Genomic DNA, 288,358 nt, shown 5'->3' on the forward strand with positions numbered 1-288,358 from the left:
ACTACGAGACCAGGCCTTGGCCAACAGTTCACTGGCAACCTGAATCAAGGCTGGTGTTTGTGTCTCCCTCTTTAATTTATGCAGGACATTACAACATGCCTTCTGGTTGGCCAGTTTTCTACACCATAATAACACACATTTTATTCCTCTGTCCCCCACAGACTGTGACTGTTTTAATTCTGCCCACTGATTAGACCGAATCAATTAAAAGTAACGTGCTGGGCTCAACAGCAGCTCAGCATGGGGCACTTAGACACATTCATCAGGACCTGCCTCTTAATCACACTTTAATTACAGGCTGACACTTGTGAGATGGTGGAGGACATGGCTGCCCTCTCTAGCCATGGAGGACACGGCCATAGAGGATGGAAAGGAGGGTTTGACGACTTGGTCTTAATGCTTCTGAGTACATTTACATTTAGTCATTTAGCAGACGCTATTATCCAGAGCGACTTACAGTAAGTACAGGGACAGCAAGTACAGGAGACCCCGAGGCAAGTACAGAGAAGTGCCTTGCCTAAGGACACAACGTCATTTCGCACAGCCGGGAATCGAACTGGCAGCCTTCTGATTAATAGCCCAATTCCCTAAACGCTCAGCCATCTGACCCCTGAGTAAGGCCTGAGGTTGAAAATGAAGAAGGGGAAGATGATCATTTCATAATTTCAACTATTTCAGTTGAAGCTTGCAAAACCATTTTAACGGGTGAATGTAAATGTACTGGAATTGAAATTCAGCACCCCAATAAATGGTCGAACACAGATATATTAATGTAACACAGAGATTTTCCTTTTTTCTAGGCGTAACTAATCCATTTTCCTTCTCTTGTTCCAAATATAAATGGAGCAAAGGGGAATAACATCGTGTTAACTGGAGCGACCAATATAGACCCTAGTCTGTCAATTAAAGCTGCTAGTCCGCTAATCCCCATAGAATTGTAGGACTTTGAGGAATAAAAGGGAAACGCTTTAATGCCGCCTAATGACGTTACCGACATACTAGCCCCATACTGCTGGGAACTGGTTAATCCCGCCCTATTTTTTTTGTAGTGGCCATGTTCAAACCAACGGCCCTCTTTCTCTAAAGTCCTCCTGGTGAGATGACACAATAGGCACCTGCAGGAGACCCCAGCCAGCTCTGACTCTGATAAACACATCAATCGTTTGTCTTTCCGTGACTGGGGGGCAAATGGTATTTTATTTATTAGTTAGTAAATGCAGTGCATTGATCACTTCCTTTCCCATAAGTGAATAACCATTCCTCTGTCCCTTTTATACTGTCATTAGCAAGGATATCAATGCCAAACATTCATCAAAGAAACTTGAATTTTAAAGTGATAACCTGAATAATGCAGAACAAAATGCTAACAAAATTCTATATTGAGGCATTTATAATAACAGAATACCTCTCTTTAAAAAGCCCCACATGATGTTCAACCGTAAAATTCTACATCAAACCCTTTCCATTTCTGTAAAGTGCTGTTTGGAACCCTAAATGGTTCTTCCACCTGAAAAGTGGTCTTTATGGAACATCACAGGGGGTTCTGTATAATACCTTCTTTTTTTTTACGAGGGTTTAGAAGTGATTCTAAATTGAACCCAATGCACATGTATTTGTACATCGAACCATGTATTATTCTGCATGACCAGAGAGTGTGAAGCAGGCTTTGGAGTGAAGGAGACTTCACCCTTCACTAAAGCTGGAGCTGTGCTGCTCATTAGCAGACTTATATTCTATCCCTAAAAAGAAAGAGGAAATGAAAGCTTTGATGAACCTGTCTCCAAATTTCCGCCAAACTTGTCCTTGCCAATTCTTCAAATCCCTCATTCTACTTTTTGGTAATAGGGACAATGATGGGTGTGGTGGAGCAGGGGATGAAAGGTAGAGCTGTAGAGCTTAGGAGGGTATTAATGAGGTTATTAAACCCAGCTCCAACATAATACCCAATATAAGTTCAAGTGGCTGAGATCACGTTTACTATAATTTCATGTCTGCAAATGTTGGTTCTATAGAATCCAATGGAACTAAAGCATACCTATCCTGTTGATCTTCCAGGTAACATTGTTCCCTTGTATCCAGTGAGACCCTTTATATTGCATTCCTCTTCATTTGGGGACAAGTTGGATGAGCACTTGCAATAAACTTCTCTTCAGAGAGAGGGTATCTCTCCTGTGTGCCAAGAAAGTCTCTTGTAGAAAAGAAAAGATGACAGATGGCTATTCCATTTAAAAACACTACTGCTCTTGTCCATGTTCTTCTACAGTACTGACTCCACTGACAACACTGTCCATCTTGCAAAGAGTCATGGGAAACAGATGCCAGTGCATATGGTTTTCTTCAAATGATCTTCTTCATTTAGTAGGATGAATATAGGCACTTGAAGTTGTTGTTGTTAGTACTTCTGTCTACTCTCTCTTTCCCTAACTGTGATGGGGGACCTTAAAGGTCAACTATCTTTGATTTGGGAAAAGAGGGTTGTGTTGCTGAGAGATTGTCAGAGAGCGGCTGCTGATATGGGAGAATAGGCAGCCCATTAATAAAGTAATTAGAGAAGAGGAAGTGGGTGGAACACGCAGCCCTGTAAAGCCCCCTCATTAAGATCCAGTCTGTGACAGACAAGACGCTGCCAACCAAGCCATTCTTTTGTAATTAACTGGGTTTCAAAGATTTACTCTTCTGTCTCTTTATACCATGCTTTGTAACAGAAAAAACAAAAGCACCTTATGAAAAACACATGGACGATACCAATGCCCATTTGAAATGTAGAGGTGACAGTAGGTGTTTGTGGTACAGTAGTTGTCATATAATACAATACAAGACAGAAGTAACAAAGAATAAAAAATGTCAAAAGTAGAATCAGTCATCAGGCAAAATATTATCTTTTGAAGCGAACAAGAATGATCAGGGAGTGAGTGATGATGGAAGTGTACAGACTAAAAATACCTTCTTGTCCCTGACAGAGGTGCCAAGCCTGCCCGAGGGTGGAGGAGGGTGGAGATGTGAAGCTTTTGTTGAGCTTACGACGGATCTTCGGAAGGCCCAGAGCAAACAATCTGTGGTGACAACAAGATGGTACCTTCATTATCGGCTTTCGCCCCACACCTTCTCTTCATCAGCGAGGCTGCTGCACAGCTGAGGTGCAAAAGCTGACAGGGCGGGTGGGTGATCAGATGGGCGCTGTGGGTTTGGCTTCCTTCCGCCACGTAGCACAGGACTCTAGGAGTGGGCACATCTCGTGCCAAACTACATGCACACACATTCACAAACACACACACACACCTTTGTCTCCATCCCCCACGAGCATACCAGTGTTTTTTTATGTTGTTGAAATCACATAGTAGTACACCAAGTAAAAAAAACAAAGTGATTTCTGTCACTTACAATTCACATGGTTGAAATGTCCACATGCATATGCATGTGAGATATATTAAACACACCTGGTGCAAGATGTGTTTGCTGTAGACAAAGAAACAGCTATATAAACACAGAAAAGGATACATGTAAAAAGTTTGGAAACTTTACAGAAGACATGAATTAATTCCTAATAGACTATGGATAAGGTTACATCCTTGTCAAGTCTAGAGAGAAAAAAAAGAGTGCTTTGTGTTCTTGTAAGTTTGCAATGTTATGAGTGTGTGTCTCACTGTGTACACGTGTACTACAGTGTGTGTGTGTGCATCAGGTCAAGGGCCATGGACAAGCCCTGAGGCTTTGCAGGTGTGTGTATGTGTGCAATAGACAGACAGAGCTTGGGAAGCAATGACAAAGAGGATGGTAAAAATAAACAAAAAGCACGGCTAAAATGCCCCACTAAAACAGCTAGAGGAGTGGTATGACTGCCAGGGATCTCGTGGGGGAGGGGGGTAGCGGGACCTATAAGGCCCCTACTAGTTTGCTGATTCAGGGGCTCTAGTCTGGGTGAGAAATGTAAGAAGTTTTCTGTGAACTGATCCTTCCGCTTGCTGCTGCTGACTGGAGGTGTTGTGAGTGGGGAGAGAATCCCCCTGGAGCAGAGCAGTCAGGCATCCAGTGAAACTATGTGTGTGTGTGTGTGCATGTGTGCATGTGTGCATGTGTGCATGTGTGTGTGTGTGTGCTTGTGTTTGTGTACGTGCAGCTGCAGCAACCATGTAAGCCTTCTCATACTGTCCCAGACAGTGGACACCTGAGCGGCAGCTGTAATCCCAAAGCCAGAGATGGATGTATATATGGGTTCAAGTCAGCCTGTAAGGAAGGTTTTTATACAAACCAAAGTAATACATTTGTCTGACTGTGACTGGGGGCCAAATCCATGCTGTTGAAAAATCTGGGAATCTCTGAGTGCTCAAAAATGTGTTCATGATGCAATCTAAAGACTAGGTTAGGAATTTTGAGTTGTTTGTCGACTATCGTATTTGTCACAACCCCCATCCCACCTCCCAACACACACACTTGAGATGATGATTGGCTGTCAACAAATTTTTACACACAACTACTTACAGACTAATTAACTTAAAATGTGCCATGGGTGAAGCCACACACATTGCAATATTTGAATACATGTACAAAAATTACCATAAACAATAACAATTTAAAACAAATTGTGACAAGGTTGCAGGCTACTTATATACAGAACCCCCCCCCCCCCAAAAAAGACAAATGTAGGCCCGATTTAACTTAACCTTCTCATGGGATATTCAGTAGTTTCTGCAAATTGCACCCTGACAACATCATGCTAACAAGGGGAGATACTTTATTTTCCTTCAGTTGGGACAATTAAACTAAAACCCCCTCTTCACACCATCTGACCCACCCCCACTGAGAAGCGATCATAGCAGTTGGATGATCCGACAAAGTGATGATCCGACAAAGCAGTGTTTTTGTAAATATTTTATTGAACGCCTTAAGATACAATTACTTACATTTCCATCTTTAATGTCTATGTTAAAAGTAGTATTTTTTTAAATTGTGACATTAGTGTCAGATAATGTTGGTTTATTACAATTATGTTGGTTTGTCATATTGCAGACAGAATGAGGAATGCATTCTTCTGTCTTCTTGTGGTTTTCTATTGCTAGTGATTGAAACCTAGTTGTGGGCTTGTCTCAAGTTAAATAATAACAATTAATGATGTGTCCTTCTGTTGTTTGTTGGTTGCATTCCTTTCATAGCCAGTTGTCCTCCCACTTGTTAAGGTCTTAAAAGGTTGGGCTTGGCATTGATAGCAGAGCAGCAACAACTTTAAGGAGTTCAGCTTCCTTACCAAGTTATGACAAAGTAGTTTGAGGAATAGTCACAACGACGAATGGCTAATAGCTGGTCAGGTGGACAGACTCTCTACTGGGGCTCAGCCTGGACTGGAAAGATGTAGTGGAGACATGTTAGCTGTTCAAACTGCTGTTCATCATGAACAATGTCTCTCTGCCCATACATGATACCATGGACAGGCAGACAAAAGAACAAATATTATACTTAAAGCATACCTAACAAACATACAGTTTAAACTAAATATGTACATTATTAAGTACACATACACTTTTGTAGAATAATACACATATAATAACAATGTATTATGCTCTCATTTAATACATATAAATTAGATTTATGTATAAATGTTTCTGCTTGGGAGAGTAGTACCTTCAGCCACATAGAAATCCTGCCTGGTCCGGTGGACAACTGAACACAAGAGAGATCCTTTCTTGTTGTGACCTTTGGGGCTCAATTACAAAGATTTGTCATGTATCACACTTAATGTCTGTTGTATAGAGTTTTATCATTTGGATTTTGATAATTGTACGTTAAACCAAAAGTGTTGGTGCAGGTCAATGCAGAGAGTCAATACAATTTGACCTATTCCACCATCAAGGACATGGGTAATGCTAAGTGCATGTTCAAAGCTGGAGGTGGACATCGGTAACTCAATCACTTTCTCCCATCACCTTCACTGACAAGCAAACAAAAATAGCGACTGGCACTACATGAGAAGTGAGGAACTCATGAAGCTTTGATAATTGAATATACAGAGTGCAAAGCATTACAACAATTACAACAAGTTGTGCAAAAGAAAAGTTAAAAAGAAAAACATTTGACATTTATCTTCGTGTACACAGGGGTAAGGACTGACAGACAAGAGAGTAGCAGGGCTAATTGTGGACATGCAATAGCTTACATTCTCAAACGTTCATCTCAATCTATCAAAAGATTATGACATACTGTAGAACTCTCTATCACCTCTCTGTTTGAGTGTGGGACAATAACTCTAAAAGAGAAAAAGAAGAGACTTGCCTTTGCATGCCATCTGTCCCCCTCCCTGACGCTTGCTCTAATTACCGCTTCTCCCCCTGGCTAATGCTCTCTCATTAGGCCGCCGGAGCATGTGCAATCGACACAAGCGCAGAGAAATTTGCACTAAGAACGTTCGCTGGAGCCATAATGGGATCAGAAAATCTGTCTGGTGCGAAAGGCAATTCACACTAGCGGCTAAACGCTCTTTTTGCTTTTTCTTTTCCTCGTCTGAAAAATGTGTATGTCGTCCAAACCACAACAACGCTGTTCTTGTGAGAGGGCCTGAGCACCAAGTGAAGGAGACTCGCACACGGGTCCTCTGAGCAGGGAAGGTGAAGGCTTCCAGAGAGGTTTTCTGTCAGGGAGATATGGTTTTTACATAGGGGACTGAGAGAGAAGCACTGAAGATACAAGAAATCATAGATGGTCAATAATCTGATGTTAGATGTTTCTATGAGATGTGTATGCTAGATTCATACAGATGGCAGCCGAACACAAGAGACTATTGTGGCTGTTTGCAACTTATTGTAAAGTTGTGACAGATGATGGACAGATGATGGACCTAAGTTTGAAACTTTCTTAGAGTAGGAGGGTGTGAAACATACTAAGACACCATCTTACCCCCACCCCACACACTACTTTAGAACACCATCGGAGCTGTTTATAAAAAGACAGGTGCAAACCAGACTGTCACTGGTGAAGAAAAAAGCAGACACAGCCCGGGTGTACCGCCACGGACAGAACAAGAAGCCTGGATCATTCAGAACTTCTCATTATTGGATGCCGTGAGAAGACCTTGAGACCTTTTTATTCTTTCTTTCTTTTTTTCTTTTTACAAGAGATATTTTTGTTTGTTTAGTAACCTGTCTAAAATCTAAATGTGGAAGATTAAGGTTAACAAAATGGAAGGACCTGAAGCGTCAAAACGTATGCAAGTGTTCTGTGCGTGTTAAACTATGCTAGGCCACTGATTGGACACCCTTGGAGATAATGCACTACGCCGCAAATATCTGTGCAGACAATCGACAAAGCAAGATGTTTTAAATAGCCACTTCTGCCTTTAAAATGACAACCACCAAAAACTTTCAAACTTACCAGCGTGGATTGTTGTCATATCGACATGTCTTAAGTAACATTTTGTTCAAATCTGGACAGAAATACAGTCTCTTTTGCTGAGTGTCCATATCGCGTATATATCTTTTTTTAATTATTCCCGTTAGATCAAAAGCGGCTGCCTATAGAAAAGGCACTGCTCCAAGGGCCTCATTTACTAACATTGCAACCGCAATGCGCCTTTGCCCAACCATAAATAGCGGACGGTGTATTTCAGCATTTTGCGTGGTAGGCTATTTATCAACGCAGATCCGCGCCGGGCAATCAGCACCCATTAGTGTTATTTAGCGCGCCGTTTAAAGACGGGAAAAATCGCCTGCATGTTACTGCCACCATGGGTGATTCAAATAAAAGAAAACAAAAAGTTCAGCGAACAGGAGCTAGAAATATATACATCCACTTTCCCTTATACCCTCCCAGCAGCGGTAATCTGCGTTTTTACTCAAGTGCGCTGCCTTTGTAAATACGGTGTTTTGTGTCTTTACCCGCTATTTCACGCCTGAAATGGGCGCAATCCTGTCAGTAAATGAGGCCCCAAGCGTCTATTTTCAGGCCGCTTGCCTCTGAACTTTTCAGTGAGGCGCTAGTGTCGTCACTGTAGCTCCTTTAGCCAGCCACAGAACAAGCAGCTCCCACCAGCGCATTTCTGATGGAGAAAAACGCTAAATGGACACACGCCCTGAGGGCTTATCATTGTGACATCTCTTATGACATCATCAACACAAGCATGTTTAAAATATTTACTGGACTTGTAATGGGGTCATCCGATGAATGGGGGATAGGATAGAGGTATTTAAAGTAGAATTTGTTGAAAAGCTCAAAATGATTCACTCACGTTAAGGCCTACAGCCTAAGATTACATATAGTTGACATTTTCAGGTAAAGTAGGCCTACTGCAGTATAGAAAGGTAATACACACTGGCCCCATCACTGCTGAAATCACCCTAAAAAGCATCTTTCCTTCTACCTTTCTGTATTTTTAGAGCATAGATCCAGTGATCCTGTCTGTCCTCTTCTCTCTCCCAGGATGGCCATGCCTGTGGAGAGTGTGGCCGTGTACTCCCACCTAATAGTTACTGTCATCCGTGCTGCGGGCCTGAGGGCAAAGACCTACCAGCATCACATTAACCCCTTTGTGCTACTCCAGCTTGGCCCACATCGAGCATCCACACAGGCTCTTTACGATACGCCGACCCCGCAATGGAACGCAGAGCTTTCTATCCCTCTCCCTACCTCAGTGGATACTACTACTGTCCTTGTTCTCACCATCATGCACAGACGGACATCCTTATTCGGCCTGTCTGACAAGTTCCTGGGAATGGTCTCCTTCCAGCTGGTTGACATCATCACAAAGGAACATGATGGACGAAAAGAGTGAGTATGGTATGTTCTACTATGTTGTAATAATAAGGAATTTAGAAAATCGAATTAACTTAGCACAGATTTCTTTTTTTTTCTTCCTGTATATTGATTCGATTGTGTCTTACACCCACAACTTATCAGGCCTATTATTTCAGCTTGATGAAAGTGCTGATGTGAATTGTTAAGAAGACACACATATGAGACGTCCATAACAGAACGTGTTTTAGGAGCTTGCTCTTGTACCAAAAAGAGTTTACACCCATGCATGTGCATCCAGTGACAGAACATGTGAACAAAAAAAAACAAATCTCTACAAAGGGTGTTGCCTTGATTAACAATCCTGTGTTCCATTAACAGATCTTACATGGGGATATTAATCTTTTTACAGATGGTTCATGCTCCATTCTAAACCCAGCAAGAAACCGAAGAAGCGAGGCCATGTTGAAGTATGTTTCCGTTTGATCGGAGAGACAGACTTCCAGTCCCAAACCCAGACGTCACTATTCCAAACCCTCACACAGCCCCACGGCATTTCCCAAACGAAGCCTCTATCCCTTACCACCATCCACCCTCTCTTCCCCAACCTCTCTTGGTCCCACACCCACAACCAGTCCCTGTCCAACACTCAGCCCCCCTCCATCTGGGAGAGTAGCCACATCAGCTGGGAGGGAGAGTATCTCAGCTCACCATCTTCTGTTCAGGTCAGCGCCTAGAAAAATATTACATCATTTTTGCCTTTACCAACTGACAAAAAAATGCTCTGTGGACCGTTCTGCAACCACCAAACTGATCGTAAAAAATCAAATTGAACGTTTTGCGTATTTAGAATGTAATGAAATCCTTGTCAAATTGAAGGAAATAAGATGTTTTCATCAGCTATCTTTAGGCATGGGTTATCTGACTGCCTTGTAAGAAATACAATCTATAAGTGGGAACTCAAAAATATAAGTGAGATATTACACACCAACAGCTGTAGAGTCGTACAAAATCCTCTAAGAATAGAAGAGAGTAGATTACAGTGTGTTGAATGGTTACCCCTCATCATTGTATGTGCAGCCGGTTGAGGGTGAATGGATGCCAAACAAGACATCTTGTGTGGAAGGTTCTGAGCTGGACTTGGGCCCACCATCTGTAAGAGCAGCAGCCCCAGCACGCCCTCAGGAGTCAGCCACCAGCCCAGACCATGTCAGCATCAGCAACGGTGTGTAGACTGACCACCCATCTCTTTTTTCCCCAACCAGTCATATTAGAGAGAAGGATGAAGATGAACTAAACAACAAAAATAACCCAGAACCCAAGAGAGCACCAGGGAGAAGAAAAGAAAGACAAACAAGTATTTTTATTCTCTGATTTGTTTGATTTCTGATTTGAATCTGTTTTTCCTTTTATCTTTTATCTTTCCCGCAGACCTTGCAGCCTCCAGACCGACATCTCTAGGGTCTGCAGAGGTGTTTCAGGGCTGTGTGGATTTAGATGATGAGGAGTATCTGCTGAAATCTGAACACAGTAGCAATTCCTCCAGGGCATCTATGTTGGACCTTCTGTGTGAACGCTACACTATCGGAACTCAGACCTCCTGCACTTTCCTTATCCAGCATTTCTCTGGGAGAGCACTGTCTTTCACATCCAGACTAAGGCAGCTGTGCTACAAGGGGAGTGCACAAGAGGAGAATGAAGAAAGTCAGAGGTTTGCGCATGGCTCCACCATGTTATCAGGCCACAGTCCAAGTTCATACGAGCAGATCCCCACACCAAACTCTGTGAGGAGACAGCCAGGTTTCTTCTCACGTCTGTTTGTCTGCTTCCGTGGAGAATAATGCACAATACAATTACTGCACACTTGGCATAGCCTATTGTGCTGTTGTCCTTCTGCCAAAACAAGTCACCTCCATGTATAAAATCCCCAAACTAAAAAACTCAGTTCGTAATTTTTCAGTTCCACAGTTTCTTTTTCCTTCTTTACCATCCAAACTCCAGGTAGAACTCAACTGTGTGTGATTCACAGTTTTGTTTGTGTCTGTATACCCTTTGTTGTCTTGGATAGGAAGGTGACGTTGCCTCTACACCTGAGGTGGCAGAGCTCTCACCTTCAGCAAACTGCCAGGTGCGAATGCACAAACAATAGGAAAGTATAATGATTTGTTCACATGTTAAGACCCTGATGGGTGTCACAGAGGGCTGAAGGAAAAACAATTATAATTTGATTTGTAGCTGTGCATCACAACTTAAGTGCTCTTTGGAAGAAGAAAGAAAACGAGAGATGCTGAATTTGCTTTTGTCATGAAATATTACATGAGAGTGAATTCAGTAGGACATTTAACTGTTTCGCCGTAATTTATTACATAGGCAAAATACCCAGAATCCCATGACTACAACAGGAATTATGGGTTCCTTATATACATGCTGTGTTGATGCATCTTTAGGGATGAGCATAGACAATAATGGAGATAGAAAGGTTCATGTCTTCACACCTTTGATGAGAGATCCAGAGTTGAGGGTAAAAGGTGGAATAATTCATTTGGATGACTGCCATCGGTGGTGTAACATCTGTTTGACAGACAATCACGCCAACTAGCAAACCATGATAATTCACCATTAAGCAGGGTCCATATGTTTTTTACTTTACATTTTATCATACTTGCTGCAGATAGTAATAGCTTAATTAAGTGCATAATAATTGTTTAAGACATCCAGTGGGGTCTGAAACATTTATTGGGTCAACTGAAGAATAAGAAAGTCAAGTATTCTGCGACACCACAAGAAGCTGTTTGGAACATGGTCATATCATGTTGGGATAACATGGGTCATCAGGTTTTGCACAAACTTATGGAGTCCAGGCCAGCTACAGTACACAATGTCATTAAAGCAAAAGGGAGACGTGCGAAATACTAGAATATTCAGAAATGTTCTGACATGCGTAATGTCCTGTTTTTTCACATTAAGTTCAAAACAAATGCTAAATAGAAGCATCTCGCCTAAGGTCACTGGCCCCACTGTATGACATGGTACAATATAGTGTGGTAATAATGTTTCAAATCATCAAGCAGTATAGTGCATTATTGGACACCCACTTTTGGGGGTTGGAATACCAACTATCTAAACAAATGCGCAAAATATCTGACCCACTGCCAAGTGGGTAATAGTGTGGGCACTTAAATTGGAGTGGATATGCCTTCTTACTGCTAGTCTTTTTAGCACAACACTAGCTTTTTTCTCCATCGACCCTCCCACCCATTTCTACCCCTGAATTTGTTTCGCTCACCAAATTGGCTCCTCAGACACTCATCTTCTCCTTCCCCAGTCCTCATTTAAAAAGTGAGAAATTATAATTATCTGAATTATGCTTTTAATGATGCGTTAATTAGACTCCTAGAGTGAGATAAGCAAGTGCCTATGAATTATTACCCGTGAAATCCTTCCAGATTCGTAAGGGAGTTCTCATACAGGCGACACCATGGAAATTTGCTTTGCTTAGTGATTAGTATGCCTCTAAATAACAGAACAGATTGTGGTGCATATGCTTATGATTACAACTTTTGAATGCTACAGTGTGACTCGTGTATCATGGGCTGGCAGTTTGATATGGAGGTTTTAGTGACTGAACCTTTCTTAGGGAGTCAACCCACTTACAATGTTAAACACCAAACCTGGCACGAGGCTAAAGTAATTCTCCGGCTCACTGCTTTTATGTAAATCATGTATAGTCTTATTGCCTTGTTGTTCCAGTATTTTCCTTTTGGAATTTACATAGAAAGGTAGAGTGACAAGTTTATCCTTGGAACAACTTATGGGTTACAACTTACTGCTTTTATATCTGTTTCAGTTGATACTCTCTGCTATTCTATTTGATCATATAGTCTCCAGACTAAAATACATTTGAATTGGCGTGAAGCACAATATCATAGAAAACCACACTCCAGTAGTAGCAGAAGAGGGATGATATCAGGATAGCTACTAAACGTTCATCTTTACCAGGAATGACGAGTGTAGAGGGCATTTGGATAATCTTTTCTTGTAATAACTATGTCTACTGTGTTTTGAATCTGGGGCGCCCATCCCTGCTCACCCACCATGACCACGACCAATCTCCTAAGGCCCTCTTGTCCAAACTCCAGGAGGGAAATGGTCCTGCTAATTTGCAGGATGTAGGATCCTCCTCCTACTTAGCATGCATGAGTGCTGCTGAAGAGGCATCGGGAGCTTGAAAAAGAAGGTCTGGCTTGCATTGTTTAAATGGCCATAGCCAGAGGCTAAGTACACATTTTTCTTCTTAAGCAAATAAAGGCTCTTCACTTCTATTCTCTGACCAGTGTTCCAACGTCTTGCTTTACACTAAGCCATTGTCAGGCTTACTTTTTAATGCTAACATTTATCAAAAGGTTTCTAACAGTTTGTTTCCATAATAGATGAAAAGCCTCACTGTGAGTTTTGTGTTTCACCTTCTTCATTTACATTTAGTCATTTAGCAGACGCTCTTATCCAGAGCGACTTACAGTAAGTACAGGGACATTCTCCCCAAGGCAAGTAGGGTGAAGTGCCTTGCCCAAGGACACAACATCATGTTGCACCGGCCGGGAATCGAACTGGCAACCTTCAGATTACTAGCCCGATGCTCTACCCGCTCAGCCACCTGAGACCCCGTAGCAGGCTGTAGCAGGCTCATTGTACTACAGTGCTCGACTTAGTGAGTCTGAAGGTTCTTCTCACCAGTTAATACCACACTATTCAATGCACTCTCTGACTGCCTGGAAACTATTACTAAGGTGATAACAGTATGCTCACTACAGAATACTGTAGTCACAACAAGTGACATTTGAAAATTAATTTGTTCATTTACAGAACAAAGTGTAACTTTGTCAATTATAATTAGCTATTGTTTCAGACTCTCCTGCTGTATTTTGCCACAATAAGTGGGATCATAGTGTTTTCAAAATGCTGGAAGGCTTAAAGCAACAAAACAGACCACAATACAGGTGTTTTCTGGCTAGACCTCCGACAAGTCAAGAGGATATAAATATTGGCAGGCAGTTTTTGTTTAGCACAGGTTTCATGGAAATCAAGTGATGGTAACGCATATACTCCCCTTGTTATAACACTAATTAACACAGTGCTACCTGCTCAATATTTGGTAACAGAACAACTGTCTGCGGATGTAGAAATTTACAGGATTCCATTTTTAATTAGGCAAGCAAGCACAGGTGTGTTAATGAGCAGATGAGCTCGTTTGAATAAAATCCTCCTGTTTATAAAGAAAATTAGCTATCAATGCTGAAATAAATACAGAACATTTCTCAGAGAAGGAAATAGCAGTTATTCTGAACATTGTTCGTCTTTATTGCCTGTTTTCTCTCCTTTAAATCGTGATTTGATTTAATAATTGAAATGTTTTCAATCATTCACAAATCATTAGCTTAGGAAATTGCTCCACTAAAATCCATTAAATGGCCAATGTATGTGGACTCCTGACTATCACTTATTGTGATAACGACTGTGGGGATAGACAGGAAATGTAAGGTAGGACATGCAGGGACTGGCCTTCACTGGAATCAAACCAGGCCCCCTGTGGTTAGGTCTCATGTCATGGTACATGCTGTCTACCCTGTGAGAGCCACTGCTGGTGTAAATACGAATGCTAACGCATAAAATGTTATTCGACACAAATCTGTGCTTTAAACTTTGTGGCAAGAATTTAGGGAATGCCAGAACTGTTTCGGCTTGCCCCCAATAATGCACCAAACGAGGTCCTTAGAGACATGGAAGCAAATCTTGCATCAATGTTCCAATGTCTTTTTAAAAGTGAGAACCAACCACAATTTTGGAATGAGAGGTTCAACAAACAGGTATCTGTGTACTGAGCAGAGTCCACATACTTTTGGCCAAATAGTTGTTGTACCCAACTGTTTGTTGGGTACACATCAATGGAGAAAAACCTCTGTCAATAAAATACAAAATCAAAGTGGCCTTTCAGTCTAGCCCAAGAAGCATATTTAATTGTTCCTTTTCACCAGACAACATAAAATAATAGCACTGCAGTTAATTCATGATTTGTAATTTAAATAGTTGTTAAGATATAAGTACTGTGTATAAGAGAAGAGGGTAATGCCAGGGTTTAGCTTCTTGGAAGACTGTTCAATGTCAACTTAACCCCAGGCTTGACATTAAAATGTTCTACTTGACTGCTTCAAGCTGCAATTAGTGAGTGTTGTGAAACAAGTGTTAAAGATACTAAATAACCCTCTCACACGAGATCTCCATGCTGAAGAGTCTCCCATTTGGGATCAACCTTTTTTTTACATTTCAGTAAATACTTTCATTATCAGAAATGACTTAATAAACATTTAATATCACAATCATATCATCTAAATAGACAACATACTTAAAAGATAGACCACAAAGCAGCCAGGCAAGCCTCTGCTTTAAGCAATTATGAGTAACTTTCCTGCAAGGTATGTCTGACTGTAAATTAATGACGAGAAGAATTCATTCCAGAACCCACATCACCTGTTACCAGAACTCACATCACATTCACTAGGCAATGCCAGATAGGATGCTGCCCAGTCATGTCTCAATAAGCTTCTCTGTCTCTCGTCATCGCAGTCTTATTGCAATTATTCTTTATACCATAGCTAAAAATGTAATTGTGTAAGTGGTGTGAAATCCTTGAGAGGGAAAGATAGAGAGATGGGCTTGTTGGTGTGATGAAATGGTAGGAAACCTGCTGTCAAGTGTTGGTTCTGGCTGCCTGGGAGACGCCGGGGGGGGATGCGTGTCAGATTAATAGCCCGGTCAGAAGAGGAGAGCTGTTGGTAGGGGGTGGGGTCTTGTCAATGTTTATTAATCATCAGTTAGATATGATACTGTAATAGCTGTGGTATTTTTTACACCCTACAACTAACGGAAATGTACAAAGGGGTCTTTGGATAGAGTTTCAATTTTACTTACTGTAATATCATCAGGTCTGAATAAATGCATTGCAAAAGTGTAGGTGGTATAAACAAAGGGGACGGTTTTAAGCCGGTCAGCTATCAGTTACGGACTCCTTAGACCACTGCTGACAAGTTGAGTCATTGTGCTTCAGTGATCCAGCACACTGTAGCCTAATGTTTACTTATTATTATTTTATTTTTTTGTCAAGGACCATTTTTCTATTCAGCCTTACATTTCGCTCCTTGTTTCTATGATTTATTTTCATACATTTTCCTTGAAAGCCCCATGGAAACCACTGTGTTTTCAATTCAGTCTTACAAAGAGTAAACATTTGCTATTCAGTTCATTTGTTATTTAGACAACAGTAAACTGACATTAGTTGTTATAAAAAACAAGTGTTTGTATTCCAAACATCTCAATAATTTATGCTATGTTTTATTGCCCACTTGCATGTCTTGTTTAGTAACATTTTTTGCTATTGAAAATGTCTGTTTGCATCAGCTACAGTGTGTGCGTGTGTGTGTACGTGTATGTGTGTGTGTGTGTGTATGAGCGTGAATGTGCAGCATGTGTCTGTGTCAGTATTAATTTGGGTTTGTGAGTGGACATATGATGATAGTTTAAATCTTTAATGTATCTGTAATGTAAATGAGTTCCTACACATAATAATGGTTCAGGTTATACTGTGCTATCCCCATAGGAACCAAACAACAATTTAAATTTAATAAACTTAAAACAACATTTTATTCGCAACATTCATTATACCTTGATTAGAGCCTTTCTCTGAGTCATAAGAATCAATCTATTACTCTCCCGGACCCGACTGGCAGCACCCTGTAATTGAGTGGCTGCTTTCCTTTTTCTCAAGTGCCCTAAAGCCAATCAGTGTGAAGCAAACAGGTGGTGTGTGAGGAAACAAGCTTTTCCAGTCCATAAAAGTAGCTAACTAGCTCCAGAGGCCTTGCCAACCTATCATTAGCATGTCATTTGAGTTGTAAATCAGCCTGAGCTCTTGTCATGGTATAATCAGATCCACAGCAATTTTGGAAGACTACAAATCTACCTGGTCATTTAGTAGACAGACAAAGTCAGGCAGCTCTTGTGATGCCTGAAGTGTACAGGCTGGATTGATGGCTAAGTTAGCACCTCAGGTTAGAGACTATGCTGGAGGTAAGGAACAGAGGTGGTTTGGAATGATACTTGCATAAGTAAGCTATAGCCAAGTGAATATTCCTTTCTTTAGACTTTAGCTATGGTGACTCAGAGGATGTCTGGAACCGGATGCCTTTTGATTGATTCTAGTCCATGTCACAGTAATTAATCAGTGTTGTAATATAATTGAAGGTGTTGGTATAAAGACGGTAAACTGCATACATTTTGACAGTTTATATCATTCTAGGAGCGGTAGATTTAGTTGTCATTGTTATCTTGAAATGTCCACCATTCCTGAAGTGAGAGATGTAGAGATGTAAAAAGAACACTTGCAAGAAATCTGAGGCACAACATTCAGCACAGAAGCAAAAAGCAGCAATGTTAGAATTCCCCTCAGTGAACACCGTGGCCTCAGTTTATTGGTGTGTAGCCGTCTCTTGTCATTAAAATCACCATGTAACCTCAATCAACTGTGATCTCGTAGATTATTCTTAAATGCTATTATTCTTACATATTCTTCCATTTGAAATGACATATTGTGGGGAATATCTAACAACCGCTAACAGTGAAAAGCTTTCTGAACTAGATGAATTGTGTTCCGTGGTCAGGAACTCTGGTTTGCTATGACTAATTGAAGATTGGTTGTTTAGAAAGAAGTTTCATGTGGCGGGCAAAGTTTGTTCTTTGCATGTTGTAGTGGATTTGGCGTTGACATTTTATGGGATTTGGTTTATCAGTTGCCATCTACAGTATTTGTGCCGACACTGCAATTATGTAAACTTGATTCTTATCTTGTTTCTGGTGTGATCTCCATATGATCCAAACCAAAGTTCATAAATCTGTTGTGGGTTGGATACTCTACATTCTAAAGAAGTGTCAGGTACATAAGCATCAACATATTTGCCATTTTCTTTCTATGTTTGGGAGAGAAACAAAACTCAAACATGAAAAAAAGTGTATTGATGTACACTTCATCCTCAAACAATCAAAGCGCAAATTCTGTGGTAATAATTTTTTTACAGAATAATCTATTGGGATAGATATCCTATAAGCAATCATTCTGGGGTTTCTCATTTTCAGCCTTTGAACCTTTTTGAATAATTCACAACACAAGCTAGAAGTCATACTTTTCTCCTTTAATTATATCCCTATATCCTATGTGCACCAGTTTGTCAGTCAAATCCCAGCATTAACACTCAGTCATTAACCGTGTGTGCAATTACTTAGTGTCTTGGTTCATTTAATTAATCTTAATTGGTACATATTAGTAATTATGTACTTGATTGAAAGGTCAATAAATAGACATCAACAGTAAGTGTGGTTTAGTTTATTAAGTTTTCATCAATAGCATAATTAATTTAAACCTAAGATTGTTGACCTATTTTATCAATCTCTCTTTCTCACTTCCCTCTCTCTTTCTCATTCACACAAATACACACCCACCCACACACACACACACGCACACACACACACACACACACACACACACACACACACACACACACAAACACATGTATATATATATATATACTGATTAGTGTAATCATTCATAGTCCTACACATTAGTATTTTACTATGATTAAGGCACTCTACCTACTTAAACAATTAAACTATGTTAACACGTTATACCATTGTAATAGAAAGCCTCCACTTGCAGTATGTTCAAGTATGTATGTCCTCACACACTCTGGGATCACTTCACTGCCACGGAAACACTTCACTTTCCCTGAAAATGAAGGAAATATGCTGTTCATTATCAAGGTTAATTAAGCTAGTTAAAGACAAACAAACTCTTTATAACTGGGTTGAGCTTAAGTTTGTTTCTGCAATGTATGTCCACAAAAATGGGGGAAAAACTAACAAGGGGTGGAACAATGGTCTGAAAAATGCATACAATTTCATTTGTTGGCCCAGAGAGTGAGATGCTGATGCATTAGAATGCAATGTATTGGTTTTATGTCCATGTCATGCGTGGGTGTTCTGTAACTAAAAAATAATCCAGTCTATGTCCAAATGTACTCTCATAGATTTGATTTGCATCTCAAACAAGCAGACTCTTATTCTATTACATAGCCTGGTACTTGTTTATATCTATCAACAAGATATGTATTTACATACATCTGTCACAGTTTGTATCTGTACTGTTGATCCTATTAGTGACTTGTCAATACAATAACAATATTGTTTTAAAGAGGTCATTGCGTATCATCATAAAATGTGTGAATACTGACTCATCCTCCATGGGCTTTGTATTTTAGGAAATGAATTGAAAGACAATAGACAATATTGCTGTAGGGAAGTCTTTCTGTCCAGCCTATACCGATTCCAAAAACACAATTGCATATACCTCAGTTCTGTTTACTTTCAAAGCAAGATAATGCAGGTCATGCAGTAAAAATGCTTGGAAATGAACAGAATCTTCAAGAAAAATAGTACAGTAGTCATATAAGTTGCGTCCCTGGATTTTTATTTAGCTCACAAAGCTGAACATTTTGATCACCTACGTGCATACTACCATCTGTTATTTTATTAGTGCCTCTGAATTACCCATTTCCATGGCAACAACACAGAAGCAGGTATAGGCTTTGTAAATGTTTGATTGGAAGTGATAGGGTCCATAGAGGGTTTAGGCTTTTGACATTTTAATACTTGAGTCTGTCGTATATATATATATATATATATATATATGTATATATATGGTTTGTGTGTGGTGTGTATAGTGTAGGTGTGTTTGTGTGTGTGGACTTGATTGCATACATTTCCCTTAGTTAAAAAATATAGATTATGACCAAGTGGGTACTTAGGTAATTCTTGAAGCAAACATAACAAAAATACTAACATGCAAATTAAAAATGTATCACGTCAAAAATGACCTAAATCCCAAACAATGTTAAGACCAAAAGCAGTAATAGGGATAGTTTGCCATACATTTTCTTCACAGTTTATGAGCATATCTGCCGATAATGAGACTGTCTATTATAAAAAGGTGATGAAAATGATGAAAATCTAACACCTCTCAATAGCTTAGGGCTTTAAGAATTAACAGGTCTAAATCACAATGCCTAGGTGATATGAATTAATTTTCCAGCTGGTGGAACAGTGGGCCCAAAACCTTGTATACGAAACCCCTCAGTGACATGTCTATTTCGACTAATGAATGAACTAGAACAATAACAATTAGCATTTGGATTCACAGTCTAAAAAATAATTAGAATATTACTTTATTTAGCTTTACGGAGCATTCTTGAAATTGTGAATGGTTAGGCCTAGGTATTATCTAGGGTGCGACAACGAATGGTTGTTTAATAAATCAGACAAACATTGTTTTAATCTGAGAAATGCGTGAGATATGTTATACCCTGAATGGCTACAGTTTGATATTTGTTAGTTAAATATTTTAATGGGAGAGAAAAGGAAGCGCATGCTCTGTCTGTAATTTTCCGAAAACTGTAGCCTGATTATAGATTATCATGTAATTAAAACTCAGACGTATTGTTTTTGACAAGGGGCCTATGTTGTGCCTATCGTATAGGCAAATAGCTTATTTCACAGTCACTCAACCTCAGCAACAAGCTTGCGATAACGGGTATAGACACAGCCTAACGAAAAGAAAAAGGCTACAAGAAGGCAATTGCCGTCGGTGGCTTTAAATGAAAGAGGTGTTTTCATTTTGAAACAGGTTGTTATTTGTATGATCCTTGGCCCACAATAAAGAGCATATATGAAATAACCCAAATAAATAGCAAATTAAAAATTAAAACTTACACGATTGGGTGGGATAGGCCTACAGCGAAATAAAAAAAAAAGTAGTTTTTAGCAACTTCTTACAAGCTGACTCCATCACTTTAAAAGTGTTGTCCTATTGCGACGACCGTTTTAGTAAGGGGATACATGCCGTTAGTGAATTTTGTTACAGGCCGTTAGTGAATTTTGTTACAGGTTTGCGAACCGTTGTAATTTTCTTCACAAAGCATGGGCAATGGTAAACGGAAGGGGGGAAAAATCTGTAGGCTATAGAAAATACATTTATGGATTAAAGTCTCTGTACAAGGGTCTCCTATGTTCATAAAGATACCGGACAATAATTGTGTTATATATGTGTGTCAGATGTTACGTAGATTTTTGTATTTTCTAACGAAACCATAAAGGTATAAGTCCCATATGGGCATCCCATATTTTCGAGCCTTTGCAAGCCCTGTTCTCAACCGATGTCAGAACGCTGAAAGATTGCATGTCATTGACTATTCTTATTGCCAAGAGTGCATGTTAGCACCTGCATACAACATTTCAATAATACACAAATATTGTTGTGAAAAGAAATCTTATGTTGATGTTTTTATTTCCGAAATAAAAACACACAGAGAGAATTACAAAACAATTTTCAGACAGAAGGTTTAGGAAAATAAAGTATAATTATAGTGCATTTTTCTAACATCTAGAAAACTAAAATAATATTTCACTACCAAGTGCTACATAACAAGATGTTCCAGGTATGATTATGGTTGCGGAAATAAATGTACAGTAGAGGTAAATGTTGTTTTCCCCCATGTCATTGTGATGTAACGGGTCTTTTCTTTTCACTATGCTCTACATTCTGCAATAGTCTGGAGGCTGGAATGAATGCCAAAGGCAAAACAGACTATAGACTAATTATAAATGAGCACACAGACCATGGCTTTAGACCTTTTAAACACCTGTTCAAACACAAAACATAAACAAAATATATACATATCAGATGCATAGAATACGTTTTCTCAATTTACATAAATAATACGTTTAACTGCCAAAAGGATTCAGTGAGAGTCAAATTGTTTCCAAGTATAATATACCACATATAATACTAATAATATGTAGTTAGCTTTTCTGGGTGGGTCTGATCAAATTATCCAACCCACTTGTAGTTGTTTGCCGAATTATACATTTTCGGTTGCTCTTCCAATGTTACTATTGTGTGATTAGGCAACTTAAGGAAGAATCTTGTACATAGATAACAGGGTAGATGGATGTTGCAGTAAAAGAGTCTCTTCATAAGTTTGGTAGGGCTGTGATGCCACTGCATAGCAACAGGCCAAATAAATCTAGTGTCCACAGTCCAGTCTGGCTTCAGTCCAAGAGTTGATGTAAACTTTGACAATGTCTCTTCAACATCCACACAATTTCATATCAGTCAGTTTTTATCAACTGTTCATGATGTCCATCTATTGAGTGTTGGGTTAGGTATCTCAGTCCAGGAAATAGTCCATAAAGTAAGAGTTGAAACTCCATTCAAATTCAATGTTGATTCTGAAAGGTGTCCAACATTGACATTCAGCACTTTGACCATTTCATTTCAGTACTTATGGAGCTCCCTGGTTTAAAATGATTTGACCAAACTCTGCCTAAGGCCCCTGTAATTTGAGACCTGCGTGTGAGAAGGTGATTGGTGGCAGAGACCCTGTAGCATGTTGACGACCTCACAAAGTCAGTCTTCTGAGATCACGTCGATGTCCTCAGTGCTGTTCTGTTGGGTGGCAACCCTCCAGCGACTGACATGCTGACTGCCTTTTCTCTTCTGTTGAGACTCAGGGGATTCTTCTTCCAGCTTCTGGCGCTTGTGCTTTGTTCGTCTGTTCTGGAACCAGACTTTCACCTGCCACAGAAAGATAGACATCCCCTTAAAAATCACATCCAGTCTTGCTATTAATTGATGTTGCACCAATCACAAACTTTTTGAATGTACATTTGTACGTCCAAACCACCCAACCATTATCTGCTTAGAAAAAAGCTGTGTGTGTGTCTGGATGTCAGGTTTACAGTTTCTTTTTAAGTCTATCCTATTCAGTTCAGGCAATCCAAAAAAGTGTTAGATCTTAAACTTAATATAAACTGGTAGTTTACATTTTGGTATTCTACAGACAACACAGAAAAAAATTTATTTGTCCCTAAAATTGTAATTGTATCAATGGTGGAAATGTGATACTATCTACAAATGCGTGATGATTTCATAAATATAAATGAACCCAACCCTTTACTATAAAGTTGCCCAAGCCAAAGGAGCTATAATCCCACCACATTTTCTAATTTAAATAATTTGTGGATAAAACATTAAAGATAGAAAAGTTTAGTATGTCTTGTGTCTAGTAACCAGGCTGCTTTATCTCCCCCTTTCAGGCCTTTTATATATACTATATAATACTGTATTTAGAGCTAGTTTATCAACCCACTCACCTGTGTTTCTGTTAGGCACAGGCCGCTGGCAAGTTGCTTGCGCTCAGCACCTACAACATAATGGTTTTTCTCAAAGGCTCTCTCTAGTCGCAAGAGCTGGGAGGGGGAGAATGCTGTACGGATCCGCTTGGGCTTACGGGAGAAAGCTCCGTGTAGGAGGAGATTTTCTGGACTGTTGTCTTCCCCTAAAAGGGTTGAGAAAAAAAAGAATTAAAACAAGCAACTTTACCCTGCATGCTTCACCTGCAGTTTAAAGTTCTTGTTTGTTATTGACTTAATTCCAATGCTCTTTGCTGCTTTTCACTGTCACATAAATGCAGTCCATTTTCTGTCATGTGTCACTTTGACACACCTTGCTTGTTTCAGCGGATACAGTGGTATTTTTTTTTACCCTTAGAGATGATGACACAACACAATAGCATTCATGATGTTATGTTTAAAAGTCATCGGATATTAGGAAATAGTGTTGTGTAACTGACAGAATCGTGTTGCGTCTACTCCTGATGACTCCATTCTATGTCACAATCTTCACCAGAGGATAGTTGTTTCTGTCAATAATGGGTTTCCTGTACTCGAAAGTTTTATCTCATTCTCATTTTCTTAAGTCTGCTGGCCCAAAATGTTGTTCAATGTTGTTCCAAGTAGAAAAAAAACATAGGTACATTTACGTTTAAGTTATATATCCACTGAAATAGATTTATAGGCAGTATCAGTAATATAAACTATTAGCCTCCATATTCTTTAGCAGTTTTACATTTAATTTAAAAGCTGTTTATTCCACCAATTAGACAAATAGTTATGTGACTCAACCACTCCTCAAAGACTGGCATTGGCCTCCTTTGTATGTGGGCCTTAGTGGGGCCTAGTTGGTTCAATGTGCAGCATTTAAGTGGTATAGGAAAGAGTGAGCCATACGTAAATCCTGCAGGTTTTAAAAATGCAAAAACCATTTGTTGTGAAGGTAGCGATGTACAATTAAGCAAATCAAATCTCATGTTCATGTCTGATTTCATTCAACACGAGACAAAAGTTAAAGGGCCACATTTTTCACTTTCATTGTGTACATGACTTTTCCAGCCCACAAACAGCATCTGGTCTTGCAGGCTCTTCAGCCGTTTATTAAAATCACACAACAAAAAAACATTATATTTTACATAAGCAAATACATCTTGAAATTATTTGACCACTGAATGAAAAGATTTCATCTCTCTTGAAAGAATGAGGCAGCACAAAAATAACCTCAAAACACGTGTACGCAAAGTCAGTTGGACCTCGGCTGTAGGCGATAGTGTGTGGGATACACGAAAGCTTGGAACAATGGTCGACTGTCAAACATCGGTGAATGCTAAGAAATTAAATTAACTATGTCCAGTCATTTTCATATGCAAAAACCCTTTCTGTGTACACTTTTGGATATAAACACTGTATTCGAGAAGATGAATTACGTTGCATCCCCTTACCTTCCCTACATTACACTTAGCTCATACATTGTAAAAGAACTTGTTAATGTAGTTACAAATGTGTTGAAATTCAAATATGGACAATTCAAATTTTTTATGTCTTTTATTATATTTATTACCATCTGGCAGGTGGTACAAGACCATCCGGGATTACACCTCCAGACTCAAAGACAACTCCTACCTCCAAGCCGTCAGGCTACTCAACTGACTTAATTATAGATATATTTGAGGTTTTCTTTCTTTTTTCCCGCCTTTAATATCTTAGATAGCTTTATTTAATACATTTCTATTGATCGGTGTCTTGTCTCAAGTATGCAGGTACTGTACAGTATGCAGAGTACAGTATTCCATACTGTCACAAAGTAATTACAGAGTCAGGTCCACTGTTGCATTCTCAAAGACACGTCAGCATGGAATTGTGGCAACAAGTAAGACACCAAACGTTGAGGGATACTGATGGCTTACATACTTCAGAAAGTCACATATGCAAGAAATGTTTAGCCACATACCAAACATGACAACGTTATGTACATTTACTTAAGGGTATAATACCTGTCTGCATCAAAATATTTGTATGTAAACAAGAAAAACATGTTTTCTCTTTGTTAATTCAGCATTATGTATTATATCCATTTAATCTATTTCAGATGTTTTGAATTGAGGTGATTGAGAAGATTGAAAAGTAAACAAACGTCATATATGTTCCACTCAGATATTGTTACGAAGTGGAATTACCTTACTGAATATTACAGATAAGATAACGACAGATTACCACCCAACGTTGCACTCGGGGTGGAGATCTTAGTTTTTGGTGGTCTGACAGTGACTGTTAGAGAGTTACCTGTATGAAGCTGTCTATAGAACAAAATCAAGACATATCTCCACTTTGTTTTTGTCTGTTGGTAGTCTGTCGGATCTCACCTTCTGTCTCAATGAATATCTTGTTTGATCCGACTTTTGTGTTTACGGTTTACTGGTTGGGCTAGTACATTTGGTGAGAGTGGCGACAGAACTACTGCTACTGCAGTTGTGTAGTTGACACTTCTGCTGTTCCTTCCTGACACGGCAAGCAAACCTGTCTTCTGCCACGTGCATTCTTTCTGCCACAGGACTATCATTGACAACCAAGCTCAGCTGGCAGTGCTAAAACCCTTTTGAACATCTGAGGGCCAAAAACAATGAAAAGGTCAGGGAACCATCATGCATGTACCGAAAAGAGAGGAATGTAGGAAAGCTCTACAGGAAAAAGATCTATGACTCCCCAAAGGTACTAAGAAATACAAGGGAGGTTATGACATTGGGTGCAGCTCAGTAGTATAGTAGAAATAAATCAATTTTCAACTGTTATTAATGTAGTATTATTGTTCTTTACTAATCATGTTTCCCCTGTTTTCATTGTCAGTCCCATAAACTTCTAACTCTCGGTTTGACAAATGTGTCCTGACGGAGAGGAAGCCACTTAACACCATCGAGCCCCAGCTATTGACCCCATGCACCTAAAGCTGAGCCCTCCTGATGAGCAAGGGGATACCCTGGGGCTCAAACAGACCTTGGCCTTTACTCAGCTAACATGGCCCCTGCATGGCTGCTGTGGAGCAGATGGCACCACAGAGAGGAGAGCTGCCTCACTAGGCAGACTAGTCCCCTGGCATCACCAACAAGCTTGGTCTTGTTGGCTCAACTTTGTAGGTAGAGGGGGGCAATTTCCCAGAGGTGGAGTTGCATGTCATGCATGGACAGTCCATGGCAGGAAAGGGAGGGATGAGGGAGTGTGTTACTACCTCTTTCTGTCACCCCTCTCTGTTTATGTCTGCATCTCTGTTTCTTTCTTGCACACCCCGACACTTTCTTTCTGTCTTTTTTGTTTTCTTTCTCAGGAAGTGGCAATAGGATACTACAACAATTACCAAAATAAACAAATGTTTCTGACACTCATGATGGGTAATCCCTTGCCTTGTGAAACAATCACAACATGCATTATGTTTCACTAAATGAGCTCAATCGAGCTAAATCATTTAGAAGGCAACTGGGCCAGTCTTCAACCTATCAGAGCAAGGTAATGAGATGTTAAAGAGCCATAGGTTTTACACTACTACCAGTGGGTCAAACAGTACCACTAGCAATATAGATAGGGTTAGATAACATGTATGAAGAGTATTTGGGGGATTATTGATTAGTTATACAGTTCTGAGCAGAATGTGTATAGTTTTACTCATTTTAACTTCTACAGGAAACAGTATAGCAACTCAATAAACTCCAGAGCAGCAAATATTGTGCCCCTATCAAAATTTGCGTTAAAGGATCTTCCCGCTTTGCTCCCAGTGCACTTCTTTCTTATCATGAACTGCACCGCCTCCATCAATTATTTGACCATGCTAATTATTCTGGCCATATGGAGGATGGAGTGAAAGGGTTTCAAATGGTTTGAACCTGTTTGTGGAGTGTACCAGTGTAGCGAAGGAGAAAATAATCTTGAAGGTATGGTTTGAAAGTAGGTCATTTCTGTCCACACTGTCCTTTTGTTTCTCCTTTGAACACTTGTAATTTGATAATTTGATTGATAATTGTCTAGATTAGCTGTCACACTGCTTTCTGAATAAGGGGTATGATTTGGCCTGACATAAAGTTCAGCAGATGAGGGCTGGCGATGTCAACATAAGTTAGAGTCTTGATATTCAGGCCTTTTGTTTCGATAAAATACCGGAAAAAAAACGAAATTCAACAGGATGTGTTCGTAGTCAAGTCAAGACAGTAACAACAATCATATCAATAATAACATAGCTTATGACTAACAATACTCACTAAGAATAATGTGTGTACGTGAATCATTTTAAAAATATACGTAGATGAAGGAGAAAAGACGAACCTGAGCAAATCGATATGTGAGAAATGTATATCTGCCTGGGTGTGAACAAGCAACATTTTTCAATATTGCACTCTTAGAGCTAACTTCCAAACTAAAAAAACATAAAGGGTAAGCATAGCATAATTTATTGCATTTGTCTTGACACATAATGGTGGCAACATCTAGTAAATTACACAATGGGTATCCCGAAACATCTCTCAATTTACATTTGTGATTTTTGGGCTCCAAAAGTAAGATGAAAAAGTGGTTTCGTATCTTCGTATGCAGTAAGCAATTCGTCAATTACTTGCCAATTACTTCGGCCTACTAAATTGGCACGTGCTTTTAACATAGTACAATGAAATAATATAAAAACTCGCAAGCTACAAATCGGTACAAAACCGTTTACCAGCAATTTCTTACATATAAAATATATATTGACAATTAGGCTATAACAAAGCCTGTAGCCTATATAAAAGTATCTATATTACTGAATGTATTTGGGCCTTAATATGGCGTGGGCTGTGTACTTAACTTTAATTAAATTGAGAATACATATCTAATCTTCTTATAGGCTACATCATGAACCAAATTGTCACAATTTCAATGCACTTTGTGTCTCAAATGCAAAATAATGACTTTCATCACGTCTATGCAGGAAATACTGACTGTAACATTAATGGGAGAAGCCGTTATCAAATTGTTATTATTGTAATGTAGGCTAGGCAATAATCAATCTTATGCTCAAATTATATCATGTTAATGCACATAGCCTACCTTGGAACCTGTGTCCGAGATATCGGTTTCGTAGAACCCACGGATAGAAATTTAAGGTTTCTCTCTGGTGCGGATTGAAGAAAGGCTGCGATGGGATCTGAAGCGGATGCAGCGGCAAACCAGAGTTGTTCGTGTGTGTCCCCGGCTCTGGGAACATCATATCTGGACTGCTGTACAAAGCCCTGCTGGAGTTTTGAAAGCAACTCCCAAAGGGCGCGGAGTGAATTGATTCCGTAAACCTCAAGGCTGTCGGTCTGATGGGTTCGTCCGCCGCTGGCGAACAATTTACGTCTTTTCCAACCAGTGACTCGATTGTAAAACATTTCTTATTACTATGTTGGTACATAGTGTCAACCGTGTGTCTTTGCGTCAAAAAGGATATGACAAAATAAGTTAAAGAAAACAACCAGTGAAATCCGGTTACGGTGTCTAATTCTTAGAAGGTAGTTGAGCAGTCCGACGGGAATCCATAACTTTGAAGTTGCAGCTGTTAAGAAAAACTTCTCCCAATATCTCTAATTACCCATCACCTTCGCGCTATAGGCAATAAATAATCGTTTCCAATATCTACTAATTGGTTAACTAAAGTGCTGTTGCCTATAAATCAAAAGCGACACTAGCGTATGGTCTTTTAGCCTATGATTAGTTTAGGTCTTTGACAAAGTAACTCTTCTCTCATCATCACCGAGGACCATTTTCGGACTCTGTATGAGGATCGCGGATCAGTGAGTCTTTGAGAAGGAGCTTGTCACTCATCAGACTCAATACCTGCTTTCAGCGGTCGGTAAGAGAGGTGTGGTGAGCATGCGCGGACATGACTGTATGCTCAGCCATTTTGTTAAGTGGTTAGTGCTGTTTTCTTTACTCATAAACAAACATTTTGTTGAGATGATAGGCCTAAATGATTGTTAAAATGAATAACATTGTCCATCTAAAGTATTCTTTATGAATACATGCATGTTCTTTCTGTCACTATTTATGTTTGGAAGATGTTAAAAATTCAGTTTGATATCATGTGCTAGAATACATTTATGGTACAACAAAGACAATTCATTGACAAATAATAATAACTGTTGAAGAAATAGAGTTGGGTTATTTTAGCCTATAATTTTTTTGTATGCATAACCTATTCTTTTGACAGTATTCACCAGTGTCAAGTAAAGGGCTTAGTCAACGTCTTGAGGTCAGAGGGCTTCAGGAAATCTATCCATTGAATCACTGTATATAAGATTGAGGGTTCCGGGACATGGACACACATCTTAACCACCCGAATTGAAGAAAGAGTCCTATTTCAACAAATTGACAGTCCTCAATTTTTCAGTCACCATTACACCAGTACATCAGGGTTCCCCGCCCCTTTTTGTCAGTTACATTTTTTTACATGTTGTTAGGAGAGCATGGGTGGGGAGTACCAGATCAAAGTCAGAGACCCAGGACAGATGCCACCTCTATTCAGGGGCACTAATTGTTGGCTTAGGGGAGCCACAAAAGCCCCCTGCCTCTCTCTTGTATGATCTGCTCTGCGGAACCCATGTGAACCTCATAGGGCAAAGATCCCTTTGAGTCTCAAAGTATCTCAGTCTCCTGTTATTTTGTACCACCATCCTTTTGCATAAAATTATTGCAAATAAAAGAAAATAATTATAGCTTTTATTTTAAACGTTTAGACTGTGCTTAGATTTCCATTACCATACATTTGTTTCTGGTAATTAAGTAAACATGTTAGTGGAGACAGAGATAAAGTAAGATAACATAAATGTGTTATTTAATAATAATATTGTTCCTCTAGTAATTCACAAGGAAAACATTTGTCTTTTCTATTGTTCATAAACAGGAAAAACTGCTATTTATAGTACTGAATGAAGGAATACAATTAAATGTAATGCCCTGATACCTAGTATCATTTGAGGTCGGTCTGTATGTCAACTACACAAAGGATAATCACATTATCAGCCACAATAGAAAAGTTATGTGTTTAAACATAATTGCATTATTATTTTGTAAAGTGCATTAAAGAGAAATACGACGGACCAAGAAGGGCAATGCAGCAGTAAAAATGTCTCCACTAACCCAATCCCGCAATTATAAAGAACATAAGTATTTAGTATAATTTGTGTTACATACATAGTTTGTGTTATGTCGTTGAATTTATTGTAATCTAAGACATTGGTAAATATATGCCCTCTAGTGGATGAATTTGGTCTCAGCAGTTCGAGTTAGATTTTCTGTAGAATATGCTTTGGTCACAGGTCACTTTGGTCAACAATTTAGTTTAGCTTCCTACATTAAGGCTATTTGTAATTTGTCCTGGAACGTTTGGAAGACATTCACATTTAAATGTCTTTCAGCAAGGCCTACTTTTACAGAAAGATAGCATACATGGTAATTACGGAATGAAAAGTGAATGATCAATTATGGGCATAGGCTATTTGTCAACTTTCTGTCGACCCTGGCTTAACTGACAGGTTTCGTCGATAGGACTAAATAATTGAAATGTGAGTTTTTCTTGCTTGAGATCATTGCCAAAAAGCTCCACTCTACACGATGAAGGTGAACAAGTAAAGGTGCATTGGATTATCTTTATTTTACTGATCCCGTGTCCTCCTGACCGTCAAACTCCCGTGGTCGTAGCGCCGTCTTTTTTTTTTTTACTTTTCAAGATAATTTTTTTTGCTGCTGACAGGAATTTCTCCATCGCCGCCAAGTCTTGCGTTTTACCAGTAACTTTGAATCGTACACGTCCTTCAGGCCTACGTCATATCAACTATGCGTCGACCAGCACGCATCCTATAACCAAAGTAAAGTGGTCACATAATGCGTTTTCTTTTACGTTTACTTTTGATTTGACTTGCAAGAGTTTAAGTAAGATTGTGGGCATCACAAGGTGTCTGTTGTTACCAGGGCTCACAAAGGTGCTGCTGACATTGATTGACCAATCACTATTAAGAGTCAAAGGGTGACGTGTGGGTACAAATCGCTGGAATTATGGCTAAATTCATTCAATGGTACTCTCTCCCTTAAAAAGCTCTTGCAGTCTCACGAAATTAATATGACTTCTTTGTAAATTGAAAACGAATAATGAATCATCTGCTGCATTCATGAAGAAATAGGGAACGATATTCTGCTGGCCTGTAACATCGCCTGGTGGGGGGAGGGGGGATTAGAGAAATCTTAAACACGAGCATCTTTAACCGATGTTTAATTAGTGAAAAACAAACAACTTTCTGAAATACCTCTTTAACACCCCTCTACATAAAATAAAGATTGAGTTTGAAAGCACATTCAGTAAATACTTTATCTACTGACATTGTCCCCATGATCATTATGGCTCAAGAAACACTTGAAAATAGAAACAAAACAGCTGCTGCATTTTGAAAAGCTTTAGTACAAATTTCCTATGCTAATCATGCTAAATTTATTTTATTTGCATTGCAAATTATAACAATGAGAAAAGACATCCTCACATTTGACAAAAAGCATAGTCTTATATAAATACTCAATATTGTACAAATGATTTATGCATCTCAAATAAAATGATGGACTATATTGTCCAATCAAAAAGCTTTATATGCTTGGCCAAAAGAGGCCAAAACAGACAAACAAAAGGACGTTTTACCTACTGACACAACAGGATTAAAAAAAATGAAAACATGGTTCTCAAAGATCTGTGAATAAATACACATACAAAAAGTATGCCAAAACCAAATAACTTTCAAGTAAGGCAGGGTAGTAGACTGTAGCGTCTATGAGGAATATATAACAACAGCAGCACTGTTCTAATTATTATTGTTCATCAAAATACATTCTCACAGAGTTCGGGCTAATTTCTCTCGGCCATGAAACACCCCCCATGTCATTGGGGAGAGGGGGGGGGGGCTGGTCAGAAAGAGAAGGAGAAGCTGCAGTTATGTAATTGTATTGTATGCAGGGAAAAGCTAAGTCTGTGAAATGTCCACCATGTGCAGGTCCAAGTCTTTGCATTCCCCTTGTATTAGTTTGTATAAGTCATTGGGAACGGTGGGCTGCTACCTCAGACTACGAGAAGGGATTCAGGTTATTCTCAAGCAGCAGTGAGGTGATCCATGGACATGCTCAACCCAGAGAGGAAGGCCATCTAGCCAGGCAGACACCACGGGGTCTTGTCCTGATCACATGCCAGCTTGGTGTTGAGAACAGTACATGGGGCTCCACTGATGCTTAGCTCCTGTTTAGACTCAATCTTGTACTGCAGGTTTGTCAAGCCTCCTTCATAATCCACCTTGAACTGCTCCTTGCAAAGGAAACAATGTTTAGTGTGAACAAGAGTTAGACATGATGAGGCTCTGAAGTTGTATTTTCAATCAATTCATTTATTATTTATCAAAGCACCAATTTGATATAGCGTGCAATTTCCTACCTGCTTCTGTGATGCTACTCTTTTTTGGTCTCTCTTTCTCCAGGCAGGGTCGTGGATGTGCTGGAAGGTTTTATATCCTGTAGTTATTCCACTAGGCCTGAAAAGCTTTAAAAAATGTATTTATTATTTATAGATAGGTGTCTGTGTGTTGTCTCCATCGCTCAAGTTAAACACATTGAGAACAAAACTTTTCATTCTGGTGTTTGATCATTTGGCATTTAGTTATCATCTTGGTTTACCTGTAGACCAGCTTTTCTTAGTCTCCTATAGAACTCGTCATCTTCTCTTCCCCACCCCCAAAACCGGTTGGACATACCATTACACTGCAAGAGCAGAAAGCATGAGCATTTTACTCTAAATATAAAATAGATCTGACTACTACACGATGTACGATGTATTGAAAGAATGTAGTGAGTGCACTGGACGCATATTGAAAATATGTACAATACAAATGTGAAGATAATGATTCAGTGAACTAACAGGACATAATTAATTTCTCTTTTCTCCCTTTGCAGGCATCTACATCTTTTCCATTACAACTAATTGGAAAAACGACTGTTGTGGTTTTACCAACCAAAGTTTTTTTTTTTTTTCTAAAGTCCACAACTCAAAAGCAGCAACAAGTCTCATAAAAATATGACTAGTATGAGATCAAATGCAAAGTTGTTGTATAACGTAGAAGTTGTTACCATGTGGTAATGCTGCTTGGTAAGAAGCAGAATTCCTCCAACATATGTCTTGTAGTGGTAGAGAGGATGGAGCTCTGGGGAGGCTACATGGAAAGGCCCTTCTTCAGGGAAGCCATAGTCAAGAGCTTCGTTCAAGGGCAGCAGGTCCACATCGTGCATGGCAATGTAATCCGTGTCATTGCCACTCTCTATGTAACCAACGTTGATGAGGGATGCTCTGTTGAACCTGTGTGACGCACACACTTTTAGCCAAATACCACTATTATGGACACAAAAATGTGCACTGGCGATTAGTACGACCACAATCGAATAAGATTCAAGGAATGCTGCCATACTCAAATTTCATTTGAGTGCACAACGCCACTACCACAAAAAAGCAAGGTAACATATCATTCCTTACCGATAGTGATCCACTTGGTTGATAACTAAGATCTTATGAAGTATGCTCTTCTTGTTAAGAAAGGAGTGCATTAAAGGGACAAAAACCATTAGCTCCTCAAAGCGCTCTCGAAAGGGTATGATGAGGGCTAGTTTGTGAGGACCCCATGTGGGATTATCTGCAGCTGCCCGTCTCTCTGTGGGGCATGGCTGGTGAGGGAGATGCCTGTCTTCCATTACTACGCGATTCATGTCTCCAGTGCAGCTGAGCTGGAGCCAGAAGAGAGATACCAGCACAAGAACCATGCACAGACCAAAGAGCTTATAGACTGTCCACTTCCCTGGTAGAAACCTGAAAAGACAATATTATTCATTCAGAAATTAGTATATAATTGAAAAAGAAATTCCTGTGTTAAATGTTCCAACGTCTGGAAAGACTTCCCAGAGGAGTGTACGCAGTTACATGCATAAAAGGGAAATAAAAAAGGGCAGAATTCCATGCAATTGATTACCTAGTTTGTCTAAAATTATTACACAAAATATTGCATGGATACTAAAATTATCACAATGAACTCACAATTTTCCATACCTGACATTAACATGCCAAGCCACCTTAACAATTGTGGCCAACCTCACACCGTGTAGCCTACTTCAATGTAGCTAACTACTCACTTATTTATTTCATCTTGAGGCAGAACCTTTCGGGTCTCATTTCTTGAAGGTTGTATCAAGACGTATTAATGTGATTAAATATGACATGTGATCTTAAGCATAGCAAGGTAGCCACCAACCTCTGTCGCACTGTGCAGGCAGGTGGATAATTTATGTAGTTGCAATAACTTCATCACTAAGTAGCAGGCTAATATGAATCATTTCTTACCTCCTGTCTTCTTGGAAATATAGGACCGGTTTTCTTCTTGATGAATACATCATTTTAAAAAGCAATATGAAACTAAAGAATGCAGGAGTTAATAAAATAACAACTCTGCGTAACAGCAGAAACACTAATACTGTTTTAAAACTTTGGCTAATGTTAGCCAACTAAATACATTTCGTGTATTTCTCCATACCCTTGTAATCATTGGCGATCACAAAGATTTGACGTCTACACTGTTTTGAGGGTTGTTAACCCTGCCTAAGTTAACATTATGCTAAATATGTCAGATAGTAAACAGTCTGCAGCATGCTTGGTTCTGAATAATGTTACACGTAGAAACAGCGAGCATCATTAACATGTAGCTAGCTACACTTCAGTAGTCAGTAACACACACGGAGCTCAATACATTTCATATAAATATGTTGGCAATCCCGTTTACGACATGTGTTAATCCGATTCTTGCTCTCGCACCGTCAAAATTATTTCAGTCTCGATCTCAAGAGATCGAGACTAAGGATCTATTTTTCGGAGAAAACTTTACTTGTATCCTAGCCTAGCCGAGATACGGCTGCCGCTAATGTCAGAAGTCCATACAGGTTGCACCGACGGAACACTTTTCCCAAAATTAAAGTTCCTATCTATTTTTATGAGATCGATCAGTTTGACTGTCGATAGATTATTAGTTAGATTATTTTTGGGTCAATGTTAGGACGCATGAACACATTTGGACAAAATATGGTCTTGAGAGGACTCGTGCATAGATAGCATTGAAACTGTTGGTTCTTGCATAGTGAGGACAACGGCACACCGTACACTGAAAACATACCGGATGCACAAAAGCGTCATATGCCACGCAACCACACAGCAGCAATACCCGCAGAGTTCACATAAATACTGTGTTTTATACCGGTAAATAAGGGATGCTGAGCCATAAAAAAACAAAAACAAAGGATGCTCCTTTACAGTTTTGAGCAAGTCTGAAATTCCATTCATTCTATTTATAAAAAACCACGGAACAAATCCTGAAATAATCTGAATATCAGTTTCAAACTAGGTGGATGGTTGATTTCGGTTATGCCTCAGTTAGTTTACTTTTAATTTGTAGGGTAAGTCGCGATATGTAATTGAAAACACATTAAAAAGACAAACAAGCCAAAGGTGTCAAACTTTAATTTGAGTGCAAATTTAGACAAAATATACCCACCCCCCCCCTCTCAAAATAGAAACCTTCACCAATTGATTTTAACACACCAAACAGTATTTATGTAGTCACAAAAAAACAAGTCTTTATCAATTGAATGAGAAAGCTGGAGGCCTCAAATGAAAACAAAACAAATTAGACAAGTACAGATCAATTAATCCAGATGAGTTCAAAAGTGTATAACACTGATGTATAGCATTGACTCATTTCTAAACCAAAATAACAATTTAAAAGACAAGATTATTCAGGTTTCCGTCAGCTAAAAATGGAGCAGGCCTTTATGTGTCCGTATAGAGTAACTCTACCTGAGAATTTGCAGACAAAACAAAATTAGGAAACATTTGATTGCTGTATATGAAGGGATAAATAAGTTTGCAAAATTGAATGAATTCTTAAACAAAGAGTATCATGTTATCAGTCCAAATGTGTACAAGACAATTAGCATATCTACCATTGTCTTAAACATGACAAGTAGAAACACATTTCCTTCTAGAATAAATGCATAGTTTTCCCACAAATATGTTTCTTTTCTTTGACACAATACCAGATACCTACAACCAGTGTCTACAAGGTACTTGGCACTACCACCATGTGAGGTTTCCCCCTTTCACCTACCGGCTCAGAAATTGACAATTTTATACAGAACATCAACTGGAGATTACCAATTTCAATGATTTCTGGAAGTCAATACACTCATTTACACAGGTTGAATATACATTCACATCGAGCATAATAAAACAGATTAGTATGCACAGTACCAAAAATTAATCTCTCAATGTACATTCTTTCTAAAAAGAAATTTGGGGATCTCTAATGGCCAGTAACATATACCCTTCTCAAGGAAATAGCAATGTCATCAGTATGAAAACAATTGTTCTCTTGAGACGGTTAAGTGTGTATGCATGCGAGTGGATTGCTGTGCATGTAAAAATATATACAATGAGGGTGAGATTTCAGTGAGGGGAAAAATCTGCTTGTTATAAATGTGAGAAATAAATAAGTTTTGGTCTGCTTTCCCAGAAATAAGGTACCTAAAAAAAAAAAAACAATGAAAAAAAAACAAAAAAACAATGAAATAACCATTAGGTTGGTTTACACTCAGGATGGCATTTTTGCAAGTCTTTACACATAAGCTACCTTTGAGAGAATGACACCTTCTGACTGATGTTTTTTGCATGACTACATAAACAATTTCACACTACTCTCTGACACACTCACACTAGTTTCTTAGCCTCAAAGAAGCTCTTGAGATGCCTCATTTGCCAAAAACCAATGGCCACCAGGATAAGAGTCTGAACAATGGACCACCACAGCACCCTCTGGTTAGTGCTTTCGCTGGTCTGCCTGAAGCGCTCCTCACGGTACTGCCCAACACATACAACAAAGAACAAAACAAATAGCAGTTAAGATTTGTATTGCACTTTATATTTAAAGTAATCTCAGAGTGCTGCAAAGCATATAGTAATACAAATTAAAAAGAATCAAAGTTTAATAATTAAATTTACAAGGATCAATGTCAATACATAATTAAAAGCTAAACCTAACAGTACAAATTCATCCTTCATCCTATAGAAAAACATTTATATTCTGATGAGAGTTGTCTCTTACAGGATGAAAATGCCTCAAGGGTCACTGAATGGTTTCACAAGTATGAAAATAATGTACACCATATGCTATTGCCTTCGCCATCACCCAGATCTAAACCTCATTCAACACCCATGTGACCAATGTGTTAAACAGCAGTCTCCACCACCATCATCAAAACACCAAGGGAATATCCTTTGAAAGAATGGTGTGCCATCCCCCTCCAGAGACTTCTAGAATCCATGCCAAGGTACGTTAAAGGTGTTCTGGCAGTTTGTAGTGGCCCAGCACCTTACTAACAAATCAATGTTAGTTTTCCCCTTTTTGTCACGCATCTACAACCAGTCTATTGCCGTAACTCAGGCGTACCCTCTGATGGTTCTTCAGTAACAAACACGGAGCTTGTTGCGTTGAAACTCTTGGTCCAAAGCATAGCGAGGACATAACTCAGGCTTACCCTCTGATAGTTCTGCTCCTTCTGGATCTGGTCCACCTGCTCCACCAGCTGCCTCACTCTCAGCTGCAACTCAGTCAGTTTGTCCTTGGCTGCTATCTCTGCATAGTTGTTGGTGTGCTCACCAACTTGAATGTCCAAGTGAACCCTCTAAAGACACAACATTTAGCTCAGTGAAGACAACTAAAGACATTTTTCAATTTTGGGGGGGGAAAAAGGTTCTGTTATTTAGGCTTAACGCAACTTCCACATGGATTTCAGTAAGAGTACAATGACGACATATGTTTACTGTCACAAACTATTCAAAGAAACGAGTGATGCGGGGAACAAACTCGTATTCTCAATAGCTGTGACAACGTACAAGCGCTCATCCAAATTTTTGTTAACTGACCAACCGAGTGAGCGAGCTGTAGAGCTGCTAGGTGCAGCAAAAATATATAAATGGGCAACTTACAAGCATTCCCCCAGCAAAGAGGGCAAACTTGGAGGAGTTGGAGTGGAGGCATATCTGATGTTCTCCAGGGGTGTGAGATGTAAATGTGAACCTTCCCTCAGAGCCATACTGCCGTGACAAGATCACCTATAGGGAGGAGGAAAGGCATATTGACAAAACAACAACCCATCATCATGAAAACATAGTTTACGACTTTTTAATTGCTCTGTGATGGTGATTCCCATAGAGCTAATGGCAAACTATGAAAAGTATTTTTCATGAATTCTCAAATTTGTTTGATGATTTGACACATCACCTTCTCGTCAGGATCTTTCACTTCAACAAACATGCCCAGTCCCTGCGTGGCTGGCAGGTATTCTTCTTTCTGCTTGTCATACAGCTGTGTGCGGTAGTTTCCTGCATGGCAAAATGCATACAGACTTCTATGGAACAGCTTACTAGGAATTACATGGATAAATGTACATGTTACATCCTAGACAGTTATTAGATACATACATGTATGTCTTACACAGCAACGCTTGCTTTACTAAAGCATGTTCTGGTCAGCCACTTCAACCTCCCTGTAGCTCTTCCTTGATAACGTTTTAGTAAGCTAGCTTGCCAATTGTGAGACACTGAATTGGAAGTTACAAATAACTCTGTATTCAAGGTAATTTCATAATGCTGGCTCTCTTTGACGTTTGTAATGCAACCACCACGTTGTGGTTCAGCTGGCCAAGCAAGTTCTAGTTAGCTAAGTTACTGTTAAAAGGCTATTCTAGCTAGCTGAGTAGCTAACTTTTTAGCAACTGTTAGCTGCTAGGAACCGAAAGCCCATATCACAAGGCATTATACTGACCAATGATCATTGTTTCATCTGGAATTTCTTCTATAAAACATTTCTTCTCGGTCTCCCCGATGTGAAAGTAGAGAGATGAGACAAAACTGTAATAAACGTTCAAAAGTAAAAGTGACAACACACAAGACTGCATTTTGACGGCCATCTCCCTGCCTGTAACCACGAAGTTGTTGACTGAGTTTGCGCGAACTCATTAATGCCACGTAACCTTAGAATGCATGACCGTCGTCCAATCACCACTTAGAACTTTTTTACAGAACACCGGCCATTCTATTACAGTTTATTGTGGGTGTAAAATATATGCCACCTGTCGCAGTGACATGTTTGAAACAGGGGGCTGCATCTCCATTTAGCACATTGAGTCAGGCACTACTCGACTGACCAGCAGGATGAGGAGCTGTGAACCAGGCGTCACGCAGAAGAGGTTGGCTTAATGCTTGAGAGGCATGTTTATTAGCATTATGTAGTTTAATCATTTCTCTCGTGTGTCCTACTCAGCTCTCATCCATGACCTGATACACCGAGGTAAGCTTAACCTGAACAAACTCTCAGAGTAGAGTTGTACTAGAAGTCTGACCATTTACAGAAAAGTACACATAAGAAAAAGCAGTGGAGTTTATTTTATTTTTGTATCAACAAAACAATTCCGTTGGTTGACTCAGCTGTACAGTAGGTCATTTATTGTTGCACATTCCACTCAAAAATCATGGATCGCAAATTACTACAAAAAAAGAACCGCACAACTTCTGATGCACAATAATAAAGTCCCACCACAAAGAAATTTTGACAAGTCTAGTAAATGTATCCTCCCAATTCACCTGGTAACTGAATACAACCATGCTAAAACCAAATAGCAAGACAGAAAAAGTCCAATTTGGCCATCATCAACATCTCACTTCGTAGAAGCTGAGTTACACATTATGTAACTTCTGATATGCTATATATTTCTCAGCTATCTACTGCAGCATGTGAGCCCAAATGGGTCTTTGTTTTGAGTCGGCAAAGAAAGCTTGAAGCCTGAAAAGGCAAAACCTGCATAAGTTACAAGTAAATCAACCTTGATTAATCCCAAAATTTGCCTTTAAAAAGGAAACGCATATTCAGTACATAGAAAAACAAACTTCACCAGAGGCTGGCAATTTTCTTCATCATTTTACATCAGTTCCTAAAAATTATTCAGTTGAATTTAGTTTCAGTTGCATTCAAAACCAAAGGAAGGTTCTGTGTGATGTATTGCCCTGTTCTGATAAACAAAAAAAAACTGAGTGAACAAATAGAAAAATAAAAATAAACGTTCCAAAGACTCTCATTTACAATACAAGCAGGAATCACTGGTGGTCTTTTCATAATAATTATAATTCGTTTTTATCGCAGTGCTTCAATGATATAAACAATTGAACATATCTACAAAATTCACATTGAATCTGTTGACTCAGTTAGTTGGTTTCTTCCCAAATTGACATAAGCAATAGCTCCTTATTCAGTAAAACCTCTTGTTTCTTTCTTGTCGCTTTTGAAAAACAACAGCTCCGACAACAGCACAAACTACAATTCCCAGAAGTGCACAAAGCAAAAGCAGGAAGACCTTCCAGCCTGTCAGAGGTGTGCTTCGAAAGTTGCCGGTTGGATCATCAATGTTGTCTAAAATAAGAGGTGGACATTTCCATTATTCAATTATCTAAAAGAATGCTATTGCTTCATCTCCAATGTGGTTACAAATATGAGCAGAGTTGCAACAAATCAGATTAATAGTAAACTCCTTTCATTCTCCTCCTTTCTCCTCTAAACACAATGTGTTGGCTTTATGCAAGAGTCAAACATTCACAGTGGAAATATTGAAATACAATTTGACAAAGACCTTGCTCCGTTCTATTGGTTCATTATTGCCATGCTGCCTCACCTTTGGGGGACTTCAGCAGGCTCACACTGGGTTCAATCTTTGTCCAATCAAGACTATCTTCCTCAGTAGTATGTTCTACCATAAGCTGATACATCTTCATGGAGATAATGTCATGATGGTCTGATAAGAGAGGAAATATCACAAAGTATCAATATCCAGACCCTTCATATATAAATGTAATACATTTTGAAATAAAGAATTGAAGTAAAACAACCTCAGGGATTACCCAGGTGAACCTCAACCTGGTCACTCTTAACCTACCTGAGAGATCCCCTGTTGCAGCAGATGCCCCAAAGTAATACCCAGTTGGCAGACGGACACCTCCTATGTCAATGCATTCTTTCCACTCATTCTTGTCATCAACATCCACCATCACCTAGGAAAATGCCAAATGAATTAAGCACAGATACTCAGGTCAGATACAAATGACTTCTTTAACATGATATTGTAGCTCATCAATAAGATAATGAGTACAAATGAGCTGTTGCAGGATCAATCTTTAACCGATGAAATATACATCAACGTTGTATGATACAGATATCCCAAACGACTACTGCCATATAATGCCAATGGTAATAAAATGCTTTGAAAACCTACTACTGATGAACAGTGCATTGGATTTAATTAAAAGCCGATATGTACACTAAGTGTACCAAAGCATAGGAACACCTGCTTTTTCCATGTAAAATCCAGGTCAAATATATCTGTCTGGAATCACTGTAGACATTGTTCCGCTGAGCTCCACAGTTTAAGTTTAGAGGAAGTGACTTTACTCTGTAACTCGAGAGAGTTGAACTTCGGTGAAACAGTGCAGCAGGCGGCCTTGCAATTTTAAGTCGATCATGTATTTTTTACAGTGTTACAAGCGCTTAGGGTTATCAAAAGTAGCCATGCTCCCAGGCATGGGGGTAGCATACACAGGCCATTATTTTTTTTGTAGTAATGTTCCTTATTTTGACAGCTTATATAACAATAGGTGTAATGCATTCTATTGAGAGCTGAGGCTAAATTGTAGGATAACAATTAGAGGGGGTCGCCTACACAAGGAGGACACTGATCTGTTAACTTAAAAAACGTTGTGGTAAGAGGGAGTAGAACTTGCAACAGAACATTATATGTCAAAACAGCCCCACAGTACCATTGCGTTTTGAAAGACTTATGATCTGGGTCTAAAGCACTCTGAGAATTAAACATGTAACATTTAGTGTTTTGATTTACTGCCATGCTAATTATTCAAACTTTAATTTTCACTATTTGTTGAAAATGAGTTAGATAGTAAAAAAAATCTTCTTACAGTCAGTCTGCCTTTGGAGTAGCGGATGGCCAGATATGTGTCGTGGTCTTTGTTCCTTATTTCAGCCGAGCAGCCTCCTAGCTCTGAGTTACGTCCATCTTTTCCATGGTCGTATGGCTGGGTACCATTATTCACCATTGCTGAGATGTAAGGGAAAGACCGCTGAAAAAGATTTTTGCACAACTGTACTTTAATACTTCCGCTGAATACAGAAGACAAAAACATTACACAATCCTGTGCAAGTCTTAGGCACAACAACAAAAAAGGTTAAGCAGAAAAAATAAATAAGACTTAACACAAATGTTATCAACCTTGCACTTTTATACTGCAGCACAAATACAGAAGACAAAAAAAAGAAACGCTTAAGATAATATTTGTGTAAAACAACACTTGGGTCAGTTGGGTGCCTAAGACTTCTGCACAGTACTGTATATAACCACAATCTGTTTTTCTATCAAGTTAAAAACACCAATATAAGTTCAAAACAACATAAAACATCATGCTGGATTGTAAATTAAATCGATACAGTCCATAAACTCACGTCTGAGGCTTCATCATTAGGGTATGTGTCTATAAATATGGCCAGCCCGTGGAAATTAGAATTGCTGCTAAACACAGGCCCTGCAATAAAAGAATTACATGAGTCACATAGCTAACACAGTCACTTACATCCATTCCATGGAGGTCATTGCGGAAGGTATCCAAAAATAAAGCAAGGCCAACAAAATGATCTTGGTTTCCAAAGACTGGGCCTGAATGGAGGCAAAGGCAAAGACATCATAAATGACAAATTAAAAAAAGCAATGCATGATGGAATGAAATGAGATTTTGTGAAATCTGCCAGCAACATTACCTGGATGCAGTCTTTCTTTTGTGTACCAGATGGCAATGCCATCACCATGGAGATTCTTCTTCCCTGAACCATGAACTTTGAACTGCACGTGCATTTCCCAGTCTTTTTGAAAACATGGCTGCATATAGAGAACAGAACTTGACACTGACAACAACATGATCATTCAATGCCATTTACATGTTCTGAATCATCCTTGCATTTAACAGTAAGCGCTGGTTTCTCGGGACACTGACTAATATTAAAGATGCAACACGGTTAACTGCTAGGTGTTAACTGTTCTTCCTGCAAATGTGTTTAGTTTGTGGCCCAGAGTTTTTGTTAAAGCTTGTAATTGTTTGTTCTTACCACAGTGTTCCAAATGGAGCCTTGTTTGCTTTTTTCATCAGGTGTTAATCTGACATATTGGCTGGTTACCAAGGTGCTACCCCAGAAATCCCACTGACTGGACGGGCTGGTTCCAATACCTGGAAAATATAAGAATAGGCTAATCACTTCCATTGTCCCATGGCAAAGCAAAAAGTGTGCATTGGCAGTGCTTATAGGGCAGTACTCAGGTCGCTCAGGGACTTATTTAACCTTTGCGTTTCCACTGTTCATACGCATTCTTATACTTATCCGTGAGTAAGAAAATAACACATGTTTTAACAATGTTACAAATGCGCGAGGTAAATATTTACATTCGTTGACAGCCAGAACAGGACCTTGCTACTTGCTACTTCCGGGAGGACGGATCGGGTGGTGACTAGGTTAAGTATCACACAGTGAACATGGGGTACCGACAGGCTACACATCAGCTGCAGATGAGGCAAATAACTTGTACTCTTTGGATGAGGTGAAGCTTAAACTTCCAGTGACACTGAGTGAAGCTGCTTTTCATGCAACACCAGACAACAATTCCCAGAACGTTTAACTCAATGCCATACTGTATAAAAAGTTATGAGACGTAGCTCTAGTCGCAGTCACATACTCGTAAGTGTTTTGTTCACAGTCATACTCTGCTAGCTTTCTATTTGGCTTAGCTTCTATCAATTAGTAACATACGCATCAACATATTTTGAGCCATCCTAGAAATAAATATGGCAGAGAATGGGACGTGCAAGACATTACACGGTAGCAAGCTAATTAGCTTGCTTAGCTAACATACTAGCTTACCTTGGTACGGTTTAATGAGAGAATGTTCTCTTTTTAAGTGTTCTGCGTTGCCATCTGTAATATCCCCTTGTACTAAAGTCAAATGAGGTAACACAAGTAGGCACGTGCTTAGGAATTTTATCAACCTTTTCATTGTAGAACCACTCTGTAAAGAAGTGGCGGACCTAACTATTCTTGTCATTTCAAGCACCATGTTTCGAAGTCCCCGTTCTTTTCTTCCCGATATGAAACATCAATCACTTGACATAAGTTCCTGTTTTGTATTGCACATACTGCATAATGACTGACTTATTTTGATATGCCATTCATTTCATATTCTAGGCATAAGACAAAGAGTAGTCGATAAAATAAAAACATAAAATGTCATCCATAGATGCTGCTATATTAATAATTTAATGTGGCTGAATAGTTAGCCCAAATGTCCTCAATATTTATTTATGTTAAAATCTGTTACTAATTATATGTCTTGTTATCATATATTGTAAGTCTTTGGGCTACATTTTATTTAATATATAACCCGCACCTCTAAGTGTGGTTTGACCACTCGATGTGACTGACAACCAGTCAGACAGTTCGGTGATTCGAGTGGAGACACAAAGTGCTTTCGCCCTCTGCCGCCACTTGTGGTCTTGCTGGACAATACAATAGATACAATACAATAGGAGATTGTAGAATGAGGGACTGTATCTCCTTATTTAATGACGGCTGCCCTTAATGGAAAGTGACACTTGTACTCTCCTGTGCGTTAATGAAAGTTTCTTATGCTGCGTTCTGGCAGTATAAGAAACATCCACTAGGGGGCGTTACACGATTACAGTTTTCCCTAAACTCTGTAGCATATGGTCGGTTTTATTTTAAGGAGTTGAATGTAACGTATACTATAGGAGTACTTCATAATACCACCACCATGCTGTCTGTAAATAATCAATTAATTTAATTGCATTACATAAACTACTATTCACAGGTTTATTGACATGCAGAGAATAAACTGCAGGGTGTCAGTCAATTAATTATTGTGTTTCTTATCATTGTACAAGCATAAAGGGAATAGTGCTTAATTTTATATGATTTGCAGATACCTTCTAACTCAAATGTGTTTGTACAGCCTTCTTTTTTTTTTTTTTTTTTTTACAATCAATGTCACAGATGGCTTAATATCTACCCACAGAACCACACCTAAGTCAACCTAAGACACTCAAAGACCAGGAAACCTTGGGAAGAGCAATTCAGTAAGGGATCCCCTCCTCCATAGACGGTCGTGGCCACAGAGAGGTGCAGACCATAGGCGGAATACAAATATGCAGTAAGAGTAGAGATCAAAATAAAATAATGCAAATGAATGGTAGACACAGATATCCAGAGTTTAGAATCAGTAGAGCATCCCCAGCATTCCGCATTGGTGGGGACCCACTTAAAAATCATCTGTGCAACCAATACCCCTGATCTGATCTTCACTGGAATTGTCTAGACAACTCTCATTGTTGCTTCCTACACAGGGCTAGATTTAGGGGTGGATGGTAAGAACATTTCCCTCCAAATGTCAAAAAACCCATCTATTTGTCCCCACCAGTAACTATACCAAATCTGAACGTATTTCACTGTATAACATTTTCATACATATTTCTTGTCGGGCCAAAACTGAAGAGTTTTAACTGCACAGCACACGTAAGTGCTGTGGAACGTTTGTGTAAATCGAACGGTTTGAGTGTGGCCATTTTAGAAGGGATTCAGATAGTCTTTGGCAGATGTGTTTTACACCGCCCGGGGCTCAGGCCTGTGACAGTCATCAGCAGCAGCCCATTGGAGCTCTGGCTCTCGTCCTTGCCCCCTCAGTCTCCTCTGGCTGTCTCATTCTATAAAACAGGATAGAGGTGGGAAGGAGCACATCAGTAAAAACATCCATGGATATAAATCAGCAGGGGACATTTGAGGACATCTCTGCTATAACCATTTCCCAATAGACACACCAGTGGAATTATTTAGAAAACGGAGACAGTGCAATAAGAAAGGATCATCTTAAACGGGCAGGCAGATGGGGATCTCTGACATCACAAAAATGAGGTGATACAGTCAGTATTGTTCTAAAAAATATGATTTTTGCGTCATGGAAACATCAACAACAAGAAAAACCTAAACCTTAATCTAACATGTTCTGGCTTTCCAATGCTTTTTCAGCGGTTGACCACAATAAGTGTTCATTCTGAAGAAACATCAATGGGAGAGTCAGTCAAATCTGAAAGTCAAAGCAATATCAGAGCTTTCTCACTCTTCAGTTCATGCACTCCAGTTCTGAAAACCAATATTGAATGTGATACCTTGACATTGATGAGTAACAGAGTAAACACAGTGAAGTCTCCCTGTGCTCATTATTTGATCCCTGGGAGACCCTGTGGGACATACGGAGAAAGGCGTGACTATCTAAATTATGAAACAGGAAGGACGTCCAGGCATTATTGACTATAGAGTAGAGCTGGGAACTAAATAGAAGAGCTATAGAGGTAGAATATTTTAGTTTTACAATCTCTTGAAATGTCAGCTTTCAAACAATTTTACATATGAGGCTTAGGACTATATTGAGAGAACTAGTTAATAAGAAAGGAAAATGTTTTGCCATGTAAGATTTTGTTGAGTTCATTGTCATTTCACACAACTACCTGCTGTAGGTGTGTGTCATTTAATTAACAGTCTGCTGAGAAAGAATCAGCATTTGTATGTGAATACTAATTGCAATGTCATGATTCCCCTACCATACTGTCAGAATATGACTGTGGTGAACTAGTTATTACACAGCTTTTTAGCAATCTTAACCCATTCATTATTTCCCTCCTTCACTGGATGGTACTTGAGTTATGCTGTACTTTGTTACAGTTCAGGTTCTACAAAGCCTCTGCTTTTGTAATCAGAGTGAATTGTGATCTGAACCAGAGGTGTGACTGTCGGCTGACATGAACATGAACATACCTAATTGGGAAATCTTTGGAAATAAATTGTATTACTCTATCACACATACATGACCCTTTCTCTTTGGGTTCATATCAATACCAGAAATAATTATAAAGTGTAAACATTTAAGTTCAAAAGAATCAGTGTTAGTGCTAGCATTAGTGAAAATCTATTTCCAACTGGCCTCAGTCAAATGTAATTGCTTATTGGAAACCGATCCATCCTGAATCTAATCATGCCCAAGCTGACTGGTAACATATCTACCAGGGACAATATCCAAGATAGTGTGTCGTGATTTGTTTCACTGTTTTGAGGCAGTTAAGCTTTTAACCTTCATGTTGTCACTGAACAAACCCGAGAGTCCCCTTCAAGCTAAACACGGCCACCCCTCATATAATGTCTGTCATGCCTTGGTCTAGCTGGGAGTCAGGATGTGTGGTAACATATCTATCATCCAGCTGTCTGCAAGCAACATAACTGAACCAGATGGTCAACATCTTTAGTTCCCTCATCCCACAACAATACAGCTGGTGCCATGAAGACCTCCATGAGAGAGCTGTGTTTGAATTGTCATCAAATTGGACATTTATGATGTAATGACGTATAAATGTGTTAGGTTAGAAATGTATTCATCTTGTCTAGTGTTTTGTGTAATGTCTATTCTGTCATTGTCGTCAGAATTCAGTAAGAAATAATGTTTCTTAAATCAAAGGTCTTAAAGGTTCTAAATTGACTGAATAGCTATATCATGCTACAGTAATGTTTTAAGCATATAAAATAACACAATGTGGTGAGGCGAAAGTTCTTTAGTCTACCTCCTGGTTTGTTTACACTGTTAGTCAAGTGAAGTCTAGAGCAAGTCTACAGTAAATACAATTGGGAGAGGTTTAAGAAATGACGCACACAGTATACCTGTTTGTACGAGGATAAATTAGTACCTGCTGTCTCAGTCAATGACCAGCATTATTGTTGAACCATGACGACAAGAACAGGGGGGTATGAGGGTCTCCACATGTGGGACCTGTTCCTTTTGTATGTAACCAAGATAAGCACAAGTCAAAGTATTTTTGTACTGTACCTCATTACAGTTTTTGCCACAGTGTGCCAAATGATATTCAACAAGACCTTGAGATGCTGGCTTTTGTTGGTTCCCATTTATTGACTTTGCCTTTAAAACTGAATGAACATGAAGTGTAAAAAAAAAAAAAAGGATCTGAATCGTAATCCTTTGTGCATGTTTGAATGACATGGCTATCTTGATTCATCACATATTTTTTATTTGAATATTTGTTTATAACAAAGTAAAGCTGAGACTCAGGCTTATCAATATTTCTTTATATTTATTCATTCGTCAGAGCTGTCACATAGCAACAGAAAATTTAATACACATGGCTCCCTGAATAAAAAGCATTTTTTTACATGACAAGATGCATGCATATCTTACTCATTTTAGAATACAGTAAATACTGAGGAGTTTACAAAAGTTTTTAATGGTTTGTTGGGTTGTGATTTATGCTGTGTATTGTTACACATTTCCACTGAAAACTGAGCTCATGTGTCAGGAGAATTAAACAATGCAGGGTTGACAGCCCAGGTGAAGTCAAAACGACAGGTATGGTCTGACTACAACTCAATAGGATCCAATTTATTAAAAAGGTTTAGGAGGCAAAGTTTAGACTGAATTCAAACTTTCATTTTTGCTGAAATCTGGAAAGAGAAGTGAATGCCATACTGTACAGTATTATACTGAGCAAGTTTACTATGAAATGTCATGGATTTAAGTTTATGCAGAATTGGAAAATCCCCATCAACAAGTTCTAAGAATATTTGTTGATTGTGCTTCTGTGTTGTAACTAGGTGCTTCTGTATCGTGTGCATTTAGCAAATTTATAGTGTTTGTGCTACATGATGTAACTTCAGTTTTACTCATTTACTGTAACCCTTTGAAAACACATTTTTGTCTATACATTTGATTGTGCTGCAAAGGTGACAGTTGGAATGTGTACTGTTGCACGGTGGTGTGATCTAAGTCTAGCAAAAGCATGTTTACTAAGCTAAGGGAATGAATATGGAAAGGGGAGCACTGGTAACTGCTTTACAGTATGAGACTTATCATTTTTGATCATTTATAAACAATCATCCTTCATCTTGATACTTTGCTGGAGGGGTGATGCTACCAAAAGATTAGAAGAAAATAAATTAGTTTACACAATTATTCAATTAAGACCACTGAAGAGGCACAGATTCATATTACAAAAACGTTGCAGAAGAATATACCATTGTATACGATTTATAATCCTAGGAGAACAGGCGTCACATATTTTTTATGCACCAAAAAGACCAAAAGACTGATTCACTTTCAAGATAGTTTCATCCACAACATGTTAGTTTGCATGGCTTGTATGTAGGCCTAAGAAGCTGTGTGGAACATTAAAATTAATAACTGAATTAAGTAATTGTACTGTAAATAATAATACAATCACATACAATTAAAAAGGTAAATTGATTTATGGCATCGTACTGAATATTTTTATGATTTTATGTTGAGGAAGTAATCCTAAAAATGGAAAAGAAGGGAAAAGAATCATCATTATGTATTGAAAATGACATGGACTAATCTTCAAAGTTAAAAAAGTGCTAGTGCTTCAGTAATGAGAGGTCAGAGTTGGAAAGTAAGGTAACGTGGAAACGACAATAAAAGGTCTCATATAGGTGAAAATAAGAGCATTGATGCACTCCAAGTACATTTTTCTGTCTATTGTAGGAAAATATATATAATTTTTGTACTAAACCATTCTATAAATAGGCTTTTTATGGACCAACGCTGTTTGTGTGTGCATGTTTTGTGTGTGTGTGTGTGCGCATGTTTTGTGTCTGTGTGTGGGTGTGCAATTGTGCATGAGTGAAAAAGAGTGTCGACAAATGCCTCTTCATAACAGTGTTTCTTCATTGTTATCTGATTGTCTTTCATGTAGTCTGCAATTCATAAATCACATTTGTACTGTAATAAACTCTCCAAGGCAAGTTGCATGTGTGGAGAGAGGCGGAGATTTCACAGAAATTAGGTGTGGCCTGAGATGTTTGCCTTCAGAGAAGAAAGCACATTTTACTAATAGGTCAATAGTCCTGTCAACGTTGTTCATTTTACATACTTAGCTACCTTCACTTTCAATTTAAAATGGATCTTTTTGTCATCAATCAACCCAAATAATACAATGAGTCATGCTTAGTATTTAGCAAAAAAAATTGTAATGAATTCTATGACCCAGGATCTCTCTATGAATATCCAGTCATGGGCCAGAATCTCATCTGAATGACATTAGGACAGCATGGAATACTTTGTTGACTAAATTACTGCAGGTCATTAAGGTGTAGCAAACTAGTATTAAACTATTATGTCCTATGTTGGCTGTAAGTGTGAACCACGTCCGTGCTGGTTTCTATTCCTCTCTCTTATTTTCCTATCACATCTAAGGGAAGATCCAGGAGAAACAACTGTTTTGACATTGTTGTTTTCTTCCAGTTTCCATCTTCATTACAATGCTGCATATTACAAGTCAAACCAAAAGATCATACCCAATTCAATGGGGAAACATCTTCTTAATACTTTGTGCCACAACATTGTGGGACAATTATAATGTAAATGTTGATTTTTTTTGTTTTATTTATTATTATTATTATCTCATTCTGTTTCCCCATTTCCAAACTAAGGTTTCTGTCATGGTTTAATTTTGTGCAGACAACATTCCAGGAACATTAATATTTTGGAGATGTTTTGCATAGTTTTGTAGCATCTCCTAGTTTCAGAATATGAAAATTGTGTAATGTATTTTTAAGCAAGCACTAATTGGTTTATAGGTCTGCAAAGACATTATTTGTAATAGGAAAAACTAATGCCCCCCCCCCCCCCCCCCCATGTGTGCTGGTTGGGTGAGGATGAGAGCATTAAAGCTATTGGCTTCGTAATGTTTGCAACCATCCAAGGGAAAAAACTGTTTTAACTTAAAGAACTTTGTCCCACCATTCATGAGCGGAGCTAGTTCAGGCATGGGACTCGGGCAACGCGCGTCATCCACTAATTACTACACCTGTGTTAGCCAGCACAAGCCCATTGGACTACGTCCGATAAGGAGGCATTAAAAAGCAGCGCGGATACGCACACATTCAACCCCGGTTTCTGTATGATCAGTGCTGCTGCCACCCTCCACCATCCCCTTCTCCCCCATGCTGTCAGTATGTTCTATCGTTCAGGGGGATTAAATCTCTATTGCTTCCTGCCTCATATTTCATGTATGCATGCGTAGCATCGAGGAGGCAGGGAGTGCTTCCCTTAGATCATCCACTCCGCCAAAGTCAGATCTATGTCCATGTCATGGTTATCAATAAATGCTCAATCTAATACATTAGTTTCTTGACTGAACTAGCCATATCTGACACAAAATTGGGAAAGGTGTGTACATGATAGCACTTTTATGATCATGTAGTTATAAATACTTTCTTTAGGTACAAAAGTACTCTTGATCAATTGGGTTAACACTGAAGGAAGCACCATCATTAAGTGTCAAAATCATGCTTTTTTTACATACTGGAATGATAAGAATCCTTTTGGGCTTCTTATGAAATCATAAGATGTTTTGTTCAGAGTATGCCCAAAAAAACACTTAATGAGAAAAAGCCATTGTTTACATTGACGGAGTACTGTATAGGTAGGATCTGGCCTAATGTGCTGTGACCCACATTTAAAGAAGATCTATAATACATATTCATAAATATAAATGGCTGAGAAACGCCTTTATACTACATTCTGGCACATGGTTATCAAGGCAAGAGATGTTTTAAGAACAAATGGGATGCAACTTTGGACAAGACACATCCTTACCCAAGCAATATAACATTTACCCAAAGCATAAATGATCAAATGTGTGACATTGTTGGTGTGACATAGGCAGTGTTCACACATGGTCCACTATTCACACAAATACATCGCACAATCCTACATGAGATCATTTCCAACCACACACACAATGGAAGCACAATATCAGTGATAGGCATAATATAATGCCCAATTTTAATATGAATGAACTGGTGACAACTGATTTTTTTACTAGTCAGAACGAAGTGATGGTCATGGAATTGTTCAATTAGTGTGTTGAAGCTTATATTGACCTCCAATATTGGGCAATGACTGATTATAACGACACAAAATAATTAAAAAGAAATAAATTACCTTCAACATTCTGCTTTTGAAAGTTGTGCAAAACCTCAAAAATGAGTTACAGGGTATTCTGCTAGGTATAGAGGACAGGGCAATGTGCTGGAATAAAAAAAAGAAAATAAATCCACGTCAACATTTCAAACAAACACTTCCATGTCAATAGAGTAAGTGCATTAATGTTGTGGAGCTTTACAACCTTGATCAGTATACCCTATTGAAAGGATTACTTAGTGACATTGTTATAAATTTCATCACCATTAGAATTTGCTTTCCGAAGGGGGAAAAAGGGAACTATAGGGAACAATTAAGAAAGTAGTTACTCCCTCAAAGTAATGTAAAGGAGAGGTTCAAAGAAGTAAATGATAATACAATATCAAGTAGCTTTTTTTGACTCAACTATTCTGACAAAGCCAATACTAAAATCTGTTTTTGCTGTTTTGGATTACAATCCAGATGATCTTCAGCTTGCTGTGCCATAGCCTTTCATTCCCACAACTGGCAGACCTGGAAAATAAGTGCAGGCAGTCTGAAGTTTTGATCCTGAAGCATTATCTTGTTCTAGGAGAATTGTAGTCAGTCGCTGTCAGAAGCAGGACTCCTGTGACTCAGTGTCGTTTTGTAGAGAAGGTTTCTCTGGTTCAGTATTGTTCCCGTTGTGCAGGGCGGAATACCTGAGAAGTAAGAAGACTATTACAACATTACACAGTAAAGGAAAATATAGTTCAATGTGTCCCAAAACATTTCAGATTCGTCCACTTTGTGAATTCATAAGGTGAATAAAACGGAAATGAGAATCAAAGAAAATTGCACTATTGTGTGTTTTATCATAGCATTGTATCAGGTTTCATGAGAGGTTTGGTGAGAACACAGACAATTTTTTTCCTGAAGACACTGGATTTATACTATGTCAGTTATGTCAGACGTGGAATATGAGACGACTTAAGCAGGTGTTCTTTTATCATATGATCAGACAAGCAGACAATTTTTACAGGGTTTCACCATATTTGAAGAGGTAACTGTTGTATACAATGCCTTGAAAAAGTATTTTTCTGACCAAATATGTCATATTTCTGCATTCCAAATGCTACAATAAAATATTGTTCTCTTTGACATTATATTTTAAAACTGAAATTCAAAATCCATTGTTGTAAGTTGACACAATTTTTCTTTTCTTTTGACAACGTCCACCCTGTGTCCGCACATCAAGTGCATGTGTGTGTGTGTGTATGTGTTAGTCATGTAGATGTGTCTGGAATTTAACGCAAGAGTTCTTTAACTCAATAATTAGCCAAAAACCATAACGAACAAGCACACTGAAAGCAATTCCTGCTGAGAAATTGTCCATGCACATTTACCTTGTCAAAAACCATCTGAACACCCTCTGATGTTCCAGGACTTTAAAAAGGAAATTTGCTAGAGCTTTTAAATGGAGCTGAACCCAAAATTGCTCCCACATTGCAGTGCTTAACTCAGCAATACACAGCAAATGGCAGAATGCCAGCATTCTGGTAGTGGCCCCTAGAAGTAACATTGTAGTAAAATTGGTTAGTGGAGTTTCCTGTACAATTTCTTGAAATTTAAAACCACCAACTGGCAGCACATTGGAGCTAATAAAGCTTTTTTTTTTGTCTCACTAGTTATTTTTCACGACAGGCAGGGCTACAAGAAAGTGCTGTAATTCTGTATAAAAATAGGAGTTCTTTAAATGTCAAATACAAATCAAAATGCAAATGGAACTAATCCGTGACATCAGTAAGGCATTAGAGGTCTGTGACAGCAAACAGAATGTTCAAAGCAGTTTTAAAGCTACAAAGTGCTAGCCAAAAACTAAAACACTGCAATATTGTAAAATAGGTAAAAAAATAAGATAAAAATACATTATCTATTCACTATCCGATCAAATCAGCGACTCTACACATGGACTGTGGTTAAAAAATTATACATATGGACTGTGGTTAAAAAATAACAACTTTGACAGAGCTGGATCAGCAGTCATTGTTATACTTTACAGTCCTTTTTAAATGCATTTTGTATAGACTCGTTTCAGAAATGTAAGGATAAAAATCCCCAGAAATCCTGTGCCTGTACTGCTAAGTTCTATTGGGAGATAATAATGATTGTGAGTAAGAGATGAAATCTATCTGAACTTAAATAAAATCATCCCTTCCTTCCTTGGGGCTGAAACGGCTCTTGGATTAGATTGGTGCACATTTAATCTTAGCAGCTCTACATGAAGATCAGTGAAGGATAATGTCACATAATACATCCCTCCCACATGTTGTGATAGAGCTGTCGGCATGCAAAATGACTGCATAACTCATCAAATGGTGCGTGAACGGCATTGTCATTTAGGTCAGACAGAAAAAAGTGTAAGATAAAAAAATGAGAGTAAGGGTATAGCCCATAGCTTTGGCTATAGCTATTTCCACAGACTGCCCTCATGAAACTGGGATGAGAAGAAATGGAAGACTGACGATCAAATCTGTGTGGAACAACGCAGTTGACTCTAGCTTTCAGATGTACTGCTCGTTATACCACACTGGTTGAAAATACTGTGTTGATTTATGTAGTATAAAGTAGTACACATCCTATATATAGCAAGAGGCAGTCTGCTGTACCAAGATAGGGCCGTCAACTTGTTCATGGCCAAACATTCTCTGTGCGGCTAAATCTTTGAAAGCTTCTGAAACTACGAGTTATTGGACCCTTGGATGTTTTTGGATGCAGATGACACAATGTTAGTTTGCAAGGACGTTTTGTGTGCTGTGTTGTTGAGATGACGTTGGCAGCTGAGCACATATGGCAGTACCATTCAAAGAGCTATGACAACCATGATGCTTACAGCTCTGGAAATGGCGCTGCAATCTGCACCACACAAGATCTTGAACTGGGGTTGAATCTTCTCCAGGCAGTGTTTACACGATGAAAGTCGAAAGCCCAAGTAATTGTCAAAAAGTACAACTTTGAAAAGAAGTTTCACCCAATGCTGCCATTTTCAGCCATTCAGTCTAAAAAGATACCGTCCCTCAGAACAGCACCTCTTTAAAACACACCTTCATGTGAGCAAGCGCACACGCACACAGGTAGAAAAACCAACTCACACATCCATGCAGCACATGCGTGCATACACAGTAGATGTCCTTCACAGAAATGCTTCCTATGGGAATGGCGGAGAGTGAGGGTAAAGCAGGTGAAGGAGACTCACTTGAGAAGTCCTTCAACAGCACTAGACGGGAACAGGCCTAGTGTTGCAGAACCAGAGAAGTAGTTTGGAGAAAGACGAGCATCCACTGATGACCAGTAGGGAACAGGGGGCAGCAGAGGTCCAGACAGCAGGGAGACGAGAGAGAACAGAGAGTGGGGGGGAAAGGGAAAAAAGGTATCTGATTGAACAGTGTCTATCAGAGCAGGGATAGTGTGCAAGCAGGGACACAGAAGTCAGCTTGAGAGGCCGGGGTTATAATTAAGCAAAGCCTTGTGAGGCCTTCAGCATGACTTGTTTTTCATGACTGATGCCACATTCTACATACCAATTAATGTGTTACACAGAAGCAACCCACGTAGAATAATGACTGAGTGCAAATGTATGAGAATATCTAATAATGAAGATGTCTCTGTTTTTAACAAGATCTTTAGAAATGCAGGTTTGAGTGTGTGTGTGTGTGCATGTGTGATAACATTCTGTTCTCTAGTGTGTTATCTTAAAGTCCGATACTGACTGTGTTTATGGCTGGTACTGTTTATGGATGTACTTTGAGGACTATGCACTCATGACTGCTACTGTACATTAACTCTTACAGCCCAGATCTTTGAATGGAAGCTAAAATGTCTCTGATCAACAAAGGTATAAGAAGCTACACTACAGTGTGCTGAACTTGATGCTTGGTGTCTAACTTGTATTGATGGATGACAAAGTACAGTAAAAATAATACGTTTTCTAAAATATTGATCAGTAAAGCTGCAAGTGTATTCACTAAAAACATGTAATAATGTTGATGCACCCAGATACAGCAATTTTTACAGCAGTTGTTTCAAGTTTCGAGTTTAGTAATAATTGTTTAGTTGGCGTACATAATTAATTTAGATTCCCTATGCTGTTGCTGTGCAGTTGCCACATTCATACCAGCATCTGGCCATTTTTCCTGATCTGAGCTTTCCTGTTTTGTAGTTGCTTTGTAGACATTGTTTATTTTCTGCAAACAATACACTCCAGACGCACACACACAAACAAACATTGTATTGGATTTTTTCAAGGCTATTATAGCAGAACCAAACATCTCAGCCAGACAAAATGAGAACAGGAAGTACTGTATACAGACAGCAGAAGCTATTTTTCGAACACAATAAGTAAAGTCGTTGAGCAATATGTCCGGTCGATGTCAAAGCGGAGGAGAGAGAAATTCGAAAAGAGAAGGGTAGACATTACAGTGTATGATACAGTTCACGCTATTTTCTTTGTATTATTTATGAATAATGAGTGGTATGGTATTGTCATAAGAAATATCACCCAGATAGAATTCCAGTGTGACCTCCTAGTCAATGCCCCCCTGAACTCTCGAGACAGACTGCTTCTAAGCTTTGCACCATCCACCAGCCCTTCTAAGATGTGTGTGTGTGTGCAGTTAGTAATGTTGAATTTCATGGCGGGAGCTGTCATGGCAGACACAGACTGCAGACGAATGGGAGCTTAGTCAAGCCAGGGAGGCATGGGAGATGCATACTGGAACAGAGTTGGCTTTGTTGGCTGACAGACTATTATTAGCCAATATATCATCCGTATTAGCTTTAGGGGGAACTTCTATTGGGACTGTGGCATTCGGGACTTACAGTAACATTCACACTGACTCCCGACTCCAGTAAGAATAGTGCATGTAGCACCACAGCGGAATTACTGCTCTTGCCCTCCTCACAAATAAATACACTTAAGGCCAGGACACACCAACCAGACTGACAGCAAGGTGACATCCACATGACAGAATAGTCAGACAGGTTAGGGTTAGTCTATAGTTAGGGTTGGCCAGTGTTGGTACCACAACGATCGAACATTTCAAACAAATAAAGTGTGTTGGTTCTATGAGCTGATGATGAGTTTATGAGCTGAACTATAAGATCCTGAAAACAGCATTCGTTAGAAAAGCTAGCAAGCTTTTTGTTGTTGTTTTGATGCACAAAGGAGCAGGGACGTCAACGGCAGAGATGACAGGTATATTAGCAAAGTGCTGTGAACGTGTCTGAGCCAGTGGTAATCCCAGACAAAAGGTATGCAAATTGTCTATACTATATTGTAATGTAATATATATTTTAGACATAGGTTTTGATACATAGAGTATATACCCATTCATGTAAGCACATCCCTGCACTATCCTGAGCCTACTGAAGCAACATTTTGTTCTTATCTTACTGTTAAGTGAAATTGAATGACAATATACCTCTTGTGTACCAATACATCTCCTTTTTGACACGTCCTGATCGTGAAATGTCTCACAGCCTAACCTCTACCCTACCTCCAACTCCTTTTGCCAGCCCCTTTTCCGCCTGATGACAGAGCACCAAAGAGTCTCCAGCAGCAGCTGTTTGCACATCCCAGCATCTTTGTGTTTATGGTCCGGACGAACATGCTGACAGCTCTGCCATTTGGAAACAGTTCCAGGATTTATGTTACTGCAGATGTTCCAAGGGACACAGAACTCTGATAATTGTGTATGTGTGTGTGGGGGGGTCCTTCATAAATTTTATTTTAATACAAGTTTAGGTTACATATGTTAGTTTTTTTTACGAAAGTCTACAGAGGAAGAGAGGAATTAGCATAACAGAAAAGTTAACATATAAAACTTGGATTTGGTACTGTACCACACATATAACCTGTCAAACTCATGATCCTCCACTCTCATTTGATGCAACGTCAACATAATCGAGCCATTTATACTATCCTGAATATTGTGCTGTTTCGTGTACTATTTGGTTAAGGCAAATGACAACCTCTGGCAGAAATGGGAGGGCAAGTTCATAAGTCAACCAAAGCTGTCAGCCACAGCTTCACACTCACTGTTTCTTGTTAAGACACAAATTTGTCAGTGACGAATGCAATCATGTTCTTATAAAAGTAATGTTTTGAAATATTTTCCTGGAATGTGTGTAATTTATAATAGTGCAAACTAAACATTAAATGAGGGCATAAGAATCCAGAATTCTCAATTAAGACCACCCCAGGTAGTTTTGTCTAAGTGCTGTAAGGTGACTTGTTTTTATTTAAACTTTTTCTCCAGCAGTAGTTACTTAATCTTGACGTCATCCAGGGGGAATCACGCTAAATGTCACTAACAAGCCATGCATAAAAAACAGTTATAAAAAAAAACTGCTACCATGCCATAATAAATGATTGAAAAAATAAATCCATCAATTATGAATTACATTTCTTATTTTGATGAGTTTGAGTTAGTTGATGCATGACTTGCAATTTCATTAAGGTCATGGAAACAAACTAAAAAACATAATTGTGATATCTGGTAACTTTCTGGTATGTCTTTAATTTATTTTAAAACTTAAAATACACAGGCATCAAACTATAAAAAACAAGTTGTCTTGTTTCAAGTGCAAGTACATTACAATATGTCTGAATTTCTGGTACTGTAAATCCAAATGAATGTATTCTGTAATATAATATCGAACTTTGTGCCAAACGTTGTGAGACAATGTGTGTATCTGGCCATTATATATCTACAGTAATGACCCATAGGGCTCTTATATATAACACCACACGGCTCTTATATATAACACCATAGGGCTATTATATATAACACCACAGCTGTGCAACACATACACTGCACATATCAGAGCGTATACATATTATATTATTCTCTATGGCAGAAAGCCTCAGTTCAGAGAGAAGTGAGAGTGTGAGAGATTGTCATCTCCAGAACACACAACTTTGAGTGTAAGAGACGAACAGGCCAGCAGAACCACTGCTGCTGTCTTTGAGCCAAAGCAGAGGAAGTCATTAAAGAGAGGGAAAGCATCCTGTAACGCTTAACTTCTGTACTCACACTTTACACTACAGCCATGAAACAAGCAAGTCATGCCTCCAAAATCCTCTTGAAGAACCAATGAATAATACATAGATTGGGAAAATGCTTAAGGTAATTTGTGTTGTAGTCAGACTATTAGATTTTGTGATTGTTTCCAAGCACCTGTATGCATGTGTGCATGACTTAAGTGCAGTCAACAATGTGATCTGACCTCATTTAACTGCTGGCCCTTTTCTTGCTCTCATGGGAAAACAAACAATGGAGTAAAAGGTAGAGGTGTTGGCTGTGTTCAGTCATAAGTCTTGCCTGTCAGTAGGATCCAAGACTAAGGTGGGAAGTGTAACAGTGAGTATATTGCATACTGCATAGTTCTATTAACCCAACATGGGTCATAAAAAAAACGGTGGTAATACTTTTGATCCAGGTGCTTCTAATAAGCATCAGTTAACAGGTAATAAGGCCTTAGTAAGTTATTACGTCTTATTAACAAATTAATGTTAATACACATTTTTTAAGAGCCTTATTACCTATTAAGTAACACATTTTATCTTACGATAACACTGACCCTAACAAATATTATTAACACATATGGGGCCCTATTTTAACAATCTGAAACGCAAGTGTCAAACGCGAAACGCAAGTAACTTTGTGGGCGGAACTCGGGCGCTGTTGCTATGATACCGGCAGGATAAATGACTCCTGCGCCCGACGCAAATCAAAAATGGGTTTGTCTGAAGTAGCTACATTACTCATAGGTGTGGTTTGGGCGTTACGTGCAATAAACCAATCAGAGCGCAAGATCATTAAGTTAATTTACCGACGTGCGTCTGTGGAGGGAAAAATCTGCTGTACGTTGGGTGCAAAATAGGAATGATACATGCGTCGGTCGACAAAGTAAATTGCGCTGTGTGCAAAATAGGGCCCATGTAGTCTAATGAATGACTGCCTTTGAAAGAAGTACACCTACTTGAGTACATGAGTGGATCCGTTGACCTGCGTAGCAGTGCAGGGGGTTCCAGGGCCTAAGATGGAGGGTCTCCTGTATCGCTTCCTGCCACAGCAGAGAATGATGAGGAAGGCACGTCTGAAGGACTTGTTGAGGAAGGCGTAGAGGATGGGATTGAGCATGGAGTTGATGTATCCCAGCCACAGACATGCTGCCCACAGTTTATCTGGCACGCTGTAGTCTATGAATGGATCCACCACGTTGATGATGAAAAACGGTGCCCAGCACAAGCAGAAACAGCCCATAATAATACAAAGAGTCTTGGCTGCCTTGGTTTCCGTCCGCATGCGATGGTTGCGCTGGTTGTCAGCGCTGTCCGAGGCATTGGCACCCCCCGCCCTCTGGAGCATGCTGATCTGGCGTGCATGAGCACGAGCAGTGACATATATGCGCTGGTAGGCCAAGACCATGAGGCCCAGCGGGATGTAAAAGGCTACCAGAGAGCAGGTGAGGGCGTACGGTTTGTTGACCATGAAGACGCACAGCGTTGAGTTACTGCCCTCGCTGCTTTGTTGCCTCGCCTCTATCTGCAGAAGGGGAGGTTGAAAATGTGTCAGACACAGCGAAAATACAGACAAGCACTCGTGTACACACATAGGTGGCAAACGTGTAGTTCCAGTTCTTTCCAGTACCATTGCTTGTCGGGACTACAATCCATTTTAATCCTGGAAAATGTAAGAGTATCGATAAACTGTACAGCAAAGGGATTCCGACTAAATGATCATTAATCATTAGCTACCACTGGCATTCCCCCCAGCTTCTTTGGCCACAATCCACAGGCGCTGAAGGTGGAAAATGAATCAATCAATAAATACATAATCCCTTTATTCTTCTTTAATTAAGCAAAACCCATCAGTGTTAGCCAGAGGCAGAAAGCAGCATCAGTCATGCCTCGCTCTGGCTCCTCTCCACATAGACCAACTTAGCAGACATGTTGTTTACTCCTTGTCCAAAATAGTATCTAATAGGCCATTAAAATAACTAGACTTTTCTCTTTGCACAAACTTTAGCATAGTTGTGTTGGCAGACTATAGGGAACTCTTTACAGTAATCATCAGTAATGTGTGAACAGAACAGGAGGCTGTGTGGCTATTTAGATTTTTGGTCTCAACAATCCACATCATTTACTTTTGTTATGAACATATTGTTTTTGCCAGACAAGTATTAGTTCAAGCATGTAAGTATTTATTAGAGTGAACATGCAGCCCATGAGCCCATGCGAGCATCCGTCTTTTGCAGGATGGTTCGGCTTTTAGAAAACGCGAGAGATTGTTACTACCCGAGGATGCAGTTTTACATTATTAAATAACGGAACTGAGCTGCATAATGTGCAATGTTAATCTGACAGATGGAGCACCGTAAAACAGAACCAAAGCTGGAGGCTGGAGGCAATGTAGGAAATGACGAAGACGCACACTTGGATAATAAATACATTTCTTCTATTATCACAATTTTTCTAGACCAGCAGCAGTGTTTGTGTGACTGACGCTGTATAAAATGACAGTGACGCAGCAAGCCGACTGCTGGGATGAATTGTTACTCTGTAGACAGACAAACGTTGTGCATCGACACTGTATTCCCTCTGTTCTGACAAAACTATTGTTACTATGGATGTGACTAACTTGTGATAAAAAGAATAGCAGGAAGAAAGGCCCAAAAAAAACATCTGTTTGCGTCCAAAGTACAGTGACTGTTGGCATTCAACTGTTTCCGAGATGCAAAAATGCAGAAGTTGCTAAAGAAGTGCTACAGGAGGTGTATAAAAAAGACACTTCTCAATGTTTGTAAACATTAAAGTATTGTAAATTGTACTGCTGTCTTCTCGTTAATCTTGTGTATCAATGTATACTAAGAACACGAGTTCTGTGGTTAAATGTCCATAATGCGGTCAAGAGCAGTGTTTAAAAAAATGCTCCAGCAATTATTGATAATAGTTATATTTTTGCTAAAATGCACCACTCATCAATATCACTGTAATCCCCATTGACCAATAAAATGGAGGCAAGAGATTTTGTAAACTGCTCTTCTGTTATGCATTGCAGTAAATAGATTAGTGCTGATGTTATGTTGAATAGTTTGATTTTTGATAATTAAAAAGTGGGCTACGGCTGAAAAGTGCTGATGTCATAGCAACAAATAACGCTCAGCTCAGGGAAGCTCACAGACAGGTCAATTCACATGGCATGCCTAATTTAGCTTTACCAGCTAAATGATCCTTATTTTCTATAGGAATACCTTGAATAATGCTGAACAAGCTGTACCAACAGTAATACAATATTAGAAACTTCCCATTGATTTATGAGAGTTCATATTAGGTTCAAATTCATCAGAAACCCTGTTTAAAGAAAACCATAAATCATGTCACTCATCTGGACAATCCTTTCATTATGTCAGAGATCCATGAATTAGCGCAAATCTTGTTCCAAAGCTTTTGAGTTGAAATCTGACTCCTGTTGAAATGTATAGAACTTAAAAACAAAGTTAGAGTCTAGATTGTTGGCCTCAATACTACGGACGCCGATTACATTTATTTAGTATGCGCCCCCTTCATCCAGATTAGCCAAACCAAATGGGATTGTTGGATCCTGAAATTCTGGATTAGTTTTAGGTAAAAACTAAATAAACAATAAAGCATGTTGGTCTCAATCCTGCTTTCACATGTTTCTCATTACATCGCCCCCCAGGCCACTTGATATGTTTACAGTCCTGCTGCAAATTTAACATACACATCTTAGAAAGACCCTCATATCATCTATTGAGCTATTCTCCAGGCGTTGCAATTGATCTTAAAAGCCACAATGTGGATTTTACATTATAAAGTCTGAAAGACTATGTATGTGTAAAAATGCTGACAAAAACAAACACATGCACATGGATAGAATAGTTGTGATGACTCACCAAGTGGTCTATTCCAATACTGTTCCATCCCTGCATGATAGGCAGGAAGGATATAACAGCGGGAATCACCCAACATCCACTCATCATCAGAGCCACTCTCAGTGGTGTCATTTTGTTTCCGTAGACAAGGGGCTGACAGCAAATGGCATAATACCTGGAAATTAAAGACACACACTGTTATCCCTACATAACATTTACATTGTAATTGGTTAGATGCAATAAAGATCACATCATGAAGTAGCTGTGTTATTGTACATTTTTACACATTTTCCACAGTTATGCTACGGCCAATCAAAAGGGGGCAACACTAGTACAACAGTGGGCCACTCATCCATGTGTACAGTATCATGTCAGTCATTGATGAATACTTGAGCAGAGGTCTTGGTTAAACCCTTGGAAACTACAAACCATAATAAAATTGCTAGATAATGTTAGCCAAAAGAACTCACAGAGCTTGCGGCTTCCAGTAAATTTGTGCCTTTAAAATATCAACATTTTGTTTCACGAGTTGTTTCATGTGACACTGTATCATTTGTGACATGTGACATTGTGTCTTTTTTTTTTACATCGCTACCATGGTACGGCCGGGATTGGCAATCAATATAGTTTTCAGCTATTCATACCTTTTTCATAGAATATCAATATACTGTATTCCTTTCAACAGATGTGATCGATTATAATATAAAATCTAATCAGAGTAGCCATACATCCTCAACCCCATCATCCAATTCAGCACAAACAAAATAGTGTGGTTCTCTTTTGAAGAGTCACCAACTGCCAACAGGGCCTCAAGCACATTGGCACACGCACACCAGGGGTTACAATGCACAGCAAAGCCTATCGTGCTATCGCCCTAGCCTATCATCAGAGTAGAAGGTCTGCAGTCTCAGAGCAAAAAGCCCCTTGATACCGGCTTGACGGTCAATTATTATAGCTGCCATCAAAAAGCACTTTATGTGAGAGAAAAAGATGCTGAGGGTTTCATCGTTTTTCATTTTCACTGGTGTTCATTGTTTCCTGCGAGTGGTATCTTATACATTTAAGTGTTTGGCAGAGTTGCTGCAAGTGCTGCTTTTGACAGGGGTTATTACAAAAGTGTCATAAACACGACTAGAAACCTGTCAATTAACATGATATGAAAAAGGTAGCAGCTATTCCCCAAACTAAAGAGACATCACATCTCACACAGCAGCTATGATATGAATAAAGATCTCCAGACTATTTGGGCTGTATTCCAATATCCTTGCATAGGTCGTGCCCTTCCGTCAGCTGAAACTGTGACTATATTAGCAGCTGTCAAATTAGAATGGATTTAAAGTATCTAGGAGACTTGACACTGACACTCATTCACTATCAATGAGCGTGGCCATCTTAGCAACAGTAACCTCTGATGAAGTGCTCTGTTTCATCTGCTTTCAAAGTGAACTAGTTATTTAACACGCAGCAGTGAGTGAACGAGCTCACCTGTCCAGGGCGATGCAGCAGAGGTGCATGATAGAGGCGGTAGTCAGGAGAACATCCAGTGAGGTTCGAACTAGACAGAACGTCTCTCCGTAAATCCAGTTCTGATGGATCAGCTCGATGGCACCAAACGGCATCACCAGGACTGAGACCAGCAGGTCGGCAAACGCCAACGACACTATGAAGTAGTTGGTCTTGATTTTTCTACATGGGGAGATGAAGTAGAGTTTGGAAATGGAACGCTTTGAAAATACTGTACCATAAACTATGTTAAAGCTGTATTTTCGTTTTTAACCAAGGAGGAGTATCTGCACATAAAAAGCAATCTGCAACAAATAAAAGGAGTGTCCGTATTATATTTCTGCATTTTGAATGTGTGTAGTTCTGGTGCTGAGCATAGAAAGGTCTGAATGGTCCATTACATGCAGTATGTTGAATTTCTACATTAGGAATACATAGCACCTTGAAGACACCTTGCAAAGACGGTGAGTTTTTGCTTCTTCAAGCTAAAAATACAAAGTTTAAGTATTTGATTTCAGATGCAGGTTAGGAAGGCTACACTACCTATTCCAAATTACACTAAATGTACTAGGAAGTCAAAAATACAAAGAATTCTTGGATTTGAAAATGCAAGAACTTCTCTGTACACTCCAAAAACTTTCAAGTCCTTATTTTTTTTATTCCAGGTGTTTTAGCATTGTGTTGCTTCGGTAGGCAGCAACTTTTCTGAACTCTTAGCATACTGGACTTCTCTGTCTTCTTTGTATGTAAAAAGAAACGTGACATAACTTGCTTTTCCATGAGCTAAGCAAATTGGATGTAACTTGCAAAATACACATACTTGGACGATAAGCAGCAGCGAGGAGGGAAACAAAGAGAGAACAGTGAAAAACTAAAGAGGGATATTGCTGCGTTATGACATTCACATAGTGATGTTTAGCTGCTGGACAGTTCTCTGGCATGCATGGTGGCGTCTCCTGTTTGTGTGAATGGTTGTGTGCGCGTGTGTGAGGAAGACCAGAGCCCTGGGCGCACCATTAATGACTAATAAAAACATGTCTAAGCCAACCACTCACAAGCTTGCTTGATGGATAAAAATAGCTCAGTGGTAATGGCTAACGGCCACCACTCTGTCATTTAACCAAAACACGCTGTAAAGGGTATTTAGCAGCTGTCTGTTAACGGAGCAGAAAAATTACATGCCCTGTTGGCGTCAAGTCAAAACTAGTTAATTTTTTATATAAATAAGATTGACGGTTTACACTGATGTCATTTAATATTTTGATGTATTTGTATAACATTGCATCAGTTTAGGTGCATGAATGTACTGTCAAAAAAATGTAAACATGACATCTCGTAACATGCATGGAGCAGCGCGTTCTCGTAATAAACTTGAAATAAACTTGACTCTTGAGACACCCGACATTAAGTTTGTCTCCAGACAGAAAAAGCAAAAACTAATAACCAAGCTCTAGTTAAAATGACTGACATTGATGCATTTTTACATGATAATAAATAATAAAATGCTTTGTTCATTTAGCAGACACTTTTATCCAAAGCAAATATAAATATATATATATATATATATAATAAAAACAGCTCACTGAGCACCTCTCCTCAAATCAGCTCTATGAACCTCTCCAGTCTGGATTTCGTCTTCACCACAGCACTGAAACTGCATTAGCCAAGGTAGTCAATGATCTATTATTAGCCTCTGACGCGGGCTTTAGCTCTGTCCTTGTTCTTCTAGACCTAAGTGCAGCTTTTGACACTGTAGATCATGAGATTCTCCTGGAACGTATGGAGAACTATGTTGGGATTTCTGCTACTTCACTTCAGTGGTTCAGATCGTATCTATCTGATAGATCACAATATGTCCACTATGATGGTTGCTCATCCAGGAGCTCCATTGTAAAATACGGAGTACCACAGGGTTCAGTTTTAGGCCCTGTGTTATTTTCACTCTATATGTTGCCTTTAGGAAACATAATTAGAAGTTTTGGGGTAGATTTTCACTGCTATGCAGATGATACTCAGCTATACATGTCTATAAAGCCGGGAGAATTTCCACATGCTATGGAAACCTGTGTTTCCGGGTTGAAAACTTGGATGACTGCAAATTTCCTTCTTCTTAATTCGGATAAAACCGAGGTTCAAATTTTTGGTCCGAAAAAACACCGAAATAATTTATCCCATCTAACCTTAGACTTAGACGGCGTCAAAGTATCTCAAAGCCAGCTGGTAAAAAATCTGGGAGTCACAATGGACCCAGACCTTTCGTTTGAGTACCATATTAAGCAAATCACCAGAACAGCATTTTTCCATCTACGTAATATTGCCAAAATACGAAAATTCCTCTCAAAGGATGATGCTGAAAAACTAATACATGCTTTTGTTACGTCCCGATTGGACTACTGCAATGTGTTGTTCTCTGGCCTCCCAATTACCTACCTAAAAAACTTACAGCGGGTGCAAAATGCTGCTGCTAGACTATTGACTAAAACTAGAAAGTTTGATCATATAACATCGACTCTTATTTCTTTACACTGGCTCCCTATCCAAGCCAGAGCTGATTTCAAAGTTCTACTACTAACTTACAAATCTCTGCATGGATTGGCACCACTGTACCTCTCCGGTCTCCTTGCACCCTATTGCCCCGCAAGGTCTCTAAGATCTCAAAATGCCGGCTATCTGGTAATACCCAAAGTTAAGAAAAAAACTGCTGGAGGTAGGGCGTTCTCATATAGAGCACCTCTTCTTTGGAACAAATTACCCATCTCAATTAAGGAAGCTGATACTGTCTCGACATTTAAAACTAGATTAAAAACGTTCTTGTTTAGTCAATTCTATGATTGTTAAAGGGAAGTATGTGTGTACTTTCTATGTAAACCTGGGATGTGTGCTTGCCTATGTGTGTATCACATGTAACTTTTAAATTTTAATTATAGCTTATGTTCACATTGCCCAGCTAGATGTTACAAATAAAGTAAACCTGTTACTGTATATTGTTAGTATTATTATTATTATAGTTCCGTTGCTGTATATTGTTACTGTTATAGTTTTTATTACTAGTTGGAGACAACGGGGGACTGGCTGTTTTCATCCTTATTCGTATAAGTATAACCTACTTTAGAGTTCTTTCCCCTGGAACAGATTTCATGTTCCAACTGAGGGGGGCTGTCGTTGTTTTGGTGTGTGGGGCTGCATCAAATACCCTTTTTGCTCTGTTAAATTGCTGCACTAGTCCACACTTGACCGGTGGGGATCTCATTCTATTTTGACTGTAACTGTTAGCTGCTCCTGGCATTCTCTAATCCCTGCTCTCCTCTCTGTCCCCCCCCCCACACATTCCCTGTGGTGTGGGGGGTTTGAGCTGTCAGGACCTGCTTGGTCGTCGGTCTGCCAACGCTGAACCAGGTCGTCACCCGGAATCCAGTCTCCATGACGGCCAACAGCGAGTTTCCCGGTCCCATCCAACGTCTATAAAGCCGAACAATGGATTTTGGTGTTTCAAAACCCATTGACACTGTATGACTATGTTTAGCTTGTGTTCTGCTCCTCTCTCTTACCAACCGTCTCTGGAGGAGGGGATCCCTCTCTGAATTGCTCCTCCCAAGGTTTCTTCCATTTTTTCTCCCGGTGGGAGTTTTTCTGGGAGTTTTTCCTTGTCTTCCTTGAGGGTTTAGGTTGGTTGAGGGGCAGTTCTATGGGCGCATGTGAAGCCCTCTGTGACATGCTTGCGTGTAAAAAGGGCTATACAAACAAATTTGATTTGATTTGATTTGATATAAATGGAGGGATTCAAACCTGCAACCTATTGATCTGAAGTCAAATGCTCTACCAGTGAGCCATACCTATCATATTCCCACTGTTGTAAAGTACAGGAGGAATATGATTGCCACTGAGTTGAACCTTAGACAACTCAGAATTCATTTGAACATATCAGGAAAATGCTACATCACAAAACAACCAAATGACAATGAAGCCGTGTACACAGAAATGTCCTTGACAGAAACACAGGCAAGGCCAGGAAGGGAGTGGGTGGACAAAACAAGAACAGATTCAGATTGACAGTCGAAGGAGCATCTGAATTAGTTTGATGCTAATAAGGTCAAGTCAATTCCTCATCTTTATTATCATATTAGAGTCTCTGGAGCTTGTTGAGTTATTTTTAAACAAGACAGACAACAGGACTGTTCCATCCTAAATCAGTTTTAACTGTCGTTTCGATTTCTGGGCATGTGGCGAAATTTGTGTGTGTGTGTGTGGGGGGAGGGGGGGATTAAATGTATTCATAGATTTCTCGCAGGTGTTGTATAATTGTATAAGGTGTTTGTGTATGTGAAAGTGTATGTGTGGGTAGATAAAAGCCACCACTTTGTGACAAGCTCAACAAACAGGGTCAGAGGAGCGTCACATGAGCCCAGTGTAGTGACGATTTGTGATCAAATACAAAAAACAATGTGTCCAATTCCTTGTTAGAGCATGTGAGTGTGCATGTGTGTGCGTTTGTACACAGACTCACCTAAGCCGTCTGTCCTTGCAGACGGCTACCATGACAAGGAGGTTTCCCAAAACAGTCATCAGCATGACCAGAGATAAAAAGCAGATGAGAGCAATCCGCTTTGGCATGCTGTCCCTGTGGGCAAGGAAAAACGTTTTTACAGTGTGTTTGGTGTATTTATCACGTAATTAATACAGTCAACTGCTATATGTAGTAACTCATCTTACATCATATACAAATAGCCAAAATATTTTTAATGAAAAACCTGAATGAAAAGAGTGGAGAAACATTACGAATTCAGATGCTTCCATATAGGTTTGCTGCATGATACGATTAAGCAATTAACATGCTCTATGGGGTGTATAAACATATTTAGAATTCCCACTTTACCTCCATTTTGGACCAAGATGGCGAGAGGTAATGATCTAAGTGATTTTAAAAGAGGTACAGATTGCAGGAGCTTCAGTCACAAAGACTGCTCAACTTTGAATCCATGGTAAAGGCATCAGTAAATAGGGTTTACATTTTTGGTCTACAGCACGCATTGGACTACCGCGATGCTCACGCATTTGTGTAATTTGTAAAGAAAAACAGAAGAAAAATTATTTCTCAGGTGAATGGGAATAACAGTACCATACATTGTCCGCCTGTCAAAAAGAACAGTCCGTCAAATATTATCATTTTACATTATAATTTTATATTATCGGTTGCAGTGCATAAACCTTTCATTCCAAAATGAATGCACATTCAGTGGTGCACTGATCTACAGAGATGTGGAAAAAAAGTGATATGGTTGAATGAGTCATCCTTCACCATATTCTAGATGTGGGTGAGTGTGGTGTAGGCAGCACCAAGACAGCAATGAGGAGTCTAGAGGCTCTGGTGTGCCGTGGTAGCCTTATTCCTGCATGACAAGCTCTGGGTCCTCAGAGTGTAGGGTTACTGCGTATCAATTCAAATTCTTATTATAGCTTTGATGAAGCGTTTCTATCCTGATAGATACGAGATACTCTTCCAGGTATCTTTCAGGTACCAGTCACCACACAAGGTCACCACATGGTTTCATGAGTATGAAAATGATGTGGAACATGCTATGGCCTTCACAGTCACCAGACTTGAACTTGAACCTCACTCAAATTCAACCACCATGAGACTGACGTGTTAGAAGTAGCACTTCACCACCACTATCCCTCCAGAGCACCCCATTAGCTTAGTGGTTAGAGTGTGTACTACCTGCTTCCCTGGCTCTCTCCAACTGTACTATCAATACAATTTAAAAATAATTTATAACCCCCACCATCCTTCAAAGAGAGACTTGTAGAGTCCAAGCCAAGGCACATTGGCTGGTGGTCTGTTGGGGCCCAACACCTTAGTAAGACATGTTATGTGTTTTTTTTCTTTTAGTTATCACCTGTCTGTATATCTGAGGTAAGGGACACTGTTAGAGAAATTAAGGATGTAACCTATATACTGCATGAAAGGTTCAGCATTCCTTGCGTGCAGAAAGAGGAGCCCTCCAAATCAACTTGAGGCAACACTAGGCTTACGTAAACATGCTGACCCTTATTGTACAAAGCATGCGATAAACTCTGACCCGTTATCTTCACACATGCCATCTGGTTAGCCTAGTAGGGTCAAATCTTCACCCCTGTAAAGTTTTCACACAAATGCGCAGACTATAGTATAAAAGGAGTTCTTCAAACTCCAGACCCCAGACAACTTTGTACCGCGATCAGACTTGTCTCCTTGCTAGCAAGAATAAATTGGACTTTCTTTGAACCCAACGACTCTGCTTCTTTTTAAAGATTTACCTTACAGTTACTGATTGGCTTGTCTCAAGCTCAACTCTCAACAATTAGGTGATTTTTTGGGCTTCATCAAATGGTGGTCATACTAGAATGCTTGCTCCAAATGATTACTAGGAGTTGAAACCGTGAATGTCAAAGCACATCATTACAGCCAGCTTCTCATCATTGCAGTCAGCTTCCCTGTCCTTGGCTAGCTTTCCTCCACAAATGGCACACTCTGATCATGTTTTGTTTCTTCTGTCTCATAAGTAAACCTAAATCAATATCGCATTCTAGCAACTGAAGGTATTCACTCAGATTCTGATTGCTGATGATATCTCATCTGCACAGTCATTCACAAAAATTGCATTTACGAACCAGTACACAAGAAAAAAACAACAGGGAGTGTTTTGATTCATTGCTGATTGGGAATCGGGTTACGTGTTGTACAGATGGGGCCGGATCAGTGATGGGAGGAAAACAAGGGATTTAACAGCTGCATTTAACAGATGTCAGAAATGAATAGTGTTGTATCATGGAATATCAATAAGTATGTAAAAAGCAGTAATCTGGCCTTTACAAGATTACCAGACCCTGGTGTCTTGGTTCTGTAAGCATTGACGGCATTGTATATATTCCAGGTTTATTCCTTAAACAAATAAATCAACTTGGATTAGGCTTTTATTAGGACTATAAAATATTTGCATTAAAACCCAGAAGACAGATATGAAAAGTAAAGACTAAACAATAAAACTATTTACCAAACATCTCAATTTATTTGCTCATAGTTTTAATAAACATAGTTGGGAGTAAAGAATTTGAATTTGGGGATATCTGATTCTGACTACAATTTACTTGTGGTTTACCATTTGTGGTGATTTTTGGTGACCTAAAATACACCAGAATTTCAATATATTACTCTAATTTGACTTCGAAATCAATAACTTGATGTTATCACAATTTCGCTGTGCAATTGGATGTTCCTTTCTCCCTTCTTTGGAATTGCAAAGATGCACTTTAAATGAACCTGGAAGAGGGGAGACAGAAGCTACTCTGTCTGTGACTCTCTGGCATATTCATCACAAGTAGGTCTCAATTACAGTGATTGCAGATTGAAGAACACAACTGTGGAGTTATGCTCTCACTGCTAAAAGACCCAATGAAATCGTCATGATACACACTCTGCGCAGCATGCTTAAGTTGCTATTTCTAACGACTCCTAACAATAAAGCAAAAATGCCCAATGTTATTTATGATCATATTTAGGTGAGGAAATAACATTTGAGGTATGTTGGCAATACTGGCATGTGCCTTCATCCTCTCATGAAATCTGAGAGATTTGACCCTTGACTTGCAATTGGGTTGAAAGCTGAATTGCAATCAACGCTTAGCTGGTTCAATCAACCCTGCCAGACAGATGATCTGAGTCTGGGGTCTACCTGCCACCCAGGAGTTTAACCTGCCACAGTATCAAATGGTTGGTCTCAAATCTTAGCCACATGGAGTGTTTTCTGATTGATTTCAAATGTAAAAGATAGATTTCACTTGTTGATTGGCATCCATCTCGGTGGTCTGTGGATTTTAATGAACCTTTAGGAACTGTAAATTAATGGATGCAGGATGACAAGCCAACTGGTGAGTGTGGTAATCCCACTGTTGTTTACAAAAAATTGTTTATTATGTCTCCATTACCCTAAAAAAGCTGTACTTTTTATACCTTCTCTTGCTGTTATAGCAAACGTATCAACCATCCAGAGATCACATACAGTGACTGTTACATATTAAATTAGACTTTGCACTGCAAGGTCTCTGCTTCTTGCTTTTTGTCTTGTTTGTGAAAATGACTAATTACTGACAGGAAGATGACCTCCATACAAATATATAATTTTAAACAACAAATAGCTGGAAAGCAGTCACACTGTGGTGTTCTTTCTCAGCAAGACACTACAAGGAAGCTATTATAGACATCTCCTACAGGGAAAATAATGCATTTTAAATTAGTGTTATGATTAGGAAGCAAATACGGAAAGGAAACATTGGTAAGCAACATCATAGTAATGTTTGTCTAGCAGTATCTAGACAAGTTTGCACTTTTTGCCATACTTATGAGTAAGTGCATCAAACAATAAGAAATGTATATTGAGGTAGGGAAAGAGTGTAGGAAATATTCTTAATCGTTCTGGTAGTGTAGGTTGCTTTTAAATTATTTTAATTTTTATTAATAAAATAACTCAAGCAGGTTCTATAAGAATACAAATCTAGAAACTACACCATATATTTCCCTTGGTAAGTCACAAAAAAATCATTTTTCTTCAGTTGTTTTTTAACCTAAAACTCATTCTCCCTACTGATTGTGTCCACTGCTTTGCTGTAGCCCAACATTATAATTCAATGTCTGGTATGCTAAATGCAAAGTCATGTTATGTATACCACAGCCCTTTAGACACTGACATATATATAGATAGATAGATAAATAGATAAGCAAACATTCCCTACAGTTCATAAGAATATAAACTCAATAGATTATTGTGAAATGGTCCATCTGTGACCTCTTGAGAGAAAGCTGGTGAGGTTGAGAGTGCAAGCTGGCTGTAATTTGATGTTAAGTGGGCTTGGATAGCATGTTATTTTAGTCCTGATGGTTATTTTCTTTCTAGTGAAAGGGGCTCTGCAAGAAACCATTGCTGCTGATGTTGCCTCACAAAGCTAGCTTTTCTTTATCAACTGAAGTGATAGGTGGTGACTGAATTTTCTTCCAGTTACATACTGTTACCTCATTTAAAATCAGGTTAAAAAAAACAAACTCTGGTTTAAATTCAAGGACAGAAGAGCAAATCTAAGTAGTTCTGACTGTCTTAACGATGCAATTTCACAGAGGATGGATTGAAGGAGGAAAGCAATGTGATTGAATATGTGGTATGCGTACTGGGTTTAGTGAACCACGTGGATTTCCAACTCAATACCCACTTTTCAGTATTTGTGATTCAATGGAGAGCATAAAAAATGAATAAAATCAAACAGACTTTAACTTGGAAAAACATATTTTCAAGCATACTGGCCCATCGTACACACTGTAATAACATTGGTAAAACTGGTTCCTGTTAGATCATTGTAGGGTTCAGGTACATATATAATGCTTGTGAGATACCTTTTATTGTTAGAACTGATTTTAGAGGGCAGTATTTCATGTGGTGAAGAGTCAACTGATTTAATTGAATGAATTATTTGTGTATTTACTAATTCAGGAGGGATTCAGGGAATCTGAGCGGTTAGAGAATTGGGCTAGTAATAGAAGTTCGATTCCCGGCCGTCCCAATATCGTTGTTTCCTTGGGCAAGGCACTTCACCCTACTTGCCTCGGGGGAATGTCCCTGTGCTTACTGTAAGTCGCTCTGGATAAAAGCGTCTGCTAAATGACTAAATGTACTGTTTGAAAACATTACAAATGCAAATGCCAAGTACATAACATAAATTCAAGCATAAAACTTAATCTGCCTGGTCCCAGACCAGAACTGCAAAAGTTGTGCAAAGGGAACTGATGGAGAGCTTATTTTGCTTTTACATTCTTTCTGCAATTTGAATTTTTTATTAAATATTTATAAATATAGCAAATACATATTTTCTGCACCTTTAGCTTCTTCTGCACGTAGAATTATACTCATACTTTATCTGGTATATGGGGACATTATACCCTGGTCTGCTCAAGATCACTATGTCTCTGGACCCCACTCTGAGCCACAAAATGGCAAACATAGGTCATGTGACGACCTTATGTTGGGCTGCATGTGGTGGCATGAGATTAGGGGGGTGGAGCTAATGATCTGTGACAGAGATGATCAACCTACTGCACTGCATCATCCTTTCAGGACAACTGGATCTGACTGATATACCATTCGGATCACAGTATGTCAGAGAAAATCATTTCACTCTCTGTGGAAAGAAAAAGTAGGGTACAGGAAGGCTTTCTCTCTTTTTTGCAAGATGTGTAAAAGAAAGAAAACATTTGTTCTTGAAAAGCTGGAAATGTGTACATTATTTCATCTAGGTAAACTCATCATTGGCCTAGAGCCTGAGACACAACCATTCACACAAGACACCTTCTGTGAAACTATATATGAGGTCAATTGATGGTTGGTGAATTGAGGTGAAACACAACCATCAAATACAACAGATTCTTTGTTAAAAAATATATATATTTAAATCCTTTCCAATTTTCAATAATATATTTGCCTCATTATGTTTAGGTCTTATATTTTAGGCAAGGGGATCTGGAAATGACTAGCACCAGGGGCAAGCTGGGAGTAAAATTGTTGTGAATTAAATTGGTTCTGTCCCAGCTGATATAAACATCCTTCAGGGAGAAACTAAATAAACACGAATGCTAAAAAACTACAATATTTGTTGATGAGAATAATTTAACATTCTGTTCAAGGCTTCAAATCTTCAAATGTTTCTTTTTCATCTTCATGACATGTCTATAGAATGTAATTGTGAACACAACACATTTTCACTGGAAATGTTGCATTATTACTGAGCTGTTGCTAAGGTGGCAAACCTATTGTCTAAAGTGTGTCACATTGCAACTGCTATCACTCTACACACATTATGTATCAGTAGCTACATGATAATCTAAGATGAATTTACAAGAGTGAATCTATCTGGTTTCATTTTAGTATTTGTACTGAGCACTCTGACTGTGGACAAAGACCAGTATGAGTTGCTTAGCAACATTGCATGACTTAGCAAAGACTCTCAAACATGCAGATGCAGATGGGCATTATATCTATGTATAAGTTAAATTATTTGATATAAAGAATATATGATATACAAATGCCTTACTGCACCATGCCGACTGGAAATCAGAAAACCACAGCAGATGGGGAACAAAGAAAATAGATGCTTGAAACATGATTATGTATTTCAAATAAAATGCTGCTCATAATTGTACAAACACGTATCTGTACCTCATCCAAAATACAGACCCACAGAGAAGTCATATTATGATGAATGAGTAATTTTCTTCTCAAGTGTTTGCCAGATAAGCCATGTTGCAGACAAGGGTTACCACTCTGTTGCTTGGATACCTGCTCACCTTGGCAAAAGGCAGACAGAAGTAAAATAGCACTTATCAATTGGAGGACGAGCGCGCTTAGTGCTTGTGTTCATACCAAAAGAATCATCAACTACAGCGGGTGTGTGGGGACACTGACCTGCGATCTCTGTGATAAGTCTTTTGATCAACACGCAGTACTATTTTCAATGAATTCAAATGAATTAATTCTACTTGTCTCTCTCCTTTGCAGATGTAAGCCTGGTGTGGTATTGACATATGACTCTAAATATGGCACAGTGGGAAAGAAACTATGAAACGGGTAATCAAGATGGATTAGTCTCAACGATTAACAATCTCTTAATCTACTTGTTCATAAAGACTAATTCATGCAGAGTTGCAATCATTTAAATACCTTAAACTGTTATATTTCATATGAGAGAGCTAATGTATTTTAGAGGACAGTGAAACTGAGCTTAATGGTACAAACAGAGGATATGTAGGAAGTCTTCTGTTTCATAGACTGTGGTGATTTAGCCATATCACCTTTCATCCTGTGCCAATGTAACAGAAGTTGAGGTGGTTGCTCCAAGCTGATTCTAACTTAAATTAAAGATAGTTTTTTTTTTTACTCGGCTCACTTCCAAATACTACACTAGACCTTTTCAGTACACCAATTGCAAACACTAGAGTTTATTATCCAGCTATTTTGCTAGCTAAGAAGATCAGTACAAGCAATAAACAATGTGCTGTATGCCTAGATTAATGAAATATCAAAACTTACTTTGCTTTCTATCGTCTCTCAGTAATATTCTATTTGTTATACCTCCCATGTAATCCCTGTAGTGCCACAGACATTTCAAATCAAATAATTTCCACACAGAGGGTAACTCCAGCAGCAGTATTCTCTCCATCTTAATATGTCTACTGACATGAACAGAAATGAACAGAAATAAACTTGGATCATAGACTCCTGAATTACAATAGGTGGCAAACCACTACTGCTGTACAAGTAGATACACCTCTTGCAGCAGAACACAAATCGAAATTTCTGACTCAATAAATTAAGATCAATAATACTGACATTTGTGTTAATTGTGTTCATTAAATTAGCGTACAGGCGTAGGATAAATCATGTCATGAGACATGAAAGAGAATGTGTATGTTGAAACAATGTTACCTTAACTGCTGCCCTTGATATTGCTATTAAGGTGGATAATTGTTTGCCGGGCCCGGGGCACATGGGTTTTATCAATAGAGATTTTGACAGCTTTGTTATGGAGTCTTAGGACTGCATGCAGATGCGTCTCAGGTTGGATATGTGCCTAGATCTGTGTGTCTACGTTTGCTGGTATATTTTTCTCAGTCATTTTACAGGATGAATCAACTGAAGAAACATTCACAGGCCCACATTCTGTAAGCATGAGCTAAAAGAATATCCTAAATATAAAAGCACTTCCAGAAGTTGAGCATGTCCTTGAAAATAGCAAGACACAGAACACCCGGAAATCTGGAGAGCACAAACAAAATATGCTAAACAAAATATGCTAAAGTAATATTCCTATTAAATTGGTGTTTACTTTTCTTTTGTATGATTCTTTGGAGCATCTGTTTAGAATGTTGTCTGAAACAATATGTCCTTCAGGGGTCCAAAGTATGTCACATGACACCAAGACTTCAGTGAGAATCAGAGGATGTGGGCACAAAAATGCTGATTCTGGAAGAAGGAGCCTCTGATTCTTTCAATACTGAATGACTACAAATAGTCATAAATTACCATTTACAGTATCCATTGTGACATACAGTACGGTGGTAGATGCATCTTGAATTTGATCCCTGTTGGAATTTAATCCCCCACCACATAACTGTAGCTATGGTATAATGTTCAACCAACTGAAACACAACAGGCCAAAATAGATGTTTGCCTTTATGGCCGCAAATAAAAGTAAAGTATTGTTTGTTCACTTGTTTATACTGGTTGGCTTCTTTGAATATCTACTAATTAATTAAGAATAGTTTAAACTCACCTCTCATTAATGTTGACCTCCTCCATCATCGCCATCTGGCCTTCCAAGCTCAGATTTATATGCTCATGAATACAAAAACACCCTGCCGAGAAAACCAAAGATACAGTTAGGATTACAAGTATTGAAAGTTGGTATCATTTTTTCAGTTTGAATGTAAATTAAGGTAGTGTTCCATTAAAATATATCAAAGGTTTTTGTAGTCACGTCCCCAAAAAAAGGTTATCTTTTCTCCTACAAGACTTTTCTGTCTACTTATTTGTCCTGAAAATAGGAGGCACTAGTAGTTTCCTATGTGCTAAACGTACACTACTATTAAGGGGTCTAAGCAAAAAAGGTATCATTAAGAGTCCTAGCAGCATGTCTGCTAATTCCTGTTGATTCTGTCCATATAATTACGGTCTAAACAGTGATGCTGCAGTTCACCGTCGTCTACATCTATATTATTATTATGTTCTATGTTGCCCATTCAACCACGCGTTTATAATCCACACCAGGTTGGAAACAAAGTACAATTATTTTGTACTATTTACCCTAATTTGAGCATCACAAATCCTAACATTCATAATGAAATATAGCTTTACCATGCATCTTGCTCTATACTGTGCATCTTGCTCTCACATTGAAACATATTACAAGTACCTTCTAATTTTGACATTGTAGTGAATCATGTTTATAGTTTCCGGAGTACTTTAAAGGTCAAAGCATTTGCTAAAGATTAAAATGGTCAAAGTCCATAGTACACTATTTTATCTTCTATTGGTACAATTTAATTTCCTATTCCTGGTTGGTATCCATTGCTACAAGTTTACTGCCATACCATGCATAAAATTCTTCAAAGTGCTTTTATTGGTGCAGTGGGATCATTTCAAGGTGGAAGGCTAATGTAATATTGCTCCATGAAGGCATTACTGACAGCATCATGTATTGTACTCTTGTACTCATACAGACTTGGTTTGGTACCAATGGACTTTCAATATCTAACAACCTTGACATGAACAATATGCTTTACCAAAAATGTGTCTGAATAAACACTCAATAATGGCTGCATTTCCCATATTCGTTAAGAAGCTCTTAGTGCTAAGAGCATCTTAGGAGCGCTCTTATAACGCTTAGATCTGGGAAACGCAGCCAATGTCAGTTCCAATGTGGCATTTTTATTATGGAACAGACAAAACCTGAACCAGGTTGCAGGCTTCCACAGAGCTGCTTGTCAGATCCTGGCAGCTGACTGCATTAACAGGGAAGACTTGATCCAACCCATTAATAGACCTTACAGAATGTGTACCAATCAATAATGTGTGCATGAATGAATGTGTCATTGAATGCAGCAGTACACAGTGCCTCCTACTTTTATCACAGACCTATCTTACCTAAGATAATGTATCCACATGGGGAAGACATTATCTGTTAAAAAATAACACGTTTCTGAACTACAGGGGCTAATAGCTTTCTCAAAGGAACTGTACGGTGTTTCAATGTGCTGCAAATCACATGCACACGCTTCCTGGATACATCACAAGTCAAGCCTTCAAAGCAACTGGGAGCATTGGCTGCAGCCAAGTATTCAATTAGAAATCCCATTCATGAAATCATGAATATAATTTCCATTTCCTTTGAATTTGTATTGAGTGACATTGAAATTTGAAGTGTATCCGCTTAATGTTGGATTTCAATTAAACTAAATGTTAATTCACCCCCTGAAAGTACTGCAATGTTGTTGACTGTCAGTATAGTCTCTGGAGTATATCTGGAGAGAAATAGTGGACAAGTAGGTTGGTAAGGTCAGGTTTGTAGCCTTATAATAAAACACACTTTGTTTTCATCAAGCATAAATGTGTTTAACCATTTCTCTTTGCAATGTAATTTCTGGACAGGCATTTCAGACTAATTTCAGACTGAATGCAGTACCCTGAAGCACTGTCTTACAATCAGTCACAAAATCTGACTGGTTATAGGTTTTTAAATGGTCCCAGGATCTGTTTAGCTTACAGACTAGGAATCATACCCAGCTCTTCCTCACACCAACCCAGTTGTTTACCAATCAAGTAGATGGAAATTAACATATAGATAAAAACTGAAAGATTATCAAGCTACTTTGTTATCCTAAGTAGTATAAGCTGGACAAATGATTGAAAAGTAGCAAGGAAGAAAGATATATACACATGAGCAACCACTACCTCTAACAGTAAAGCAAAAAACCGTGATTTGTCTAAAGCATTGAAACAACCTTACACTATCAGCTCAACCTTTTCGAAATCTTTTTTTTCTTTTTTGTCTTGCACATCTGAATTAATGTTTAACTTAAATAACTGATCCTCTGGACCTTTATCTCCACTGAAATGTCGGGTGCTCCTGCACTTTAGTTGACTCTGCTCTCCATAACCTTTCCTTTGACATAGTAAAATGACATAAAAGATGCATTTATTCTACAATATGTCGTTTCTATCCAAGTTTTCCCTATTTCACAGCACCTTAGGCATTCCCTGCCATGGAAGAGCACTTGGTTATAGGTTAAAGGAACTTGTTGTTGTAAATGACTGAATACCATCTGAATCTTCAACAAATGCCTTTGTAGAGCACAGCCTCTTTATGAACATTTCACTTCATTTGTAAATCTCAGGTTAGGTTACCCTATTGTAAAATTATGGTCCACTGTCTTTGTGAGTGAATTACACAAACAGAACAGCAGGACACTATTACCACTTGTACTAAAGACCACACACACATGCACACATACACACACAAACAAACACACTTATAAAATGGATTTCTAATTGAAACACTCATTTGAAACTGAAGATGGATAGTGGTTCTGATCGCATCATTTTTTTACTGAAGACTCTTGCACTTTCTTGGTGTCAGTACCATTAGCACATTTCTGAGGCATGGAGAGTATGTTCTAACCCATAATCCACATCATGTGGTTGTGTTGTGCAATCATGCAGCAGGGCTGGCTCTTTCACTGACCACCACCTTCCATGTAAATGTCAAGTTCTGTAGCATCCCAAGCCAAGCATTGTACCAAGAGAGAATTACTGGTGTTGTTTCTAACTCTAACTATGTTACTGTATGTACAGTATGTACAGCATGGTTGGGAAATGCAGGGTCAAAGGGTTTTCAACTGTTTAACATTTACTGAAATAACACTAAGCTATTTTTAATGGCTTAAAGAGAAAAGTAGAACTGGTAATTACATTATTAATAGTATATACAAATATAATAATATTGATCTAAAATAATAAATTAAATAATAACAATGGTTAAACCAATACACACAACAACAACAACTGCCATGTAATAGTTCTTAAGCATTTTAGCCTATGAATGACAGTGTCAAAATGTTTCATGACACCAGATTTATGGGATAAACTAAACTCTGGCAGGTTTTAAACAAATCGGTTGGAAATGGGATTCCAAACCCCTCTGTAAAGCAAACATTCATATTGAAGTGATCATAGGACATTTAGAAAGATCATTAACAGCCCTTGCGGTAGCAATATTTAAGCTATTATTTTATAGTGACTCATCTGTTCATAGGATACAAGCTGCAAGACCAATAAAATAATGTAATGGACTTTTTGAGAAAAGGGCTTTATATTCTGAGTCAGAACCTTAAAAATTCTCTAGCCAACATTATAAATGTCAAACTGATTGTCTGGATGTAGATAAGACATAAGGCTAAAATTAGATACCCTAGACGAAGACACATGATCTAGCAAACATATTCACCGAAGATGGGGCTATGGCAGATCCAATAATCAATTTACAGTTACAGACCATTGAGGTCTCCAAATCAAATATAATATTATTGATCACACAGGCCTATTTGATCATCTTTCACTGTGTATAAAAAATAAATCTGATTGTTTTGGTCCTTTTCTTGAGGCAATATACAATTTAAGTCTGCAGATTGTTGCCCTCCATTTTTTAAACAATAATATTTCCTTAACATCACGAGATTACCTTTTTTTAAACATATACGACAGAGAGGCCTTATTCTGACATGGTTTGGGTCCACGTGTGCTTAAAGAGGGTCAATGCTAATCAATACAAAGTTTTTTGTATTATCTTATGAAGCGTTGCCATCTGGAAGGGAATGGTTTCTTCCAGGATGACAGTGCGCTAACCTCATCCACATGGGAAAAAGAAAATTAAGTAAATCATAGCTATGGCTCCGCTAAAACTTTAAAAGCTGTCATCTGTAAAGATGCAAGGAATGTTGGAATGATAGGCAGAATATTGGTCCTCCTGTTAAATTTCATCATGGGTTTATTGCTCATGAGATGTTCAGTTTTATTCTATTCCAACAACTCAAAGCTACTATAGTAAAAAAAATAAAAATAATGAAATAATAAAGAAATAATAAAAACGATTAGACAAGGGATAACTCTTTGGCTAGCAAGTGTAGGAAAGTTGGAACCATAGTCCAATAAAATATGAAAAATGTTTTGTTCCACGATCGTTGCCACCAAGGCCTTTAAACAGACAATATACTGACAGCCATCAGAAAGTCTACCTTTAAGACAGCCTTTCTCAATCCTGGTCCTCGTGCCTGCCTGTCCTGTGTGTTTTCGATGTTTCCCTGCTCCAACACACCTGATCCAAATGAATGGGTCATTATCAGGCTTCTGCCGAGCTTGGTAATGACCTATTCATCTGAATCAGGTGCGTTGGAACCTGATTCAAATCCTCAACCAGGATTGAGAACCAATGCTAATCCATCTTTTCAATGTTGAAAGTTAAACTGTCTAGCAGTTATTAACATAAGTATAATGGGACACTCTGTTAAACTTAATACATGATTTATCAGAAAGCATTTTCAGTATTAAAAATAATTTGTTTCTTATTGCATATATTTAAAAAATCTTAAGAATGCTATGTTCATGACTGGGGATATTGCACAAGTATTTTTTGTCTAGTTCAAGGATTGATCAATGACAGTAGACTGTCATGCCAGACTGGTGCAATAAAGAAACTTTTACACCTGCCAGGGTAAACTATGATGGTTTCTCACTTGCCTTCCATGGTGAGTCAATATGTTCAGTGTTTGTCTAAGTGCTGAACCTAGAAGGAGTTCTGTAAGTCAGTGGAATTTTTGTTTTTTCTTCCCCTCCGCTCTCTTCTGAGCCTCCTGTGCAAACTTATACAAATCATCCAACTGAGCCCAGCTCAGCAGGGAGGACCTGTGATTGATTATAGAGAAACTTCTCTGCATGGTTTGCGTGAAATGCACTTTCCACTTCCGTGTGGACTGTGAGACGTTCGCAAAAACACTGAAAAGCAAAGATCAGGGACATTTCTATAGCCCAACTGGGGGTAAAGTAAAGGACTGAGTTGGGGGTCCCAGTTGGACCAATGGAGGTGTGTGTGTGTGTATGTGTGTGTGTGTGTGTGTGTGTGTGTGTGTGTGTGTGTGTGTGTGTGTGTGTGTGTGTGTGCGCGCAAGCGCATATGTGTACGTAGAGAGAGCTTGAGTGTAAGTGTAAGTGGATATAGTCCCGCCAAATAAAGGTTGCTAAAGGCACCTGGTCATTGGCTCACAATTAGAGCCTTTAGGAACTTTTGGCCATAAGCACAATATTTGTATCACTCTCAGTCAAACACTTGATGAAATGATGTCTGTAAAAGGAGGCTACATTCCTAAAGTCACTTTAAAGCATAGCCATATCTCTTATATCTCTTACTTTCACTTACTTCAGAGGAAAATTATAAAAATACAATATATCATTTCTAGATACATCCATAACTTGAAAAACAATTGTATCCATAAATTGTAAAGCAAAATATCAAGATGAGAAACAAGTTTATGGATGATTGCAATTGCCATATCTAAGGAATTAATACCACCCACACATATTAACATAAATCTATTCAGTGCAAAATAGACCTCCACTACCCAAACAGGGTAATATGCATGATTCACAAAGAGACAAATTAATATGCTTTATATTCATACTTTTGAACATCAGCTTGAGAACTGAACAACTCCTGAAAGAGGTTGTGTGTACAGCTTTTCCAGGGAACCACAAACGTTTGCAATTCTTCCTAGTGGAAATGTACATGTATCCAGCAACATCAAACTTTTCATTTTACTATGGACAATCAATTTCCAAATTAATAAATATAAAATATACCATCTTAATCAGCTGCGACATTAAAAGTGTAAAATCAAATCAGTCAGCATCAAATATTATGGCATAGGTTTCTGTTTCTGTTGTTCTTACCTCATGTTAGTTATCCAGTACAAGAGCATAGACTGGTTCTGTTTCTACACTTATAATGTCACAGCTGATTAAGATGACATATTTTATATCTATAGGCAGAGTGATAGAAATATTGTGCTTCATGGCCAAAAATTCCTAAAGGCTCTAATTGTGAGCCAGTGGCCAGGTGCTTATAAACTGGTTCTGTTTGATCAACAAATGCAGTAATGTCTGTAACAAAGGCTTTGGCATATCTTCATCATTTGCATTAACTTATGAAACACGAATATCCACATTTTTGGTGTCTCTGTTCCACACCATTTAATATATTTTTTGCCCATTTACACCACTATGTGTTGATTTTCACTACCCTAGTGTAATTACACAGGGCTTTTAGCAAACAGGGAGGATGACACTATCAACGTCATCAGAAACAAACTGATAATGTGTTTGGTATTCAGAGAAGAAACATTTTCCTCTATTTTTAAAAATTCTAGCTAGATGGCCATGAACCAACTTGCTTGCTTCCGTAATGTGCAACAGATCACGAACATCCACAAAACATACCAAGAAACTGCTTTAACTAGGCAGCTAGTTGGCAGTTCATCCAAATCTCACAGCACCTGGGCTTGTCTAAGGCACGATGCAGAAGTTATCTTTCATTGAACTTATTTACTGCAACTACATAACCAGTGGTGCGAATCAGCTTAGCCAGATGTCCAAAATATTGTCTTTTAAGTTGTCTTTACCTACAGACAAAACATATTCATATTGTCCGTCATTTTACCAAGAATACAGACATCAGACATCCACTGCCAAACCCTAGAATCTGACAAAAAAAGGCTCAACTATTTCCTGGTTAGACTAAGTCCACCAAAGGCTACTGGTCCCAATTCTTTTGGGACAGTTCCTTGTAGTATAAACACAAAAGTCTAAGATTCTGAGCCAAACAACGGAGTCAAGAGTGCCAGTGGAAATGTACCATTTCATTTTCATCTTGAAGCAGTAGGCATGTTGATGTGCTAGCCCATAACATAAGGAACGCCTTAACATTCCAGACACTTATAAACTGGAGATTTCTTCAGTGGAGTCTAGCTCAGACAAAGCACAATAAATTTGGAGGTAAAAGCATAGTCTTAAGTGTGTCTTTGAGTTTGCGAACGGGAGTGGGTGTGTTTGTCTGTGCAGTGTGTGTGTGTTTTGGGGGTGTACAGGCTGAGTGGTGTCTGGATTTAAACAGAGGCCAGCTCAATGGGATAAATGCGGAAGCAGGAGCTCTCTAGGACAGGATTTGTCTTCCATCCAGCCGACTGTCTGTCATTCTGTTACTTTCAATTCTCTACTATATTTAACAGCCATTCAGTCACCGTAACATATTTTTGTACTTCAGTCAGTGTTACTATAATACAAATAATGTTTCACAAAATATGGTCAAATATTAACCCTTAAACTACCATGTAACTACATACCACTACCTATTGTAACAATATTGTAGTTACATAGGAACAGATATAGTACCAGTCAAAACTTTTGACTGGTGCTGTATGTAGTTACACTTCATTATAGTTTAGCAGTACTTATATAACACAAGTAATACTCGGTTTGTGGGTGGTTGGGATTTCCAGAGTTAAGTGGATGGTCACATTGATCTTGTTTTGGTAATACAACCTTCCACAGCCCATTTACAACATCCACTTACCCCTTTTTCCCCTCATCCATGTTGTGCTTTATTGTGCCTCTACCATGTATAAACATAGCAAATCCTATGTACCTCCAACGTTTATACTACAAGAATCGCTAGGTCCAATATGATAGATAACATAACATATAAAGTGTTGCCGAAAATCTGAATTCAAATATTGATTTTGTCTTGTGAGAAGTACTCACACAATCCCGGTAGCTCATTAAGGTAAAGATAAGGAGTTTGGGGAAACCTTGGGTTTCTTCATATTTATGTGATTAATTGTTAATGCAATGGTTTTTACAGAAGGGCCTGTTGATGACCTGGTAAGGACGTTTACCTTTTTGCATCATCTTCCTCTGTTTAATTAAATTTACATTTGTCACCATAGCAGTTTGAAGTTGGTGTCTGGGGTGGGGGGAGGGTCGTGATTGATAATTTTCTATTGTACAGAGAGATTATTATTTTACACTCACAAGGCAAATCAAAGTAACAGTTGGCCATCAGTTCCAAAAATTTCAAATGTTAACGTTGTCCCCCTTAAAGCACCTACAATTTAAAAAGAATCTATTTGATATTCTAAATAGGCTGTTTTTCACACGTTTGTTGACCTTGGTTTGCATTGGTGCTCACATGCAAGTCAAGTCAGACAAGCCAACACTGTCTTGGCTCTGTTGGTTTCCCATTAACAAGCTGTCTGGCTGCTACAGACTGCTACCAAATATGTCCACCATTCCAACCCCTTGCCTGATGTAAGAAATTGTGATTTTCAAACATCCCAAATATTTTAGAAATTACTGTACTGTTTTCTCTGAGAGAATACAATAGTGTTAATGTAGGTGACCATGCTGGGTTGGATTCTTAATTTGTATTTATTTGAAGAACCCCTCAGCTCATCCACCAAGGGGAGCATATTCTCATTAATCTCACACATCAAAAAGTTCCAGGAGCCATGTCTGATTATGTCCACTGTAACATCAACACCTCCAATTATCATAGAGGGATTACACCATCATACCGGAGTTTTTGAGAGAGTTTGACTACAATGGTGTTAGCAACACACCTGAGGCTAATTCCCGTCAAATTTGAGTCATAGAAGACCATGGAGGAGTGTTTGAAAGGGTCAGTACACAGTGAACTGAACACTGTCACAGAGGCTGTTTACATCTTTTCTGTTAAGGTGTGTATATATATAGAGAGAGAGAGAAAGAGGGAGAGAGAGAGAGAGAGAGAGAGATGGTTCAGCCAGTGATTCTACCATCCTCCTAATGCAGTGTGGGGCTATTGATCTTGTTAGAAAAGCTCTGACTCCATTCCGTGTCATCCATAACGATACATCCCCTCCCCTGCCTCAGCCGCCTGGCAAAACCTTATTGACAACTGGCTTGTTCGAATGTTGCGTAAGCTTTACTTCGACCAGGCAGCAGGCAGGCTGCTCAGCTTTGCTCTCACTCAGGAGAGGTCACAGACAGAATGTCTCACTGCTAGTATACAGTATATGAAGTATTTACATTAAATTCTATATATGGCCTTAACATGCGAGGTAGGAGGTAGATGTGTCACTTCTGGAGAATGTTTACGCTCATTTAACGTAATAATACTTGTACCAGACAAACAAGTAATGAACTAACAAACTTTACAGAAGCGAGTTTTCATTTGTGTGCCCAGGGCTGGTCGGTGAAATTTAAAACACGTAGGTTAAAGGTGACACAAGTCACAGTGTGCTAGCTGGTTGAACCTGACTTATACACAGGGTTTGTGGTTGAGGTAGTCAAGTGGGGTTTGGATGCATGTGAAGGGTTGTATTTATACATGACTGTCAATTTAAATAAATGCCTTGTGTTTAAGTTATGTGTAACTTTACAGTTACCTAGCAGTTCAACATACATAGCTGACTAGACTTTTGCCATGTTTGCTGACACTAAACTGTGATCCGCAGCACTAGCACTGCTGAGAAATGCATACTCTGAAACTCTGCTTTCTCTATAGCGATGCTGAATTAAAAAAAAAAAAAGCAGATAGTGATAACAAAATAAAAGAAACATCAGAGACAAAACTTTGTAAGTGGCAGGCCAAGTTCCATTCATTGTATTATGTGTATACAACGTTAAGCAAAGCACACTGTCAAATTTTGATTGCTCCATATAGTCCACGGAGCCAGGACATCACATCGTTTTGTAAATTAAAAGATATGAAGAATGTTAACGGTGAGGCTTTTTCTCAATTCATCCAATGATCCTATGCATACGTGAGGTTAGTATAGTATGCAAGTATAAGTCTTTATAATACGTAAGTACCACACATATCATAAATAAGAAAACATGTGACAGTACAATTCACTGTTTGCAGTTGTAGCAATTCTGAGTTCATCTCAAAAGCCTCGTGCTTTGAGAGAAAATCTGATTTATAGTAACCACAAAATATATTTCCTTAAAGCTAAATGTGCAGTAGGCTACACCATTTTCTTTACCCCATTCAAATAGGTTACACTTTATTTAAGTTTGTATGGGGAATATAGTAATACTCACAGGTTACTTTACAATACGCGAATATTATACCCAACAAACTGCAAGACTATAATAAACTTACCATTTCCAAGTGTAAACGCCGGGTCCTAAAACCATGTTACGTTTCTATATCCCCATGAGTCGTCAGCTTCTCGACTTGTGACAAAAAGCTCTAATCATAATTGAATACTATTAACTGAATAAAATGTAGTCAATAAAACGTTTATTTCACGAACAGCAATAATTTCCAATTTTAAGCAGAGAGCGCAGTCCGCAGTTTAAGAACGCATGGAAAGGGATGGAAGCTTTGGCGCGCGTGTCTACACCGTGCGCTGTGTGTGGTTATAGAAACACATAGCGACTACGGAGCCCTCGGTGTTCCCTTCAAACTCTATCTTGAAGTCCCTCCTCTTTGAACCACCACAATTGATACGATTTATGAAACGCTTGGCCGTCTGTTTCTTCTCACACACCGATAATTCGTACAGGAATTAATTGAACAAATACTCTTGAATAGATCAAACTGACAACTGGTCAATTGTCCTAGTTTAATTAAAGTAGACACTGCAGCCAAACGACTAGAATGTCAAACTATTAATCAATCAGTAACAGGGTATCTCTCTATGAGAGAGGTTCACTCATGATGACATGTACTGTATACTATGGGAGTGGGACCTTACATAGACTAGACAGGTTTAATAAACTGAAGTTACAGTAACCCAAGTGTGTAGAAAGTTGTCGAAACATCTCAAGGATGATCAATGGAAATAGGTACCAGAGCTCAATATCAAGTGTCATAGGTAGGTCAGAATACAATTTTAATATGTCTTTCAAGTCTTTCAATTCTCTGCCTGTTGCTTTGTATAAAAGTGCAAAGATGATTATGAAACATCGACCTTTTCTGGAGGAGGAGATCCCTCATTGAATTGCTCCTCCCAAGGTTTCTGGTACCTCTATCTGAGTTTCCTGAAGTGCAGTTATATGGGCATACGTGAAGGCTTTTGTGATGGTGCTTGTAAAAAGGACTATACAAATAAAATATGTGACTATTTTTTTTAAGGTTTTGCTCTAAGATAAAAAAAAGAAATTTGTGCAGGAGGGTTTTAACCAGTCCAAACTCCTCAAGCAATATAGCAAAGCACCAATAGAGGCAGGAATAAATGGAGCAACAGTCACTCTTCCTTCTTTTAATAGGTTAGTGATTATAACAGTGAAAGTGTTAGACGGTGGTATAGTTTTGATGTATTTTCTGTATATTGTGGCAGTGATGCCGTATAGTTATTAGTTGGTCCAAGTATTCAGCAATCCATATACTTGAAAGAATTTTCTCAGCATAAACCATCGGTTTTACCCCACTTAGGAGTTTTAGTTTCCAAGGTAGTTCCACGTGTTGTAGACTGCAGCAATGGCAGTGATAGTTCCAGTAAAGGTCAGCTTTAGGGTATTAGTCATTTATTGGGTGATGAAAAAGGGTGTCCTCACCAATGTTTAACCAAACGTACACCCTTATCTTGTTCTCACAACATGCCTTTAACAATACCAGAGGTAGTAGCACCGTTACTCTATCTGATCTTTGTTTAAAAGGCCAGGGTTCATACTTGAGGCTCATATAACAGCAGCTCACATAACCAACTTAACAATAAAAACATGCCTCAACACGTATGTGGGCTGGTATAATATATATTACACTGAGTAATTAAGTAATTTATGCAAAACAATAGTCATTTAATGCTTTTGACAGGTTGTGGCAGAGGAATTTAGAGGAATGTAAAGAAACTAATCTGCTTTACAGATTATGATTAATCTTTTAATTACTCTATTATAATTAGGAAACTGAATCAATGTCCCAATCAATGTACATACGAAGCTGATGTAATAAAGGCTATTGCAGATTTATGAGGAACATTTTCCGTCCTGATTATATCAACCCATAAAGCAATTTGCAATAATAATGGTAGACTTCTCTGTAGACTTCAGACATTTTGCGAAGGCGGCATGGAAATACCAATGATAACAACTGTGCATGAACCACCCAACAAGTTTGTTGGCTTTGATGAGGGTCCCTAATTCTGTCTCTCTTCCTGGTTCCCTCTGCACCCCACCGTTTGTCTCCATCTCTGTTCTTTCTTTCTCTTATTGGACCAACATACCAAAACATTGCATTGGGGGGTTGAAACTGATTTGTGAATATTGCTTTGAGCATTACATCCAAGAGATAGCATGATGTTGTAAGAATATTTTGTTAAATAAAATAGATGAAAAGACACTGACTGTTTCAAACAGTGGGAGTACCTGTTCTTTCTATGGACTGAGGTGAATCTAGGGAAACTATGATCCCTTATTTCTATAGCCTGGTAAATCCACTTGAGTCAGTGTAGATGAGAGGAGTAGACAGGAGAGGAAACAGGAAGAAACTTTTTTACCTGAATGGACAAAAATGTTGGACCACAGACACACCTGGGTAGCGTTTAGCGCACTGCAGTTTTGTCTTACACTCATGGGTCCGGTCTAACGCTCCAGGATAAACAATTTTGTGTCTTGCTCAGGCAATTTTTCCAGAAGTCGAAGAGACGGCCTCAACTGTGCGGCTGGAATTATTGAACACGAGTCATTTGGCAAGTTCAAATCACCGATCAGGTGCCCAACAGTACAAACGGAGGTTGTGTGAAAATAAGTAATTATGTGTCCCCTGTGTGAATCGGGTACAAATGAGTAGTAGGCCACCCGCGTCAACGAAGAGCAAGCTTTTCATTGGCGTAGCTGGTAGTGGTGGCGCTTGGGAAGTCAGAGATGGTGAATTCGATTCACGGTGAGGGATGGTCCGGAAAAGCCTGACAGAGCTTGCAAGACCACGTCTGTTGCATACAATGGTAACATCAGACACAACACATGGGGAGTACTAACATTCTCTACACATGCAGAGATTACGACAACCAAAATTCACTAGGTTGAGATGGAAGTTCACTGTAGGAATAAATAAAAAAGATTAACGGAAATGCTCAACATCCCATACAGATTGCTAGGTCTACAACGGTGTTCAAGTATTTAGCAGTGGCTATCGGTGCATCTTTGACTGGGGTCTAAGGAACGCCTGAATAACAGAGTTTGGCCTAGAATAGGGGTCAGATGGCAGAGCAGTTAGGGAGTCGGGCTATTAATCAGAAGGTTGTTGGTTAAATTCCTGGCTGTGCCAAATTTTGTTGTGTCCTTGGGCAAGGCACTTCACCCTACTTGGCTCGGGGGAATGTCCCTGTACTTACTGTAAATCGCTCTGGGTAAGAGCGTCTGCTAAATGACTAAATGTAAATACCTGGTGTTTTTCAGGTAATGACTTCTATGGGCATTCAATTAAGAAACTGCATTTTGGCAAAATGGTTCATATTTACCTGTGCTTTGGGCGCAATATCCTGGCCGTTTGCCGCCAGCTCATCTAGCTCTCTATCACGTTGCTTACAGCCCTGCAGTGTCTCCTTTGTCATATTCAAGTGGCATTCATTACTCATGGGAGTACTGTTCAGAATCCAACATCCCACAGAGGAAGTGTTGGATTCTTAAGGATTGTATTGTGGTGACCGTGTGCCTTTTCATGCAACAGAATGTTCTTACGATTGCAAGTTGAGATGTTGACAGCAATGATTAAATGTGTATTGTCTCAGTCATGTGGGGACTATGTACAGTTTGTGTGATGAGGCAGGTCTTTGAAGGATAATCATTGTCTGCGTCACCCTTCCAGAGCTTTGCTCGGAAAAACAGGAAGAAGAAAAAGGGTGAAGACTAACTTACTAACATAAAAATAATTATGTGCTGAAGCAGGGTATTTGCATACTATAGACAGGACTGCAACAACCTCTTGTGTCCCATACAACCTGCAGGCCTACATTTTTGCAAAGGAAACCTTACATAGTAGATCTATTTCAAAAAAAGTGCTTGATTGACTGATTGATGGTTTTTATTTAAATGTTTTTTGGAAATAAATCACACAGTGTAATAAATTGCTGAAGTGGAGGCTGTTTGGGAGGAAGAGCAGCACTGCTCTCGTGTGTCGTTGCTCTTCCAGACTCCCACAACTTTCAAGGCCTACAAACTTTGTGGAAACCTGAGGTGGAATAATACCCATGAGATGACAGAGCTGCAGTATGGTCGGGCCCAATGTGTTTGCCGTTTATAAGGTTAATAAGCAAGACAAACAGTTTCAGAGTCTTTAGGTGGTGAGTATAGTAGACTCACACAAAACGCACAGCCGGCTGTATCTTGACAAAAATAGGATGTGGCAGCTGACGACAGAAGTTTTCCTTTCAGCTCCCAAAAAAGAAAAGAAAATGCTCTTCCAAGTAGGCTGAGAAATGAAAACACAAGACATTGGAAATTGGGTTCACAGTAGAGGAGCAGGCCCTTGAGCATAATAGGCCTCACCTCATCATAGAGGATATACCTAAGGGCAGCCCCTTGGAGCTGTTGCGGGCTGTAGCAGTTGTCAAAGGTATGTGCACTACATTATTTAATGTGTTTCTAAATTGGTATTACAAAAGGTATACATTATGAATGACTGTTTCAGTAACTGGACATGGAGTGACCTTGTTTCAGCCATCAACACTCACAGGAGAAAAGTAGTTCATGCAGCTCAATTTAATTATCTGTAAATTATCATCGTATAGTAATTTGTGTTTGTAAAGTGTTTGTCCATACAGACATAGAAAATAGAAGGCAAGAGATAGTATGCAAATGTTGTGTAGATTACAAAAATGAATGGTGTTGTTATACAGGAAGGTTGCTCTGAGTGCACATTTTAATGTAAATTTACATATTCATGTCTGGACCTGACTACTAACTGTCAATCTGTATTTATTCTTTATAGCACTACACATTTATCCATCTAGCGGACGCTTTTATCTAAAGCGATGATCAAATAATGCAAATATGGAGGGCAGCAGATAATGAAAGACTAGTTTCAAGGAATGGTCCTTTTTATTACTAGACACATTACAACAATAACATAATCTCATCAACAACATTTTATGATTCGAAAGATAATACATTGTATCAACAATAACATCCTATCTTAAGTACAACACTGTGACGTTTTGCATGTGCAGTCTGTTTTACAAGATCTGTGGGAGAAACTGGATTTAAGATTTGTCTATGTTCATCATAATCAATGGTAGCTCTACAGTTCGTACGTTATTAGAATCCTACATATTTTTGTATATTTTCCTAGTATTATGATCTGTATTTCTATGTGTCATGGAAGTTGTGGATGACAGGTCATCATGTCCTTAGCATACTCAACAGGACAGAACCTGGCATCTATGGACAGTGGTATGTGGGCCAGGTGGCTGGATAAGGCATTCTGACAGGCAGAGCTTGACTGATACATAAGATCTTTCTTGTCTGGGATTGAGAGTTTGCCTCGTTTTGTATAACACAATGACACTGCGTGATGATTTGCTCTGTTATTCTTCTATTATCCTTGAATTCCCTTTTTAAAAAAACATCCTCAGAGTTACTTTGCAGCAGACCATGTCCTTGTGTTTGATCAATTCGGTATTTTTGCAGTTCTGTTTCTTGTCTGGTGTTACTCTCTTTCCACTCGGCTGACTGATTAAGGCGCATTAACTCCAGAACCCCGACTGAACACTCCGCCAGTGGAGAACCTTTTTTCTTCCACTGATCTCACACACAACATGCACGTAAAGGTACATTTTGCAGATCCCCCACAATGATGTGCAAATAAGGGCTGCATAAGGACCTCTCATAAGACGACCTCCAGGTCAGGTAATCAGTCTAGATAGACTTTGAAGAGGTGCATCTTCAGACCTAGTAGGAGGGAGGGCAGTAAGAGAGAGGAGTGTAGTTCAAGAGGGAGCTCCTTCCCCAACAGAGGAGCAAGGATCGGAGCATGGCAAGGTGGGTGTGGGAATACTGCAGACACAAAATATCTGAGCTTTGTAGAGCAAACTGCCTGAGTGGGGGGATAAGGCTGGATAATGTCACAGAACTATGCCTGTTACATTCAGGAAGCACCATTTTATTGCAAAGGAAACATTATTTTAAAGAACAGTTGAGCCAAAAAACCTTTCTACGCAAATACAACTCACTGATAAGTGGACGGTAGGCTGCTGATATTTTTTAAGGCAGGGACTGTTTTTTGTGTAACATAACCTCTCACATCCAATAATCCATTATCCTAACTCTACTCTACATTAAGCACTGGCCCTATAAGAGTTTAACATGACATACATTTAGCTGAATCTTGGACATGCATCATGGGCTTACAAAATAGTAATGGATTATGTGACCATTAACCACATTGACAGAAAATGAACAATGGGAGTTTGGATTGGACATTGAACTCCACCCTTTTATTTAAATAGTTAATTGAGTCTACCTGTAAGAAAGGTCACTCCACTATGGCAAAAATCACCCCCAAAAATAAATCTACAAGGTAATCACATAACTGTTGACCCACGTTCAGCCAAGCTGCGCCAAGGCCACAATCAAATAGACTGAGTAACATCTGTATTGGTTAAACCGTCTGATAAGTGATCAAGACACATCAACCCACCTTGTCACTGGACCCAGACGATTAGCGACAAAAGTGTGTGGAGGAGTGTAACCTAGGAAACTATAAAATAGGATTGACTGACAACAACCAGTGTTTTCCGATGTGAAACAAGTGCCAAATCTTTCCATATCACATGTTCCAAATTCGAGTAAGACATAACAAGACTATTTTCAAAAGAAAAAAAGTTAGTTTTTTACATCAGTACTGAGTCATCAACCAACAGAGAAATGTATTAAAAAATCCTTTATGGGCAAGTAATTTTAACTTGCATATAATATGGATTACCTATTTTCTTTCTCCTCCATTCACCTTAATCCCAAATATATTTACCTTGTGGATGTAAATGATTTAGAGATAAGAGGTCTTCAATGTCTGATATGACATTGACTAGAAACTGTATAACAATAAACTGTTTGCAATACTACCGGATGATACAGAGAATGTTTGGAAAAGGACGTATCAACGCCAAGGGTCTGACAATAAAGTGCTGCTTTTGGTCCCAGTCTGTTTTTAGAACAATGTTATTGTAAGTCTGATGTAAGATGTGAGAGGGTGCAAGGGAGGACAAGACACACAATCATCCTTCCTCACATGCCTACCTCTCACATGTAAACACACCAAGATACACAGACTACACATACAGGTGGAAACTGCAGACACAGAACTGTTTCCAAAAGAGCTTTCATTAACATATTGTACATGTCGTCCCATTGAGTGAAATAAAGATCAAATTGGCAGGAATAATGGATGTGTTACCTGACAGGGTTGTCCCTTTCACCCCCTCTGAGACCTCGGCTCATCCACAAATAGCAGCACAGGCATGGGATTTGAATAGGCTGTTTTGAAGCTACTATGCAAGGACATTTCTTTGTTCTTTCCACAATCATTGCATGTCCCACCGGTATGGGGAAAACTGAACCACATGTATGTAACCTTTTAAACCCCAACAAATCTATTTAAAACCAACAATTATGTTTAATGTGATGAGTTATGGTATAAAAAGCCTCAAAGGAAATCAATTAAAAATCACAACATAAGTCAACCAACACACAAACGTGTCTCATAATACAATTTTAAGTACAACAGACCAACGTAGCTACAGGGCTGTAACAGGTGTAAAAGCTCTGCTCTGGAATTATTCTTGTTTGTGTATACATTGCATAGACTATAGAGGGTCATTGCGAATTAAATACATTGAAATAAGAAGCAAAACAGTGTCTATCTTGTGTATTGACACCCTTTATAACCCATGGCAAATCATTTGTTGTAGGACTAATAGCCATCTGAGTTGCAGAATTAGCAAAAATCAGACAAGCCGTTATCTAGCATGGCCAGGAACCGAACCGGCAACGGTTCGGTTCTGATTAATAGCCCGATTCCCTAACCGCTCAGCCATCTGACCCAATTATATGTTTCATATCATAATTAACAGTGACAGGGTGCTGACAGTGTGAGTTTATGTGCCAAAGGGCTTTGTAATCGATTGAGACAGGGCTTAGACATTGGCAGTAATGTGTTTGAATTTTATGAGAGTGCCGAGCAAATCATATCTTGATCAAAAAAAAGGTTTTTAGAACGCTTGTACTTGTCTTACACTTAAAAATATATTTTTTATGAATGATAGGGATTGGAGTAGGGGACAATATCATAAGAAAATCTGTTATCTCCTAAATTACCCATGGCTGAAAAGCAACCCACAATTGCAACATCATACAGGAAGTGTACAATAAAAAAAAAATTAAAAAAAGATTTATTTTTTTACCCACCAGAAACCTAAACTGACAAACAGGATAACTCAAAGAATGCATATATAGCATGGATCAATGAGTCAACATTGAGGATCCCACAATATATATTTTATGAAACGATGCACATTTGGTGTTTGGTGAGAAAGGGCAGTCATTAATCATGTACTTGGCACTGGTCTTGCTGCTTTGACATACTAGCCCAATGTGTCTCTGGTAATTACGGAGCAACTTTAATTAAGTAGATGTAACAGAAGGTACAACAGCCGGGCCCGTTCAAACCAACCCCTCTGAATGGTAAACTGTGACTGTTCTGTAATACTATGCACTTAGTCTTTCATTTCTACAAAAATTCACAACACTGAAACATTGCTTCTGTCCCCAGGCTTCCATTGCCACCGTATGTTCCTGACCCGGTGAGCATTCATACGTGATGGAAACTTCAATACACTTTCACGGCTTCATTGCTACTTGCCAAGCACTATATTTATCTTTTCAATCAGTTAATCTACATGAAAAAGGATGGGTCAATATTCAATAGCTACTCACAATGGATGTCAAAATTCGATATATCGTTTCAAACTGCACAGTCCAAGTTCTAAATGATTACTATCTTCTACACTCGATACCCCATTTTAACAAAGTGGCATTAATATGCAGACCTGAGTGCATTTGCGTTGAAGTAATTTTGTTAGGTACTTGACCAAGCAGCTCTTGCATGCATTGTCTGTAAGCCATTACATGGTACTGACCTTCCGAGCAGTGAATGGGACTGCACCCGACTACATCAAGTCTCTCCTCCAGTCTCCACCTATGGCCTTCTTCTGACAACCGTCTGGTGGTCCCACTCCTCAAGAGCGCCCGGTCCCAACACAAGCTCTTCTCCTGTCTGGCCCCCCAATGGTGGAATCAACTCCCCACCTCTTTCAGAGACACTGACTGTCTCCCCACCTTCAAGAAAAGGCTTAAAACGCACTTGTTCCGGGACTACAACGGTACTTAGGAATGATTTGCTGGACCTGATGCTAGTTTCCCTCCAGGATCACAAAGACTCTTATTGAGACTTGTTGCTCTTGTAGGTTAGTTGTAACGGATTTAAATTATTGTACTCGCTGTGAAATATTTTACTGTTGATTGCTTTTCTACAGGTACAGTACACCCTTGCACTTTTTGAGGTTCATTGTAACTTAGCTTATTGTACAATTGTAGCTTCATGTTTTGGCTGCCTGCAATGTTTGGGGCTATCTCGTTGTTATGATCAGTGGCCTATGCACTTTTGTAAAGCTCTCTCTTGGAAGTCGCTTTGGATAAAAGCGTCTGCTAAATGAATAAATGTAAATGTAAATTACTCCTGTTACCTCATCTATTTTCTAAGAGGATACTACAAACATTTTGCTTTTCAATGCATCTCTTTGAGAGAAGGGACAGGAAAGACCAATCACAGACAAGTGACAGACAAACAATCCTCTTATGGAATACCACTGCCTTACAGTCTGCCAGAGCAGCTTCAAGGTAATCCGTCATCATTCTGCTGGACCTTTCTGCAGCGTCTGATACGGTTAACCATCAGATCCTGCTCGCCAGACTTTCTGAAATGGGCATCACTGGCACTGCACTTCAGTGGATCTCATCCTACCTGTCGGGAAGATCCTACCAGGTCTCCTGGCGAGGCAAAGTGTCAGGACCCCGCCAGCTCTCCACTAATGTCCCACAGGGCTCTGTCCTTGGACCTCTTCTCCCTGTACACCACCTCACTTGGACCGATCATCACCTCCCATGGCTTCTCCTACCACTGCTACGCTGACAACACGCAGCTGTACCTGTCGTTCCCCCCAACTTATCCTGGGATCTCAGCTAGGATCGAGGCCTGCCTCACAGACATCTCCGCCTGGATGACCAAGCACCACCTTCAGCTGAACCTCGACAAAACAGAACTTCTCATCATCCCGTCCAAGCCTTCCATCTCCCACGATCTCTCAATCACCCTGGGATCTGCGACGGTGACCCCTTTATCCTCTGCCAGGAACCTCGGGGTTACCATGGATGACGAGCTCTCCTTCACAGCCCACATTGCTGCAGTCTCCCGGTCGTGTAGATTCACCCTCTACAACATCCGGAAGATCAGGAGATACCTGTCTGAGCATTCCACCCAGCTGCTAGTCCAAGCACTTGTCCTCTCAAAGTTGGACTACTGTAACTCACCCCTCGCCGGTCTCCCAGCATGCGCAACCCGCCCTCTTCAGATGATTCAAAATGCAGCAGCCCGCCTGGTCTTCAATCTATCCAGACGCTCTCATGTTACCCCGCTCCTCATCTCCCTTCACTGGCTTCCCATCACGGCCTGTATCAGATTCAAGACCCTGGTACTGACCTTTGGATAAAAACATCTTCTAAATGAATTAATGTAAAATGTAGGCCAAAAAAAGGAGCTGGGACCCCAAAAAAATGTAGGCCAAAAAAAGGAGAAACCCAAGATCCTGTTGAGGCCAGTAGTAGACCCAAGAGAGACAAGGGAGGACACCATGGGGAGAGACACATAACATAGCTTACCAGTAAAGAATTTGGAAAAGGCCATGGAGAAACCCAATAAGGAGAGACCACAGATGTGACAGGGGGCCGATTACACATTTAAAAGTTAATGAGTCAAATCTGATCGAATCATTCAGGAAGCAAATAAACAAGTTAATGCATAACGTCACCATCTTCCAGTAAGTCTCGGCTCACCATACGTAACCCCTCAGAAACACAGGGCAATTGTTTGTTTGTAAGGCTCCCCTGGACCAAAGGAAGTACAGGAACTTTCTGACCTCTTGTTTTTCTCAGCTGACTGAGTGTGTGCACCTACTGTACACAAACCTTTTGCAAAAAGTTCAATGTGAAGGTACAGAACCATGTCTTGTCGACTCTCCTTATAGACCATTATAATTAGATAAACATATTACCCCAATGCACATGAAAGCAGTTAATTCTAGGACACTGAATTTTGGTAAAAGCACCAAATTCTAAAACACTGGTTTGTCATGTAAATGTCCAGATTATTTAACTTCATAGGCCCCGTTCTGATGAAATGCGTACAAGCAAAGCTTGAGCAGTGGAAAGCTTAAGTGTAGATATCAAGAAATGACTGAAGCCAACCAGGGATACATGCAGCTGAACCAGATGTTTTCCCACATTGTCCACTAGATACGTTTTTCCCAGGCTTTGCTTTCTTGGGAAAGGAGCCAGGATTGGGAAAGTGTGAGAGAAGCGAGAACAGCATCCAAAATGATACTCAAATTGTTGTATTAGTTACATTTTTGGTCATTATGCATCATTAGTCCCGGTTTACACAGCATTATACATGGAATTGCAGTGCTACCAGTATGTACAAAACAGGCAACATGAGGACAAAATAAATGTAAAAGCCTTTAAAACATCTGTACCTATTGTTATAACTCACCCCCGTACCGGTCTGTTTATTGACATCTATTTGCCTTGTTATTTGTATTTCAGTTGGTTGAATTTGCCTGGGTCCATGTGGGTCGATGGGTATGACTCTATTTGCATCTCTGAGGTCTGCAGGGTCAGGCCGAAAGGACAACAGGGTGGAATATTGCTCCTGGGGTAGTCAATACTGTGACCTATTACTGATATCAAACAATTGGGAGTATAGTTGGGGTTAAGGACCACTCCAAATCCATGTGCTTTTGTTAATGTGCCCATTGCAAATCAAGTCACCATTACTGTATGTATGTAGGAATGTGTATAGATAGTGTACAGATTATACAGTACGCATTTTATACCAGGAAAGACTAAATACAGGACAAGTGTTTGTGAAAAACAACGTTTTTCACAAAATATATACATTTACTGAAGAGTTATGGGTGAGTCATTAACAGCTTCTGTAAAATTGCAATTATGTGAGAAGGGTTCATTCAAGAAAGAAAACCTAAAGCCAATGACGAGCCATTTGAAAGTTTGTGTAAGTATTACATTTATACTATATTTGCGTTTCTGTCATTTTAATCATGAAAGGTACATTTGGCTTTCTGTCTTATTAATCATGACTCTCACATCTGAGCTCATTAAGAGATCAATATTGACAATTTCATACCCCCCAGTAATACTGTTGTGTAATGGACATACATGCACACATGGCCCCCTCCCTCCCTGACACATGTCCTGGCCTAATCTACCGCTATGGCAAAATGACAAAACACATTTTCTGTGGTATGGGTCTTTTTCACGTACAGTCGGTCTCTTGTAAGAATCAAAGAACTGAAAAAGTGTAACATTTGTTGAACTGCATATATCATATAGTTAATTTTTGTATTCTTAAATGCTAAAAATAAAATGCATGAATCAACTATTCCTCATTTCAAGCAGTTTTTCATTGGTCAGCACTAAATTTCAATGTACATAAGACTACATCGAATACACTTTTTGCCACAACAGCAACTCAATCTTATGCTGGGAAATGTTTTGAATTAGATCCTTCTTGTCAATTACAACCAACTGTCACTCCAATGCCCTCTCCATATCTTCTGTCATTTATTAAAGTGAACATACAAATAAATGTCAGCATAACTGGAACTGTATACAATATAATTGGAAAGCTAATGTAATCCTCCATCCAGTGGTGTATAGGCTATAACTCAAAAAGCACTTTGTGGTCAATGAGCAAGTCATACCTTCTAAATGGTAGATTTCAAAATTCTGGAACTCACTAAAACATTTATAACACTAGAGCCAGTACACAGTATGCATTGTTAAAAGTACAGTAACCACACCTTTGTATCTTAGGATTTGTATGTATATTATGGACACTTGCTTGTCAAACATCTACTTTCAAAATCATGGGCATTAATATGGAGTTAGGCCCAATTTGCTGCAGTAGCTACCCTAAGAATTCTGGGAAGGCTTTCCAATAGATGTAGCAACATTGCTGTGGTATTTGCTTCCACTGAGCCATGTCTGTGAGATGAAAGCTACAATGTACTTAATGTGCCCAATGACCCTAGTATGTATCGCACAGAGTGTGAACGTTCCTGGCTAGTGATACAGAAGGTGGACATCTTCAGCTTGTGCATGACTTACCCAGCCACTTAATGTGATCCAGACAAAAAAAGTTAGCATACTGAATATGTACACTGAATACCCAGCTCATGTGACGCCTGGACCTTTAGCTGGCGAGTGTTCGACCCGGCACGTAATAGTTGGCTTTACCGGGGGAGCACTGGATGGTGATGCTATAGGCCTACATGTACAGTCGGCCTACGCAGCAAGAGTTTACTATGTGGAAATTATTTACATGAAGTCATTTAGCAGACGCTCTTATCCAGAGCGACTTACGGTAAGTACAGGAACATTACCCCTGAGGCAAGTAGGGTGAAGTGCCAGTGCCCAAGTACACAATGTCATTTTGCACAACCAGGAATCAAACCGGCAACCTTCTGATTAATAGCCAGATTCCTTAACCGCTCAGCCATCTGACTCCCCCTTATTAACTACAGGCATTAACTACTGTCAATGCCTGACCAACTGCACAAATTTAGCTTGGCATATACATATTGGCTTGACTGTAGAGACTCTACTTGAAACTTGGGGAAGCCCTTATCTTTCCCTCACCTTTGACTACTTACAGCTCCCCCTTCCAATCCTTCCATCCCCAAATTCACTCAATTTACATTTGACATTGTACTCTTTGTAAGTTGCTTGGCAACTCAAGATTGGCCTAGACTCACTGTCACTGGAATACACAAAATGGTACTTGCCTTTTGCCCATACAAAAAACTGGATTGACTACACAGAACACTGTTACACCACGGTTTTCTGATTAATCGAAACTGAAAATGCACCTATATAGTGGACACACTTGTTGCAAATAAGTATGTCAACTGAGCAGAGAAAGAAGCATGCTCAAGCATTCTCAACCTTGCTTCTACAGGAAGTTAGTTAATAGGATTGATGAATACATTAAAAGCCTATTGACTATTTAATAACAAAAGATTTGGGCTGGGTTGGGTTGGGTTGAAATGATCAACCCAAATTGAAACTTGCACAAACCATCACATGCTTGTATCACAAACACATCTGAGTCATGTACACAAATTAAAACCCAGTCCAGTTCTTAATGATGCATCCTTGTCCTTCTTCTGTAGGAGGACCTTGGCTATAAGTGAGAGGCCTCATCTTAACCATGGGCAAGTTTATAGATACATTGCTTTCTTCAGATCCATTTCTACCTATTCATTGAGAGAGAATGACTCACACACTCCTGAATACCACAGATAATCTTTTTCTTTGACCACAGTTTTCTCCACCTCATATTGTTTTTCTCTTTCTCTGAGTCAAGCACTTGTTGTCAAGGCAACAGCTCAATCGTCATCGCTAAAATAAAACCCAGATGGTTGAACTCTAATTTCTTCAATTCAGGTTGTTGAAAAGAGGATACTTTTTGTCATGGTGATGAACCATTCAAGAGAGATCAAAGCTTAAAGGTTAAACTGATAAAAACAATTTATTTAGATTCCTTGGGTTTACAAAATGTCAAGAAGGCATACCTGTTAGATTTATTAGGCAAATCTTTTAGGAAAGGGTTACATTAAGCCATTTGTTTAATTTCCACATTCAATTTAATGCTCTCTGTTCTTTGCTTTCTGCTCTACATTTTATTCAAATCTTACAAAAGGTTTTATGGAACCAATTTGCTTCTACAACTACATCCACTAATCTAGAAAGGCTTCAAAAGTATGTGGTAGCCCTTCTAATGAGTTCTGAGGTATTTTGCAAAATTATAGTTTGACTTCAGATGCAACACTCACTGTAGGTACAAACTGCGTCTGGAAGGCGTGTCATAATCTTTTCTTTGTCTTTTTGTTTCAAGCTTTAGAAAAATGGTCCCCAAACATATTCCACATAGTATGAAGCAAAGATATTGTGTAGAATGTCATTGTATGCTTAAGCATTAGGATTTTCTCCAGTAGAAATATGCAGCCAAGCTCAACCCATGATAAACAGACCCCAACCATTATTCTTCCTCCACCAAACTGTATAGTAGGCATTATGCACTCGGGCATGTAGTGTTTTCCTGGCATCTGTCAAACTCTGATTGGTCTGTCAGACTGACAGATGGTCAGGGGTGATTCTAACTCCAGACAACGTGTTTTCACAGCACTAACAGTCCAATGGCTGCAAACCCTTGGCATAGCACATTGTGATCTTAGGCAATGGAAACTTCATGAAGCTCCTGACAGTTACTGTGCTAACGTTGCATCTAGATCAAATCAAATTTCGTTTGTATGGCCTTTTTACAAATAATGTTACACAGGGCTTGTTAGATGCAGAAACAACTGTTCCTAAACCTGCCTAAAACACTCAGACGACAAGGGAAAATACCCAGGAAAACTGATATTTTTTTGAATAAACCTTGGGAGGAGCAATTAAGTTATGGATCCCTTCCTCCAGAGACAGTTGGTGAAACAGTGAGCTGCTGACCATAGGCTGAATACAATTATGCATAAAAATAGAGATAAAGGTGAAAAATGTGCCAGTTGCGCAACATAAAGTTAGCCTCCCAGATGGAGACAGGAAGTGTACTCCAGAGGAGAGAAGCTCTGAATTGAGAAGCCCTACCCCTCACTGATGTGTCCTTGATGTTGGGAACCATCAGACATCCGGCGTCTTTACATTTAGTCATTTGTCATTTGGCAGACGCTCTTATCCAGAGCGACTTACAGTAAGTACAGGGACATTCCCCCTGAGGCAAGTAGGGTGAAGTGCCTTGCCCAAGGACACAACGTCATTTGGCACGGCGGGGAATCGATCCAGCAACCTTCTGATTACTAGTCCGACTCCCTCACCGCTCAGCCATCTGACTCCCAGACTGACTCTTTAGATCGTAGTGTTGCTATGGGTGACAGGGTGTGAGGAGATCCAGGAGACAGGGCGTTCCTGATCCGTGAAGTCAGGAGTGGGCCAGTGTTGAGGGGCAAGGATAGGTGAAACGTGGTCGTATATTCTGGTAGTTCTCCAGGCTTCAGGGAAATGTCATCCATGCAGCAGTGAAAGTGTACTCTGAACACTCCATGACTTACAATCATGTTTGCTAGAAGCAGCAAGTAGAGAGAAAAATATTAATTTGATCTAAACCTTTGCATGTTAAGCATGGTTGCATAGAAAATGGTTGGTTAAGCATTGTTGTTATTCATAGATTCGCAGGGATGATAACAAGAATAAAAGTGTACAAACGATCCTGAATCCTGATCTCAGTTGTAAAAAATTCTTTTTGGATGAATGTCAGTGATTTTTCTGGCATGTTGTATGGCCTGCATAGAAGGGTTAGTCAACATTCTCGTAAGTTGAAGATGGGGTGTCTGTTAAATCCATTGCTTTACAGCTGACAAAGCAGATGAGAGAATAACATTATGGCTTTATAGAGTACACATAAAATGAGAAACAGCATCACTGAAATGATCTTGACTTCAGATGTACTGATTCAAGGAGTCTTTACACCTCTTTTTGATGCCATCTTATTTTGTTCTCTCCTTCACCCCTCTTGCTTTGCCCTCTTATCCAGCTGTTATTTCATTTTGGTCAACAGCTTGCCAGCTGGTTGGCTTTCAGGCTTTTCGAGGAACCCAAGAGGCCTCTGTTGTTGGTCCGAGAAAAATGACCAGGCCACCAGGGGCCTAGAGTTACTGAGTTAGATTCAACCCTCAGTTTATTCGCTTTGAACAGATCCCGTTGAGGTAAATACTGCACTTATCTCTTTCACAACCCAGCCAGGATAAGAACAATTCATAAGACAAAATCAAAAAACGTCAACATTAAAACAGATGGGGTTTCAGAGATAAACCATGGCCAGAAAGACAAAGACAAAGAAAGTGTCACCTGAAACAGATGGAAGGGTGAAGCAGGAGAGAACTGCCCAGCCACTGAGGGACCTCCTCTTGGCACAGGACCTTCGGCTCATCTTCTGACTGAAAATGAGGGGGATTAACACAGTAACGCCATTGGTCAATAGAAGCTGTTATCATAGATTCTGCCTTACCTATTGAGCATGTCAAGTGGATGGCAGAAGTGGTATTCAGCAGTTTGTTGTGCATATAAATATCATAGGGAGTATGTGTGAAATCTTGTTAAAAGATTACTGTAGAAAACTACTTTAGCATGTTGTGGGTTACAGAACAACAAGGACACATTTGACAATTCCTGCTGATGATTTATGTTGGCCTCCTGCCCACCGGTCTAAGTACTTGTGTGCTGCACCACAAGGCCATTTGCCTCTTTCAGAGTATCACTGTATACATGAATGAAGGCATACCCATATGAACAATGAGGGGTGATGAAGTTAACACGAATCTACTCAAGCAATTTCTCTTTTGATACATTACTTTCAGAAATCAGATTATTTTAATGAATCGATAACGTTTTCAGCTGTCTTTACTGAGAAAAAAACACTGTAAATTATTTTAGGAAAAGCACTCAAATAAGGAGAGATCAATACTGAAATGTCCCTTTTCATTATGAAATTAGTGTATGAGCCAGGAGGCGTCAGTCCATCATGACGAACCAGGTTATTTAAGTCACTTGAGTTTGAGCTAAATCAAGTTGTCACTTGAGTAATGGGAACTTGGAAAATCCAGAGGTAATATGTAGAGAAACTTCAAATGACCTTTTTGTACTGCTGAAATCTAGTGCAATGGTCGTTTATTTGGACTCAGTTTTTCCACATCTTGTACAGGGATTATTTATTATTTTTACATTTATTGCCCTTTTTACCAACATCGGTGTGGTTTAATGTGACTGCTTTGAACTGCAGACGACTGCAGGGGATGTTTTATTTCTGTCTGTCTACGTGGTGGTGGATGTTAAGGCCAGTTGTGTTTGAACGTTGAGGTATAATGTGTTGCACTCTCACAGATGACCCCTTCACATGTAGAGCTGAGACCAACACAAGCAAGAAAACTCACTATGAACAGCTCATGTCTGCCCCCCATTGGTGGCACAGCAACATTCCCTTTTAAAAAAAATGCAATTGCACTGTATACTCTTGAATCTGTTTTGTCTGTATACAATTCCGAACACTCTTTAACGATAGGTATGGCAGAGACAGACAGACAGACAGACAGACAGACAGACAGACAGACAGACAGACAGACAGACAGACAGACAGACAGACAGACAGACAGACAGACAGACAGACAGACAGACAGACAGACAGACCTCCTGGCCAAGAACAATTGGATGAGCTAGAGGTAATCCAAGAAAGAGACAAAAGAAATGAGAACATCAGTCCACATTCCCTTAGATACCAAATGAAGATTTAATTTTTTGTCAGGTAAGGCACATTTGGTTGGCAGACAAAGTTAAAATATATAACATAAATAAAACATACAGTTCATTACAACAGCGTCCAGAGAGCATTGGTTCAAAGTAGCTTGTAACGAGATGGCCCAAGAAGACAATTATAGTATTGGACTTTTTCTGCATCTCTGCAAGACAAAATGGTCAGAGCAATGCTGTGATGGAGGCCAAGACAGACTGAATAAAATGTAGTTCAATAGATAAATTCATTAAGTAGAAAACATTTCCCATCAACTCTATGTCAACACAAAAGGTACGTAACCGTACTCATCCTCACAAACCCACATATCAATTAACTTCAACAATAAGCACACATGCTACATAAACTTGCAGCAATTTATAAACCAACTTTGCATCAAACTGCATCAAACAGTTAACACAGAGCTACTGTAATACAGTAGCCATGTTGTAGCCACAAATGACTTGGACCTGAATTACGTAAATGTAAGAGGTGACTACAATTGCAAGTCATACAAAAGAAGAATTAAAGGGCCTTTAATGCAAAGTTTGAAGATAAGTAACTGGTAATCTACACTGGGTAATCTACACTACACAAATGTACCCTAACTTCACTTTTTAAGTTTTTAGTAGTTGTGAAGAATGTTAAAACCAGCCCAAGCAAATGTTCCTAAACAAAGCAAAAAATGTATGTTGAATATTATTCCACTTTTATTTTTGAACACTTATTTCAAGTACATTTGCTGTGGCAAAAATTGGGAAGGCACTAGGATACTTTCACAAGAAAAAAACAAAGGCACTTGAATTTGAGGTAGAACTATTGGATCTGTCCCACTGTATGCGATATAAATAACTTACTTATACAGCTGCAACAATTTTATATATCAGAAATTAAAAACCAAAAGATCTGGGTGGTATTCCAGAAAGCAGGTTATGCGACTTAACCGGGTAAGTTAACTCTCCAGCTGACACACAATGTTGCTACAATGCTGTGTGTCAGCTCGGGAACCACTTACGTGGTTATGTCGCATAACCTGCTTTCTGGAATACCCTCCAGAAGGTTGGAATTCAGTTTAGTATTTTGCTTGATAACTGGTTGTTAACATACAACGTCCAATATGGTCAACTCTGAATGTACTTAGCTGACAAGCCTGCTTCTCACTATCTCCTCATGTTATCGGAGTCAGGTGGCTGAACGGTGAGGGAATCGGGCTTGTAATCTGAACACGCCAGTTCGATTCCCGCCCGAGCCAAAATGACGTTGTGTCCTTGGGCAAGGCACTTCACCCTACTTGCCTCAGGGGGAATGTCCCTGTAGTTACTGTAAGTCGCTCTGGATAAGAGCGTCTGGTAAATGTTATGGTTACGCTGGCAAAGAAATTGAAGGATGGCTGGAGTATCCCTGAGTAGAAGCCTGGAAGGCAGATATTAAGTTGGAGACATTACATGGCAATCATGAGCCCCTTGTAAAGGGTGAAACTCTCAATATCTCAGTGAGTTCTTATTGACTAATTAATGAATATCTATGTGCAGTGAATGTCTTGGAAAATACACTCAGCACTTTTACTGGGCAACACAGGGCAATCTCGGGAAACTCACTAAATGTTTTTTAAATAGTTTACATTCAGCATTAGAAAACACATCTTTTGGAATAGTATTCTTAAGACAACATTGATCTTCCTCTGATAGATGCAGTAAAACCTTATAGATTTTTGGTTATGATCTTAATTGTTTTAAAGCAAGTGATAATACACTTTATGCCCAATAGTATGCAGACAACGCTCAGTATACAGACATCTGCTTGTGGAACCTTTCATTTCCAAACATTGCATGTTTAACTGCTTTCAGTCTTCTGGGGATTTCCAATATACATCTGCCATATATGTGACAAGAACAACACATCAAAACTGACATAAATATTGAAGCATTAGTTATGTGTACCCCTTTCAAATATAAATGCTGTATAAAGACATTGAAAACTCTCCTCAGCATTGTGGGTCACATGGGCCATTTTCACCTGAGAGACATTGAGCATAGTGCACAGCATTACTGATGGTGAAAAACACATGTTCTCTTTCTCCAACGTTGTCTGGGTAGTACCCCCCTCTCTGCAGAGAGGCACGCACTGAGAAGTTACACTGTGCCAGTAGTACCTTCACTCCCAGCTCTTTGTAGTCCTCATATACCTCTTTCAGTGAATTCACCCCAGCTGTATCTAAAAATAATACCGGACTACAATCTATCACCACACTGTGGAAGCTGGATTTAGCTGGCAGAAAGACATCGGTGGTCATCTCTGCCTCTTGACCCTTGGTTCTGTTCTCTTCTGCCCTCATCCGAATTTCTCGTTTCCGGTTCTTTTCCAACTTCTTGCGATGGACCTTTTCCTTGACCGGGTCAAGCCCCAGCCGGTGATAGAGGCACTTCTTGAACAGGCTTTGATTGGCGTAGTAGATGGGAGATTCATAACGGAAGATTGCAATGCCAGGCTGGCTCTGGACACCGTGGTAGCCAGCTAGGTCCTCATACAGTTCGCTGGTTCCAACTCTTCCCAGCTCAAGGCCTTGGGCCCTCTGGGTGCGAACCAGAACACAGAAGGCTGAAACCAGGACCCCAACCAACAAACCAAGCTCTGTGTTGATCAAAGCCGAAGTTGCGGCAGTAATAAGCCAGATGCTTGCATCAACACGGTTTACGTGCCACATCTGAGGAAATTCCTTGAACTTTCGCAGTGCCCCGCTAAGGTTCACGATGATGATCACAGCCAAAACACACCTGGAGAAATGCAAACCCAGAAACAACATCATCAATAAAAATGAAATAATTATACAAGTGGGATTATTAGTGGATACTGAGCACCACAAAATCATTTTCTGAGTGACTATTAGAAAACACAACTAATAAATGGCAATAACAATGAGATAAAATGAGATATTAGAGGTACTACAGTAAATCATGATAAATCAATTAGTAAACAAATTAATATTTGAAAAAAATGAATGCCTTACTTCTGCAGTGAGTAGAAGAGTGGGGCGATGAGCAGAAGTACTAGCAGCAGCACCAGAGCAGTGACCAAACCAGAAAGTTGGGTCTTGCAGCCTGTTGACTCCTTTACCAGGGTTTTCGTCAGTGCTGCACTAGTAGTAAAGCAACGGAAGAACGATGGCAGGATGTTACAGAACCCAATCGCGTACATCTCCTGGTTAGGATCCACTTGGTAGCCGTGCTTCTTGGCGAACATCTCGGACAGTGAAACAGTTATAGCGAATCCCACAATAGCAATAGGTAAGGCATCAATTGCCACGGCAGGGATAAGTGACCAGGAAGGCATCTGGGGTGGCAGGAAACCTGTGGGGATGGTTCCAGCGACATCTGACCCATACACCTCCTGGAAGCATCCAAAGTGGGAAGCAACTGTTGCAGCAATGACAACAAAGAGTTCCCAGGGGATTGGTGCCTTGAGTCTGAGGAGTAAATCCATAGTTGTGTGGTCAGATTTAATTGAAAAATGTATATAAAAAAGGTTTTTTTTGTGTGTGTGTGTCTGTAAATATTATGAAAATGCAAGAGATACAGTATAATGCTCTTCCAAACAGAGCTAACGCATACCTGGTCTTGAAATGCTCATTCAGTTTCTTAGTGGGGACCAGGATGAGCAGGCAGAGAAGACTGGTAAACAAGTCACACAAGTTGGTGTCGGCCATGTTCTGTAGTAGGCTGAACCAGGTCTTTATTAGGGTGAACCAGCCTTGAGCTCTGGGCAGCTTCAGTCCTAAGAGGTACTTTAGCTGGGAGGTGAGGATGGTGAGGGAAGCCCCAGTGGCAAAGCCGCTTAGGAGGGAATCAGACAGGTAAACGGACACAAAGCCCACCTGGAGAAGACCCATCATAACCTATAAGGGACAGGAGGGAAGTAAGGGTAAAGGTAACTATTGATACAGTATGTGCGGATATTTTGTGATCATTCCAGCGCTTTGGGGTTTGTTAACTCTCAGCCACAGTCTTACCTGGTAGACCCCAGCCGTGAAGGTGACTGTAGCTCCGACCATAATGGCATAACAGCTCTTATCACAGACTAGACCAGCAACCGTGGTATCATTCCCCAGTCTGCCCAATATAAAGGACGTTGTTTTATTACTGTATCCCTCTGTGATGTATCCTGCGGCAGCCACCTCCCTGTCCACCACCTGCCCCACGAGAAGACACAACACGCCAAAGATACCCACAGACACGTGACGTGAGGTGCCCAAGAAGGCGTAGATGATGGAGGAGAAGAAAGAGGTATAAAGGCCATAAATGGGTTCCTGCCCAGCTAGCAAGGAGTAGGCAATCGATTGGGGAACAAGCAGTATTCCTACAATTAAACCTGACATAATGTCACCAAGGAGCCACTCTTTAAGATGATAGCGAGGAAGCCATTGTAAGATTGGGATAATCCTAAGCACAGAAGCTTTGGCTATCTGAGCTGAGCTGCAAAAGCAATGTTTTTGCAGCCTCCGAGCAAACACTGTCTTCCATGGCTCTTCTGTCTTCTCTCGTCTCTCTAAGACAATAGGAATCTGCAGGTCACTGTCCTTGGCTACTGAGTAGCATTCGTTTTCAGTCACAGCAGGCTTTAATGTAGCCATCATATACCCTGCAAAGATATTAAAGGTGATTATTATTATTATTGTACTGAAAATTTGCATATGTCAGTGATATTTTCCATTGTCAATAGTTTTGAAGATAAGATAATAAATGTGTTTCTTGTTCATGATGAAATAAACTGCTGATTTTGACCTGGCACAATATTTTTGCACATACACTTACAATAGGGCATAGGCCTATAGCCAAACCTCAGTCTATGAGCCTATACCTCTGTTTGCCAATAGGATTATTGGCCATGAAAAACAAATGCAGTAGGAGTGCTTCGTTGTAGCCTACTGCACACACTGGAAAGGAAAAAAGTGGCCTTTTGCCCAGTTGTTTCGATTTTAACAACTAGGCTACTTTCATAAACAATCCTTAATGAAAAGTTACAAATATTAGGTGAACTGTTTTTATTTTTGTAGTTCTCAAAATGTGTGATTGCATAAACTATAGTGGTGTGGTTTAGGCAGGTATGTCCACGAAGATTATCTGTATGTCCACTAAATAGTTGGTAATGTACAGTGAGACATGGACGGGACCGGAAAACATACTTTCAATTGTAAAATGACAGCTCACTTCTTCATTGGAGACTACACCAAACTACTTCTAAACTCCATCACTTCCACCCTTTGCTAGAGGCTTTATGAATGAAAACCGCAACTTCTGGTCGCCAACGTGTCTAATTGACAGCAATTAGCGTTCCAATAGTCTATATTTAATGATAGCATTCCTCACCTGAGTTTACGTTTATCCGTTCATTGCCCAGACTTGTTTTTCAATTTTAACATGAGAGAACAAGAAGGGTGCCTCTCAATCCGGCTTACTTTAGACAACGTCACCCACGCCGTGTACACGTAAACACGCGATGGAATGATAGCCAACTACACGGACCAAAAATAATCCAGAATCTGCACAAATGCACACCGTTTTGAGACTGAACGACAATTTGCAAACGTTGCCTATTTTATTTGTAATAATATAACCTATATGCAGCATTCGTTAGCGTTGGCTATTTTTGTCCATGTCCTACTGATATTTGAGACCTTGCATGAGAGGTCAACATGTAATTCTCTGCCCCCTGGTGTCAGATACGAGGCTCCATTGCTTATGAGGAGTGGTTGGACTGAAATATGTACGCAAATATAATACTAAAACACGGGTCCCTATCAAGGTTATAATAAAATAGCCTAAATAATAGGCTATTAAAACAGTACGTCACTAAAGATTAGTCATCTCTTGATACAAAATCAGCGTATAGCCTAGAATCTAGATTTCAACCTAATTCTAATTAGGCATAGTTTAGGCCTTACTCCACCCACTGCTAGGAAGGGGCGTAGCCAGAATTAAATTTTGGGTAGGCCTAGAAAAATATGAATAAGCATCTTTTCAGGGGTTTTTTCTTATTTACTTTGGGATGTGCACCCGGTGCATAATTATTCAGAGATATTTTCGTTTTTTGGGTAGGCCTTAGAACAAATTAGGTAGGCCTGTGCCTACCTAGGCGTACCCGTGGCTACGCCCCTGCTACAAGGATGTATGAGGTGATTTTGTAAGACTTTTGTGGCAGTTTTTCACTTTCTTTACCTGGTATAGGTCATTGGCTCAATCTTTACAGATTAAAGGTGAGAACATTTTGTCATTAGTGTTCTGTGGGCTGCAGGGATGTTGTAATACTTTAAACACTGGCATGCCAAGGTACACCAAGATACAAACTGTCCAACCTAACCTAATTTCCATACCAAAAGTTAATATTAAATGTTCTTTAAACGCATTGCCAAAATACATTTTTACACAATTATTAACGACTGTTATTGAAATCTGTTTAGGTTTGTTTTGAATGCATTCCTTGTAGAAACCAAAAACATGTCCAAACAACATTCACTATTTCAGGATCTGGTTGCACAAATATGCCACTCTGTGTAATATTTTTTGTGGGTTTGGCAGTGTTAGGCAATGGACACTGTTTTGTGTCTTTAATATACAATATGCTTGAATCGATATCTTAATACCTCTCTACCTGGATTTGATTGCTCAATTTGATTTCTCTAGTTAGTTGCCGTCTTCTCATTTTTTAAAGGCAGGACATATGTAAAATGGCTGCGAGCACATTAACAGACCTTGGAACACATGTCCCTCTGGTGGTGTATAGGGTACATTTCACACATGCTTTATTTTGAAAGCTAATTTGTGGTTGGGACTACAATTTATTTACACCTCAAAATACAGTATAATGCAACCACTACAGATTTCTCATGACTGGGGAAAAATATTAATCTGTTGGATGACTTAGTTAACGTATGGATGTGTATCAAACAAAGCAGTGTGCAGGCTGTGTAAAGTTGGATAGTGGTGTGACTTGTTACAGCAAATGTAGATTCAGAACATCCCAAACACTGTGATAAGAATCATTGCCAATTTAAATGTAAAAAATAATTGGGACAAAACTGCTCAATTTAGAGTGGCCTTTTAATGTAATCAAAACAAGGTGCATCTGTGTAATGATCACACTGATCAATAAGCTTCTTAAAACATCCTCAATCCATCCACCTGATTGATGTGGCCCATCATAACAAAAAACTGAACTTTTCAAAAAAGAGTGACGACAGATATGTATGGGAACCAAATTCAGCACATGACACATGGTATTAATTGAACACGTTGCATTTGTACTTAAAATAATGTTGTTTGTAAATGCCTACTCAATATTAGTATTTCTCAAACGATAAACACAATCTCCAGTCTTGAATCATTTGTTGATCCTTCCTTTGTGTTCTACACAATAATCAGCCTGGAAAATTATCAAACTTTTAAAAACTTTATTACAAGCAAAAGAGTGAAGCTTAAGGGTCAACAGAATACAGGATATTTTAAGTACAGAACTGCAGGTATAGAACAGCACATCTTGGACAAAAAACAGGTCACAGGAAAAAATAAAATAAAATCACCATCAGATAAAACAAAATAAATAATGCAATGATCACGATAGTGCTTGACATCTCAAAATAACCTGTCACTAATTTTAAGATACTCAAAAGTATACATTGCTTCCAACTCCATTATTACCCCTGAGTTCATGTTGCTAAACTAATTGACTTATCTGGCTGATAACTTGACTGTTATCACCCAACTTCTTAAAATGCGACGTGAACTACATTTATTTTCCAAAAAAACAAACATTTCAAAATAAAATTACAATTTGACAGTTCTTAAAAGTTTAACTGGTATCAAAGTCCATAATGTTTAGGAGTCTATGTGGAAGGGGTTGAAAACAGGGGCTAGGGGGAGGGGTGTTCATTCATTCGGAGTGGGTGATGGGCGACGATTCCTTGGGTTCCATTGTAGCAACAAAGAAAGTGAGCACCCCGACCCATGGGTGTAATATCAGTTCTTTGAATCAAACTTTCCCTATGGACTTTTCCAAATTAATTACGGAGGTCAATGGTTTCTAATAGCCGCCATATCCCCCCCTGCCGTAGCCGCCGCCGCCGCCTCCGCGTGCATACGGTGCACCGCTTCTGCTGGAGTAATTGCCCCCCTTCATGGCACCGTAACCGGAAGACTGCTGTGCGTAGTCGTCGCCAAAGTCACTGTATCCGTAACCACCCCCCATTTGGCCCCCATAACCTCCTCCGTAACCCCCCTGGTTACCGTAGCCTCCGCCGTTACTGTACCCGCCGCCGTAGCCACCGTCGTTACCTCCGTAGCCTCCGCCATAACTGCCATAGCCTCCACCTCGGCCGCCACCGTAGCCGTTGTATGACATCCCCCTTCCTCGTCCTCCTCTTCCACCGCGACCACCGGCCGCCTGCATCTCTTGCTTGGTGAGAGCTTTCTTCACCTCCACTTTGTGCCCATTGATGGTGTGGTACTTCAACAATACTGCTTTGTCGGCCGAGTCATTATCTTCAAAGTAGACAAAGCCGAATCCCCGCTTCTTCCCAGTCTCTTTATCGGTTATGACTTCGGCCTTCTCTATTGCGCCATACTGGGAAAAATACTCATTCAGATGTTCGTCTTCTATGTCGTCTTTCAAACCACCTACAAATATTTTCTTGACTTTAGCTAGTGCCTCTGGCCTATTTGCATCTTCACGAGCAACGGCTCTCTTCAACTCCACGTTTGTACCATCTACGACATGTGGCCTGGCAGCCATGGCGGCATCGGCCTCCTCCGGTGTAGAGTACGTGACAAAGCCGAAACAGCGGGACCGTTGCAGCTGCTGATTTAGAACCACCGCGCAATCAGTTAGCTGACCATACTGCTCGAAATGCTGCCTGAGTCCATCGTCGGTAGTCTCGACGTTCAATCCACCGACAAAAAGCTTGCAAAGTTGATTTGTCATGATTGTTTGTAGACTGGCAAAACGGCAAATTCGTTCGTTCTTTTCTCCAAGATGCCGATCGACGTAAAAGGCCTTTCTTGCGTTTGCCGTCTGTAGTGTACGTGCAGCGTGCACGGTACGTTCTAGGTTCTGATTCGCAGTTCACTTAAGCCCCGCCTATCATGGCCACATTTTAAAAAATAAGATACTGTTGACAACCCCCCGTGTTTAGAAGCCACCTCGTTAACAAATTACCAATGAAAACACTTTAAACCAGTGAATCTCAGACTGAAGGCATTGTCTGAGGCATTACAACTCATGGTGTCCTGCCAAATCAAATAATTTCAGACAATAGTAAACTACAAATTTTCATACTCGTCCTCCAAAAGGATATACCTTGGTCGATACCAGATGTTCTCCATTACATAAGAAAAAATTCAGTGGATTTAAGATATTAAAATGTCATGTTGAAACTGAAGTCACAACGTTGTAATCACTATACAATCATTAAATGGATGCTGTGTCCAGCTATAGTCACTATGATCTAAGTCTTATTTAGCCCAATTTCCCAAAGCCATCACTCAGGATTAAACTTTTAAATTGACTTCTGACAGTATGCATTTATGTGACAACACCCAACTAAGTCACCAAATAATATCCATGTCTTAGTTTGATCCCATTAGTTAAAGGGGCAGTTGGTAATCCAACCATTTACATGTTCATCATCACCTCATAAATCCACCTGGCATTGAACCAATTAAGTGAATTATGTAATGTATACTATGTGCCAATGAGGAAGTAACATGGAGTTTTCCAGACAGTTCTTCCTTGTCAGAGGGTTTATAGGTTTTTTTAAGTGCAATTCTATGGGTGTATTAGAAGCCCTCCGATTGTAAGAGGGGATATACAAATACAATTTGACTAAGGAGTTAGGTGTTGTGGAAAACCTACACATTTCCACCCCAATATTCATAGACATGGTGAGGATTCACTTTCAATCTGAAAAACCTGTTTCTCCAGTGCTGAAGTCAGATCTCATTCCACTCAGCATTCATAACTCTTGAATGATTCAATAAGACAAGCTAATATTGCTATAATATTTATTATAAAAAACAAGGTCTTATGATCCATACACATCACTTCCACAAGTAATCCCCCATAGTTTGCGATGTGCATCTCCTTCCTAAAAATAAAAACAAAGGCAAATTAGGAAACAACTTCTGTATCATAGCCTGCATATGTACAAAGACAGTAACATGTTCATACTCATGTTTCACCAATACACCTGTAATTCAGCCAGGTGGGGGTGCAGGGGCACCAGGATTGGGACAGAATCACCTTGGGTGATGCATCAGCAGTTAGCATGGTCCCCAGGTCTGGATGCACTGGAGACACCATGTTCCTCTTTGCCAGATCGATGTGCTGGCACTGGTCACAGGACAACCTGAGAGACAACACAAAGTAAAGAATGAACCACTAGTCAGGTAAATCTTTCCCTTTCTGGAGGTAGACACTAGGTGCTATTCCATGCGCATAAACACAGGAATAGCAGTGTGTCTCCTTAACCATTACATATTTATAAGGACCAAATTGACCAGAAACCCCCTTTTTACTAAATACAAGACGCTATAGATTAAGTCTAAGTAGTAACGATTGAGTAAATGCAAGAACCTTAGTAAACATGGTACATTTGTGTACCATTTGAAAATCCATAGCTTTAAATACTTGACCAACACATAGTGAAGACAGGTTGATTTACATACCTAGTTGCTGGATGTGATCCTAAAGAGATATTTCAGAGTCCTATCACAATCGACCCCAGGTATTGAACAGGGTCCTGTATAAACAAACTGCTACAGCTATTTTGGCGTACTGGGATAACAGTATGAACACCTAAATGTAGGAATCAAAAATAAATATGAGAGCCCTCCAGTCCACAATAAATTCACAAAAGCATAAAGGTAACTACTGTACGAGACAAAGTGCAAGTCATATTGAATTTACTTTATTAGCCATCTAGAAAGCCTCCATGCATTGGCTATGGGCAACGTGACTTTACCATCCCACTGGGAGCTTGCATACAATAAATTGGAAGAAAAACCGGTTAACTAATGATGCGAAAACAAGTATAGTTTCAATTCACCTGTAACCAAGAGAAGAGGCGAACTTAAGGCAACCTGGTTAAATGAGTAAGAACTAGCTAAACTTGTTTAACTTTTTATTTAAAATGAACATACATATGTATATCAATGCTTAACAATAGTAGTTTGATCTTCAGACAGATTATACAATATACATCGAGATATTGCTGGAAGTGAAGGAAACGAACAGACTGATAAGGTGGACGCTTTGTGTAGTGGCTGGGAATCTACTGACGTACTTCGTTGATTTACAAAACATTGGCAAGAAAATGAAACTGACTGCATCCGCTCCACCAATCCCGCGAACACTACAACCTAAGGGCTATAATAGTGGACAGTTACACAATTTACATCAGAGACATAAGCTAGGATATCCAATGCCATAGCACATGCGCCCCTTCCCAATACATTGAAAACACACTAGTCTTAGGGAAATTCGATACCATTTGCTTAAAATGCAGATAAGAAAAATATAGTAGTATTTAACAAAACAATCCTAAGTTACTAAATTCGAGAAGATGCTGTACGCATAACTAAATAAAAAGCAGGTCAACTAACGACAGCTACACGCCCTCAACTTTAAACATAAGATAAATGAATTCTGCAATCGAACGTGTCCTACGGCAACAGCTGGTCGTGCAAATCAGGTTCTGGGAAGTGATCTTCCTACCTGTTTGGTTTTGAGGTCTTCGTTAATGATTAGGGTTCACAGTGTCCGCATTTTGGCCTGGTGTTTTACGGCTGATGCCCCATGACTGATTTGAGCTCGGTTAGACGTCCAATCTGACGGTATTGAGGGTGTGAGAATTCTTACGAATAGTCTGTCGTGGACATTGGTTCAGTAGCCGCCATAGGCACCTCTGCCGTAGCCTCCAGCACCGCCTCGAGCATAGGGAGCACTGCTCCGACCCGCAGCGTAATTGGCGCCGCTTTTCATGGGCCCGTATCCGGAGGCTTGCTGGTTGTAGCCAGTGCCAAAGTCACTGTAACCGTTGCCGCCACCATAACCACCCATCTGGTCGCCGTAGCCCCCTCCGTAACCACCGGCAGCTCCATATCCTCCTCCATAACCACCACTAGCATAGCCGCCGCCATAGCCTCCATCATAGCCCCCACCGTAACCACCCCCATAACCGGTGTTGTAACCACCTCCTCTAGCACTGCCGTAGCCGTTTTGATTGCCTCTCATGCCTCTCCCCCCTCTACTCCTACCACCACCGCCGCCGCGCATTTCTTGCTTGGTCAGGGCTTTCTTCACCTCCACTCTGTGTCCGTTGATGGTGTGGAACTTTAGAAGGGCTGCTTTATCTGCAGCATCGTCGTCTGTGAAATGAACAAAGCCGAAGCCCCTCTTCTTTCCGGTTTCCTTTTCAGATATAACTTCGGCCTTCTGTACCTCACCGAATTGAGTAAAATACTCAGTTAGATGTTCATCTTCAATATCATCTTTCAGTCCCCCGACGAATATTTTCTTAACCTTTGCGTTTATCACTGGGTCATCGGCATCTTCGCGAGCAACAGCCCTCTTTACCTCCACGTTTTTGCCATCGACGACATGTGGCCTAGCCGCCATTGCAGCGTCGGCCTCCTCCGCGGTCTTGTAGGTTACAAAGCCGAAACAGCGGGATCTCTGTAGTTGCTGATTCATGACTACAGCACAGTCGGTAAGCTCACCGAATTGCTCAAAATGCTTGCGGAGTCCGTCATTGTCGGTATCGACGTTCAGTCCACCGACGAAAAGTTTGCAGATTTTGGCAGCGTTGTCCATTTTAGACCTTCTGTGTTTGTCGTTACCAGCGTCAAAAGAATATGAAGGTTGTGTGGGGGAGGGATTCAAGCTGTATTTATAGGGGATCATGACGTCACATTTCACGAACGCGCTTGCCAATCGCACGACAGTGCGCCCATTTTGAGATCTGGAGAGGTTTTAAAGTAAATATGTGAATACTGATAAACTATCTAGGACATCCACTACGTGGAAAGCAGTTCATTTATATGTGTTTGCTGATACACAGTGTGTGATGGTTTAGAAAGCAGACTTGCAGACTTGAAAACAAATGCGACTGCAGTCTATTCACATTGCAAATGGTAAAACAATTTCCTTTGTATTATAACTGTTGTTGTAATATTGTATTATAATTTGTATTATCCATGTTTTTGATTGAACCCAGAAATCAATAAACCTGAACACATTTTCATGTGTCTTCCATATGACACATGCTTCTGTACATTTGTTATTAAAACCTACTTAACCTCTATCGTGGTTTATTGGATTTAAGCAGTAGACTAGAATATTGTGAGCCCGAAATGTGAAACTTGGATTCAATGTCAGCTGGGAAACTGATGAGTATATTTGCACAACAGCAGAGGGCAGGTCATGTGGTCATCTGAACAATGACTTTGGTAATGCAGCCTAGTGCTACCTATTTGTGATTGAATAGATTGATGAGGCCCCTCAGCCTTTATGTAAAGTCATCAATAGGGCAATTGAGACTCAAGGTGCCAACAGTATCAAACTGCATTTGCCGATACTTGCTGAGGAGTGTAGAATATGGTCTAAATGGTCATCACACCATGATTATTTGTAAATGGTGACACATCCATCTCCTCCCCTGAAGTGTTCACTACCCTCTCATGCATCACAAACTTCTTTTCACAACGTTTTTTCCAACTACCTGCCATTTTCAAACATCCCAGTCAAGCCTTGGGAGTTTGTTGTGGATTCATATTTTATAGTATATATAGTGATACAAGTTATATACCATTAAGTGGCTGGTTGGGAAAAAATGACAGGATACATTTTTACTTAAATCTTTATCATCATTGTTTCTTGAGCAATCCATCTATCCTACCAAGATAAACATGCATGAGCAGTTTCTGAAGTCGTTCTACTATGACAATACTTAACAGTTGAAAAGCAACCAGCCAATGAAAAGTGGATGGTAATGATTGAGATTCATGACAAGGTGACCATTAATCATCAAGGAACACCTAAGCCAAACTATGCTGTCCTATGAAATCGGAAGTCACACAAACTATCAGCCAGCAGATACAATTTTATGAGCAAAAATATTCACAACATATTTTCTTTATTGTAATGCACAGGGTTTATCATTGTAAAATATATATGAAGTTAAATGGCAAACATTAAGTGATGTGGATGAAACTCATCACTTTCATTTCAAATGAACAAATATCAAAAGTACAGTGACTAGTTCACATGTCTAAGTTGGTTGGAAAATAAGGAATTGCCAAACCACACACAATGTAGGAAGACCACTTGGCAATAGAAAACAGATAATTTAGCTATTCTATTGAAAACGTATCTGAAAAAACATCCACCTTTTGTCAAGGGGATCTTCTGGTGTTCTAAAACTATGATAGGTTGGTGTAGGTTAGACACTGTAGTTCTTATTAGTTTGTTTTGGTCATTCTCCAGTTTAGTCCCTTCAGTTACTGAGAAGACAAGAGAAACATTGCCCAAATATAAACAATTGACAAACCCAAATCTGTACACCATGATGGTCAAATCTGTATCCAGTATTTTTCTAAAAAGGAGCCAATTTCCTAAGTCCTCAAATCAACGCCCATGCCCCTAAACATGGCTACAAACAATGTTAACAAGAATGTGCATCACAAAACGAGAGGCCACTATGCAGTTCACTGGACCCCGCCTATAACTCAGTCTGCCAAGTTTATATTGACAGCACGCTACTCGAGGGCCTACTAGGTTCAATCAAACTCAAAATGTCTCACTTTAAAAACACAAGTCTGTTAACTAATAATCTCTTGTTCACTCCCACAGTGTTCCGTGTCTGAGCCATCTCTGACCAGTATGTTTTCGTCAGTTGATGGGGGTTGTGGTTGTAGACAGGATATTCATCAGTCGGATGAGCTGGAGTTTAGCTCAGTTGCATCAGGGCGGGCAGGCAGGCCATATATGTAGGCTTCCCGCCTTGCACTGATTAGACAAGGTCACAGGTTACGGTAGAAGAGTATCCAATCACGTTGTTCCTTAGTTGACCCGTCTGATCACATAATGTAGACTTTCTCGGCCTGGGAGAAGTTGAATACCTCTTTCGTCCGTGGGCAGACTACCTTGTCATCTTGACGGATGGACAGGAGGGACTAGAGAGAATGAAAATATAAAACAATTAACAAATAGCTACATCTTTTGATTGAAATCAAAATCACCCATCAGCTTTGGCCAAGCGTGAATCCATTTCTCTTTCTTTCACTGTAGTGATTACTGATCTGAAAAGTGTACAGCTAGCTTTGATTTTTTATTTGAAAGAACTCAAACAATGGCCTTAGGTTTCAACACGGAGATGCAGTATGATCACAAAGCCATAATAATAACAGAAGACGGAAAGAAAGACTGACATTGTATCCGTAGACGTATCCATTGGGCAACATCATGGGAGGGTTGTTCTCGTTCATCACCTCTCCGGAGATTTTACACACCAGCCGAGAGTTGGCACAGTGAGCCATGGGAAGGGGCTGAGCCAGCTTGTTCAGAGACTTGCTACAGACTGGACAGTCTGGGTTCTTCGAGGTCCCGTCCTCCTTGTAGCACTGACTGGGGGTATGATGGTTAAGGGGCTGAAACTGGTGCGTTTGAAAATGGTACCAATCACAGACTCTGGAATCCCCTCTTTCTATGATAGAATGCCACCAATCAAAAATAACTGTGTTGCTGTATCATTATTGTATAGACAACAAAAATCTGGAACACAGGAGCTTATAAATGCAGGCAGTGTAGAGATGGGACAGGGCGAGATGGAGGGAGAGGAACAAGCGAGGGCGGATACGGCGTCTTGATAGCAGACAGGCCTGCCTGGAGGGTGATAGTGAACACAGAGTTGTTCCCCAGTTGATGGAGACGGTAGTTGTCGTATCTAAACTGCTGGATCAGCATCTTCCATCGTGCTGGGTCCAGCAGGTCCTGGGGAAGGGCAGGGAGAACATTCAGACACAACTGATACCATCAAAACCTCCAATAGTCTTACACAAACAAACACACCCTTTAAAATCTTATAGCAATGGTGGAATAAGTAAACATGAATCCTAGTGCATATTTGATTTGATGTCAATCAGTTAACACATGCATCGTGTCATTTTTCCCATCCGTATGGTATAACATTACATTTACATTTTGTCATTTAGCAGACGCTCTTATCCAGAGCGATTTACAGTAAAGTACAGGGACATTCTCCCGAGGCAAGTTGGGTGAAGTGCCTTGCCCCCCTTGCCCAAGGACACAACGTCATTTAGCACGACCAGGAATTGAACCAACAACCTTCTGATTAATAGCCCGACTCCCTAACCGCTCAGCCATCTGACCCCCCAACAGGTATGGCATGCAGTGGACTCCATTCACAGGAGACTTACCTTATAGGGGGAGATGTGAGTGTCGGAGGGGAAGGCGAGCATCCCCATCACCTGTCGTACCTCGTCTAGCTGCCCTCCCTCAGCTTGGCTGAAGTGTTTCCGTGCATGTCTGACATGTATGCACGCACACAGACAAACAGAACGGCGTTGGCCCATAACCTCCCTGTACACTTTTTATTCCTCATTCCAAACTGCATTAAAAGTGTATTATCAAAGAGGCCGAATTCATCCAGCAGCATGGTATTATTAGAGAGGTTAGCTCATTCCCCTACCTGACAGCATCCATCCGTTTGTTCTGTCGTATTAGCTCGATGAACTCCTGGATCCTCAGACTAAACTCCAGACAACTCTGAAGAGGAGAAAACAATGTACTGTATTTGAAATCACGCCAAACAGAATATATAACCCAGTTTAAGGTCATTCTAAGACTAGAGACAAACATTTGCTGAAATGTGAGACAAATAATGCTCACCTTCATTTTGCGAAGGCGTGACTTGTTGTCATGGCACCAGGCCAAACATGTGGCGGTTTCTTGTCTCTCCAGCGACTCCTCCACTTCCTTCGCTGTCAAAAACATCTCGATGTTCACCAAGTCCTGGAGTACCACAGAAGTGAGGAGGTTTATACAAGACATGACGTAATGCATATAATTAGAACACATTGGGACATTAATTCCACATAGGCAAAGAACAACACAAGTCTATTCTTTGTCAACTGGTTTCATAGATCAGGGAAAACAGAGATATCCTCCACCAACAAACAAGACAAGTTCCGACAGATGAAAAACAACAGACATGCTACCCAAACACACGTACCTCTATACCACTCTGTCGTGCCAGTTTTACCGCTGTGTTGTAGTACCCGCAGCGAAGCAGGTGCTCCACCATCATGCGGTCCATGCGTTTCTTCTTCCACACGTTGGTGCCCGCAGGCTGGTCACTGCTGTGCTCCTTTAGGTGCTCAATGCGCCGCTTGCACAACTTGGCACTCTCATCTTCTGCCTGTATAGACTCTGCTGCCTGCAACCCAGATTCCACAACCAGATTAGGGAGGCTGCAGAACATGCAGAGTAGCTACATTCACTGAATGTCAAGGCTTCACCCAGCATGTTTTACTGGAGTACTCATATCCCAAACTGCTATGGATCCCACCCCCCCCCAATGTTCAAAATGGTCAATGTTTTAGTCTAAGGGCTACGGCTTTTGCTAGGGTTTTCTAGTATGCCGTATCTTACATTTACATTTAGTCATTTAGCAGACGCTTTTAACCAGAGCGACTTACAGTAAGTACAGGGACATTCCCCCCAAGGCAAGTAGGGTGAAGTTCCTTGCCCAAGGACACAACATAATTTGGCACGGCCAGAAACTGCTGGTTCTATTCCTGATTACTAGCCCGATTCCCTAACCGCTCAGCCACCTGACTCCCTATATCTTGAACAGGATCTTGTAGGAAAGGGTGACCTTGTGTGAATCTAGTACCTTACCTTTCGCTTGAGAGCACTGAGTTTCTCCACAACCCCGTCTAGTAAGGACACCACTGAGTCTACTACTGGGAAGCTGCTCAGGGTCTTCTCCAACTCTGCCACCACCATTGTTACGTGACTAGTCTCTCGGTCAATATTCTTCTGGGCAGCTCTGAAGCGCTTGTTCAGTGTCTCGTAAGGTACCTGTGTGAATGATCAAGACAGACGGATTCAAAACCAGCCCTTAAAAAAGACAGTGTAATTTTCATATTATGTAAGGTTCCACAATTTTTGGGTGATACTTGTTTAATGTATCCAAGTTAACTTAACATTAGACATCCTATTTTACACAGTACAGTATGCTCGCCACAGACCAGATAAAATTCCCGCATCATCACTGAAATAGATTTACAAATACTTACCCAAACGACCCCTCACCACAAACAAAGACGCGAGCAAACAGCATTCTAACAGGCCATGAAACGATTGTGTAGCGGTGCGGTCTGGTGAGAACCTTCTAGCTAGCCATTTTGAGAATAAACTGAATCGCAAGGTAGCTTCAAACCACCATCTTAATTGCATTTAGACTGCCAGTGTGTAAAACTGAATTGCATACTATAGTATGACATTATGAGTGGGGTACGATGATAGGTACCATGTCATGATCCAGACAGCTAGCTCTAGTAGTAGTGAGCTAGTAATCAGTTTAAGGTTAGCCTAGGTACAGTAGCTCTAGTCTAGCTAAGCTAGCTAGCACCAGAGTAGTCAATGTTGGGTAATCATTGGACCTTTACTCGCATACTAGCTGTCTGGGAAATATACTTTCCGAACTTGTTAGAAGCAAGCCAATGTAGGCAAGCTGCTTGCATACGATAGCTAGCTGTCGTTAGTTAAAAGCTAAGTTACAAAGCTCTAATGTTAGTCAGACAGCTGCGTCAGTGACGAGTGGATGACAGCAACTATGCTAGCGTAGCCAGCTAGCAGTAGCCTGGTACTAGTATTAGACTGCCACATTTGTAGGCAAAGAGGTATGATCGACTTGGTTAGCATGCGAACTTTGAGACAGCACATTAGACTAACTTCAACCTAGTTTAACGTCTTTTTCAAATGAAACCACGGCCTGGAACAGCTACTAGTAGTCTTAAGTGATAATGCGACCACGACGTATCTGACGTTGAGCTAACTACTAGTCCAACGTTACTCTGCTTTCATCGGATTCTTTCACAGCTGAGCATAGTAAAGTTGTCAAAATAAGGCTTATTCACAGGATAATACATCAATGACTATCTAGAACGAATGCATTATAACACAACGTTGAGGCTTGGACCTGTCATCGTCTCTACATGATCCGATTATTACCTTTAGGGTGGGATATTCTTGAACCTTGAGAGCCATGGATAGTTGTGATGCTGTCTCTTGCACCGCCATTTTCGTTTATGATGTTAGTGGTGGTGTTGGCGTTTTTTTCGTTGCAGCGTAAAATGGAAAGCCTATTTAGCTCAATACTGACATCTTGCGACGATGTAGATGGAACCATGTTGGTTAATCTTATTACTGTGAGCACTGAGCAGCTACATATCGGATAACGTAGAAACTTATATCAGTGTTGCACCGCACATTAATAAGATATAATAATATCCCTTTTATCCACTTTTCAATTCACTCTCCCTGGCCCAATCATTCGTCTTAGATGGTCCCATCCTAACTTACTGTTTGTCTACAAACTAGCTTCCAAAAATATATAATTTATTGTTCAGAAAGTCATAACATAGTAATAAAAACACTAATTTTAACTCTCAATTCATTAAGTTCATCATTTACAGTAGGCTACTAGCAAGATTTATATTGGATTTTACTTCCAAAATAGATGAACGGGATGTCTGTTGTATTACACATACTCAAGTTACATAGTGTAACTGTAATGTAATTCAAATGTTTTATTAACAGGACATACTAGGTTTCTATATTAACTTATAAATGTGACTAAGTTGTAATCAAACCATCAAAAAGAACCGTCCAACACCCTACCATTGCATAACACGTCATGTTTTCTATCTTGCAGGAAACAAAAGATCAATTTGAGTGGCCTTAGCTCCTCCCCCATTCCCCATCTCTTTCTTGCCGCCACCTCGTACTTGCGCACCCCCCTCTCCTCCTCCAACCTTTCGTTTTCTCTCTTTCCCACTCCTATAAAATGCAGCGACACTTGCATTCTGTATATGGACGCGTTTTTGACAGAGAATAATAGTCAAAACAGAGAGTGAGGAAGGGAGGGAGTTAGAGTGAGGGAGGGAGAAGAAGGGACGGAAAAAGGGTGAGCACATGTGTATACTTGTCACTAAGGGGGCAGGAAAAAAGGAATAAGGAAGCTGAGGTAGCCGCCATATGCTGTGGATTTTGTGAATGTCTTGCTGAATATCCTTCTTTGGGGGAAAAGATGGGAAGCTCTCATTTGCTGAACAAAGGCTTACCTCTAGGTAAACGTTTGCCTCTTTTGTGCATGGATCACACATTAAATGTTATATTGTATGATTGTGTGTGGATGTGTGTATTTGTTTGTGCATATAGATATTTGTTTTATGTTTTTCATACAGTATTCTTTCCTCTACCACCCCCCCCCCCCCCCTCCCCCTCCATTATCTTAAATCTGCACTTTTTGTTCATGCTCATAGAGCACTGCTTGCTCTCTGCTGAGTGTTAGTGTGTCTGTATTTGCATGTGTGTGTTACACTGTAGTCCTGGTCATAGGATATGTGTGGGCAGCAAGGTCAGGGTCTGTATTGTTTATCTTTAGAATGATGACACTTTACAGCCGTGATGAAAAACAGAAATACTCCGATTTTTTCTCTTTGGAGATTTGAGGTACTGGGGCTGCCAAGGACCTGGCTAATAATTTCCTGTGCATTCTCCAGTCGGAGAGAATGTCATCTCCGGCTCTGGCCTTGAAAATGTTCCTAATTCTGACTTTTTAAGAGGAAGCAAATGCTCATTCTAGAACAGTCCTCTGAGGAACTAGGGTAGACAAGGACAGATATAAAAATGCCCTCTTTAGCCTCTTGACTACTGTTTCTGAACTGTTTTTAAGTATTGTTCCATAAAAATATTTTCACACAGTACAGTTTGATCCCATGGAGGATGCGGTACATGTTTATTCACGTCTCGTGTAGCATGTTCGGAATCGCAGGGGTCCTCTGATCGGGTTATGAAGCCCAGGCTAATTAACACAGATGTCTTTCATCCCCTGTGGGGGTCTCCCTATTGGCTGATTACAACCCATGAAGATCACATGTCAGAAAATAAGTCATGGGGTATCAGAGATTTGGCAATGAAACATCTTGTAATTATACATTAATACATGAAAGAACAATGCCATAGCTTTATGTTATATTATTGTGGAATTTATTACATTCATATTTATTATCCAGTTTTTGTTTAGAGGTAATTATTAAACACGGGTGATAAAAACGATCCTTATCATGCTACACAGGTCTACACAAATGGTTGGTATCATTTCTGTACTAAATAGCTTCTGACCGACGGTCTGTTTTGCTGTGATCTAAATAGACTTCAACCTAAAGAGATCTGTCAGAATCACAGTTTGTCTGTGTTTGTATGTGCCTGTGTGTGTGTGTGCCTGTGTGTGTGTGTGTGTGTGTGTGCCTTGTCAGGTGTGTGTATATGTGTGTGTGGTGTGGTCTGAGGATTTATTGAAGCAGGCAGAAGGAGGGAAGGAGAGGGGTGTGTCTTCTGGCAGGTCTCTGGTGGGAACTGAACCGTGGGTAGAGATAGGCTAGGCCTGCCTCCGCCATGTTGAAGCACGCCACATTGGCCAGGAACATAAATTACTGAGCTTGACAGGTGCAGACATTCTCTCCCTTTCTCAACACTGAGTTTCACTTACTATACCTAATTCAGACCATCTGTAACCTTGATTGTATGCTTTGTATTAATTAACATTTCATTATAGAAATGCAATTCCTTGTGGGCACAATAAACTAATTTATGCTAAATGAGGAAAGGACTGCCCTGTGTCACGGTTCTTCTTGTTCAGATATGTCAAGGATCTAATGACGTGTTTTATGCGCCACTTAGGATAGTTTCCCTGTTACAAACGTCCAGAACAGAGGACACATGTTTTGAACATCCAAAATAAGGGACACGTCAGACACATATGTCCTGCATGTGTGAGTATGTTGACTTGTTTGTGTGTACAGTCACAACCACTAGGAGACAGATACCCCAAGGATATGGAGACAATTCATGTTCTGACTGTAAAACTAAGAAACCACATTAGACCTTGGAGGGTGAGTCAAGATCTGGAACTAGATTTTTTTTTTTCACTATGTCTCGTGGTTTGACATTAAAAATAGAAAATAAATTAAAGGAGTCCTCTGTATTCTGTAATTTTCCTAGAATTATTAATGTGAATTCCTTGAAAGGACATGGGGCTAATAATATCATAAAGAGCTAGAGAATAGATTCAGAGCAACTTTGTGATAACCTTTTAAACGCATACTGTTAGCGTATGTGTTTAAAAATGTGTTGCTTCTGTTTTTGTGGAAAACAAACAGACCAGCATCAGAGCAAATTAACGAGTGAGTGAATGCACAATTAAAACCTTACACTTTTGCTTTGCAATAACAAGGACAATTTAGTAAACTACAGAACATATTTTGTTTGTATACTGTTTCTGTATGTGTGTTAATGTGTTTTTGTGTGATTGACAAGGCAGTTAAATGTACATTTGTTTAAGTCATTTACAGTTACTGTACATTTAATTAATTTAGCAGATGCTTTTATCCAAAGCAACATACAAATACAGCTTTTATCCCTTTGGTCCCAGTTTCTGACTAATGGCCTATTATAATTATTAAACTATTGAGAGTGGGAAGGGGTGTAATTATTGCTTAATGACACTACACTTTCTCAACAACCATAGTGTGCCTTTGGTGCATTGTCAATTAGAATTTTGCTTTCTAAAGCCATGGCTTTACTGTCTGCTTTTTTCAGAAACCAGCTAATATTTTGGAGGAACAAAACATTGCTTTATGTGCTTTTTGATTTATAAAGAAAAGGTTGTATGTCACATACAATGTAGGAAAGCTGACAAAGTAAATCAGCGTGTCTAATATTACGGCACTAACTTTAGGTACTAAGATGAGACAATCCCCATTGTGTTTATGTGTGTGCTGTGTTTGTCCAGGCATCCGGCCGCCCATCATGAACGGGCCAATGCATCCCCGCCCTCTGGTGGCTCTTCTGGATGGGCGTGACTGCACAGTGGAGATGCCCGTGCTGAAAGATGTGGCCACCGTGGCTTTCTGTGACGCCCAGTCCACCCAGGAGATCCATGAGAAGGTAGACTGAGCACACACACACACAAACACACACACAAGAACACAACCTTTTCCCCCAACACACACTATCATGACTATTATGCAATATGGCCCATATGTGTACTAAGCTTTATCAAGCTGATATCCAGATTTTTTTTGTGTTTAGCCTATTGTCCAAGTCTGGATGTCTGCCAGAGAAATTACATTGTCAGTCTCTCTCAGTATCTCTCTCTCAGTGTCTCTCTCCAGTGTCTGTCAATCCTGTTATCTGGTTACACAGTCGTTCACGTGCTAAGATAACCCTGCTGCCAATCTTGGTGGCCTCTATGTGCTAAGAAAACATGGTTATCTGTCTCTGTAGCCCTCTATGTGCTAAGAAAACATTGTCATCTGTCTTTGTAGCCCACTTTGCTTAAGACATTTGTACCTCTGTCTCTTTCATGTTTTTGGAGACAGCTGTGTTACCTGTGTCTTTGTCGCCAGGTTCTGAACGAGGCTGTGGGAGCTCTGATGTACCACACCATCACACTGATGAGGGAGGACCTGGAGAAGTTCAAAGCCCTGAGGATCATCGTCCGCATAGGCAGCGGCTTCGACAACATTGACCTCAAATCTGCCGGAGATCTTGGTGAGCTGCGCTGGTATCAAGTAAAAAAGAAAAAGACAAATACAAGTCACTCAAAAGCATATCTTACATAAATAGGAGTTATGATAACCTACAAAGATTTTGTCTTTTGGAGCCTGGTCGCTCATTTCGTTGTCAAACTTGTATTTAACACCTTTCGTCCATTTTGTCAGTGTTTTGACACTCTCCTCCTCCTCACCTCGCACCTCGCAGGCATCGCAGTGTGCAACATGCCGGCAGCGTCCGTGGAGGAGACGGCCGATTCGACGCTGTGCCACATCCTGAACCTGTACAGACGAACCACCTGGCTGCACCAGTCCCTCCGTGAAGGAACCCGGGTCCAGAGCGTGGAACAAATACGGGAGGTGGCGTCTGGGGCGGCCAGGATCAGAGGGGAGACTCTGGGCATCATCGGACTGGGTAAGGACAGGGTGTGGAGGCGGAGGAAGAGTTGGGAGGGTTGGAGATTGGCTTTGAGGATTTGCTCCGATTTGGCATAGCATGGGGTAAAACGTGGTTTGAGACTGGTTTAGTCTCATGAGATGAAAGGAGGACGTTTGGACGTGGCGTCCAGAATTGAGGGATGGAAGCTTGGGGGTTGTGACTAAAACGCCATGTGTTGCGGTGTTTGTTCAGGCCGCGTAGGCCAGGCGGTAGCTCTGAGAGCTAAAGCCTTTGGCTTTAACGTGATCTTCTACGACCCCTACCTGTTGGACGGTGTTGAGCGAGCTCTGGGGCTGCAGCGGGTCAATACCCTGCAGGACCTGCTTTTCCACTCGGACTGTGTGTCCCTGCACTGCAGCCTCAACGAACACAACCACCACCTCATCAATGACTTCACTATCAAACAGGTGCATGCACACACACACACACACCACACCACTTCACAATCATATAACATGCCCAGAACTTACACATAAGATAGATTTTCACCACTGATCAACAACATAAAACACACAATGTTGCAATGTTCAGAAAGGCACATGCGGGCAAAGATGTTTCGTCAAAGGTGTGTTCATGTGGTTCTGTGCAGATGCGTCAGGGAGCCTTCCTGGTGAACACGGCGCGAGGGGGCCTCGTAGATGAGAAGGCCCTGGCCCAGGCCCTCAAGGATGGCCGGATAAGAGGAGCGGCGCTGGATGTTCACGAGACGGAGCCTTTCAGGTGAGCGCACACACAGACTCACACAAGATAGCCCTTCTGCTCTCCCTGCCCTCTCTCTCTTTCCTGCTCTCTCTCCCTCTCTCTCTCCCCCTCTCTCTCGCTCTCTCTCTCTCTGACAAACACACACATAAACACCCACATTGGAAAAGTGGTCGCGATTGTGTGTTGCTCGCGGCCGGGGTAACTAGATCTAACTGTGTGTCAGCTTCAGCCAGGGCCCGCTGAAAGATGCCCCCAACCTGATCTGCACCCCTCACGCCGCGTGGTACAGCGAGCAGGCCTCCATCGAGATGAGGGAGGAGGCGGCCCGCGAGATCCGAAGAGCCATCACCGGTACTTCACACTTCATGGACACTGGATTCGAACTATACTTTTCTCACGGCACTTTTAAAACGAAACAATGATCTTGCAAGTTGTTTATCCTGACGTGCAATATTGAGTCTAAAGCATAAACAAATCTAAAAGACTACAGTATACATGTGACAACTCGTACAATATTTCTCATATGGTTCTCATATGGTGTAACAGACTGAAAGCCACAGGAACCACAGATTCACTAATGATCCAGCACTGTTCCCATCTTCAGGTCGTATCCCAGACAGTCTGAAGAACTGTGTGAATAAAGAGTTCCTCACCCAGACTAACCACTGGGCGGGTATGGACCCCGCAGCGCTCCACTCTGAGCTCAATGGTGCTTACAGGTAACATGGCATATGAACAACGTTTTCCTGTTTTACATGACATTACATATATTTAAATGAGACAGATAGATTACCACGGCAAGAGATGTTTTAAACAGGGAGCCTTGTCCCTTATATTAATGAATCGAATATCTTCGAGGTTGAAAATTCTGCCTTTGTGTACATTTTTGGTTAATAATCACTTCAGTCTCTTAATTTTAGGTGAACTTGTAGTAAAATAGACACTTATTTCATTGTAACCATTGCGGTCTTTTTCTGTGTCTCCTGGTTCTAGATATCCCCCCGGGGTTGTGAGTTTGGCCTCTGGGGGCCTCACTCCTGCCGGGGGGGGGATTGTGCCCAGCGCCATGCCCATCACACATAACCTCCAGTCAGCCACACACCCGCCCCACAACCCTTCACCTAGTCAGCCAGGCAAGCCTGACGGTGACAGAGAGCAGCACCCTAATGACCAGTTGTAACTTTACCTTTGGTAGATACTACCAGTCCAAGCTGCACCCACACAGGGCTCTCTGGTTGTAGCCAAACATCCTTTCCAGAGAGTTCTGTGGTACATTGTCAATCTATTTTAGGGGAGCATTCAGTGAGCTGAAGCACTGCACAATGTTGCAAACAAAAATATGAGGTACATATTACAGATTTGTACCTGTTCTAAGTGTACATTTCTACCTGCACATTGTTTAATGTTGCACCATCCTGGATACACCAACTGCTTTTCACCCCAAAGAGAAGGGAAAGGAGGTGCCAGTGGTTCTCACCTGTTCCATTAGCAGGCTGACTGACTGAGGGACTTCCTGGCCTAACCCTATTTTCGTTGCCCTTCTTTTAAAAAAAAGTTTTGAAAAAAGATTATATCAATTTGGAAAGAAAAAATGAAATTCTGCTGTTTCTAGACTGTAGTTTGTTCCAAATACATGGATGAATATCTGTTTGTGTGTCCTATACGGATTCATTGTTCATCTGAAGTAGTCGGTAAAAGATTCATGTTTGTGTACAGTTTTTAGGGTTATGAGAAAAATATGTTTGTAGGATACAAGAAGAAAAAATTATATTAAAGCAACAAATTTGTCCCCCTGATAGCCACAAAAGGTTTTGCACTCCTTCTCAGGAAAAGCCACTTTTGTTTTGAGACTGCTATGAGACTCGTTCATTCTGTCAGTTAAGGGGCATGTGTTTTTCCCTGGGCTCTGTGTAAATGTTGAAACTACATTGGGAGAGGCGGCCCTTATGTCTCGTGCATACATACCTGGTGTCCTGCTTGCCCGTGTCAGTGTGACTTGATTGTAAGTGTTGTCTGAGAAGTGGCTGTTAGCTGCAGAATTAGTAGCAGACCTTCTGCCTACCTTTGGTTCCCCCTATGGTAAAGTAGTAGGCTTAGCAATATATGTATTATATTATACAGTAAAATATCATTATTTTTGGTCAACCAAAATCCAGAAAGAAATGTTTGTGACTGACTGTATGCATTTGTATGAATTATTTTGGAAAGAAATTAAAGTCGCTTTAGAAAGGTTAGAATTGGATTGTCTGTGAATTATTTTAAACAAAATTGTGTCATTACCTACATCTGCCACTAGATGGCAGAACAGCTGCAAGAATTCTCACAAAGAACAAATGCTTATAGTGCTATGTCCACGCCATCCTTTTGGTTTTTTTTCCTTCATATATTGTCATTGGATCTTAATTTTTTTTTTTATGAATGAAAAACATGCCCAGTTTTTTTGCATGATAAGACACCTGCACAAGGGTATGACTACATAAAATAATTTCAAGTATAAATTTAAAATTAAATGAAACCCATTTGAAAACCATACAAGGGATGGTTACATTTGCCAGTTGTATCAGTGATAGAAGGACAGACAGACAGACGGATGAACCAACGGATAGAAAGACAAATAGCTCAATAGATATTAAAATAACATTTTAATATAAGGTTTTCAGTAGATAGATGGACAGAGAGATAAAATGAATTACATTTCACAGCAATTGTTAAAGCAGCGTATGTACAACCACAGTAAACAAATCTACAACAAAAAGAGAGTGTGTAACCGCAAAAGATTGTGATAGATATTGTTTAGTGCACTGCCCACTCTTCTCTTCAAACACACTGCACTCTGGATCAGACAATGGAAAAATCATTCTAAATTACAACAACTGGAACAGCTTTGTGAGCATGTGGAAACTGTGGAACAGATAATATCAAAAAGCAGATGGGAACCTAAGAGCAAAGGTTTGTATTCTATGTAGATCCCTCTCATCTGAGTGGAGCTGTGGACAACTTTAAGAGTAAGTCATTGTGATGGAGTACATATCGTACTCACTGAACTTTTGTCCATTCTGTGTCAAAAGCACAACGCAATGGTTGATGTGTTTTCTATGTAGCCTGAGGAAAAGGGAATGCTCACCTGTATAAGATAGGTGCTAGTGAAGAACATTCCAGCTCCAATCCAAACTTATGTGCATACGTTTACGTGCAAAACACCAATATTTCAACAGCAAGCTGTCTTAGACAGGATATAAAATGTTATCTGGTCCCAACAAGTAATTTAATCTCCATTACCAACCTTACTAAACCAATAATTCTTGAGAGAAGCCTGAATGATGTCGGTTTTAAGATTCCCCACTATATCTAACCATGTAGGTAAATAGTAAGACGATAATCAAATCAAATGTCTCCGCATTATTTTACTTTGAACATTTTCTTCTTTGTGTCTATGTTGTACTGCACCGTGCAATGTAGACAATATACTGTTTCAGAAAAGGTTTTCAGTTCTCTACCCACTGTGACCTGCACGTTGTTATTTTATTTGATTGGGCTTTTCTCTGCATTTTATTACAATATAACCCCTAACAGACAGTCTTGCTGAGTTGCACTAGAAGGTTGGCTCTTTCAGCAAGTAGTAAAACTCTTGTGTTCTACTTTGAAAAGATGTCCAGAGGTTTAGTTTCAACTCAAACAAATCTGAACATAATCAAATTGTCTAGATTTGCAAGGTCCCAAAACTTACAAAGCTAAGCACTTTTGATTTAAAAAAGCATTTATTAGTCAAGGCAGTGATTGTATTATTTACACTATAAAACTCGTGCAAATTATTATTTCAGATCTCCTTGTGTTTTGTAGAAGAATATAATCTCAACTGCAATGAGATTGTGCAACACTTTCTTTCACAACCCTTTTCAATGTTAACAGACTGTTTGGCAAAGTCTTCAGTGACTTTAAACGATGGGAAAGTAGACCGGGAAAACACCTGTACTAAAATAAAGGAAGAATGTTTTATGTTGGGAAGAAGACACATTCCAGTTTTAACCATTGGAATGGGTTTATATTCTTGTTTTTGTATTTTGCAGTTATCGGTCACGTTTTTCCTAAACTAGTCCAAGGAGGGGTGACCCACTTACTGCCTGGCTCTTATTTCCCACTGGCAAATCAGACAGGAGCCGTGAAGAGCCATGTGGTTCCCATCAAAATCTCAGCTAACAACAGCTGTTGTATTTGCTTAACAGCCTCAGACCCCTGTTTCTATCACTTCACTTGTGTATGGTTGGCCAACATAATAATACTCTGTCTGGATTCCAATCCATAATTACATTTTGTTTGGCCAACAACTATAGGCTTGTAGCTTATATGTGAGAAATGTTTTGAAAAAAAATGCTTTCATCTGAACAGCTCAATTCTGGAACATTTCCAAAAGCAAAATCACACTAGTCCCATCCTCAGAACTTGACCAGGGAATTCCATGAAACATTACGAAATCTGGAAAGCTAAAGCATTAAAAAAGGCATAGTTCAAGGAACAACTGTGAGTAAACCCATGTGGAACTGTCTTATGAACATATTAGTCATATTTTTGGGGAGTTTTCTGCATTTCTGTCCAAACAGTTGGACAAATATTTTGGACAAAGCCTGCCGCATATAATCAAAAAGCTTGCATATTGGTACCAAACATCACTACATATTTTAACAAAACCCTTAAAAAACTAGTCTCAATTCACAATTGGAACAAATACTATCAGATATTCCATTGCTTCCTTAAGCGTGTGAACATCTGAAAACCAAAAAGCCACAAAAAGCCTTCCGACCACCCGTTTAAACCCCAGACAGTCTCTCTAGGAGAGACAGGGAATGATTAAGAATACTGTATCTGGTTCTTACCAAGGTAAAAAAAAAAGCTAAATGAAAAAAACATTGCTATATACTATCTTTACACATTTTTTTATTAATTGTAGAACCTGAACTGATAATGATCAAAAAACTAAATAATAATGAATTGCTTTTAGGTTTTTGTTCTGACAGAAAAATATGTTTAACCCCCTGGTGGGCAATCTGTTCAGCTCAGTAAGTAAACTGATGAAGTGTAGATTTTTTTGTGAATTTACAATCTCTCGGTCGATAAAATACTGGATGGGAAGAGAAAAGCTAGCCTGGAGCACCAAGAGTTCTGAACATTTGAATAAGCTCCAACTTTTGTTAAAAAGACCATTCATCAAAATTATACGGCAAATGACTTCACCATTCAGTCTGTATGGGGTAATTTTGGTGTTATAAAATATAGAACATGTAAAAACACTTTGAAACTTTGAAACACGCACAGTTTATTCTTTGACGACATATTAAAGGGCCAAGTCAGAGATATTGAGAATATCAAGTCTTTGGTCTTGAGTTCATGTAAAGCCTCAAGTAACTCTTGGAAATAGTTTTCTGTCTGCTGCTGGTTCATTTTATAAACACGGCAATAGGGACTTTTGTAGGGACTGACTTGTTCATCCCATACAGAGTTTCCTTGTGAATCAATTCTCCATTGCTGTGGTTATGTAATGGAACTGGTTGAGTAATATCCAAAAAAGGACTTAACTCAGTTGGCAAAGGCTATTTTGAAGGAAACCTAAATTAAAAACCGATTAGTCTTAGTGTAGATCCAATGCCCTACTGAGAAAACAAAATAGGCAAGCTGATATCCCTTCTTTCCCAATAGGAAGTCACCTTTAATAACAGCTTTTCTGGCCTGCCAAACCATATGTCAGAGCCATTAACTGCATTTTCTGATATAAGACAAGTTTGCCTGTCCCACCAAATGGTTCTGCAGAATGTCAAACAGATTGAGGTATTGATTTTATCTGACAGCTAAATAATTTAGCGTCCGGTTCACTCTGGTTTTATGAGTTTGTCTGGCTTCAGCCTCAACATCCTCTCTTTCTCTCAACACAACCTGAATACTGCCATGCTGTCTGCTACTGTCTTCTTACTCATAAATGAACATGCATTTGCATGTTAATTTGCATTTTATTCCCAGCAGACGGTTAACACAATGCTGTGACATGGAACCTGATAACCTGGTGCCTTAACATTTAGCAACAGCTGGATGATTTGTACACTATCAAGATAGAGCAAATGTCTTTCTGTAATTCTGAGACTAAAGACCCATGGGTACAAAAAGGCTTTTGAACTCGTACTCCTACCTAAGTGAAGCATTTCATGAAGGCAAAACCGTGTGAAGAAAGGAAGCACTTGACAAGTGGAGAGGCCTACAGTGTAGCCTGTGTGTGGGAGCCTTTCATCCCAGCTAAGCAGCCAAAACCCAATCTTGATACTTTGGTGGATCCGCTCACAAGAGTGCAGAACACGAAGAGTTAAAAGAATATCAAAATGGGATTGAACAAAACGACCATAAGACTAGTTAATGTGCCAGATAACGGAAGAGTTTCCTGGATAGTCCTGAAGCATTTCGTTTCCCAGGACTGAACTTTGCATTCAAAGGCAGTAGACTGTGGTTCTAGAAAACAGAAGCGACAGGTCTGCATGCTTCCAAAGGTTTGAAGGCTTCATTTCATCTGTCATTCCACCTTTACATCGTGTCTCTTGCCATCTGCCATCCACGTGACAGCAGAAACCCTACTTCCTTCTTACATACACACTCACAAATCAAATCAGACCTTTTGATGGTTGATTCAAACAGCGCTCGGGTCTGCGTGGACAGGACCTGTCATTGGAAGATATGTGAACTACCTGAGAAATGGGATTTGCGCTTTAAATGAAATTGGACCACACTGTGCTACTGCCAAGGCACTATATCAAAATTAGGTTTTAGGGTAAAGCTCCTTATAAAACAGGCTACCATGCTGGAAAACTCTTTATTTTCTCTTTTTTTGGTTGAGGCCCTTAAATCATTTGTTTTATACCTCCGGCCGAGGTCAGACGGCTCCCGTGGCGGAGAAGGGAATGATGGGAATAACAGAGGGCTCTCCCTTCGCGGGTCAGTGAGGAACCTCTGGGATCCAGACAAGAGAGAGAAAGAGAGAGTGACATAGAAAGCGTGCACAGGGGGACACAACGAAACAAAAAGGACCGATACACCAGCATTCAGAGAGAGATGCTATCAGCATGCAAAAAGCTCAAACTGAAGATCTCTAAACATCTTTACACTGACTGACAATAATACGATTATTGAAGAAAAATAATGCTTACACAGTTGACAATACTGAATATGAACGAGTTTAGGATTTTATAACTTTGGCAGACAGCTTCCACATGAGGCTACCATGAATAGGACATTACCACACTGGCAACACTTGCACCTCCCCTCCCCTCCCCTCCCCTCCCCTCCCCTCCCCTCCCCTCCCCTCCCCTCCCCTCCCCTCCCCTCCCCTCCCCTCCCCTCCCCTCCCTTCAGGTATTGCTGACACACTGTCTGTCTGTCTGTCTAGCAGGCTGCAGTCTAGATGAACAAGACATGGCAAGGAAATCAAATGTGATTATTGCTTTCGACCTGGGGGTCATTTTTGGGAGAAAGGGGAGGTGCAAAAGGTAGCACAAAAGCAAGTGTTGAATGTTTAAGGCACTGCAGAAATGATCTAATTTGTTGCACCACTGGAAACTTAACAGATCATGATTTGCACATGCCTTTGTCGGTGACCTCTGTTAGTAGGCCTAGTTAGTGTTGGTAGTTCTGCCCTGTTCTGCCCTGTGCTGCCCTCACCTACATTCAGATACATCAAGTCCCTTTAGGTAAATACTACTTCCTGTTCAGTACTGTACTTCCTGCTCATAATTAGAACACCCTTTTAGTTGAATTGAATTCCTTTCAGAAATTGCCATCTTGAGATTCAGTATTTTGTATGCATGCCCATGCCACAATAACAATTCTAGAATGTAAATAATAGAATCTCAACAGAAAATGCACAGAGTAAGAGGTGAGGAGAGGCGCCAGGGTGTGGGCTGAGCGATGGGGCAACCGAAAACTTGAGCATGTGGAAGTCATTATATTAACCCTCAGTGGTGGAAAAGCTGTGCTTGTAGGCTTGAAAGCCAACGTTTGTGTGTTTGTTGATTGTGTGGGTTAATTATGTAGGTATTTGTGAGCGTGTGTGTGTGTTTATGCAGTGTTGTATTCAGTGGCAGAACTGAAAGATGCAGAAGTACAAAGTAGATTACCCCACCTTACCCATCGCCAAGCCACCAACCCCCCCAACCCCTCTTTACGAAAGTAAAAAAGGAAAGAGACTGCAGAATAGACATTTAGAGAAACCACACAATGTTTCTAAACTATGAGCTAAGTGAACTTGCAAGGTAAGGTGAAATTCAGTTTCTGGAGGGCGGGGGAAAGATGGTTGAGAAGAGAAAGAGACTGGAGACAGAAGTGCTAATGTGGAGCATGTCTGAGGAGGGGTGTCCCTGGGGGTGAGAGATGTGAGGGGGGTGAGAGGAGAGGGATTCCTCTAGAAGGCATAAATAGCAGAGAAGCCGGCTCAGGTCTCGCAGTCACTTCTCCAAACGGCCCCGGACACAGGTGGTGTCTTCTGCACTCATCTTCTCCTCTCCAACACCACTCCTCTGTTTCTCCCCATCCTTTCTGCCAACTCTCATCTCCCAACTGCAAAAAGTAAGTAGCTTTCATTCTTAATCTTCATTCACATTTGTACAGTGTTGTGAAAGGTCTAAAAGGCATGCATGGAAAGTGCATGAGATCAGATTAACCTTCACACAGTTTACCATGTAGCTGTCATTTGTATCTCTTCCTACAATTTAAAAAAAACTTCAATGTAATCAACAGCCAGTTTTGACATTTTTCCTTTGCCAACCTCTTTTGAGAAGGGCACATATTGTGTAGGATGAGTAGTTGATTTGGCTGAAAAACCATGAACTTGATCTGGGGAGACTGAGACACTACATTTTGATTGTATTTAGCATTTCCATGTCAGTCTGTCTTTTTTGAACTGAAGCACAGGACTCCTTCATATTGTGGAAAATGTTTTAGGGGGGAATTCTTTCCCTGTGAGTCATACAACCCACTGAGTGTTGAACTAACACGTCCAACTTCTCCCTCCACTCACATACTGTACTAACCCCTATTTATTACAAGAGCAGAAACAAGGTTGAAGCTGTAGATCATGCCTGATCTGACACGACACATGGATACGCATGTTAGGGATGAGTAAAGGGACCAGTTCAAGGTTGAAGAGTTAAATATTGAACTGCAGCTACAGACAGAAAAGCGTGGCTACTTGCACAGACATGCATATTGTGTCCTTTCATTCCTCCCTCCTTATTTATCCCTCTTTCTTTCTCATCCTCTCTCATTCTCTAAAAAGCATGGAGAAAGGGAAGAACATCTTTTGCCCCACCAGCCTGCCCCACCAGCTCACCACCTTGACCCTGACTCTACTGGGACTTGCCCTGCCCATGCCCATGCCCAACCCTGCTGAGTCTGGATGCACGGCCTCTGCAACTACCAAGTACAGACTAACGTTCACTGGGAAGTGGAGCCAAATGGCTTTCCCCAAGCAATACCCCCTCTACCGCCCCCCAGCCCAGTGGTCCCCTCTCATTGGTGGGTGTACAAGTGTAGAACTGACAGTAATTGGTGGTAAAATTGCCAGGCTAAAATACATCTACAGACGTTAATTGTATGCAGATGCACGACTCTTAATGTTAAAGAAACTAAGGAGTCTGTAAAAATGAGCCAAGCTCTTTCTCTGGGGTAAAAATAAGACTCTCCCAGCCCTAGAAACAAAACCGATGACCTTGATTTCAAGCATTCAAATATGATATATTTTGAATCATGTCTCCTGCCAGGGGTGACCCACAGCTCTGACTATCATATCTGGCAAAGGAACGAGTTTGCCAGCAACGGGGTGAGGGAGTTCACAGAGAAGGGCGAGGCCTGGACCCTGATGAAGGAGGTGGAGGCAGCCGGAGAGCGCATACAGAGTGTCTATGGGGTGTTCTCGGCTCCTGCCATGGATGAAGGAACCGGCCAGATGACCTCTGAATTTGAGGTCTTCGCTCGCCACTCTTTTGTAAGTCTAAGCACTTGACATTTTTTCAACTGTAAGAAACAAGAAACAAATCAAAGGAATATTTGGGAACGCATCCCACTGGAGAAGAATGAATCTATCTTCAGTGTCCCCATCTTACACAAGAAGTAAAAGTATTTTCCAGGGTTTCACAGATAGATGTTTCATCATTGTATCCTGAGCCATTTTTTTTTTACGTACCCAAGTGGTTTATTGATGGGGTATTGATATGGGTATTGGCAGTAACACAATTTTCTTTTCCCTTTTTGCTCCAATCTTCATCACTCACCAGCTGTCCTTCATCGTGCGGATTGTTCCCAGTCCAGATTGGTTTGTGGGAGTGGACAGTCTAAATCTGTGTGAAGGCACAAAATGGAAAAACAACATCACGACAGACCTGTACCCCTATGATGCAGGAACAGATAGTGGCTTCACCTTCTCCTCCCCAAACTTTGAGACCATCCCTCAGGACAAAGTCACACAGGTACGTAGATGCAGAAGTATCAAGTATTGGTTCTACAGACCGACCTGGCTGCCAATTCTTCCTCCCCATGGAAGATTGAATTTCTCCTTAAAAATCCTACTTGCTGTTCAGCCGTCTCACCGACTACATCTCCCATTCTTGTTTCCAGTTTTGAAAAAGATGACCTATATCCTCCTGCACACAACATGACTGTGCTAGCCTGTCTAGATAAAGTTTAGAAGCGTAAGGATTAAAGATTACATGTTTCTTTAGGATTACTGTGCACATGGTTACTGTAGTCTCTGACCTGCATATACACTGACATTTGGTTTCTCTTTCCTCAGATCACATCATCTTTTCCGAGTCACCCAGCCAGTTCCTTTTACTACCCCCGTTTAAAGCATCTACCCCCCATCGGCAAAGTTACCCTCACCAAGATCAACACGAACCAGATCTTTACCCTTCCCATGGAACCAACCCAATCAAACCAGATACCAACTGGCAACGAGATAGAAGATGTCCTCATAAGTAAGTGTATCTGAGTTAAATTGGTTGAGCTCACTCCTCACTGTACTTACCGACTACCAAAAAGGTTTTCGGAGACGTTGACGGCTAAAGCAGTGTTCATGAGAGGCGGTACGACTTGGATGACCAGGGATTTAATGCCAGAGAGGGTAGGTAGGGAGGAAGTAATACATTTACATTTAGCAGACGCTCTTATCCAGAGCGACTTACAGTAAGTACAGGGACATTCCCCCCGAGGCAAGTAGGGTTAAGTGCCTTGCCCAAGGACACAACATCATGTGGCACTGCGGGGAATCGATCCGGCAACCTTCTGATTACTAGCCCGACTCCTCACCGCTCAGCCATCTGACTCCCTTTTGTGTATTCTCTGATACACAAAAGTGAAGCTAGACCTTTGACATAAATAGAAGAACATCCTTATCCATACAACACCATAAACTTACTGCAATTTTTTAAAATGTATTTTTGTTAAGAAACATCTAAACCAAAAAAATAAATCCCCGTCATTATTTTCATCTAGACATGAACATTTATATAACTTTGTGATCAGTTAGAAAAACTATCTTTTTGCAATAATTTTGGCATTTGAACTGATAAAAAAGCTGGAACAAAACCAGAAATGGGTCAGGAAAACCTTGCAATAATCTCAAGGTTGGTCTGAGTTTGACTTCTGTGACCATGGTAACCAGACAACAAACAAAAGAAAGTTGGCCGGAGACAGCTCAAGGTTTCCTCCTCAGCTCAGGGAATGCTTGTAATAGAAGTGAATGTTGTCCTGCTTTGCTGTTATTTCCATGTTACCTCCTTATGCTTTTTTTCTCCTAAAATTCTCTTCTCAATGTCTGTGGTATCTTTTTGACTAATGTCTTAAGTAGGCAATGGCTTGGAACGCTAAATGAGAACATGAATGCTGCGTTGCAATAATTCTATTATTCAATAAAGTGTAAAAAAAAAGACTACTTGAGACAGAAATGTCTGGCCAAGCTTTTTGGCTTCATAAAAATTACACAATAAATGTGTCCATAACTATTTTACAGTACAAAAAAAATGTAATCTATGAAAGAAGGCTAATGGAAATCTGCTGTACATGCAAGACAGTCTCGAAAAGGAAGATTTGATTTCAGTCCACACATTAGCATTACTTGTTTGTGGTGGGAGTGTGGAGAGTTGTTAAACTACCTGATCCACAAATGAATTATTTAATTGCACGTGCACATATACACATGATACATAAAAGTAATACTTAAGTAATGCATGCTATGCAATTATTATGTTGTTTTGTGTGTAGGTGGACAATAAATAAATCTAACTATTTTGAATTCAGACTGTAAGATAGAATATCTGTATATTTTGCTTGGTATTTTAGATGTCACTGTTAGATGTTGGTGTAATTGCTAACAGGTGTGCATCCTCTCTTCAGATACCCCTTTAGACTGCGAGGTGTCGGTGTGGTCTCTCTGGGGCCTGTGTAAGGGTGAGTGTGGAGAATCAGGCACAAGGCACAGGACACGTTACATTCACATGCACCCGGCCAACAGTGGAGCAGTCTGCCCCCCTCTGGAGGAGGAGAGAAAGTGCACCCCTGACAACTGCTTATGACTGGGCAGGGGTCAGCGGAGACCCAGACCAAAACACTCCAAAAGACGCCCTCTTAAGAAGTCCAAAGTGTAGAAAACAACTGCTGGACCAGTTTCTGCTGGGCCTCATAAACTCTGAGCCAACTCGATACAGTAGACAGGTCATCTGCAGTGTGATGTCAGAGAAGACTCAAGTCCCTAATCAGCCCCTTGCTCTGCATTGTGTTTTATATACTCCTGAACATTTGAAAAGATTGATAATGGTCATGGTATGTAATAGTGGTTCTACTTTTTTCTTTCATCGTTGAACTTAAAGGCCAAATAAATTATTTTAAATCCCAAAAGGGATAGGTAGGAAGGTAAAGCCTTTGAACGGAAACATTCTCACCAGGTTACATGAGGTTACCACTACACATAAAGCAAAAAAACTCAGTCACATAAATTGTTCAATTGAACAGAATGGCCGATTTCTTCGCACATAAAAGCCAGAGTTGAAAACCTTGTGTACATTGAGGTCAAACAAATATTGAACTGGACAGAAAATTCAAGGTCCTTTAGTGGTTTACCTTTTTTAAATAGAGTGGAAACTAGAGATGCACTTAAATTCAGTTTCCTTTAAGTTCTGTCAAACCTATGAAGTGCTCTAAATGTAAAGTGTGCATTGTTGTGGATTGATCATCTCTTAATAAAAAGAATATATTTATTCACAGGTTTTGGACCTGTAATGTACAGTAAACTGGGCTAAACAGAATTTTTTATTTTACGCGAGATATTTTTAAAACCTGAGTGAAACAGTAAAGCTGAACAAAATGTTTCCCTAAATATAGTTGCCAATTTTCCTTGGGTTTTGTATGAATGTCCATTCAATGTTGAATAAATGACCAATTCCAGCAATTGCTTTCACACTAAACTGATCCATTGTTGTATGATCTGTTTTTGTTTATTGTTATGTCACTAACAGTGTATATTGAAGGAACTGCACTACAATTGTTAAACAGAAGTAATTTTTTTCTGACACCACTTAAGCTTTCATACTGTATCTTACCTGACATGCCCTGATGCACACCTGGTGAAGACTGGTAACTTTAATGTTGACAGAATAGCCACATACTCTGAGCATATAGTTTGTATTTTTTTCTGGTAGATTTGTCTTATTTTAAATCAGAAAAATACATTATTGAAGAAACAGGACATGGAGAAAGAGTTTTTGTGGTTTAAGGGATGGCTATGACGATGCTATTTGAAAATACGGAACACACTAAGCGTGACTTTAAGAAATAAGTCAACTATTAGTTCAGTTTGCCCATATTTTTACAGAGGCCAGGTCCAGTGTTATCATTGGCTGACCAATCACAGCATTTCAACACAAGCAGCTGTGAGATTCTCACACCTCTCACACTACCTGAACCATTGTGCAGCTGCACCAAGGCTGGCTGTAAGACAGGGTATGTACACGAGGTGGGCCACAATAATATACAGTTGATCATTTCAGGATGGATATCAGGTGGGTTGGTGTAGTGGCACAGTGTTACCTGGTGCTCACGGCTGCTATGTACTTCGACTTGGGAGAGCAGGAGAAGAAATGCATAATTGAAGAGATCCCTGAGGATACCCTCGTCACTGGTGAGATTCAAGACATCATGAATACAATGTAGTCTGATTCTGAGGTATTTACATTCCGTGCTATTCCCATTTCACCCGAACGTTAACCCAATTAACATGTTAACATGGCGAATGTTTTATATTTAAATCGAATCTGTTCTTGATTTGTGGTTTGTGGCCTCATGTAGCCTTTCTGTGTTGTCTACTCAGGCTATTTTCTATTGGAGCCTTGGGACCACAAAAATGGAAACTCAAACTCCCCACACCTAGGCTTGACTGTTTCTGTGAGCGATCCAAACCACGAGGTGCATTTAGCTTCACCTGTGTATTTTGGATGTATATTACGAAGGCTTTGTACTGTTTATCCTGGCTCTTCAATTGGCTTCTATACACTTCGAATTGAAATACCTTCTCTCCTTGTAACAGGTGTTAATGTCTAAAAGATATGGCAGGCATGGAAAGTTCACTTTTACTTCCCATGCCTCTGGGTCACATTTTCTGTGCATGCAAACCAACTCAACAAGGTTTTCAGTCTTTGCTGCTGAAAGATTGGTGAGAAATGCCTCTATTTACACACTTGGGAACACACAAGACCCAAAAGTCTACACCAATCAACATTTTTATTAAATTAAATACAAAATTAAATACAATTAAAGTACCGCAACACCCACCCTAACACTTTGAATAAACCAACATGCTAAAAATAGACTCTAATGCTTTTCTCCCTATGTTAGAAAATCCATCTAGACATTCATATGGGTGAGCATTCAATAGACCCCAATGCTGAGAAGGCCAAAGACACAGTCCAAACCATGGAGAACAGTCTGAGTCACCTGATAGACCAGATACAGTACATAAGCAGGCAGCAGAACTTCCAGAGGGTAAGGTCTCGAACACATCCAGTGTGTTTGAGAGTGTCTAAATTGATGGCGAAAGTCAGCGACTCACCTCTGTTCTTTTCCATCCAAAGGAGCGGGAGGAGACTTTCCGCCAGATCAGCGAGGAGACAAATGGGAAGGTTCTCTGGTGGGCTGTGGTGCAGACCTCCATTCTGCTGTCAGTCGGCATTTGGCAAATGAAAAGACTGAAGAACTTCTTCATTGAAAAAAAGCTGGTCTGAGAAGCTTGATTCGCCGATATCAGAGTGTACAATGTAATGGTATTACCTGAGGGGTAATATAAAATAACTAAATTGTCTTCAACTTGCTTTAGATAGCCTAACTGTTTAATAAAAAAGAATGTAAACACATTATTATCTCAGTGTTTGTGCATGTATTTAGAAAACATTTGATCCAATGCCACCCAAGAATAATTTGTCTTTTAATAGCTTATAAAGAAAAACTAAATAAAACAATGTAGAAGTAACAATTCGTGACTTGTATGAGAGCAGCCAATCATAACGTAACTTCATGATCTGTTTAGGATCGCAAGCACCGATGGGATAGAAAATCTAAATTTCAGGCAGCGTGTGGCATGTGCAACTAGAATCCAAGATAAAGACGTGCTATTAAGTAATTCATAATCTAGATAATGTAATACGTTTCTTTACAAAATAATACATTCTTATCTACTTCAGCTAGAAAGCTCGAATGATCCGATAATCTACTGTACTAGACTACCAGCTCGTTAGCTAGCACTAACTGTTCGTTAAATTAGTAGGCTAACAAGCCAGCTATCTGGCTAGTAATGCCTGAGCTACAAGCCAACTGTTAGCTGTGTGTTTTCTGAGTGTGTTTGTGTGTGCCAATTAACAAGCTAGCCTATCTGTAACAGTTGAAACTATAAGATTACTTGTAATGTAGGCTATAGAACTCTAGCAATTTAGCCAACTTCGTTTGACAGTGCAGGCCAGGTGACCCGAGTCAGCAAGGATGCCACACTGGATCTGCTGTAATTCTTGCTTCGAAGCCCCTGGTCCTGACCGCAAAGTAGCTGTCACAACATGTGGCCACATCATATGCAACGTGTGCTTTCAAAAAGGTAAATAAATATGTAGTGTAACAGTTAACTTCCAAAAGTACTCATAAACATACTGTGCAAACCTGAAGACAGGGCCATCTACTGATGTACTTGGGTCAATGTTCTTTAAGGCACTGGAAACCAAGTCCTTGTAAGCCCCTCCTCTCCCTCCTATGATTGTATTGACTTGTTTTTGTTTTTAGTAATGATGTACGATTTATCATTGAATCTGGTCAGATATTTTATGGGTTGTTGTCAGTGATACATGGAAGAGGTAAGACACAAAAGCAATAAGACAAAAACTTATGAAGAATGCTTGTTTCCACATTGAGCGCCTCTAGGGCGTGCTATTTATGATTTCAGACTTTTATCTTGTATCACTGCAACCATTATCATAACATTAACATTTAGCATTCTCTAGGATGAAATGCCTTGGCCCTTTCACTTTTGAAATCACAGTCAGTGACTGGAGACCCATAAAAGACCGAACCAAATTTAATCGAATAAACGTGCAACAATTCAGGATTGGTTAAATATGTTTTCCTGACACTGAATACAGTTTGGGAACTCTGTACTATTTTCGTTTCTAGGCAAGCAAGGGGAATGCTTGATATGCAAAGCAAAATGTCAAGTTAGTCCTCTTTCTGACAAAGTGAGTATACATTTTCTTCTTCAGAAGGTGTGTTTACAGCTAATATATACATATCTCTGTTCTGGTTGGACTTCTCCAGCATAGCTCTAGTGTCTATCATATTAAAAGTACATGGATATAAAAGTAAGAGATATGTTTTTTTTTTACAGAGCAGTACAGAGGTAAAGGCCCTCTTCTCTGACATCAATTCTGTGGCAACCAAACATTTTACAGAAATTAGCAAGGTAACGTCTACAGTCATTTAAAAAGACAGGAAACTATCAAATCGTTAATTGTGTCAGCCATTCATTTTATTTGTCATGAATCCATCTATTAATTCCTCATATTTTTTCGGGCCATTTTAGGTGCTATTATTCCAGGCAAGGCATCAAAGGAGACTAATGGCACATTACTACCAGAGGGTAATGATCATTTAGCTGAGTGCAAGGTTTCATAATTTATTATGACGCATGATACATTACATAATTGTTTCTCTGATTGTCAGTGTTTTATGTTGATTCATCACTAATGATCCTAACGATCTGAAACATTTTTCTTTCCATCTGTCTAGAATGAAAAACTGGAAGAAGTTCTTTTAACAATAAAGCAAGAAATGCAACAGATGTCAAAGTAGGAAAAAAACTCTACATCCCATTCAATCACTCTGGTTGTCAAACGTTTACTGATGGAAACATTCATGTTCTACAGAAAGCTCGCAGAGCAGAGCGCCTACATAGCTAAGCTGGAGAATACTCTTCAACATCAAAGGTATACATTACAAATATTTTTCAAGAATAGGTGCTTCATGGGCTTTCCAGAGTCAAGACTGCTAGACTCTCACTAGATGGCGCTCTTAGCAGTATTTGCAGCACTCTTAGCAGTATTTGCAGCACTCTTAAATGAGACCTGAAATAATGAATAAAAGCAAAACTGTTACTGAAATAGAGGAGTGTGAGTATGGACACGTTTATGTGACAGATTTTGATCATGTATCTCTTGTCCTTGTTTAGTGTACCCCTTTCCACCAAGCCAAAGAACCAGAGATCTCACAACCCATGTGGTTCAAAATCGGGTAATCTCGCCCTGTCTGATTGTTGTGACTGTGGTTTGGCCCTGGTTCCCTTTAATTTGTTGACCATGTTCAGTTCATTTCCTTCATTTGTAGTTCTACAGATCCCATATTCCTCTCCCATCTCCCTGTCTCGACAGTCCTCCACTTCTAGCCTGTGAGTACAGACACAAGCTTACATGCACATCGGATACATTATTGATGGTCTTCTACTTTCGATCGTTGTACATGTTGGGTGGGAGGTGGTAAAATGTCTTTTTATAGAGGGTTCGGTTAGTTAATAGGTTAATAGTTATCACTATTGACTCTGTTTTAGCAACTAAATGAAAAGATCCACCAAGTGGGTCCAGGTCTGGTTGTGTGTTCTCTGTGCTTCTCTCTCTGTATCCTCGGGGACCCAGACCGCAGGAACAGCACCCCTTTGCTACAGAAGATAGAGGGAATGAAAGGGGGGTGAGAGGGAGAGGGGCAACACAGTGTAAACCACAGGCCTTCCCAGGACTACATGGGCTTCATTTCTTGTTCTTATTTTCACTCCTTATGTTTGGCGTCAGATGGGATTTATGTTACTTTACGATTGAACTTTTCACAGGGTGGAAAACATGGAGGTTGATCCAAGGAGTCTGTTATTCAGGAAAGTATGTTTACTGTGCTGTTGATCTTTACTTACCAAGCATGCTGTCATTTTGTGTTATGACGGGGACACAGTCATTTACGCCCTGCATTGAAAGATTTGTAAGACCTGTTGGCTTGTGTTAATAGATTGTGTGTCTGTTCCTATCCTTTCATGGAATAGCCTGAGATATGTGGGAGTGTTCCGAGGTTGTCATTGATCAGCCCACCACAGGACGGACACATAGGTATGTCTGTTCTGCTGCAGTAACCACTCCTCCTGGTCTCTTCCTCTCCACCTCAAGCTATAAACCTCTACTCTGATCTCAGGTCCACTTCTCTTCTAACACTCCACTACCTCTCCTCTCCACATCTCAGTTCTAGCTCTCTTCCTCCACTCTACATCTCAGTTCTACCTCTCTTCTTCCACCACGTCTCAGTTCTAGCTCTCCTTTTCCTCTCCTTATCTCAGTTCTACTTCTCCTCCTCTCTACATCTCAGTTCTAGCTCTCCTCTCTCCTTCCTCCACTCCTTCCTCCACATCTCCCCCTCTTCCAGTTGTCCTCTATCCCAGCTCCAGTGCTTTAGGTGTTTATAAAGTGCATATGTTGTGATATTGATTACAGTGTGTAAAGTTAGTTTTGTGTGTACCCTGTAAGTGTATACCATTTTAGAATGTTGAAGTAATCTAAGTGGAGCCCCCCAAATGTCATAACACCGCTGTCTGTTTAGGCACCGTCTGTTATCGATCAGCCAGTCAGAAAACCATGGTCAACCGCTCGGCTTGCTCGGCCACTGTCAGGTGACACTTGCCTTTGTATTCAAGTAGAAGGAGTTATTATCACCTTGTAGTCACTGCAGGACACGGGAGTCACTCAACTGAAAATCCTCTCCTAGCTGTTTAGTTTTTTGCACTGGGCCAATTAAGCATAGAAGGTCTTAAGTGTCTCCATAGTGTGCACGAAAGTTTATATCAAGGCTATTAGCATTAAAAAGAGCTTTTCTATATGACCAAACATTTTGCATAGTTCACACTAAAGCAGAGCAGAGGTTTTCCCGCCCCAGAGTGCACTGTAGAGGGGATATTTGTGGCACAGGATGTGACATTATGTGTTTTCTGTCCCTGCAGTCGTCTGCAAGAACTCCAGATGACCCCTGAACTGTCCTACCGTGCTTCAGGTTGGGACACGCCCGTTTTCAAGCCTCCATCTGCTTTCCGCTACTCCTCCCTGTCCTCACTGGTCACACCCTCACTGGGGAAACCATAAACACACTTGTGTTGTCAGCTTCCCAGGAGGTCTTAGACCCACTGCGATTGATATTCTAAAGACGTACTGCGCAATTAAATTGATTCCTTTTAGTTTGTAACTAATAAAGACAGGGACCCTGCCTTCAGCTAAAACAGGGAGTGAATCGAGTTGAATGTGTATGTCTGTTCTACAGGGTTTCTTTCGACTCACCAAACGAGGCCCTCTGTCATAGCTGAGCTGCCTGTCCCTGCCAGGCGTTCTCAGCCGAGATGTTAGGAAACCACAAAGCAGGGTTTCAGGGTCCATTTACTGAGAAGAACACAGGCGCAAGCGTGAAGGGTGTTGGGTAATGAGGTAATTCTTCTAAGTGACTTGTCGGTCATGACAGATTTGAGGCAGAATATTTTACTGCATTCTCTTCATTTGTTCCAAGTCCCAATGAGATGGTTTATCTATCTTGGCTTGTCGTGTTATTAGGACTTGCAAGACTGGTAGACCAAAAGCTCTTGGTTTCCCATGTGGATTTATTCAGTGAGCATTTAATCTGTTTTATACCCACCATAATCCAGCTTTTACTATGGTTCATGATCATGGTTCTCATGATCTCATAACCAATACAAAAAAGACATGCTGAATGCCCGTTTAAAGGTATGAAGTTTCTAGACATTTGTAGTAAACCCATCAAAAGCTATTATAAGAGTCTTAAACAGACCTTCGATGATGATGACATTGACAGCTGACATTCAACCATTTGGAGACCAGTACAGGTTTATTGACATGTCAGAGCCAATGAGGCCGGGGAGGGGAGCATTCCCCACCACTCAAACATGGTTCGAACATGGATTTGCATGAGCCACATCCCTTGGGGAAGGAATGAACCCGAGGCATTTCTCTTCCTCAGATTTGTTTAATGTGGTAAAACCACATACATTTGTTTTTTGACAGTTGCTTTTAAATGAGGTGAAATTGGTGGCAGGGTTCACTTGTAGTGGTCTGCTCTGAATGACGTTTGTCACATACAAAACATTGTAGTCTTTTGTTTATAGCAAACATAGATAGAAGTTAGTAGTCATGTGGGCTGGTTTGTTAGTTGGTTTTGACCGTAGGAGGTTGTGTTTTTTTCCTGTTTTTATCTGCAGTTGCCCATAGCAACATGCTCCCACTTGATAGCCCTTCATAGTTGTAAACAGACACCATTTAGCGGGGCTCCGGTGTGGAGGGATGCTATTGTACAGAACAGAAGGGTCTGAACACCTGCGCTTCTCTGGGATTTAGGATCGTTTCCGTTCTCTTCGGGTCCTCTGAAGGTAAAACGATGCACGGAGGCAAGATGTCATTGTGTTAAAGACTGTTCAAGAAAAGCCTTACAGTACTGCCGTGTGTCTATCTCCCTCCCTTACTCCCCCCCCCCCCCCCCCCCCCCTCTCTCTCTTTCTCTCGCTCTCTCTCGCCCCAGGGTGTACAAATGAGTTTTCCCTGTAATTGTCTAAACTGAACAACAGGTGGCAATGTTATTCATCTATACACAGAGATTTAACAGCATGCAATTTAAAATACACTAGTTGTTTGAAAAATTTGAAAAATACTTTTTGTAGATTAGGATCTGTGTTGTGAATGTGTTGCATTTGCATACATGAATAGGACATGGTGGTCTGAAGTTTGGAAATGGGAAAAGATACATGCACACACAGAACCTAGACTGGGTAACTGACCCTTCCTGACTCCTCTCTCTTTCTCTCTCTCTGCCTCTCTCTCTCTCTCTCTCTCTCTCTCTCTCTCTCTCTCTCTCTCTCTCTGTCTCTCTCTCTCTCTCTCCCTCACACATACAAACACACACAGAAAGACAGATGCCCCACATGTGGGGGCCTTTGAAGGGGCCTGACTCAACTGCATCCCATGCTTGAGTGATGTAAGCGGGGCTGTGGAAAGATTCCTTCCCCGTCAGCCTGCCTGGCAGGATGTGTAAAGAAAGGCTGAAAGACAACACCGAGATTAGGCCGCTTTTGTCACGGCCCTGTGGCAGACTTTAAAGGCCTTGGCTCTCGTCCCATCGCGCAGATTTCTTTTCTCACTCGGCATCGCTCTCTTTTCACAGGCGAAGGTAAACATTTGGGAGGGGAGGAGAAAAGGAACCGCCGTTGCACCTTTTTAGCCTTTCTTGTGCCTTTTCATTCTCATTCCCTGTTTTTAAATGGGCAGCTTTTGTGTGGCGTCGGGAGAGAGTTCTGAGCATGGATGTGAAAGACTGGAGGTATGCAAACAGAGCGTCTGATCTCTGCCAGGGTTTCCCAGGTGTGTCCTTCATGGTCGCCGACTCTATTCACCCGGTGTTCCTTCAGAGAGGAAATACCTATACACATCACTGGACAGAATACTGTCAAGCACTATTGACACACAGTTGCTATTGATACAACGGCACAGGATTCACGCTAAATGGCTTCCGACACTTAGCGAAGTAGACACATCTGATGTGGAGCTTTGTATTCAAGTTTGTCCGCTATTAGTACCAAAACATTGTGTTTAAGGAAAGGTGATTCAGGCCATTCTTTCACAGACACATTATAATCATATGAAGCGTCGGATAGTAAGGCTTCGCTCTCATCTCTTCTTTCACCGAGTCTTCCTCCTCCAACACACAGCCATGATCTCAGCACGCTGTCTGTCAACAGCCCAGGTCTGTGCCATTACTGCATGAACCTCTCTCAACCCAGACTCGGCACGCAACACTTGTCCATCTGTCATCTTGATTGTACACAGACACTGACAGACAGGAAGTTGTGCTAAAGAATAGACTTGTCTACTGCTGCACTGGCATTTACCATAAAAATACAAGAATTTAATCTGATTCTGACTCATAGTAATGTCTGTTCTTTTTGCTGCCTTTTTTGCTCTTTTGTTTTTACAGTTTAATCTGTTTTTATGATCCTCAGGCTCTATTGTGGGAAGGGTTTTCTATTGGTTAGACTTTTCTGGCCATATATTGCTTCTTGCTCAGATTCAGTTTCTTGGACATCTGAGCTGTCACTGAGGAAAGTTCATTGCTGTGAAAAAATGGTTGCCCCGCCTCAGTCTGGTCATCCCACTGTTCTCTGTGCTACAAGTTTCACACCCACTGCTGCTACTGAGCTTTGCGGTCGAAACTGATGACTATAGCAGTTATAGTTATTTTAATTTATTTTTTTACTCCTGTCTGATTGTAATTAGGAGAAAAAAAAGCACTTAATATGACCAGTACTTACATACCCGGGCCTGGCTGAGCCCTAATGCAGTCAGTTATTGAACCAAGTATTCAATACTGTCCCAGGTTGTTTCATTGTAATGTCTGGTCCGCAGCTTGATTGTGAAAATGTTAGAAAAGTACTTTGTACTCGAGGCACTGTTTGAAAAAGTTTAAAAACAAAAACATGATTTACTTTCACTTTAATGGCATTGGTAAAATGATTAAAATATTTTCTTTTGACAAAAGCATTATTTAACCTAAAAGATGATAGTACAGGATTGTCAAAACAAATACAGTTTGTATAAGTACATGTCAATGACATATATAAATATTTTACACTTGCTAGGTATTTACTACATAGCTTACACTGTAACTATAAGACACAAATGCCATTAACGGATTCATTTCTACCAACCTTTTGGATCAAAACAGTTGCTTTAATGCCCAATTGTTTGAATAACGAAATCTCACTCAGGAAAATAAATTAAACACACCATATTGATTTTAGAATCTTGACACTCACTTAGGATTTGGGGGTCATTGAGGGGTCAAGAACAGTCCAGAACTCCCCATAGGAGAGCTGGAAACAACATCGAAGACATTTCCATCAACATATTTGGGATAAGTGCATGGATACGTAATGTGGCAGTCCGTAGCTTTGACACATAGTACATGTTACTGGGGTAAACACACAGAACAGAACACCCACTTTTCTCACAAACAACGCAACAATTTGAACATTTTTTGTGTGTGTTGCTTTTCACTCTTATCAAAAAGCATCTTAAAAAGGGGGTAATTACAAACATGAGCAGTCAAAGGCATATTGTTTAAACAGTTTCATATAGTGGTCAAAGTTATAAACGCACGCAGACTGTCCAACACACAAGAGGGCCACCTGAGATTTGAAGAGAGTAATAAGTCCTTTTGTGGTTTGGGCTAGCTTTCATGTACCACACACAGGTGTACCACCCACTGAGAGTTCCCAAAGTAACAAGCATGAAAAAACACAGTACTGTATATCTGAAGCATCACTGTAATGCTATATCATGTAATTTCAATATCAATGAACAGCTCTGATGTAGGATGATGATGATGATGATGACACATTGTCTACCCCGGTGAATGATTTTACACCAGGGGGACAAACACAGCTGAACAACGCTGGGATGAGTTTGCAGGGAAGAAACAATTGAAAATAAATCCATCTGGGTGAGCACAGTGCAGCTCAAAGCAGCATAATAGTGTGAAATTGGAGAACAAATGCAATGTGAGTCCACAGCAATGGAAGACTTTTTACTCAATACACTGTAGGCTGCAGGTGAATGTCCAACCATTTCTTCTAAAAGACTCAACAGCCCAAATTATTCTGATCCAGCTTTGAGGGGAGAAAACAGGTCACATCAGTGTCTCTGTCCATCCACCTTTCTCCGTAGTGTTGAGGCTTGTTCATAAGATGTCCCCATGTTCAGAAAGGAACAAACATTTTGAAATGACAGAGCTGACTGTATACATTCACTTCCTCCACTGTCAGTACCCAAGAGAAGGTTCCAGAACAAGAACATGGCAGATTCTTGTATATTTCTCTTTGCCTCTAAGGTTTAGATAAGATGTCATTTCAGTTAAGTTTCTTGTGAAAAGTTTTTCAGTTGCTCTGTTGGCTCAATTAGTTTGAGTTTTTTGTTTACTTTAGACAAAAGGCAATATGAAAATATATGTGATATGGATATTCAATTTTTCCTCGCAGTTTATGTGAGCTCACTGTCACAGGCTCACTGGCATGTGCCTTGACATTGTCTCGGTCGTATCTCTGTACAGTACTGTGTGGAACAGGAAAATGGTGGATGTGAACTGGCCCAATAAAAAAAAAACGGCCCATCCCATAGACGTGAGAAGCCTTCCTATTTCCACCTCAATGGCAGAAACAGAGCTTCACATTCACGCTGCTAGAACCAATCAACCGGTGCTAACACTGGCAGTGGATATGCTGATGCTGGTGCACCTTCCCTGCCACATGGGAGTGTGTGTGGGTGTGGATGTCTGTGTAGATCTTGGGATAGACCTTGGGAGTGAGAGCAGGGCCCCCCTGGACCAGGAGAAGCTGCTGCTGCTGAGCTATGTAGTCCTCGTAGGTCAACGAGCCCAGACACTCTTTATCCCCACAGGCCAAGGTGCCGGAGGAAAGGGCTCGGTCACCAGGGGGCGGGCGCTGGGATGCTGGCAGGGCCGGGGCGGCGGAGCAGTGGCGTTTCGATTGGCAGAACCAGAGGAAGGCGGTGCCGAGGATGAAGATCACGCCCGCTGGGATGCCGATGATGACAGGCCAGGGTAGGCTGGGGGACGTTGCCGTGGGGACGGGTGGGAGGTAAGGCTTGGGGTCTGAACAAGGATAGAAACACAGATGAAGCTGTCAGACATGTCAGAGTACACACCCACAACAGCTTTCATGAACCTGGACTCAAGAAATTACACGAACACACAGTATAAAAATGTATGTCTGTAAAAAAATCCAACACATCTTGGAAATGTTCATAAAATATTATTAAAAAATATATACATTATAACATAACATAATAACATAAAAAATAAATAAATCCTAGCAATTGAACATAAAAGGTAAAAACAGACAAAAGCAACAGAAATTATGACAATTAAAAAATAAAAGTTTCAGTAGGAAGGATTATAAGTGAAGACTTGATCTGTTGATTCGCTCACCCGGAAGCACGGTAAGGTAGGCGCTGCGGAAGCTGTAGCCCATGGTGTTCGCCCCCAGACAGATGTACATGCCCGCATCCTCCTCCTTGGCCCTGGTGATCAGCAGCTTGTTGAGGTAGGAGCCGTCGGGGCGCGACCACACCTCCCCTGTGGGCAGCACCACGAAGCGGTGGTCTCCCACCTCGATGGTGGAGTTGTACTTGTTCTCGTCGCCCAGCTCCACCCTTTTAAGCCACTGGATGACTGGCTTGACATCACTTCGCACCTTGCACTGGAAGGAGGTTGTCCCCCCGTAGTCAACGGTGGTATTGACCGGGTGGGTCCCGGTCAGGATGGGTTTAGAGTTGGTACGTTCTGTAACACACGTTTGACCACAAGGTTTGTTTGTGAAACTAGTAATGACATTTGGCACTACATCTCCTGATTAGTGGAGGCACAGACATACAGTATCAAATGATTTTAATCCAATTTCTCTTATGTTTTGTAGTTGAAATTAAAGGTCCCATGACATGAAATGTTCACATTAGGAGGTTATTTAACATTAATATGAGTTCCCCTAGCCTGCCTTTGGTCCCCCAGTGGCTAGAAATTTTGATATGTGTAAACCAAGCCCTGGGTATTAAGTCTCCGCCTTTGAGAAAATGAAAGTTCAAATGCTCGGTAAAATGCATTTGAATGCGGTCAAATGCTCGGTAATTTAAAAAGAAAATTCTCTCCTTATGTCGTCATAAGGAGGAAGGTTACCTCCCCTTTATCGGCTTTGCCCGCACAGAGAATTCGGCCCACCAATGAGAAAATGAGCTACGACCGTGCAAGCGCAATATTGGATTTTCCTCGAGACATCATGGCTTGGAAACGGCCGAAGCATTGCAGTTAGCCCAGCCTCTTTCTTCCTCATAGCATTTAAAGCTACAGACACCGAAACGGCACAACCTGAGGAAAGCTCATTGTGGGACTGCTCGTAGTGGCTGTAATTCTGCACCAAGGCTGAATTTCGGGAAAGAGACTTCAGATACAATATTAGGGGACAACTAAGGCCTATATAAAAGCATCCAAAAACTGCATGTCATGGGATATTTAAACTATTGCAGGGGGAGAGATGTCATAAGAAGTTCTCATCCCAGGCTACTATGCACCAGTAAGGATTCTTACAATGGCGCTAAGGAGCTACGAGTTCATCGCTTCTTCAATGAGTTGGCTGATGTGACATATTCACAGCCTAGTTATTTATTCAGCAGTTGACACACTTACATAACTCTCTCTATGTAGAAACATGTGTTTCAGGAGTCCAACCACAGCTGGGATTTAATGTGCAGCACATGGGACGTCTGGGAGAGAACCTGGTCAGCTCAACAGAGCCTCATCATCGCTTCCTCTGACCCAACAAACCGACACCAACCGACATGAAAACAAACCTATGCTCAAACCCAACATTTAGTCCGAGCCAGTCTGACAAGTGCACTGACGTTAGTTTCAGAAGTTCTCAAGTGTTATGGAGCACAGTGCCTGCAATGACTGAATTCAGGAATACCTGCACTGGCACAAGATTTTATATTTTCGTAAGCAGCAAGCAAGTATGCTGTTCAACACTCTTGTCAGGATTCCTCTGATGGATGTACCTTCCACCCACATCACTGGATACAGGAACGAAAGATGCAAACACTGAGGGACTGGTGGAAAACCTTTCTTTAGTGACTCAACACACTGAACACCCTCGACTTAGCGTGACATCAGTTAAGATGTCTGAGCAATAATACCTTCATCAGGCCATGCTTTGAGCATGAATCACCCCCTTCCGACTCAAACGAGGGCACGGTAATTCACGGCAAGATCGACCTCCTTCCATCAAACGTGTTCATAAGCGGAGATACTTACGTATGACCTCCACCTTGTAGGTGGCGTTGATCTCCCCTGCTCGGTTGGAGACGTGGCAGGTGTACCTGCCGCTCTGCTCGGGCGTCAGGTTCTTGAGACTGAGGGTCCACTTCTTCTTGCGGCCCTCGGCCCCGCCCGTCCCTTCGCCCGCGTCCCCCAGCAGTGGACGGCTGTCCTTCAGCCAAACGATGTCTGGCCGCGGGTTCCCGCTGGCCGTGCACTTCAGCCGCACCGAGCTGCCCACGGGGCGGGCGATGACGCGCTTCCTCATCTTCGCCGGCTGCGTGAACCGTGGACGGACTGGGTGGTCCATGAGTGGAGGAGAGGAGAGAGGGAGGGGAGAGAGGGGAGAGGGAGAAGAGAGAGGGAGGGGAGAGAGGAAAGAGAGAGGGGAGAGAGGGAGGGAGAGGAGAGAAATGGGGAGGGAGAAAAGAGAGGGAGGGGAGAGGGAAAGGAGAGGGAAGAGAGAGGGGAGAGAGATGAGAGGGAGGGAGAGTCATGAGCAGAACAGTTCTACTGAACCTTTTGGTTTTACAGACCGCATAGTCTCTTTGCGCATGAGATAATTGTTTAGACGTTTCTGTGAATCACACGTCCTCTCCATTTTGGCAAGATCACGTTTGTTCTGACTAAATAAATACCTAAAAGAAACGAGTGATTCACAAGATTGGGACCCCAAAACAGTTTGTGGTTTGGAGGCAGCACAGGGCGGCTAGGAAGGGGTGGAGTCTAGGGAGGAGAGAATCGAGTGCTGGAGAAGGAGGTAGAACTGAAGGGACAGCAGGAGGGATTTGGCCCCAGAGGGAGCACTTAACTGCAACACTTCACAGTGTAAAAATACTCATGACAGTCCTCCTTTGAAGAGGGTGAAACATGACTGGTCACATTCTCTGTGTATGTTTGTATGTATGCATATAAAGGCAATCGCAGAATCCACAAAGCTGACCATCGTGAGAGAGAGGGATGGAATGTTTCCCCTATCATACTTCCCTCAAATTGCCGTCTCTCTGGCCTGTCAGAGGCAATTATCTAAGCAAACAGCACCCTGGGAAGTCTGCGTAAGTGTGACTGATATGCAGTTAATTCGCTGTCTTTTGAGCGCGCAAGTATGTTTGTGTGTGTACGCGTGTGTGCTTGCGTAATTCAATTCACTTTATTGATCCCAAAGTGCTCAGGAATGTTTGATGCATAAAAAGTTTTAAAAGTTGATAGCCACCCACGTGCTAACCGCTTCAACGGTTTGTTTTGGTGCCACTTCTGTTTAAGTATTTTAGGACTATGCTGCTGTGATTTGGAGTAGACCTGTTATTACAAAGATTGTATCTCGGCAATGCAGACCGTATATCTTGATGCATAGATAAACATGGGAAGATAAAAACAGCATGAATTTCGGTTCTTACCCAGCTTTCCAGTCAGCTCTGGTGAGTGTTCTCCGTCTTCTCCTGCCCCTGTGCCATCCCTTACAGAGCTGGAGTCATCTGCATGTAGACAGAGGAAAAACATAAGGTAAAAGACTCGAATCAAATAAACATTGATTTGCATAGCCCTTTTTACAAGCAATGTCAGAGGGCTTAAATCATGTCACAAACTTCAAGTCACAAAAAATAAAAATATCCCGTTAAAAACTTAACAGGTCCAACCCCTATCTTCAGCTGTGGCTGAGCGCTTATGTTGCAGGGGCTGCAATGTCTCTGATTTGCAGGGATTGCAGATTTACGACCAAGACATGGTCACATGCCCAGTATCAAAGCAGGTTGAAGCACCCATGCCCAACTCCTATCTGAGCCAAATGCTCAGTTCTACCCTCCATCCACCCATCCATCCATCCGTCCAGCCATCATCCATCCATCCATACTCACAGTCAGAGACCAGAGTGACGGGTCCATAATGATAACACAATGCCTTACACATCTGCTTTACATCACGCTAGGAACCACTTCAAGATGGAACCATCTTCTCTGAGCTGCGAGGCAACTGCAGAGGATCCACATCTGCAGTTGTGACTGACTGGGTCGTCGGAGCAGACCCCCGGATCGGATGAGTGACTCCTTCATCCGTCCACAGCCTTCCACACAGCCTTCAGCTCTCATTATTACTCGACCAAATGGAAAGTTTCAGTAAGAACCTGGTGTGGATTGTGAGGGGAACTGAAGAAGAGGGACCACCTGTGAGATCCCCATGTGTGTACACTGATTTCAAGAAAACTTCTCCCAAAGTTCACAATTTGGAAGGAAAATAAAGAAATGCAATAGCAGTAAAAACCACTTCCCTCGGGCTGTTTTGGACTGTATTTTTAGAGGGTGTGTGTGTGTTCGAAGAGTGCACTGGCCAACCGCCATCTGTGAGCCTAAGTGGCAATCTAAAGTGTGTGAGCTCTGGTTACACCACCTTTCTCCCCGCTCCTCCCAGCGCTACATGACTGGCGTACTCTGGGCTGCTTTGTCTTTGAAGCCTGCGGCGGCGGGAACTTGGATCTGCCAGTGTCGGCGGTTTAACACTCTTTGAGCACAACGCCACGACAAACCCCTCTGAGGGACAACACCGCAGACTGTAGCTAGGACACCTGAACACCTCATTATCACTCCGCTGCTAGGACAACTGTGCCACACACACACACAAGCCAGGCCCAGCACCAGTCATACTTCATGACATCCTCTGCAAACCCTTTCTCAGGCATTTTGCAATGTTTTCCATGTTGGTTTTGAAGTTATTTTATCTAAATCTGTTTTTAGTGTACACATGTTTATGAAGCTCTTCCAAGGGACTGAACTCACAGCTCTGAAGTTGCAAGCTCAATGTGCATCTAATAGAACGACTGAGGCCAATAAACTGCGTCTCCCAGACCTTCCTTGTAGCCCTCTAGGTTCCATTCAGTCTGATGTTTTCACTTGAATGTACTTTCAAATAATAAAATGATTGAGTGCCCGGACTGCACATAAATGTGAACACAGACACAGGGTACACATGTCAAAAATCATTCCACAGTTCAGCTGCATTCAATAATACCATACCCCCATTCTTTTGATCAGTTTCTAAACTATAATCATCTGCCAAATGTCTTGCCTACAAAAACACAGTCATATAGGTTTCATGAAAAAGCATTCGCTTTCTGATATACATCCAAATATCACTCTACCCCCTAAAAAATACCCCACCCCACCTTCCTCTCCACCCATCAAAAACTCTGTGATTTACAGAAAGTCAAACAAAGACATAAAGTAGGAGAGTTGTCAGGTTTCCCTATAAAACAAACTCCTTTCCCCCAATTTCTTTCGTTCTTCCTTTTTTCTTTTCTTTCTCTTCTTTCTTTCTGGCCTTAGTTTCTTCCTCAGGAGAGGAAGGCAAACTGGGCACAACAACGTGCTACATTTCACACATTGACTGCCTGTGTGTGTGACAGGGCTTGTTTGTCTAACCCCTCCGGGTGTTGACTTCCACGTCTGTGCAGAGTGGGGATCAGCCTTACATGGCCTGCTTCAGAAACTCGAGAACTGAGGTCTGTTACGCCCGGGCCCTTGGCCATTGGTGGCCCTCTGTTTTGTTATAGGGTCATGTCCTTCAAGGATTTTAATTTCAAGACACTGGATATTAGAACATGGGTATAGGAGGGGTGCAATATGTATTTAAGAAAACTCTACGGTGTACTTGGTTTATCTGATGCAGCGCAACCGGATTATAACAGAAAATGTGAACTGTTGGTTCAGTGATCTATATCAAGTTTACCTAAAGGTTCTTAGTCAGTAGTTGGATTATGTTGTTGGCCAATAACAAGTCTTGTCCGCTGAGTTGTGGCTGGCACTTACAAGCTAGCTAACCTTCAGAAACAAAGACTAGCTGAAAAACCTTTTCCAAGATTCCAAAATTCCCAAATTTTCCAAGACCTTGACTCTCTGCACGCACAAATTCTATCGGGCATGAACATCCAGTTGAGATGCTTGGCCACTCACAGAATTAAGACCCCTCCACTGAATCCCACCATGATTTGACCTGACAGGCGCCAGAACCCTGCAGTGCCAGAGTTCCCCTTCACCCCTCATCCCCAGGCAGATCAAAGCCTCTGCTCAACTCCCAGCGCCACGGATCCAAACAAGCAATATTTCCTCTTAAGCTATATACTAATTACTCTGTCATCTTCTCTGCTGTTACAGCGTAACTGGAGAGGCAAAACGAAAGAGATATTGTTTTTCTACCTACACAAATTGGACCTCGAGAGTACCGACAGTTAGACACTTTCAAAGTTTGGTCCTGGCCTTCAACCCCCCCCCCCCCCCCCCCTTAATTTCCTTGGGTCTGATTTACACTACCATCAGGCAGCGACCTGACTTATGGAAACCATTACAGCCTTTCCAGCTACACAGCTCTGTATTTACGAAGGGCTCCTGCCTCTAAACTGGGGGCAGATTTACGATGCAGGCCCTCGGAACAGACAGAGTTACAATACACGCTACAGACGAACAACGCAGGAATGAACAGCACTGACAAGACGACAGATTAACGTCCTGTCCTGTATATTTACGATCAAATCACACCAACGGCAACACATGTTTGAAGCGCTAACATTTCCAAGTTTGTTAAATGTTTGACTGAATCCACACTGTTGGCTAAATGTTTCTGTAGACTGGGAGGTCTGTGAACTTTATTGACCAAACTGTGGTCTACTTAATGCATTTGGAGACTTATTTTTCTCTCAGCTCTCTCTCTTCCTCCAACTCTCTCTCTTCCTCCAACTCTCTCTCGCTCTCTCTCTCTTGCTGTCTCTCTCTCTTGCTGTCTCTCTCTCTTGATGTCTCTCTCTCTTGCTGTCTCTCTCTCTCTTAACACACAAACACAAGCTAACAAACAAAAAATACAGACACAAACTTTTTCTGAAGAGAATATTTAAAATAAAGAAAGGTAATAAAGTAAACATCTTCCATTTATTTTGATACATTCCTTCTCATAACTCTTTCTACCAGATAGCAATTTCTCTTAAGAAATAAACTCTTGCAGACCCCTGCCGAGACAACAAAATGTTTATGACTTATAACATTTACAAATGTTATTACACGTTTGCCGACAACGCCAAGCCTGCTTCTCTGAAATATGAACATGCATTGGCGTGACTGTGAATTGTTTCCAGCTTTCAGCCATCGCTCCATAAGGTAATTTGTGTGCATGGGGCTGATTACCCAGCATGCCTTTCTCTCTGGCAGCGGATCTGGCCAGGGGTGTGGGGCGCGATCAGGTTTAGAGAGGCCTTACTCCGTGGAGAGGAGAGATTGACCCTGGTATTAGGCCTTTCCTCCCCTCTTTACTGGATTACCGGCACCGATGAAGCAGAGGCGGACCATGTGATGTCCTGCCCAAAGGCATGCTGGGAGCAGAGTACCATGGAGTCTGAGGAATGGTCGGGTAACAAATCTTAACCATTAACCATTGTCTCTTACTGTCTCATTGGTTTACTATACTCTGTCCTTTACTTTACTCTACTTTACAGATATTTTAATGAATAATCTTTGTACATGTCCAGTTCTTCATGCTTGATTCTTAGACTCAACAATACAGACATTAGAAAACTGTAACCATGGATGTTTTCCCTCTCCATATAATAGACCTGCAGAGATCCTTCACTTAACCCCAGCATACAGGCAGCTCCTCAGCCTTTGTTCTCAAAAGTTACCGAAAAGAAAAGAGAAGTTCACAAGTCTTAACTCTGTAACACCTCTCAGCATGTTTAAAGGGAAGGTAAGCTGGACAGAAACAAAGTACCATTTTCTGATCAAACAATCAGTTTTCAGACATAATAAAAACATGGATTTAGCACAGGGGCACTGTGTAGAGTGAGTACAGGCCAGTAAGTGTTTCTATCACAAACAAAGTGAGCGAGGGTGTATATGTGTCTTTGTGCGTACACCGAGTGTGTGTCTGTAGGTCTAAGTCTGAGCAGGGCTCTGTGTTTCCTGGTGTTGGCATGTGGTTTGATCTCCTGCCATCAAGGGGCTCTGTAGTCTAATAGTGGCCACCTGTGTGCGGAAATACAGGACCTGCTCTGCTCCACCTCTGTTTCCACTGCAGGCCACAGGGATCAGCATGCACAGCTGGGACACACACATTCTCTCTCTCTCTCTCTCTCTCTCTCTCTCTCTCTCTCTCTCTCTCTCTCTCTCTCTCTCTCTCACACACACACACACACACACACTCACCCATACACACTCACTATCTCTGCGTCTGTCTCTCTTCTACACAAACACACACACACACTCTCTCTATCTTTCGTTCTCTATTTCTGTCTTTCTCTTTTACACACATACATAAATGATTCACATTGTCCTTGACTGTCATTTTGAGGAAAAAATAATAATAAAAAAAGTGTAATCTAACATGTAAAGTGGTGTAGGTGAGATAAATTTGTTTAATCTCTGTAATGTTCTAAGACGGCTACACTGACCCGTGTCACCTTGAGATAACAAGGCCTTTAGAACCACATTGACCTTGGGCTTTCTGTTCCGTCTTCCCACAACGTTTTTTCCTGTGGGGAGCCTGTCTGTGAGTTTATAACAGTCGCCACAGATGTCCACTAGGGGGAGATGAAGTTTGATTACAGTCAAAACCATTAGTGCAGCCTTTCACTGAATGAAATCTATAAAATTCACTTAATGTAATTAAGTTCAAGTGGACGTTCATGACTGATGTGGTACAGAGGATTGAAATCTTATATTAAACAGTCACTTCTCATACTCAAATAGGTTCTTTGGTATTTTAATAAACCCTATGCCAGACATAATTGTTATTCTCGAGGTTGAGGTCAAATTAAATCCACGATTGGATTGTTGAGAGGAACAGAGAGAAAACGAACACTGAACAATATATCCTTAGACCATGGAACATCACCTTTTTAAAATTGTAAATGCAATGCCAACTGGCTAAAATAACATCTAGTTTGTGACCGCTAGTCATAAATGTCAAGAGCGATGCATTTTATATGTTCTGAAACCTACAGTTGGGGATCATGTTCTGCTTGTATGCGCACTAAAGAAGCCTGGTTTGCTTCACTGCGTGACCCTGGGTTTTCAGCCTTGGTCAGACAGCAGATTTTCCTAGTGACTGTTTTCTCCAGGCTGCTTTCGATCACGCTTGCACTTCATCTGCCTGTGCGCACAGGGTCATGCAGTGCAGGGATTGGTCCGGTAATGGGTATGGGATGAGCTGAGGAAGATAGCATGGATCCTTGACCCCCCCCCTCTACCCACTCGGTAGTGCATGTGTGATGACCTCTTGTCTGGTCTCTTCAACTGGCCCCCTCATCAGCCCAGCTGCTTCAGTGTAACCCTAGTAAACATCAAGACCAGGACGGGGCTTTGCCGAATTAACATATCTCACATATTGATCGCTCTGCGCTCTCTTTGAAACTGACACCCCAGTCCCTGCACTTTGAACTGCCTCTCTCGCTCGCTCTCTCTCTCTCTCTCTCTCTTTCCGCACAGTTCCGTCCAAATTGTTTAAATATATAGGAGGTTCCTGTTTTAGTGAAACGAGAGAACATTCAAAGATTGAGGGAAAACCCACACACAAACTGTACGGCACTCCAATCTGAAACAGAACAAACATTGGTCAGCAATATTGGAGACTTCTGGACATGATCACGAATCACATTGATTTGTTGATCACTGTTTATGTCCTGTAACTAACCAAATCAAAAGAAACATGAACCGCAAAAGACTGGCGGCACTTCGAAGCTCTTTCATAGGAACATGTAAACGAGTCTTATATCATGTATGTGAGCAAAGAGAAGCCCATGGACACACATAAATAATCTGCAATACAGTGTTACTGCAACGATCCCTGCTGGAATGCGAGAATGTCTCGCACATCTCACACTTCAAAGAGGATACTGATCCCAGGGAGTAGACCTGGCCTGCTTCACCGAGCGCAGATCAGTGGCGTACAGCCGACACTGGGTGCCTCTGATGAAGTGTTTACACTCATAAACTGTCCCGTCACTCTTTTGGTTGTGTGTGCCGGTTGTGTGGTACTGGTTTCAATTATACAATTCAACTCGATCAATTCCAATTTAAAAAAAATGATGTCTCTTTGGACTGCAAAAGTGTCACACATGCATGAATGTGCAGGATCCCAGAGGAACTAGCTAACTGGAGGAGGAGGGTGGGGGGGGAAGTGACGACAGCGATGTCTGTTGTGGTTTGGGCTTGGAAATTTTACACAACATATTTACAACCCAAGTCTGACTCCTTTTCCACTTTGCTCATACGACAGCTTTGTACCTTCTGCCAAACGTGTACAGTGCAGAAACATAATCAAGACGTCACACTCACTTAGACCTTACAAATCACCCAGTTGAGACTCCAGACCACATCAAAGCTGAACACTCACTCAGGGGAAAATGTCTCTGCCACACAGACATACCTTTATAAGCTGTGGCAAATCTCTTAATAACTCAAACCTCTTTCCTTCAAACACAAAACGGCATTATAGTGGATGGCTACATGGTCGACTTCCATAAGAGCAGAAAAAGTGGTTGAATAAAGAAATTACAAGGCCTAAGTGTGAAGTCTGTGGACACGCTTAAATGAGTCTGACAAGATGCTGTCAGGGGAGAGGAATGTCGGAAACAGGCATTCGTTCTAAACCATGAACAGTGTTCCAAGCCATTGCTCTTAACACGCTGTAGTGCTGATCAAACTACCAGTCAATATTGGGGCCATAGAGGAACAGCTTCCATGTTTGTCTTACCGCTGAGATGGTCAAACAAGCAACCAAACTGACCATACCTTTACTGTGATACAGTAGAGGACTGCAGGTCAAAATGTTTTTTTGTTCAGTTATCTCAGATCTAACTACACAGTCAATGACACAGATACCCTAGTGGTCAGTGGGCACACACACACGCACACGCACACACACACACATTCTCAAACAAAGACTAAATGTCTGTTACTCCAGCTGCTACAGTTGCATATCTGTTACTCACAGATGTAACAGCAGACAAGCACTTAAAATAAAAAATATATTTATATATTTTTTTGTGCAATTTAATCATACATGCACAATTAAACTAGTATTTCATGCATTTGGACTTAATGTCAGCATTGAAGTATCTTCCTCACAGTTAAAGAAGAAACGTAATCAAAAGGCCAGGACAAGAGGAGATTGAGAAAAAAATTAGACAATACATCGCTACATCCTCATTAATGATCAAAGCGATTCTAGCATTTCTTGAAGGACAAACCAATTCAGCGAGGGAGTGAGAGAGGAACATGGTGAAGAATGAGTGTGCTTTGATGAGGAGGAATGTAGACCAAGTAGACAAAAGTTTGCCTCATTCTTCAAAAGAAACCTTTACCATGAAAGCACACTCAGACTCCCCCTCTCCTTTACTCTCCCTTTCTCTTCCAACATGTCATTACTAATTGTCGGACCCACTCTGCCCCACCCCCAAATCCACACTCCACTTGTTTCTCCTCTTTTCAGGTCCCCCTCACGGCCGTGGTTTGGGCTCATAATCACTTCTAGCTTGACAAAGGACTACTAGCGGCAACAAAAAAAACTTTCCTGATGAAAAAGGATTCTACCAAACAGCCAAACTACCTAACGAAGAACCTATTATGGTCCTTTGGAAAGAAGGGTTTGGTCCAGGGTAGGTGTGTGGCTGAGCAGAGGCCCCTCCCTTGGTGGGCCAATCCCCCCACCCCCCCCCCCCTGCCCCAAGTCCCGGTACCACCTCTGGGGAACAATGCAGGACAAGCTTAATCCTCCATGGGGCATAATGAGCTGTAAGCTTTCCTTTCAGTGCAGAAATGTCCCTTGCACGCTGCTCTGATCTCACACAAATACACCCCTCTTGCTTCCTTTCAGAGTCTCCTGGAAAACCTCCTTCCTCTGACCACTCCTTTACTTTCTCTCTCTCTCTCCTCTCTGGTTCTCACACACATCCACAAACACATGCACACTGTACACACACACGCTCAAAAATATATTTGAAAAAACTGTGTACAAACTGTGTACAAACTGTGTACAAACTCTCCCAGAAACATCTTTTGGGAAACATCTCAGAAGGGTTGGGGACAGGACACCTGACAGTTGATGGACCTGGTTCTGTGTGGGGGCTAGATGGTATGGCATGAAGATGTGTAACAGGCCCAACTATTTCCCCAGAGCCCCTGTCACAGTGTAGATGTTAGGCTTTTACTGTCAATGGATTTCTATAGTTCTGTCAAATACTGGTAAGGAGGAAGGGAGGCCAGCTGCAAACCTTTACCAAAATCTGTTCTCTCATACGGGAATGTTTGGATTTTTCTCAGTGGTATTCGTATGACATTTTCTTGGTACACTTACTGGATGGGTTGGATTTCTGTTAAATGTTCCTTTGTTACAATGAGCTGGACAAGCTGATTAACAGATAAGAACTATGAAGTTAAAGATTTCTAAAGAAATTGTCCTTAACTAATACCAACACTGGCAGGTCTAGCCGCTCTGACATTACCTAAGACAAATGAAATGAACAGTAGTACAAAATTATTTTGAATTCTCAGAATCCTTTCAAAGGTTTTGTGTGTAAATGATCTTGACTTGGCCTGGACTGCTTTAGTTTAACACACGCACGCATACATACACACAAGGTTCAAACAGAGCATGCAGAGATAGGGAAAAGAGTATTGAAACCATTCCAACTCCTGAGAGAACAGAGCCTTCCAAATCAGAATCAGATTTTGATTCGGAAGGCTCTATTCTCCAAGGAGTTGGAATGGTGGAATGGTGTTCCAACCTGCGTCTGAAGCATGATGTAGAGATCACCATTATGGGCGCCTCTTCTCTCTGTTTACCTGTCTCTGTCTCTCTTTCGCCCTCTTTCCCTTTCAACCATGTTGTCTTCCTCCCTCTCCCTCTCTCTCCTTCTTTACTTTTCTCTATCCTCCCCTTCTCCATTTACATTTAGTCATTTAGCAGACGCTCTTATCCAGAGCGACTTACAGTAAGTACAGGGACATTCCCCCCGAGGCAATTAGGGTGAAGTACCTTGCCCAAGGACACAACATAATTTGGCAGGGAATCGATCCGGTAACCTTCTGATTACAAGCTCGACTCCCTCACCGCTCAGCCATCTGACTCCCCCACTCCACTGGGGGAGGAGAGGACAGGCGGCCCGCCTGAGGAATCCATTAAAGGAGAATGACAGGTAATCGGCTTACTGGGAGCTCTGGGCCCGGAACCCGCCCCTTCACCTGATGAAAGTTGTGGGGGTCCAACAGCCATGTTACAAGTCAAGCCATCCCTCGGGGGAGGTAAGAGAGAGAGAGAGACAGAGAGAGAAACAGAGAGAGAGACAGAGAGAGACAGAGAGAGAGAGAGACAGAGAGAAAGACAGAGTGAGAGAGAGAGACAGAGAGAGACAGAGAGAGAGAGAGACAGAGAGAGAGAGACAGAGACAGAGTGAGAAAGAGAGAGACAGAGTGAGAGCCCCACAGGGCTATGACGAGGGACCACTTCATCGGAGGATGAGACAATGAAGCATCACTAATGAATAAGCCTGCTGACCAGCAGGGAACAGCCAGGGCTCCTGCTCACTCACTAGTGCACACGACGTGGAGAAAAGAATCGACCTCAGAGTTCTCGTTAGAAATTGTGAGTAGTGAGTAAAAATGTAGTGAAAAAATAACTAAACAAAAAAAACAACGCAATTCAAAGAACAGAGATGCGGTGACACAAAAACAAGTGCTCTCTTTACTTGCTCATCCATCGTGTACAAAAACAACAGTGACGATGGCGTCTAAGAGATGGAGCACACGTACATTTTTGTATGTGTGTACGCGTGGGTGGGTCGGGCTCTGTAAACTACAGGCCCGCAAACAGGCTCGTGAATGAAATCAGATTTGATTGATTGCCGTGTCTATGATTAAATGCTCCCTCCCTTCTAGAGTTGCCTGTCTGCTAAATTCCTGAGGTCCAACCAAAACAGAATGGGATTCTGCCTTTTTGTCTCCCTCCTTCCATCACTCTATCTTGTTTCCGTCTGTCTTGGTTGGGAAACGAGGCAGAACGAACCCACAGGAACAGGCAGGCGTGAAATGGAGGCTAAGGCCCCTTCTGGTGTGTGTGTGTGTGAGTGTGTGTGTGTGTGTTCAAGTGGGTGGTTGGTTGACTGGAGAGAGTTTAGGGTGTATGCGTGGATGAGGGTGGGGGTGCATCTCTCTCTCTCTCTCTCTCTCTCTCGTTTTGTTCCATTTGTGTTCCTTCCTCTAAGTAAACCTTATTGGAAACCTGCTGTATTTTTGACAAGAGCCGAAAGGGAGACTGAACGCAGCCCTCTCCTCATGGCCTCTCGCCCACCTTGCTTCTCTGTTTTGATCTTTGTTTTCCTCTCTTTATCACCCACTATGGGTTCTGCTCTTCTCCTTTTCTCTGTCTCCGTATCACTGCATTTCTTTTTCTCTCTCCTTCCCATCTCATGTCTTCGCTTCTACCTCCGCTTGACACGTTTCATCTCCATTTTCAATTATTTTGTCTCTCCCTCATCTCTCCTTCGATCTCTCACCCCCACCTCCCCCTTCTCTCCTTCGATCTCTCACCCCCACCTCCCCCTTCTCTCCTTCGATCTCTCACCCCCACCTCCCCCTTCTCTCCTTTCTCTGATCAGACAGGATATTTCCTGGCACTATTCAAATGATTCCTCTGCTAGTAGGATGTTATGCAGCGGCAGTCTGAAAGGTCGCAATATTGGGTCCAAAACCAGACCAAGTTATGCTTTGACACAGCTGTGGAATTCGGCACTTGCGTCACAGTGTAGAAAGAGTAAAAGAAAGCAAGAAGGGAAGAATATGTGAGGATTAAGGAGGATAGGCTGGTCCAGAGTTTGCTTTCAGTTCATTTACCCCCCTGTTAAAACTAACGGTTCTGTGTGTGTGTGTGTGTGTGTGTGTGCATGTTGTGCGTGCGCATGTGTAAGTATTTCTATGGGTGTGTGTTTCTGTACATGCATGTGTATGTGTTGCCTTAGTACTGGCTACTAGGTTTGACTACCGGTATGTGAAAGCCCAGCATGGCTCATGCCTGGACAAATAGAAACAATGATGGTGGTAAAAAAACGACATTAACAGACTAACCCCAGATATACACCTCCACACCTCACGCCCTACAAAGGAAAGCAGTGTTGCCGCCAAAGTTGATCATTTGCCGGGTGTACCCACACCCGACACCGAACTCTCCAATGGCAAAATGGTTGACAAACTTTCAGCCCCAATCTGATGGACAGAATTCTGTCTCTCATCTTAGCAAACTGAAACAGATGCCTATACAGCAGAATGTAACGTCTAACAGTGTATTCTATTTAATTGTACTACATTATGTTTTTCATTGCACACTGTTGTACGGTATTTTATTCTAATGTGTCATATCTGACTGTGAATCCAAATGTATTGCCCCTGTTCAGTGATCACTAGCAGATGTTGGCGCCCTCTGAGCTTCCTATGGTTGAGCAAGCTGTTAAAACTTCTATAAATCATCATGCCAGTTCCATCCAACCAGATCGTTCCAAACGCGACTCTGTCAAAACGAGTTGCTAGCCTGGTTAGCCGTCCCGAACGATAAAAGAAATACATTTGAATTTGTGTAGATTAAGGAGCTAAGGAGCCCCTTCATGGTTTACCACTAACCACCTTCCGTTGTTCATCCGTAACTGTCCACACACACACACACACACACACAGAGAGCAATCTTCATTCAAAACAAATGCATGCCCGAGGCAGTCATCAGTAAACTGAGTGTTACTCAGGGAGGGTCAAGAGGAAAAATAAATCTGTCACCAGGGCTGACTGTGGTGTGCCAGAAGGACTTTCATTCACAACCATAGGGAAATAGGGCAGGACAGACCATGTGTGCACATACAGTTTGTATGAATACATTTCCTTTTGTCTGTGTGTAGCTGTAAGTGAATGTGTGTGCACGTGCGAGTGTGTTCAGTAACTCAATCACTGACGTGCTGTTACAACTGATAAGCATGGAAGGGAAAAAGCTAAAAGGAATCTTTTAATTTCCCCTTAAAATCTAGTCTCAAGTTTCGTCACATTACATTCTAACTTTCCCAAGTGGCTAAAACGTACAGTCGATCTTTGTCCAATCAAAAACAATAGAGGGAAAAGGGAAAAGGCTGTGAAAATATTTAGACAAATGAAGTGTGGAGCGTGAAAAAGGAGTTGGCAGTGGGATGGACGGAGGGTAAGACTTAATGAGAAAAAGGTGTCAAATACGCTTAAGATCGTTACGGGCAGATTTAAAACAACAAGGCCGGGTGTGGGCTGGTTGTGGACCCACCCAACCTCCACACAGACGGCCCAGAGGACCACACAGGAGGAGGGGACACGACAACAGGAGAGGAGGGTCGACACACCCACACACATTTTTTGGGACTTCCACAGACTAAAGTACCGCATGGGGATCGAACCAGGGGTCCAGATATGTGAGTCCTGGGCAGGACTGTGTGGTCACTGACCCTGACTACAAGCTGCCAACGTCAACCCCAGAAACAAGCACCCGACAGACCCTCCCCCGCCTTATGTCGAGTGCTGCCCCTCATTTCTGCAACGTAAACAACATGCTGACCCTGGTAGTGGGGTGAGGAGTGAAGAGGGTGGGATGTGTGTGTGAGTGTGTGAGAGGGGGGGGCTGAGGGTGAGGTGGGGGGTGAGGGTGGCTAGAGGCTCGGGTTGCAGTGAAGGAACCCAGCCAACAAAGAGATTAGAAAGCAAGAGGAACTTCATAGGGCCTGACTAAATGGCATCTCCAGACCTTGTGTCGGTGCATCAAAAGTTGGGGCTGGCACCAAGTGTGGGCAGGGTGGGGGGGGTTGGGAGTAGGGCTGTAGGTAGACCGAGGAAGGAGAGAAGAGGAGTTGTGAATGGGCAGGAGGAGGGGGGGGGGGGGGCAACAGCTGCCTCTGAGGTCATATAGGCTGGCAGCTGCCTCTCTCTGCACCTCTACATCTTAAACCCCCAGCCTGAGCCTCAGTCACAGATCCAGTTCTGCAACTAGCCCCCAGCCTGGCCTAGCTCTAACCCCAGCCCCAGCCCTAACCTTGACCTCACCCACAGTGAGTCTGTGAGGGGTAGTGTTTGGAGTAAGAGATATTCACACACAGACAAGCAAACCAGCCCCTGCCAGCTGACCGCCGCCATAACACAAACAGCCCATTCATGGCTGAGCCTGCTTTTTGTTCAGCTTTGTTTGGGACTGAATTGGGCTTGATCAGTCCTACATATAAGACCTATCACCCCAGACCGGCTAATCTCCCCTAGAACTGTCCTAGGTTGCCAAAAGTTAATGGACCAATGAGAAATCTCTCCTATGGACCATATCTTACACGCACACATCCACTTTCCATCTCCCACAAACCCGTACATAACACAAACACACACATCATAATACACAAGTACACCGGCACACACATCCACACCCACTATCTTCACTCAGGCCTTTAGTAAAACACACTGATGGGTTTGTGTCCTTAAACAGGAGAGGTGAAGAAAGGGGGGAACGAGCAGGGAGGAAAAGGAGGAGGGTAATCTTGTGACTAGCCCACGGGTGGCTGACCTTCTCCATCCCAGCGTCCCTGTCTCCCCGGGACACTGAGGCCAGATTAGACCAGAGCTCATTAGCGCTGTGTGTGTGTGTGTGTATATATGTGTGTGTATTGGTGTGTGTGTGTGGGGGGGGGGCATTATGTGTGTATTATGTGCTTTCAAAGTTTTGTATTTGCTTGTGCCTCCGGTCAGCGTGCGTATGCTGACATGGCTGCACCCCACAGTCTCCGCACGGCGCGTCCCCGGACTCACCGATCACAATGAGCGTGTAGTTGATGTTGACGCTCCCGAAGCCGTTGGTGGCCTTGCACACGAACGTCCCGGCGTCCTCTGCCTCCACTTCCTTGATGCGCAGCGCGTGCTGCAGCACCCGGAAGCGCGTCCAGCCACTGTGGATGTTGCGTCCGTCCTTGGTCCACATGATGAGGGGCGGAGGGTCGCTCTGCACGGGGCAGGCCAGCTTCATGGTGCGGCCCAGACGCACCGACTGGCGGTGGGAGACGTGCTCGGCCACACGGGGGGGTCCTGGAGGGAGGACAGGAGAGGGTTACCCTCATGGCAATGGGAAAGTATTTAGGTTTGTCCTTTTCAACATGCCGTTGAAACATGTCTTTAATACTGTTGTTGTGTAAAGGGAGAAGGACATACAGCTGACGGACACATTGTTTACCTCAAAAAGGAGCTTTGGGTATGGGGGAAAATAAGAGGGAAAAGACCAGGAAAACTGAACACTCCAGACAGGGAGAAAAGTAATGCAAGGGAACGCAAAGGATTTTACGAGGGATTGAGAACGAATGAGTTAGGAGGACAGAAGGATGCAGACAGAAAGAGAGATGGATGGAAGGAGATTCTTAGAAGAGGAGGAGAGCATGTGGGAGAGAGAGAGATGTTGAACAGATGAAGAGACAGAGGAGATCAGACAGGGCAGAGGGTTTCGGTTTTATGCTCTCTCTCTCCTCTTAGATCAAGATCCTGGCAGGGACGAGCAACAGTCCTTTCTCTCCCTCCACTCGTTTGTCTCTTTACCAGACGACCTGAGGGCAGGCATGTCTGATACAGGCTTATTTTACAGCATCAGTCACAACATCACTAAAAGAACTAAGGCCATTACTGCTCCATCAGACAAGTATTTTAGGTGCAGTAGTGCATGCGAAATGGTACAAAACTCTGCAGTAAAAGAAAGTTTAATGGCTCAATATAAATTAATCTCTCTTTCAGTGCCTTCCCTCATGTGGTTAGCCTTAGCTTGTTAGCCTGTACTCTGTTTAGAGCTTCTTCTGAGCTGCTCGGCATGTGGCATCTGTGGTTTGAGTGACTGCTCCGGACCAGTGAGACACACACACTGTCAGAAGCTGCCAGCTATAAATTACTAGTGTCACTGTTTATGCCTTCGGGCTGATGGGATCCACAGTCCCCTGTCAGTCGGCCACTTACTACAGCTTTGTAGACTTGGGGCCAAGGCTACTGGTTTAAGTGTCTCTCTCACTCACTCTCTCTTCCTTTCTTTCTATCTGTCTGTCTCTCTTTATCTGTCTTTCTGTCTCTCACTCCCTCTCTCCTTCTCTGTCTGTCTATCTCTCTCTCTCTCTTTTATTTTTACATAGACAGATCTGTTCAGAGTTGTAACTGTAGCTTATGGCTCTTTTCAGTCTGAGCCTATAGCTCGGTTACCCCGGCAGTGTTCACAGGGGAACAGGAAGTTGACACTATGATAGATGGGAGGTACAGAGTGTGAAAACAGATATTTGTCATGGTAAAGAGCTGACTGGATCCTGATCTCTCTGCTCACTCCCTCTGGCCTCCCCCAACTCCTGTCCTGTGGTGTGGCTTTCTCATCAAGGGGAGGGCAGTGGGCGTCAAATCCCACTGGGTCTCTCTCTCTCTCACACACACACACACTCACACACACACACAGATTGAAATCTCATTCACTCGGTGAAGCTTGAACTCCTGTACTCCCTCTCCCATGTCTCTCTCCTTCTGTTACTCCCTCTCTTTTACTCTCTCCCCCCTTGGCTGCTGCCTTGCCCCGACTCTCACTTGTACACTTACGCTCGCCCTCACCTTAAATCTCCCTCTCTCTTCCCTTTCTTTTCTCACTCTCCTCCTCCCTCTTCTTCCATGTTGATTTAGGGCCTACTGGCCATCTCTGTCCAGCTGGGGTCAGCTCTGTTAGAATCCCAAGCCGGGGTCAAAGCCCAAGCCCCTCCCTGTGATCCTACACAACCACAAGTTAAGGACCAGACTAAGCACTCCCCTCTCCCATTCATAGACAAGCCAGCTAGCGTGCATGACTCACACCCCCCCACACGCCCCCCCCCCACCTCGGTTTCTGTCATCCCTCGCTCATGGTTGTGGTGATGAGGAGAACAGACAGCACACCCAGAGGTCTTTCCTTACCTAGGCACCTCTCTCTCTCTTTTAACCTCTCTCAGGGGATGAAACTGAAACGACTAAAAATCTTTTCCTCTTTTACACTCTGTACACAAGTCAATACATGCTGGCATAGTGATTTGTTTTATGCACAGTATAAGACTACTTAGGTACAGATATGCGTGTACAGCATGTGTTTGTGTTAGTACATGTGTGTCGGTGGAACTAGGAAAGACATTATGGTCTGTTTTTTTTCATTTAACCTCACTGTCCTTCCTACTGCTGTTGGTCCAACAGCATCTTCCTCTGCCGTCTACCATCTACCTTTCCTCTCCGCAGATTTGTCTGTCTTAAAGCTGCTCCCTACTTCCTTTCTTACCTTCCTCTCTCCCTTCGCCATCTCCCTTCTCACCACTTATCTACCCCCCCCCCCCCCATGTCTTTCCTCCTTCCCTCCCTTTCTCAGTCCTTCCTCTTATGCCAGACAGCCTGTAGGTAGCCACAGCATGCATGTCTGGAATGTGTTCTAATGACAGGAAGAAGGAGATGCCAGAATTCCCACAACACCAACACAATGTTGGCCTCCTTCTACGGAACACTCCATCGCTTTGCAGATTATGTTTGTGATGAAAACGCATCCTATCCTGAGAAGGTCAGAACTTCTTTTTGCCTCCCTAAGCTAACGCTGCAGCTTTGACTGTTCTTTCCTAACTGTCTTGGTTTGGGGAAGAAGAGGCCATAAAGAGCATTAATAAACAGTGCTCAGGCAAAAGTAAACAGGCAAAAGTAAAAAAAAAATGACTTTGACTGTGAAAGTTACAATACGTCCAGCTGGGATGTACCTCTGTGGATACCTCTCCTGTTGCCACCCCGGCCCGCCCTGAGCTGTAAAACCAACACCCTCAGCCACAGATTTCGACCTAGCCAACACCCTGGGCCCAGCTCCAGAGACCCAAGGCCCCAAACACAATCGCAGTCCTTTCCCCTCTCTTACCCCTCCCCTCTGCCTGTCGGGAACCCCGGGGCGACAGGCCGGAGTGATGGGAAGACATTAAGACACTGCTCACCGACTCTTCTTCCACAGGTACACAAAGCTCACTTCCACTCTGTCAATAGGTCAACTGCTTCCAATTGGTGAGGCTTGACAGTTAACACTAACCCCGGGGCACGGGGGGAGGGGGGGGGGTGTATAGTGGCCAGACGTTTACATTAAAGCCTTGTTCAATCAACACAACCATACTCCCTCAAAGTGATTCATGTCTTTCTGAACAGGACTCATGTGAGAGGAATGCTTCAGACACACACTCCCCCCTTATAACACACTGGGCACAAACTTGCGGCTGCACGCACACACACACTTTTTTCCTTTAACACTGAGTAATACATACGAATATTTTCTGATAACAATTTGATATTTAGAAATAACGCTAATAGTAATAGGAGAGATTTCATGCCATACATGACAGTGTATATTGATGCATGTGCAGGAAGCAGAGAGAAAGAAAGCCTGTGTGTGTGTAAGTGTGTGTGTGTGTGTGTACTGTGGCACTGTAACCAGCTCTAAGGGTTGATGGGTCTTAGTGTTCTCTAGCAGCCTGGTGTGTTCACTAGCAACCTGGTGTGTTCACTAGCAGCCTGGTGTGTTCACTAGCAGCCTGGTGTGTTCACTAGCAGCCTGGTGTGTTCACTAGCAGCATGGTGTGTTCACTATCAGCCTGGTGTGTTCACTAGCAGCCTGGTGTGTTCACTAGCAGCCTGGTGTGTTCACTAGCACCCAGGTGTGTTCACTAGCAGCCTGGTGTGTTCACTAGCACCCTTGTGTGTTCACTAGCAGCATGGTGTGTTCACTAGCAGCCTGGTGTGTTCACTAGCAGCCTGGTGTGTTCACTAGCAGCATGGTGTGTTCACTAGCAGCCTGGTGTGTTCACTAGCAGCCTGGTGTGTTCTTTAGCAGCCTGGTGTGTTCACTAGCAGCCTGGTGCCTGGTGTGTTCTCGGAAAGCCGAGGGGTGTTGGGCACTGAGAGGATCATGTTGCCACGCCGACCAGTCAGCAGATTCCACAGCGTCTTTTAAGCACCCCCCACACCCCAACACTGTGTTGAGTGTGTTACAGTGTAGCACGCGAAATGAGCCCTCCTTTCCTCCTGCTGCACTCAACGCCAAAACGTCCTCAACATGTCTTGCTGAGGAGAAACATGGCGCACACAGTCACACACACACACACACAGTGTAGGGTTGTGTCTCAGTACCACGGTGCAATATCCATTGCCTCAACACATAATAGCAGTCTGTTAAACCGAGAGGGTGTAGAAGGAAACCTATCCCGACTAATAACCACTTGTTTTGTCAAACCTCCATTCATCCGTTCATCATAACACCTGTCTTTCTGGAGGGAACTGATAAAACAAGACGAAAAAACATTTTGCAATACAGCCTGGAACAGAAAAAAAAAAACATTCAAGGCAAAGAGTTCTAAGGCCAAAGCCAAGAACCTGATGGAGGTTTTTTTCTTCTTTTTTTTTGCATTTTCCCAGAGGTTATAAAGTCTTTTAATGGTAGAAAACTTGGGCCGGAATGACAATTATCCAGATGTACTGGCCAGGAGAGAGAAGTGATTAAAACTGCAGCATAAGTAGCCGAGCTAGCTAATTCCCAGGCCTGGGTTGAAAAGAGATGGAAGAAAGGAGGGAGGAAGGGTGGGAGAAAGAGAAGGGCAGCTGGGGCAGAAAAGTGTGCTAAAGGCCACAAGTAGTATTCCAGCTCTACTTTTCTGGAGGCTCTGGGCTGTTTCTTAGGAGGGAGCTAAAAACGACTATCCCCTGAGGCCTTCCCACTTTCCAGCTGCAGTAGAAAGAGAAAGAGAAAGAGAGAGAGAGAGAGAAACAGAAAGAAAGTGCGACTGAGAGAAAGACAGATACAGACAATGAAACACCTGTTAAATCCTACATACGTTTCATCTTCATGGTGAAACACATTTCCTTCACAGTGTGTGTCTGAACGGAAACAGGGAGCAGCTGAACGTTCCAGCGTGTGTTTGTGTTGTGATCAAGGCGGTTAATGAGTAACAACGGCTGCCTCCAGTGCCGTGATAGGGTCCGATCCAGACCCCCAGCCATACCTCCCCAAGGGTCTTATCTGAGAGGCAGGGCGCTAGACACACACACATCCTCCCTCCCTCCCATTCCCTGTTTCTTATAGGCTGACACCACAACCACCTGCCCCAGTCATATCCACTAATCAGAGGTCAATATTTGATGTGGAGGAGCCTGCCATTGCTGCCCAGACAGACCAAGCAAACATTGAGCGCCTAGAGGTCTGGGTCACTCAAGTGACATGAATGAAAGCAATCTGGAATGGCACAAATGACATTGTAGCTGCTCAAGAAGATGCTGTTTAAAATGTCCCTGTAAAACAACTTGATCCAAAATGTGCAGTGCAAGTTGACCAACAGGCATTTCAGCAGAGATCCTGGTAAAAGTTTGTTTTCTGGAGGAGGTTAAAAAAAAATTATGCTGCCCTGTCACCTATCCACCTGTGGGTTTCTGGTTCACTGGGTAGAGAATCCAGCATTCCTCCTTTCTACCCTTCTCACATAGAAACACACACATACACACTCACACACACAGACACACCGCTTGTATGACTTCCCTCCCACATTCCACACCCAGTCTCAGCCATGACTAACTCCATTTGTTCACCTCAGGTCTCTGTCTTTGTCAGATAAGGTCTCATCGAAACCTTCAGTCAACTGAGTAGGTCAAACTGGCCCAAACACACATGCACACAAGCCGACACAAATGCTGCACATTTATGCCATCACACACGCAGAGACGATTTCAGGCTGCCAACCCACCATCGCTAAGTATAAAGAACCCAGGCCGACTCGGAGGGTGACGTGTTTGCAGTTGGGAGAGATACAAGACAAGGACTCGTTGCAGATCGGGCTGTGTTGGGAGGAACAGTTGTGATTGCCCGTCAAATGTGGAACCAAAGGAAATCCTTTCTGTCTGCTCAGCGATGCCATGAACACCTCTTGTCATGTCATCAAACCAATGTAAGACTTGGAGACATGGATCACTGCAGTGGTAAACAGGTCCTGACCCCCAATTGTTGCATACACATAATACTGTTCGTATTGAGGAACTAGTGTGCATGGTATGCATGCACCACATGTGTATACTGCAGGACCAGGGCCCACAAAGTCTCCACTGAAGTCCCCCCTCTCCCCCCACCTGGCCCCTTACAGCGGGCAGACAATCCCAGAATATCTGCCCCAATGAATCAGTCATCATGCCACTTGTACCTGTCAGAGAGGGCTAAATCCCTCTGTCCGTGGCTCCCTCTTCTCAGCGAGTCTGTCGTCTGTGTAGGATCACCAATTTCCTACACACACACACGCACACGCTATCCTTTCTGCTCGTCGACTTCTCTTTTGTCGCCACACGTTTCTAGGTCCCTGTCTGTCCCTACATAACACACAAACACATTCATACTCCTATATGGCTAAAGCCTTGATTTTCTGGTCTTTCCAAACCCACCCCCACATCTCTCACACGCCATCCACATTCCTAATGCAGTGTGGATTCCACCGCGACAGCTGCGACCGTGAAGAAATGGTATGCTTTCAATGTATGTTTTACAAAGCATGTGTGTCTGTCTGATTGTTCGTGTCACACTTTTGTTTCGTTTCATTGTCTGTGCCCCATGGACACTACATGACCAAAAGAAAATCCTGTGCACACAAAAGATTTAGATTTATAAACATGGCGAAGCTGTCTAAGTTATCCAGCAGTCAGATGAAGGTAACATACCTCATCAATGTGCACCGGGAGAACAAGGCTGTATGGGTTGAAGACCTGAAACACCTGAAAGTACTTTTTTGTCTTTTTTTCCCATCCAGATTGTGTCACTATATCAACCACATTAATTTATCTCTTCAGAGGGCGCCAGCAAATGGTCAAAAGTTATCCTTTTATGCATGTCAACATGTGGAAAGTTGAGTACACAAGGTTTATGAAAGAATCCCTTGGACTTTTCATGTCTGTCATTCACATTAGCATCAAACAGCCCAACTAAGCCATCCAGACACTTTACTACCTCAATAATGACTGTTTAGAGAGGATACGGCCCACCTTTGACCCACAAAGCATAGAAAGCACCTCTGGAGATTGATTGGACCAGGATGTTCATGAAGACTTCTCTACAGGGGCATTGTGTCCTGCTACACACTACTATGGAAAATGTTTACTTTTAGATATTATCATAAACTGACAAAATAAAATGCATTAACTGTGCTCCAGGGACAGAAGGCCTATTATTATATGCCTGTGAGTGACATCATAGTGGAAATATTAGTCCCAAGGATGAGAGTGAGAATGTCAACATGTCAGTGGTTTAACTGTTCAGAGAGAAGAACAGAGGTCCTAGGAGATAAGAGATTCACTTAAAAACACGTCAGTACCTTGGTGGATTTCAGTCCAGCATTCAGTACACCCCCACACACACCCATGCACACACACACACACACACTAACGCATGCACACATGCTAATTCTCATACGCACCCGCACCCACACAGCTGTTCCAGAGGCACAGGCCCCAACACAAACTGACACGCCAAATCCAAAAGAAAACAAGAGAAGCTGTCTCCAGTCCGGTAGATCATCTTTCAACATCTCATTTGTAACGTGACCGGGCGAACAGCTGGGGGGAGAGGGATAGAGGGAGGCAGAAGCGGGTTGGGGGAGGCAGATAGCACATATCACGACAGACAAGGGGAAAGAGAAGGGGATAAAGAGAGGGAATGCGGAATGGAACGGTAAGTAGGGGGAAGAGGCAGGAGAAGAGGATGTGTTGTTGTGGGGGGGGGGGGGGAATGCACACTCCCTGACCCAACTTGGGCCTCTCCTCTGACCTCTGACCCCTGCTCCATAGGACTGACCAAACACAGGCCCCAGCCTCCACAATACACTATTGTGTTTTCATTGCCACCGGTACTACTGCGTGTTCATGGTTGTGTTTTCATCTGTACTGATCACCAACACAGGCACCCCCCAGGGCTGTGTGCTCAGCCCTCTCCTGTTCTCCTTGTTCACCCACGACTGTGCGGCTACGCACAGCTCCAACCTCCTCGTTAAGTTTGCTGACGACACAACCATCGTGGGCCTCATCTCTGACAGTGACGAGTCAGCCTACAGAGAGGAGGTTGACACCCTGACATCATGGTGTCAGGACAACAACCTCTCTCTTAACATCAGCAAGACCAAGGAGATGATTGTGGACTTTAGGAGGCGGCAGGAGGAGGAGCATGCACCCCTATTCATCAATGGATCGGAAGTGGAGAAGGTCAGCTGCTTCAAGTTCCTCGGGGTGAACATCAGCAATGACCTCACCTGGTCTGTTCACACGGACAAGGTGGTCAAAACGGCCCGTAAGCGCCTCTTCTTCCTGAGGAGACTGAAGAAGTTTGGTATGGACTCAGTCATCCTTACTAACTTTTACAGATGCACTATAGAAAGCATTCTGACTGGTTGTATCACAGTGTGGTATGGGAGCTGCACAGACCGGGACCGCAAGGCCCTACGAAGTGTGGTCCGTTCTGCTGAGTTCATCATCGGCAGGAAGCTCCCAGCCCTACAGGACACCTACCACACACGTTGCCTTAGGAAAGCCAGCAGGATTCTAAGAGACTGTTCCCACCCATCCGTCAGTCTCTTTACCCCGTTGCCTTCTGGCAGGCGTTACCGCAGCATCCGGTCGCGCACACGCAGACTGGACAACAGTTTCTACCCAAGGGTCATCAGGCTTCTCAATGGACACTGATATGGACATTTTTACTGCACACTAGTCACTTATACACTGTCACTTTCAGCTACTGGTTGCTCTTTCAGTAACATTGCACTACTGTACCTCGCCACCAGGCTCCTGTTTGGTCATTGACAAAGTCACTGATCTGTAAATTTGCACTACTGCACTGTACTCCATTTAGGTTAGATTAGTTTATAGGGTTGTAACAGGTTTTTTTTTTTTTTGTGTGTATTAGGGTTAGTATAGCGTACTATTTATTGTTATCTGTAATTTAGGAAGTTTTAGTGTTAGGGTTAGTATAGTCGTTTATTTATTGCTATCTGTATATTTAGGAAGTTCACTTATCTAAGCTCAGCATAGATGTAAATTTGTTCTGTGTACTTATATGTTATGTTATGCCAAGTGCTTGCGTTGTCTTGTCTTAAGAATTTCAGTGCCCAGTCTAACCTTGTGTTGCTCTGTGCACCTGACAAATAAAAGACTTGAACTTGAACTTTTTAGTGTGTGTGTGTGTGTGTGTGTGTGTGTATTTGTGATAGAAACGTTGCTCTATTTGTGGGTAGAATTGGGTGGGAGAAATTGGCAAATGCACACCATCATTTACATGTATTTACAAAACAGAGATAGACACACCTGTAACACACACACACACACAAAGACAGGGGGCAGAACCCCTTAACTCCCAAAATGGCTAATTAGAGTCATTTTGACATCATTTCATCTTCTGAAGCTAATGTTTACTTAGTTTGAACTGACAAACAGGACCAATAAACTCTTTGGAATCTCCTCTCCAGATCCACATTTTTCCAAATCATCAACCATCTACCTTTACTAACAAACTACCCCCGGCCCAACATAATTACCTCCTGTCCCATTCAGATTCATTACTTGGGAATGTTATTCGTGCTGGGATGCTAACAAGGCTCTGTGTTACTTGGTAGGTGAATCAACACCATTTGACATGTTAATATCCAAACAGGTCATCGGTATCTTCCACAGTTTTTTTGCTTTTTTCACAAACAGGTAGATATCGCTGGCCATCTAGAACTTCACCTGGGCCTGAGAGAATGCCAGTAAGTCAGCTGCGTTTTGCCAACACCTTTTCTTAAACTTCACACATCTCGTCTCTGACAGAAAGCAAGCAGTAAATAACTAGGATGCGAGGAAAGGGAGGGAGTGACGGAAAGAGACATGGTCACTTATGCCCTCCTCCTCCTCCTCCTGAGGCTTGTGTTTCCTGGACTGATAGGACAGAGAGGTTGTTGGATGAGCTACATGATCACTCTGTTGTGTACGTTAAGGCGCTGTTTACAGCATGCTTCCATGTGAGTGTTTACTGCACAGAGACATGGCCAGATGTCTCAACTCAACTGGGGCTTTGAACATCTTCCTGTCCATGAGACATCAGCCATGTGCTACTGGGTGGTCTTGGTTCTGACAAATTCAATAGGGCCTTGCAGTGTAAGAACACACATTTCGCATCCCCCCCCTCCCCCCCGGCCCTCTCCACACACACACACACTTTCAACCTCATTCTCTATCAGTCTTTTCCTTATCTCCTCCTCTCTATCCTCCCCCCTGGATCCTTTCAATCTTTCCACCCCTTAACCTCCATCCAACCCTATTCCCTGTTCTGCATCTCTCTATCCAACCATGCATCTACATAGCTGTCTCTAGAGTCTGAAGCTAACGCTTGTGGTGTTTAGTCTACCATCTGTTGAACACGAAGCCTGGGTTTAGCAAGCTTCCGCAACTTGTTGTGTATGTATGTCATCACAGGGTACTGACGGTATCTATGTATATTAGTCCAGAAGTGTGACTAGTATGATTAACCCTTATAAGGACTTTTAATCACGCTTGTCCTGCATGTCATTCCTCTTGCTTAAGTGCTGATATTGTGCAACTACACCGATTTTTGTATTAAATTATCTTTTGTGATTCACTTAGATGCGCAAACGTAATTGGCGCAAGGCCTGTATGTCATTGTTCCGCTTCCAACACTAGTCACTTTACTGAGCTACAAAGCTCAGTTCTAGGCTAATCTTCCAGCTGTCCAGACCAAGGTGATCTGGGGTGGACTATTGCACAAGGCTAAGCTGTCCAGTTCATGTGCCTCTTTGGCAAGCAACTGCTTACATGGGCCGAATCCTGCTGCCACACACAGCGGAAAATATTTGTCATCTCACGTGATGTTCATGCATACCCCGTGCACCAAGGACACACCAGTCAGGAATGGGAATGCTACGAGAAATACCCCCATCACTCCCCAAATGTTTTGGTTTACTACCACCCTACAGTTCCCTGCTCTCTCTGTATCCATTACCAGCAGGCTACAATCCTTGAAATGGCTTTACTGAAGGGAAGCTGATTTCACAACCTGTGTCTGGAAAAAAAGGTCAAAACATCCATCCATTTGTCAAGAGAGTCTTGATAGCAAAGGTTACCACTGATTTGTTGTTGAGTTGTTATCTTGGATCTACATTACTCTCCTCAGAATGGCTCCATCTCTGGGTTATGTAAGGACATAAACTAACTATGTCCTCAGATTATCTGATTTCTCAGAAAGCTAATCTAGAGAGCCAGTTTTGGTATCTGTGATACTTGTATGCTTTTCTCTAAACCAAATCAAGTCGGTCTCTCTCTATGTGAAACACTGTGGCATTGCACAGCAAACAAATATAATGAGCTAACCTAATTGCGTTGCTCTTTATGTGTTTGTGTTGATATGTAGTCTAGCGCCTGTGTAGTGTTTGGCCTGTGAGGGACTGTGAATGGAGCTTTGTTAAGATCCCTCATAGATCTGATCTGGCCAAACAGGGAAAGGATGGGCGTCGTATGTCTCCCAGCATGCATTGTAGGTCGATGTTGTGTCTGAGCTAGAGTCAACCCATATTGTGGTCCTTGTTGGAACACAACTGTTGCTTTCTTTTCCAGTGGTCTTGGTGAAATCGTGGCATAGTTTGGGCTAATGTGATAAAAAAGAGGTGCACATATCTTTCTTAAATGTGTATCAGTTGTCGGAGCATTTTTCTCTACTTACCCCTGGCACAGTTCGTCAATAAGATTATCTGAAAAACCAGCAAGCCAATACATAAGAACCTCATTCTGTTCCAATGATTGACTCAACGTTGCAACCTGCAAGATAAAATAAACATTGAGACATGTGAGATCACTTGTCAAGTTGTCAATGTTTAAATCACTCTACTGGGAAAGGTATAGACCACATTTAGGTGAAAGTACCATAACATGGGGCGTTTTTCATTTAACAGATTAAATAGACACCTGTCCAAACTGAGATTTTCGTGACATTTTATTTGTGAGCTAGTTTATTTTCTGTTTATTTATTTCTAGTTATGTCAGTCTTTCAGCAGTTTTCAACAAGATTACATCTAAATAATCACCGAAACATCCCGCCAAATTGTATTTTATCATCTACCTGCTTTCTATAGCCTGTTTGTTCTTAGGGGTCATGCCAGACAATAAGTCATGATTAATTATTTGATTACAGTAAGTTAGCCTATTACTGCGAAACATACAATATAATTAAATCTCAGATATTTTGCATTTTGTAGTGGCTAAATTATGCAGGTTAAATTATAAGACTGGCATAATAAACAACCTTCCAAAGTTGGAACGCCTCTACAGTTGTGCATACAAAACTTTAAAATCTTTGTTAATTGTTTAAAAAGTAAAAAGTATTTTTAAACATTTTTTGCTGTTGGTTTCCTTTCGCAGTCGTTGTATAATTATCTACATGCAAGACCTACCTAATAACATCTGAGTGAACATCAGTTTAGTTCCATCTCCAATATCATTTATTAACTTACCTGAAACTTCTAGCAGCAATTTGTCTTCGATCTGTTTCCCACTGAAGTATCAAACCACATGCTTTTCTGTATTTAAAAAAACCCAGGAATCAATATTGAGTCATTTTTTCACACGGCCAATGCAAACCCAAATAGTCCATGAATAGGGAAGTCTGGCAATAACATAAATATCAGACACGAGCGACCAAAACTAACTTGGGTAGCCTATTTTGAATGACAGTCCTCACATTAGCCGCTCGTTGGAGCTCAACACATCAGACCGGGCGTGCGTACAGATAAAGTGCGAAAATCCGCATAAAAAAAGAATAGTCCTTTACTCTATTTTGAAAGGTAATATCTATTTCACAAACTCCGCCTGGAATCACGAAGTAAGTACATTTATTTGTGCTATGACAGTTTGTCGTCCAGTAACAGACCGCGAGGCAAGAAACAGTTGCGATGACGGCCCGTCCCAGCTCAGAACTTTTGCCCAATCAGAGTCGGCTAGTAGCTAACAAATTTAAGGAATTAACTGTATCGTTTTAGCCGTAGGCCTACCCATTTGGTAACATCCTGGCTCTCCTTCTGGTCTTTAGAGGATGCAAATGGTTCCTTACAGTAATAAAGAAAATATTAAATCATAATAAACTCACAGATTAACAATTATTAGTAGTATTAGGATATATGCCTACCCTAAATAAACCAAATGTTACTGTTAAGAACATGCAGAAAAACTAGCCAATGTAGTAAAATCTGCAATGCCGTAAATGATTGGATTATGTAAATTACTAATACAATAAAGATATGGCTTCAATCAGGTTTCATTCACAATTAATTTGTAGACATATCGATGATCCCTGACCGCTAGATGTTCTTCTCTTCAACACATTTCATGATTTTACCCAAATCAGTAAATAAACATATGGCATTCCTGTTTCCTGTCTATTTTTAACATGGGAAGGTTTGCTTTTACAGATTGTTTTGATATTTCTAAAGAGATTCAAATGATCAGTAATAGGATGCAATGCTGCCCCCTTGTGGATATTTGATGAAACACAAACAAGAATACCTTGCTTGTACTCCCTAGGTTCAAGGAATGACCTACACTCTTAGTAATCAGATGATTAAGGAGAAAGGCCTTTTGAGACGAAGTAAACCACAATTAACTTCGTTAATTTTTTAGGATAGGACTCTTGTAGGCCTAAACCAGTCAAGCAAACCAGGGGATAATTATAACCAACATGTTGCAATTTTACAATGAAAAATGTGACATTTTATTGAAGATGGACAATATCGTAGACGATACATTTGTTTAGATTCACTTATTCAACAATATATACAATACATACAACATTATTTACAGCAGCAACAATGTTTTCACAACCCAAGCCTCACTGGCATCTAACTTTTCATCAGCAGTAAGACCCATTTTCCACATAACTTAAACAATTGGTCTTAATGTGGATTTCCTCAAAGTGATGGAAATAAATATGAAAGATTTAGCCCATTATTTCCAAATGATATTATAGCTCAACATTTGAGGTATCTAGCCAAAGGTCACAATTGCCCCTTTACTGGTTGCTTCAGAACAAAAAATGTAATTAAATTAAACATTGTATGACTGTGTGCTTGCATCAGAATGTTTTGCTCATGCTACTTAACATCGCAGAGGTAGACAAAAGCTGTGTAACATCAACCAGATGTGTGCATGTGAATGTGTGTGTGTGTGTGGGTGGGAGGGGGGGGGGGGGTGTATGAGGTGAATCTATAGGCTGGTTTAGGCTCTGGTGTTGTACTGAGTCAAGCAATTTTTGCAACCTCTTTTTGTCCTTTATGCTAAACCCAGCTCAGATGTAATCTCATGATTGCTCTCGACAACACAGTACTCAATTAAATGACTAAATGTAATTTGACACAAGTTTGCTAAATGAAAATATATGGTGTTGTCGTCAGATGTATATGGGGTGATATTGCTTATGGGTCAGTTTCTTTCTACAGGTGGGACAGGTGTGGGATCTGGTCAGTGAATCACGGAGGCACTGGCTACAGAAGAGGTGACCACACTTTGTGGAGACCACCAGTCTCCCACTCTCAATGATCTGCAGAGGAGGGTACAATTAGATATGGTAGACATACAATAAGTGATATTACTCAATATTAGACATTTGTTATTTACCGTCTTTGGCTAGAATAACATTTATACCAGGCAGTAAAAATGATCGAACATTGCTTCACTTGAACACACCCCAACTCTAACAAACATGAATAATTCTTACCTCTCCATAAGTGTCCATACACACTGGGCAGCTGACAGTTCCAGGGGTAGACCTAAGAAACAAAAGACACCATCAAGGGGCGTGTCCAGCAGCAGCAAACCCAGTCGCAGCACGTTAAACAGACGGGATGGTGGTAAGCACCTGGCTCTGCTGCTAGCCTGAAGGGAGGAGAGCACAGCCGCGTTGAGGGCCGCGTTGGTGTCCTCTTCCTCCTCGTCGCTACTGAGCACGTAGCTCTCGCTGTCGAGCGCACGCCGGCTGTGAGGGCCTGCGGAGAGGGAAAGAACCGGAGCTAAGTAGAGAGAGAGAGAGAAAGAGGAGAGAAAACGAGAGAGATACAAAATCAGACACAGTCAAGAGGAAGGCCAATAGAGAGAGAGAGCGGGTCGAACGTGTTAAGAGAGATGCCTGATGTTGTGAATAATGCTCCCACACTACACCAAAGTGGCACTACGAAACCAACATGTGCATTGACTAACCTTCATCTACTACCTGGTTATCCAATTCCGCAGTAACATGATGGGAGAAAGAACACAAAAATACACTCAGAAAAATCCTGTTTTTTAACAAATTCTTGTATACAGTCCTGCAAATTGTACATATTTTGTGAATGCAATACCTAATGTCAAGTTAGCCTGTGGGTCCTTGTGCTACATTCAGTGTCACAAAAAGCTTTCTTAGCCCATCTGAGAGTTCCCAGAGGCAGGCTTACCACCACAGAGTCATTATTGGTCAGGTCCACCACGGCTGCTGGCTCAGAGCCCTCACAGGTAAGGTCCACCACGTCTTCTTCACCTGCAGACAAGACACCCCCTACAAACTTCACACTTACCGAGAAAATGTCTCTCATTTGCAAACCTCGCACTCCGAGCTTGGTTTAGACTGGCGAACTACTGCTCTTCCTGCTAATCCTCCTCCTCATCCACAGATAAGGTATATATAAAAAAATGTAAAAGCCAGTCCACAATTGATTATTACTCTTCTAAAAAGCCATTAGATCAGAGAATTTCCTCCACAAGGTTTCAAGAAGCTAACGATGGAGATCTGAGAAATCTGGGATAGATATTAGAGATGTAATGGTCATCAATATTTGATAAGCTACTGACCTATTCAGACTGACATGGACAGGACTAGTAAGTGACTGTTGGTAATACGCACTGCTTGCTCTGCTGCTTTCGGCAACATCCATGGTCTCGCTCGGGTCTGGAGCCGAAGCTGCTGGCACGCTACCCGTCCGGCTTGTCTTAGCGTTGCTTCTGGAACTAGATGGAGTTGCGTTCCTTCTTTTTCTTTGAATCTGCATGAAACCAAAAGCAGGGAGAGACTAGTCTCTGTTGCTGGACAATGACTTTGAATTTAAACACACAATTAGGCATGGTCGTCTCAGTCTACAAGTGAAACTGAAGGTCTGTGAGCAAGAAAGAGGTGGCAAGAATAAGTGATTGTCAAATGTACATTAAGATAATATATTGACTTACTGTACTGCTCATGTTGCAGAGAGAAATTCAAATCTTGCAATGAGTCATGAAGATCAGATTGACACACTGAGAGATAAACATCCACTTCTTCAATTTCTTTGCAATCTACCTAGATCCCTGTGAAGAGAGGAGGAAAGTTCAAATATACACAATAATGACTTCTGTAGGCTAGCTAAACTACTTTTGAAATGCCAGTTAAAACCGTAATCGAGCTGTACAGTAGCACTATCTTTCTAACTAGTTTACTGTAATCTATTTACGCAGTCAATGTGTAATATTGGTGTCAAAAAGGTTAAGGCTAATGTTTTAGTCGAAGTCACTTTACAAAAGAAACTTGTTGGTTACTCTAAACTTAACATTGAAAACTGTATACTAATACAGTACTGTCGCCAAAAATCTAAGATCAAGCTACTACAGTACAAGTCTAATATGGTGACAATTCTCATTTAGTACCATTATGGCTGGAGGATATTAGCTAGATCAACGAGCAACCAATATTTACCATCAGCTATAAACGTCAATCTAACACCCAATTAAAACAAGACAAGAAAGAAAATGAATTCAACTATAGCTTGACTATCTCTAGCTAACATTCCACTGGAAACAATAAATACAATAATCCGCTAGAGTTATAACTAGTATAGCTAGCTATAATTGGACGAGCCTTTTAATTTAGGTAGCCTAACTACAGCTAACAGCCGGATTGACGTAACCTAAGCAAGCTAGAAGGGTGTCAAATGGTTAGCCAGTTAGTTCGTTGGCTAGTTAGTGACACAAAGAGCCAACGTCAGTTTAGTAGTAGCTAGCCTAGCTGCCTGGACTTCCTGGTCAAAATGGCTCGGTCATAACCTGCTAGACTAACTGCTACAACAACAAACAGTAACAAATCCAAGTCATTAGGAAAGCTACCAAATACCGGTACAAGCTAGCTAGCATGCAAGCGAATTTCAGTCATATTATTAGACTAGCTGCTACTGTAGTAACGTAAACAGGTTAGCTAGCCTATCTATTAGCATAACTAACTAGCTCCAGTAGTTACTAGCTAACAAACAACATCGACATTTTACCAAAGCAGAGATGGTCTACAGTACATAGCCTAAGTAGGCAAATTAGTTAAATTCCACATATCCATAAATGTATATAGTTTTGTGTGTATATAACTAGTTAGCTTGCTTATAGACAGTTGACAACACACATCGGCTACCTTTGCTTTCCTTAGCTAAGTCGGCTAGGTAACCAGTGAAGTCTTCGTTTCTAGAGAATAGCGGCTCTGCTAGCGCTAGACATTCTCTGGCTCTAGTGAGGTATTCTTCTGTTGAGCTTATGGCAGATCGCAACCAACATTTATGAAGTGCCGCCGCCTACTGTTTGGGAGTGTGTCTGGCCGCGGCCAAATCATAGCCAAAATAACCGTGATTTTCATAACTTAGATTTTTTAAATTTATTTTTTACATTGAAATAAATTAATATTTCAATATATAAGACGTGAATTCAAAACCAAAAATGTCGATGGTATTTAAATTTCAATATAAAAAATTAAATGCCTTTTAAAATTCAAAACATGTCACTGATTTGCTTCCATAGAGGCTTTTTCCACTACATTATGGTATTTGACGCCCAAGTGTGCACACCTTTCTCACACACATAAATATATATATTTTTATGGTAATAAATACTGCACAAAACAGTGAATACAAACCTAATTACAAATAATTAACAAATCAAAAAGTAGACATGCTGTATCATTGAGAATGTTTATTAAGTTAAATGGTTAAAGATTTAATCCTTGAGATATAGCTCCAAACTTTTTGACTTGATACAAAAACAAGCACACAAGCATCAAGGGCACTTTCTCATGCCCCATGGAACAATAAGTGCAACAGATAGTCAAACTCAATGGGAGGAAGGTTTTTTAAACTCAGTACCATACAAGTTTATTCAGTTTGCACAGTTTCATACATACCTAGCCTTACTACCGAAAATAGAGCAGACGAAAGAACCAGTTAAAGTAGAGGTAAGAAACTGTTCACCGAGATTCATGTTCTCCCACAGAATTGAAAACAAAACTATTTCTGTTACTGACCACTTGAACAATTATTGAAGCTGCACACAAAGCCAAGCACGATCAAACATAGCATTTCTACCCTTCAGCTCCAACAGAACTGATTTTGTAAACTCACACAGGACAGAACCAATACAATCCCAATCCTCCTGCAGTACCCACAAGTAAGGAATAAGACTTCCCTGCTTTCCAATTCTCCATCCATTTTCATTCAGTGCACATTGAAGAATGCATAGGATTGATCTGAGCATTAAAATTCCGACTAATCCTGGACATTAAAATCAGATTAGTGTAGACTTGAGAACCTGTTGGGAGAAAGGGGTGGAAAACTGGTATGTAGGGAGGATGGGCGTTTGACACAGAGCAGTTAACCTGAAAACAACCCAATACAAAATACATTGCATACAGCAGTGTAAAACCATCAATTGCCTTGTTACCCTTACCATCTATAGTATAGCCTGGAGGGTCAAACACACACACACACACACACACACTACTGACAGTTACCTCTAAAACCTTTTTTTCCCCTAAAATAAATGGATGATGCTGTCTCAGTAGACCAGGGCTGAAAACCCATTTCAAACAGTTGAAACATGCAGTATCTCGATTTAGCTGGACTTGCAGGTGCTTCTAAGTTGGGCACTCAAGTTTAAGATATATTACTCTTGAGAAGCTAAATCAAAGAGTGTTACAAACTTCATGTATATGAAACATGTTTTTCTCTGAAGTGTGATCTCTTGGCATCCAATTCAGCACGTGGATGGAGAGTGATGGTGGAGTGCTTGTTGAGACTGCGGCCATAAGGTCAAATGCCAGTTCCATAGGCAGAGGGAGAGTGGGGTGATGGTGGGGACATCCAGCCTGGTCTCACAGACAGCTGCTTGCAGACTAGGCCTTCATAAACACCAACAGACACTGTTCCACTGACCCAGGACACTGACACAAGCCCGCAAACCTGAGGGAGCAGATGTAGAGATGGGGAAGGCTGTTAGTTATGTATAGAAATCAGATGGTTCAACAAAGTCCTTTTCGTGTACATTCCTAGTGTAAATGCTGGCTATATTGCTTCAGTAATGAAGGGTTTCTAGTACCTGCAAACCTTAACGTTAACGCCAGCATAACTACGGGGAGGGGAAGGTGATCTTATCCACTTGGCTCATCTTCATGTGGTTGTCCAGGATCTGGAAAAGTTCCTGGATGTTGGGAACATTGCCTGACTGCAACTTGGACCAGATTGGAACATCTACAGGAGGTACAGAAAATGAAAAAACAGTTAATGGATGAGGTTAAATGGCAGGTGTTTCCCTGTGTGTCGTCTGCATTAAACTGTTTTGTAAATAGTTTTATACATGTGTATTACCCATCTGTGTCACGCATTAAATGGTTTTGTACATACTATGTATCACTCCGTGATTTAACCCAGTGTTTTACCCCATGTGAAACCCTGTGTATCTTTAGCAATGGTTATTTGTTTTGTATCTTTTTTCTTTGTATATTGCGTATGAAGTATTGGTAAACAGTTTTTAATTGTATTTAGATTTGTTGTTCCCATTTCCTATTCTTTCCTGCTGCAATACAGCAACCTCCCCTAGGGGATCAATAAAGTACCTACTACCACTAATATGTGTGATCTAATAAATTGGATAATTCAAAGTCTATATCAAATATCTGAAAGGCGCTATTTAATTGTGGTCTGCTGTTGAACTGACCGTTGAGTGTGATCTCAAATGCTCCAGTGGACAAGAAGTGGGTCTCCAACATGTTACTGAGGAAGAAGGTCATAAGGCAGGAGAAAATCTGGAAGATATGTATACACATTAGACATTGACGTATAATATATTGCAGAATTCAACCTCTGTGAATTCAACCTCTTACAATGTAAGACAGTAGGGTTCAGGAGTTCACTATGGCTGCACCTTGTTTTCCTGACTCCAGATCCAAGCTCGAGGAGTATCCCAACCTAGCATGGGGAAAGGGTTCTGCCCACTCACAATAAGTGCTATGGCTAAGAGCTTGAAGTAGGAAGCAAAGGTCCCGACATATCTGTAAAAAAAACAAAACGACCACAACATTAGCAGGGGCACAGCACTGGACAGCATGGACTCACTTGTAAACCCCAAATATCAAGCTCTGACAATGAGAATCTATTTCCCAGAGATAATGATTACACTTACTTGTTGAAGGTTGTTGGAGGGTAGTTTTCTCCCTCAATATGGATGTCTGGGTACAACTGGGTGATGGACCGGGAATACTCCTGGAACACCTTGCTGTACCCTCAAGAGATACTACAAGAAACAAGCAAATACAAACAAGACTCAGTGTCAGGATGCCCTTTACTTAAGATAACGCTATACTGAACAAGATCTGTACCGGTCTGTGTGAATATTTACGCTATAAACCGTTTTTGTAACACTGTCGACTACCTGGATTAGCGTAGAGCCACTTAATGCTCTTTCGTATAGCTAGCTGGGTCCACATCACAGCCTTGTAGCACGCCTACAGTAGTAGTAGCTAGTAGTTGGGGGGCTAGCTCCATACCTACCTTATGGTATTGAGCCATATTTGGTTAGGTAGCATTGAACTAGTGTGATAGCTAGCACGAACCTTCTACAAAAGTTGAATTCGATTGTTTAGCTAGCGAACAATGCTAACGTAAGCGCTCGCCAGTTAATTTACGGTAGCTAGGCTAACTAGCCTAGTTAGCTAGCTAGTCCGTACGGTTCAAACTAGCAAGTACGGTACTGTACATGAGCTATGCATTGAAAGCGAATAGCTGTACATTTTAACTTAGCTAACACTAGCTAGGTTGTCAAATGTTGACAAGCTTACCAATATTGAAATTTAAGCACAGGCCCAGTGTAGAGACTATGCTTGCCCGGCTTCGGTGAGTCGACATCGCGCAAGCTTTCACCCGACACATCCAGGCTGCCAGGGGCCTGATGTTGAGTCATCATGTTCCTGCCAACATAAATGTCTCGTACCGTGACAACTGTAAACAGCAGCACTGCTGTCAAAATCCCCGTTTGACTGTACTCGGCCATGTCCAGTGCCAGGGACAGGCGTCCCGTATCACACACCTAAAATTCAATTGTATACCGAGTCTATTGTTCAAGACAACTCAGACACCTGCCAAACGACTGCCTTTCTGCCGACCGCTTACCATACCCTAGCAAGTTAGCCACAGGCTTACGATATAACCATCCAGGGTTGCCAGTTTTGAAAGTAGTATCCCCCCCCCATTTTAGCCATCGCGTGATTCACACATGACTAACATTAATCTATTAAGAATAGGTTGTGAAAATATTAGTTTAGCTAAGTAAAAATGTATCAACACACCTTGACAAAATGTATTACTTAATTCTACGCATGTGAAAATGCCAGTTATGGGGGCCTGTTGGCTCTATCACAGTAGAGATGCAAAGCATGGCATATCCAGTCTACCGGACTTCAAGAGCATACATTTTCCCCCCCTAAAATAACTACTCACCTGCAAGCACCAACCGTACTAAACATCAGTGATGGAGAGTTTGCTTATTTGTACTTAACTGGGGATGGGTATAGCTCAGTGGAGCATTTTATCAAGAGGTTTCAAGTCCAACTCCCCCTCTGTATATTACTTTAGATAAAAGCATATTCTAAATGAATACATTATTAGTGGTCTCTTTCAACTTTTACTTCACAATGTTTCCAAAAGAAAATATGTATTGCATTCCAACCCTTCTTGCCTCGGGGGAATGTCCCTGTACTTACTGTAAATCGCTCTGGATAAGAGTGTGTACTAAATGTAAATGATTTGCTTCCCTAGATAATACATATTTACATCAAATTATATTTCTTTAGGATAGAACATGTTTTGCCTGCTTTTTTATTTAAAATGTTAAATAAAAACATAGTATAGATCATTAATAAAGTGAAGTCATTAATAAAGTCAGTGAAATTTGGCTTGGACAATGACCACTTACATTTATGAATATGAAATGTACTAATCAGAATAAGTGGTTGAATAAAGAAAATACAATCTGTATCAGTATCTGGATTGATTAAATTAAAAAATAATACTAAAGCTGTTAATTGTTTTAACATGACCTGTTATGTTCTGAATACGATGAACTAAAGCAGACCAAAATATTTTAGTATACATACAATTGCAAAACAAATTAATGATAGTTTCATTGTCAGTATCACAATAAACACATTTGGGATCAATATTCAATTAAAATCTATTATTTAAAAGGTAACTGGATATATCCTGTGTACAATTTTAAAGGACACTTCTTTAACTTTGTTAATAATGTTAAATGTGTTAGAAATTTTCCAAACTTTAGTCAAGTCTAATATTTCAAATTCAGAAGAGAATCTTGAATTCGCAAGGGATGATGCACATACCAAATTATGGCTATATTTATCACAATACATTTCTTTCATAATATTAAGATTACCTAAAAATATGTCAGATGACACTGAAAGATGTCATTCGTGGAGTATCGTGTACGTGAAAAGTGTCTGAGAAGTGTTAAAGGACCAATTGGTATTGCATCAAACACAATAACATTGTCTTCAGGGTTACAGGTATGTTGAATTAGTTCAGAAAATCTCTATGAGAAAGTAGTGTGTTATTGGCATCTAATAGTTGGACAAATTATATTGTTATCAAACCAGTTGGGTCAAAATAATAACTTAATTTTGTATTTTATATCCTTAATATTCCAAATCATATATTTGTGAGGTGAAAAGTTATGCTTGTAGGCCAGGGACCAAGCCAACAGTGCTTGTGTATGAACATTGGATAGTTTAATAGGGATTTTATAAATATCAAATTACATTTTAAAAGGAATTTCAGACCACCAATTGTCTTATATACTGTATACATTTTGGGAAGATGTGCCATATGCTGTTTTGATTCTTAGATATCAAATAATCCAGTTAATTTTTAAACAGAGCAAAGGGATTCAGCCTTGTGTTTTTGAACTTCTTATACTGCTCTTGTATTGCTCCAATTACTGCTAAAATTACAAAGCAAACAATACAACTTCCATAGAAGTATCCACAGTTATCAACAATACCACGTACAACTGTACAAATCATAGTGACAAGGAGCTGGAAGCAGGATGTAATGAACCCCAGACACAACAAGAAAAGGGATAGTGCTTGACACAGGGTTGGGGTTAGAAGCTTGAGGAAGGATGTAATGAACCACAGACACAGCAAGAAAAAAGAGAGCAGGTTAGACGCGAGCCACCACAGTCCTCTGACTAGCATCCGCACACACCAGAATGGTAGAAACACCAGAGACCAAACTCCTTCAAACACAGAAGAATCAGCACCTGGGGTGACCTTTGAGTTGAGGGAGAATTCACACACGCACACACACAAACAAAAAACAAGTACTCAGTTCAGTATATTGCTCTTTGTATGTTGAATTTTATAAAATAATAAAATAGTACCTGTTGTTGTGGATGAATCCCGAGGTTTTGATGGGCTTCATTTGAAGAGTCCAAATGCTCTCTCTTATCTATGGTCTTCCAAACAATGGCCACTGGTGGAAAAACACAGACACCACTACACATTTCTGTTGTTGGGAGACTAAGCTTGTTATTTACAGTAATGGGAAGTGTCATACTGCATACTCACAGAAGATTGCAGTAATGAGTGGAATAATAAGCAGGAGCCATTTTTGATAATGATCAAAGCTAGGTACACGTTGCTTAGGCTGACATGTCTGTAAGGTAGCCTGGGAATGTAAAAATGAAACTGAAGCTTAGCTGCTGCATTGTAACACAAGACAAAGATCATAAATTGAGAGCATTGTACTACTATGAGAATACCCTCTAAGATATGAGAATATATTAGAGGGTATTAAAAAAAAATATATATATATATTTGAATCTAAGATTGAACTATTTAATATTTTTAAATTAAATTAAATTAAATTAAAAAATTTTTTTTTCGATTTTTATTAATACAGATTTAGATTCCTCTCACCTTTGATTTAGATTCTTGCATTTTCTGGTCAGAGAATTCAGTTAAATCTTGTTTTCTGGATTTAGAGGCATCTACACTAACTACTTGATTCCGGAGTGTATTTGCGATGTTGGACAGACAATAGTTCCTGATAACATTGCTGCTGCTTATAAACTCTCTTCGACACTCTGGACAGCGGTAGTCTTCTCTTCTTCTCACATCATTGATGCAAGAGAGACAGTAGCTATGTCCACATGGATATTGGTGAGGGTCTGTCAGGGTGTCTAAGCAGATGACGCAAGTCAACTCTTGCTTAACACACTCCATTGAAAAATATTCACTATTATATAATGAATCTAATACTACAAGAACCAATACAGAATCCAAAACAAATTATGATACCAGTGTCACACACTGTAACCTTTACATCCAAAGACAAAAATGACAACAACCCTCCACCACTTCGGCCTACTCTACCCTCTGCTATCAAAAGTTAGTGATAGACTTTCACCCACAGTAATGCACTGCTCCACTTGTTTGAAGAGGGACTAACCCATTGCAGAAGCAGGAAGGTGAGGGTGGGGAGAGTGATGGGGAGAAAGAGAGAAGTTTGTTAAACACTTAAGTATTCTTATGACAGCCATTGACCTGATTCATTGTTGAGTGCTAAAGATGCACAGTGGTTACATATACCTGTGCGTGTAAACAGACATGGAATAATAAAGGGAAAATGATAACAACTTCAGTCTTCACTGAACATGTCATACATACAGAACCTACATAACCTGCTGCATAGTTTACAAATATTTGACTGAAGATGGTGACTGAACAACCTAGATTCATTGGAGAAGTTGGGTAAACAATTCAAAGAAGAACAAGACAATTTATACCTCGGTAAACTCCAGGAACAAGTATGTTTAACATCCATGTATACATTTGTATAGCTACTAATGCAAGCGATGAATACAGTGCCCTGGTGTTATTTTCAATGGCCACAAGATGGCAGCAGTTTGCATTCTAAGGTTCTAGGCTGACATCTTGTGGTGAAAGGAAATATCCATCATTCAGTTTGTGCTGGGTTGACCCTGCAATGCTGAGCCCCTGAATTTGTTGGATGATGACTAACTTGATATTTATATATTTTCTTTTTACATATTGAAATTTCAAGAACAAGATAAAAAGACTATTGGGGTTACTTAACTCCCAAATAAATCTAAGATATGGAAATTTGAATTGGATAGAATTGACTTTGTCTAACTTTATTCGAGTAAATGGAAACAGTATTCACAAATAGCAGACCTTGGTTATGAGTTGCTTCTATTTAAATAGTATATATCCACAATCCGCACTTAGGCTTTGTAGTGTAACATTTTCCAATACGATAAATGCTATCAATGCTATCAATAAATTCTTACATGCTATCAATTTTAAGCAACTCCAAAACACATTGAATAGACATGTCTTGTTGAATATTTAATTTTGAGCCACAGACAGAAGTCACATTGATTTTGAGAGGCCTTCGAGTCTGGAATATGATGGATGATACAATAAGTGAACAGAGAAATCCCAAGACAGGCACAACTACACAGACCTGCAAGCAGAGAAGACTCCAGTAGGCATTAGGAAGAGGGAATATAATTAGTTTGAACAAAAACAGAAATAGGAAAATTGCTTCCTGACCCACGAGATTAGCAATACAGCAGGGTTTTCAAAAGTATCGGTCATGTTATAATGATGAAAACAAATGGCAAATATGACAGATAATATGGAAAAAACTTTACAACTCCCTGTGAATCAATGCACAGATATGTTAGTGATGAAAAGTCAAATGTTGCAAATTCTGAGGAGTCCCTTTATGATGTTGTACAGTATAGTCTGTGAAACTGCAATACTGATAGCAAAAATGTAAATGTTCAACTCAAAAGGTTAATAAATAACATTTTTATAACAACTACATGACCTCTCTTCAGGCTTTAGTAGAAACCGAAAGCAAAGAAAAAATTTCCATGTCACTGCATTATCTGCACAAACAAAAGCCATAATAAAGCTGAATCAAGTTGAAGGGTGAAAAAAAAATCTGTACACTTAATTCAGTTTCATTTAAATTAAACGTAAATACTGTAACTGCAGGCACATTCTCTCCAGAGACACTAATGTTAGTACCATCTCTCTTTGACGCTGTTCATGGAACGGTCAGATTGTCCCATTCAAGTCACAGGGTAATACTGAAATAGGAAGTGTAGCCATGGCAGCAAGGGTTTCACAGTGCAGGGCAGTGGAACCTCCACATAGTACTGTACCCCCCCCCCCCCCCCCCCCCCCCCCCGGCACATACACACACACCCTCCTCCTCAACAGGGGCAGTTGTTTTTCACTTGTGTGTCCTGCGAGAGCCTCACCCTGCCGTCCTCCCTCTCCACATCCCTATAGAGCAAGGACTTCTGGGCCTTCAGGCGGCATGCCAGACACATAAAGATAGAGTCCACATTCTGGCTTTCCTTGGGGTCTTTTGCCGACGTCTCAAACAGCAGCATTCCGTGGGCATCTGCAAACTTGAGGGCTGTGTTGGAGGGCACCTGGATCTGCTCCGTCAGATCGCATTTGTTGCCCACTAAGACGCGTGGCACAGCCGATGAGACCCGATGCCCGTTGCACTCCTGGATCCAGGTCTTTAGGTTCTGGAAGGAGGCCATCTTGGTGACGTCGTAAACAAAGACCACGGCGTGGACGTTGCGGTAGTAGTGTTCCACCATGCTCTTTCTGAAGCGCTCCTGACCTGCCGTGTCCCACACTTGTACCTGCGGAGGCAGAGAGCAGAAGGAACCATGACCAAAGAAATGATTTATCATACATTTTCATGATCTAAAGTTGTATATTCTACAGACACTGCTAAATAACAGTATACACTGTGGTCTGCTGGATTAAGTTAAAAGCAACCCTATCTACCCCCCTACATTCTCTGGACATGTGTAGAGATCTAGGATTTACAAGTGGGCCAGCATTACAGCTACTATATCAGACTTGACATTTTTTAAAGGAAATATAAACATGGCAATGTTATGGTGAATGTTTGTAGCGTTATGCTATTATTTCCAGGGGAATAGGGAGAGAGACATTCATTTACATTTGGACATGAATGCCACATTGATTTAGCTGTTAAGCAGGGTCAAACCATACTCAAGTACTTTGAGCATTATAACATGGTTGGTTGCTCTTATAGCATTGAGTAATTCTGGGCAGGGGGTAAGTACAAATGGGGGAAGTGAAAATAAAAATGACAAGAACTACTATCTCGGATATGTAGTCTCTGCATTTTGATATAGTCTATAATGACTGTAGATTAGATATGGCAAGTGGGTAGTCAGGGGCGTTTAAAGGTTGCAGACTCAGTGTAGTGGGAACCAGCTGACTGTGATCTGGGCAGATGCAAGGGGCAGTTGAACTGATGATTTGTTAGGATTTCATTTGATCTATAATATGCCATGCTATGTCATTGATATAACTGCAAGTCATTGTTTCTTAATAATAGCCAACGATATGGCAAAATCAAATCAATTGTCTTTGATTATAACATGTTTTATTCCTTGACGTAGACCGAAAGAATATAGGTTTCAGCAATATAAACAACACTTCTATAATGCAAACAAAGACTGGCCTTGTTACAATCCTCCTCCATACCTTAATTTTTTCGCCTTCTATCTCGACGGCTTTCTCCCTGAAATCCACACCGATCGTCGCTTCTGTCTTCTCAGGAAAGCTTCCCCCGGTGAAGCGGAATGTGAGACAGGTCTTGCCGACATTTGAATCCCCGATTACTATAATCTTAAATATTCTAGTTTGAACACTTAAATCTAACGATGTGCTGAGATCCATAGATGATGTGAGGTTTGCAATTCTCGAGTTTCCGGTTGCAGCCGTTGCTTTGTCATTCTCAAGAGATTCATTTGCCATATTACGTTAAAATGATGTATACAGTTGTGTACACCGACTGATCTCGAGGATGGGGGAAGGTGAGGTAGGGCAACAATAACAGCGACCCACTCCCTGACGAGTCGCCTGCAATCTCCTGAAAGAATAGTCGATTATCTAAAGAACAGCCTTGCTCACTATTTCAAGTCTGTTTTAAACTAAGAGAAGAACAAAAATTGCTGTTTTTTGTAAGAATGTCATAACACATGATAAATAGCAAAAACTAATATTTCTAGCACAGGTTACTTGTGATTTACTTTTTTAATAAAAAAAATTAAATTTAAAAAGGCTGGCATCATCCTATTTCTTTAGAACGTAAACCAATACCTCCACATCTGCAAAGCTTATTTGGGTGATCCGCAGGCCTTTGTCGAGATTTTGTGATGCAGGTTGACTACTGTTCGTCCAATTCACGTCTCCTCAAAACCGAGGAGAATTAGTTGCTGTGTCCATTTTGATTAGCACTTGTGAACAATTCTAACATTTGTGTCTCACAAAGCTGTCCTCTGCTCTCACTGTGAAAGGCCTGTTTGTTCTGAGTGGTCAGCATCAAATCCCAAAGCATGCCCCAGACTGAGATCTGCACAGTTTACAGAGAGCGTATACACACTGGAAGGATTCACATTTATTGCGTGACTAATGTGAAGGGACACTAAGCACCTGTAAGATGAGCAGAATAAATGTAAAAAACACAGATGTATGGTTATACTCAGAGAAAACCAAGTCTACTGTCCATTGTCAATTCAGTCGCCACTGAAAAGGGAGTGTACTCTGCATAATCAGTGTTAAGGAAACTGGCTCCATAAAGTTTAAAACAGTATATAGTTATTTATTTACAAACTTTATAAATAAAAAGACAATAAGATATCTGAAAGCACACTAAACGTTCATTGGAACCACTTTATGTGGGTTCAGAGAGTTGATATGTTTGTGAATAATCATAGCTGAAGTTTCTTTTCACACCTTCTGTGATGTTCGTGTCAAAATCTTTCCTGCCTCTAACATGGACACGAATGTCATGGTTATGCAATGCAATGTGGACCTACATTGCTCTCCAGAATTCGAATTACATTGAGATATAATTCTTGGAGATTGCTTAAAGGTATTGTTCACTGTTTAATACCACTAACTCAGATCACTTGCACATATGTGGCTTTGAAGTCAGTTCCCAGCGCATTTTTTGCATTGCATTTGTAAATCCCTGAGTTCATAAGTCCTGGATCCTGGAGGACCAGGCTACCGTCTTCTGCCATGTGGATGCCTCCTTGGGCAGTAAAGCGGTTGTTGGGCACCAGGGTGGTACGCCCAGGCAGAGTCCAGGTAATATCGGGTTTGGGTATGCCCGCTGCCACACAGCTCAAAGTCACTGGCGTTCCCCTGTTCACTCTAGTGATGGAAGCAGGTGCACTAGTTATTCGTGGGGGATACACCATCACTGCGACAGGGTAAGACAATGTGGACGAGCCAAATGTGTTTGTGGCTTTGCAGACATAAGTCCCTCTGTCAAAGGAGGCAATCTCTCTGAGCAGGAGCGTACCATTGGCCAGAAACATCACTCTTCCAATCGACTGGGTCTTATCAAGCACCAAGCCATTTGGGAGGGTCCATGTAATGGCGGCCTGCGGCCAAGCATCCACAGTGCAAGGCAGGTTCAGACTGTGGCCGTAAGTAATCTTCATACCCCCTGTTGTGCCACGGATGATTGGCTTCCTCCCTGCCTCTAGGGCGTAACGCTTCTCTGCAAGTCCAGCCACGTTTTTAGCCAGGCAACGGTAGACACCTTTGTCGGTTGCCACTGGCCGGGAGATATGCAGAGTCCCGTTTCCCAGGTAATGGGTGAAACGTTGGAATTGGGCACCAGGCGACATTGCTGTGCCATTGGGTAGGATCCAAACAAACTCTGGGTTTGGTTTACCGCGGGCCGGGCACTCCAGCACCACAGCACCTCCATCTTGTTTGATGGGCAAGATCTCAATGTTGGGCATTGGGAAGCTCGGCTTCTCGGCTAACGATGCCACCTCCAGGTCGACAGATAGGCTCGCCTCGCCAAATTGGTTCTTGGCTAGACAGATGTAACGCCCTTCATCACTCTTTCTCAGTCCTCTCAACTCCAGACTGCCATTTTTGTGAACCTGGAAGCGTCCACCCACGTAAGGGGTGGGCAGGGAAAGGCCATAGGGTGTGGCCCATGTGAGATGGGGCTCTGGTTTGCCAGTGGCTTTACAGTCCAGTAGGGTCGTCTGGTAAGAAACAGCCAGAATTTTCACACTGCTCCTCCCACCTTGTTCGTTGATATATGGCGCTCTTGCCTCTACCTCCAGCTTCACGTTCTTCACATCTTCTCCAACCGAATTCCGTGCCACGCACGTGTACTTCCCTTGGTTGGCTGTGGTCACTTTTTTAATCACCAGGGTCCCGTCAGGCAGTATCAGGTACGTGCTGGTGTAGGGGGATATGACTTCATTGTTTGGGGCGAGCCATACGATGCTCGGAGGAGGCTCCCCAGTTGCTGGGCAGGCCAGAGAGGCAGACTCTCCCAGTCTGGCGGTGACTGAAGACTGGGCCCTGGTGATCCTTGGGGCCTCTGGACCGACCTTGACGCTAACCTTTCTCTCGTCCTCTCCCAGCTGGTTCTTTGCATAGCAGGTGTAGTCCCCTTCGTCCTTTTTCCCCATCTGCTGAAGGAGCAGCGTCCCGTTGCCGAAGATGACGTAGCGGCGTAAGCGCGTGCCACTGTCGTCTGACTGGAGGGCGTTGTTGATCATGGTTCCGTCTGGCAGGCTCCAGGTCACCTCTGGGTCGGGGAGGCCGGAGGCTACGCAATCGACCTGGAAGTTCTCCCCGTAGGTGACCTTCTTCTGGGCAGCACCCAGGTGCTCGATCCTGGGCGGAGTCATCAGCACCTCCACCTGGAAGAGCTCCATGTCATCTCCGTTGGGCCGCTGGAACATGCACAGGTAGCTGCCGCCGTCCAGCTCTGTCAGCTGCAGGATCCGGAGGGTTCCGTTGGGAAAAGCCCTCAAAGGTCTCTCAGGACTTGAGGGTTAAAAGAAGCAGAGACATGTTGAAGGTACACTCTATTTGTTAGTTATGTTCATATTTCATATTTATTTATGACATTATTAAAAACTAATGAATTATGACAGCATGGACAGCATGTTGGTTTCTGAGAAGCTGTCATCCCATTGATGTGCATATGTTAGTTTGGAATATGGCTATGAATAGATATGTTTCTGCATAGTTTTTTTACCACCCAAAGTCATTGTAGGATAAATTAGTTTGATTAACTGGACAGAAGCAGCAGTGCTATTACTGAAGGGCAGATAATGATAAGGTTTTGACCCTTACATGCATAGTTGAGCATTAAAATGCTAAATTGGCTGTCTGATAACCAAATTGTTTCAAATCGGTATCAGCAACATACTTCATCTGAATAACAAATTAAAAACCTAAATGTATTCTGTACCTGTAACGATGTTCCAATATTGTTTTCGATGGCAGTTGCCAGACTGTGCCTCTGGGAGAGCTCGTAGACTCAGGGCAGTGGAGGTAGACAGTGGACCCGTACATGGCTGTGACCTTGTGCTGCTGGGTGGGGCGTGAGACCACGTGCCATAGTGAGGGGGAAGGAGAGAGGGGCGGCTGCCTCGGGTCGGGCTGGTACTGTCTCACTTCCAGATTTAAAGTTCTCTTAGCCACGCCCACAGCATTGGTTGCGGAACACTCGTACTTCCCGGCATCAATCGGCAAGATGTTCCGGATGTAAAGTGTTCCATTGGGGAAGACAAAGAGCCGGCGGCCGAGAAACTGGGAAGGCTTAACGTGCACCCCAGTGGCAACAGTCCATTTCAATGCAGGCATGGGCTCTCCTTTTGCAGAGCAATGCACAAACACGCTCTTCCCCGGCTGTATGGTAATGCTCTCGGACCCCCCCTCTGTGATGGTGGGGGGAAGGGCAGCTACGTGGACGTGATAGGTTACTGTGTCTGCTCCAGCAGCGTTGCTGGCAATGCACTTGTAGTCTCCTTTATTGGAAAACTCAGCTGATTGGATCCTTAGGGTTCCATTAGGGAGGAGCAAAGCCCCCATCCGGTTCATATTTACGCCCACATCTCGCACAAATGTCCTATCGGGAAGGATCCAAGAGATCTGAGCGGGGGGTTTTCCTGAGGCAAGGCAGTCCAGACTTATTGACTTTCCAAGGTAGACAGACACCTCTGTGAAGGGGGGGGTGAGGATCCTGGGAGGTTGGGTCAATACAGCCAAAGTGACAACCATCCGGTCTGACCCAAATCTGTTCTGTGCTGTGCAGAGGTACTGGCCCCTGTCCTGAAGCTGGACAGTTTTAATGACAAAAGTCCCATTCTTGAGGACCTCAAACCTAGGTCCGTGTTTGGTGTTTGCTGGGATGGTGGCACCTGTTGATGAGAGAGAGGGGAGGAAAGAGGAAAAAAAAGAGAGAAGAAAGAGAAACGATGATTTAGTTCCATGTCATAAATGTGAATGTCGTAAAGAGGCTTTGTCTAGGGTTTCCCAAGTCCCAAGGAAATATCGTCCACGTGGGGGTAATTCTCATGCACGACTGGAAACTAAGAGGGTACTGTGGCTAATGTCCTTTAGCTGTGTGCACAATATAATAATAATTATAATAAGGCCTCTATGTTCTCAAAATGCCTCTATGTTCTTACTTGGGTGAAGGGTGATGCAATTACTAAGATTTAGTAAGTCATGTTTAACAGTAGTATTAAAGTCTATGCTCGTTTTCAATGCTAGTGTTTGCTGTACCTGTGGAGACCTTGGTCCAGGATAGGGCCAGAGCGGGGTCACCAGACACCTCGCAGGACAGGAACACGTCACTTTCGGCCAGAGCAGACACACTGACGGTGTTCACCGTGGTGATCCGGGGTTTCCCCCCGTTCCCCATCAGGCCTGGGAACGGCAGCTCGCTTCCCTGCTTCTGAGGAGGGCTCCAGCGGCCGTGGTACCAGTGACTGCCGTGCAGGATGCTGGCCGTAGGGTGCAGCCTGGGGAGGGGGGGAGATGTGGTGGCAGGGACAAGCCAAGAGAGGTGGGTGGGGGAGGTTATAACTGGCAGCTTAGGACGAGGGGTAGGGTGGACCACCCTGGGCCTGGGTGTGACTCGCTTTCCCAGTTGGGCGATGCGGTCGAGCTGAGCTTGCCTGTATCTGTTCCTGAGCTTTGAGAGCAGGAGGAGGTCTCGGGTTTGACTGATGAGGGGGGTCTGGGGGGTCAGGGGGCCCTGTGGTGCGGCGAGGTGACCCGAGGAACCAGAGATAAAAGCCGTGGGCTTGACAGTCTCAGCGGTGATTTCCGGTCGATTGGTCACCCATGACCCCTGACCCCACAGATGGGGAATGGGCCGGGGTCGGTGTGTGACGACAGCAAGCGGGCCTTCCTGAACCCGTGACCCCCCAGGGTAGTGAAAGGATGGCCTTTGTGGTGTGTGATAGGGGGAGCGTGGAGAAGGCAGTGTCTGGCCCCTCCTCTGGTTGTGCTGGTGCATCCAGGGGTGGACTGGAAGGGGCTTGTGGTACCTAGGACTCTCTGTAATCGGTTTAAAGTTCTCTTCCACCTCTTTTTTTCTGTCTCTGTTGGTGTGGAAGTGTCTCTGTAAATCTTGCCTGGAAGGATTATCATGCGTTATGGACGTCTTCGGAGGTGTGTCATCCTCCTTGTGTCTTGATGGGAAGTGGGACTCATGTTTGTTCATCACATACGTTTCTGGATTCTCTGCTGTCTTGCTGTCTGACACATCAAGGTTTCTCAAGACAGATGTTGCCATTGTAACAGTATGATGTAAAGGTGGGGGCTTGAAGTTCATTTCATAATTGAGAGTAGGGGTTGGCGTTGTTGTGGCTAACTGTGGTATTATTTGCTTTCTGTTGTCTGTCTGTTTGACAACCTCCTCCTCAATGGAGCTATCTCGGCCTTGTTCGACTATGTACACCTTGGTGGTTGGTTCTGGTCTGATATGAGGTTCTGGTGTGGGGATAATGTTTGGTCTGGAAACATGTTGCCAAGTAGAGATGACACTTTCCTTACCCACTGTAGATTTTACGTGAATGATATCGGGTTTACCAGTTGCCCCGAGGGGTTCGCTGTCATCACTACCCTCCTCTTTATCATTGTAAATTGATAACGTTGATAAAGGCTTTTTATTACTGTCCACTCTTTTGAAATGGCCTGATTCATCTGGATTCTGGTTGTCCTCCTTTGACGTCGCTTCTGTTGTCGTTGTTGCTGTGGATACAGTTGAAGCTTGCGGGAGGATCCTCTGGGGCTTGTTTGATGAGGGTTTTAAAGGATGGACGGGTCTCAGTGGTGGTCTCCCACGTCTGTAAGGGGGCCTGCGTCTGTTTGTCCACCCAGGAGGCATTTTTGGGCCTATTCTCCCCTCTCCCACGTGCTTGTCCTTGGTCCGTGTGATTGGTGGAGTTTGAGTGACAGTTACTACTTTACTTTTCCTTTTAGTAGGAGGTTTACCGGTTGTATCAACAGTTTCCACAGTGTCATTTTCAGGGGTTGTTTCTGGTGGAGGGCTAGTTGTAGTAGCAGCAGTATTTGTAGTAGCAACAGTAGTTGTAGGAGCAGCAGTAGTTGTAGGAGGAGCAGTAGTTGTAGGATGAGCAGTAGTTGTAGGAGTAGTAACAGTGGTTTCAGTTGTCATCCTAGTTGTTGTTTTGGTCGAGGGCACAGTCAGTGGGGGTGCTGTCGACTGTGCCGTTGGAGCTTTGGCATTAGCTTTAGCAAGAATCTCAGCCCAGCGGTTTGGGTCTAGCTCCTTCACAGATTTATTTGGTTTCCTCTTAGTATCCTTTACTCTTTTCCCTTTCATTCCAGGTCGTAGACCGCCTCCGGCATTCCTCTGCTGTCCACCGCCCAACCTTTTGGGAGACTGCGTGGTGTAATGGCGCATGATTTCCTGGAACCCTGACCCCTCTCTATCCTCCTCCTCCTCTTCTACCAACAGGAGGACTTTTCCTCTCTCTGTGTCCACAGCACCTGTCTTTTCTTCCTCTCTGTCCTCCATGACAACCAACAGGTGAGAGAGCATGTCCACCCCATACAAGTTAGAGGCCACACAGCTGTATTCCCCTGCGTCTTCGTGACCCACCTTTCTGATCAGGAGGGTGCCGTTGAGGGTCACTGACACCTTCCCAGCCTGCTGGGAGGGCAGCAAGGCGTGGTGGTTGGGCAGGTACCAGTTGGTGAGGCTGGGCAGGGTGGAGGTCACGGAGCAGGGCAGGGAGAGGGACTCTCCGCTCTTCACAGTCATCTTCTTGCCGTTGAGAGCATTGGGGCTAAGGAGTCGCTCCTTGACGGTCAGCCTGACGGGCACTACATCCACCCCCACCTGAGAGCGCACCAGACAGTGGTACAAACCGGCGTCCGACACGCTGGCATTGCCGATCACGAGCCCTCCTCTCTCCGACACGGCCATGACTGCATTGGAAGCCTCCAAGATTGAGAGGTCGGGTAGCATCCATTGCACCGTCGGTGACGACACAGAGCTAATGACATCACACTCCAGATTAACCTCTGAGCCCTCCAGGATGGTCTGGATCCGCCCTTCACTCCCTCGCTGTATCAGTGCCCAGGAGGAAGTGATGTCGTCTACACCATCTTCCTCTTCCTGTTGCCCTCGACCTCCGACATGTTTGAAGATGACAGTAGTGAAGTCTAGCACTAGTTTCTTAGTTGTGGTCTGTCGTCTGTTAAGCTGGAGCGTGACTCTAGGCTGAAGGAGCCAGGCAGGTTTGGCCATGAGATGTCCCTTCAGGTCAGTGAAGTAGGGTGAGTCCTCGTTCACTGCCTGAGAGTACTTAAATGTGGTTTGGTTGGTGTCTTCCCTTTGTGGGCCTCGTTCTAGAATGGCAGGGCTCTCGTAGTAGTAGGCCACCAGCCTCCACAAGTTCTGCAACGCGTCCCTGTCGATCTCACACTCGAGAACGCTCACGAGAGTCACGTTGACGGACACCTCCCCGGGCGAGCGGAGGGGTTCCCACGACAACGAACTGCTCTCGCTGGGACGCTGGACGTCACACTGGACGTGGGCCGTGTTCCCGTGGCTGTCGGACAGGACGACGTTCAGCGCACCCAGGGGTTGTTCCAGGTCACGGGTGTAGGGAAGGTCAGGCTCTGAGTCGTCCTCGTTCCACCCAGGACTGTCCCACTGCTTGAGGGGGGACTCGATGGAGGGCCGCATGCAGGGGAGTTTCTCGGTAGCCAAACCCAGGATCTGGGTGCCTTTGAGGGGGTGAGGAGAGGAGCAGGCAGCACATATCTCGTTGGAGCCCGACTCACGTTCCTTTTTACACTTGATAACACCTAGGAGAAAGAGATGGAAACACAAGCAGTATATTTCTGAGAAGAGTTTTTCTGAATACAAGTCACTAATTATTCGTGTGATTAGGTTCAAGGGAAGTTTAATGTTATGTACATAAAAATAAGATAATTATTCAAGCTTGTCATGACATTTTCTTCATTTCGGTTGAGGAGACGATCATAAACATGGTGACGCATTATAAACAGAGAACATGCAAAGAGCCCCTTCACATGGTCCTAATTATACATGTTTAGTGAAAACACAGTGATTAATTATTCACTTATGCTGTGTTGCAGACCTAACTAAACAGACCCGAGCACTCTACATCAATTAAATGAATTAATGGTGGATGAAAGGACTACGATGCCACTTGTAAATGAATGGAGGGTAGTATGATGAATCCGTCCTCACCCTCATGTTTGGAGTTCCACTCTAGAAGCCAGTGCAGCTGGCAGTCACAAGTCCAGGGGTTTCCATGTAGGGTAAGCATCTCCAGCCTGGTCAGAGGCTGCAACACTGCAGCCTGGAGATACTGCAGATGATTGTCTGACAGGTGGAGGTGTCTAGACATGAAATCACACATGAGAATAAAATGACTTCAAATTTCACAGTGCAAATGTGTTGAAAGATTGAAAAACCTTTGGTACATTCTCACAGTTTCAATTGGGTCTCTTTTTAGTTTGAGTTTAAAGCTCAGTGAACTGTTGGTTGGTAGAACTCACAGAAACTCAGTAGAAAGGGTTTCTACAAAAATAAAATTGTGCATTGGATATGGACCAGCAACCCTTGTATTGCTATTCCAAATTCATGTCTACCTACCGCAGGCCAGAACCCCAGAAGGTGCCCAGTATTGAGAGCGTCACAAAGGTGTGAGGGTGGAGGTCTGCCAACTGGTTGCCCTCCAGCTGAAGTAGCTTCAGGGAGGTGAGGCCGGTGAAGGAGTAGGGTTCGATGAAGTTGATGATGTTGTGGTCCAGGTGAAGACGGATGAGGCTGACCAGGCCCTCAAGCATGCCTGGGGTGACTGTCTTCAGCTTGTTGTAGCTTAGTTTCAGAATCTATGTTTGCGAAAGAAATACTTTTGAAAAATTACTTTCAATATTGACAGATTTTGATCAGCAAAGTCTATGAGAGACTGAACATATTGAACTGAATGAGTGGGGTAAGAATGTGTTCTCTTGCATTCTTAGGCACAAAATAGAAACAGCTCTTTATGTTGTTTTGTTTTCTTCTAATGACAAACAGCCAAGGTCAAAAGAGGTCTGACCTGCAACGACCGAAGACTGTAAAATGCTCCTTGCGACACAGTCGTGATGTCGTTGCCATGGAGCATGAGCATCTCCAGCTGGCGAAGGTGTGTGAACTCTGACCCCTCCAGCGCCTGCAAGCTGTTATAGCTACACACAGGAAACACACCGTTAGCAGTAACGAGTAACGATGTGTAAACAACAACACAAGTGAAACATGTTTAAACAACTTGAAACAAGTCACATCAAGTTTCGAATAGTCTCAAACACCCTCCATGTTTTGTTTTTTTATGTACAAAAGCCCAAAGATCATTTTGCCATCAACTTCACTTAATTAGTGTTCTCAAAATACACTTTATCTGCTTTAACATACAGCAATCACCAGATGGTGTTCCATAAAGTTGGATTATAGCTTTTCTATTTTAACCATGTTAACCAGAATGATATTTCTTTCAACATCCCACTATAAAATGTATTTTTTATGCTTTCATCCAAAGCAACTCACAGATGGGAATTTTAACCTGCAATTTTTGATCTGCAGTCAAATGCTCTGCCTCTAAGCTATTCCTTTCCCACGAGTAAAAAGCTTTATAAAATAGAAACCAAGTTGTGAGCCCAAAGAATTCAAATTCCCTCGACATTGAAAAGATAATGTAATCCATTCTGTGGGCTCAAGGTATTTATATTACACCTCACTAGTGTGACCCATTCCAACAGCAGAAGCTCCCGTGTGCAAACAGTTTGGCAGCGTAAAGCATACTACACTCTACATCAACCGCTATTGCACACCATTTATTTTTATAATATCGGCACTAATCCAACTTCATATACTGCATGAACCTTTTCAAGGTCATGTATTGTTTAGCTTCAGTACAAGAACATTCTTTAGCTGATTCAAGTAGGTTGTTATTAGTGAGCTCAAGAACTTTCAGTGCCAAACCCATATTATCCTCCTGTTACTCCAAGTAACCAGATAACCTACATGTGATATTTTAACTAAGACTTTGAAAAAAGCAGATAAGATCTGCGTCTGATGATGTCTGGACTTCAGATCAACTGACATAGAGATTCTAGGTCCAGTTTTGTCCAGTCACATGGGTACAGTACAGTCACCCACGCCACATCTTACCACATGTATTAAGTAACCTCGTTGGAGACAATATTCTCCTAGCTATGCTGCACAGACTCCATTTCAGAAGTCTCACACTTTTGAGGCACTAGTAAAGGTTTCCAGTACTGCACATTCATTCATTTGTTAATTGTTCTCATACCCCAAGTTCACTCTCTCGGTGTCCTTCGGCAAGTTGCGTGGTGGGGAGGTGAGGTGGCGGAAGGTGCAATGGACCTCCTTTTGGCCGGGGCAGCTGCATCTCTTGGGGCAGGAGGGCAGGGCCTGGGCCTGGGCCTGGGCCTGGGCCTGTGTGGAGACCAACAAGGAGAGCAGGGAGAGGGGGGAGAGGAGCAGTAGGAGCCAGGCTGCCCTAAGCTTTGAAACCAGGACACCCTCAACAGCCATGATGGGCCTTTCTCACGCCATCACCACTACCTGCAAACACACATACACACGTCAACTCCGTAGAATACAATTACTGCAGGTATATGCCGGTATTAGCATTTAACAAAATGCACAGCAATACATTCATGCACAAGTCTGTGCTGGTACATACTGAAGAGCTCAATTATCCTTGAAAAAAGAGATCTTTGGAGAGTAAAACTGATGACAACTTCAGAACCTCTCCAGTGCCAGAATATTCACCTGCAGGGCAAATAAAACAAGTAAGCATTTTTGCCAGCTCAGTGGGTTGGCTTGTTGTAAAATGCTTGTGTTATGATACCTTTGGAAACTTATAATGATAAAATTTGGGATTTTAAGACAAAAACCTCAGCTTCCAAAAAACGTTGAAACATTTTTGCTGACTTTGACAAGTCTCCCAACTGACTCATAGCATAATGCTTGGAGGTATTTGGGACCTTAGCCTGAACAAAATATTTGATCTTGATGGTAAAAGGTTAATAGATGCATGTGTGTGTGCCTGTGTCTGTTCAGAGGGAAAGCAACCAGGATACCATGAATTATCAGTCTGTCGTTAGTGTGATAATGACCAGGGATAATGACCTAGGCCGGGGCCAAAATAAGCCTGTTCACTTCCTCTCTTCCTGTCGCACATGCACACACAAACACACACACACACACACACACACACACACACACATCCACTACCTTCTCCTGCTCCCTTCAGCTGCTTGTTGAATTAGACCCTAGCTCTGAGTAAAGGAAACCCAGCAGCATCGCCAGCCAGTGCTACCAGCCCCTAAACTGGCCCCCTTAGAGCCCACATGCGCTTTGACACAATGCAAGTAGATGGCATGTAAACAATTAGTTCCCCATTGGGTCTGGGTATGTTTAGGGGCTGTTTGTATAAGTACATTGCATCATGTACTTTGGGTGTTCTCAGAACATACAGTTGTTTTCACTAGGATCCCTAAGTTCTACACCTCAAGGTATCTTTCAGATGTTTTTGTTTCAGTATGGAGATTTAGTGTACTTTCAACTTGATCTCTACTACACACCTTAGATCAGGTTATGCTCCAACAGGAAGCTTATTTAAATGTTGATTGCCTTTGCGAAATAGCAGTTCTTTACGTGCTTGTGTGAGTGAACTGGAATACTCTATAGGTGTACAAGTGTGGTATGTTACGAACCAAAGTGTACCCAGTGACTCGTCATTGGACTCTGAAGGGTTCAAAACAGGTGAGTGTAGTCTGATAAAGAACCCGTCCTTCTCCTTCTTGATTGGTATAACATGTATTCATGTCAGACCTCATGAGAGGGGCTTTCCCTTAGCTACAAATCAGCAGGAACTGTCAAAACTCTGTGAACGACCTATATAGAGTAGAGGGGATCTCACTCATACCAAAATCAGATGTTCTGTAAGCGTCCGAGTCAAGACAACACAAGTTCTATAAGAAGACAGCCATATTCTTCCCATGTGAAATGCGCCGGGCAGGGCACCGTCAATACATATTTTACGTTCATTTGGATCAAATTGAAGCAAATCAGGACTTTGAAGTTATTGTTTAGGAGGTTCGGTTTGAGAGAAATCGTAAAGTTCACGTGACTGGCTGTAAAATGTAAGTGGTCTTTTTTGTCCCGTATACAAGGTCTGTTTCCACTGTAATGATGAATGTTTATGGACATCCCAAGCACATATCAATCACTTCATAACAAACCACAGTAAAATAGGAATGATTTTATGCACACAAATTATGGATTTTCTTCATACTGTGCCAAAAAACTGACATTGTATATTCTTACATTGCTAAACACCAGACTGAATCATTAAAACAATTTAACAATACAATGGATAGTTAAATATTCAATAAAGATTATTTTACTTTCGGAAGAAAAAAATTGCAATGATTACAACGCTAACTTTTTAGTATAACTGCATTCACCATCTTGCCTTGTGAGACCTACCTGAAAATTACTCCAAGAAATGACAGCTGTCAATATTCAGAATTTGTCAAGTCCAAATACTTTGAAATGAACAAGCAGTGAAATAATCCAGTGAGTGTCGAAGTGTTTCTTTTGTTTCCCTCTGCAATACAGCTTGTCAGTCTCTGTAAGGAGTAAGGGAAGAGAGGAGTGTGTGAATGTATTTGTGTGTAAGCTAGGTGGGACTCAATCTTTGGTCCACTTATCCCTCCCAGCATTCCCAACATCTGGATTACAGATCAACTTCTCTCCTTTTTGCCTTTCTCCACTCTTTCTCTCCACTCTTTCTCTCCACTCTCTCTCTCTCTCTCTCTCTCTCTCTCTCTCTCTCTCTCTCTCTCTCTCTCTCTCTCTCTCTCTCTCTCTCTCTCGCTCGCTCGCTTTCTCTCTCTCTCTCTCTCGCTCTCTCTCTCTCTCTCTCTCTCTCTCTCTCTCTCTCTCTCTCTCTCTCTCCTCACTGTACAGGAGAGGAATGCTGCTCACTGGCCCTTCTCAACCCCCTTCATTCTCTCTCTCTACCTCTCGCTGTCTTCTGCATAAACACCTCATACCTCCTCCTACTTCTCCTCCCTCTTTGGGTGTATCTCTTTCAGTTTCCCGCTTTTGCTCTGTAGCTTTTCATCTCTTTCTTTCTTTCTTTCTTTCTTTCTTGACTTTTCTCTTGTTGACTTTCTGACCTTCCGTTTCTCATTCTCAAACCTAACATGCGAGTATCAAATGAACGTTCGATAACAAGCAAGGTGGAACACAATCTCTTTGACAGTTTTTGGTGTACAATTCAGAAGTTATAGTGTAACTCGTCTGTTAGTAAATAGTCTGTTCGTCTCTGATGTATTCTGTCATCAGTCCTCCGAGACCTGGGCCTGGGATATTCCTGAGTAATAGAAACACCCCACTGGCACACACAACCCTAAGTCACACCTATTTTCTATCCTTCCCACCCTTTGCCCCTCCCTCAGACCAATTACCAGCCGCTTGTTAGTATTCTCAAGTTTTCTTCAGCCATCCGCAGAGCAGCTTCGCTCATTGACCCCATTTCTTCACTGTTGTTCTGTTGGCTGTATCTCTTCTCCGGTGTCTGCAGTATTGGAGTGTGAAGTGAAATCTTTGCGTACAGGCGCCCTTTGAGTATTTGTATGTGTGTGTTTGTGTGTGTGACGGTGGTGGCGGTTGGTGGTGGGGGGGGGGGGGGGCAGAGTATGAGATTTGTCCACTCATCATTCTGTCCATGTCTCAGCTGCATCTGGCAAATTAATTTGGCTGTCTCTACCTCTAAGACTGATTTTCTATGTTTCAGTGCGGGGCTGACGATGCCTCAGGCTAAGATAATAAGACACTGCCACAGACAGACCTTGAGGAACCTTGAAAAGTGAATAAATAGCTAAACAGCCAATTTCTCTGACTTCTCGATCGACGAGATATCCCTGGGCTTCTGCTTGACTCGCTGAGGAGCTTGAAGTGAGTTGCAGCTACACAGGGGGTGCTAGGAGGTATTTCAAACTGTGGAAGAAACTAAATAAGTTTAGCTACGCCTGCACAAGCCAGGGAGGTTTGAAGCCATCTAACTCTTCAATTTGTAATTGTATTCCATTTTAATTTATTTTTGGCAATTTTGAGCATTAAAAGTTCACAATGACACAAATGTTATGGTATGAACTGCTCCCTGCAGGTCTTTGGCCTTTGGTCTTACAGTAATTAACAATTTCCTGAGTTTTGGTCACAGTTTCAGTTGAAAGACGTAGTATTTGAGAGACTAGCTAAAGTCGGATGATTGAAAGAAAAGTCCAAATGTATGCTTAATACTATTTCAGCATTATGCTTGGAAACATTTAGTCTAGACACGAGTCTGCAAGCCTTGCCCATTGGAAAGTGCTCAGAACATGAAGAATGGGTGTAAGGATCTCTCCATCTTCTTCTCTTTTCTGGGCTTGGTTTCATCCAATTCTAATTTGTTATTGCTCTATCTACATGGATGACTGAGCGAAATAGGAGAATGCTTGTGCTAGGCTGCTAACAAGGGATCTGCAATGTGCCGCCCTAGACACTGGAGATGTGCAGAAAATATGTCGTTTGTGTGTTATCTCCCAGGTGGCTGGGTGGTGAAAAGGCCGGAGACAGGCTCAGATTCAAAAGTTAGGATTCTCTACATCCAGAGCATTGCCCACTGTCCCTCTCTTTGTCTTAATTCTATCTCTTTTTTCTTCTTCTCTTTTTCTTAACACTCACTGCCTTTCTCGCTCTCCTACACGCCGCCACACCTCCTGCACACTCCCTCGTCACTTTTCACGGCTCTCTCCCGAGAACACTCTCTGTCTGTTTCTCTCCATCCCCAAGTCTCTCATCTTCATAGTCTTTCACCCTTCTCTCTTTCTTCTCCATGCTCCAGGGACAAGGCATCTCTCTGTCTCGCTGCTCATTATCCCAACATGCTGGGGCTCCTGTCAGTGGAAGACCGAGCCATGCTTTCAGCACCAGTACTCAAGAACAGATCTGACGCTGCACGCACCAGACACATACACGCACGGGTGCATGCACACACACACTCACACACGCACGCACACACAGACGCAAACACTTCTATACAACAAACCCTAACATGCTCCCCTGTTCTACTGTTTCGCTTTCCAGCCGAGACAATATGGATTAGACCTTGTGTTCCGCTTCGTAGGGTGAAAACATCAGGAGTTTTATCCATCCTACAGTTTACAATAGAAACTAATGCTCCACCCTTTCTCCAAAGTGCGGGCTTGTATCATTTTTCACCCACACTCCAAAGGACTTGGATAGACCATTGTAATGCATTAGAAAGAAGATTTTTTCTTTGGGCAGTTTCACAGCACAAGCGCACACTACCTTCACTTAAGGTTGGACATGGGAGATGCAGTGTTCCAAATTGTCTGTTGAACTGTTAAACAAAAAATTCCACATTTCAATTGATGAACATTCCGGTGCTTGCTAGTTGCTTGTGATTGTGAGTCCTGCTTTCTGATGATCTCCATTTGTTCACCAGAGCCTAGAAAAAAACATCTCTCCTTTCTCCACGTCTATTAGGGATTAGTGGAATGTAGCAGAGTGATGTATAGCAACCGACTCTCTTAGCCTTGAAAGCTCCCCCATCCCCTGCTAAGAAGAATGGAGTGTATAATGAACAAATTAGGGTCAGGATGATTGGACAGCCTCCCTTACATTGTAAGAGTTTAACCAATCACACACTTATCCAGGTTTAACCAATCACACACTTAACAGATTTAGCAAATTGCACTTAAAATCACAGTGTCCAGAATCATGATGAGTCCAATGCCTAACTGGGATCTCAATGACTTTTCTACCAACATGCCTTTGTTTCCCCTTCCTTCCTGTCTGAGAGATGTCTCCTCTAGCACTCTACTCACTAAAAGTAAGCCAAGATCACTGGAAGAGAAGTGAATAGTTCAAAACATGGGATTGTTATTGTCTTACACTCTGTATTTTGGTCTTGTCATCTTTCAGAAAGAGTCAGAAAGAGCTCATTCTTTGGTAAGCTGCTTAACTCAGATAGGTTATTTCTCCTTGTTTAAAATTTGGGGGCATTTACCAGTCTGGCTGAAGGATAATCTCTGTGATTGTTCCCTTCAGCAGTGTCCTTGACCAATCTTTCGGATCCAGTGGCATGGCTCTTTGTCAGATATCAGGTTCATTTGTATTACTGCCCCGTCTAAAGTTTCTTTATTTTCAGTCAAGAAAGACATTTCTCCCTGAACAGAGTTTAAGGAGTAAAAAGACACATACACAATGCAAATACACGTTGAGTACACTGAACACTACAACAGAAGGACTCCAGGTTTGTATCTGTTGTGTCTGTACAGTCTCACTGCCAAACTATTTATTTCACACTTCACGTTTTCTCACCCCCTTGGTTTCCCCTCGCCCTAATTACAACAACACAGATCAACTCTCCATCTGCCCGTTTCTCTGTCAGTAATAGGATCATGGAAATCATGTCCTGCTTCAACCAAGCCAAAAAGTCTCTATTCCTATCTTCATTCCTTTCTCTCTGTCTGTCAGTCTGCGTGTCTGTCGGCACCCCCCCTCCCCTCCAATTGCTCACTCTCCCAGGGCTTAAGCTCCCCCACCACCACCTCCCACAGCCTAGCCCAGCTGTGGAGCAGGGCCAAGCCCAGAGATGGCTAGTCATCCCTGGGAGGATAAGCCTGGGCAGCTGGGGGGATCTGGAGAAGAGATGGGAACAGGAGATATACTGTCCAAGGCTGCTCAGCCTCTGTCAAGCTTGTATTATAACATGATATTATTGAATAGTATATCATTGTATTATTACTTGTGTATTGCTTTGTGCACTATTACTTGTTTTCAGTGTATGTGTATGTGATTTTGCCGGTGTGCATGTGTGTGCGTGCCAGTGTTCAGGTCCATGTGTGCTGGCCGTCAGTCAGCCAAGTTTTCTGACACGGACTAGCTTTATAGGAAAGGAACAATCCATCATCGGCACAGCCCTGACACGCTGTCGTAATTTAGACTCCTATACTTTTATTGAGTTGGAACAAGGCAAGAAGGACTGCAGATGTCTCTTCTCAGTACGTACAGTACAGTACAGTACATCCTTTTGTAATACTCAAACACCACAATTAACAACAATAACAACAACAACAGAAAACAACCACATACATGAGCTCTCCAAAAGGCCAGGCATGTTTTGTGAGTACATGGTGTGTGGATGTATTTTCATGCCTACAGTACGTGTCGGGGGAAAGAGCCTCGGATGTCTCTCATTTCCTTGTAACGAGGGCCAATGCCCTGCCAGTGGACTGGGGGAGGTCACGCTAGCAGGTGTTTCCCCGTAGCCCGTTCCTTCATCACCCCCAGATGAAGGTAGGCAGGCAGGTCGGCAGGCGGGTGGGCGGGCAGGCAGACTGGCAGTCAGGAAGGTAGGGAGGGAAGCAGACAAACAGGCAGGGCAGGGCTGTAAAGAGATTTGGTAGTGTCTGTCTATAATAGTTCTCACCTGCTGAGAGGCCGCTGTCTGGCCCAGCTGGTCTTCACAGGCTCCCAGAGCTCGTGGAGGACGGCTTTCCAGCAGAGCCTCAGGGCCTGCAGGTTCCCTGCCATCTATTCCTTCCTCTGTTTTCTCTTTTTTTTAATCTCTTTTTCTTCTGTGTAGGAGTGCAGACAGAGAAAGGGAGCGAGCGGTAGACAGAGAGGACTTGAGAAGGGAGATAAACTGCAACTTATCTTTCATATCACTTTTAGGATGGCCCTTATTGGCAATACATTGCATGTAAAAAATGAAAACAATGGATAATGCACTAGAACAGGACTGGATTACTGTGAACATAAAGCAGAGCAATGACGGTATATCCATCATATCAGTGTTCTCCCCAGAGAGAGTCTTCCTTTCAAGCAACGGTGGGGAATCTCAGTAAATCAATCAACAGCGGGGGGCCTGATGCACTCCACTCTGGATCAATAATTAATACCAGGCGAGGCTTTCTGGGTGGATACATGTCTGGCCCGATGCTTGGATGCATTCTTGCACACGTGTATCGATGTGGGACTGACTGGACAGCCGGGGGGGTTCCATGGAGTGAGCGTGATATGAGGAGGTAAGGGGATAGATAGCATGTCTTGCTGTTCATCCACACCTTTGCCAAGATCGAAAGCCAATACTGTGCCTATTACACTGCACAGAAGGAGAAGAGGAGAGCTATAGAATGTTGTTGAATCGGTACATCTCTAGGATGCGGATATCTTGGTTCCAGAGTGTGTGTTTCACAGCCCTAGGGAGCGGTCTGGCTTCTCTTTGTACAGTAGCTGTACTAAATTTGATTGTGTAAAGTCCTGACCTTCCTATAAACTCAACCTCAGCTTCTTGTGAAATATTGTCTTACACTTAATATAACCATGTTTTATATATAAGTGAGAATATGGTTACTGTATCCCATTTCCATTGTATCATGGCATACCCAGATTAAGAAGCCTATCCCTCTGTCTCCAATGCTGTATGAAACACTATTATTCAATACCTACTGTAAACATATTTTGTACACCAGGTGCATTCACCTCCCTGTGCCTTTAGCAAACACTTTAGTAAACACAAGTTAGCTAAGGCCCATTGTATCAACTGCATCCCAACAAGCCAACATTAGGCTCCTGTCGGCAGCAGCTTGTACAAGCTTCATGTCATATGTGTGAAATGCCTTCCTGGCTTCCCTCCCTTCGCCCCACAGCTTCTCAGCCATCTCTCCATATGGCAGGGCTGGCCGTAGGCCCACCGCCGGGTAATGCAATACTGTCTCCATCAGCACGCACTGTGGCACCATGCTCACGCTAGCCTCATCTCTGGCTACTGTTGACATGAGCTATGCTGCGAGACGACAATTTGTTGGAAAATATCGAGTCTAATTGTGATAGCATAGTTTGGATGACAGCTTGTTATTGTTTTAACTGTGCAAGAGTGGTAATTGGTATCGCACCTGCACTCCTGGTTACAGCAGTGGAAACATGCAACCATGAGTGACCTGGTTCTGGTTACAAAACACAGGGCACAGAAAATATCCTCTGCAATATAATACGCTTGTGAAAAGGATTATAAAATTGGATTTTATATCCTACCCCATTCTTTCATCCAGCCCCAAAAGGCTTGTGAATAGACCTCTAGATTTCTTTGTTGTCTTGATGCAGTCAAAAACTGTGTACTGCTGGCTGGTGTTAGGTTAGCCTTTCCTTCCCAAAACCACTGTATCTTGTCATACACAGGATTTGGAAAGGATTGGACTAGGAACCCCTTCTGGACCGAATTCAAGTACTGTCACGCTGGATGTTTTTCTGACCTTGGAGTGTGTGGTATTGTCATTTGGTGGTCATGTTTCCACTGAGGATAAAAGTCTTGTTTTTGCATTGGTGTGGTCTGTGTTTTCGCTCTGATAAACAATCAGAGATTGTCAGAGAATGGTCTTTTTCTACCATACAAAAAATGGCAAAACTTTACATTGAGGTTGTCTTAATGATCTTGTAACTAAATAAAATTACCAACAACATTGTAGTTATGAAAGAACTGCAATGCAGTCAGAAGTCAGTATAACCTTCATGTAAGTGTTGCCCAGCAAAGTTTGCGATAAATATACCAAAATACATTCTGAAAAATTCGACCAACCTTTTGACCAAGAAGGTGTCATAGCAGTTGAAGGTGGTACTCGGTATTTTAAAGTTGCAGAAAGAATAGCCAAAACCACCATCACACAAGCCTCTGAAACATCATTTACAGAACAACTTCAGGAAGCCAGTGAAATGAAAACCATCTGTTTCATACTTCTCCCCCTTTGAGTCCACAAACGACACGGTGGTGTGTCCTTTATAGAGATTAAACAGCTGTAGCATGGAGAATGCTCACTATCTTCCCAGAACATCTCAACATAAACAGCAAAATCCACTTTATAAACCTCAATTTTGTTCTGGACAAAATTTTCTTGGAGCCTTAATCCTTTGAACTGGGGAGCTGGATCGGTGAACATCTAGCGTGGTTACAGAAGACTTCTCTAACTGACACACTGAACAAAGACATTTGATACCAATCTGTATCACCAGTGTTTATATCCCTTTGACGCTCTGTGAACCTAAAAGACACTGGGCAAAATGTTTGGGAAAGGCTGTGCCCAAGGCTATGCTGACAATTTATAAATCCATTGTTGTGACAAAGCATTATGCAAGGATTCAATTGGAATCCAACTTATATGTTGAGATTTTAAATGTATTTCAGCTATGCAGGGTAAACGCCTACCAAGTCTTGTTTACATGTCCACTCACAACTCCCCCACAAACACTGTCTGCACAGTTCAAATACACTGAAGGACTTTGATGTTTTTGATGAACTTCAGAATTTGCAACTTTTCCCATTGATACTTTTTCAATGTATTTTGTGTCAACTGTGATCCTCCCAAGTGCAGTCTGTTTTAAAACATGTTTAAAGACAGTTAACACGGATACACTTTTGATTGTACTTGTAAGGTGCGCTAGCATCGATACCGTGCGTGTGGAGCGTTTAAACAAACAGGCAGAGACAGCTGCCTGACTGAACAGAGGCCTTGCCTGGGGCCATAGCATGCCTGCAAAATGAGATTGAGATTCCCATACGCTACTGAAAGATGCAAATGGGACTAATGATGGCTCAGAAGACTTCAATTATCATAAAAGTTGGAAACGTGAAGAGTGCTTCTCAACGAGTGCCAACACTTGTGAGTCAGAGCACTGTGGGACCCGGGAATGGAGCTGTCCAGGAGGAGAATGATAGACAGGGAGCTCTTCTGACTTCATCAGATTAACTGCTTTCCTCATCCTGCCTGATTTACATTGCATCATGTTCACCTGTGATGACCCCAGGGCTGAACACATAAATGGTGCTGCCATTTTTCTCAGGGGCTCGCAGGCTGCCTGCACGCACACGTACACACAAACACACATGCAGCACGCACACTCACTCGCATTCCAATGCACAACATGGGACAAGCCATCTCATGCAAGCAGGGTTGGAATCATGTTGATGGTACAACCGTACGTGAGGTCAGGGGTCATCCATCCGGTTGTTTTCATCCATTTCTTGCTTATCCATACAATCTTTCACCATTCCAGTCAGAGACCTGTCTCTGTTCATACCTCTGATCTGTTCTGGACAAGGCTAGCCTTGCCTGGCTTGTCTGCTGTAATTCCCAGGCATCCACAGGATCAGGTTGCCCTTATTCGATCATGCAGAAGACCTGGGAGACTTAGATACTTTCTCACACTCTCCAGCCTGGGATCCCACGTCTCACAGCCTGACACACACCCACGCACGCACGCTCCCACGCACGCACACACCCCCACGCACACACACACACCCACGCACTCACACATACACACACACACACATGCACACACATGCACCCACGCACTCACACATACACACACACTGTTCACCGTCCAGCCCCTCACGCTAACATGGGCCGTTATGGCCCGATCCTTCATGGCCATTTCAGGGGGATTGTGGACTTTGTGTGGACTTACTGCAGATGGGTTTGATTCTCACACAAACCCCCCCTGATCTATCAGGATAACTGTGCTGCAAAGCTTATACACGAGAGCCTTTCAAGCAGTGGACTTTGCAGAAATGCATGGGAGAAAAAGAGCATCTGTTTAGGTGTGCTTGTCTGAATCACCTGGTTGAAATGAGGTAGGAAAGTATAATGAACCATGTATAATTGTTCAAGTGCCGTGCTCAAGGGCAAAAAGGCAAAAGTTTAGTTTGCGAGAACCAAAACCTGTTATCCATTCCCTCCATCTGATTCAGACCCCACACTTGAGCCTCCAGAACGAACAACTGATCTATCGAAACAGTTTTACATCCCTGTTGTTTTCTTTGACAACAGAGCTGTATGCGCTACTCTGGGGGGTGGGAAATGAACTAAGTTCCCCACCCATCTTGTGTCTCAGCCTACATAATGAAAAGATGAGACGGGGAGAGGTAGAAATATGGACGACTTTTTCCCCTCGCAGAACACTTTCTCTGTGCCGTGCGGCCCCCTCATGGTAACACAGACTGACTGATCGCGGCTGCTTCTTATCAGTCGTCACGTGTGGCAGGACATTGTTCTGGCACGCGGTGCGGTGGACTCGAACTCGCAAAATGCACTGCAGCTATGGAAGAAAGACATGGTGCTCGCCAGGGGATGGAAAACCCAAGTGAAGGGGGCTTTGAACTCAGAGGTCTCGTTTTGGCAACCAAAGGAATCGCAACCTGTGAATGAGCGATTAAGTCCTTTGGGCAGTCTCGACAATGACGGGAGTGTCTGGGATCTCATCTGGGGTGTGTTAGAGACCCAAGCAGGAGGGAGGGTCAGTGGCGGGGAAGTGGGCTCATCCCATTGTGGCTGCATGTGTGTGAGAAATAGATATAGAGAGACCGAGAAAAGGAGCAACGGAGAGAGAGAAGGAGAAAGTGAGAGAGACAGAAAGAGAAACGAGTGTGGGAGAGAGGGGAGGGCCCAAGGTATTTTTTGGAGTGCCTCAGAGTGGAGGTGCTGGAGTTAGTGTGTTTGATGTGTGTTTGTGTGTCTGTGTTTGAGTGACAGTGACAGCTATCTGAGAGAAGGGAGAGAGAGAGGGCCCCCTATGAGGCAGCAGACAGACGCTTGTCTGAGACCCAGATGTGGCGTACACATCTGCAGGCCTGCAGGTCTGCAGGTCGACATGGCTGCAGAGAGTCTGGGCCATGTCTGTCCTCCTTACGCTGACAGCTAGACCCTGGGGATTAGGTCTGATTTATGGGCTTCCTACAAACAACACTTCCTAACACCCTATCATACACACCCCCCCCCCCCACACACACACACAAACACGCACAAACACATTCATACACTGCCCCCATTCCCCCTTTCCCTCAAGGGGCAACTCTTGAGCTCTTCGACCCCCCTCACACATCCATCTCTATTTGTTCCTCCTCCCCTCTTTCTGTTTCTCCGCTCAGACCCAACCAAGCCTCGTTCCGGGGAAGGAATGCCTGCAGGAAAAGCCATTACACCTCCAGGTTCAGTTGGTCTGGTGGGTTCGAGGTCTGGTGCTGGGCACTGGGGAGCAGCATGGACGATGTGGTTCAAGGCCCTGGCTACTGGGACCAACTTTGTCAGTGGTGGAGCCCTCTCACCTCCAGAACAGCGCATGATAGACTGGACACATGACTGCCTTGAAGAGTCATCTGCACCATGACCCTCACCAATCCCTTTAGCCCCAAGCTCCAACAGCCGTGGAGGTAACTCATGTTTTGTGTGTGAAATGGTGCCACATGGACCCATTTGTTACCATGAGAGAACCCACAGATTTAGCTGTTACAGCCCTTTACTCTGATATGAACGAGTTCTCGTTTTTCAGGGTTCCGTTTCTTTTCTCTCTCTTGGGCTACGATTGAATTTGTGTAACTAGTTCATCTTTTCTCCACTAGAGGATGCTCCACTCCACTGAAAATCCCTGGTCAGATTGGTTTAGACTGTTGCTTGGGATATGCAGTAAAGGCTCACAATCTGCCACTTTTGCTGGTGTATGGCCAATGCAGACAAAGACTAAGACGTAGACATATGTTCACTAATTACAAAATGTTTGTCAAGCAATGACATCAACCATCAATCACGTGAACAAATTCTACACGCAGAAAAACCATGCTGATCCCCTTCCCTGCCATGTCCCTGCAACAAGAGCAGCGTGATGATCTGAGGTATGATTGGGTTTGGCCAGCCCTCTGGGCTTCCTCTGCGCCTCACTCTCATACACCTCATCTGGCCTGCGTTCCCTCAGGAAACGTCCAGGTGTTGCCCTGCCTCGCCAGCGTGGGCTGCTCTGTTCAAAAGAGTCCTGTGCATGTTGCTACAAGGCTCCAAGGACATGTCCCTCCAAACAGTGGAGACAGGTTCATAACGATGGCAGTTATTTGTGTTTACTCTTGGATCACTACCTCATATGAGTCTCAACTGTGCTGCTGGCCTCCAGATCTGACCAGTCATGTCTATCTCATATCCACCAGGCGGGCCTGTGGCCAGGGACAGGGCTGGCTGATTCAGGCCCAGCTGGGGCACTGTCTCCTGGGCTTGAGTTCTCCGGGGCCTGGGTGAGGAAAGCTGCCTTGGGAGTGTGGGCACATTGCTCCCACCCTTACTGACAGCTGCCAACACTGCAGTCTGTCTCCCCTGGCAAGAGGGGAAAGGCTCACTCCCTCAGCCTCCCACGTCACAAACTTAAGACCCACTGGCACGCTTCCCTTCAATAAACACTCTCTACTTAATATACATATATATATATATATATTCACACACACTCCTCATGTACACTTACAAATATAAAATGTGCTTATTTGCACCCACAAACTCACCCACAAGAACACACAGACACACCCACCCCCCCCCCCCCCAACCCCCCCCACACACACACTCCTCTGCCAGAGGTGACTCCTGAGTGAGTCTGAATATACTGCAGATATTTCCTTTTTCAGGCTTTTTTTTCCCCTTCTTTCTCATTTTGTTGTAGTTTTATCCTAGCCAAGCAGACAGTCAGCATTTCAGCAGCAGCATGGAGATATGCATAGCACAGGATGGTTCAGGGGCACAATAAGCTTAAACCTTGGTTCTTCTGCTTGACTCAAGCCTGTGTAAGCCCTCCAAGCTAAAGTCTGACTCTAATGCACTTAATGCAAACATGGATCTCTTTAAATCTCATTGCTGAGCTTCAAGTGACCTTTGATATTTTGCCTTTGGGTAAGCATACGTTTAGCTGTGCTTGTGATAGGGAACCACTCGCATTGCGTGATTGTTCTCTCATTTGTAATCATTTTTTCATACCAAGGATTAAAGCAATAGTTATTTTAATACATATGCACACATTGAAGAGCTTGAACTGTAAAAACATGTATTTACATATACACAGTATATACACACATTTGTATACAGTATGTATGTTGGTAAATGTAAATGTAAATATATACTCAAATGACTTTTAATGCAGGCATTTTTTCAGACTACTGCACCACACAGAATTGTGATAACACCAATGACATCAACCTCCCAAAGGAAAAAAGGCCTTAATCAAATTCCATGACTCATTGAGTGCTCCCTACCCAGCCAGTAGGTGTCGCTCTGTACCTGAAGAGACAACTCTCTCTTTCTCCCTCTCCCTCTCCCTCTCCCTCTCTCTCTCTTTCTCCCTCTCTCTCCCTCTCTCTCTCTCCCTCATCATGACCATGTCAGACACCTGAGTCGCAGAATGAGACATCTGAGTTTCCCTGTGATGATCTGAAACCCCTCCACTGAGTGGGGACCTCTCATGTGATTTTTGAGCCATGGTCATTACACAATCTCTGTGGTTTAGCAGAAAGGAGAGAGAAGTTGTTTCCCTTAAGAGTCTGATCTGGGGGTCAGTATTCCATTGCAGCACAGTAATTGTTAAGGGAGAGAATTTCAAAAACCTGCGCGCTCATCGCTGTACCGTCCGAACCATCGGGTCTGACGCTGGCGCAAAGGGTCAGGGATTCACGCCCGGGCACAGATGGAGGTGTCTGAGGCAGTACTGCTCACCAGAGCCGCAGCCAAAGCTGTGGGCATGGCACAGCTTGGGGGAGCCCAGGTGGTGCAACGAAAGGCCAAGTCACAACCAGTCAGAGACTGTCGCTGGTGCCCTCCTCTCATTGTACATGATATCATTATAAACCAGAGAGGGGATTTCAGTCACTAATGCCAACCCACATCACGACATGCCTCTGTGTCTTTCACTCAGATATTAGGTCTTATTATGAGGACAATGCACTGCACAAGACCGGAGGGGGAATGGAGGGATGGATGAAGAGATGGAGAGAAGAGGGCTCGGTGTTTGGCTGAAGACACCCACGCACACATGCAGTAAACAACCTCTCCCCCCTTCCGCACTGCCAGGTATGTTTTTCGTCTGGTATTATTGAGTCAACAAAGATCCTCCAAGTCTGCCATGTAGGCCTGAGTTCTAGGGGCAAGGGGAGGTGGACGGCTGGGGTGGGGGGGGACGGCTGGGGGGTCCTGGAAAAAATAAGAAAACTGCCACAGAGAAACCTGTTGGAATAACAATAATTATCCTTGGTAAGTGAGGGAGCTGTGGGTCTCGACAGGTGTCCCCCTTCCCTCTTGTTCTTTCTGCCTCTCACTCTCTCTCCTCTTCAACACAACATTCAATTAATCACCCTGTCCCCCTATGCTGTTCCCTGCAACATTGTTTTCCTCTTTCTTTCACTCGCGTTCGTTTTCTAATTCTTTCATCCTCTCTCTCTCTCTCTCTCTCTCTCTCTCTCTCTCTCTCTCTCTCTCTCTCTCTCTCTCTCTCTCTCTCTCTCTCTCTTTCTCTCTCTCTCTCTCTCGCTCTCTCTTTCTCTCTCTCTCTCTCTCTCTCTGTCTCTCTCTCTCTCTGTCTCTCTCTGTCTCTCTCTCCATTTTCCGGCGTCATTTCTCTCCCTTCTGCTCCACTCTCCTAGCCATCCGCCTGGCAACCTGCCGGTGTAAAGGACTATAGTCTGCACGATCTCTCCTCTCTTCTTGGCTGGTTTGGTTACCATGGTGCCTGCTCACATTCTGATCTCAGAGCACACATAATGAAATTAGAAGAGGCGGGTGTGTACTGTATGTGTGTATTCGAGTCAAATACTGTGAATTATTGCAATAAAGTGTGTGCATGAGGTGTACATCGTTTCCCCCAAGCAAAGCCAAAGTTACACTGACAGCCTGGTATTGTACTGCATGAGGGCTGCAAACTGTTTTTTGTACAGTATCCTTCCGACCGCTGCAGACAGACTGACATGGCCGAGATACTTTCTCGTACACAACCAGAGCTTTCATCCAGACAGGCCCTCATCACAGAAGGATCGATATTCTCTGGGTTTCTTTCCATGTGACCAGTAGCGTGGTGTCGGCTGCCGAGACCTCTGCTTACAGAGGAAGATGAATAAATATAACTTTGAATCGATGGAAAGCTGAATTAATATCTGTTACCTTGGTAACTGGGGGAGTTGGGGGGGGGAGGGGGGCGTTGCGATGTGTAAGGAGTGTAGTGCCTAGGTCTTCGCCGTGCTAAGATAAGATAGGGGAACAAATGGTTTCTCCCTCCCTACCTCCCTCCCTCCCTCCCTCCCTCCCCTCTCTCTCTCTCTCTCTCTCTCTCTCTCTCTCTCTCTCTCTCTCTCTCTCTCTCTCTCGCCCTCTCTCCCTCCCTCTCTCTCTCTCCTGCTCTTTGGAAGTAATAGTTCAAATGAATCAAAGGCTGAGTAAGATGAGCAAAGGGGTGGCTTATGAAGGGGGTGGGGGTGGTGGATGTGTTCTAAACCTGGCACACTCACCTGAAGATCGTCGGTGTCCCGCGGTGTTCAGGAAATAACAAGCTGGATGAGTGATGTCATCAAAGACTGTGACAGTAATTTCAGTTGGAGTGAAGCACACTGACACAACAGAAGGTCGACGAATCCCAACGTCACTGAGCTCATTGTGTAACGTTACAGTTGTGTTAAAGCAATGACATCAGTAGGGGAAAGGAGAAACAGATCCTAAATCCACTCACAAAGCCTGTACATCTGTGTGAATTTGGAAAGGTTTACAGGCCCTTGACAGTTCATATTTAATAATGTGTGGGTGATGCTTCGTCTACATTTCAACTTTTAAAAAGAGGTGAAAATGAATCACATGCGGCCGCTTGTTGCCAGAAACCAGGGATACGTACTTTTTCACGGGAAGAGAAGTTGTTTGACGTGTGCCAAGAAAGCTTTCCACATTGGTCGCCACTGTCTTTTAGACGATGACCCCAGGCGGTGGGATAGAAGGCCGGTACTAAAGAGCAGTAAAACACTATCATGAGTTTACCTCAAAGACTAAGTAGTGTGTTTGATCAATATCCAATGAGCATCTGACCCACCAAGAGGTGAGGCTGAGGTCAGGGTCTTCCGGAGCTCCTGTTAAAGACCAGGGCGTCCACAGACCCAGCGTGTTGGTAGCAACACTGGCCAATGACAGAGTGTTTCTGTGCCAGGTATTGAGTCCACAGGGCAGCAGGGGTTTTGGCCGCCATGCACGTTTCTGGGGATTGATCGACGCGTAGGCCGGAATGGAAAGAGCAGCCAAGCACTTTATTGAGTGAAGGATGGGAGGGGGGTGGGGTAGTAAGAAAAGATATTGGGCCACACTCAGCATCTTTCAAACATAGGACTCTCAATTGTACACACACACACACACACACTGTTGCGACACAGTAGTATTTGGAGCATCGTCCCAGGAGTCACATGGTGGAGGAGAATAGATTTCCTACTTAGAGTTCAGTCGATGGTCTGATGTCAAGACCAAACTGGTGACCAAAAAGCTCGTTTCTGCAATTAGTGGTGTTTCTCAGTAAACAAACAAGATTTGGGAAGACATGGTATCGGTATATTTTTGGAAGACGATTTGAATACACAGGCATTTTGATGATCAGAGTAACATTATGATTGTAGATGTAGAAAATGGTGTCTAGTGTCCCTTTGTCGGGCACTTAGCATTGATAAGTTTAACCATGGCCCCTTTGACAGACAAGTACATCAAGTACCATACACAAAGCTGCTTCAAAAACAGAGAATAAAATGATGGTCCATTATTCATTTTGGCTCGGAGAAGGCTGACATTCCTTGCTGCGAAATAACATACATTTCTCTTACCTCTGGTGTTGATATGTTATGTAGATCACAGTAAACTAATAGTATTTGAATGAGAAAATATTTATTATGAAAACGTATCTCAATGACATACTATGTTTGTAGGGTTGCAGAGAAAGGTTTCATATAATATGACTTTCAACTCACCTCACTGTGGATCTGGCATCTACAATCGTGATGTCATTGTTTGAGACTACTATAAGGGGAATCACAGTTCAATTCTTCATATGGTGTCCTAGAAACAGTTGGCATGTCAACCAGTGGAAACACACACACACGCATACGTACACACACACCCTAGCGGGCACTATTCTTAGCTTCTGATTATGCATGCTATTTGAGCCCCCAAAAAAGAGAGAATTCACTCTCAATACTTCAGGATCTACATGAAGATACAGATACAAATGTTCAGACTAATGTTCTCCACCAGAAAGAGGGACTGAAGAATTCACATGCACAACAGTTTGTGTACAACAACAGTGTATGTTGTCGCTGTTTAACGTGGCCTACAGTGCAGAAGCTGTCCGGGACAAGATAGTCCCCACTCCTCCGTCCGGTAATTACTGTGAGGCCATGCACTTGCGCGTGACGTCAACATTGAAATGCCATGTCACGAAAGAGCACACCAAGCAGGATTGAAATGACTGTGCACCGGACGCTCTGGGAGAGTTATGTTAAAGAGTTAAGCTGAGTGGGCATGGACACAACAAGGGCTTTAGAGAAAATGGGGTTATCTTGATTTCATTCTTCAGGCCCGCGCGTGAGGATTACACATCGGACAGGCGACGCTGCGCGCTCTGTCTCCCCTCTCTCCTCTTTTATCAGGGAGGCACAAAGCGAACTGTCAAGGATTAGCGCGGGCAGCAGAAGGGAGGTCAGATGAGAGGACGGGATGGTTTGGCGTGCTCGGGGGCCGGCGACGATACGGAGGGGAGGAGGACAAGAGAGGACAAGAGAGGACCCGTTTTACGGGACAAAAGAAAACAGCATTTGTCTGTGGGCGGGTGGCGTGTGTGCGGAATTGTCTACCTGCTTTAGTGAGTCGGGGCCCCTATGCGCGTGCGTGTGCATGTACCTGTATCTATAACAACCTCCCCACATGCATGTGAGTGTGTTAGTGTTTCTGAGTGCTTCTGCCCCCTCGCTCATTAACTCTCGAGTATTCGTCCCCTCCGGATCTGGTGATGCCAAGGCTTGATTATCGCAGAGAGTCTCCTCAGATCCTGGCAGAGATGAAAGGTTACACCTGTTACACAGGACAACATCAAAGGGACTTTGCTACTTCTCTGCTCTCAATGCGATTTGACTCTCCTATTGTGCCTGCTAATCCCCCAATTCTGAAGATGTCCGCTAACAATGGAGGCTGGGGAGCCTTTTGAAGTTTCAATTGAGGCAGTCTGAAGTGTTTGAGGGGAAACAGGAACCAGAGAGTCGAGCTTCCACAAATCACTGAGATTTTGTTGACGTTGACTGCATGCTTGCACGGGACACTGTTTGGCAGGTTGTATGGAACTGTAGGTCCCCAACAAATAAGCCTCTTAGCCAGTCAAACGAGACGATAGGGTTGTGTGTCAGGTATAAGGATGACAGATAGGAGAGCTGACAGACAGACAGAGGAGCAGATGGACTGACAGATATGGACAGATGGACAGCATGCAGGCAGGCATGGCTGGCAGGCAGACAGACAGATAGGTAAGGGAGGCAGGCAGGCAGGCTGGCAAGGGCACAGACAGGTTGGGTATTTTTAGTCAGTATCCTTGGCTGGTATGTACTGTAGTAGCTCGTCTCATTAATACCTCTATCTGCTAGTTACACACCGGGCCTGGCAGACGTGTTGGCTGTCCACCCCTCTAAAGGGCTATGTACACAACCTCTCCTTCACCTGACAGAGAGACAGAGAGAGAGAGAGAGAGAGAGAGAGAGAGAGAGAAAGAGAGAGAGAGATAGAGAGAGAGGGGGGGGGGGGGTGCAATGTCGTGTAGACCATGTAAGAAAAACCACAGTTTCCACACCCTCGGTAGATTAAGGTATAAATGGAACATGCAGTTGGTTCTCTGTCTCTGATCGAACACGTTTCCTGTGGCACAGTCAAAATGGACGTGTTGCTTGTTGTTAGCATAATTGGAACAAATGTGAGATTGTTTGAATAAAAAAAACTTGCTTTTTGAAAAGTCTGTTTAGTCACAGTCAACTTCATATATTAGATATTATGTTGGGTCATTTGAATGTGAAGATTTTTGGTATTGAATTCTGTGTCACTACTTCTGTTTGAGGTTCTGAGCCAAGACGAAGGGCTTTCAACCAGCCCCAAGAGGGCACACACTACAGAGAGGAGACGGCCAGGGCTGAATGAAGAAAGGGAGAGAGACATGGGGAGAAAGAAGGAGAGGGAGAGATGAGTGAGTGTGTGCATCTTTTTTTAGAGCAGAACAGTTTTGTGTGTATATGTGTGTTTGTGCGAAGAGGACAGAGGGAGAAAAAGGATAGAGAGGGGGAGGAAGAAATAGGATAACATTGCCCAGGTTGGGTTACGTTATTAATGACAGACCACCTGGACACCTGGCTGACCTTAACAACCCCACACTGTTATTGACCCTACCTCTACATTCCCATCATCCTCGCTCTCTCATCCACCACTGTCCTGCTCACAGAGTCACTGGGCTGCTCTCCTAAACACCAGTACCCCCTGCCCCAAGGTAATTGGTCCTGTGTAAACAGTAACAGCAGCCTTCCTCATCTTGCCCCCTCCCCTTCTCCCTCTGCCCAGCCCAGTCCTTATCTCCCTCCCTCCCTGCTCATTCTCTCATTTTCTCTCAGTCAGCCTAGCTTGGCTTCATACCTCTTTCCTTCTCTCTTTCCTCCCTTCTTCTCTCTCCCCCCCCACCCCCCCAACCCCCAGGCTGCCGTAGGGGTGGTAGGTGAGTAGTAATTGGCCAGGTTTCCATTGGAATGAGAAGCTCTGGGTGTTGTGCTTGTGTGCCCGTGTGAGACTGTTCACCCACCCCTCCCTCCTTCGCTCCTTCTCCCCAGAGCGCAGACACAGCGTGCTGGCTTTTCCCTCTCAGCAGCTTCCTGGAACAGTGGAACCCCAGTGCACACACACGCACGCACACGCTTGCACCCTCTCACCAAGTATTTACGAGACCAATCTGCGGAAAGGAGATTTCAGCATGGCGCCTTCCAAGTCTGACGAAGGGGTTTCTGTAAATTATGGCTTTTTCCCGGAACTTTTTAGGTCAGCATACATCACAGAAAATCGTTTGCTTCACGCAATGCTGAGGAACGCCTGATTCATTAGCCAACAAAGACAGATGCTCTAATTCACTAATTGCTTGTGCTGCTCATCAAATACACTGCCACTCTTTTTGTGATTATTTTTCTTTATTGCTTTGAAATCCATATTCTCAGACAATATATCTCACACAAGTGATATATCACTGCTACACATCACACAGAAAAAACTAACAGAGCTAAATTGTCTCAATCGTATTGGACAACCCCAATCGCACGGTCTGTTGGGGATGCTTTACAATGCATACACTAATTAGACCCCGGATGGTAATTTATAACGTACAATTTTGATCCGTTAATTATTGTTGTTAAATGAATTCTGCAACAGTCTCTTCTCTATTGTTCAACAATGGCGATGTGCTAGCTGCACAAAACGATAATGTGACTTCAACACATCTCTGAGCGTTTTGTTGACAAACTTTTAGATCAAATGCTGCTTAAAGTGATATGCTGGGGGTGGCCAAAGGTTCAATATGTCTTTGAAAATGTGTCTTTCAGTCAATATCCTACTTTTTAAAAAGATGTGAGTCCCACATGCTACTGATGTGCTTTCTTACTAGCCCTTACTCTAACAACGGTCATGTCTTTGTGTTAAGGTTAAAGTACCCCACCTTAACCGTGAATCACCAACTGTAACCACATTTGAAATGCACACATTACATTTCTAGCTAATGGTTTGTTTGATTGTGATGTATTTTGTATAGACAAACAACCTATTTAGAATGAGCAGGGCTTTTTAAATAGGAATGTTTTTTTGCAGTCTGAACTCAACAGACCATGAGAACAGTTCCTTTACCCACAGAAAGAAAAGCTTCAAGTTTGTGCTTGTGTGTACACTGGCATGGGTGTGCCTGTTAAGTAAGCAGGCACACCATTAGAATCTTTCTGTCTTAGTAATGAATTCTCAGGAACATGAGTAATGTATGGATTTGTCTGGCAAAGGGCTACAACTACTCTGTCTCCTTTAGCTACATACGCACGCACACACATACACACACACACACACACACACACAATGAAGAGCTGGCAGATTAAACACCCATGTTGTCTGGCCCATTTCCAGAACCCCGTCCGTGTGCATGTGCGTGCATGTGGGAGTTAAATCGAAGGATCCATTCAGTTCCTGGTTTTTCTTGTTCCCATGATCAATTCTGTCAATGTCAACAAAAACAATCAAGGGGAAATCCCAGTCTTACTGCCTTGTTTTCATGACCAGTTTTCACCTGGGTCTGGGACCAGCCAAGGGCACTTGTCAGTTTGCATCCCCCCATGTCCAGCTTCAGCCTGGCTGTGTGGGACTGGTACTGGGGCTAAGCCTGGCCTAGAGGAGACTGTGATCTCATCATTACCTTCACAACAAGCCCCCTTTGGGAGCCCCATAGATCCACATCCGAGTCAGAATATCAGGTCTGACCACTGACCATGGTTTGATGAGAATATACAGAGTGATTGTGAGTGTGACTGTGGGTCTCAGTGTGTTATTTTACCAGTGTTTATGTCAGTGTACAGTTTGTGTACGTCTTCTGTGTATGTGTGTGGAGTACAGTACAGTTAGGACACACAGGGTATACACATTACACGATGATGACTCACACCTTGTTCACTAATCCAAACATGCCCATTCAATTCTTTTGTTGATCATGATTACCAGTGTGTGTGTGTGTTCACTATGCCCTGGATAATGCCATTGTTTTTGTACGGCTGCATGCTATGTTGTTAGAGAGCATGATAGACTGTAATTCCCATGGTGTGAGGTGTTTGATAGTGACAAGACTAAGCCTCTCCTCATTACTGTGTTCGGTTGATAGCTTGTGTCCACAAGAGTGCAAACGATTTGGAACCAGTCCCAGGGAGAGAAAAACACTCCCACATGATACAAATTCTGAAAATCCGAAGTCCAAGGTCAAACTATTTGGCTTTGGATGAGGTCATAGCTTGACAACTTAGGGTTCAGCAAACAAAGTGTCAGTTATTTTTAGAAAACGACTGCGGGTCACAAGTGGTAACTGTGTGTCCATCATGATATGGTAGAAGTGTTGAGATCAGCCTGAATTCCTCACCCTGGGGAGATGCCCTGAGCACTGATCTTGTACCCTGTCACTACAGCAACAGCCGCCACAATTAGCCTGCACTTAATTACACAGCAGTCAGCCCTGATGTCCCTAACAAACACACTCAAACACACTTGCGAACACACATGCGTGTGCACACATACACACAAACATACACACATTCCTATTCTTCTGGCATTTGGGGCTGATGGATGGACAGACAAGTTATGCCCATCAACAGGGCGAGGAACATTAGGCGAGTCATGAACGGAGCATCACACACACACAAACACACACACACACACACACACGCACACATGCACACACTGCGGCAGCCTAGATCCCTGAGTCTATTTACAGCTGAGCCTCTGCTGGTATATTTGAGCAAAAGGCCATAATTAACAGGTCCTTCTGATTGGAAGCAGCAAACAAAAGGGGAAAGGAGAGAAGGCTGAGGAGAGGACAAGAGAGAAGAGAGGAGGTGGGAAAAAGAGCAGATCAGAGCAGAGCAGAGGAGAGAGGCGGAGAAAGAGAAGAGAGGAGTGAGGAGAGCAGAGCAGAGGAAAGGATAGAATGTACCTTATGGCCATATGCGTGTTGACGGGACTGGTATTGAAAGGGAGGTGGTAGCATCAACACCAGAGTCTAATTCAATAAAAGATGAAACCACATCACATGAAGACGTTCAAACACTTCATTAGATGATGATGGACGTGTACTGCATATGTGTGTGTATGATTGAAAGAGAAACTGTGAGTATATGCTCACAGGTATACCTTATTTGGTGATGAAGGTGTGAGTGTGTGCGTGTCAACAGTATCAAAGCACACACACAGTAATGATCACACTTGCTGATACATAAGTTATAAGTCCTATGCATTCATTTTGATAGTGATTTTTTCATTTATTTCATTTTCATCTATTTGAAGGTTCTGATAAAAAAAAGCAGAACTTAAGAAGGCTCACACATAGCTGGTTGACTTTGAATTAACTTTTTTTTCATGCATTTTAGAAAACCAAATGAGTCATATGTACTGAAGCAACCTAGAATTGATATACCATGGCAACAACTCATCAAAATATGAGATGTACTGGAGGAGATCCGAAATGGTCTGAAATTTACAGTGTTTAAATCACCTAGGAAGAGCATTTTTGGCTCTGTGTGTGCTGTTATTATAAATGAGTAATTGCGTGGCATTTGCCACAGACTCAGTATACAGTATGTAGTTGGCTCTTGTGTACCTTTTCATCAAACATCAAACCTGCTACAATAATGAGTCCAGAGGAAGACGTCGACACATGGGTTGGGGATAATGACACTGCTGCTAGGCCTTATTCAAACATCCGAGCATGCAGATGACAAGGCATGCACAAAGGCTCTTACTTACACTCACCTGCCCACGCATTCACATATTTACGCACACGCTTTACGCAAGCATGCACACATTTATAACCTTCACTCCCACTGGATATTGATTGGGTTTGCACAAAGAAAATGTATGGGGAAGTGATGGTGACATACCGAGATAACATTCAAAGATAAAGTATTGATTCTCAGTCTTAGTCTCAGTATTAGGTGATGTTGTGAATTATTGAGTAAAATGAAATGACGAATCATATGCTACTCATCCGTGAAAGTTGTGCTTCATATTGAAAAACACGAGTGAAAACAATATCAAGCCATAACAAAAAACTAAAATCAAAACACAAAGGCTTTCCAGAGATGCATGATGTTTACTTACATAAGTGACATGGATGGTCTCAGTCAGTTTCACACTGGCATGGCAGGTTCTACTTTATCTCAGACCTGTTTCTTTATTACAATCTAGATAATGTACATAATTCTTTAACTGTACAGCTATACGATTATTGCTCCCCTCCTGTGAAATTCCTAACATTCTCAAAAAAACGGAAAACATTTTTATGCAATCCCCTGCTCAGCTTCATTTGAATATTTATATCTTCCATCTCAACAGCCTTTGCGGATACAGAGCAGTTGCCGCACATTATTCAGAGAGGATGCCCAAGGTCTCAACGTACCTATTTGCTATTCTCCTCACATTCCAATGCAACGACGAGGTGCAGTGTTGCCAAATGAAATTTACACAAGGTAATCAATGGTTTATTCCTGTTGAAAAGGCCTGACGCAGCCTCATGCTCAATGGGGGGTGGACAAAAGGAGCTGAAAAATAAGGAAGGCAAGTAAAAGGAGTAGGCTACACTTGTATAATATACTGTGGTAAAAACAAACAGTAAATACATTTTCCCCATTGAGGTACCTTCTCACTTGAGGTAGAGTTAGGAGGAGTAAGACCAAAACTATTCTGTTTTAATTATCTTTAAAAAAAAAAAAAAAATACTACTCCTTACTGTATCTTGTTGAGTACATGCACAGTATAGTAGTGACACACTAACTTAGCAGCAATGTCAGAAAAATTTGAGTTCCCTGGTAACTGCCCTGTTTATGCCATGAAATATTCCATCTGAACTGGATGTATTTTCTTGCACCCAATAGTTGATGCCACTCTCATTCTGGAACCAACCCGCCTCTTGAAAACCAACAAAAAGATCGATGATTATCATACAAATTATTGACAAAGAGGTTTGTCTCTTTTAATGAACTCGTTCCAGCCTTTATATTCAATCAGAGACCAATGAACATTGTGGATTTTTATTATCTGGTTCGCTGACTCCTAAACTAAACTACATGAAATAGCTTCCATTCATCATTCATTGTCTGTGCCAGTTGGCATTACGCTCAAGGCCAAAACACAATAGGTCCTGGTATCTACAAATGAGTTGCTTTGTGAGGGAGAGATTGAGGAATTTTGGTCAAAATAGGTTATGGAGGAATTGGTTGTTTGGAAGAGTGCTGTCCCTTTTTCCAGAGTGTTTTGGAAAACAGAACAGTTTTTCTTTCAGTAATAATTGACAACCTTAAGAAGTGCACTGACTTAAAATATTGCATGAAGTTGACCCTGAGAGTGATAATCAATTAATGTAGCTCACTTGATTACCTTGTATAAAGTGGCTCACTGACCAGTACAGGGAATATTGAAAATGTACACTAAGCCTATGATATCGGACAATTTGATGCGGTTTACTAGCGAATGTGGCTTCACTGTTGGCCATGTAACGGGGAAAAAATCTCTATAGCCTACGTTAGGGGGGACAATTACATAACATTTTCTCAAGAGCAATTTCTGAAGGGGAACACCAAAAGTAATGCTGTAAATGAACTACAGTAGGTGCTAGCAGCTAGCTAATTGGTAATGTTTGCGGCCTAGATCATTCCATCGGCAAATTCAGCTTTTGTGTGTGAATCCTAGCCTGACGTTGTCATACTCATAATTCTAGTCAGAATATGAGTCTGAAACCGTTCCGTTGGGCTGTGAGTATGGGGCGTGTTTCAACCGAACCCGGAAAGAAATGAATCTTCGCTCAATTGGATAGACCTACAACCAATCAGAGCAACGTAATATGTTATTTGTTGAAAACGAATTCAACCCAAGCGCTCTTTGGTGACGTGGTTGATTATGTTACTGTTTATCATCTGTCCATCATCGTATAAAGCCTGCCCTGACAATTTGATTGGTCCGAACAGCTCCTGTTCGGACATACCTTTTCCCAAAACTAGCGATCCCAGACCCAACTTCCCGAGAATTATTTTTTGTGTAAGTTGGGCTGGCTATGTGAACCCTGCAAAAACATAATTAAATCGCTATGGTGATATTGACTGGGTTAACCTAATGTTAGCTAGCCTAGGCTACGTGCTTTGAGTACATTTCCGTAGACACAAACACTCGTCACCTTGCCAGCTAAAGAACACTAGCCTACACCATATTGATAGTTTCTCTCATTGACTCAAATTCTAACCCTAACATGAAGAGGACCTGTCATTCTCAACGAAAATTAAGACTGGTGATGATTAGAAATGTGTTTTTCGTGTATTGAGTGGTAGAAATAAAGACATTTGTAAGACATTTCAGCCACCAATGACACTGCCAGAAAAAAAGTGCTTTTTCATTTCAAATTACATAGTTGTGTTAACAATGATATATTGGGGATTACAATCGTATTGTGACTAGGATTGGGTCATGTGACGGGACATGTGACAGGTCACGGGAGTCAGATGGCTGAGTGGTGAGGGAGTCGGGCTAGTAATCAGAAGGTTGCCAGATCGATTCCCCGCCGTGCCAAATGACGTTGTGTCCTTGGGCAAGGCACTTCACCCTAATTGCTTCGGGGGGAATGTCCCTGTATTTACTGTAAGTCGCTCTGGATAAGAGCGTCTGCTAAATGACTAAATGTAAATGTAAATGTAATGTCATGTCCACCAATGATCGGTAATGAGTGGCTAAACGTAGTTCATATAAACTGTACAATTACAAAATATTAAATCAAACATAGCATCAGTAGAGCTACTGTAACAGATAAAAGTAGCTTCGAACATGTCAAACAGGGTTTGCACATATGCTAATAGTTAGTGATTAGCTTGACGCTAGGCTAAATTAATTAATTCAACGCTAACAAGGCACAATGTTGTCAACATTCTCTTGTTTTTCCGGCAGGGTGTTTCCAGCAGTGAACACTCAACACAAGTAAAAGAAGAGGCAGAGAAGTAGTAAAAAAAAGAAAAGTGTCTTAGGATTTCCATTTGTACTCCAGCACCAAATCTCTTAAATCATGCATAGCAAATGGATTGTGCATCCAGGGGAGTGTGTCTTCCACCTAGGGGCACGGCAAGCCTCCAGTACGCATCAGCAGCAGACACAGCAGCCCTCTCAAACACAAGCGCATTAGCAGCCTGCTTAACCCACCCTCCGCCACACACACTGCAACTCACACACACACACGCACACACACACGCATACTGTGACTCTACTCACGGCACACACACACACACATCCATTCATAGACGCTCTCTCTCACTCACACCCGGAGAGACATACTTACACTCACTGCTTCTCATTTACATACAAACATGCCCTCGCTCTCTTACACGCACACGACTCTCCAGTCACATTGTGGGGCCTGCTGCCACCCATGCAGGATTGCGGGTAAAAGGCGTGATATACGCCCACCATGCATATCCCAGCGCCAGGATCCAGACTTGCTCGGCTCGACTGTTTGTACATTTGCTGATGATTCTCCACATGTGAAGGTTTAGGGTGATGATGACACAAGATGGCTGGCAGCTACTGGATTATCTAGAGCAGTATTTCATAACTTTTTTACATAACTGTGATTTACTGCCTGGCTGTTAACCCTAGGTCTCCTAAACAGCAATGAAACACATCAGCCATTAGACCAAGATTCATTAGACACTAGTCAGACACTGTCGAAGTATGACAAATTCTGCTGGTTTGGGTGACATTTGCCTAGCACCCACTCTCGGGGAACTTGTCACATCACTGTCCTACCCTCTCTGCCCCACAGCTGTGTCAGAGCAGCGTGGCGTGACAGCAAAACGCACGCGTCCAGAATGGAACACACTTTGAGGACTACGGCCATGGCTGCCCTCTACTTCAGTAACGTGGCGGGCTAAGGGCACTTGTCTTATCCCTTCCCCTCCCTTCCAGTCCCTGGTATCATTGTAAGGGCACTGAATGTCAGGGAGAGTTGGCTTTAGCTGAAGTCTGGCTAGGTTGAAGGGGGGGGGGGGGGGGGGGGGGGGGGGGGGGGCACCATGTGAGGTCAGGTTGGGCCGGGCAGAGATGGTGTATTGTGGTGTAGTGGTGGATGTGTTTCTGAGAGTGCAGCTGGCCTATCAACATCCGTGAGACAAAAACATATCGATAGATCACATGCAGTCACCGCACAGACGCACAGACACACAGACACACATGTCTTCCCTCATGCCGAGAGAGACATACATTAGCCTTCCATCCCAGCGTACCCCTTCACCCCTTCGTGTGGTAAACTCATCCCAGAGACAACAGGCTTCGCCTGGGGACTACATAATGACACTGTCCCCTGTCACAAGCTTCTGTCCCCATCACTATGAGTCACCCTGGTTGGAAAAGGGTGGGTCATGGAAAGGAAGGGAAGGGAGAGGCAGAGAAAGAAAGAGTGAAAAAAAGAGAGAGGGAGTAGAGGGAGGGATACATTGAGATAAGAATGAAAAGTAAAGAGAGAGGGGAGAGGCAATTAAGGGTCGAAAGAGGAAATATTTGGGGAAATGAAAGACAGAGAGAGGAAGAGAGAGGAAGAGATAGGTATATATATATGTAGGTTTGTATATCACAGACCTACGCCTCTTCCTCAGTTCATTGTGTATCATGTATAGAATATATAATGTAATTAAAGTATTCTGAATGAAACATCTTTGACACCTTTATTGAAATTAGACACTGTCCTCCTTTGGGAAGGGAGTTTCATAGAGGTATCTGTAGCCAATGTGCTGTTTATGAAAGGTAATCACTTCCAAATGAGACATATTGAATCTACTTAAACCTCTTGGGAAGTATTCATCCCAAATATTTAATTCTCAACGTTTTAGTGAAATACTGCAAACAAAACAATTCTTGTTTATTTATATATTTTATTTTAATATTACTAAATTAGGAAGTTATTTACAAATGACATCAAATATCTAGGTCTGTGAAGGTGTGTAGTAAGAACTGCAGCATCACTTTACTGAAAACCTTCAAAAGCTTGTTTAAATAAGGTATTTGTGTGTGTGTGTGTGTGTGTACATTTATGTGTGTGCTTGAGTGGGTGCATATTCTAAATGACACTCTTCAACTTACCAGAGTTGGAGCAAATCATAACAAAAGGGAGAAAAATTAGATTGGAAAAAGTTTATGAGCCTGGGAAATAAAAGCATTAATCTTCATCAACCTCCCTCAGGAAATCACAGAAGAATGGCCTGCCATTACAGTTGATTGCAGCATTGTGTGTCACCTAAAAAATGTGTTTCGTGTGCACTGTGCATGCATGTGTAAATGACAGTGTGTGTGAAAATTAGGTGAGCTACACATCTTCATAGTACATTGTTGCTTGTCCTGTGGGTTTGATTCAGAATTTGCTTATCAAAATATAATTTTTGCCTTTGACTTCAAAATAGGACTGATCCCAGAAGAAAATAATTATTCTCAATCCAAAAGTCACAGAAGACAAACCATGTCTGCCACTGCAAAAGAAATAGCACTGAAAACTTGGGATTGCTGAGGTGATGATTATGGAGTAGACTGCTCTGGGCTTCTGAGGCATTGGGATTTTGGTCAATTCATCTCATCTTCTCCCTGAGGAGACTCCTCAACTGCTTCTCCTCCGTGAACAAGGCAAGAAAAGGAAAGAGAAGGAATTTCCGAAGAACAATTTCCCCTCTCAGAAGGCCTGAGCTCTTTATCTGTCTGCAGCGCACTCACCTGGCTGCCTTTGATCCACAGATCCATCGCCGAAATTAAAAGAAGAAAAAAAAAAAAAAACATTAATAATATTAGTGCACTTGTATCAAGGGGGGATGAAGGAGAAGGGAAAAATAAATATGCAAAAGAGGGAATAAAACCCCCTCTTAAATCTATTTGGTTCTATTATTATTATTATTTTAAGAGCCCTTTGTCCCAGACTGGGGAGGAATACTAAAGTGGCCTCTGGCTTCAGCTTATCCTAAACGCAGCCTTTGCTTTCGACTCTGGAGTGACTCCACGGTAGTAGAGCCAGAATTAGACAACGTCTCGCCAGGCCTGCTGACCTTCTGTAATGGCAAGGCAACATGATGAGTTTAGCACAGTGTCGTTGCACACAAAGTGACTCAGAATGTGACACTCGCTCTGTGTATTAGGAATGCAGTGACACAGGAAGTTGTTTCTTCCCACGAGGGGTATTAGTCAAACATGTAAATGGGTGATAAGAAGGTAAGACCCTGGATACTGCAGTGCAGCTGGAGTCTTTGTGTGTGCATTTGGATTCAGTTTCATGACCAGTGTATAGTGTGCACACACAAGGTGTGTGTGTGTGTGTTTGTGAGGATCTGTTTCTCATACAGCCTCCACAAACACACGAAAAAACACAACTATCTCGCTGGAGACTAATTTACCATGAGAAACAGTCCTGAAATTCACCTCATTCATTCTAGTGCATTCTGCTGACATACCATGAGGGATTGCACTAAAACAAGTGTGCTCTCTCTCTATAGGGCAACCAAGGGTAAAAGGCATTAGTTTCTGATTGAATCAAGGGGTCTGACTGTAAAATGCTCGTGGTTGACTAATGGAGAAAGCAGGGTGACCAGGCAGCTCTATGTATTCTGTGTATTCTTCCTAACACCATTTATTTAATGTAATAGGAGATTAGAATGTAAGAAATATGTTTAAGATATGTTTACAACTTCAACACAGCATCTGTACACAATTCTCGAACAGCACAATACACCAATTTACAGAAGCGTTCCATCTATTTAGGCTTGAGTAAATATTGTTTGTCCCCACAAAACCAAAAGTACAGCTACTAATTGCTTGAAAATGCATTACCAAGAGTGTGCAGTGACGTGGCAGACAGATGTGTCTGCTTGTTGCAGCAATGCTGTAACATGGAGGCGAGACAGACACCTTCTCCATCAATTCACATCCGACTGGGGAGCTGGCCAAAAAGCCAAACATTAAAAAGAGAGGCACTTCAATGAAATTAGCAAAACCCTGCTTTTGATAATCAGCGTAATGAAAACATTGTTGGGGATAGTGTGTCTTAAAAGCAGTGGGATCCAAAGGCCTTCGACATCCGTGATGAAGTGCCCAGTCAGACCACTTCACAGGTTCAGAGCCCCCTCCCCCCCCCCCCCCACTGCTAATGACTCTACACCTCACCTTTTGTCAGTGCCTACATGAAGAGATAGAACAAGCGATGGAGGGAGAGAGGGAAACCAAAAAATATATATAGAGAGACAGACAGCAACAGAGAGAGAGAGAGAGAGAGACAGACAAACATGTCGTTCAAGGTTATTCTAAGCACTGAGCGTGAGTGCAGAGGAAGCGCTCAGCGGGAGGTGGATTAGCATGGAGGAGAGGAGCTGTGAGATTGTCTTCCTCCTTCCTGATCCCCGTCCAGCCCCCCTTTAGACTGTCCCTCTGGGACGTACACCACGGGCCGCCGAGCGTAGGCAGAGGCCTGTTTTGCGGGAGCCGTATATGCATAATGAATTAGGAACAAAGTGAGGGCTAGCCAAAAGCCAACAGATGACACGACGGTAGGATCAAACCCGCTGACGGGTGGTGCTGGTCCTGGGGCGACAGGACCAGAGCAAGCATTATCTCTCCTAGAGAGACAGGCAGACAGGCAGGCAGGCAAGCAGCCAGGCAGATCATAGGGTAGACAGACAGACAGACAGACAGACAGACACAGACTGACTGACTGACAGACAGACTGAATGAAGGACAGAAGAACATAAACAAAATAGCTTCTGAAATTATTCTGTGAATACACAGAGTGGATGTGGTAAATGCTCCATGTCTCCAATCACTCAAGGCGGCACCAGAACAAAAGCAGTCCAGAATTCAGTAAACTTGGGAACGTTACTCAGATTAAACACAGTACACCCGCAACCCTTCAGACTGTATTATACCTAAACAGAGGACGCTGCCATTCTACCCAACCTGTGCCTGTCTATTTGTATGACAGACCCATTAATCTTTTTCAAAGGGAAAAATCAAAAGACGAGTCTCACTTTAAGCCTGACTGTAGGAGAGAGCCGTGGGGTTGGGGAGGACCTAAAACGCTGTCTCGTCCCCTTGGAACTGTTCTAATGTATTCAGGTCCTTCATTAAACACTGTGTAGGGCTCATGAATATGGCTGGGGGGCGGAGGTCGAACCCCCTGACAGTTGATAATTATAGTGATACTCCCGAGGCACCCAGGACCTTTCCAGAAGAAGGGGGCATTACTGGAGCACCTTTACTCTTCAAACCTGCCTCTGTGGGCTGGCACCGGGAGTCTGCATGTTTGAGGAGGCGGTCTAATAATGACTAATATACATATACACAGGTTAAAGAAGTGGCAGCAGGCTAAATTATGGGGCTGACAAACCATGGGTTTTGCTGATGATGTCATCATTGTGCGTCTGGGGGATAGAGAGTGCCATGTGGTGGGATAACCTTCATCAGATTGTTTGGGAACAATGGTTTTCTCAACCAGAACACAACATTAAACTACAGTGTAGTTGATGGCTAAGGTGTACCTTTGTAAGTTTACCATTGTAATTAATTGATACAATTACTGATCAATTACTGATTACCTTGTGATTGACATATTTCGAGGCTTTCAAGAGCAAACTTTAAGAATTTGAGATTTTATACTACCATAGAAAACATACTATGAGACTCAGTATCTCAGTAACACTGTTTAGATTGTTTACACTGTTTATCAACAGGATGCTGTGGTGCTATTCATTAATGGTAAAATGTGTCATTTTTCTGTACTGATGCACACCAGCAGGCTTTTGCTGTGCTCAAGTGCATGGAAAGAGGGGAAGGAGGAGGGAGGAAGAGTTTTTAATCCCTATTCCAGTTTTTAATCTGTGCTGCGGTGTTGTGGACGCTCCTGAAGGATTTGCAGGCTGAGTGGAGCTCTGACTCCATCCTGCCAGTTAGCTAACCAGCTGCTGACTGTCTTTCTTTATACAGCCTCTCTGTCTTTCTCCCTGTCTCGTCTTCTTTGAACAGAGCACATGGCACACGCTAATGAACAACACGTCCCACTCTGTGCAAATGACTAGCCACACAGCCACAACAAAACCCCAAAATGAACAAAGAAAAGCCTGATGTAAACTCTGTACGTGCTTTCCTGTATATGTAAATACAGTGTAGTAGTATCTATGTGCCGTGTGTCTGTGTGTGTGTATTTGTGTGTGTATGGGGTGTAGGGGAGGATTAATAGGTGATCTTCATCTGTTATTTAAATATGCCTTGACTTTATTTATTCGACCAGGCCAACAATGGAGCGGCCTATGACTCATGCAGCAGTACTAAAATAAGACGGTGTCTCCTATCAATGCTGATACTCTGCCACATCCTTACAAATGCTTTCCCTCCCAGGCCTCCCCTCCCTCCCTCCCTCCCTCCCTCCCTCCCTCCCTCCCTCCCTCCCTCCCTCCCTCCCTCCCTCCCTCCCTCCCTCCCTCCCTCACCGGATACCTCCCTCCCTCTTTTCACTCCCTCCTCTTTGCTTGACTGCCCATGCCTCTCTGTCCCTTCTATCTTCCCTCACTTCCCTCCCTCTCCACCGTTCTCATCCCTCCTCTTATCTTCCCTTTCTCCACTCAATTTAAATATTTTGTCTTCAACTCTTCCCTCCCTCCTCATATTGCTCTGTTTTGCCTCTGCTTCAACCCTCTGTCACGCAAACCCTTTAACTATAATCACCCTCTCTCTCTCTATCTCTCTCTCTCTCTCTCTCTCATTTTATCAGTTTGTTTTCTCCCTCCTTGCGAACGGTGTTAGTACCGCTGCAACTCTGGATACACATGACACTTGAGCATTAATTTGATCAATGTTTTAATCCACTGTGACCAGGCACAGCACTGTGACTAGGCACAGGGCTACAGAGGAAGCAAGTCCCCCTGACGCTATTCATCACTCCACCGTCCACGGGAGACGTTATTGGGTGCACAGTCCACGTTGCCCTTTCTGTCCAGCACACACCAGTCACCTCCCAAGTGTGGTGTACTCAGTCCCTGCCCATGCCATGGGCTGGGCTTCGAAAGGTGCTCTCTGTGTTTCCTAACAGTCAGCTGTGTCAACTGGCTGTTGTTATCACAGCTAAATATCACACTATGTCTGTAGAATCACTTGTATGACCATCACTTGTATGACCCCATTAGCAGGAAAAAATATGAGGTATTTGGATGTTTAGCTTTGGAAGAATGTTTTCAAAGTAATGAATGCCTAGTTTAATATTTTTGGTGGGACAAAGCTGTTTTGTGGACCACAATTGAAGGCAGACTTCATGTATGAATGTATGACTCAACAGTTCTGACAAAGTCCTGACACAATTAGACTTGTTACAATGGCACATTTATCACTAATAATAGGTTTCCCGTATAGCAGAGCAGGGAACAGGAAAATAAATGTATATCTATTGGGATCCACTGCTTCAGTCCACCAGCTATTGATTGGTCCCTGAGTGGCTCAGCTGACAGTAAGCAATGTGGTGTTGATGGGAGCAGTTCTGGGTCAACACATCCAGAAAATCCAATGCCTTTACAGAGTGATTTCTCCAGACATGTTAGGGGACAGGTTGAATAGGAGGAAAGAGCAGAAAAATATGAACATTTTGAGAAAAAGGTATAATCTCACATTCAATCAGAGACAGGTTGCATAGCAGATATGTAGCCAGGTACCTAAGGAAGAAGACTGTTGTTGTGACTAGCCATGACCTTGATGTGCTGACTATACTGTACCTATCGCAGCTCTGGGATCATATACTGTAGGACTAATGGAGGACATTAGGTAACAAACAGGGGTTTGTTACCTAAGGTTGTGTTCCCAGTAGCTAGCCATGTTGTTGCTGTTAAAGCTAATGTTCCTTGAACTACTGACATGCTGGCGTTGGCTTGTGGGAGCTCCTACATGAAAGTGTACAAACACCTGAGGACAAAACCGGAGCCACAGCGAGATGCTATAGGTACCCTTCAGGTCGCTGAGGCACGTTAGGATGTTTAATGATTTGAAACCAAACTCCATGAGGTTTTAACCCTGGGTTTTCAAGCTAATCTACAGTGACAGGACAGTATTTTCTCTCTTCACTTCTCTTCTCTTCTATTCAGTTCTTTCATGTATGCTCTCTGCCTCTTCTCAATTCCCATGTCTCCATCTCCACCACACGATAGAGGATAGCCTCTATAAACTGTCACGGTTGAGGGAGATTAACCGGCAGATCAGAGGGGAAATAAAAATATACATAGCGTGGAAACAGGGGAGGACTGTCTGTGGGTTTTTGGGCACAGTATGTGTGTGTTTTGTTTGTGTACATGTGTGTGTTTTGTTTGTGTGTGTGTTGGAAAGAGTTTTCTAAGCCCCCAGATTTCCCCTGAGGAAAACGAATGAATGAATATTTGATGTGTATTTTCCATGACAGGGGAGGGTCTTTCATACAAAATTCATACCGCAGGAAATAAACAATGATATACTGCTGTAATGAAGAGTCTGATAGATGCTGGGGGAGAGACTGAGGCTGCAGTCCCAGAAGAGCCCTCACCAGCTGTCTCTGTCTGTCTCCCGCAGAACAATACTCATCTGGCTACTGTGCATTAACGCTGACCAGTCTCAAAGGAGTATTTGGAAATTGATGAACACTGATAGACTTAGGTGCAGTAGATAAATCTACTGTACGCCTTAATTGAGGTTATGTCGTGAAATTGCTTTGTGATGCACTTTTGCTGTTGAAACGGGGCTATCTGGATTAAATAGACATCAGGTACATTTGCACTGGTGAAATGGATCTGATGAAAATAAAACAAAATGTGCCATGCCCCTGCACTCCAAACTCCCAGTATTTCAAAGGATTTCCCAAACTAATTGATGCAGGTGTGCTGTGGTGCCAGTGCAGAACATAACACTTCCTATTGTAAGAGATCTACGGTCAAGAGACTATCCGCAGAGCAGATAGACTTTCCAAATACGGTGCCGTTCCTCCCCACATTGTGTGAATAATTGAAGTTGATTTAATTTAGAGTGGGGCAAGCAGACTTCAGAGTTATTCCGATTGCCACAAAGACGGTTTCCTTTTTTTTTGGCATTAATTTGAATTCAGTGCTTTGAATGGAACTCATACTCATTCCATGTTGATGAAAGCTTTAATGAGCTGAGTGTTGGGGGAGGTGGGTGGTGGCAGGGTGCAAATTACGGGTGGGTTTGGGGGGGTCTGACCCCCCTAATTAAGACTTGGACCCCCCCAAAAGAGGTAAAAACAACAGCTCGGGGGGGGGGGGGGGGGGGGGGGGGGGGTCGATACACGCCCTGGAGAAGAAGTTGACCCCCCAGATTGTCATTGTATAATTTGCACTGACCCTTGTCAAGCTTCATCTGACCCTTAAGCCCCCCTCTCCTGCAGCACCACCAGTCTTGTCCCCTCCACGCTGACACAAATGATCGTTATTCAGAAAGAACAGACAGGAGGGGAGACAGAAGGATTGTGTTGTGAATGCTCTCTGCATTTCATTTAAAGGATTACCTGACCAACCTACAGTAACTAATTTCTAGCCCCAACAGAGGAAGAGATTATTTAAAAAGCAATAGCTTCGGCCTTGAGAATTAATCAGGGGAAATAAAATAAAATAAAAAAAGATGCTTACCAGTACTGATTTACAGACTGATCCACTTACTAAAATGTACTTACTAAAAGCCCATATATATGTTAGCCTCAAGTTTTAAACGAAGCATCCTTTATGTATCTAGGTATAGAGATTTATTGCACGACATTTAGAAGGTATTGATTGTTAGCAACTGCTTCTAGTAGACTATAACAAGTAGGTGCTTTCAGATAAACGTACGGGGGGAGGGAGGGGGGGCATGAGAACGGTGGGGTAGGGGGGGAGTGGCCATATATCTACTAACTGACCTTGGCTGCATTTTCCGAAAGTATCGTAAGCCTAAATTGATCGTAGAATCCATCGTACAACGAATCTTAGTTTTACGGGCCGTTCCCAAAAACATCGTAGCTAAAGTGTCTCTTGAAAATTCGTAGCTCTTGAAAGCGCATAGATTAGCCTACTCCTTACGAGCATGTTTAGGAAATGCACGAAAGAAATAGTCTTCTAGCCTTACCCCAACTATGAGGTTACCACCAACTGAACGATAGAAAAATATTTGGATCAAGCAAGTAGTTGGAAAACTATTTGAATTGAGGAAACGGTGAAGCTCATTTAAACTGACATGTGCTGTTGACACCTGAATACATTGTTCTTTAGTTCACCGATTCATTCTAATTGATTGATTCTGCAGACAAACATAGCAGCACTGGACTGACACTATGATACATCCAGGGATTCTGTCTCCTTAAGTTACTGACTCATTAACTGAGACAGTAATGAGCAAGACACAAGCCATGCTGCTGCCGTGCCTCTGTCCGGGTGGCAAGCCTGGATTGGCAGAGAGAACTTTGAATCAGATCTTGACACCAATCGTCCTATTCAACTTCGCAGGTGGTCCCATCGCACCTCGCCGTACAGGCGTTTAACCGTCTCCATGGAGACGCCTACGTGTGAAGCGTTGAGTGAATAAATTAAACTGAAGTGTTAAAGCGCTCCCTAAGCAATGTTACTGTGAAATGCAGAAGGGCTGTTACTCATCGGATGCAGTGGATCTTCAAGGACTGTTCATAAAACCGCCATGTGTGAGTTCTGGGGCACTGGATGGAGGGGCTTTGTTGTTAAAACTGCATATTTTCCGTCACCCATCAATTCACACTTTAAAAAACATACATTGTAGGACAAGACTCTGATTAACAATCAGTAAATACATTAATTAGAAAGTACAATACAAAGACAGGGGCACTTACGAGAGAAAGAGACATATGAATTGTACTGTCCACAACCAAATGGTGAACTGTATTTTCGTGTAAAGGAGCTGCACAAGACAAGCTTCAGAGTTACTGTGTGAGAAGAAGAACGCACTGGGAAACGAGGTTCCGAGACATTGATGAGACACACAGATACGGGACCATCTCCAGAGGCCTACCTGTCATCCTCTTTTGCTACTCAGAAAAATCAACATCCCGAACACCATTAGTTTAAGCGTGACCAACTAATTTGTGCGTGAAAGCTTGGAGCATATTTGATCGAGAAGCAAATCCCAGAATACAAACATCTTGAGGTGTATTTTAGGAAAGCCTTGCCCCGGGCATCAGGGGAGGTTCTACACTGGGGGCTACGGGGGCCAGTGCCCCTGTAGAAATGCCCCTGGCCCTTCTTATTCTAGTAGTCATCATGAAACGAGGAAGGGATATTGCAGCCATTTTTGCCCCAGTAAATAAAAAGTGAGAGAAACATATCAAGGTATTGAGAAAGCTGAGGTGCTGGAAGAGCCACAGCCATTTTTGTATGAATTTAATGTAAAGCCAAATTAAATTATTTAATGGTTAAATATCATTTGTTTCCGTTTTTTAATGTGCCCCTCTGATTAAACACTGGCCCCCCCTTGGCACCCCCTGTACAATTTGTCTAGAACTGCCACTGCAGGGCATACAACTTACCAGAGAGTTAATTGAGTAGATAAGTCAAGAAGTCTGGGCAGCAGATGGGTATCTCAACTCCTATTGTATCTGGACTGTGGATATCTCTCAAAGAACAAAATTGTCTTTATGTGAGCACTTGTTGCTCGTGGATATTTTAGGTGTCAGTCAAATCTAGAACTGAAAGGTCAGCATGTGAGCACAGTGTTTGACATGTGAATTTGACCTCCGGCTGCGGGAGTCAGATGATCGCAATCTGCAACGCTGTCTTTCCTGTGGCCTCTGAAGTGAGTTGGAGACTCCACGTTCACAGTGGCAGCTCCGCTGTACAGAAGTATAAAAGCATTGACAAGGAGAGGTGTGAACTGTCGAGAGACATCCCAGAAATCTCTCCAACAAGCTGAGCTTCTTCTAAATCTCTTTTTCAGCTTCTTAACTCCCCCGTCCTCCCCCTCCTTGTGCGTCAGAAGAGAGAGAGAGAGAGACAGAGAGGGGGAGCAAGGCAAGGGGAGGGGATAGGTAACTCAAAGGTGAGGGCTAGCCTCCACCCGGACATTCCGGAGCCAGCTCAGAGGATCTCCCTCTCTTTCATCCACGCTGTCTTTCTTTTCTACCCACTGTCTCTCTTTCACACCTTCATTCCATCTCCAGGCACTGAAGCATTTTCCTTTTCCTCAGCCAGGCAGGGCTTAATAGACCTCATTCCTCCGGCCTCTCTGCTAAAGTCAAATTATACACATATATTCTGACACTCCGGCTTGCTGACACAGCAGAAAGACAGGAAAGAAGTTAAAGGGGGGAGGTTCTGCAGGGGAGAGAAATGCTTCTGTCGCCCTGCCACAATATCAAACTCCATCCATTATTCATCTGACTCCATTTCAGCATGTCACTGGCAGAGAGGAGGGATGGAGGGAGGAGAAAGGACAGGAAAGATAAGCATGGGGGGGGGGGATTGCCACACCAGCTATTTGCCTGGACTAAATCCCAGGTAGTTATGGCGAGGAGAGATCTGGGGATATGCTGCCGTGGGACCTTGCTTTTTTGTGTGGTTATTTGGGGTGTTTGTTTCATAAGTTGTAGTTTCCTCCTGAGAGCCTGTGATTATGGGAGTGAGATTAACATTTGAAGGCATTATTCCTTGCTTAATTGTGATTGTAGGGGGGAGAAGAAGAGTCAGATAAGATGCTATGGAGCGGAAAATTACAGGCTTTCTCTTCACTGTAAAAGCAACCTAGCACTCTGAGTGCATTTAAAGGTGTTAGCATAGATCAGCCGTATTTGTGTATTTATGCTCGCGCCAGTAAAATTAATTGCGTTTCTTGCCAATGAAAGAGAAGAAAAGACAAATATAACTTTTTCCAGTCGTGTCTGCAGTGCCAGAGACGCTGCTTTAAGCAAGGAAACCTTCGCTGCCTTCCATAAGACCAACATGGGCCTTCTATTGGTTAACGGCCTCACAATGATGAATTGTACCTGAGTGCAGAGGTTACCATGGTAACACTTTATCCTCATTACGGGTGGAGAAAGGGCAAAGAGAGAGAAAGAGAGTCAGGGATATCTAGGGAGAGAGAGAGAGAGAGAGAGAGACAGGGAGATATAGAAACAGGGAGAGAGAGACAAGGAGATATGGGAAGAGAGAGAGACAGGGAGATATAGAAACGGAGAGAGAGACAAGGATATATGGGGAGAGAGAGAGACAAGGAGATAAAGAAACAGGGAGAGAGACAAGGAGATATGGGGAGAAAGAGAGGGAGAGAGAGGGAGAGAGAGGGAGAGAGAGAGTGAGTGAGAGAGGGAGAAGGAGAGAGATATGGAAACAGTGAGATGAGAGAGGGACAGAGAAAAAACGTGGGCGACATGACAGTGTAATCCCGCCAGTCACGAAGCAAGCTATACATTTCATACAGCGTCGTAACACCATGGGCTTGAACTCTTCATCTGTGAAAATGCCCTCACCCAGGTATGAACTATGCATGCCTACATTCAACAAGAACATTACGCTAAATATATATTGTATATATAATTAGGTGCTAAAAATATGCTAATTCGTATTCCCATGTTGATCTCAAAATGTGAACTTCCAAATCAGCAGCTGAAAGACATACAAAGGAGACAGGAACAAGGAGAGCCCTCTGCCAAGACATACAGTACATAGTGTTCAGCTCAGCTTCCCATTAATCAAACACCTCTTTACCATGCCTCCACACCCACACTTAGGAATCTTTCTCTTCCCTCACTCTCTATCAAACTTGCTCTCATATCTTGACTCTCTCTCCCCTTTCTGTCAGTGCATTCTCTGTCTTTTCCCCTCCTTATCTCATTTTCCATCTTACTCTCCACACATTGGGCCACCTCTCTCCACGTCTTTACTATTTTATGATTAAAGAGGGAGTCACAGGAAAAGGATTGGATTAAACCAAATTCAATGGCAGTTTACGCATGGAAAGTTTGGATTAAACTTTGACCCTCTTTCCAGAACAAAAGGAGGAGGGAGAGAAAAGGCTTGAGGACAGAGGTGAGGAGAGAGCTGTGTGAGGGTGAGTAGAGTCAGAGGAGCAGTTTGTCGAATAGACGCTCCTCCCTTTATGTTCTTCCACCCACTCTGGCCGTCCTTAGATTTTTTGGGAGGAAGGGTGGGGGGTGTGGGTTAAAGGATGATCAGTCTGAGTGTTCACACACCATCTTGATCTTGATCAGTTAGACGCAAACCTGCGCCTCAACACTCGAGTGCAAATGCACTGAGACACGGAGGAAGACATACACTGTAGGCAAACAAATAGACTGAGATAAACAGAAACATCCTTTTAAACACACACACACATACACACACACACACAAACAGACAGACATATGCACACTGACACGACAGTTTTACTATTCAGGGTACTTCAGGGCACACACAATGCATCTTCCTTTGGACACCAGGTGCAAAGGCAATACAACAACTGCTGGTTTATTCACCATCCATCATAGCTTGAAATTTCTTTAAAACAAGCTTGTAGTATCAAGTTGGGAGAATCAAATATCATTTATAAAACACATTTCACACAGAGAAAAGGAAAAAAAGACTTGAGTAGAAAGTTATTTGGTTAGGATTTAAGGTACCAACTAAAGTTGGATATATTTTGAAACACCAAGCTGCATCAGTTTATACAAGAAAGAAACCCGGGAGAGCTGAGAGAGAAGTTCATTGATTTGTACAAGACCTAACTCACAAACACAGCTGGACAGACAGTCTGTAGGACTGACACATCTCGTTCTTTGATTTGGGGAAATTACGAAGGGTATTCATTAAAACACTCCATCAAGGAAAGCTTTATTGGACGAATGCTTTAATCAAACCAAATTAAAAGTGGAACACGAAAAACGGTAACAGTACATTATTAAAAAAAAAGTGTAGCAGCACAGATGTTATGAACAACAAAATGACCCCTTAACTCTAATTACAGCAATCACTAAAGATTGAGCCAAAGCACAAATGAATATGAAGAGACACATCGAATGGCCATTGGATGATGCACACGTGAGCACACATCCATAAACATACACATGCACAAACCCACGCACAAATGTGTTCTTACACACACACACGCACACACACACACACACGCACGCACGCACGCACACACACACACACACACACACACACACACACACACACACACACACACACACACACACACACACACACACCAGCTGTATCCTTTGGGCATGGCAAAAGCATTTTATAACCTTGCTACCTATAAAGCCAACATCATGAAGTCATAAACATTTAGGTTATGTCTTTCGAAAATAAACATTTCATTACACGTAAAACTATATTGCGTGACAACATAACATGCGCGATGTGTAAGAACATGGCGGGACCGTGTGAAAGGGGCAACATGTGGATGGCGACACTTACAGTATAAACCCCATTTACGTAAGAACCAAGCTGCTTCTTTAAAGTGAAAGTGTGTGTTTCTGTAAAGATCTGTTTGTTTTGATCTTTTGCGTTCACCTGCTTACACCAACTGGGCCACAAAAAGATAGCCATTGAGACCTGCAGCATAAGATGGTCACTCCACATTCAAAAATATTGTAGCAATAGGAAGTTTATGTGCATTTATGCGCAATGTATCAATTCATAAGTTTGTGAATTGATACATTGTGTTAAAATGTCTAGGGCAGGTGTTGGTGACCATTCGGAGCCTATCTCTCGTCTGGGGTCTCCTGACTCCTTACGAGCAGATGATTTCCTGATCCTTTCAGGTTTAAGGACACACTGACTCCCCTCCCCTTACCTTACCTTACCTTACCTCTCCTCTCATTTCTCCTCCCTCTTACCTTAGTTCTTCTCCTTCTCACTATGCCCCGCGCACCGCTGGGAGAAATGGAGAACTCGCGGTTCACTGTGTCCTCAATCCTTCTGCTTTCTGATCATCCATCTCTGGTTTGCTGGACGGCGCTTGAGCCTGGTCCCCTGCCAAGAACCTAAGGATCATCCGAACCTGGGAACACTGCTCTGCTACCCCCTGAGCTCAGCACCGTCTCCTGGGACCGCCAGGGAGGAGAAGAGGGGCCAGAGAGGAGGGAAGAAGAGGAGTGGAATGAGCGAGGATGAGAGAAAGAGAGAGACATAGTTAGAGAAGGAGGGAGAGAGAAGGAGGGGGGGGGAGGGAGTGAGTTATAGAAGGAGGGAGAGAGGGGGGGAGAGAGTGAGAGAGAGTGAGAGATATAGGGAGGTCGAGGGGGGCGAGAGAGAGATAGGGAGGTCGAGGGGGGCGAGAGAGAGTGAGAGAGTGAGAGAGAGATAGGGAGGTAGGGGGGACGAGAGAGAGATAGGGAGGTAGAGGGGGGCAAGAGAGACAGAGAGAAAGAGCGCGCCCGCAAGAGAGAGAGAGAAAGAGAGAGAGAGGGAGAAAGGAGCTTTTCACTCTCTGTCCCCTAGCTACTTCTCAGCTTTGTCATCTCAGGGACCAGCTGGAGCAGAGCAGCAGGGATGAGAGGATGAGAGGGGCTATCCTCCTATCCTCCTTCTTCTTCCCTCTCTCCTCCCTCCTCCCCATTTCGTGTCTCATCACTTAAGACCTTTTTCTCCATCAAATCCAATTACTGAGCCGTTCACCCCAGTCATCCGCCTGTACAGAAGGACTTCAAAGGGATGGATGGATGGAGTTTGAGAAAGAGAAAAGAATGCAAGGTTGTCTGAAGAATCTCTTCCTCTCCTGACTTATGAATCCTCTTCTCTCTCTTTCTTTACTTGATGAAAGGTGACAAATTCTGTGTGGTAGGTGTAAATTAAAGGCTGTGTGAGTGTGTTCGAAGTTCTAAAGTTTCTTCTAAGGTCATTTAAATGTACTGTACTGCAGCTCAATCCAAAGACTAGTGTATAAAATATAAACCCTCGCAGTCAATATTTGGTTCCCTTCACCATCACCCTCTCACCCACCTAGATACTGGTCTGCCAGCATGGCGGTGGGGTTGGTAGGTGATTTATAACACGCTTGGAAAGCATGTTCTAAGTGTGTACAAAACTGTACGTCTGACTCTGAAAGCAAGTTAGCCAAATTGTAGAAAACTTTTTGCCACAAATTGCCTTGTTTTGCAGGCTCTAAGTAGTTTGGGGTAATTCTTTGGCAAAATGTAGTGGCCAAGTAAGTTTTGTTCAAAGTAACCGTTAATTACCTTTCTGGACAACAACAAGCCATCTCTGTCTAGCACAAAGCACAGAGGAAACAAAATAGCAGGAGAGATAGACACAGAGAACAGGAGGGCTTTAGATAGAAAGTACAAGAGAATAAAAGAAGGGAAGCCTAGTGAGTCTTGGCCTGATCTCTCCATGTCCTTCCTCTGATGACGATGCTGGCCGACCCACATAGCCCTCATCTCTTCCAGGTTGTATCTCCCTCCTCCTCCCCCTCCTCCCCCTCCCCTTCCTGGCCCTGACTCTGGCCACGCTCCAGCAGCACGTGGGGGTGTCAGATCCTGCGGGGAGGAGAGGCTGCAGATAAGAGGCAACCCCCACCAGGAACAGCATCCCCACAGGGACCAGACCACTGGAGACCGATAGGAGAGTGTGTGTGTGTGTGTGTGTGTGTGGGGGGGGGTCTGCAAACTGGGAACCAACCATCGTAGAGAGCCTGGGATGGGGGGATGGCAGAGGGAGAGCGGTACTCTGTGGGGTGCAGCACCCTGAAGAGAGAAGAGGAGCTTTTCAACAGGGGTTCTGCTGAGCTGCCCAGTGTGGGAATTATAGATGAAGGGAGATTGTAGGAAAGTGCTCGAGGGAGATGTTGATGGATGGATGAATAGATGGATGGATGGAAGGAGAGTCAGCTGGTCCCCAAAGCTTGACGTGAAAAACCCCAAAGGAAGCTGAGAGGAACCCAGTGCACCAGAAGTGAATTGATGACTGCACACTTCTGCTGAACCTTTGAGGGTTGGAGGACCTGAAGATTGGGATTAGCCAGTTGTCGCAAGTCTCTCAGTTGGAGGGCCCAGATTCGATTCTAACCTTTGTGACACAGTGTGTAGAGAGCTTGCCTCTCTTCCCATTCTCCATTTTTTAATCTTAGCCACAGAGATCCCACTTTCCAGCGTAAGCAGAAAGATTACAATCGCCATGATCAGGTCCTGTTGTTTTCAGGCCTGAGTATCTTTAAGTCTTTCCATTTGTTGTCAGGTCAGCGAAGGTGGAGACAGCAGGGTGGCTGACTAACAGTGAGCTATTCCTCCTGTTCCCTCAAGGATCACCACTCCTAGAAAAAAAAACTAACCTAACAAGTGAACCTTACCGATGGAGGGGAGTAGTGTGATGAATCTTTCTGTCTACAGCAGGGTATTGACTTGACTGTACTGTATCGTACTTTTCAATTAGAACTTGAACGCATGCACTTGTCTACCCAAATAGAGGTAGCTCTCTTATTCATACACTGATGTGTAATCTGCAGTAGCATGAACTGGGCAACAGAATGACGCAACATAATTCATTACATTGACAATCAAGAAATTGCTCTGAAATGTGGTGAGGCGAATGCAGTGTGCCTCCAATCTCAGAAGTGAAGTGATATTTTAATAGATTTGTTGCAGCATTTGTTGCAACAGTTTTACCTTGTCAAATCATACAAAACAGCTTTGAAGTCAAAACGCGTCTGACACAAACTTTGATTTCAGAGCAGACTGTCCCTTTAACTAGTCTGGCTTCAAAGACAGTTTGAGGTCTCAGTTGAAGAAAACGCATTTTTCTATCGAGAGGAGGAGAGACACTAAAAATGAGTGGTGCTGGGCTGCTACTCTAATTTTGCATTCTGGGGCAGTTCCTTAACTGAGACACTGAAAACAGCATGGTAAAGAGGCCAGGGGCATCGTCACAGTTCTGAAGGAGTCGGCAGCACCAACTGCAGCAGATTGAACAGAACACCCTCATGCTAATTCTGTGTCCATACCAGGGCGTTACTTTGTACATTTTGAATTATTTAAATATTGTAAATGCCTAATGAATAAACATAGTCTCTATTTTAGTGGGATTTGAACCTACAACCTTGGCATTGCAAGAACCTTGCTACACTAAACACCACTACTAGTTTTTCATTACAGTAATACAGCAATCATACATGCTGTAGAATTTGATTCAAGCACAGTGATAGTTCAAGCAAGAAGCTGAATAAAAAATGTACAAAGATCTGACCCAACCTGTTACACTGTACGGCACTGCTTGCTGTTTCAGAGCTGAGCTTACAGAAAGGCTCCAACCACTATGCCAGATGGGTAAATACCACACTGATGGCTGTATAACACAGCCTTCATTAACATAATAGACAATGTAATGGCAGATTTACCGTTTTGTGCAATGGACTGCTTTAGACCAAGCTTTAACGGTCGCCAGTAATGTTCAGCATAACGCCTGCTGAAAAGCCTGCTTATTGGATGAGGGGCATTGTTTGACGGAATGCTTCAGGGGAGGGGGAGGGACTGTGGAGAACGTGTCGGAAACTCGGTTCCTGACAAAGCAGCATTTTACAGCGACATACGGAGACAGGATAAACAGAGAGAGAGAGAGAGAAAGAGGGAGAGCGAGAGAGAGATAGAAGGGGTACGTAAATAGTGATAAAGAGAGATAAATAGGGAGAGGCAGGATGTGTAAGTGTTAGCGTGCATGAGAGAGGGAAAGAGAGAGGGAGAGCGAGCAAGAAAGACACTCAGAGACGGTACACGTGACAGCCCTACTTTAATTGTAGCTACTTGTTAGCAGGATGATCCATTGGTCCTCTGCAGTACAGCACACGCAGTCCTGGCTCACAGAAACAAGACAGCTGCTCCTCCTGCCCTGGATGAAGCCGTGGTGTTGGAGTGGAGTTACATCAGGAGACCACTAGAGGGCACTTTAGTCAAACCGACTAATGAACCAGCCGTCTGTGGAGCTTAACAGAGGCCGTGTGCCTGTGACACAACATACACTGGCTGTTTGCCATCGCTCAGCAAAGTTCCTTCATCATAACAGGTGTATGTAATTGCTGTGTGTAATGCCTTTTGCCAGCAGAGTGGAATCTGCTCTCCAATGCTCCCCTCAGCTGTCGGACCGAAACAGAAATCAATGGGGGTGCCCCCAAAACACGTTCTATTTCAATTCTGCTCGCAGGGAGGGAGGGACGGAGGAAATTAAAACCGCTTGACATGATGAACGTTCAGCCCCGGTGATGATAATGGCGGCGGGGAGACATTCAATGGAAACGTTGCAATGTGACCATTTTCCCACAGATGGACAGAGATGGGGCCAGGGCAAGGGAGGGCGTTGGCATTGGAGACCGGGGGCCAGGACAAGTGATGTGACGAACCCACAGGTTTGGCTTCCAAAGTACAACACAATTACCAAGACAACAGTCTAGCCCTTACTGTACACACATCCTGTGACTCACTGGCCTACTCCACTGACTGCAGACATTTAATATTTATATGGAGATGATATGGTAGCAGTTCACTTAAGTGGGTCGAAGGCCGCCGTGAAGACTTATACACATGAACGAGTCTGAGAGAGTTCTGGATGAGGGTCACCCGACTGCTGACTGCGTGGCTATTCATGCTTAAGTGTTTACAGGTCAGAAACATACGAGGGGGGAGAGCTCAAACTGTCACATCACACTCACGTCCGGGATCGAGGGGGGGCGGGGGGGGAACAGCAGGGGATTCCGATCATTTCCTAAAACGGCTATTTACATCTCATCCTTTTGAGAATTGCAAAGAACATCTGGTGTTGAGGAAGATGATGTGTTGCTACAATTAGGTGGACTGACGTAGCACATTTACATTAACATTTTATTCATTAATGAAATGCTCTGATTTAGTTGGGTTAGGCTTGCAATGTGTCTGTAGAGCAGGGGATAAGGGTGTTATCCCTTTTTAACCATTCCACCATGTGGTTACCAACCATTTCATTAGTCCCAGAGCCCATGCTAAACCAACATTATACATCTCTTTATATCAACTCAATGAATTATTCATTACGCATAACCTAATACACGCATACACTTCTGGCCTATCCAATGTTTAAAGCGTTTATAAAAGACAACACATTCATGCTCTTGCCATGGAGGGCTTGGTGTTTGAACACTAAGATACAGAGAGCAAAAGACACAGAACGGCAGTGAGTGCAGAGGCCTGTGTCGATTCTAAGAACTGTGCACAACATGCACATGGCACATTTTCCGGCTTTTACCATCAAATTGCTACGTAAAACTCTGTCCAGTGACTCCTGTCCCCTCTCTCCCTCTACTTTTTCATTACAATACCACACAGTACAGCAACTCTATCCAATGAAATGAAAATGTAAATGTAATGTAACTCTATACACTAACACTGGGCTGCCTCCCTCCTCTCCCCTACCCTTTATAGTCCCTCATTTTAATACTGGGGCTGTGGCTCAATGGTCTCTAGAGATCTGCACATAAAGTGTTTTGCTGCAGTGGAAAAGCAACATAATGTACTAGTCAGAATTTAATTAAGCTTAGCGAGGGTCAGTATACATGCACCCTAGAGTACGGAGGCCCACCCAAAATACCTGATGAAAAAAGGAACTGCATTAAGGTGTTCCAGATAAAAATGTCTGGCGTTTTTCCTGCACTGTCTGAGCCATCAAGCCCCCCCTTAATCAGAGATGATCAACTCAAAATCAAACAAATGACAGAACAATGGAGGGTGCCGTATGTTCCAGTTCCTGTCAGTGAATCTCTCGAGTGTCAGTCTCAAGCATGTTCAGAAGCACACGGTGGCACATGGACATCCAGAGGCTTCTAAGTCACCCACCCACCGACCACCTCAAACCTCTGCTGACTGATTGACTCTTGGGGTCAAAGCGGCATTTAATCAACTGATTGCACAGTCCAACGCATAATAGCCCCCATCTTTATAGATAATGGCTTGAAGGAAGGGGGGGGAGAGGAGGAGAGAAGGGATGAGAGAGGGTGAGGAGAGAGTGACAGAGAGTCAGGAGGCCCATGGCAAAGTATGAGTCAGAAAGAGATGGATGGAGAGGCGGGAACAGATTAAGTGCGTCTAATGAATGGTGTTTCAGTACGTAACACAGTAAAAAAAACAGAGATGAGACCGAGTGTGTTGTTTGCAAATGATTCCTTTAGACAATCTATGGTACACACTGACTCACTTGTTGTTCCACTCTGCAAATATGTGTTTTGGGGAATATTAACGTAGCACTGTTTAATTTCTTGAATGGGCAATGTTAGATTGTTTTTAGGAGAGAGAGGTTTCAAGATGAACAATGAATTCAATGACTTCTGGCCGTCATCGACAGGCCTGGAAAAACAATAGCTCCAAGAAATTGGAGGAAAGGCGCTGTGCAAAACACAATCATTCAGACAATATCTAAGGTGAGCAAAAGCAATACCTATGAAATATAGATGTTACCTTTTCAGCGGTGGAAGGATCAGAGCAAAAAGACTTTATATGATATTGTTTCACTCCTCTGCCCGACCCTGTAACATTCTTTTCTCATCTCAACGTCAGCCTCTGGGTCCATAACTGACCAATATTGAACCATAAATATAATGTCGTCTTTCATTTCTCTAGGTGACACTGTGTCTGAAAAAAGGACAGCTTCGTGAGGTTGCCGCAAATGATAAAACATAAGAGGCTGACGAGAAAATGCAGAGTCGGTGACATGAGAAAAATGGTGCTCCCTTCTTTCTGCTATTAGCGGTGCCCTTCAGGAGTATTTAAGCTAGGGCCTGTTGATAAGCTGTCATGAATCAGGTGGGAGATTTCTCTAAGGTTGGAGTTGTATGGTCAAGATTGATGTCTGACTGCCTACCTTTCTTTTGCTTGCTCTCTCTCTTTCTCTCTCTCTCTCTCTCTCTCTCTCTCTCTCTCTCTCTCTCTCTCTCTCTCTCTCTCTCTCTCTCTCTCTCGCTCTCGCTCTCTCTCTGTTTGAGTACAGAGGGACAAAAGTGGTGCTCACCTCTCAGTTTAACAAAGCGGTTGCCATGGAGTTTCATAAAAAGGAGAGTACACTTAAGTATGGTTTCCCTCTCACCATTTATTTCAACAGCTTGGATAAAAAATATTGAAAACAAGGGCTTCCAAATTAAAACCCGAACCTGGTTTTCTAGCCCCTCCTTGAGTCACCACCTTACCGCGGTGGAGGGGTTTGCGTGTCCTAGTGATCCTGGAAGCTATGTTGTCGGGGGCTTCATGCCCCTGGTAGGGTCACCCAAGGCAAACAGGTTCCAGGTGAAAGACCAGACAAAGAGTGGCTCAAAAAAAAACAACCATGAAGAAATACAACAATGGTTCTCAGTTGCCCCTGCCCGGAAGCGGGTCACCGGGGCCCCCCCCTGGAGCCAGGCCCGGGGGTGGGGCTCGATGGCGAGCGCCTGGTGGCCGGGCCTTTTCCCATGGGGCCCGGTCGGGCACAGCCCGAAGAGACAACGTGGGACCCTCTTCCAGTGGGCTCACCATCCGCAGGAGGGGTCATGGGGGTCGGGTGCAGTGTGAGACGGGCGGCGGCCGAAGGCGGGGGCCTTGGCGGTCCGATCCTCGGCTGCAAAAGTTAGCTTTAGGGACGTGGAACGTCACCTCGCTGGCGGGAAAGGAGCCTGAGCTGGTGCGCGAGGTAGAGAGTTTCCGGCTAGATATAGTCGGCCTCGCCTCGACGCACAGCGTGGGCTCCGGAACCAGTCTCCTTGAGAGGGGCTGGACTCTCTTCCACTCTGGAGTTGCCCTTGGTGAGAGGCGTCGAGCTGGGGTGGGAATACTGGTTTCCCCTCGGTTCGGCGCCTGTACATTGGGGTTCACCCCGGTGGACGAGAGGGTAGCCTCCCTCCGCCTTCGGGTGGGGGGACGGGTCCTCACTGTCGTTTGTGCTTATGCACCAAACGGCAGCTCAGAGTACCCACCCTTTTTGGAGTCTCTGGGGGGGGTGCTGGAAAGCGCTCCTCCTGGGGATTCCCTCGTCCTCCTGGGGGACTTCAATGCTCATGTGGGCAATGACAGTGAGACCTGGAGGGGCGTGATTGGGAGGAACGGCCCCCCCGATCTGAACCCGAGTGGTGTTTTGTTGTTGGACTTCTGTGCTAGACACGGTTTGTCCATAACGAACACCATGTTCAAGCATAAGGGTGTCCATATGTGCACCTGGCACCAGGACACCCGAGGTCTCAGTTCGATGATCGACTTTGTAGTCGTGTCATCGGACTTGGGGCCGCATGTCTTGGACACTCGGGTGAGGAGAGGGGCGGAGCTGTCAACTGATCACCACCTGGTGGTGAGTTGGCTTCGATGGTGGGGGAGGACGCCGGTCAGGCCTGGCAGGCCCAAACGTAATGTGAGGGTCTGCTGGGAACGTCTGGCGGAACCCTCTGTCAGAAGGAGCTTCAACTCCCACCTCCGGGAGAGCTTCGATCATGTCTCGGGGGGGGCCGGGGACATTGAGTCCGAATGGGCCATGTTCCGGGCCTCCATTGTTGAAGCGGCTGACCGGAGCTGCGGCCGCAGGGCGGTCGGTGCATGTCGCGGCGGTAACCCTCGGACCCGGTGGTGGACTCCGGAGGTGAGGGATGCCGTCAAGCTGAAGAAGGAGGCCTATCGGACTTTATTGGCTGGTAGGACTCCAGAGGCAGCTGATGTGTACCGGCAGGCCAAGCGGAACGCGGCTTTGGCGGTCGCGGAGGCAAAAACCCGGGCATGGGAGGAGTTCGGCGAGGCCATGGAGAATGACTTCCGAACGGCTTCAAAAAGGTTCTGGACCGCCATCCGGCGGCTCAGGAGGGGGAAGCAGTGCTCTGTCAACACTGTATACGGTGGGGATGGTGCGCTGCTGACCTCGACGGGGGACGTCCTGGATCGGTGGAAGGAATACTTCGAAGACCTCCTTAATTCCACCAACACGCTTTCCGACGTGGAGGCAGAGTCTGGGGACATCGGGGGGGGCCCTTCTATCTCTGGGGCTGAGGTCGCCGAGGTGGTTGAAAAGCTCCGCGGTGGCAGGGCCCCTGGGGTGGATGAGGTCCGCCCGGAGTTCCTTAAGGCTCTGGATGTTGTAGGGCTGTCTTGGTTGACACGACTCTGCAACATCGCGTGGACATCGGGGACAGTGCCTCTGGACTGGCAGACCGGGGTGGTGGTTCCCCTCTTTAAAAAGGGGGACCGGAGGGTGTGCTCCAACTTTAGGGGGATCACACTCCTCAGCCTCCCTGGGAAAGTCTATTCAGGGGTCCTGGAGAGGAGGGTCCGTCGGATTGTCGAACCTCGGATTCAGGAGGAGCAATGTGGTTTTCGTCCTGGCCGTGGAACAGTGGACCAGCTTTATACCCTCCGCGGAGTCCTGGAGGGTACATGGGAGTTCGCCCAACCAGTCTACACATGTTTTGTGGATTTGGAAAAGGCGTTCGACCGTGTCCCTCGGGGGCTCATGTGGGGGGTGCTCCGAGAGTACGGGGTACCGGATTTCCTGATCGGGGCTGTCCGGTCCCTGTACGACCGGTGCCAGAGTTTGGTCCGCATTGCCGGTAGTAAGTCGAACTTGTTTCCGGTGAGGGTTGGACTCCGCCAGGGCTGCCCTATGTCACCGATTCTGTTCATTACCTATATGGACAGAATTTCTAGGCGCAGCCAGGGTGTTGAGGGGGTCCGGTTTGGTGACCTCAGGATCGGGTCGCTGCTTTTTGCGGATGATGTGGTCCTGTTGGCTTCATCGGGCCGTGACCTTCAGCTCTCACTGGAGCGGTTCGCAACCGAATGTGAAGCGGCTGGGATGCGAATCAGCACCTACAAATCTGAGGCCATGGTAATCGACCGGAAAAGGGTGGAGTGCCATCTCCGGGTCGGGGAGGAGATCCTGAACCAAGCGGAGGAGTTCAAGTATCTCGGGGTCTTGTTCACGAGTGAGGGAAGAATGGAGCGCGAGGTCGACAGGCGGATCGGTGCGGCGTCCGCAGTGATGCGGGCTCTGCATCGGTCCGTCGTGGTGAAGAAGGAGCTGAGTCGAAAGGCGAAGCTCTCTATTTACCAGTCGATCTACGTTCCTACCCTCACCTATGGTCACGAACTATGGGTAGTGACCGAAAGAACGAGATCGCGAATACAAGCGGCCGAAATGAGCTTTCTCCGTAGGGTGTCCGGGCTCTCCCTTAGAGATAGGGTGAGAAGCTCGGTCATCCGGGAGGGGCTCAGAGTAGAACCGCTGCTCCTCCGCGTCGAGAGGAGCCAGCTGAGGTGGCTCGGGCATCTGATTAGGATGCCTCCTGGACGCCTCCCTGGTGAGGTGTTCCGGGCACGTCCCACTGGGAAGAGGCCCCGGGGAAGACCCAGGACACGCTGGAGGGACTATGTCTCTCAGCTGGCCTGGGAACGCCTTGGGGTCCCCCAGGAAGAGCTGGCGGAAGTGGCCGGGGGGAGGGAAGTCTGGGCCTCCCTGCTTAGGTCGCTGCCCCCGCGACCCGATCCCCGGACAAGCGGCAGATGACGACGACGACGACGACGACGACGACGACGACGACGACGACGACCTGGTTTAATGCATGAAAGCACAATCGGTAAATGGGAACATTTCCATGACAGTGCCAAAACTCATTACAAAGAGTGCAATACATAAAGATATCAGTATCATGTATCACAGAATGAATGATTTCTCTGCATTAAAACAAAACTATAATTAGTCTTCAAAGAAGGCATTATTAGGAAGCATAACTCTTTGAAGTGGTCCGATGTAACAGGGTTTAGACTCTCTTATTTTTGCGAGCAGGTAATTGGGAAGTCATTTGCCATGGACAATGATTAAGTTGGAGCTTTCAGCAACTGTCTCTTGAAAAGAGATCTTGGAGCCTGGTGGTTCATTTAATGAGAGGTAAAAGTTTTGAAAAGAATCATTATAGTGAGACCACTCAGTGAGGCTGATCCAAGTCTTCAACTGAATATTCTGCTATCTACACTTGTCAACAGAATATATCCTCACTTCCTTCACACCCATTGTCGAGCAAGCCGATCAGATAAGCTCGTTTTAATTACCGATGATATCATCTCTTTCCTGAATAATTTGTTGGCATGCTTTAAGGAGTAAAAAGATGATTGCTTGGTGAATTTTCCTAAGGAAACTTTTGCCTTTATCGGTGTTGGTGCAGGGATGGGGCAGGGCATAGGCCTAGTGGCAATTTTTCTTCTGCTTAATAATTTGCCATATGCTTTCGCTTTGATAAAGGCAGGGCTTTTGCATACAATTAATTATATATTTGGCAGTCACTTTTAATCATTATGTACAGGAAGACAGTGTGTCTAGGCTGTTCCTTGTGGTAACAATGACAGGAAAGGAAACACAAAGTCAACCTTGGCAGGAGCTGATTGGCTGTCAAGATCTGTGAGGTCTCTCGTCCAATCATCTTTCATCCTGCGGAGTTATAGATGGGCGAACATGTTTATCTTCTTATGACTCTCTAATTAATTTCTCTGCCGGCTATGGCTTTGCTGAAAAATATAGTTTAATCTTTTATCAAGCCCTTGTCATGTGTGGAATACTGATAGGTAGTATTCATATACAGCAAAGATCAATGATCCCTCTCCCTGTCTCTTTCTATCTTTTTCAGTTGGAGAAGTCAGGAGATACACATGCTTGTTGTTGAGTACAAAGACAAAAAACGGACACAATTTCAAACGTTGGTACCAAATCAATCTAAGAGGTCTGATGAGGCACTAACTACACCTTTTCTCTCAGTTCACGTCTTAGTTTAACGATCCTGAGGCTTCTCAAATGCTTCTCTTCCCAGATCCACATACTGGACTACATGTGTGAGAAGGGGCAGTGAAACGTCAGTGTCATGTTGTGATTAACAAATGCAGCGCAACAATGATTGTACCCCATGGATCAGGTTTTAGGCTCTGCTATGTCAGGATACACATAGATGGGGTTTGCAGTCTGAGGGAGGTGATAGGTGAAGCCATCGACTGATTTTGATGGATTTCTTCTTTGGGGAATTGGTATTACCACCCAAGAGGGGGTGCAGACTGACACTTATCAATGATCTTATCTGTCAGCTCGTAATGACAATGTAGAACTGCCTGACCTAGAGGCAGCAAAGCAGGGAGCCCGCCCCCACACTGACCCCTTCATGACCCCATGTCTGTCCACACACACACTCATTCAGTCACACAGTCACAAGCATACACGTGTACACACACACACACTCATTGGCTGTCACATGACACTCGTTTGATAGACACCTTTCGTCTTGTCCATCTCAATGCCGTTCACTTACCATTTCGTCATCATAGGAGAACGTTTATACTACAGAGAGTACATTCTACTAGGAAATACAAACCATGATTCTCACTGCTTTTCTTCAAAACTACAAATTTTTCTGGTCATGTACTGGTTCTACCGGTACATCGTTATGTTACTAAATCTTGACTTTGGGAGAATACAGTGTGTCACAGCATGAGATAAAACAGTATAAAGGGCGTAGACGTAATCGCCAATTAATCGATTGCAGGAAATAATATACGTACTTTAGTGAGTAAGTGAAAGCATTGGGCAATCTAGATTGAAACAAATTAAGTTTAAGACTATATTCGTTTTTGCTTGATGATGTTACAAACCATCTAATTAAAAATTTTCTTTACTGTACATATCTCATGAAATATTCCAATATCCGGCACAGGTCATTTGTTTACCAACATTTTAAAAACATTAACAGTTATGAGTAAGAAACATATTTTTTAACTGGATGTTTAGACAGTGTTAACACAAAACACAGCATAAGGTCACCTTTCCCATTGAATCTGTCAGTTGTGTGAAACCTACAAACCATTTCTAACATAATATTGTTACAAACAGAGTTCTTTTAGGAAAACTCTGTGAACATCGTCACCTATCCTCTTTCTCTGCTATTGCTAATTTACAACCGCAGTCTATCTTGTTGGGCAATTAAATACGTAATTAGCCAGCTCCATTTCAGCTTGAAGAAACACTTTCAAGAACAAACAGCACCCTTAATCAATTGCCTCTCAGGTGTCTGAAAACAAACTGTCTACTTGGGTGTGTATTCTCAGTTATTTAACTATAGATTGCTAAAATGTTGAAATACAGGTGCATTCTCATGTATTTTCTTTTAACACATTTGTTTCCTTGATGTTCCTTGTGACACACTGTATCAAACCTCCAGTTCCCTCTGCCAGTCAATGCTCCCCAGGTAATGCTCTTAGAATAGTGGCCTGGCTCGCACAAAGAAACCAGGCTGCTACTGAAGCCTGGGTTACAGAGGACCCAGCGCAATAGAAGCCCTTTGTATGCAGAGTCTGTTTACACTTGTGTTATGTTTGTCCCACACACACGCATACATTCACATTCTCTCTCTCTCTCTACAAACATTCACAAACACAGTGTTTAAATAGACAGTTATCCGTTCTTCTGAGGGATGGAGGTGCTTGAAAATACAGGAAGTTCCTCTCCTCCCTCAACCCCCCTCCCTGGTGTTCCTCTGCATTCCCAGTGTTCACAGTGAGTCAGGTTGAGTGTGGAGGATAGCTGAGGGGCAAGTCATAAAAAGAAAGTTATAAATAACCCGAGCATCAGGACAAGGGAACACACAAATCATTAGCATTGAGGATGCAGCCCTGGCAGAGGCAGACAGAGACTATGCACATGAATGGATGTGTAAGAGCTGTGAGGGGAGGGACGCGATGGACGGTGCTTTGGAGTGAACAGGCCCCATCTCCACGACAGCAGACGAGCAGGAGCAGGAGAGTGGCAGAGTGGAAGGCTTCGAGCGGAGCATCTGAGTGTGTGCAGGGCTACACCTCCCATCCTCCGCATCCCGTCAGACGCACACCGGCACACGCTTACACAAACACGTTTGCACACACACACACACACAAGCATGTGGATGGACACGAACCTCCCTTGCAGACATGAAGACAAACCCACTCGCTCGCGGTTAACCTCTTTGTCACTCTGTCTCTCACACACACACGCACACACAGACAGACATGCAAACACACATACAGAGGCACACAGATACTCACTCACCACCAAGCTGCACCCTATCATATCCATTAATGCCTAATGATGACAAAATGGCATGCCACTTATCAGAATAGTAGGAACAGATGCCTTTATATTTAAAAACTTAGAAGTACATGTTATCTTTCAGCCTTCAGCTGACATTAACTGCTCCTCTATCTTTCTGTCATTCCTATTTCAGTTGTAGCTCAGAGAAAATGGTCCACGACAAGCAAGTAAAAGAAGAGCAAGATTTCTTGTGGTCCGACCGAGATCAGCGTGCACACACATTTACATGTCAGGGAGACATGTTCTCATGTTATTCTTTTTTTTCAAGACTTGACATGTTGCAAACTCTCAAATTTCTAAAATGGAGGCATTGAAGGACATGTTGAATGATGCTACAACAGTGAATAGGTGAGGATGGAACGTGCAGAATAAATGTGCACCGCTTTTCTGCAGCTTTTCTGCGTTTGTCTCACACACTTTTATCCATAGAATCCTGTACAGTATGTAGTTGCTTCACCCATGCTTGCGTCTATTCCCAAACAGAAACATGGAAAAGGTCATTCTATTTTCCTTCAATCTCATGAACACGTTATCACTGCTTTTCATCAAGGCAGCGCCAAGCAAACATGATTCACCGTCTAAAGCTTTCACGTTTCTCATTTTGTCCCTCCGTAAATCAGATGTGCACCCAATTAAATTGAAATGGCACATTTAGCTGAGAACTACCTGAGACACAATCTGAAAAAAATAGGGTTGAGACCCAAGTTTGATTACTTTTAGTTGGTGGATTAAATCTCAAATGGAACAAGTGTTTGTTGAATGTTTCCCAAGGTCCACTTCACGCCAAAATGGCCTGCCTTGGGTGAAATTATTTTCGAGAAGGAGCAGTCCCATGTTTTCTCTGCCACATGGCAACACGCTGCATGCACAGGTCAAACTTTCAACACAGAGATAAGCAGGTGGTACATGCATCACTATGTAGTGTGAATGGTTAGCAACTTTCACCTTGTGTAACAACAAATTACGTTTGTTGACATACGCAGAGGCAAGGTAGCAAAAGACTACAAACAAACAGACAGTCAAACCCACCACTTGAGCAGAGGGTGTTCTCCTCCACAAGAACTCAGTAGCTCTGTGCAAAGTGGTGCGATGCTGATGTGCGCGTGCTTCTGAAATACTGCCCCAATATGGTTAATATGAGCAGAGGACTGCCAGGGCCGTCCCTGTGGTTACGACCTCTTAACGACCTGTCGTAATTCAAGCCCAAGACTGTTTGCGGCTCTTTGACACTCCATTAAGCCTAAGAGAGAGAAAGAGAACAGGGACCAACTACAATGAAAAATGTTCAGCTTATATTTACTCTCAGAAGTCCTCCATGTGGCGACAGTACCAAGATACTTTTAATAAATTATAAGCAGTCATAATATATAGCCTACCGAGGATGATATCACACTGCGTGGAGTATAGCATTCATATTCCTTTCACACTATCTTCTTACACTCTAGCAGTACAGCACTTCAGCATGCATAAAGTATTGAAAGCAACTAAATTTTTTAAGATTTCATCTCTGGTCGTGGCTTCATTCACGGTGTCATGTCTAAATCATTTGATGTTTCAGTTGAGCAAAGACCATGTAGAGAGAAAGAAAAGCTTCAATTTGATGTTATAGTTTGTTCATCTACAAGTTGTTCCTGTCGTCCCCCCCCCCCCCCCACACACACACACACACACAGGCTCCTGTAAAGACAGACCCAGAATGTAATTGACAGCATACACCAGACTTAAGACTCACAACTCACACAGCTCATCTGTCATTCTAGCTGTAGTAGATAGGCTGTCTACTTGATTTATCAAATGCTAATTGTGTTTGCACATGTGATCTGCACTACTGCTCATGCGTATCCGTAATCCACACTGGGAACTGGAGTCCCAAGGTTACAGTAATAAATAAACCGACAAATTTCAGAAGAAATTTGAGAATTTCCAAACTAGTTACACTTGCCTCTCATATGTGCAATACTTGAACCGTGCCCTGACAATAAACGAAGAACAATACATGTTTTTTGAGGATGACTGGATCTTACAGACCATTGTATATGGTATATGCATTCATAGTACATTAGTTATTATTTCAAGTGGCTATTAGTCCAATGGATTCCTACTGCCATATTTTTACTCTGTATTATGACTCCTGTATCCTTCCGCACTGCTGTTTACACTATGCTAACAGACACGATGACAGCACTGTATTTTTGTTCTTTTGAGTGCAACTGACAGCTAATCTGATATTTCCCATGTAGGAACCCTGTTTTCAAGGTTTCAGTCTTCAGTGTTGGTCAGATTAAAGACACAGAGCTGCTGTTGACTGGCAGATCTTGGGCACGGAAATCCTGGACTGAGCTAAGGATTTTTCTTCCAGGGGATGTGGGCCAGTTCAACGCTAAGCCTTTCATTGACGTGGCACTTTGAGTAGAACTGAGAGCTGCTGGGCAGAGAGAAAGAGATATTTACCATCCCTCACTTAATCGCATTGACAGAGCGTGGCTTGTGTGTGATGGATGTACATCACGTGTGTGTGTCACTGTACAGTCTGTGTGCTTGGAACAAATGAGTTTTGAATACAGCATTAATATTCAATTCATTGTCCACATTCATAAATCGTGGTCTCATTTGGCACAGATAATATTGCTAAAAGTCTCCGGTCTAGTTTTGGATGTAATTCTTTCCACTCATAACTTGGAGTTGTTCCCCTGATAGTTAGCAGAGGTGAGCTGGGATGATTTGCCATTTCTCTTTTTGTCTGTCTCTTTCCCTCACTCTCTTCCTCCTAAAGACCTTTGGAAGTCTCTAAGAAGGACAGACCCAGGCCATATCCACCTCTCTGTTTGTTGGGTTGTGTCTGCTGAGAGAATACAGACTTCGGATAGAATTTGCTCTCGGACCACTGCTCGACTCTGTGAGACTGTCCCAACTGCCTGGGAACTCATTTGGGCTCCCTCTTCTCATCTCACCTTGAGTTCAAACGAGGGAAGGAATGACAACCTCTCTCTTGTGGGTGTTGAAAGCTTCAACTGGTACATTTTTCCACTTTTCATACCCTTATAAACAACATTGCCCATTTGTCCCCAAATGCTTTCAATTCTTGTGACTGACCACATGGAATGCTGACACTGACACTTTCAAGATTCAGCATTTCACATTTTAGGGAAAGACTTACACTAGCATGTTATCGGGCATCTTGTAAACTGGTTTTAAAAATTGAGAAACCATTATGTGAAACATTTGATACATTGACAGATTTTTCACCTGAACACAATTTAACAAAATGTCCATATTTGGACAATGGAGAGCCACAATGTAGATTGGGATGACCATTTCAAGTCCCTTGCAACATCCCAGTCATTCATTTCCCTGCCCAAGTTTTACCAGCATGCTGGTAAATTTTGCTTTATAGCCAAATAGTTAATTTTATGGAGACTTTGAATTACTGATGTTCAGGGAACTAAGGGTTGTTCAGAAGGGTAGAGATTGCATTCTCATTGGCTCGTTTGCTACCAGGGAAGAAGGTGTGCTTTTCTTCTCTCTACTTTTATATAAATTGTGTCACTGTCCAAATACCGATGGACTGCACTGTGTATGGAAAAAAAACATTGCCTGGTTCCACTTATATATACTGTATATAGTATATATAATCCATTACTAATGTAAAAGAACATTGTGTTGCGCATTGTGTTGCCTTCTGGTATGAAATGTGCTTTATAAATAAAGTTTGAGTGATTGATTGATCGAACAATACAAACTCTGTCAATATGTCACCTCTATAGGAGGTGTTCTGCCTCTGCCCCTCTCCTCTGTCTAAGGTGGCAGAGGGAAGCATCATTCTGTTCTCCTGGAGAGTGGGTTTTAAAAGCAGTGAGAGGGTGGGTGTTCATTCAGAGTGTGAACAGAGACTGCGTCAGTGGCTGGGAGAAGCCTCTGCGAGGCCATTCTCATGGCAACGAACGAGGACGTTCTGGTGTAACCTCCACTGCACCCACACCTATTTGTTGTAGCAAAGTGAAATGGAAAGATTTTACATACTTTACATCTCCTTGTCCTTATTTCACATTTTTTCCTGGTATCAAAACGAAATGTAGTCTATGCTTATAAACACACTCCTACACTTTCTATCATAACTTTCTTTTCTTGGTGAATATCGTACACCAGGGAAAGGGAGACATTGTGCTGGACAGCCTTGGGAGTCACATCATGAGACGTATGAGGTTCTATTCACAGCTCAGGTACGGCAGAAGTAATTCAGACCAGAAGCATTGAAGTTCTAAACGAGTGAGACCTGGGCTTTTGTGATGGACTCTGCACAATTATCCCCTCTCGAGTTCAAACTGATGTTGTTGCTCAAACTATCTCTCTTTCTCCCTTTTCTTTCTCTCCCTTTTCTCTCTCTCCCTTTTCTCTCTCTCCCTTTTCTCTCTCTCTCTCTCTCTCTCTCTCTCTCTCTCTCTCCCTTTTCTATCTCTCTCTCTCCCTTCTCTCTCTTTCTCTCTCTCTTTCTCTCTCTCTTTCTTCAAGCTTTTTCATAAGAATAAAAGGTAGTAAAGTAACAATGGGCAGTGTAAAGGTCACATCAAGAGGTGAGATAAAGTATCTGTCAGATGGATTTTCTCTCTCTCTCTCTCTCTCTCTCTCTCTCTCTCTCTCTCTCTCTCTCTCTCTCTCTCTCCCTCCTTATCTCTCTCTATCGCTCTCTCTCTCCTGGTTTCTCTCTGTACAATGTTCTCTGTAGGACACCCTGAACCACCTACACTCTCTCTCCATTTTTCACCTTCTTTTCTCTGGCCATCTCCAAGGTAATCCCACAACCAATCACAGTACAACAAGTCCTGGCTGAGACCACCATCTCAAAAACACATCCCAAAGGAGCTCTTTTTCCAGCTCCTCCAAGGATAAACTTACATTTTCCATTATTGATTGGTGCTCTATAACCTTCTGGATATGCCTCAGACTGGAGATTGAATGAAATGATCTGCCTCAGACACATTTATATCATATATATTTGTGTTTGAAGCACTCCAGAAAATATACAAACACACCCTGTTAGTTATCTGACACCAAAAGGATGGGATTTCAAAATATATCAACTTTTATGGAGTGGAGTATATAAAATGTTTTACTAGGCCCTTCTGCTAAATGTTCTGTCCTTTTTCTTAATGCTCAGGATCAGGCAGCACACACTTACGAAGGAAACTAAAAACATATCACAGTGTACATAGAGGGGTTCTCCTGCACAACATGTCCGTTTGATTCGACCATGAAGCAAGGGAGCAAAGCTCCAAAGTAAAGTTAAGGTGTGGTGATTTACAGCAAAACTTTCTGAAATCATGACAAGAGTGCTACGCATCTGTTGAACTACAGGTTCATCCTTCTGGCCATTTCAGTAATTTTCCTTAAGCATTTATTCTCTGAATCCCTCTAATCATTAAATATTTGTAAGCAATTGATAAGACTCTTTTACTTATTTGTTAGGTTGGATTAGAAAAATGACCCCCTCGGCCTGCTATTCAGCTAACTCTGCGCTACGTTAATTACCTAATAGATCTTCCTGGGCATAAAGTGTATTAATCAAACTGGGAGTTAAGTTACATTATCCAGTGCTGCAATCTATTGAAAGCCAACCTTGCTGCAGTTTAACTGACTTGCAACAATGATAGTTAAAAAGGAAAGTGTAGAGTCTCTGTGTGAGTGTTTACAAGTGTGTGTGTGCAAATGTGTGTGAGTGTGTGTGTGCGAGTGTGTGTGAGAGTGTGTGTGTGTGTGTTGGCACAGAGCAGAGGTCTTTATTGTTCAATACCAAAGACGCTGTTACTCCCCAGAGTCCTTTTTCTCTCAGCCTGGGGATGAAAGCCAACACTCACACACATTTTACAATGGCGCTCTGTACTTCTGCTCCCATTTACCCTCACATGTAACACACACACACACGCTTGCACACACACACGCGCTTGCACACATAGGCACACACTTTCATAGGCACCCCTACTCCAACCCCCCCTCTAACCCCACTCACACACACGCACACACACACGCACACACAAACACACACTAACACACACTGACATGGTCTTGAGACATTGACAACCTTTATGAATGTAACCGAAGGTCCTTCTTGACACAGAAAGGCCCAGTAACACCGATTTTTGCCCAGCGCTTCAATTTGTCACTGTTGCTTCCACGTCAGGAGGGGGGGGGGGGGGGGGGGGGGGGGGGGAAACAAGCAGTCCCCTTGTTTGTTAAGAGGTTACAGTAAGAATGTGCTCATTTACGTATTTGTTCCATTATCTACAAACTGTAAACCCAGAACCCAAAAAATGACTGCTTCCTGCACAACCTAATGAAAACTTGTCTTCTGTATCATTGTGGCAACATTATCTCCAACAATGCTGTCAGGGCCAACGATAAATTGTGTGCAGGTACACATGCTTATGTTTGACAAAATGTCTTGGTGTTGCGATCAATGCGTTCTCTCATTTGTAGTTTCATCAGGGTACTCCAGACCACGTGCTTGCCCACACATCACAATCAATGACACAGTTTTACGTGGGGGTGACGGCGTTTTGGTAGGGGTCACCTTCCAACAGAGGTGGATGACATTACCAATAATATTATTATGGCCTAGTCTGGGGCCAGTTGACTTAATTCCAGCTGACTCTTGGAAAACATTTAAATCCCTTGAAACGTTATTTGGGCATTTTTATCAGTTGAAAATGAAATGATTCTCAATGTCTGGATCTCAATGTCTGAATGTGGACTGACTTACGTAAACTGACTTGTTGATGTGAAACTGGGAAAAATGTTGACATCTATTTGTAGGAAGTTTGTATGCAGCTACATTGAACAGCGAAGTGAAGTTTCAGAACACAATAAGCTTTGCGGTGATAGAGAGCAAACATTTGTGCATACTCTGTAAAGGGAAGGAAAGCGTATGATATCTGAGATGGTATTCAGTGTACGGTTACACAGCAAACAGCACAGGAGTGATGACATAAGCACAATAACAGCCTTTGTAAGCCTTTGACTCAGACTTGGATGTTGAGCAGAGATAAGCAAAAATAAAAGGCTGGATCTCGCTTCTCAGGGTGCTTTGCTGCTACGAGAAAGTCAGTATGGAGGCGGGAGGAAGAAAAGGAAAAACACCCCTGAGATTGCTAAGGCTGCCAGGCCGACAATGGTTTAGGTATAAACTGCTAGCCGTGTTATCATTTAAATGATCTACCGTCAGGCCCTGCGTCAGTGGGTCCTCACAGGGTATTCCCTGGTGGCCTTGGGCCTGCTAGGCATAGCTAGCATCGGCTTCCTGGTGGGCAGGGGGGGATCTCTAGTTTTCACTGCCCAGGGAGAGAAGCCTCCTGACAGGCTGTCAGGGACACACAATACAGCCCCAGTGGACCCTGAGAACGAGAGTTGAATGTAGCTGCTATGGCAAAAGCTAAAGGCTCGTTGTGCAGACCTAGTCAGTGTGTAGAGAGTGGAAGGCAGACCCCACACTGAGCCTGATTGTCATGTCACTTACTGTCTGTGTAAGGGACCTTTTGTCACACTTTGATGAGAGTCCTTCCCTTGCAGCAACAAAATGTTCAGAAGCAGAAATAGGGTGAATTTGAATTAGTTTATTCCAGGCTTGGGGTTTACATTAAAAAAAGAGAATTTGAAAATAAATAAATTCAATCTTTAAATAATAAGATAAAGGGTATGGTAAGTATCCACTTGAGTAAATGGTGGCAGCACAGCAAGACATAGATGTAAGACGCTGTTGCCTTCAATCAACCACTTTTTCATTGCTTCTCTCTGCAAGTTTATTTGATCCTAACCAGTTGAGATAAGTGCAATGAACATGTTTCTTAACTGTTCATTACACAGTACTCCCCTCCATAGGCACAGTAATTCAATTCAGCTATCTCTATCTTGAATGCAAAATGTGACTGTAATTCAAGCGATGTAGTTTGGGTTGCTCTTGAGGAAAGGATGAGGTGTCTCTTGTGTGGGAGGACACTTTTCTATGGCAGCCAGGGATGGAGCTTCAAGGTCCAGCCTGTATTGATACAAAGGGTGCCGATAAGAGATAGAAGAAAATACAGAGTGACAGAGCGAGAGTAAGAGGAGGAGTGGGAGGGAGAGAGAGAGAGAGAAGAGAAGACCCAGCAGAGAAAGAAAAAGCGAGAGAAACAGAAAAACAGAGATAGAGAAATAGTTAGAGACAGAGAGAGCGAAGGAGGGACAGTGAAAGAGAGAGTTAGAGACAGAGAGAGCGAAACAGGGAGAGAGGAAGAGAAAGTTAGGGACAGAGAGAGTGAACGAGGGAGAAAGTGAGAGAAATAATGCGGGGGCAGGGAGAAGAGGTGGAGGCAAACACGTCATTCCTCCACAGTGGAACCGAGTGGCTCTGAGTCACAGCTCTGAGGAAACCTCCTCATTAAGCCTGCAAGCTGTCTTGCCAGAGAAGCTACATTGTTGCTGGCTTCGACATCCAGAAAAAATAATTTAATTTCTATTTATTTTTTATCTGGTTGTTTAGTCCAGTCGAAAGCAGCATTCTGAAATTCCACACGATGTAATTGCTCCCTTTTTTTATGTACAGTATGGGACAAGCTGAATTGATTAAATCTATCAAATGTTTTCTTTATTTTGTGCCTCAAAAGCACCTTTTGCTGTGGGCTGTGTCCTTAAAACTGACTAATTTAGCTTTTGAAGATCATCATTTTTTCAAACTGGACTGTAATGTTAACCCATTCTGGGGTTTACTTAGGATCTTCTGGAACATGCAACAAACTAAAACATGTCGCTCAATGTGAAGGTTGTATAGCCTCAGGTAGGCATCTGATTTATGCTAACCCAATTCTGCCTGCCTTCATTGCAGCTAACTCTGTCTGACTCAGAGAAAATGTATTCATCCAACATCATCTGTATGCCCAAGCCACCATGTTACAATGGAGGAAATGTTAACAACACCCAAGTCTAAATTCCATTACAAACTAGCTTGCAGAGCAATGCGACCTGGGGTAGAATCTTGTGGAGAATTCATCAACATCCACAAACTTCTTTTTCTACAAAAAAAAAAATTCTACAACAAACAACTCAGAAGACAGGAAGATAAGCGAAGTATGTGGGATTAGCCTTCTGATTGCAGTGAGAAATGCATTAATCAATTGAATAATGCAATCAATTGGTATGGTATAAATAAAAAAAACGGGTGGATGCAATTATCTTGATGTTCTGCCAAAAGGGATTTAAAGCATGGGAACACAGATAAAGCATCGATTTCCCCCCTTTTCTCATCTCTCTTCTCTCCTTGTGCTTCCTGCACTCTTTCCTCTGTCTCTCTCTTTCTCTTTCCCTCCATTCCTATCCACTCTTGCCTTGTCTGGCTCAGGTTCTTTTGTAAGTTCTCTGTCTTTTTTCTTCTTCAGATAACTGTTCTTTATAGACTGATGTATCCCGGTTATCCATTTGATGTAGAATCCAGTGTTCAGTATCTAGTGTCTGTATTTGGACAAGCACTATTTATAACTGCACTAATAATGAACATGCTTACTCAAAAGGAACATTGTACAGTCTTGGAACCAAAACATGTACCATAAATGCAATTCCATAAAAAGGTCAATCACATTATTTCTATCCAATCTGCGTACGAGGAAAGGGGTTGTTCTTTATCCTTTGCATGGTTGAAAAGCATGCCGTTTAAAGGTCCAAGCCTACGTGATTGTTACCATCACGCCAACTAACCTGTGCGGAAAGAAAAGACAACAAAAAGCAAAGCTTTCATGAACAGTTAATTAACTCTTATGCCTGTGTGAGTCCTGTGGGATGCGGACTCATCTGGAAGACTAATGTTTCCCTCACAGAGTGTCCTCTCATGCAAAGATTATGGGAAAATATTTTAATTTTATTAGCTTGGTCTCGCACCACCGACATAAAACTCCATTGTAGGACGCACTGCTGTCCCTTGCTGTAGCTCACTTACAGTAAACTTGGCATACTTGAATCTGTATGACCCCTGTGGTGGAAATTAAAATGTGCAGTATTATGTTGTTTTATGTCTGCCGAGAGTGAATCTGTAGACTCAAAACGGATTAATGCCGTCTTTACATGCACTGTATGGTTTCTCGTGCCCGAGCTAAAATACATTTTGCGTTATATAATAAGTTACTTGTCGAAACATGGCCTAGTTTGTGGATTTGAATTGAATCAAAGAGTCGATTGAAACAGGTCAAGGTCTTCTTTCATGTTTTATTCGATGGAATCTCCCGATGCTCTCATTTCCTTGTTAGTTGTATTAATCTGTGAAAAAACTGTGGATGGACGAGGGTGGAGGGGAGTGGATGGAGGAAGGTGGAGGGGAGTGGGTGGAGGGTGAGGCAGGAGGACCTAGGCACCTGGGCAGCATAGTGAGTGACCCAACACCAAGAAGACAAGGATGGAGAGGGATGAGAGGATTGTTGGATCTAATGGTGGCGATGTAGAAAGAGTGGAGAAGATGGAGGAGGAGAAGGAGGTGGATTAGGAAAAGGAGGAGAAGGAGGAAGAGTAGAAGGAATAGGAGGAAAAGGAATGCACAGAAAATGCAACGACATGCACTAAACTTTGGTATATGAGAAGTACAGTGGTATAATATATTTTCTTTATGACACTACATCAAAAGCCTGTCACTTAATGAGATTGTGTATTACTAATCACTAAAACCAGTGTTTAATCTGGGATTAGAGTTGATCTTTTCACGAAACAAGTCCATTATTGTTCTTTAATGACAGACATGAGACAGTCAACAATTCACTAAGGATGAAGTCAGTGACCTAACACAGATGTCCTGGCATGCCTGGCTCCAAGGATTTATTTCAAAAACAGACAAAGACTTCTCTCACTTTGACCTCCAAATCAATTTGAGAATCCAGACTTTTAACTTAGTTCTTCAAACATCACAAGAGTCACAATTTCTATTTTTTGCTGAAGAGTCTTAACTTTCATCTTTTTATCTCCTCATCCCCCTTTTACATTTCTTCTGTACTATCTGTGGCACATGGCATGTAGCTTAGGGACTGCCTGCATTGTTCTTTGATACTTTGTGCACAGCGCTCTTCACAGGGGTCTCTGGTTGTGTGATCAGACACAGTGAGACCCCATAGGACACCTCCTACACACAAACAAAGGCAGGCTCTCACACAAACACATACACACACACACACACACAGACATACACACTCTCTCACACACACACACACACACACACACACACACACACACACACACACACACACACACACACACACACACAGACATACACATTCACACACACACACACACACACTCACACAGACATACACACTCTCTCACACATACACACACACACACACACACAGACATACACACTCTCTCACACACACACACACACACACACACACACACACACACACACGGACATACACACTCTCTCACACACACACACACACACACACAGACATACACATTCACACACACACACTCACACACACTGGCTAAAATGTGATTAACCGTTGTTGAGCCCAGACCAACTCTACACCCACAAGATCATCCATCTGCCATCCCAGGTCCACCCCCACCTGGTCTCCAGTCAACCCTAAATTCATGTTGAACCGGCCTGCCTCGCTTTCACTTTGTCTAAGGTAACACTTCTATCATCCCCAATCCTTTGAATCACCTCACCCTGCAGGCTTCTCATTGAATACCAAGGTTCTGCTCTTTTATTAAGAAAGGAGTGAAGAAGAGGAGCATGCTAGGGATAGAGATAAGACTGGAGATTTGACTGGCATTTGCCCAGGCTGTGTGCCCTCACTCACTCTTTAGCCTACATACTGACATTAGCATATTCCCACCTGCTGAGCGCTTGCACCTCAGTGAATCTGGGGGAGAAGCGAAAAGATCTCCATCTGAATAGGAGGAGGCAGGGGGGAAGGATGACAGGAGGGGGGGGGGGGGGGGGTGAGATGAGGACCCTTTACAAGCTGCTGAATTTGTGACAATGTTGAGCAGAGAAAGAGAGAGACAGAGTGAAAGAGAAATTGAACTACGAAGGTTTTCCAACGCTACCAGAGACACTTCACCAGCAACAGAGACACATGTAAGAGTAAGTAAACATGCAAAAGAGGAATCGATTTTCGTTCAATCCAATCTACAGTTTTAAATGTACAGGATTTAAATGATTTTAGTTTTGAATCTTAATCAAAGGAGATAAGCTTCAGTATACATGCAGTATACATATTGTGGGCATTTCTCTCTGTCTGTCATTAAATAGTAATTACAGATCCATGTGTGTGGGTAGGCACAGACATGAGTGCATGTTTTGCATGCCTGTACAGATATGTTTGGTGTACACATGCAGGTCAAATCACAGCCAGCCCACACTAAGGATGATGAACACTGTGTTCTGCTGGAAAAACATCAGTGTTGCTTTCAGTGTTGTCAATGTCTGAGCAAACAAAATCTGCAACAACATAATTGTCTTCAAGCTTTTTCATAAGAATAAAAGGTAATAAAGTAACAATGGGCAGTGTAAAGGTCACATCAAGAGGTGAGATAAAGTATCTGTCAGACGGATTTGTTCTCTCTCTCTTTTTCTCTCTTTCTCTCTCTTTCTCGCTCTTTCACATTCCCCTCCATTCCTGGCCTGCTTCCTTCATTTCTGTGTCAGTGGTTTTAAAATAACCGTCTCTTAAGGTGGATGAACTACATCTGAGCTCTCAAGCCCTTTGACAATCAGTTAGAAATGGCATCATTGCATAGCATTCCCTTTTCTTGTCACAGCATATTGCAGACACGGTAATTTGACCACATTGTGGTGACACCACAGAAAGAGAAGATTATTATGTAGTCCCATCCATGTTTCAGTTACCTACAGTGCCCTCCAAAAGTATTGGAACAGTGAGGCCAATTCCTTTATTTTTGCTGTAGACTGAAAACATTTGGGCTTGACATCAAACGATGAATGTGAAACCAGAGATCAACGTTTCAGCTTTTATTTCCAGGTATTTACATCAGGATCTGATGCACAAATTAGAAAATATCACCTTTTTGTTCGAACCCACCCATTTGTCACGTGAGCAAAAGTATTGGAACATATGACTGACAGGTGTGTTTTGTTGCCCAGGTGTGTCCTATTACATACATTATTCAATCAATAAATACCACTGAATGTCTACACTCAGGTTCAGATTGGGTAAGATAGGTTTTGTCTATGCAGACTGTATTCAGAGGTGAAAACAACATGAAAACCGGAGCGCTGTCTTTGGGTGAAAAACAAGCAATTGTGAGTCTTAGAGAAGATGGAAAATCAATCAGAGCCATTGCAGAAACATTGGCCATAGCCAGTACAACCATTTGGAATGTCCTGAAGAAGAAGAAAACTACTGGTGTACTAAGTAACAGACGTCGAACAGGTAGACCAAGGAAAACATCAGCAGTTGATGACAGAAACATTGTGAGAGCTGTAAAGAAAGACCCTAAAACAACTGTTAGTGAGATCAGCAACAACCTCCAGATGGCAGGAGTGAAGGTATCACTATCTACTGTTCGCAGAAGACTTCATGAACAAAAGTACAAGGGCTACACCAGAAGATGCAAACCACTCATTAGCAAGAAGAATAGGAAGGCCAGGCTGGAATTTGCCAAAAAGTACAGAGATGAACCTCAAAAATTCTGGGACAAAGTTTTATGGACTGATGAGACAAAGATTAACTTTTACCAAAGTGATGGAAAGGCTAAAGTTTGGAGAAAGAAAGGAACTGCTCATGATCCCAAACACACAAGCTCATCTGTGAAACACGGTGGAGGTAATGTCATGGCTTGGGCTTGCATGGCTTCTTCTAGGACGGGCTCATTAATCTTCATTGAGGATGTAACACATGATGGCAGCAGCAAAATGAACTCGGAAGTCTACAGAAACATTTTGTCTGCCAATTTAAGGAAAGATGCAACCAAACTGATTGGCAGAGCCTTCATCATGCAGCAAGATAACGACCCAAAACACACTGCCAAAACAACAAAGGAGTTCATCAGGGGCAAGAAATGGAAGGTATTAGACTGGCCAAGTCAATCTCCAGACTTAAACCCTATAGAGCATGCATTTTACCTGCTTAAGAGGAGACTGAAGGGAGGAACCCCACAAAACAAACAACAACTGAAAGAGGCTGCAGTGAAAGCCTGGGAAAGCATCAAAAAGAAAGAATGCAAAAGTTTGGTGACGTCAATGGGTCACAGACTTGCTGCAGTTATTGAAAGCAAAGGATTTGCAACTAAATATTAAGCCTTATTCACTTAAATATGTTTTAAGTATATCTGTTCCAATACTTTTGCTCACATGACAAATGGGTGGATTCAAACAAAATGTGATATTTTCTTAGTTGTGCATCAGATCCTGATGTAAATACCTGGAAATAAAAGCTGAAACGTTGATCTCTGGTCTCACGTTCATTATTTGATGTCAAGCCCAAATGTTTTCAGTCTACAGCAAAAATAAAGGAATTCGCCTCACTGTTCCAATACTTTTGGAGGGCACTGTATGTTTGTTTTTGATGGGGGGAGGGGGGCTAAAATATGTATGATGAATCAATGTGACACTTCCTGAGGGATTCAACATGACAACAGTGAATTTGTCAATTGTTCATAGGATGTGATTTTGCAAGAGCTTGGTTATGCATGGTCACAGTCTGAACTCACCAAAAAGGTAATAAGATAGCACCGTGTTTGACTGTTGGGAACATGTTTGGGTCAGCCCTGAAACGTTGTTCTGCAACCACCGCTGGAATACCCCCCTGTTCTTTCCAATCAATGACTGACAGTTGACTGATATAACCATTTAAACCATCCTTATCTCTTTGGCAGTGACAGAGACAGGGTTGTGAAGGGACAATGCACCCATTATCTTTGTCCAGTCATGTCACACACACACACACATACCCACACACACACACACACACATACCCACACACACACATGCACAGATGTAGGGCCTAGGCCCAGGGCCAGGTCCTTGGGGCTCATGAATGGCTGTGTGCTGCGATCTTTGTTACTCCTCTCCTCACTATCTACAGCATGCCTTA

General features: G+C 42.2%; 18 protein-coding genes and 1 long non-coding RNA gene across 24 annotated transcripts; 5 read left to right on the forward strand and 14 right to left on the reverse strand.

Annotated features, from left to right (window-relative positions):
* Positions 1-21,187: 21,187 nt before the first annotated feature.
* Positions 21,188-28,845, reverse strand: emx3 (empty spiracles homeobox 3). Its single transcript, XM_047023915.1, has 3 exons — positions 28,108-28,845; positions 23,026-23,210; positions 21,188-22,447 (listed from the first exon to the last, which is right to left on the reverse strand). Exons 1-3 carry the CDS (start codon positions 28,451-28,453, stop codon positions 22,280-22,282), a joined length of 699 nt encoding a protein of 232 aa, XP_046879871.1. The 5' UTR covers positions 28,454-28,845; the 3' UTR covers positions 21,188-22,279.
* A 2,444-nt stretch (positions 28,846-31,289) lies between these two features.
* b4galt7 (xylosylprotein beta 1,4-galactosyltransferase, polypeptide 7 (galactosyltransferase I)) lies at positions 31,290-35,235 on the reverse strand. Of its 2 annotated transcripts, none has more exons than XM_047022666.1 (6): positions 34,451-35,235; positions 33,593-33,922; positions 33,193-33,418; positions 32,743-32,826; positions 32,504-32,608; positions 31,290-32,371 (listed from the first exon to the last, which is right to left on the reverse strand). In XM_047022666.1, the coding sequence occupies exons 1-6, from the start codon at positions 34,501-34,503 to the stop codon at positions 32,222-32,224; spliced, it is 948 nt and encodes a 315-aa protein (XP_046878622.1). In that variant the 5' UTR covers positions 34,504-35,235; the 3' UTR covers positions 31,290-32,221. The 2 variants fall into 2 exon arrangements, with proteins under 2 accessions (XP_046878622.1, XP_046878539.1); XM_047022583.1 differs by having other exon boundaries at positions 31,290-32,377; positions 34,451-35,231.
* A 365-nt stretch (positions 35,236-35,600) lies between these two features.
* tmed9 (transmembrane p24 trafficking protein 9) lies at positions 35,601-39,173 on the reverse strand. Its single transcript, XM_047024219.1, has 5 exons — positions 38,979-39,173; positions 38,436-38,536; positions 38,141-38,266; positions 37,690-37,836; positions 35,601-37,012 (listed from the first exon to the last, which is right to left on the reverse strand). Exons 1-5 carry the CDS (start codon positions 39,121-39,123, stop codon positions 36,863-36,865), a joined length of 669 nt encoding a protein of 222 aa, XP_046880175.1. The 5' UTR covers positions 39,124-39,173; the 3' UTR covers positions 35,601-36,862.
* A 406-nt stretch (positions 39,174-39,579) lies between these two features.
* Positions 39,580-44,401, reverse strand: lman2 (lectin, mannose-binding 2). 2 transcript variants are annotated; one of them, XM_047020750.1, is made up of 8 exons: positions 44,178-44,401; positions 43,371-43,489; positions 43,026-43,143; positions 42,842-42,924; positions 42,173-42,334; positions 41,140-41,254; positions 40,879-40,998; positions 39,580-40,619 (listed from the first exon to the last, which is right to left on the reverse strand). In XM_047020750.1, the coding sequence occupies exons 1-8, from the start codon at positions 44,368-44,370 to the stop codon at positions 40,459-40,461; spliced, it is 1,071 nt and encodes a 356-aa protein (XP_046876706.1). In that variant the 5' UTR covers positions 44,371-44,401; the 3' UTR covers positions 39,580-40,458. The 2 variants fall into 2 exon arrangements, with proteins under 2 accessions (XP_046876706.1, XP_046876789.1); XM_047020833.1 differs by lacking the exon at positions 42,842-42,924 and adding an exon at positions 42,714-42,793 and having other exon boundaries at positions 44,178-44,395.
* Positions 44,402-48,440: 4,039 nt separating this feature from the next.
* htr4 (5-hydroxytryptamine receptor 4) lies at positions 48,441-88,819 on the reverse strand. Its single transcript, XM_047020514.1, has 7 exons — positions 88,567-88,819; positions 78,094-78,175; positions 69,251-69,364; positions 64,729-64,929; positions 63,265-63,418; positions 60,328-60,893; positions 48,441-53,006 (listed from the first exon to the last, which is right to left on the reverse strand). The coding sequence occupies exons 2-7, from the start codon at positions 78,126-78,128 to the stop codon at positions 52,919-52,921; spliced, it is 1,158 nt and encodes a 385-aa protein (XP_046876470.1). The 5' UTR covers positions 78,129-78,175; positions 88,567-88,819; the 3' UTR covers positions 48,441-52,918.
* Positions 88,820-108,370: 19,551 nt separating this feature from the next.
* Positions 108,371-112,737, reverse strand: slc26a2 (solute carrier family 26 member 2). Its single transcript, XM_047046980.1, has 5 exons — positions 112,461-112,737; positions 111,104-111,732; positions 110,706-110,989; positions 110,105-110,560; positions 108,371-109,871 (listed from the first exon to the last, which is right to left on the reverse strand). Exons 2-5 carry the CDS (start codon positions 111,725-111,727, stop codon positions 109,082-109,084), a joined length of 2,154 nt encoding a protein of 717 aa, XP_046902936.1. The 5' UTR covers positions 111,728-111,732; positions 112,461-112,737; the 3' UTR covers positions 108,371-109,081.
* A 1,789-nt stretch (positions 112,738-114,526) lies between these two features.
* Positions 114,527-116,173, reverse strand: LOC124469648 (heterogeneous nuclear ribonucleoprotein A0-like). Its single transcript, XM_047023110.1, has one exon. The coding sequence runs from the start codon at positions 116,065-116,067 to the stop codon at positions 115,171-115,173; it is 897 nt and encodes a 298-aa protein (XP_046879066.1). The 5' UTR covers positions 116,068-116,173; the 3' UTR covers positions 114,527-115,170.
* Positions 116,174-118,035: 1,862 nt separating this feature from the next.
* Positions 118,036-120,014, reverse strand: LOC124468452 (heterogeneous nuclear ribonucleoprotein A0-like). Its single transcript, XM_047021221.1, has one exon. The coding sequence runs from the start codon at positions 119,953-119,955 to the stop codon at positions 119,026-119,028; it is 930 nt and encodes a 309-aa protein (XP_046877177.1). The 5' UTR covers positions 119,956-120,014; the 3' UTR covers positions 118,036-119,025.
* A 1,245-nt stretch (positions 120,015-121,259) lies between these two features.
* maea (macrophage erythroblast attacher, E3 ubiquitin ligase) lies at positions 121,260-126,504 on the reverse strand. Its single transcript, XM_047020269.1, has 9 exons — positions 126,400-126,504; positions 125,062-125,244; positions 124,394-124,597; positions 124,051-124,173; positions 123,851-123,927; positions 123,579-123,687; positions 122,999-123,132; positions 122,571-122,766; positions 121,260-122,315 (listed from the first exon to the last, which is right to left on the reverse strand). The coding sequence occupies exons 1-9, from the start codon at positions 126,466-126,468 to the stop codon at positions 122,220-122,222; spliced, it is 1,191 nt and encodes a 396-aa protein (XP_046876225.1). The 5' UTR covers positions 126,469-126,504; the 3' UTR covers positions 121,260-122,219.
* A 658-nt stretch (positions 126,505-127,162) lies between these two features.
* Positions 127,163-134,384, forward strand: LOC124467110 (C-terminal binding protein 1). Of its 2 annotated transcripts, none has more exons than XM_047019361.1 (9): positions 127,163-127,517; positions 130,244-130,398; positions 130,860-131,004; positions 131,215-131,421; positions 131,638-131,852; positions 132,035-132,165; positions 132,377-132,498; positions 132,752-132,866; positions 133,141-134,384. In XM_047019361.1, the coding sequence occupies exons 1-9, from the start codon at positions 127,478-127,480 to the stop codon at positions 133,325-133,327; spliced, it is 1,317 nt and encodes a 438-aa protein (XP_046875317.1). In that variant the 5' UTR covers positions 127,163-127,477; the 3' UTR covers positions 133,328-134,384. The 2 variants fall into 2 exon arrangements, with proteins under 2 accessions (XP_046875317.1, XP_046875241.1); XM_047019285.1 differs by having other exon boundaries at positions 127,164-127,517; positions 132,371-132,498.
* Positions 134,385-140,457: 6,073 nt separating this feature from the next.
* On the forward strand, positions 140,458-145,646 carry spon2b (spondin 2b, extracellular matrix protein). Its single transcript, XM_047021342.1, has 6 exons — positions 140,458-140,742; positions 141,452-141,690; positions 141,936-142,159; positions 142,449-142,640; positions 142,964-143,147; positions 144,565-145,646. The coding sequence occupies exons 2-6, from the start codon at positions 141,453-141,455 to the stop codon at positions 144,741-144,743; spliced, it is 1,017 nt and encodes a 338-aa protein (XP_046877298.1). The 5' UTR covers positions 140,458-140,742; position 141,452; the 3' UTR covers positions 144,744-145,646.
* A 506-nt stretch (positions 145,647-146,152) lies between these two features.
* si:ch211-255i20.3 (transmembrane emp24 domain-containing protein 11) lies at positions 146,153-147,574 on the forward strand. Its single transcript, XM_047024344.1, has 5 exons — positions 146,153-146,344; positions 146,534-146,628; positions 146,750-146,875; positions 147,058-147,204; positions 147,294-147,574. The coding sequence occupies exons 1-5, from the start codon at positions 146,215-146,217 to the stop codon at positions 147,441-147,443; spliced, it is 648 nt and encodes a 215-aa protein (XP_046880300.1). The 5' UTR covers positions 146,153-146,214; the 3' UTR covers positions 147,444-147,574.
* A 620-nt stretch (positions 147,575-148,194) lies between these two features.
* LOC124470515 (probable E3 SUMO-protein ligase RNF212) lies at positions 148,195-151,862 on the forward strand. The gene is made up of 12 exons (XM_047024436.1): positions 148,195-148,303; positions 148,873-148,934; positions 149,084-149,158; positions 149,279-149,335; positions 149,485-149,543; positions 149,622-149,681; positions 149,924-149,985; positions 150,079-150,139; positions 150,575-150,620; positions 150,779-150,842; positions 151,327-151,396; positions 151,724-151,862. The coding sequence occupies exons 1-12, from the start codon at positions 148,195-148,197 to the stop codon at positions 151,860-151,862; spliced, it is 864 nt and encodes a 287-aa protein (XP_046880392.1).
* A 3,385-nt stretch (positions 151,863-155,247) lies between these two features.
* Positions 155,248-188,705, reverse strand: fgfrl1a (fibroblast growth factor receptor like 1a). Of its 2 annotated transcripts, XM_047018445.1 has the most exons (8): positions 188,455-188,705; positions 188,228-188,293; positions 187,441-187,535; positions 175,473-175,745; positions 161,052-161,129; positions 159,652-159,951; positions 157,777-158,130; positions 155,248-157,440 (listed from the first exon to the last, which is right to left on the reverse strand). In XM_047018445.1, the coding sequence occupies exons 3-8, from the start codon at positions 187,502-187,504 to the stop codon at positions 157,028-157,030; spliced, it is 1,482 nt and encodes a 493-aa protein (XP_046874401.1). In that variant the 5' UTR covers positions 187,505-187,535; positions 188,228-188,293; positions 188,455-188,705; the 3' UTR covers positions 155,248-157,027. The 2 variants fall into 2 exon arrangements, with proteins under 2 accessions (XP_046874401.1, XP_046874319.1); XM_047018363.1 differs by having other exon boundaries at positions 188,228-188,705.
* Positions 160,127-163,894, forward strand: LOC124471469. The gene is made up of 3 exons (XR_006956548.1): positions 160,127-160,709; positions 161,056-161,157; positions 161,582-163,894. It is a non-coding gene; the product is annotated as an uncharacterized LOC124471469 (long non-coding RNA).
* A 751-nt stretch (positions 188,706-189,456) lies between the features above and the next one.
* Positions 189,457-193,255, reverse strand: rnf4 (ring finger protein 4). Of its 2 annotated transcripts, none has more exons than XM_047019428.1 (8): positions 193,165-193,255; positions 191,961-192,077; positions 191,641-191,779; positions 191,195-191,277; positions 190,962-190,974; positions 190,624-190,750; positions 190,483-190,534; positions 189,457-190,305 (listed from the first exon to the last, which is right to left on the reverse strand). In XM_047019428.1, exons 2-8 carry the CDS (start codon positions 191,970-191,972, stop codon positions 190,156-190,158), a joined length of 576 nt encoding a protein of 191 aa, XP_046875384.1. In that variant the 5' UTR covers positions 191,973-192,077; positions 193,165-193,255; the 3' UTR covers positions 189,457-190,155. The 2 variants fall into 2 exon arrangements, with proteins under 2 accessions (XP_046875384.1, XP_046875376.1); XM_047019420.1 differs by having other exon boundaries at positions 190,624-190,774.
* Positions 193,256-193,868: 613 nt separating this feature from the next.
* Positions 193,869-197,219, reverse strand: selenot2 (selenoprotein T, 2). Its single transcript, XM_047024025.1, has 6 exons — positions 196,852-197,219; positions 196,197-196,307; positions 195,939-196,065; positions 195,732-195,819; positions 195,114-195,265; positions 193,869-194,977 (listed from the first exon to the last, which is right to left on the reverse strand). The coding sequence occupies exons 1-5, from the start codon at positions 197,061-197,063 to the stop codon at positions 195,144-195,146; spliced, it is 660 nt and encodes a 219-aa protein (XP_046879981.1). The 5' UTR covers positions 197,064-197,219; the 3' UTR covers positions 193,869-194,977; positions 195,114-195,143.
* Positions 197,220-202,296: 5,077 nt separating this feature from the next.
* On the reverse strand, positions 202,297-204,484 carry rab33a (RAB33A, member RAS oncogene family). The gene is made up of 3 exons (XM_047022970.1): positions 204,280-204,484; positions 203,662-204,049; positions 202,297-202,781 (listed from the first exon to the last, which is right to left on the reverse strand). The coding sequence occupies exons 2-3, from the start codon at positions 203,932-203,934 to the stop codon at positions 202,335-202,337; spliced, it is 720 nt and encodes a 239-aa protein (XP_046878926.1). The 5' UTR covers positions 203,935-204,049; positions 204,280-204,484; the 3' UTR covers positions 202,297-202,334.
* A 91-nt stretch (positions 204,485-204,575) lies between these two features.
* Positions 204,576-217,328, reverse strand: si:ch211-159i8.4 (matrix-remodeling-associated protein 5). Its single transcript, XM_047022958.1, has 9 exons — positions 217,025-217,328; positions 215,214-215,302; positions 214,818-215,092; positions 213,567-213,696; positions 213,119-213,357; positions 212,711-212,862; positions 208,738-212,301; positions 207,419-208,370; positions 204,576-206,988 (listed from the first exon to the last, which is right to left on the reverse strand). The coding sequence occupies exons 3-9, from the start codon at positions 215,060-215,062 to the stop codon at positions 205,083-205,085; spliced, it is 7,188 nt and encodes a 2,395-aa protein (XP_046878914.1). The 5' UTR covers positions 215,063-215,092; positions 215,214-215,302; positions 217,025-217,328; the 3' UTR covers positions 204,576-205,082.
* Between the last annotated feature and the right edge of the window lie 71,030 nt (positions 217,329-288,358).

Source organism: Hypomesus transpacificus, chromosome 1, assembly GCF_021917145.1.
Source record: "Hypomesus transpacificus isolate Combined female chromosome 1, fHypTra1, whole genome shotgun sequence".
NCBI lineage: Eukaryota > Metazoa > Chordata > Actinopteri > Osmeriformes > Osmeridae > Hypomesus > Hypomesus transpacificus.

Bases quoted from the DNA above. Each gene is read 5' to 3' on its own strand.
- emx3 (XM_047023915.1), bottom strand. From the start codon at position 28,453: ATGTACCAACATAGTAATAAGAAATGTTTTACAATCGAGTCACTGGTT. The intron at 23,211-28,107 runs GTAGGCTATGTG...CAACCCTTTTAG, and splicing joins TCTCGGACACAGGTTCCAAG to GGGAAGACAACAGTCCAGAA. The intron at 22,448-23,025 runs GTGAGTGGGTTG...TTTCTGTGGCAG, and splicing joins TGTGCCTAACAGAAACACAG to GTGAAAGTCTGGTTCCAGAA.
- b4galt7 (XM_047022583.1), bottom strand. From the start codon at position 34,503: ATGATGTATTCATCAAGAAGAAAACCGGTCCTATATTTCCAAGAAGAC. The intron at 33,419-33,592 runs GTAAGGAATGAT...TGCGTCACACAG, and splicing joins AACCAAGTGGATCACTATCG to GTTCAACAGAGCATCCCTCA. The intron at 32,609-32,742 runs GTAAACCAAGAT...CATTTTTTAAAG, and splicing joins TAAGAAAAGCTGGTCTACAG to CTTTTCAGGCCTAGTGGAAT.
- tmed9 (XM_047024219.1), bottom strand. From the start codon at position 39,123: ATGGCCGTCAAAATGCAGTCTTGTGTGTTGTCACTTTTACTTTTGAAC. The intron at 38,537-38,978 runs GTCAGTATAATG...TTTGCCATGCAG, and splicing joins AGATGAAACAATGATCATTG to GAAACTACCGCACACAGCTG. The intron at 37,013-37,689 runs GTAAGCCTGAGT...TGTGTTGGGCAG, and splicing joins AGGAGCAGAACTATCAGAGG to TACCGTGAGGAGCGCTTCAG.
- lman2 (XM_047020750.1), bottom strand. From the start codon at position 44,370: ATGGTGCTTGAAATGACAAGAATAGTTAGGTCCGCCACTTCTTTACAG. The intron at 42,335-42,841 runs GTAAGTGACTGT...AATCTTTTTCAG, and splicing joins ATGACCTCCATGGAATGGAT to CGGTCTTTCCCTTACATCTC. The intron at 40,620-40,878 runs GTGAGGCAGCAT...CTCTTATTTTAG, and splicing joins CCTGCTGAAGTCCCCCAAAG to ACAACATTGATGATCCAACC.
- htr4 (XM_047020514.1), bottom strand. From the start codon at position 78,128: ATGGCGATGATGGAGGAGGTCAACATTAATGAGAG. The intron at 64,930-69,250 runs GTGAGTCTGTGT...CTCCCCATGTAG, and splicing joins TGCAAGGACAGACGGCTTAG to AAAAATCAAGACCAACTACT. The intron at 53,007-60,327 runs GTAGGTGTACTT...CTTACTTCTCAG, and splicing joins GGATCCACTCATGTACTCAA to GTATTCCGCCCTGCACAACG.
- slc26a2 (XM_047046980.1), bottom strand. From the start codon at position 111,727: ATGATGGCTACATTAAAGCCTGCTGTGACTGAAAACGAATGCTACTCA. The intron at 110,990-111,103 runs GTAAGACTGTGG...TGTCCCTTATAG, and splicing joins TCACGGCTGGGGTCTACCAG to GTTATGATGGGTCTTCTCCA. The intron at 110,561-110,705 runs GTATGCGTTAGC...TTTACTCCTCAG, and splicing joins AATGAGCATTTCAAGACCAG to ACTCAAGGCACCAATCCCCT.
- LOC124469648 (XM_047023110.1), bottom strand. From the start codon at position 116,067: ATGACAAATCAACTTTGCAAGCTTTTTGTCGGTGGATTGAACGTCGAG.
- LOC124468452 (XM_047021221.1), bottom strand. From the start codon at position 119,955: ATGGACAACGCTGCCAAAATCTGCAAACTTTTCGTCGGTGGACTGAAC.
- maea (XM_047020269.1), bottom strand. From the start codon at position 126,468: ATGGCGGTGCAAGAGACAGCATCACAACTATCCATGGCTCTCAAGGTT. The intron at 124,598-125,061 runs GTAAGGTACTAG...TCTGGGTTGCAG, and splicing joins TCAGTGCTCTCAAGCGAAAG to GCAGCAGAGTCTATACAGGC. The intron at 124,174-124,393 runs GTACGTGTGTTT...GTGGTACTCCAG, and splicing joins CACGACAGAGTGGTATAGAG to GACTTGGTGAACATCGAGAT.
- LOC124467110 (XM_047019285.1), top strand. From the start codon at position 127,478: ATGGGAAGCTCTCATTTGCTGAACAAAGGCTTACCTCTAG. The intron at 131,422-131,637 runs GTAAGGACAGGG...GTGTTTGTTCAG, and splicing joins TCTGGGCATCATCGGACTGG to GCCGCGTAGGCCAGGCGGTA. The intron at 132,166-132,370 runs GTGAGCGCACAC...ACTGTGTGTCAG, and splicing joins CACGAGACGGAGCCTTTCAG to CTTCAGCCAGGGCCCGCTGA.
- spon2b (XM_047021342.1), top strand. From the start codon at position 141,453: ATGGAGAAAGGGAAGAACATCTTTTGCCCCACCAGCCTGCCCCACCAG. The intron at 142,641-142,963 runs GTACGTAGATGC...CTCTTTCCTCAG, and splicing joins CTCAGGACAAAGTCACACAG to ATCACATCATCTTTTCCGAG. The intron at 143,148-144,564 runs GTAAGTGTATCT...TCCTCTCTTCAG, and splicing joins GATAGAAGATGTCCTCATAA to ATACCCCTTTAGACTGCGAG.
- si:ch211-255i20.3 (XM_047024344.1), top strand. From the start codon at position 146,215: ATGGATATCAGGTGGGTTGGTGTAGTGGCACAGTGTTACCTGGTGCTC. The intron at 146,876-147,057 runs GTGAGAAATGCC...TCCCTATGTTAG, and splicing joins TCTTTGCTGCTGAAAGATTG to AAAATCCATCTAGACATTCA. The intron at 147,205-147,293 runs GTAAGGTCTCGA...TTCCATCCAAAG, and splicing joins GGCAGCAGAACTTCCAGAGG to GAGCGGGAGGAGACTTTCCG.
- LOC124470515 (XM_047024436.1), top strand. From the start codon at position 148,195: ATGCCACACTGGATCTGCTGTAATTCTTGCTTCGAAGCCCCTGGTCCT. The intron at 148,935-149,083 runs GTGAGTATACAT...TTTTTTTTACAG, and splicing joins TTAGTCCTCTTTCTGACAAA to AGCAGTACAGAGGTAAAGGC. The intron at 149,682-149,923 runs GTATACATTACA...GTCCTTGTTTAG, and splicing joins AATACTCTTCAACATCAAAG to TGTACCCCTTTCCACCAAGC.
- fgfrl1a (XM_047018445.1), bottom strand. From the start codon at position 187,504: ATGAGGTTCTTATGTATTGGCTTGCTGGTTTTTCAGATAATCTTATTG. The intron at 175,746-187,440 runs GTAAGTAGAGAA...TCCTCCCTCCAG, and splicing joins ATTGACGAACTGTGCCAGGG to GACCCCCCCGTGTGGCCGAG. The intron at 157,441-157,776 runs GTGAGCGAATCA...ATCCTTGTTCAG, and splicing joins CTACCTTACCGTGCTTCCGG to ACCCCAAGCCTTACCTCCCA.
- rnf4 (XM_047019420.1), bottom strand. The intron at 190,535-190,623 runs GTGCTTACCACC...TTTGTTTCTTAG, and splicing joins CAGGCTAGCAGCAGAGCCAG to GTCTACCCCTGGAACTGTCA. The intron at 190,306-190,482 runs GTAAGAATTATT...CCTCCTCTGCAG, and splicing joins GTATGGACACTTATGGAGAG to ATCATTGAGAGTGGGAGACT.
- rab33a (XM_047022970.1), bottom strand. From the start codon at position 203,934: ATGGCAAATGAATCTCTTGAGAATGACAAAGCAACGGCTGCAACCGGA. The intron at 202,782-203,661 runs GTATGGAGGAGG...CTGCCTCCGCAG, and splicing joins TAGAAGGCGAAAAAATTAAG to GTACAAGTGTGGGACACGGC.
- si:ch211-159i8.4 (XM_047022958.1), bottom strand. From the start codon at position 215,062: ATGGCTGTTGAGGGTGTCCTGGTTTCAAAGCTTAGGGCAGCCTGGCTC. The intron at 213,358-213,566 runs GTCAGACCTCTT...TCGCAAACATAG, and splicing joins ACAGTCTTCGGTCGTTGCAG to ATTCTGAAACTAAGCTACAA. The intron at 212,863-213,118 runs GTAGGTAGACAT...TTTCATGTCTAG, and splicing joins TTCTGGGGTTCTGGCCTGCG to ACACCTCCACCTGTCAGACA.